This window comes from Dromiciops gliroides, chromosome 1 (assembly GCF_019393635.1).
Source record: "Dromiciops gliroides isolate mDroGli1 chromosome 1, mDroGli1.pri, whole genome shotgun sequence".
NCBI classification, from domain to species: domain Eukaryota; kingdom Metazoa; phylum Chordata; class Mammalia; order Microbiotheria; family Microbiotheriidae; genus Dromiciops; species Dromiciops gliroides.
The window spans coordinates 28,394,966-28,683,323 of NC_057861.1; the positions used below are offsets into that span (position 1 = coordinate 28,394,966).

The 288,358-nt window shown below is 45.0% G+C and overlaps 3 protein-coding genes across 6 annotated transcripts; 2 read left to right on the top strand and 1 right to left on the bottom strand.

Moving 5' to 3' along the window:
• Window positions 1–2,302: 2,302 nt before the first annotated feature.
• On the top strand, window positions 2,303–117,244 carry ATXN2 (ataxin 2). Its single transcript, XM_043979162.1, is given in 26 exon segments — window positions 2,303–2,745; window positions 26,318–26,354; window positions 27,406–27,465; window positions 28,004–28,075; window positions 37,409–37,560; window positions 61,443–61,532; window positions 61,534–61,591; window positions 68,086–68,177; window positions 68,617–68,814; window positions 69,299–69,477; window positions 71,127–71,336; window positions 74,425–74,607; window positions 79,110–79,313; window positions 79,574–79,681; window positions 82,640–82,710; window positions 86,857–87,146; window positions 88,597–88,660; window positions 89,903–90,055; window positions 90,543–90,609; window positions 99,724–99,908; window positions 100,501–100,633; window positions 105,819–105,872; window positions 111,972–112,108; window positions 113,334–113,564; window positions 115,729–115,897; window positions 116,668–117,244. Coding segments are annotated over 26 exon segments (3,486 nt in total). The 5' UTR covers window positions 2,303–2,485; the 3' UTR covers window positions 116,697–117,244.
• A 547-nt stretch (window positions 117,245–117,791) lies between these two features.
• SH2B3 (SH2B adaptor protein 3) lies at window positions 117,792–220,940 on the bottom strand. 3 transcript variants are annotated; one of them, XM_043979160.1, is made up of 8 exons: window positions 220,759–220,940; window positions 196,730–197,518; window positions 123,112–123,213; window positions 122,905–122,996; window positions 122,449–122,546; window positions 121,858–122,072; window positions 121,596–121,767; window positions 117,792–121,443 (listed from the first exon to the last, which is right to left on the bottom strand). In XM_043979160.1, the coding sequence occupies exons 2-8, from the start codon at window positions 197,489–197,491 to the stop codon at window positions 121,139–121,141; spliced, it is 1,746 nt and encodes a 581-aa protein (XP_043835095.1). In that variant the 5' UTR covers window positions 197,492–197,518; window positions 220,759–220,940; the 3' UTR covers window positions 117,792–121,138. The 3 variants fall into 3 exon arrangements, with proteins under 3 accessions (XP_043835095.1, XP_043835096.1, XP_043835094.1); XM_043979161.1 differs by lacking the exon at window positions 220,759–220,940 and adding an exon at window positions 219,251–219,663 and having other exon boundaries at window positions 122,449–122,543; XM_043979159.1 differs by lacking the exon at window positions 220,759–220,940 and adding an exon at window positions 219,251–219,662 and having other exon boundaries at window positions 117,793–121,443.
• A 34,915-nt stretch (window positions 220,941–255,855) lies between these two features.
• On the top strand, window positions 255,856–277,510 carry PHETA1 (PH domain containing endocytic trafficking adaptor 1). Of its 2 annotated transcripts, none has more exons than XM_043979472.1 (2): window positions 255,856–255,975; window positions 273,009–277,510. In XM_043979472.1, exon 2 carries the CDS (start codon window positions 273,022–273,024, stop codon window positions 273,751–273,753), a length of 732 nt encoding a protein of 243 aa, XP_043835407.1. In that variant the 5' UTR covers window positions 255,856–255,975; window positions 273,009–273,021; the 3' UTR covers window positions 273,754–277,510. The 2 variants fall into 2 exon arrangements, with proteins under 2 accessions (XP_043835407.1, XP_043835408.1); XM_043979473.1 differs by lacking the exon at window positions 255,856–255,975 and adding an exon at window positions 260,132–260,217.
• Window positions 277,511–288,358: the final 10,848 nt, after the last annotated feature.

Sequence of the window (288,358 nt, forward strand, 5' to 3'; positions counted from 1 at the left end):
CTCCTGGTTCTGCTCTTTTCACTTTGCATCAGTTCATCAGTCTTTCCAGGTTTTTTCTAAGTATCCTGCTCATCATCTTATAGCACAATAGTATTCCATCATAATTATATGTTAAGATATTCCTCAATTGATGAGCATCCCCTCAATTTTCAATTCTTTGACTCCACAAAAGAGCTGCTATAAGTAGTTTTGTTCACATAGGTCCTTTTCCTTTTTGTTTTTTAAATCTCTTTTGGGATACAAACCTAGTATTGCTAGGTCAAAGGGTATATATGGTTTTATAGCCTTTTGGGTATAATTCCAAACTGCTCTACAATATGGATGAATCAGTACACCACTTCACCAACAGTGCATTAGTAGGAAACAAATCTTATACTTTACTTCCTCCACTCACTCTATGATTAAGCCAGATTGGTCTAGATATTCAACTAGAGGACAATTCATTTCCCATTCTCCATCCCCATGCTTGGAATATTGGCTCTGCTAGCCTGAACCTTGTTTTCCCTCCTAGCTTCCTTCAAGACTTAGCTCAAACTTTACCTTTTTCAGAGGTCTTTCTTGGTCCCCCACAAGCTGCTAGTGTCTTTCCCTCTGCTTTACTTTCCATGTATACATCCTGCATGTACTAAGTTATTTGGGGGCAGCTTAGGAGTCAAGTGGATAAAGTGCTAGACCTGGAATCAAGACGACTCATCTTCCTGAGTTCAAATCTGGCCCAAGACATTTGTAGCTGTGAGACAACCCTGTCGTTTAACCCTGTTTGCCTCTGTTTCATCTGTAAAATGAGCTGCAGAAGGAAATGGCAAACCGCTCCAGTATCTTTGCCAAGAAAACTCCAAATGGGGTCACAAAGATTTGGACATAACTGGAACAAATGAACAACAAAACCTTTCATGTTTGTCTCTTCCATTAGAATGTAAGCTTCTTGAGGGCAGAAATAGCATTTACCTTTCCTGGCCTTCATCAAGTTTCAATTAAAATCCCACCTTCTGCAAGATGCCTTTCCTTATCCCTCTCGATGACAGGGTTGATTATCGCCAATTGATTACAGATCTAGCTTTTTTGTACATAGGTGTTCGATGTTGTCTCCCTCGTTAGACTGTGAGCTCATTGAAGGCAAAGACTGCCTTTTACCTTTCTCTGTAGCCTGTGCCTAGCTTAGTGTCTGGCACATAGTAAGTGCTTAATGAATGCTTCGTGGCTGACTTTTTTTGTATCCCTAGCAGTAGTGGATTAATAAGTGCTCAAAGCCTTTCTTTGGACCCCACAGCCCTTCGAAAGTGCCCGGCCCCTAGGAGGCACTGAATAAACTAGATGACAGGCCGTCTTTGGAGCCCTGGCTCTTGCCACAGCACGTGCACATAGCAGGCGCTTAATAAATGCTTTGTGCCTGGACCCGCGGGCCCCTGCAGAGTCTCCGTCGGCCCCTCGAAGATGCCCCTAATTATCATGACAATGAGGGGAAAAGCCACTGGATACAAAGGCTTCCCAGCGGCCTCAAGGACTCGTTATCTCCCCGTGTGACCTTGGGCAAGTGACTGCCCTTCTCCGAGAGCCTCCAGTTCCTTAAGTGTAACGCGAACAGGTTGGGCTCGGTCTCCGAATCTACACCTGGGTCCCGCCTGGTGCTCCCCTAGACATCCCTCGGGGCTCCGGGCCCTCCCTCCTCAGCCCAGTGTCCTCTAACCCCAGCCCAAGCTCGGGGTCAAGCGGTGAGAGCCCGGCCCCTCCCCGGCGCTCGGCTCGTGCCCGAGAGGCGGGGCCTCATGTGGCACCGCCCCTCTCTGGCACCGCCCCCTCTGAGGTTGCCGGCCGGGTCCGCGGGAGCCCCACGTGCGCCCCTCCAGCTCCTGCTTCAGCTCCGGCCGCAGTCGCCGCCTCACGCTCTTCTTCCGGTCCGGCCCCTCCGATTTCCGGCAAAGAATCCCCTGGGCTCGACCTCCCTGAATCACCCCCTTACCTGCCTGCAGGGAACAGCCTCTCCCCAACTCTTTCCTCCTCTAGGGTCACCAGGCCCTCGGGTTTAGGAGAGGTGTGTCTCCTTTCCAGGATCAGTGGACGAGGGGAGCGCGCGAGGGCGCGCGGCCTGGGGAAGGTATCCTTCCGCCGCCTCTTGTTCCCAGGCACCCCCCCGCGTTCTGTTCGCGGCAGGTCCCCTCCGAGCCCCCGTCCCCCTCCCCCCTCCCGGCCAGTCCCTCCCTCCTCCCTCCTCCCTCCGCCCGCCTCTGACTGTTTTGGTAGCAACGGCGGCGGCGGCTCCCGGCAACTCGGTGTCGTCGGTCGGTCGGGCGGCCTTCCCCGCCCCCGACCCTCCCCACCCCGCCCCTTCCCTTCCCTCGGGCTCGCGGCCGCCGGCTCCTCCTCCTCCTCCTCGGTCTCGACCTCGGCCTCGGCCTCGGCCTCCTCCTGCTCCGTGGCCCCGGCCTCGCTTCTCGTCAGGCGCCCGGGCCCGGCTCGGCCCCCGGTGTATGGGCTGGTCAGCAGCATGTCCCTGAAGCCGCAGCCCCCCCAGCAGCCGCCGCAGCCTCCGCAGCAACCGCAGCCTCCGCAGCAACCGCAGCCGCCGCCGCCACCGGCTCCGGCGCTGCCCCAGGCCCAGGCCCAGCCCCCGGCTCCGGCCCAGCCCCCCACGCCCGGGGCCCTGGCGGCGGCGGCGGCGGCGGCGGCGGCCGGGGGCGCCCGCAAGCCCGGCGGCCTCACGTCCTCGGCCTCGGCGGCCGGCGGAGGGCGGCAGAACCTGGGCAGGTGGGTGCGGGGGACCCCCCGGCGTGCAGGGGAGGGGGGCGGCCCTGGGCGGGCGGGGGGATGGGCCGGGCCCTCCGGGGTGCGGGAGCCGCAGCCGCCCCCTGAGGGGGCGTAGAAAAGCTGCGCAGGAGGCCCCCCAGGGCCGCTTCGAGCCCGCGGTCCTGCCCCGGAATGGGGGAGGGGGCTTCGGTCACCCGAGTGGGCCGGCGACGTCCGCGGCTGCTCCGTCGTGGCCCCGCGGCCCGAGCCTCCCAAGGGCACCCGGGGCCCCTTGGGGGCGCCTGGTCATCCCCGGGCCTAGGCTGGCACTGGCCGAGCCTGCAGGAGACATCTTGGTCTGGCGAAGAATGGAGCGGGCTCCCCGCGATGGGCAGAACCGGTCGTGGCCCGAAGCCGAGGCCGGCCCTGGGCCGGTACGGCGCCACTCGCGGACTCCGGCAGTCCCTCGGCTCGACCCCTTTTCCTCGTTAACCCTTCCGGGGAAAAGGACGAGCCCCCGAGCCCTCCGACGTTCGGGGAGAGATAAAGGCCAAGTCCAGTGGATGAGGCAGCAGCTACTCCGGGGTGACCCCGAAGGCTCTTGAAACTTGGGGAAAGTGGGGCTCGGCTGCTTGAAAGTTGCCAGATAATCTCCTCATAGCAGACCCACAGCAGCCTGCGGCCCCCTCCCGGGGGCCCGACTAGGTGGGAGATGGGGAAGAGCCCCTGCGGCCGGGCGCTGTAACGGGGCCTCCGAGGCGGGACCGGGGGAGCTCGGAGCCCTTCCGCCCCCCATTCTGTTAGGTCGCTTCCAGGTGAAGTGGGGAGGCCGCAGCAGGTAGAGAAGCCTAGTGGACTGGATTCCCTGCTGCTGTCGGGAGCAGCGGCTCTTAGGGGAGTCGGAGGCTGCAGACCCTCCCCCGCCGTGGCCTTCACGTCTGATTAAAAAAAGGCCCAGGATGACTGAAAGCGCGTTTTTTAATCTTCGGAGCCCTTTTGGTCCCCGACCTTTCAAGAGCTACTTAAGGTTTCTTTTGGACCATGTTGTCCCAAGGATCCTTGCTGCCGGCCTCTTAACACTGATACTTTTAGAATCACCTTCATTTTCAGTATCATCTGAGTCTTTTTATATAGCCAGAAATCAAATAAAATTTGCTAGAGCTGTTTTGCTATTCCTCGTTCATATCCCTAAGTTGGAAGTCAAAGTGGAGAAGACAGCCCCATGGTTGAAAAGATCACCTAAGTTTGACCTTTATGCATAGTAAGTAAAAAGGCAAAGTATGACAATGAGTAGATTATAGTATACTTTCTATGAAAATGAGAACATCATTTTTGAAAAAAAAAGGTTATTTGTTTTTAATTGGAAGGCTTTAATTTCTACTGCACTGTGTTTCTTCACAGCACAATATGCTATGCACACAGTAGACTCTTAAACGTCCCTTTTATTTGTTGCCTGAGACCCCTGTTCTGCTGACTACAGTTGTGCACATAAAAGGTGGCTTCTCTTTAGTATGGGTTTTGAGTAGTTTGCAGAATCTTTTATAGTGTAATTTCAAAACAGGAAAGGACAATCAAAATGGTTATTTGAGTACTTACCGATATGTTCAGGATTAAGTGCCTGTTTACTGGTTCCATAGGCTTTCTTTTTTTTTTTTAATTAAAAATTTGATGCCTTTTGCATTTATATCAGTCATTTACTACATTTAATCCATGCCTCCTCCCTCACCACCCCCTCTCCATGTTATTAAGAACCAGGGGTCATAGTGACTACTTAGAGAGTATGCAACATTCTACACACCCTTAGACAGTAACTGTTAAGTACCTGGTGTGTGGCGGGTACTGGGGGATCCAGAGATGGCAAAAGACAGTGCCCGCTCTTAAGGCTCTCGTTCAAACAAGATGTATACAAGATCAATTGGACCTAATTTCAGAGGGAAAGCTTTGAAAGGCTTCTTGCAGAAGTTGAGGCTTTAGCTGAGATTTGAAGCCTGTGAAGCCAGGAGGTAGATATGAGGAAGAGCATTCCAGGCATGGGGGACAGCCAGAGAAAATGCTCCTAGTCTGGAGACTGGGTGGGGGTGGGGAGTTGGTCTTGTCAGAGGAGCAGCCAAGAGGCCAGTGCCACTGGATCTCAGAGTATGTGGAAGGCAGTCAGGCATAAGGAAATGGAAAGGTAGGAAGGGGCCAACTTGTAAATGGCTTTAAAAGCCACCCAGAATTTTATATTTGATCCCGGAGGATCAAATAGGGAGCCAGTAGAATTTATTGAAAGAAAGGCCCCAGGTGATGAAGTGTCTAGAGTGCTTGGAGTCAAGCAAGATGTGAGTTCGAATCCAGCCTCTGACACTTAAATGCTGTGTGACCCTGGCAAGGCACTTAGCTTCTATTTGCCCCAGTTTCCTCATCTGTAAAATGGGCATGCATAATAGTACCCAGCTCCCAGGGTGATTGTGAAGATCAGATGAGTTAATTGTAAGTCGTACCTGTAAGTAGCACATAATAGAGACCCTTGATAAATGCTTGTTCCCTTCTGGTCTTAGAAGTGTTCCCATATTTCTTTTAATTTGTGATATATATATATATATATATATATATATATATATATATATTCTATCTTATGATACATTATTGCTTCACTACATTAATATATCGGCTCACTAAATTCTTCGCAATTAATGTTCAGCCACTTTGCAATTGTTTGGCCACCACAAAAAGTGCTAGTGACTATAGGAACTGCTTTTCTGTTTGACCTCTCTGGTATATGCCTGGCTGTGGGCTCTCTGTGTCAAAGGGCATAGGCTTTATTCTTCAAGTTGGCAGAGTAACTGCCTTCTGGATGCCCAGTGTGCTGTGAAAGTCTCTGGGAACACTGAAGTTTGAAGGTCCTTGGAAATGTTTTTACTTCTGCTCTTCCATTTCAAGGTGTTTTTTTTAGTAGCGAGAATCCACCAGCAAGTAGTTTTTTGTTTTATATTGGACTTGATTTGAAGCTTTTCAAGGGAGAGTCTTTTTATAATTCCTGGCATGCCTGAGACAGCTAAGTGGTTAAAATGCTAACCCCTGGGGTTGATGGATTTTTCATGAGGGGCACAGTAATCTTGTGTATACCAAGTAGTTTGGCTTAGAGATCCCTTTGCATACAGCATCTTTTCTTTGAGTGGATTTTTGTCTTTGGTACTTTTAATGCTTCCTTTTCCTAGGGACTTGCAAAAGTAAAAGCTAAGAAGTGTCCCAGCAAGTTAGAAGATTGTGTTTTACTTTTTCTTTTGTAAATGTTAGTGAAGTTTGTGTATTTAAAGTAGACAACTTTAAAAATGACTGAAAATTGCTTATGTTGTTCATGACTTTTACTCTACATGGGTAAAGCATGCTACATTATTTGCCATGGATAATGTTAAGGTGCCATGCCAATGGTTGTAGCTTACGTGCTTGCATAGTGTTCAGATGTAAAGATTAGTCAAAAATTCACTGGTACTTAGTGAAGGATACAAATGGAACCACTTGTCAGGGTTAGGGAATGTCGATGTTTCTCTTAACAGAATAATATAGCATAGCTATAATTGTTGAATGTTAATGGAACAAAATTTATAGGTATGCTATATTATGCAACTAGAAATTACATTGTGCACAATTGGGAAAGGAGCTAAAACATTTATGGGCCAAGTTTCTTAGTGGATTCACCAAGTAAAAAAAGACTGTTGGCTGTCCTTAGAACTTTGGTCCATATTGTGGACAATGCGCTCAGTCCACAAGCATTTATTTGCTTTTACTGTGTGACAGGTGCCATGCTAAGCAATGGGTATACGAAAGACGTCAAAAACCGAGTCCCTGCCCATATGGAGATTACCTAGTAATGGCCGCTGACGGGCACAATGGGTATAGCACCAGGCCTGGAGGCAGGGATACCTGAGTTCAAATCCAGCCTTATGTACTTTATGCATGTGATCCCAGGCAAATCACTTTACCGCCTTTTGCCTCAGTTTCCTCATCTGTAAAATGGGGTTCATAGTAGCACTTACCTCCCAGAGTGCTTGTGAGGACGATATGTTATCTTGTTATTAATGGGGGAGATAACATGTAAATAAGTAGATACAAACCAGGTACCTACAGAATATATATCTTTAAGGGGATAGTTCAGGTAGGTGGAATGAAGAAGGAAGGCTCTGATAAAGCTTCCTATAGAAGGTGGCCTTTGAACCAGAGGAAGCCAGAGATGTCAGAGATGAGGAGGAACAATATTCCAGGCAAGGGGGATGGACAGTAAAAAAGCGCAGAGACAAGAGATGGAATGTGATGTGAGGGAGGAACAGCAAGGAGGTTGGCGTAGTGTTCACAGAGGGCAACAGGGGTGGAGGAAATAAGCATTTATTAGGCACCTACTTTGTACCCAGGCACTATGTTAAATGCTTTGCAGATATTGTATCCTTTGATCTTCACAAAAGCCCTGGGAAGTAGGTGCTCTTTTACTCCCACTTTAAAGATGAAGAAACAGGCATTTAGGGTAAGTGACATGCCTAAGGCACACAGCTAGTCAGTGTCTGGGGCTGGATTTGAACTCAGGTTTTCCTGTCTCCAGGTCCAGCGCTCTATCCACTGTCAAGACAAAATAGAGAACTTTAAATTTGATCCTGGAGGTAGTAAGTAGAGAGTCAGTGGAGTTTATTGAGAAGAGGGATGATGACATTGTCAGATCTGGGCTTTGGTAGCTGAGTGGAGGCAGGGAGACCAGTCAAAAGGTTTATTGCAGTATTCCTTCCTAGGTTGTTACTGTTGTTTGTCCCTTATTCTCAAAGAGAACCACAACAGCAGGAGGTGAATTGGATTTAACTGAGGGAGGCTGGTGCAAGGTCATGAACCACCAATCTCACTGTCTCCTCTGGAGCCATCTGGATCCAGTGGTAAGATATACCTCAGGACAACTGGATGTTTGAGGTAATCAGGGTTAAATGACTTGCCCAGGGTCACACAGCTAGTAAGTGTCTGAGTGAGATTTGAACTCAGGTCCTCCTGACTCCAGAACCAGTGCTTTATCCACTGTGCCAATCTGCCCTAGGTAATGAGAACCTGAACGCTAGCAGTTGTGGCTCTGGGAATGGAGAGAAGGGGAAGAATAGGATGGATGTTGTGAAGGGAGAAAGTGCAAGATTGCCTGTGTGGAGGGTCAGAGAGAGAGACAGAGACAGAGACAGAGAGACACAGAGAGAGAGAGAGAGAGAGAGAGAAGTGAAGGAGGACAGACCTCAGTGACTGGCAGGATGGTGGGTTCCTTGATGGTAGTAGGGAAGTTCTGGATTTGGGGAAGATTTGGGGAGGAAAGATAAAGAGTTCAAATGTCTTAAGGCTTGCTGAGTTGTAGCTCTGGGATTGAAGCTAGACTCTAGCCTGGGTCTACAAACTAGGAATCCTCTGCAGAGAGATGATAATTAATCTAGAGATCATGGCGATGAGATCACGGGGTGAGATAATAGAGACTGGAGAAGAGCACTGAGCTCAGCAGCCATCATTATCTGGAGGACAGGCACCGCAAGTGGTCAGGGGAGCTGGACCTAGAGTCAAACAGTTCTTTAACGATCATGATCTTTTCCCTGAAACAAAGCCTCACCTTGACGATCCCAGCATTCCACTAGTTGGGATATTTGGCTGGGAGTCGGGGAATTAGAAATGAGTAGGGTTCAGTGGAAAGGAGCTTGGTGGGTGTGAGCAGGTTGTGATACAGAACAAATATGGCGCTACCAAGAAGAACCAGAATAAAGGATGTTTTCCAGAAGAGAAGTTTGATTGAGGACATGGTAGTGATGTCTCATGGTAAGGAAAGATAAAAATGGATATTCCACGTGGCTCATATTTCCTTGAGATGTCAAGAGAAAGTGAGGAGAGTCATGAGCACATTGGGTAGACATCTTGTGGGAAGATTGTGGAAGGATATGGACTAGAAATTGAATGGGAAGGGCAAGCACAAATAGGATTCAGTCTCTCGTTGGAGGGAATATCATTGTCCTACGAATCACAGATCTTTGACTATTGGAGAATCCTTGGTCCACTCAACAGAATAGGAGCTCCTCAAGGGCAGGGACTGTTAAGTTTGTCTTTGTATTTTCAGTGTCCCTTCAATGCTTGTTGATTGGTGTTTGGCATTCTTTGTTTATTGGCTTGCAAGCAAAGCTGCTAAACTGAAACTGCAAATAAGTAACAATCTCCGCATTTATCAGTTTGCATGTTCATCTACCAAAATGGAAATTTGGATTGGTTTGCTGTGTATTAAAAAAATCAAAATCAGGAACCATAGTTATTTCATCCAGGAAATAGTGTTGAATTGAAGCTCTAATAAATAACAACAGTAATAATAAGGCTTGGGACACTTTATTTGGAAAGTCTGGCTTGTTTGTGTTTACATCTTCCATATAAACAGGAGAGAAGATTGGGTTACCTTTGGGAAATTGCGTAATTCTTTAATGACCATAAAATCCTTCCTAAAACAAAGCCCCAGCTTTTTAACACTAACATTTTACTAGTTGTACAAGTATTCTGGGCCTCAAGTCTTAGGGCAGCTTTGTGGTGCAGTGGATAGAGTGCCAGGCCTGGAGTCAGGAAACCTGATCTCAAATCTGGCCTCAGACACTTACTAGCTGTGTGAGCCTGGGCAAGTCACTTGACCTTGTTTGCCTCAGTTCCTCTTCTGTAAAATGAGCTGGAGAAGGAAATGGCAAACAACTCCAGTATCCCTGCCAAGAAAACCTCAAATGGGGTCATGGACGTGACTGAAATGACTGAACAACATTTTAGTTCTCCAAACTAATAAATTGCTTCATAGTTGCCAGCCAGACTTCATTGGTGGAGGGAATTTTCTTACTGGAGTTCATTACATAAACCAGTGGAATTATAGATCCATCAAAAAAAAGATAGAGCACTGGGCTAGAAGTGAGGAAGACCTGAATTCAAAACCTGCCTCAGATACTTAATTGCTGTGTGACCCTGGACAAGTCACTTCAGCTTATGCCTGCCTCAGTTTCCTCATCTGTAAAAGGGGGGGATGGGAAGGGAGGAAATAATAACATCTCCCAATGTTGTTGTGAGGATCACAACAATATTTGTAGAGCCCTTAGCACAGTGCTTGGTACATAGTAGGCACTTAAATACTCGTTCCCTTCCTTATCAGGGAATGATAGGCTGAGCTACAGTTGTGGAAGATTTATTATTGTAGTGATAAGTTTTTATACCTTGATTGAGAAGTCCAGCTTTATATGCACCTTTGTTTAAAATTGTTATTCTTCATTTTGGCTAGATGACAGATATTCAGTAGCCTCTAAGAAGAGAACCTGCTAAGTTTAAACCACATTATTAAAATAATTTGTATTGTAACAATTAAAGTTCATTTTTATCACTGGAAATTTACTAGGCTAACTTTATTTTAAAATTATCTTATTTTTATTGATGTTTTGTGTTTACATGCCATTCATTAGTTCACATTTCTGAATATTTCCTTCCTATCACTGGTATCCAGTGATATATCCCTTTGTAAAAAGAAAAAGGTAATTGAGGAACTGTTGGTAACTGTGGAGAGAACCATTTTAATTAAGTGAAGGGTTCTGGTCCAAAGTCAGATTGGAGAAAGAAAGGAAAGGAGAAGTAGAGCCAAGGAGTAGAGATAGCTTTTTCTAGGAACTTGGCTTTGTAAAAGAAGAGGAAGAGGGAAAAGAGACCTCAAAACAGGGGTGGGCAGGGTCAAGTGAAGGTTAAACATTTTTATTGATGTCTTTTGTTTCTATATCATCTTTATTTCTGAACACATACATCCCTTTTTCCTACTCAGTAAGCCATTCTTTGTAACAATCAAAAAAAGAAAAGGAGAGGAGGGGAAGAGCAATGGGGCTAAAACAACCCAAACTTGGACTAAATCTGACAATATAGGTATTGTTCCACATATGTCCCTACCCGTAGCCTTCCCACTCGTGCAAGGAAGGGACAAGGTACATTTTCTCATCATAATGTCAGACTTGGTCATGGTTACAACAGAGTTCAAATGAAGGTTGTTTGTTTTTTATGAATGGGGGGAAACCTGCACATGTTTGCAGGCCCCAGATGGAAGGAGCCAGTAGAAGGGGAGAAAAGGAAGATTAAAGAAGGAAGGGGGCATTAGTGGGGGCAGTTTCCCTAAGGAGATGGGAAGGGATGGGATCAAATAGCATGGGTGGTTGTTCTCACTGAGAAGTATAGTTAGGTGGTACAGTAGATAGAACACCAAACTTGGAGTCAGGAAGATCTGAGTTCAGATCTTAACCTTAGCCTCTAGCTGAGTGACCTGGGCACGGCATAACCTTTCTCAGCTTGTTTCCTCATCTGTAAAATAGGGTTATACAGTCAGTTCTCCTATAATACTTGTTTTGAAAATGCAAATTTGTTCCAACATTATTGATAAATTAGAGAACAATTTGGACATAATTTGAATTTTGAGTTTGCTCATTTGAGATTGTGTCCACAAGAAACAGCCAGAGCACATAATTTCACAATACCTTACAAACTCTAAATCTTCCTTAACACCCACTTCCATAAGCAACCTTCTGGTCTCTTTCAAGGTAGAGTGCCATATTGTATAGCTTCTGGTGCTCCAGGACCTGTGGGCTTCCCTCTAACTGCCACCCTGGCTGAATCCCTCAGACTCACCCCCATAACTGGGGACTTTGCCAGCACCCAGGCCATGGACACCGCCACTTTTTAGTGTAGTATTTAGGTATTTCTTTTGTGTTCAGTAGTTTTTCAGTTGTGTCCAACTCTTTGTGATTTGGGGGGGGTAGGGCAGGGTAATGAGGGTTAAGTGACTTGCTCATGGTCACACAGCTTAAGTGTCAAGTGTCTGAGGTCTGACTTGAACTCAGGTCCTCCTGAATCCAGGGCCTGTGCTTTATCCACTGCACCACCTAACTGCCCTCTATTTAGGTATTTTTTTAACCATTTACCTTGTATGAAACTGTGCTTCCTTTAAGATTCATATCTTTTTTGTTTATTTATTTACTTTTTTGTGTGGCAATGAGGGTTAAATGACTTGCTCAAGGTCACACAGCTAGTAAGTGTCAAGTGTCTGAGGTCAGATTTGAACTCAGGTCCTCCTGAATCCAGGGCCGGTGCTTAAATACCCATAGACTAATCATTTTATAAAGTAGTATCCTGAGAAAGAAACTTGTCAAACCTTTCATTTTTTAGTGAAGAACATAAAAGCCTGGAGAAGATAATTGACATGTCCAAACTCACACAGTTTGATTTTTTTCTTTTCCATGTATATATTTTTCCTAGATCAAAGCATCTTAAAACTGCGGGAACCCATATGGGGTCAAGTAACTGAGTATGGGGCTTGCAAAAAATTTGGCAACAGTAAAAGGTTATGTATAGGGGCAGCTAGATGGTGAAGTGGATAGAGCACCCGGCCCTGGAGTCAGGAGTACCTGAGTTCAAATCCGACCTCAGACACTTAACACTTACTGGCTGTGTGACCCTGGGCAAGTCACTTAACCCCAATTGCCTCACCAAAAAAGAAAAAAAAAGGTTATGTATACCTACTTTATGTACTTGGATACCCAGAGTCCTGTAAAATTTTTCAAGCGAAAAGAGGTCACAAGTGGAAAAAAATAAGCCCTGTCCTATGTGAAATATGTATTTGTGAACACAAGTCTGCACTAAACTATTTCTATGAATATTTTCTTATATTTCTCATTATTATTTGGGCAAAGGCACAAAATGTGTATGATAAAAAGTAAATAATATGGTATTCCTACTAAATATATAATTACATAGAACTAATGAATTTAGAGTTAGAATGGACAGCAGAGATCATATAGTAAAACTTCCTTATTTACAGATGGGGAAACTTATGCATAGAGCTTTAAATGGCTCGCTTAGGGTCATACAAGTAGGAAGTAATAAAGTTAGGTTTCAAATTCACCTCTGACTCTAGTACTTGCTTGACCAATTCTCATTTGAATATTAGATAAACTTGCCTCAGTTTTGGAGATACAAACAAAAATCCTCTTCCTTTTAGAAATATTAGGAAAGAAACTGCTTTCTTTTAGGAAAGTGTATAAAAGGTTCAGAAAGAAAGCTAAGCTCCCAGATGGATTAAGGGTAGTTAACGAGCTTAAGACTGAAATCAATCTGGTTAAGGTCTTTGTTTTTCCCTATCCCCAGAAGAGATTAGGATATTGATCTGAGGGAAGTAGAAAGTCTTCTGATTTACTTAAGTTCACCTTTGACCAACTGGAAAGAACTCTTTTGGGGGGGGGGTGTTGAGGCAATTGGGGTTAAGTGACTTGCCTAGGGTCAAGTAAGTGTCAAGTGTCTGAGGTTGGATTTGAACTCAGTCCTCCTGAATCCAGGGCCAGTGCTCTATCCACTGCGCCACCTAGCTGCCCCTGGAAAGAACTCTTGAAGGAAGTGGTCATAGAGATTGAGTGGTTTTCAGAAAATGATTCTCTGACAGTGTACCAAAAGTTAGATGGTTATTATTCTGTTTGATGAAGCCAACTCTTAAAGGAACTGTTACCTAAACTGGGCCAGTCCTTTTTTTTTTTTTTTTTTTTTTTGGCGGGGTTAAGTGACTTGCCCAGGGTCACACAGCTAGTAAGTGTCAATGTTCTGAGGCCGGATTTGAACCCAGGTACTCCTGAATCCAGGGCCGGTGCTTTATCCACTGCACCATCTAGCTGCCCCCTGGGCCATTCTTAACTGTGAAATATTCTTGGTTTAAGAATACTGTAAATTGCAACTTCTATATGACTTGTGTGTCGAAGAGATGTCCAAAGGTATGAAGAGAATTTTGTCAGTTGAGACAGTTCTTTTTCTAAGTAGAACAATACTTGGATTAGAATAATGATAACCTAATAAAAATTGTTCCTGGCAGGCTTGTGTGCCTACAATTGCACAGTATGGTATTTTTTTTTCTTTGACAGTTTTAATATTTACCTGATGCTAGATTGGTTCCACCAACATTTAAATAACTTTGAATGTCAAATTCAGGCATGACTGATTGATGCTCTTTATATTGCCTCTTGACACCCTTCAACCTTTAGTTCAATAAAGATACTAGAGCATTTGCATAAATATAAACCAACATATTAGGAACAACCATGGTGGAAGTTGACCAGCACCACTTGTATGTTACCACCTTAATACCCAAACATTTATCTAGGAAAAAATGAGTCCTGGATTGTTACAACTTCATTTGAATGTTTAATTGCTCTGAAGGTTTTAGCAAAATGTCAAAGATGGGGGGCAGGTAGGTGGTGCAGTGGATGGAGCACTAGCCCTGGATTCAGGAGGACCTGAGTTCAAATCCAGCCTCAGACACTTCTCACTAGCTGTGTGACCCTGGGCAAGTCACTTAACCCCAATTGCCTCACTCCAAACAAACAAAAATGTCAAAGATGAATTGTGATAGTACATCTGTTTATGTAAATTTCCAGGCAATAGAAATAGCAGATAATTCTATGATAGCTAGAGTTACATTATAATTTATATTAAGCTTTTGAAATAAACAGGCCATACAGATCCCATACAGTTTGTGGTTTAGTGTTGAGTGGTGTCCATTGTCAAAAAGCGTCAGTGAAAGCCATAATCCCAGTTAATGGGATCATAGGTCTTTGAAAGTACTTAAGAGATCTAGTGCCCCTCATTTGATAGATGAGGGAACTTAGTTCTTAGTGAAAATTTTCATACTGCAGTTGAAGCATCATGCAGGATCCTACATAGATTTAGAACAAAAGGATTCCAAGCCTAGCATTCGCACCTGCTGCCTTTATTAGCACAGCTATGTAATTTCCTTAGCTGTACAATGAGGGGGTTAAACTAGACTTCTGAAGCCTTTTCCAGGTGTGAATTTATGATCTGTGAAATAAAATGAGCCTTAGAGGTCATCTAGACTAAACTTGTATTTTAAGATTAAGTCCTGAGGGCAGCTAGATGGCGCAGTGGTAAAGCACCAGCCCTGGATTCAGGAGGACCTGAGTTCAAATCCGGCCTCAGACACTTGACACTTACTAGCTGTGGGACCCTGGGCAAGTCACTTGGCCCTTGTTGCCCTGCAAAAAAAAAAAAAAAAAGATTAAGTCCTGAGGCCCAGGAAACCACTTACACAAGGTTATACAGGTAACAGGTGGCAAACTTAGGATTTAAACCAATTTCTCAGGTTCCTAATCTAGCCCTTTTTACTATTAGGGAGTACAGGATATAACAGCTTAAAAAAAAAAACAGCTCATAATTCCAGTTCTTTAGGAAATCTCTTGTTTTCACTCTTCTCTAAGTAGATAAGTCTTCAAGAGCTGAGTGTGAAGAATGCAACACCGGGGGTTGTCAGTCTGGTGGTGAAGCTCTTGAAACTTAAACTGCTACTAAAATGTGATGTACAGTTCCTAAACAGGTTTGGTTTAAAAGCCCCCTTGCTTAGTGGGACACAACTCGGGCTCCACTGACCAAGCCTTGGAGATCTCATTATCAGTTCTGTGCTAGGGTGGCCTGACAGTAGTGTAGGATTTAGAAGAGATTTAAAAAACAAGATCTAGCACATCTGGCTGAGGCTGATCCTAGTCATACTAATTCCCTTTGCTGGTCTTTAACAAAGACAGGAGTTACAATATTTACTAAAAAGGAGGAAAAGAAGTAATTAGCAAATAGATCTTGAGGTGACCCTAAATGCATATGATGCACTTTGCACAGTTTTTTTTTTTAACTAATTAATTTATTTTTGGTGAGGCAATTGGGGTTAAGTGACTTGCCCAGGGTCACACAGCTAGTAAGTGTCAAGTGTCTGAGGCCGGATTTGAACTCAGGTTTGTAAATTATCAGCTCTCCTTTGCATTTTATATTAAAATTATTTACAGTTCAGATCACTGAGAGTAGAAGACAATTGTGGTTTTTTTTTCCTATTCTTGGCAACTTAGCGTCCTTGAAGCTTTAAATGTTGGTGAGAATTGTATTTGCATCATGAACATAAGACCTTATTCTTTATTCTCTTGGGATGGACAAGAAGAGCTTTAAAATCTACAGGTAGATTGTAATGTCTGTCCCAGAGTTTTTCATTAGCCGCTTTGATTATGTTTCTGAAGCCTGAGATTTGTATTCGTCCCACTCGGCAGTCGCTTGTGTTGTTTAGCTTTCCTAACACTCAGCTGGTGGCGAGAGGAAACTAGATCTGTATCTGTGCGTCCATACTGCTACTGTGGGTGCTCCCAGTGGCCGGGGCTCTGTGCTTGGCCACAGCCTGCTCAACCTATTTGTTTTAATGACTTGGAAGGTAAGCTTGCCAGGTTTCTGTATGCGTGGAGTCTGGTGTGTTGACTGAGCTATGAGACGTGGACATCTCAGGGAGTCAGCAGGATGGGTGAAGCGGAGAGGCCTGTCTTTCTTCTTAGAAGCAAGATCACTTGCACAGGTGCCTGGGCTGCCCTCATGGTCCACTACAGGAGCTTGATCATCTGGCCCTTTCTTACCTTTCAAGTCTTGTTACACCTTCCTCTCCATGTTCCCAGTGCTAGTTTCAGCTGTGCCCATTATTACATTTCTGTACTTAAAAATCAGCTGTGTGACTGAATCAAGCCACTTGCCTGCTTTCATTCTCATTTTCCTCATCTGTAAAACGAGGGGGTTGATGGGACTAGGTAACCACCAAGGTTCCTTCCTGCTCTGAATCTCATCCAACTGCAGGAATGTTCTCATGAATAGAGAAGGAAACTAAGACTCAAGAGAGGCCAATGACTTGCCCATGGTCACAGAGCTGAGTTGTGATAGGAAGCCAGGCCTTCCTGATTCCACTGTGCTTTTCTGCTCCTCATTTTTTTTTTTTTTTTGCAAGGCACTTGGGGTTAAGTGACTTGCCCAGGGTCACACAACTGGTAAGTGTCAAGTGTCTGAGGCCAGATTTGAACTCAGGTCCTCTTGACTCCAGGCCTTCTGCTCTGTCCACTGTGTCACCTAGCTGTTCCCTTCTCCTAACTCCTGAAGAACATTGTCCAACTAAAAAAATAAGCACCCTAAGACATCTGGGATGTAAACAGGGAATGTTCGGCCTCTAGCCGAGAGGACGCTGGAATATTTCAGGGTTGTTTTCAGTTATTTGAAAGACTATCAAATGAGAGGTAGTGTAGAATAGCAGAGAGGGAGAAGGGAAGAGGGATGGAAACAAGCACTTAGAAAGCACTTAGCACACGCCAGTACTGTGCTGATTGCGTCACAGATTTTACCTCATTTGGTCCCCTCACAACAGCCCTGGGTGGTAGGTGATGTTATAATTGCCATGTTGAGGAAGCTGAGGCAGACTCAAAGAGACGTGCCCAAGGTCACACTTCGAGTAAAAGTCTGAGGTCAGATTTGAATTCATATCTTCCTGACCCCAGGCTCAGTGTTCTCTCCATTGTAACACGCAGCTGCCAGAGCCTGGGTTCTAGTCTGTCTTTGTGATCCTAGACAGGTCACTTAACCTCTCAGGGCTCTGGACACCTCTTGTAATTTGAAGGGAAGGAGGCCTGAACCAAGAGTTCAATCCATTCATGAAATTGGAGGTCTGTTCTGTATCCCAATCCTGTTATGTGAAAGGGGAAGCTGAGTTATTCTTTGTGGGGGAGGGGGTTGCTTCTTTGGCTAGGTAATATCTAAAGTCCCCTCCAACTCTGAGGTGCTGTTCTGTGACTTGCTTTGGGTTGCTTAGGTAGGCATCACAAGACAAGATTTGAACTTCATACTCACTAGTCAGTGAAATGGGCCTCTTCATCACAGGAGACACTCAGGCACAGACTGTGTGACGTGGAACATTCCTTCCAGCTCTGAATCAGTGATCCTGGGCTCTTAGCAAAGGGATTTCTGCTTTGAGTAGGAAAATAGTTATTTCAAGACTAACCAATTGAAAGGTCACAGTAGATGATTTGAAATGGAGGCTTGGTGTCAAGCCCAACACACACAGGGCCAGCAAATGCTGGTGTTTGATGGCCATGGGAAGGGCCATTGGCTGTGTCTTGTGACTCCTGAGTCAGGGTCATCGTTCCCCAGGACTGCTACTTCAGGGAGCCTTCTGTAGGAAGAATGAAAGGGGGTCGGACCAAGGCTGACGAGGCTCCCTCATGGCTGCATTGGACAAGGGCATGCCCTCCCTCCTCTCCCTATGCTCTCCTGTCTCTCCATTTAGTCTTGACTTTTGATTTCAGACTTGTATCTTCAACGACCTCTGTGGGGTCACTCTCCTGCTGGGTCACCAGTCTGTCTTCTTAATTATTCTTTTTTGTGGGGGGGTTCCCTAATTATTCCTTTTTTCTTTTTCTTTTTGGGGGGGCAGGCCAATAAGGCTTAAGTGACTTGCCCAGGGTTACACAGCTAGTAAATGTCAAGTGTCTGAGGCCGGATTTGAACTCCTGAATCCAGGGCCAGTGCTTTATCCACTGCGCCCCCTCGCTGCACCCTAATTCTTGCCTCCAAAACTGTCTCCACTTGAGGAACTTAAAATCGTTCTTCTCCCTCACGGTTATGTAGTGCTGTCTCTTCCTTCAATTTCCACTTCCGTCATGATCCAGGCCCTCATCACCACTGCTCTTCGGCATTTTTGTGGCAGCCTCCTGTCTTTTGCGCTCTGCTTTCTTCCTGTCTGCTCTGTGTCCTGCTGCCAGAGTGATCCAAGATTTGGCCCATATACCAAAAAGAGCCCTGTATTTGGGGTCAGGAGATGTGGTTTCCGGGGTCTGCAGCTTAATTCTCCTCCTCAGCAATTTCCTTATGAGGAAAATGGGAATGATTCTTACATTTCAAACCTTACAGGGGTGACTGTTGAGATGATGCCAATCTTTTCAGAATAGATGCGTTCAAGGATTTTTCCCTGGCTCCCACCACATCTAGCTTGGCTTTGACCGTCACCCTAAACCCTCCCTCTGAAGGCTTTCCTGCCTCAGTTCTGGTCCTTTCTCTCTGAGCCACTCACTCTGTCCTCAGGCTTGCTTTCCCCATTGTCACTCACTTGAATTTCTGTCCATTCTTGGAGCTCACTCAAGTCTGGTCTCTTCCTCTCCTTGGGAACCACCTTTGATTCAGTCACTCTTTGAGCTCATTGCCTTTCCGTTGCATACTTTTGGGGAGTCTGTTTTGATACCTTATTTGATACCTCTGGTACTTGTTGTTTCTTGTTTCTCTGTTAAACTGTAAGCTCTTATTAAGGCAAGGGCTACCTGAGTTTTACTCTCCTAGGTTAGTACAGGGTTTGGCACACAAGAGGCACCTGTTGTATCTTCATTCACTTTTTCAGTGAATGAAATTAGGCCAAACAGCTGGCTAGTTACTGACTTTCTCAGGTGGAGAAAAGTGTGTGTTCAGACTTAGTGGTGGGGTAGCTAGGTGTAGGTGGCACAGTAAATAGAGCACTGGCCCTGGATTCAGGAGGACCTGAGTTCAAATCCAGCCTCAGACCCTTAACACTTAGTAGCTGTGTGACCCTGGGCAAGTCGATTAACCCCAAATGCCTCACCAAAAAACCAAAACAGACTTAGTGGTAAGAAAGCAGGAGAGAAACTGTAAGAAATAGTGGAAGGAAGGGCAGCTAGGTGGCACAGTGGATAGAGCACCCGCCCTGGAGTCAGGAGTACCTGAGTTCAAATCCGGCCTCAGACACTTAACACTTACTAGCTGTGTGACCCTGGGCAAGTCACTTAACCCCAATTGCCTCACCAAAAAAAAAAATAGTGGAAGGTACTTGCTTTAGTTGAAATATTATGACCAGTTTGGACTTTAGCTATTTACATTCTGGAAATGTTATAGGAAAAAGTCATAATATTGTTTTTATGGGGAAAAAGATGCAAAGAAAAATCAGGCACTTGGACTCTAATAATTCCATCTGCCTCATTCCCACTCCCTCCCTGTCAGCCTGGCCCAGCATGTATTCACTCATCTAACAACCACAGCATCTCAAATTGGAAAGGGCTTCTGCAGCTGTCCTGTCCAACCTACTCGTTGTGTAGCGCAAGGGCACTGAGGGTGGCACAGAGAGGAATACAACATCTCTCCTTTTCAAAGTGCTCTCTGCTGAGAGCTGTCTGTTCTTGGCTAGAAAAGAGTAGTGCTTAGGGCTACTTTTTACTCCCCTAGACCCCACAACCATCTGGAGATAAGGGAACATCGTGATTTATTGAACCCCCTACTATGTGCTTCTCTTTGTAGGTGCTAAAGGAGGTTGGGAGGTGGGTGAGAGGCTAGCAGATAAAAAAAAGTTAGAGTATTGCCCATTCTAAAGTGATATATTCCGTTACATTTACATACCAGAATCTGTTAACTTATTCCTTCATTACTACAAAAAGGGATGATGTTAATATTTTAATACAGATAGGGCCTTTCTGCCACTGTCCTTCTTGGGTGGTAGGGTACACACATGGTGGTAGTGTCAGTGGGTCAAAGGTTATATAATGTACTGTTTAGTGACCTTTTAAAAAGTATAGTTTCAAGTTGTTTTCCAGAGTGGTTGCACCAATTTACAGTTCTGTAGACAGGGCTCTAGTGTGTGTTTTTCTTTTCTTTTCTTTTCTTTTTCTTTCTTTTTTTTTTTTTTAAGTGAGGCAATTGGGGTTAAGTGACTTGCCCAGGGTCACACAGCTAGTAAGCGTTAAGTGTCTGAGGCTGGATTTGAACTCGGGTACTCCTGACTCCAGGGCTCTATCTACTGCGCCACCTAGCTGCCCCGTGTGTTTTTCTTTAGCCTCCAAAATTCACAGTATTTGCCATTTGGATGGGGATGAGGTGAAAACTTTGTTTGAATTTGTATTTCTTTTATTGGCTATGTGAAGTATTTTTTCTTGTTTGCTGACAGCATATTTTACTTTGAAGACTTTCCATAAGACTTTTCCATAATAATTCTCTTCAGTGTATCCTCCACACATGAAGGAGTTACTTATGTTCTTTTTCTCCTTGGTGGCATTACTTGTGGTGTTCCCTTTCACCAGATTATCCAAATTTGCTAAAGCCCAGCATGTTCTCTTTGAAACCTTCCCTGCCTACTCTTCCCCTCATTTAGCTCGTTTTATCTCAACTCCTGTGTAGTGGTTCTATACTATCATACCCCATAGTACCTTGAGGCAAGCCTGTTCTTTAAGAATTCTTGGAAATTGAATAGTGACTATCAGAGTCACTGTTTTCTTCAGTTTAAGTGCAGGGCAGAGTCTGCAGTTATCCTCTTCACCACTAGGTGGTGATTTTGTTTTGGAAAGGGAGAAATGACAGGTGTGGATTCTGCTGTTGGTATTTTTAGATCTGGAAGGAGCCTTGGATCATTTAAGGCGGCTAGACTTGAAGTGAATAGACATCTGCTCATATTCTGCCCCCATCTCTTGCTGTGATCATGGGCAAATCACTTAACCTTTCAATCTTGTTTCTTCATTTGTAGGGGGAGATAATGATACTTATATATTAGAGGTGCTCTAGGGAAAGAATTTCGTAAACATTAAAGTACTTTAGAAGTGAGAGATTTTTATTCAGTCCAACTCTCTCATTTTACAGATTAGGAAAACTAAGTTTTGAACTGGTTAACCAACTTATATAAGATTGCATGGCTATTTATTGGCATGTTCATTGATTGATAGGAACTGCTGAATAGTCTGAGGATTGTTCTAGCTCTGACATTCCTTCTTAACCCTATAAAGTGTAGGGAAGGAAAGACATTTTCAAGGAACTCTTCCCCATTCCCTCCTTCAGTTTAATAAGGACAGAGACATCTTTAACTGGAGAAAACAACAGGAAGAGGGACTAAGAGAACTGAAGTAGCATGGCACCGAACAGAAAGTATTAGACTTAGATACCAGAAGACCTTGGTTGGAATTGTGTGACTAGGATAGAGTGGGCAACAAGTCAGGCTCTCTGGGCCTTATCTTCACCCATAATTGAAGGATTTGAATAGGTCATCTCTAAGATCTCTTCCAGCTAAGGCACTGAAAAAATAGGAATGGTTTTCTTAGCACTGTTTGAAAAGACTGACAAAATGCCAACCTTTAGTTTTACTGTACTATCACGCTTTACGTTGTGCATTTTATTTATATTATCTTTGTTTTGCCAGCTAGAAGATATACTTTTCCAAGGTAGGATTCCTGATGTCTTTTTCTTTTGTATTCCCACAGTACCTTAACACGTTGTTTAGCACATAGGTATTCAGTAAAGACTTAATTGCTAATTGATTGGAGGTATTTTTGGCAACTTTGTCCTAAGAAGCTAAAGATACTTTATTGTCAGTATTGCCTCATGACAGAATTCCTGTGAAGGCATAGTACTCAGGTTTTATACAGTCAGCAGAATGCTGAGGAATTAAGATTTTTTAATTCCATTGATGGTTTTAAGTAGTATAGAAGTCACAAAAATGAGTTAGCCTAGACTCTGTTTACATAGACCATATAGTATGAGTTCCGTGGAATGACTTTTCGCTGGTTCTGTTAAGGGAGTTGGGAAAATGATAGCTTCTTTTCGCAATGCAAAAAGACTTGAGAAAAAAAATGTCAAACATACTTTTTCCCATCCACTTTCTCCCTGGATCTTCTGGATCTTCACATATCAAAACGCATATCTTCTACATAAATTTGTGGGGAAAAGCATTTTAATATAATCTGCATAGTAGATGGTAGGTAGTGCTTGAAGACTGGCAATTTCATTTTCATATCAGCGTATGATGGTTAAGATGCTGAAACTCAGCAAAATTAATCAGCTCATCTCCTACATTAACCACTACAAACAGCTAATCAGGAAGATCCATTCATAATACAGATCTCTGCAAGGTGATAGTTGATAAAAGAAGAAAATGTCAGTAGCAATGCTGTGTAGATTCCAGTCAGTCCACAAACATTTATTAAATGTCTACTATTTATGGACCAGTGGGCCACAGAAAGCTAGAAGACGTGTTTGTAACACAGGAGACCACATAGAGAGGGTGTTCACTTGATGGATCCATAGAGTGACCACAGAGCCAGTACTGACATAGCAGAGAGATCTGGATGCTCAGGGTAATTTTTCCTCTCAAGTGGATTTCAAACCAGGGGAACATAGCATGTAAAAGCAAGCAGCATGAGTGAATGGGAAGAGCATTGGATATGGAGTCAGAAGACTTGTGTTCAAACCCTACCTCTTACTGCATAGGTCACATTATTATTTCTTTCTGGGCCTCAGTTTTCCTCAACTAGGAAACTGGAGAGTTGGGTTAGACGGTATTTAAGGGCCCTTCTTTGTGAATCCTCTCTCTAGAAAGCTTTATTTTAAATGTCCTGATTCAGTAGTTTGAACTGAGTAGATAAATGTATATTAATATGAAATCTGCTTCAACTGTGTTCAGGGATCATTTAACCCTCTGCTTCTCTGTAATTCTTTTTTTTTTTTTTTTTTTTTTTGGTGAGGCAATTGGGGTTAAGTGACTTGCCCAGGGTCACACAGCTAGTAAGTGTCAAGTGTCTGAGTTCAGATTTGAAGTCAGGTCCTCCTGACTCCAGGGCCAGTGCTCTATCCACTGTGCCACCTAGCTGCCCCCTCTCTGTAATCCTTAAATGATAATAGAACACTTTTTTTTTTTGCCAGCTGCTTTCAAATTAGACTTATGTGGACATTAATATCCTTCATCAGAATTTTATCATCTTCCAAGATCACATCAGGCCTGAAACTCACACTTTCTTAGTACCCTCTGCCCCTAAGGCCCCTCACTCTCTCTGATTGGAAAGAATAGGGTGGACAATGGAGAGGGACTTCCAGATCCCCCATTTCAGAGAGAGGAAGAAAGAGAATGTGTGTGTGTGCGCGAGTGTACATGCCTAGGACAGTTGGGTTAGACGGTATTTAAGGGCCCTTCTTTCTGAATCCTCTCTCTAGAATGCTTTATTTTAAATGCCATGATTTCTCCCCCCACCGTATCTCATTATCTCCCACCCTGACTGCCTTATTCTGGACTTCATCATGCCCCCTGTGCAGGGACACCCCCCTCCCCCCCCCCCAGTTTGTCAGGTGTTTGTCTTTCCTCATTAGACTGTGTTGTTTTGTGGGTCCCCCCCCCGTCAGTTTGTTCTTTTGGTTTATATTTTGGGTAGTCCTTATGTATATTGTTTTCCTGTTTCTGATTACTTCATTCTGTATCAGTTGAAATAAGTTTTTCCAGGCTTCTGAATTTTTAATATTCCCTCTTTGTCATGGCATAGTAGCATTTCAGTATATTCATGTACCCCAGTTTTTTGAAAAGTTGTTTCTCAGTTAATGGACATCTGCTTCATTTCCATTTCTTTGCATGTTCATATAAGACCTTTTAAAAAAAATTAAAGAAATGGAGATAAACTTTTCTGTCTAGCTCAGTGAAGGACTGATGGGATGAGACCACACCTAGATAATGGACTTTGCTTTAAGCAGTTTGAGTGAGGGTCTTTTCCCTGATGTCATCTGTAGAGTTCATTTTAATTTAGACTATCCTCAAGTCATGTCAACCCATGGAATTGAATGGTGCTGACCAATTAGCTTTGATCAATGTATAATGACCCCCCTCTGTCAGAAGGGGCCACAAGTTCTCTCTCAGCATGCTCTTGGAGGTCTCTGGGTCTTCTGGGGCTTTTCTCCTGCTCACACCAAGACAAACCTGCTGTGCCTTAAAATCTTTATTTTAAGGGAATCAGCATATCCCCATTTCCGAGGTGTTTGTAGTACTCTGGATGAAGAAGGATGCATGCTAGATTTAAGAGTGTGGCTTTGTAAGTGAAGAGAAGAGGTTGAGTGCAAGAATTGTTGTGTAGGTACACATGGCAGGGTGTTCTTTTTAATGACCTGCCACTTCCCTCGGCGGCCCTCTTCCTGGCCACTCATATTCTGCTTAGAGTCTTTCCTCAAGTTAGCAGACTTTTCCCCTTACACTTTTTCTAACCAGTGATTCAGACTCCATAACTACCAATGGACAAGTCCTCCTTACCATTCCCAGGTGCCTATTCCCTTACTCCCTTCCATCTCCACTCCCTGTGACCTGGATGTGCTTGCCCTTTGTGCTTCATCAGTCTTATGACATTGAAACTTGGCTTCCTTCTCTTGGTGACATTGCTTCTCTGGCTCTCTTACAAGCCTTAGCTACCCTTTCTCATACTCCCTTAATTACAGGCTGTGGTAAAGGAATCACAATATTCCCTGCTCCCCATTGCCACTTTGAGACATTGCCTCTACCACCATGACTCAGGAACCTTCCTTTGAGGCTCACTCTTTACAGTTTTGTCACCTAGTTTTTATCCTTCTGTCCACTTCTTCCTCAGTGAGTTCAGTGCTTGCCTCGTAGTCTTTACTCCAACTAGTAAGACACACTGGCATACATATTGATGTTCCCTCGAATCCCGACTCCCCAGTTTCTGTGTCTATGACATACTCTACCATATTACTATAAATGAACCAAAAAACAGTCATTTGATTTTTGATATTCACATCATGCACAAGTGTTCTGCCTCCTACCTGTCTATTCCTTTTTTTGGGGGGGGGGTGAGGCAGTGGGGGTCAAGTGACTTGCCCAGAGTCACACAGCTAGTAAGTGTTAAGTGTCTGAGGCTGGATTTGAACTCAGGTCCTCCTGAATTCAGGGCCAGTGTTCTATCCACTGCGCCACCTAGCTTCCCCCTGTCTATTTCTTTTTAGTCTCCTTTGCTAGATTTTCATCCATGTTGCACCTGCTAACTGGGTTTTCCCCAGAGTTCTGTCCTGTGCCCTTTTCTCTCCTTCCTCTGTCATATTTTGCTCTTATCAGTTCCTATGGATTCAGTGATCATCTCTATGCTGATGATATATCTATCTGTGTATCCAACCCTAATCCTTCTGCTGACCTCCAGTCTAGCATCTCTATTAAGACATTTTGAATTGGACATCCTGTAGAGATCTCAGATTCAGTGTATCTAAAAGTGAACTCCCCAGTCCTCCCCTCTTCCTAACTTTGCTATGACTGAGTGGGGTACCAATATCCTTCCAGTTAACCCTGGGTCAGAATCTGTGTGTCACTCTCGATTGCTCACTCTCTGCCACCCTCCACATCCCATCTCCTGCCAAGTGATGTTTCTGCCTTGATTCACATCTCTCATACTCCTACTCCCCTCTCTTCTGACAACTGCTCACTATTTCCTGGTACATACTTGGACTATTATAATAATAGCCTTCTGGTTGGTCTCTGTCTCAAATTCTCCATTTGGCTGTCAAATTGATATTTTTTGGCGGGGCGGGGGGGAGCGGGCACACAGCTAGTAAGTGTCAAGTATCTGAGGTCGAATTTGAACTCCAGCTTATCCCATTTATATCTTGTTTTCACATTGTTGGTTAGTTTTCCCTGTTAGACTGAGATCTTCTTGAGAAGGAGGGACTGGTTTTGGTTTTTGTCTGTCTTTGTATTCCTAACAGTATCTGGCACATAATTCTTACTGACTTAACTCGACTATCAGTTTGTCTTCTTTATCCTTCCCCTGTCAAAAACAAAAAGTTTTAATTTAACTAGTATTCTGGAATCTTTCTTTTAAGCATGTATTCCCCCCATAACAACTTCAACTAGATTATTAAATATTTTCAATTTCTAATTTCTTCATAGCCTATTGCATTTTTAACACATATTCAATCTTTTCAGGGGCAGAAGCAGTGGCAAAGGACTTCCTCAGTCTACAGTAAGTAAATATGAATATTTTAATTTGTTTGAGAAAACAAATTAACTAAAAATTTTACATTTCATTGACTTTTAGGTTATAAACTATTAGCTACAAGAAAAATCATCATAGTCATACCAATCTCAGGTTTTGTAATTCAGATGAATGTAGATCAGGTTTAGCAACTATATTTTTTCCATTTAGAGTGTCATTTCTCTAACATAGTCTGAGAACAATACTTTGATCCATAAAATAGAGAACATCTTTATAACTCTTAGCTTAAGCTAGACAAATTTAGATTAATCGTCCAAGTGCATGGAAAAATCAGTAATATGGGAAAATAGCCTGTTAACTGAAATTTTAACTCATTCTGGTTAATAAATGCTAAGGTGCCTTCTTTCTACAGGCTGCTCATCTCTCCCTTTTATCTCTCTCCATTGAAAAGGGCCTTCTGGGGGCAGCTAGGTGGAGCAGTGGATAGAGCACTGGCCCTGGAGTCAGAGGACCTGAGTTCAGATCTGGCCTCAGACACTTAACACTTACTAGCTGTGTGGCCCTGGGCAAGTCACTTAACCCCGATTGCCTCACTAAAAAAAAAGGCCTTCTGGTAACAGATTTTGTCAATTTTAGGGTAGGGTTAAGCTAGCTGTGAAGATAGAGGATATCATTGCCTTCATTATGATTAAGTGAGGTGTTCTAAATATTAATAAATTTACCTTTGTTCTAACAAGTACAGATTATCACTTTAAGAAATATTAACACGATTTGATGTTAGTTGATTTAGACTTTGGATTTTTTTTTGGTTCAGGAGATGGATACTTTGAGAGAGTGAGGATAAAGAGGGTAAAGTCAAAGTTCAAAAAGTAGTTACTCTTTTTATCTTATGCATTTTTCACTTGATTTGTATCTGACACCAAAATTCATTTCTAGACACATTTACGTGTGAATATGCGAGCTTTTATAAATTCTTAATAAAGCAAGAAACTGGATTTTAATTTATACTCTAAGTAAAATTTTCCGAGCTATATTACAATCAATAAAAATATCTTCTAATCATTCTTTTATATTCCAGATTTCTTTTGATGGCATCTACGCGAATATGAGAATGGTCCATATACTTACATCAGTTGTTGTAAGTTTTCACAATATTTATAAAATTGTGGGTTTTTTGGTGGTATAATTAAAGTACAGTGAATTTTGAAATTATACTGTGTATAACCATTAAAACTATTACTTCATCTGGGTCTTCTTTAAGGGAAAGTAACAGTGATGTTTATCAAGGTTGAAAATGAATTAGATTAGAAGTACTATGTATAGCACAGTATAAAGTATTCTGTTCCTGGTGTCTTCTTTAACTAAAGCTGGCATTTGGTATTCCTCACAGTGGTTCACTCCTCTCCCTGATATTGCCAGATTAAAATAACTTTAAATTGGAAGTATTTGTACAGACTACTTAAAATGAGAAATATGCTAACAACTTACATTTGAGATAAATATATTCTTTATATCTGAATCATTCAATAAGATCTACAGATGCTCTTTTCCCCCCATATCTCATCAGAGTTCTTTATGTACTGTAATATATTTTTTAGTTACCTCTTTTGAAACATGCAAACTAGATAAGTCATTTCTTGATACCTTTATTTGATTTTTTAATTTTATGTTTTTAGGGATCCAAATGTGAAGTACAAGTGAAAAATGGAGGTGTATATGAAGGAGTTTTTAAAACATATAGTCCTAAGGTAATTAAAATTTTTTTTTTCTATTTTGTGGGCTTTTTTTTTTTTTTGCAGATGCTAATTTCTAAACTACTGTTATGCTGTTGCTGATTAGTTGAAATATAATTAAGATCCCCCAATTTAGTATTTTATAGTTTTGACCTTTGACCTTTCCGGGCCAACTAGGTGGCACTGGATAGAATCATGGACTTGAAGTCCAGAAGAGCCGATTCATGCCTCAGACACTTAATAGCTGTGTGACCCTGGACATGGCACTTTTAATATCTCTTTGCCTCAGATTTCTCATTTATGAAGTAGATATAATAAGTAATGGGATCTGCCTCATAGTGAAACCTAAAGTGCTCCTCTATAAATGCTGGCTGATAGCTAAACTGGGGAGAGACTGAGGAAAACTAAAACCATAGATAGCCAATGAATATTGTTACACAAATATTCAATAAAATATTAGCAAATAGTCTAAACAATTAAGTGATTATTCCCTATGATCAGATTGTATTTATACCAACAATGTGGACATTGTTCAATATTTGGAAAAGTAAAAATATAATTGTACTCTAATCATTATCCTCCCCCTCCTAAGTCAGCATTATACCAATAGATGTTTTATTTTTTTCACCAACTTTAAAATACCTGGTCATTATCAGAATAAATCTTTCCTTAAAATGATAAATAGTTCTATCAGAAACCAATTGCCGGCATTGAAGAAACATTAGAGTATTCCATTAAGTTCAGAGGCAATGCACAGATGGGAGTCCCTTGTCATTATTTCTATTTAATATAATTCTAGAAAATTCTAGGTATAATAATGTAGCAACAATAACCTTGATGATAATGACTAACATTTACATAGTACTTAATGTTTACCAGGAACTGTGCTAAGTGCTTTATAAATATTATCTCATTTGATCTGCACAACAACCCCGGGAGTTAGGTGTTATTATTATCCCCATTTTACAAGATGAAGAAACTGAGGCAAACAGGTGAAGTGGCTTGTTCAGGGTCACAGAGCTAGGAAGTTTTTCTGAGGCAGGATTCAAACTCAGGTCTTCCTGACTCTAGACCCAGCACTTTTCCACTGCACCACTCAGCTGCCTTAATATGTAAGGAAATGAAATTGAGGGTCTCTACATAGGTAAAGAAAGAACAGGGGCAGCTAGGTGGCGCAGTGGATAGAGCACCGGCCCTGGATTCAGGAGTACCTGAGTTCAAATCCGGCCTCAGACACTTAACACTTACTAGCTGTGTGACCCTGGGCAAGTCACTTAACCCCCATTGCCTCACTAAAAAAAAAAAAAGAACAAAGTTATTATGGTTTGCAGATACAATGCTTTAAATACAGAGTACTAAAGACTCAGCTAAAATTTAATGGAAATAGTAACTTCTCTAAAGTAGTTGGCTGTAATCCTTAACCTTTATTTATGTTACTAATAAAGCCTAGCTTGAAGAGATAGAAAAAAAGTATGCCGTTCACAGTACTTAAAGAACGTATGAGGAAGCTAGGAATCCATCTACCAAGACACCCCCAGCGTCCTCTGGGGACAACTACAGAACATTTTCTGCAGAAATAAAGGAAGACTTAAACAACTGGAATGACATAGACAGATGGTGATTGAGTTATGTCACTGATAAAGGGGCTGAAGACTCACGGCAGCTTATGGAATCGGCGCCACACTACACACTGTACTGCAATCAAAACCGTTTAGTCCTGGTAAACTTGGGCAGATGAAGTTAATGGGGCCTAGAAGCAATCGAGCTCAGGAATAATGTGCTGAAAGGCAAATGGCTGAGAATACAGAAAAGTCGTCCAGCAGAGAGGAGATTTAGACCAGTGCCACTGACTGCACAGACACAGTAAACTCTGGGATATGTTCATGTCCTAGATGTAGAAGGGCAGAACGTTTCAACATTACACAAAACATTGTACATTCTCACCTCAATAAAGATAATTCTGTCATAGCAGAGAAAATAGATAATTTTGATTACATACAATTGAAAAGCTTTTACACAGCAATATGTAAGCATTTAGGGTCAGGAAGGTAGCAACTTAGAGGCAATCTGGCTCCCCTGAGCTCTTAGATAAAGATCTCCGTGGTATGAAAAATGGGTAGAAATACATTCAGAACCATTTCCAGTAGGCTAATGGGCATGAACATGAACAACGAGATGGCAAACAAATGAATGAAGGTTCTCAGGGGCAGCGAGATGTGTACTGGACACAGTGCCTGGCCTGCAGTTAGGAAGCCTCATCTTCCTGAATTCAAATCTGCTCTCAGACACTGGCTAGCTGTGTGACGCTGGGCAAGTCACTTCACCCCAGTTTCCTCATCTATAAAATGAGCTGGAGAAGGAAATGGCAAAACCCCTTCAGTATCTTCCAAGAAAACCCCAAATGGGTCACAAAGAGTTGGGCATAACTGACAAAATGACTGAACAGTCATTAATTTGGTGGGACAAAGCCTGATTCATGATTGTTGATGTTGATTAAAAAAATTTGGGGGGTGGGGTGGGGCAATGAGGGTTAAGTGACTTGCCCAGGGTCACACAGCTCATAAGTGTCAAGTGTCTGAGGCCGGATTTGAACTCAGGTCCTCCTGAATCCAAGGCTGCTGCTCTATCCACTGCACCACCTAGCTGCCCCGATTGATGTTGAAATGGGCAGGAAGTTTTTGTTTGTAGGTGTGGGGTTTTCCACACAGTAGAAAAGGGGGAGGCAGTCATAAGAATGAACCTAATCTTAGGACTTTCTAGACCAAAAACAAGAGTCGGTTGGCACAGATGCCAACAAAGCTGAATGCTGGGGATACAGAGAAAGGCCAAGGCGGCCATCTGGGTCTGTGTGGAGCTGACAGTCGAGCAGCCTCTTCTTGGGAAGATGGAGCACTCCGGAAGCCGAGGAGTTTGTCCTTGTGCAGAACAAGAGGAAGGGAGGAAGGACGGACTTGATGGCATCTCTTAAAAAAGCTACCGCTGAGGGAATGCCATTATCCCTTCCATATCACAACTTTCCCTGTCAAGGTTTCAATATATTGTGGGTCAGTGTAAGAAAGTCAGTGGGAATTTTAAGAGGGTTTTGTGGAAGCCATAGATGACACTTGAAGGCCAGGCCAGCATGTGGCACAGAAACAGTTTACAAACCCAGAAATGTATGAAACAATATGTAGAGTATTGTGTAATGTCAACCCAGATTTTACAATAAGGTCCTGTAAACACCCCATAAAAGTAGAACATTCAGACTTCTCTGGTATGAAGGGAGGACCAAAAAATTTTGTGCAGATTTTCTAGATCCCAGAGGCACTGAGGTGGGAGGGATAACCGTGGTTGTCTGCTGCCTTAGATTCCCCTGCCTTCTCTTTTTTAACATGTACCATAAACTACCCTGTTTCAGGTGGTTTCATCAACCAGAAAATTTTGGTCATGAATGACTGTCAACATTTTTTCTTGCGCAGTCCTAATAAATGACTTGTACAGATTAGTTAAGCTTAAATGACATGATAATGTTTACTGTGTTTTGGTCCTGAGTGCAGCCACAAGTTACCGCACTTACTTATTTTAAAAGATTCGGGTAGGTTTGGCATTCAGTTTAGTTGGCTGATTCTAACTTTTTTTAACAAAGGTGCTCGTCTCTATCTCAGTATCTTGGAAAATTTGTTTAAAGATCGATTTTAGCATGATTAATGTATTAAATGAAGAGAAAACCTATTTAATAGTTTTGTATGTTTTAACCTATTGTGTGTTTTGGGAGAAAACATTTCCGTTGGTTTGGGAAAATTGCCTTTGTGTCTCGGGTTTTCCAAAGGCAAAGGCTGAAGCAAGCCCACTGAATCTGAACTAAAGTAGGCATTTTCAGTGTAAATTCCCTAATTTTATGCATGTCGAACAGTCTAATTACAATTATTTGATTAAAATATTACATTTCATTTTGGTTTAGTGTAACAATTTTGAGTAAAGCGTATCCAATTTTATATTGTGAGTAATCTTTGAATGTCAACTGCTCAAGATTTTTGGGTGGTTCAGATGCCCATGAGTTCACTTATAGATTACTTTTTGTTGTGTTGTTAAATATCTAAAGTGTTGCCTTAGGATTTGCTTCAAAAGTCTTTAAATTTGCAAAAGATAGGAATAGGAAGATATACCTTCAGCACAAATCTGGACTAAAGGTATAGAACCAACTATTCATGCTTATATATGGCCAATATCTTGATCTGTCTTACTTGGAGATCTATAAATCTCTATATCTATATCTATCCATCTATCTATCTAAACACACACATATTTATTTTTTATTTTATTTTTTTATTTTTGCAGGGCAATGAGGGTTAAGTGACTTGCCCAGGGTCACATAGCTAGTAAGTGTATGTGTCTGAGGCCGGCTTTGAACTCAGGTCTTCCTGAATCCAGGGCCAGTGCTCTATCCAGTGCGCCACTTAGCTGCCCCCACACATATATTATGTGGGAGATAGGTTGAGGTGGGTTGGGATGTTATGCAAAAGAAAAAGAGCAACAATAAAATCATTTAAAATTTTCAAGAGGTGTGAAAAATAAGGCAGTTTGTAACCATCAGGATAATAAGATTGTTTATTTCATTTATGTATTTAAAACCCTAAAATTCTATACGTAGGATTTCACAGTTTCTGGTACTGTCCTCTGTCCTAGTCTTTGTGTTTTCAAGTATTTATGAATGTTGGTGACTAAAAAATTCACAATTTCAAAACCAACAAGAACAACCTTTAAACATAATCTCTAATACAGTGACAGTGGTTGACTGAGCTTGTGGTGTTCATTGGCCACCTCTTTGCCTGGAGTTGTCTTTCATCCCTGTTTCTTGCTTTAAAATGCAGCTAAGACAGGAGCTTATTTAGTATTTTATTTTTCCCCAATTACATATTAAAACAATTTTTAACATCTATTTTTAAAACTTTTGAGTTCCAGATTCTCTCCCTTTCTCCCTCCCTCTCCCCTCTTTGAGAAGGCAATCAATTCAATATAGATTATACATGTGTAATCATGAAAAAACATTTCCATATTATGTTGTCAAAGAAAACATTTAAAAAAACATCAAGAAAAATAAAGTTTAAAAAAGTATGCTTTGGGGCAGCTAGATGGCGTGGTGGATAGAACACTGGCCCTGGATTCAGGAGGACCTGAGTTCAAATCCGGCCTTAGACACTTAACACTAGCTGTGTGACCCTGGGCAAGTCACTTAACCCCAATTGCCTCACCAAAAAAAAAAAAGTATTGCTTCAATCAGTATTCAGACATCATCAGTTCTTTTTCTGGGGATGGATAGCATTCTTCATCATAAGTCCTTCAAAGTTGTCTTGTATCATTGTATTGTTGAGAATAGCTAAGTCATTCACAGCTGATAATCTTACAATAGTACTATTATTTTGTACAAAGTACATCTCACTTAGCATCAACTCATGTAATAAGTCTTTCCAGGTTTTTCTGAAGCATCCTGCTAATCATTTCTTTTTTTTTTTTTTTTTGAGAGGCAATGGGGGTTAAGTGACTTGCCCAGGGTCATACAGCTAGTAAGTGTTAAGTGTCTGAGGCTGGCTTTGAACTCAGGTCCTCCTGAATTCAAGGCTGGTGGCTCTATCCACTGCGCCACCTAGCTGCCCCTAATCATTTCTTATAGCATAATAGTATTTTATCATAATCACATACCACCAATTTGTTCAGCCATTCCCTAATTGATGGGTATCTCCTCAATTTTCAATTCTTTTCCATCAAAAAAAGAGCTACAATAAATATTTTTGTACCTCTAGGTCCTTTTCCTTTTTGTTTTTTATCTCTTTTTGGATACAGACCATATTGGTATTGTTATGTTAGAGTCTGCATGGTTTTATAGCCCTTTGGACATAGTTCCAAATTGCTCTACAGAATGGTTGAATCAGTTTACAACTCTACCAGCAGTGTGTTAATGTCTCATTTTTCCAACATCCCTTCCAATATTTGTCCTTTTCCTCTTCTGTTATATTAACCAATCTAATAGGTATTAAGTAGTACCTTAGAATTGTTTTGATTTCCATCTTTCCAATCAATAGTGAGTTAGAGCATTTTTTTCATATGGCTATAGATGGCTTTGCTTATTTCATCTGCAAATGGTTCATAGATCTTTTATCAATTGGGGAATGGCTCTGATTTTTATAAATTTGACTTGGTTCCCTATATGTTTGAAAAATGAAGCCTTTATCAGAGAAACTTGATTAAATTTTTTTTTCAGGTATTGCTAACTATTTCCCTCTATCCTATCTCTCTCTTCCCCCTGTTATTCTGTTCTCTCTCTCCTTTCACCCTATCCCTCCTTAAAAGTGTTTTGCTTCTGACTATCCCCTCCCCCAATCCACCCTTTCTTTGATCACTCCCACCCTTTTCTCTTATCCCCTTCCCCATCTACTTTCCTGTAGGGTAAGATAGGTTTCTATGCCCAAATGTGAATGTGTATGTTATTCCTTGTTTGAACTAATTCTGATAAGAATAAGGTTCACTCATTCCCTCTCATCTTCCCCTCTACTGTATAATCTTTTTTTCTTTCTCTCTTTCTTTTTTTTTTGGAGGGGCAATGAGGGTTAAGTGACTTGCCCAGGGTCACACAGCTTGTAAGTGTCAAGTGTCTGAGGCTGGATTTGAACTCAGGTCCTCCTGACTCCAGGGCCAGTGCTCTATCCACTGTGCCACCTAGCTGCCCCCTCAGCTCTGTTCTTTTCATCAGGAATGCCTGAAAGTCCTCTTTTTCATTAAATGCCCATTTCCCCCCTGAAGGATTATGCTCACTTTTGTTGGGTAGGTGATTCTTGGTTGTGATCCCATTTCCTTTGCCCTCCATAATAGCATATTTCAATCCCTCCCGATGCTTTAATGTAGATGCTTCTAAATCTCATGTTATCTTGGCTGTGGCTCTGCAATACTTGAATTGTTTCTTTTTGACTGCTTGCATTATTTTCTCCTTGACCTGATAATTCTAGAATTTGGCTACAATATTCCTTGGAGTTTTCATTTTGAGATCTTCTTCAGGAGGTCATAGGTGGATTCTTTAAATTTGTTTTATCCTCTGGTTCTAGAATGTCAGGGCAGTTTTCCTTGATAATTTCTTCAAAGATGATGTCTAGGCTCTTTTGACTTTCAGGTATTACAATAATTCTTAAATTATATCTCCTGCATCTATTTTTCAGGTCAATTGTTTTTCTATGAGATATTTCACATCGTCTTTTATTTTTTCATCCTATTGGTTTTGTTTTATTGTTTCTTGACTTCTCATAAAGTCATTAGCTTCCATTTGCTCAATTCTAATTTTTAAGGAATTATTTTCATGAGTGAGCTTTTGTACCTCCTTTTCCATTTGGCCAATTCTACTTTTCAAGGCATTCTTCTCCTCATTGGCTCTTTGTACCTCTCTTACTATTTGGTGTAGTCTACTTTTTAAGATGTATTTTCCTCAGTTATTTTCTTTCTTTTACCAAGCTGTTGATTCTTTTTTCAAGATTTTCTTCCGTCACTTTCATTTCTCTTCCCAATTTTTCTTCTACCTCTCTTATTTTATTTACAAAGTCCTTTTTGAGCCCTTCCATGACCTGAGTCCAATTCATATTTTTCTTGGAGGCTTTAGATATAGAGCTTTAACTTTGTTAACTTCTTCTGAGGGTGTATTTTGATCTTCTTTGTCACCATAGTAGCTTTCTGTGGTCGGAATTGTTGTTGTTGTTTGTTTGCTCATTTCCCCGGCTTATTTCTTAACTTTTAACTATTGGTTAAGGTAGAGCTCTGCTACCAGCACGGAGGGTGCCCTGTTCTAATCTTCAGGGTTTTTGTGCAGCTGTTTTTGGAGTTATTTCTAGGGACCTGTGAGTTTTCAGTTCTTTCAAGGTGGTGTGATCTAAGAAGAGGTGTGTGCTTTATTGCTCTTCTGGTCTGTGAGAGACCACAAGCACTCTTTTCTGCCCTGGAACTGTTAGGAGGGTCCCAGCTCCACTGTGGTCTCGAGTGCTCCTTTTTGCTCTGGGACTTCTCCCAGGGCTGCAACCCAGATCCAGATATGGGCAGAACGACCCCCGTAATCTCCTTCTGACCAATTGTTTGCCCCTCCATTACTGTCTTTGGGCTGTGAGCTCCTGAAGCAGTTGCTGTTGCTTTGATTCAGTGGCTTCCAAGGCCTGCTCCTGATTTGCTGGGGCCTGGTCTGGACTGTACTGCACTTGTCCAGGTACAGCAGACCTTTTCTGCTTTATTTCACCCTGTCCTTTTGTGGATTCTGCTACTCCGGGAATTGTCTTATGGCATTATTTAAAGGTATTTGGTGAGGTTTTGGGGAAAGCTCAGGCAAGTCACTGCTTTTCCTCTGCCATTTTGGCTCCGCCAGACACTGGCTTCTTTATGAGTCTTTCCTGTTTCTCCACCTTCTCCCCCCCCAGTGCCCTTCCTCTCACTTTAATTACTCCATATATATTTGTATTTATTCATGTAGTTTTTATGTTCTACATGATTTTATTTATACTTCTCTTCCCCCTTAGAATGTAAGCTCATTAATTTCAAGTACAGATTATTTCTTTTTGCGCCGTACTTGTGGTGTCTAGGACCTAGCACTTAATAGATACTTGACATACTTATTGATTTGTTTCTTTTCTTTGGTGAGGCAGTTGGGGTTAAGTGTCTGAGATCAGATTTGAACTCAGGTCCTTCTGAATCCAGGGCTGATGCTCTATCCACTGTGCCACCTAGCTGCCCCTGATTTGTTTCTTTACCCATAGTTTGCTACCTCTCTGATCAAAGCAAAAGTATCTCAGCATTGATGACCTTACTTCTCCTCCAGGGTGGTATAATTGTCATATTGGAAATGAAATTTAAGTCGTTGTCAGAAGACCTGGGTTCAGGTATTTATTGACTCTTAAGGTAACTGTGGGATTTGAGACAAGTCTTGCCTGGGTTTCAGTTTCTTCCATGTTCTAGCTTACTTCACATAGTTTTGCAGAGAAACCAACATGAGAATTTTTGTGAAGTTGTTTTGTAAACTATAAATTGTTATGCTGATGTGCAAGAAGTATTTCACTCACTCTGTGCTTTTCTTCCAGTGTTTTTGAGGTGGTAAAAGAAAATAAAATGCTAATTAAGACCCTTTTGAAATGTTTGAAACTATTTGATAGATTTTTTTTGGTGGAGGCTTTTTTCTTTTGAATGGTAGCATGAACTGTAGTTCAGACTACTGACCTAGGGAGTATATGATTTTTCATATTCTGTTGAGACAGGTTGTTTGAATCCCCCCACTCCCATCTCCCCCATGGCAAAGTGCTTGGTGTACTGTGAAATAAATCTGTAATACTTCCCTGTTTTCAATTTTAGTGTGATTTAGTGCTTGATGCTGCTCATAAGAAAACCACAGACTCCAGCCCTGGGCCAAAGCGTGAAGATATCGTGGAGAGGATTTTGTTCAAGTGTTCAGATTTTGTCGTTGTACAATTCAAAGACATGGATGCCAATTATGCCAGAAGAGGGTAGGTTTAAGTGGTGCAAATAGCAGCACATTATTGAGTAGGCTAATCAAGGTTGTTATTGCTATATATTCATGAGGTATTTTCAGTAATTTGATACTTAGAAAAAAATGACTTTTATAAAATATTAAGGAGACAAGTGTTTGTTTTAATTAATCTTGATAGAAACACACCTGTATTTTAACTGATTTCAACTAAACCATACTTTTTGGGAGCATTTTACTATACTTTTGAAGTTCTTAAATATCCTTTATTTTTTTCTTGCTCTAGAGCTTGCGTGGACCATTTAATTAATTAATTGTTTTGTTTTGTTTGGTTATTTATTTTTTGCAGGGCAGTGGGGAGTTAAGTGACTTGCCCAGGGTCACACAGCTAGTAAGTGTTAAGTGTCTGAGGCCGGATTTGAACTCAGGTCCTCCTGAATCCATGGCTGGTGCTCTATCCACTGTACCATCTAGCTACCCCCAGGGTCATTTAATTTAACAATATACTTAAATGAGTTGATTTAGGAAGGGAGATTGATAAGCAGGTTGGGCCCACAGATAACCAGGCTCCAAGTAGTCAGGAATATGCTGCCAATCAGACAGGGAGTGTAGCATTTATGGAAATTGAGTCTGACACCACTGTCCACTGAGAACTTGGGGATTTATGGTTTTCTATAGATAATGGAAAACATTTTGCCAGGCTGAGTAGCTCTGGTGATGCAGAGAAAAGATGTCAAGGGCAGCTGTCAAGTATGGGGTCTAAAGTTGTTTTTTTTTTCTTTTTTGTACTTTAAAAGTAAACTTGATTACTGTTTGCTAAAACTAACACGTCATTAATTTTCCTCCATAGATTGTAAGGTTCTTTTTTTTTTTTAACTTTGACAGTTTTTATTTTTATTTTTCCTTTAAAATTCTATAGAATGGTGCCCCCAAAACTCACTAGAATATTTAAACACTGATGAAAATATTCCAGCAAAATTTGGAAATTCACAGTGGAGAAATGTATTCGTCACAAATTTACACAAATGTGTCTATTGGTTATAAGCTGATGAGTTTATGATGCCATAAATTCTGCCCCAAAAAACCCCCCAAAACCTTAGGGAAAATATTTCCTTCCCTTTTTTTTTTTCCTTCCCTCTTAACTGACATTATTTTTGCATTCTCAAGTTGGCTAAAATTAGGAAGACAAAAAATGAAACTATATATTTTGAAATCTTTGAATTTTTTTAGCAGAAATATTCTTATTTAAAATTTTTTTCTAAATTGTTTAACATTTTTAAGTTTGAATTCCAAATTCTCTCTCCTCCCACCTTTCCCTCACCTGTTGAGAAGACAAGCAATATGATATCAATTATACATGTAACATCATGCAAAACATATTTCCATATTAGCTATGTTGCCAAAAAAAAAAGTGAAAAAAATATAGTTTAGTTTGCACTCAGAGTTCATCAATTCTCTAGATAGCATTTTTCATCATGAGTCCTTCAGAATTGTTGTGGATCATTGTATTGATCAGAGTAGCTAAGTCTTCTATATTTTATCATCATTACAATATTGCTGTTACTGTGTACAGTGAGTATTCCCAGGTTTTCCTGAAGCTATCTCCCTCTTCCCCCCCCCCCCCCCCCCCCCCCCCGGGGCAGTGAGGGTTAAGTGACTTGCCCAAGGTCACATAGCTAGTAAGTGTAAAGTGTCTGGAGCCCGGCTTTGAACTCAGGTCCTCCTGAATCCAGGGCTGGTGCTTTATGGCTTTATCCATTGTTCCACCTAGCTTCCTGCCTCGAGCCAGCGCCCCCCCCCCCCTCCCAATTTCTTAAAGCACAGTACTATTCCATTACAGTCATAGACAACTTGTTCAGCCATTCTCCAACTGTTGAGCAGCCTATCAGTTTCCAATTCTTTGCCACCACAAAAAAGAGCTGCTATAAATATATTTGTACATATGGGTCCTTTTTCTGTTTCTTTGATCTCTCTGGTATTACAGACCTCGTAGTAATGGTATTGATGGGTCAAAGGATATGCATGGTTTTATAGCATTTTGGTCATAGTTCGAAATTATTCTCCAGAATGGTTGGACCATTTCACTACTCCACTAACAGTACAGTGGTCTACCTGGTTTTCCATATCCCCTCTAGCATTTGCCATTTTCCATCTTTATCATCTTAATCAATCTGATGGATTTAAGGTGTTATTTTAGAAATTATGAGTGATTTAGATCATTTTTTCATGTGATTATTGATACCTTTGATTTCTTTCCCTGAAAACTACCGGTTCATGTCCTTTAACCATTTGTCAATTTGTGGATGACTTTTATTTTTTAGAAATTTGACTCAGTTTCCTATATATTTGAGAAATGAGGCTTTTATCAGGGGAACTTGCTGTAAAATATTTTCTTAGCTTTCTTGCTTTCCTTCTATTTTTGACTGCATTGATTTTGTTTGTGTAAAACCATTTTAATTTCATATAATCAAAATTATTATGCTTATGATTCTCTCTGTCTTTTATTTGGTCATAAACTCTTCCCCATCCATAGATCTGAAAGGTAAAAATTTCCATGTTCTTCTGATTTACTTATATCACCTTTTATGTCTAAGTCATGTAACCATTTTGACCTTATTTTGGTATATAATGTGAGATACTGGTCTATACCTAGTTTCAGCCAAACTTTTCCAATTTTCCCAGAAGTTTTTGTTAAATATCGTGTTCTTGCCCACAAAGCTTGATTTTTGGGTTTATTATATACTAGATCACTATTTGCTACCGTGTATTGTGTACCTGATCTGTAACCCTGATATTTCACTCTCTTTCTTAGCCAATAGAAGATTGTTTTGATGATTGCTGCTTTGGAATTGTAGGACTCTTGAAGGAGGAGATTATCTTATTCATACCTTGCAGTGCTTAGTTCAGTAGACAATTAATAATTATTGAATTGAACTCTTTTCCTTAATTGGGCACAGAAGAAAACTGCCCTTGTGGTTATTTTTCTTTGTAACTCAGCCAGTTTATACTGCTGTGTGTGTTTTTTTTCTGGCATAAAAAATGGTTCTAAAATCTAAAACACTCAGTAGGTAGTTAATAATTTTTTAAAAAATTTGCCAAATGAGTTTTGCATTATAAGTAAAAAAGAATTACCAGAGGACTCTTTACTGCATTGTTGGGTATTAGATTGTTATTAATTTTCAAATCATTCATACCCATTTAAGTTTTTCTATAATGCCTGGCACTGTCCTTGGTTACTTTCTGACGGCCATTGGAGCATATAGTCTTCCTTTTGCAAGAGACCTTTCCCAGTTCTCCTTAATGTTAGTACCTTCTCTCTGAAATGATCTCCAATCTATCTTGAGTTTATTTTGTATGAATATATTTTGTATATTGTATGTTTGCTATCTACTCCCATTAGAATGCGAAATCGTTGAGGGCCAGGTGATAGATTACTGTGTTACAGTCAGTAACAAGCATTTATTAAGCACATACTATATGCTAGGTACTAGGTACCAGGCAGAGAAACAAAATGAAAAACTGGTTGAGTGACAGGTATATATAAACTAAGTAATTAAGGGGATCAGGAAAGGCTTTATATAGAGAAAGGAGAGCTTAAGCAAATGCTTCAAGGAAATTAGAGGTAGAGGTGAATAGCAAGAAGTTCTAGGAGTGGGAGATTAGCTTGTGCAAAGGTATGTAGATCAAAGAAGATATCATGTATGAGTAGACAGCAAGAAATCTATAAGACTTATCACGTGAATGGTAATTCTTTGTAATAAAGCTTGAGAGTTAGGTTTGGTACCAAATAGTGATGGGTTTTAAATTGCAAATGTCTAGAAATTAGAGGTAACCTTTAGAATTGATAGAGTAGAGAATTTAGCTGATCAGACCTATGCTTTAGAAAATCACTTTGGCAGCTGTGAGAGTGCATTGGAGAGGAGCAACACTATGGAGGGAGATCCCTTGGGAGGCCATTGTCATAGTGAAGATGAGTGGGTAAGAGCCTGGTAGAAAGTGATGGTACATGAGCAAAGAGGAGGGAAGTGGAGGTAAGATTACTTAGGCTTGACAAATGATTGGGTGTGTGGAAGGTAGGAATTGAGTAAGTGAGGGAAGGATGATTCCAAGGGCCTGAACTTGGGTAACTGAATGATACTGAACAGAAATAGGGAACCTTTGAAAAGGAAAGGGTGGCTTCTGGTGTCAAGATGGTGGAGTGAGGAAGGAACCCTCTGAAGCCCTTGCAAATTTCCCCTCCAAACAACTAGATAATTACCTCCAGAGTATTCCAAGAGCAGGGAATTAGCTTACCAGCCTGGAAGGAAATGTCTGTCTTTATCTGGGTGAGAGAAAATGAAGTCTAAGGCTGCAGCAGTGGTGGTGGTGAAGGCAGCGGCAGGACAGTGGGCATGGTGGCATGGTGGTAGGCTGTGGGTCAGTGGCAGCAAGGCACCTGCAGCAGCAGGTCTCTGAGCCTGGGGCAGTCGGTCATTGAGGCTGTGCCCGACTGTAAACCAGCAGCCCCCTAGGCAAGTGAGCAGTCTGGGCCAGCATAGCAGGGGCCCTACCACACCCCAGTGACTGCACCTCAGCATGACCACCGGGGAGGCCTTGATTCCACTGTTGACCAATAGTGAAGCCCCACCCAGAACCCTAGCACAAAAATTTCGAACAGTGCAGGACAAGAGGCCAACTCTCACATAAAAACACCAAGTCACAAAAAAGGCATAATAATGAACAAAAAACCATGATATTTACTCTATTTCCTATCTTCTTTCATCCTGTCCTTCCTCAAAAGTGTTTTGCTTCTGACTGCCCCCTCCCCCACTCTGCTCTCTTTTCTTTCACCCTTTCCTCCTTACCATCTTCCCTTCTTACTTTACTGCAGGGTTAGATAGATTACTCCATCCAATTGTATATGTTATTCCCTCCTTGAGCCAACTTTGATGGCATTAAGGTCTTTGAGTCAATTCTGATGAGTGTAAGGCTCATTCACTGGCCCACTCCTCCCCCATCTCTCCCCCAACTCTATAAGTCCTTTCCTGCTTCTTTCATGTGAGATTTCACCCCATTCTACCTCTCCAGTAGTACCTCCCCCAGTGCAAATCTTCTTCCCCTCAATTTTACCCTAAAGATGTCATCATGGGGTAGCTAAGTGACATAGTGGACAAAGCACCCACCCTGCACCCAGGAGGGACCCATGCCCAAATGCAGCCTCAGACACAAAAACACTCACCAACTCACGCCCCCCCGCATGTCACCCAACCCCAGCCACCCCACAAAAAAAGCAATAAACAAAAGATAAATGCTTTATAGATATCATCCCTTCATAATCAGTTTCCACCTGTGCCCTCTAAATTTATTCCTATCATCTGCCCTAGTACTGAAAAAGTTCTTATGAGTTAGAAGTATTCTCTTCCCATGTAGGAATGTAAAGAGTTTAATCTTTTAATATCCCTCATGATTTCTTTTTCCTGTTTACCTTTTTATGCTTCTCTAGGGTCTTGTATTTGAATGTCAAATTTTCCATTCAGTTCAGGTCTTTTCATCACAAACACCTGAAAGTCCTTTTTTTCATTGAAGTCCCATTTTTCCCCTGAAAGAGTATAATCAATTTTGCTGGGTAGGTGGTTCTTGGTTGTAATCTGAATTCCTTTGCCCGCTGGAATATCATATTCCATGCCCTCTGATCCTTTCACATAGAAGCTGCTAGATCTTATGTTATCCTGACTGTGGCTCCATAGTACTTAAATTGTTACTTTCTGGTTTTCAGTATTTTCTTCTTGACCTGGGAGCTCTGGGATTTGGCTATAATATTCCTGGAAGTATTCCTTTTGGGATCTCTTTCAGGAGGTGATCAGTGGATTCTTTCAATTTCTATTTTACCTTTTGTTTCTAGAATATTAGGGCAGTTTTCCCTGACAATCTCTTGTAAGATGATGTCTAAGCTCTTTTTTTGATCATGGTTTTCAGGTAGTACAATAATTTTCAGATTATCTCTCCTGGATCTCTCTTCCAGGTCAGCTTTTTTTCCAAGACGACATTGCCCTCTATTTTTTTTTATTCATTTGAATTTGCTTTATTATGTCTTAGTTTCTCATAAAGTCACTGGCAATTATTTTATTCAGAGAGCTTTTCCATTTTGCTTTTCAAGCTGTTGACTTTTTTTTTCATGACTTTCCTGCATTACTCTCATTTTTTCCTCTGCCTCTCTTACTTATCTTCAAAGTCCTTTTTGCGCGCTTCTTTGGCCTTAGACAAATTCATATTTTTCTTGGAGGCTTGCGTGTAGGAGCCCTGCTGTTGCTATCCTCTTCTGAGGGTACACTTCAGTCTTCCTTGTCACTAAGAAACTTTTTATGGTCCACATCTTTCTCTGCTCTTGCTCATTTTGCCCTCCAATTTCTTGACTTTTAACTCCTTCTTAAAGTGGGGCCCTGCTTCAAGGATGCACTGTCCCAAGCTTCAGGCAATCCAAAGTAGTACGATTTAAGGAGAAACAGGTTCTTCACTTACTTGCCTGGGCTGTGCTACTTGCTATTTAACCAGGCAACAAAATTTTGTTTGCTGTGGTTGATTGCTTTGGTGAGCATTCACCCCTCCCCACCTGGGCTACCACTCAAAATTGCTTCCTGGTTCTCAGCTGGGGTAGAACAATTGAATTCCACCTCAGCTCCAGCAGAGACCACTGTAATCTCCCCCCAGCCAACCACTCGACCCTCTCACCAGACTGTGAGCTTAGTTCTAGAAGATGCCAGTGCTGTAGCTGATTCAGAGGCTCTAGGGGTAAATTTATCTTGTACGGCCTGCCTGGGGCTGGATCTGTGTTGGTGGGACTGGGGGGTTGGGCTCCACTCCCACCCCAGCACAGCAGCCCCTCCTGCAGACCTTCCAAGCCTTTCATTTTGTGTGTTCTGCTGCTCCAGGAATTGTTTTATGGCATTTTTTGGAGTGATTGTGTCAGGAGCTCCAAGAGGCTACTGCCTTTCTTCTGCCATCTTGGTTCCACCTTCTCATATTTATAATTCTTAATAACCATTAGTTATAAGAGCACTTATAAGGAATTTATGTAGATAGAGGGGGTGGATATAAGTTGACATTGATGGGATGGTACCTCCAAAAAAACAAAATAAAGGGATGAGAAAGAAATTGCACTAGAAGAAGGGGGGGAGATCGAATGGGGTAATTATCTCATATAAGAGAAGTACAAAAAATTATAATTGGGAGAATTTGGGGGTGGCAGGCAAAACTTAAAACTTATTCTCATCAAAAATGGCTCAAAGAGGGAATAACATACGTACTCGATTGGATATAGAAATATACCTTATTCTAAGTTTTAAAAAAAGGGATGGGAAAGGGTGGGTATACTGATAAAGGGGAGGATATATTGGGGAATGTGGTGATCAGAAGTAAAATACTTGTGAGGAAGACAAAGGTGGGGGCATGAGAGAAGAGGGGATAGAAAAACCAGAAAATAGCTTGGAGAGAAATACACAGTTATCAAAACTATGAACATAAATGGGATGAATTCATCATTAAAAGGAAAAATGGACTCAGAATTAATTAAAAATATGTTGTTTATAAGAAACACATTGAAGTAGAGAGACATACACAGGGTAAAAGGTAAAGGGCTAGAACAGAATCTATTATTCTTCAGCTGAAACAAAGAAAGCAGGGATAACAATTATGATTTCAGACAAAGCAAAAGCAAAAATAGATCTAATTAAAAGAGATAAAGAAGGAAACCATATCTTTCTGAAAGGTACCATAGATAATGAAGTCATATTAGTACTTAACATATATGTACCAAATGTTACAGCATCTAAATTTCTGAAGAAGTTAAATGAGTTTACAGGAGGAAATAATTAATAAAACTATACTAGTGGGGGACCTTAACTTTCTCCTCTCAGAACTGCATAAATCTAATTAAGAAAGAAGTTAAGCAAGTGAATAAAATTCTGGAAAAGTTAGATATGATAAATCTCTGGAGAAAATGGAATGTGTAACAATTGGAATGACGCCACCATGCTGGGAGACTTACTGTAGGAAAGCTCTGCCCATGAGGAGAAGGCCTCTGAGGGCGGCCATGCGGTCAAGGTCCTTGGCGTCTGGAAGTGACGTTTGCTGGTGGGTACTGTCTATCAAAGCTACCAGTCAATCAACTTGAGGAACCTCCCATTTCTGGGAGGAGGACACGAAGTAGGAAGTCCACGCTGGGAGAGGGCTTTTTCCTCTTTTGGTTCCTGACTTCGCCATGGTGGGTTGGATGACGGGGTCTCTTAGAAATAGTTAGATTTTTACCTTTCTCTCAGATCCTAATGCTCTTTAATAAATACTTAAACACTTAAATACTCTTGCTAAAGCTTATAATTTATTGGTGACCACTCATTAGATTTTAAATAGTATAGCTAGAATTTTAGCCCCTTACAATGGGAATAGAAAGGAATATGCCTTATCAGCAGTACATAAGGCCTACACAAAAATTGACCATCTATTAGGACATAAAAACCTGACAACCAAGTGTAGAAAAAGTAGAAATGATAAATATATTCTTTTCAGATCATAATGCAATAAAATTGCATTCAATAATGGACATTAAAAAAGATTGAATTAATTGGAAATTAAATAATCTGATACTAAAAAACAGGTGAGTCAAAGAACAAATCATGAAAACATTGATTTCATCAAAGAAAATGACAACAGTGAGACAACATATCAAAATTTTGAGGATGCAACCAAAGTGGTACATAGGGGAAAGTTTATATCCCTAACTGCTTACATCAGTAAAAAAGAGAAAAAGCAGATCAATTAATTGTTTTCTCACAGTATAGATATTTTGTTAGCCATAGCTACTTACTATTACTGTTAAGAGCAACCAAATTTTGATAATTTTAGGTTTTTTAAATAGTTGTTTGATTTCTAAATGGAAATTTAAAAAAATTCCTCTTTTATAAAATTGCTTCTAGTGCTCTGTGACCTGAAATAGCAATAAATGTGTTTCGTATTTTAAGAAGCATAGGGAGATAAAAGCAAAGTATCTTGAGTATCATCACAGAAGCTTCCCTATCTTTATTGAAGAAGATAATAATTTATTTTAAGATATAGTAGCATAGGGAGATTCAGATAGTTATTGGTATTTTCTTTTCTTTTTTTTTTTTTGTGAGGCAATTGGGGTCAAGTGACTTGCCCAGCTACTAAGTGTTAAGTGTCTGAGGCCCGATTTGAATTCGGGTCCTCCTGAATCCAGGGCCGGTGCTTTATCCACTGCGCCACCTAGCTGCCCCATTGGTATTTTCTAACCAAGTGTTCATTTATTTGAAAAGAAATCTTTTTTTTTTTTTTTTTTTTTTTTGGGCAGGGCAATGAGGGTTAAGTGACTTGCCCAGGGTCACACAGCTAGTTAAGTGTCAAGTGTCTGAGGCTGGATTTGAACTCAGGTCCTCCTGAATCCAAGGCCAGTGCTTTATCCACTGTGCCACCTAGCTGCCCCTGAAAAGAATCATTTTTTGCCATAAAGATTCTTTTTATTAGAATTAGAAATAAGAAAATCCTTATCTCTCTCTTCTTTCAAAAGGACATTTTCATGTGTTCATGGATGATCTTAGAAAGGATTACTTATATTACCAGTATGTCTTTTGGGAATTTTAAGTTACAACTTTCCCATTTCCCTTCTTTGCCTCTTAGAGACAAGGGTTAGAAAGCTACCACAAGAACCATCTATTCCAACTTATTTCTGAAAAGGATTCCCATCTACAGTATATCCATCCAGTGATGTTCTAGCTTGAAGACTTCCATTGAAGGTTCACCATCCTTTTCCTAGTGGCTTTACCCCATCCAATCTATAAACAAAATCATGGAATGTTTATTTAAAAGCTTCAGTGTAATAGATAATGAAGATAGAAAAATAACTCAGAGCTCCTGGGAGCTTATATTCTACTTGGGCAAATGGAGTATGGGAAGGAAGTATGACAGTGCACATATAATTTTACAGCCTAGGGAGTGATAGGAAGGTCGAGAGATCTAGAGCCCTGTTGGACTATTTGTGGAAGGAGTGGACATTTCAAGTTGGTCTTTAGATGTTGGTAATCTCAGAAATATAGGCTTTTTGGGTTTTTTTTGCAGGGCAATGGGGGTTAAGTGACTTGCCCAGGGTCACACAGCTAGTAAGTGTCAAGTGTCTGAGGCCGGATTTGAACTCAGGTACTCCTGAATCCAGAGCCAGTGCTTTATCCACTGCGCCACCTAGCCGCCCCAATCTCAGAAATATAAATGGAGTATATAGATATATAGATATAACCTATATCAGATTACCTGCTGTCTAGGGGAGGGAAGAGGGAGGGGAGGGAGAAAAATCTGAAATTGTAAAGCTTGTATAAACAAAAGTTGAGAACTATCTTTACATGTAACGGAAAAAATAAAATACCTTATATATTAAAAAAAGAAAAAGAAATATAAATGGAAGAGCAGAGATACCTGAGCAGAACTTTGGAGAAAGATTCTGAAATGCAGAAATGAAATGCCATACATTCCAGGCATATGTTCTGTGAAAGCAGAAGTGGCAGAGAGTTGGTCAGGCTTAGGAAAGTAGTTCTGTTTGCTAGAAAATAGTGTGGAAGGAAAATCATGTGAAATAAGGCTAGAAGTTTGGATTGGAACCAAACATGAGAAGACTTTAGTCAAGGAAATGTGAAGCTGAAGGCAGTCAAATGAATGAATTACTTTAGTTGGTTCAGTGAGTGACTTTCTTTACACTTCTTGAGAGGATACTACCCTGAAGCTAATTTTCTAGGGATGTGGATAACTACCTGAAGTCATTCCTCTCTGATTAGCAGATTCTGCCCTCATCCTGCCCTCCTATCCCAGTGATTCTGAACCCTTTGCTTTCATTTTCACATCCATTATTAATTGCCCATGGCCTTAATCACATTCCCCTCCACCCAGCCCTTTCTGTGTCCCACTTGAAAAGCTACTCGGCCCTGGAATGCCTGCTCTGTGGAAAATTAACTTGCTTTCATCCTAAATCTTTTCCTTTTTCCCTCCTTCCATCTTCTGGTTCCCAGTGAGACTTGACCTCCCTCCTGATGACAGCTTCTTATTGTAGCACTGATTGCACTTTGACTCACTTCACCTCTGACTTACAGGTGGAGTTGGACTTCTCCTTGTTCCTCCTTGCCACTACACGTTCTTCCTCTGCTACCATTACTCAGTAACTTCCCCTCCTTTGTTTTTTCTTGTTTGTTTAACATTTATTTAAAAAATTTTGAATTCCTAATTCTTCACCCCCCTCTAACCCCCTTCTCCAACCATTGAGAAGGCAAAAATATGATACCTATTATACATGCAAAGTCATGTAAAACATTTCCATATTAGCCATGTTGCACCTTTCCCCCTCAAAAATCAAGAAAAATAAAGTAGAAAAAAATAAGCCTCAATCTGCTTTCAGAGTTCATCAGTTCCATCTGGTGGTGGGAAGGCATTTTTCATGACAAGTCCTTTGGAATTATTGTGGATCACTGTATCGATTAGAGTAGCTAAATCTTTCATAGTTGATCATTGTTACAATATTGCTATTACTGTGTATGTGTACAATGATCTCCTGGTTCTGCTCACTTAACTTGGCATCAGTTCATAAGAGTCTTTCCACCTTTTTCTGAAATCATCCCCCCCCTTATCATTTCTTATAGCACAGTAGTATTCTATCACAATCATAGACCACAATTTATTATAGCCATTCCCCAACTGTTGGGCACCCCTTCAGTTTCCACTTCTTTGCAACACAAAAATGTAAATATTTTTGTACATATAGGTCCTTTTCCTTTTTCTTTGATCTCTTTGGAATACAGATCTAGTAATGGTATTGCTCGGTCAAAGGATATGCACAGTTTTATAGCCCTTTGAGTGTAGTTCCAAATTGTTCTCCAGAATGGTTGGAGATGAATTCACAATTTCATGTTGTCTTACACATGGTGTGTGTGTGTGTGTGTGTGTGTGTCTCTCCTGTATGGTGTATATGACCCTCTGATTTATGGAGGGGGAAAGAGGGATGGAGCAGCACCAATGTCAAATCTGGGTAAAGCTTAATCTCTTATGTCAAAAATATTATAAATGGAATAATAATAAAAGGGGAATGCATTTAAGTGCCTGCTATGTGCCAAGCAATATGCTAAGTGCTTTAGAAATAATTCCACTTGGGGAGTTTAGTGCATTTATTCTGTTGTAGGGTTTGTTAATGATAGTTTTTTTATTATTTTGTTCTAATATTTATTTTGCTTTACCTAAAAATGAGCCAAGATGGTTCCAAAAATGTCATCATTTTAAAAAATGCTACTGTGATAATAATTTAAATTAACCAGTATAACAGAATACCAACTGTAAATATTTATCACACAATGGAAGTCAACCTTCTTTGGAGACCAAGAATGTAGTGGTCCTCTTTACTCTCATTTATATAATTTCATAACCATATTCTAGTCTACTCTTCCATGCAACCCACTTTACTAAGTGACTATTTAGAAAACAATTCTTTGCTTTCTAGGGAAAATGCCCTGTGGGCAATGTTTCTCCCACCAACATGTTATTTCTAGCTTTTGGTCAGTTAGGAAACCATGAATTGAAGAGGGGAAAAAAACCAAAACATATCAATCTGCACGGGAAAAAACACAACCCTAGTCTGAATTTGGTTAAAAGTGCAAGCCTAATCTTTTGTGTATCTTCTCCAACAATTCCCCTCCCCCCTTTTTTTACTTTCAAAAATTTTGGTGACTGTAGAAACCGCCACAGATGGGATGATGGACTTGGCCTTAAATCTGAGGTTTTCTATCATTGTGCCCTACTCTTATCTTTAGGAAATAATACTGATAGCCTTTATCTTGGGGGTAAATATACCCTAATTTTTGGGGCAGCAGGGCAACAAGGGTTAAATGACTTGCCCAGGGTCACACAGCTAGTTAGTGTCAGGTGTCTGAGGCTAGATTGGAACTCAGGGCCTCCTGAATCCAGGGCCAGTGTTTTATCCACTGCACCACCTAGCTGCCCCCTCTGATCCCTAGTGTTTTAACAGAATCTGTCAGGTCAGAATCTGTTTCAGGTGGCTTACAAATTCCTGAGAGTACTGAAGAAGTGGCTCTTGTTTGTTTTCCTTTCATGGAAAATGATAGACATATGTAGTGTTTGGCCTCATCTACCCTCCTGCTTATCTGAAAAGTGCCACCTTTGGATGGTAATTTTACTGTAAAGCATAGGTAGGAGTATCCCAGGGCCATATTTGGGGTCCTCTTCTTTCATGCCCTCTTTCCCTTGGTGATCTCATTAGCTCCTTGAGTTGCCCTTTTCTTTTCTCACTCCTTACCTCTGGTTCCTCTGAGACCTGACTCTCTCCTGCTGCCATAGCATCCTTGGCCACCCTTCTAAGTTGGTTGCACATTACTCAGACTTTCTTCCCCCTACTCACTGGTCATAGTTGGGCAATCCAAATTCCCATTGCTGTTTCCAAATCCTCTATCACCATCACTCAGGAGCCTTTCCTCCTTGGAGGCTCATTCCATCCATATTACGCCGTCAAGATTTTGGGGGGGGGTGTGTATATATACACATACACACATACACACATACACACATACACACATACACACATACACACACACACACACACACGCACATATATAACGTATATTGGATTGCCTGCTGTCTAGGGGAGGGAGGGAAGGAGGGAGAAAAATTTGAAATTGGAAATCTTATATAAACAAATGCTGAAAACTAAAATAAATAAAAAAGAAAAAAAAAGATTTTGGGGGTCATCCTCTTTGGACTTCATGGACCCTCCTTCCTTCCTCATTGAGTCCTGTGCTTGCTTCCTGTCTTCAGCTCAGTAATGTCTGAAGTGACATTAATATCAGGAGCACTGTGGTGCTCTGTCAATGTAAGAATTTGTATGTCAGCCGCTTGAGTGACGTTTTGCCTACCCCCATGTGTATCTATCAACTTCGTTCTAGAAGAACTGCTGTGTGCAAAGCGTCACAGTAGCCTTGCTGTGTTGGATACCAGGCTCTTGCCACCCAGGTCTGCACATTTCCCCCAGCTATCCTTCTTCTCCACCTTCTGGCCTCTCGGCTTCCATCCAGATTCAGCCCTCAACCCACCTTCTGTCTCGGGTCTTTCCCAGTCCCCATTTCCCTGCCTCTTTTTTACTTCCTTCCCACCCCCAAATCACCTCCCATTTCACTTTTCTCTTACATATATGTAATTGAGTGTGTGAATACGAGCTCTTCGAGAGTGAGAACTGTGTTTTTGCCCTTTTTTGTCTCCCTGTTGCCTAGCAGAGGGCCTGGCACATACTAAGTGTTGGGTAATTGTTTTTTTGAGTTGACTGTTGAGTTTGTACAGATAACTCACGGATCTGTGCCTGCTACCCCAGCGCCGTTTATGCTCCACCTTTGTTTCCTCCCTTGAGCCGTGACCAGGTGCCTATGGGACATCCAGCTAGAGAGACGTCACACTCACCATGGGCACAGCTTTTCTTAGATCTAGAGCTAAAGAGATCCTTTAGTGCCGCCTTCTCTTTTTGCTGATGAGGAAACTTAAACCCATAGAGCTTAAGGGACTTGCCTACGGTCCCATAGGCAGCTGCTCTGCTGGGAGCTCAGGCCTTGTAGCTTCATGTTCTTTGTTCTTACCACTGCGTTTTGTGGAGGGCACCTTCTAGGCCCCTAACCTTGTGATGTCATCTGCACATTCACTCTTCCCTCCTCTTCATAGCCAAGTCTGGTCCATTTCACCTCTAAAATATCCCTTGAATATGTTGCTTCTTCCTCCACGTCACCACTTCCCTTGTTTTGGAACTGATCCCATCTCAGGTGGACTGTTCCAGGTCTCTCACCTCTTTGTTCTCCACACAATTGCAGATCTGACTAGCAGGTGCTCCGTTCAGGAAACTCCCCGCTACTCCTTCCTGCCTCTAGAACCAGATGCTTTCTCCTAATTGTTTTAGACTTTCTACAGTCGTCCTGAACTGATTGTCTCTTTCTCCTGTAGCTGTATGTTTGCACCTATTTTCCTCACTTCTGGAAGGATTTCCCCACTCACCTCTTTTGTGAACTTATAGATCCTATCATGGCTCAGCTCATGTGCTCTTCCTACCTGAAGCTTCTCCCACTTAAGGATCTCATGCCCATTTAAAGGTACCCTTTTCTTTGGAAATTGCTTAGTATTTCCTTTCTTGGGTAGATACTTCCTGTTCTTTTCCTCACCGGTAGAATAGAAAGGAGGTTCCTTTGAGGGCAGGGACTGTTGTCTGTGTCTTTCTGTTCCCAGGATCCTTCACAGTCCCTGGAACCTGATAGACACAGTAAATACTTGCTCAAGGAAAGGATAAGTTGGCCTACTATGCTAGACTATATTATGCTTTTGCTGAAGAAAATGATCTAACATGGCAGTTTAAAGAATAGCTAGCTGAATTCTTTTTTTTTTTTTTTTTTTTTTTTTGCGCAGGGCAATGGGGGTTAAGTGACTTGCCCAGGGTCACACAGCTAGTAAGTGTTAAGTGTCTGAGGTCGGATTTGAACTCAGGTACTCCTGAATCAGGGCCGGTGCTTTAACCACTGCGCCATCTAGCTGCCCCCTAGCTGAATTATTCTTGAAGTGAAAGCTGTGACTTTGGTTTTTGAGTTTTAGATCTTGGACATACCTATCTAGACTTATTTTTCAAATACTTTTTATTCTACTTTTAAATGCTTTTCATGCTTTACTTTAAAAAAAAAATTTTTTTTTTCAGTTTCCCAAGTTTTCTTTCTTTTTTTTTTTTTTAGTGAGGCAGTTGGGTTAAGTGACTTTCCCAGGGTCACACAGCTAGTAAGTGTTAAGTGTCTGAGGCTGGATTTAAACTCAGGTCCTCCTGACTCCAGGGCCGGTGCTCTATCCACTGCACCACCTAGCTGCCTCAGTTTCCCAAATTTTATTGCAATACTGTGAATGAACATGGAAAGAACCAGAAAAGTGGAAAAGTATCTCTTGAATAGGGGGAAAAAAAGATAGTTATATTTATAGTATGGATAAATTGATCATTATAATAATCTCCACCTTAGGGAGGTGCAGGGGAGGCCTTATCCTAATTTGGAGTTCCTGGGGTCCTAAGACAACTGAGGAGGGTATCTTTTTCCACAGAGGTGTGTTTTGGGGGTTTACACGTCATAAGGTGAATATGGGGGGGTGGCTACATGGCGCAGTGGATAAAGCACTGGCCCTGGATTCAGGAGTACCTGAGTTCAAATCTAGCCTCAAACACTTAACACTTACTAGCTGTGTGACTCCGGGCAAGTCACTTAACCCCCATTGCCTTAACCAAAAAAAAAAAAAAAAGGAAAAAAAAAATCAATGTGAAAAGTAATGATGAGCAGGAGGAGTTCAGAGAAACCTGGAAGGACTTACATGAACTGATGCTAACTGAGAGGAGCAGAACCAGGAGAACATTGTACACAGTAACAGCAACATTGTGTGATAAACAATGGTGATAGACTTGGCTCTTTTTAGCAATGCAATGGTCCAAAGCAATTTCAAAGAACTTCATGATAGAAAATGTTCTCAACATCCAGAAAAAAGAACTGTGGTTTATGAATGCAGATTGAACCATACTGTTGCTACTTTTGTGCTGGGGTTTTGGTTTTTTTCCCCTTTTTCCTTCTTTGTTGAGGTTTTTCCCTTGGGCCCTGCCTCTTCTTTCACAATATGACTAATGCAGAAATATGTTTAATGTTGATTGCACATATATAACCAATATTAGATTGCTTTTTGTCTTGAGGAGGGAGAAAAATTTGCAACTAAAAATTGTATAAAAACAAATGTTAAACTATCCTTACATGTAACTGGAAAATAATTAAATACTGAACCTTTTTTAAAAAAACAAACACTTGCTGGAGAGAAGAATAGTAACAAAAGTGGAACATGAATTTAAGTTTAAACCCTTTGGCTAGAGAGGCAGTAGGTGTTTCTTTAGAACATGTTACGGTCCATGATGGATTCCAAGTTGGCATGTAAAATGCCCATGCCCAGTGGACAGCTTTTTGAAACAGCATAACATTTGTGCTTGTGAGAAGGGAAAGGAAGGAAGGAACATGCAATTATTGAGCACTTACTCTGTGCCAGGCACTGTGATGTGCTTCAAAAATATTTTCACATTTGATCATCATAACAATCTTGAAAGGTAGGTACTATTATTTCCCAATTTTACAGTTGAGGAAACTGGCAAACACAGATTAAATGACTTGCCCAGGACCACACAGAGAGTAAGGATCTGAGGCTGGATTTGAACTCACATCTTCCTGACTCCATGCACAATATGTCTATCTACTGTATCACTTATCAGTGATTATAATATCTTGATCATGCTGATGCATTAAGATTACCAGGTATCTAGAAGGAAGTAGCTACTTTGGTACAGAGTATGCAAATGAGATTATGTAATACCTCTTAACACTGGGAATCATATTTGTGTGGGAGCGTTGAACCTTATTAGTGGTTTGGAAACAATTGGATGGCAAGTTGAGAAATTCTTAGAACAGATTATGCTTAGTTAGAAGGGGTAAGGGTTGAATGTAATGGCTGCACAAAGATGAAAATTATTTTGTGCGATCGTGATTGTTTCAAATTGCTTCAGAAACAAACTTAGAATGCATCAAACATGATTGTTATCACAAAAGAATATATTAAGATGGGAACCCTTTCAGCCATTGTGGGAAATCCCTGGGGGCTTTTCAAGCACTAAATGAGAGCCACTTCTATATCTCATTTGACTCATTGAGTTTATAGTCTATTAAAACCCCAGAAGATTTTCAGGTGAATTGTTGTGTATCACCTAAATTTTGAACAGTAACTTTTTTTTTCCATCGGAGCATTTTATTTGTATGTATGTTTTACACCCTTAGAAAAAGAATCCCAGGATTTTTCCTCCTTTGTGTTTTTGTCTTGCTTTCTCATGGTCCATGTTGCCAGCTGAGGTTGTAAGCACAATGAATCCAAACTGACAGGATGGTAGCAGATTATTCTGCCACTTTTCCAGATCTTTCAGTTGAATATCAAATCTGGGGCTGATTACACCACACTTGTTTAATCTGCCTGTGAGGTTCACAACAATTTTTCCTGCTCTGTGATCATCGATGATCTCAAATTCGCCAATGTAACTGTACTTCTTCATCACAGTTAAGAACCTGACGATTACTTTAGAGCTCGGCCTAATGAGAACCTGGCATTTTCCTCGTTTTTCTGCATTGTCGATGCTTTTGAGAGCATCTGCCAGGACATTCATGCACACCATGGTGGCGGCACTGCAAGATGGCGGAAAGAGCAAAAAGTAAATTTTTGAGGAACTAAATGTAAAATTTATGTTTATCCCTATTAAAATTAATTTCTTAATGTAAATAACTTTTAGAGTTTTTTCAAGTTTTTTTTTTTTAATTTCTGATTTGGCAGTCCACTGTATTGTATCTTTTGTCTTCGTTTATTTTGCCATTTGATGAGCAACTTTAATAACTTCATTAGGGGAAGTTAGGTGACGCAGTGGATAATACACCAGCCTTGGATTTAGGGGGACCTGAGTTCAAATCCAGCCTCAGACACTTGACACTTAACTAGATGTGTGACCCTGGGCAAGTCATTTAACCCTCATTGCCATGGGGGAAAAATAAAAATAATAACTTTATGAAGTCATCGAAGCTGCCTCCAAAAATTGTTTTTTGTTTCAAGGGGAGCCTGTAAACCCATCTAGGGATGACTTTTTGTCTTCTACTTCGCCCTCCATTAGAATGTCCACTAATGAAGTAGTTTGGTCTTTGTAGTAGTATTTATCTTTTGGTTATTGGGCAAGGATTGTCCATTTGGAATACCTTTTTTGTTTGTTTGTTTGTTTGTTTTGGTGGGGCAATGGGGTTAAGTGACTTGCCCAGGGTCACACAGCTGGTAAATGTCAAGTGTCTGAGGCCGGATTTGAACTCAGGAACTCCTGAATCCAGGGCTGGTGCTTTATCCACTGCGCCACCAAGCTGCTCCCTGGAATACCTTTTTTAAAATTAATGTTTCCGAATGGTCTCTGTACATTTCACGATCCTTGCAAAAGCCACATGAGCCTGAGGACCCTTATCGACCTTAACTTCCTTCTCTGGGTTTAAGTGGTCAAATAATTCTTGAGGTTATTATGGACTGCCCTCTCCTATCTCATTCATTCTCTCTCTACGATTTTATTTGAAGAATTCCATCATGATAAAATCTGCTGAAACTTGCACTTAGCTGATCTAGCTTTGGGGACCCAAGGTTCCTTCCATGCTATCATCAGGTGTTGGCATATGACTTTGTGGGGGATATAACTATATTCATGATAGCTTACTGAATTTATTCTATTTTTAATAGTTTTCTGTTGATACTTTTTACGATTCCCCTTGGGGAAAAAAAAAGATTCCCCTTAGATACCTTTGCCTAAAGAATTTAGTGTTTTATCCCCTTTGCCTGGAGAATTGCCTATAGGTTGAATTATCTCTACTAAAGTAAAGGACCCCTATCAGTCCATTGAAGCTTGTTTCAAAGTGATCATTCTTATGTTTTCACTGTCTGTGATGGGTCACTCAAAACTAAAGAATGAACAATTTTTTTTTTTAAAGAAAGATTATGTAACCTTGGTTACAACTGAATTGTAAATCTTTGAAATACATAAATGCATTCTAAGTGTAGTTAAGAACCTGGTCTTTGTTCTTTAAATGACAAGTAGTCCCAAACTACCATGTATAAGATCCAGAGTTCTAAAGGTTCATTAGGAGTTCTGTTTTCCTAATGAAATAATGTCATAAATGACTGGCTAGCCCACCACATCTTGTTAAGCATGTAATTAGTTGAAATACTATATATTTGCACTGAAATGGTATAGAAAACAATATTTTTATGATGCTAGTGATTAAGCAAAACGAATGAAATTGAATTAGTTTTAAATTTATCTTTAAGCCTGTTGCTTGAGAAAAATCAGCTTTGGCTTACAGATGCCGTGGGGATGATGGTGTAGGGCACAAAACAAGGGAGAGGAAGAAATTACCTTGAAGTCACAGGAAGTGGGGAGGATGGGAAGGTGAGGGGAGTCCCTGTGCAGCCTCATATATCTATATGCGATGTTTGTGAATTGAGTGTTTGACAGCAGAGATTTTTTGGGGGGTGTGTGGGGGCATGTGTAGACAGGCTTTCTGAGGACTGAAGAATTAAATCTCTCTTACCTCTTTATCTGATTATTTTAATTTTTTTTCTCTTTCTATATCTGTAGTTCCTTCAGAACCAGGTAACTTTTTTTTTTCAGAAGTCCCTTTGTTACTGCATCTTGCTCTCATAATGCTTGTTTCTCACTCACACTGTGCAATGGAATTAAATACTTGGATGTGTATTATGGCACTATAAAAATCTGCATGCAAATTTTCACCATCCATGTGAGACTACTTCACTGCCAACTGCTTTCCTTGCTCTTCAGTTATAACATCTCAGATATAATAACAAAATAATCCCTATTGCACATTGCACAGTATTGGAGTACTTGTCCAAGAGATTTACAGATTATCTGCAGCATAACAGTACAGAATTAGGTATGTAAGATGTGGTTAGCTTCTACTACCAAAAAAGGGACAGGATGAAATGCTATGTTTAATGTTTAAATTCTGTGGGCATAGCACTTATTGCCAGGTGGCGTAATAGCCCTGCAAATAAAGGCTTTCTCCAAAGTTTTTAGTTTCATCTTGCTTCAGTTTCTGCCTTTACCTGTTGTTTTTCCTAAAGCTCATCTTGAAAATGGGACTTTAATTCTGGTCAAAACACATAATGACATGAAAACAAATTCTTTTACCTTGTACTTATATGTATTTATTTGTTTGGGTTTTTTGTTTGTCTTGTCTTGTTTTGTTTTATTTTGGTTTTTTTACAGGGCAATGAGGGTTAAGTGACTTGCCCAGGGTCACACAGCTAGTGTCAAGTGTCTGAGGCTGGATTTGAACTCAGGTCCTCCTGAATCCAGAGCTGGTGCTTAGTCCACAGCGCCACCTAGCTGCCCCTTTGTGTGTATTTATTTGAACATGCAGTGACGTTAATTTATAATTGTTGACACTTGAATAATTATTTTAACAGGATAGTATCATAAGCCCCCAGATTAATGATAAAAAGGAAGGACTAAGCAAAATAAAATAAGTTGGTAGTATATGTCCCTTATTAGAAATCAAATCATGGTCTGCTGAATCACTACAGTGTTGAAAAATTTGTTTTTTCCAATCAGAATTATGCCCGTGTAAGCAATGTAAAACTATTTTTTTACATATCAAACTTAGGGTTTGAGGACTGCTTGTTGTGGTCTTGACCCTTTTCCAAACACATAGGAATTATTTTATAGAATTCAGGGTACCCTCATTTTTACATATGTACACCCTCAAAAAGAGAAAAAAGGAATGCTCAATTTAAAAAAAAAAAAGAGTTTTTTTCTGTTGCCATTTGCAGTTCTTTTCACACGACTTTAATTTCCTGGATGCAAAAGCAGCAAAACATCTTTCATATTGGATACTTAATCTACAATGCCTTAGTTTTCTTTCATTTGTAAATTTAAAAAAAAACCTCGTAATACTACATTAATGTGAATTTGAAGATACAAATTGATCACCTAATTACTAAATCTAGCATGGCTAGAGTCCCTTTTCTTTTTTATTTGAGAATTTGATTAGTAATTTAAATTTTTTTGAAGAGAAGATTGTGCAAAACTTAATTCTAAAGCACAGAAGATGATGTCACTATTTAAAGAATACCTCAAAAAGAAATGTTAATGTTGTGTACACCAAACCATCTTATTTAACAAAAACAAGCAACTTGCAATAAATACTTACTATGTTGAAAGACAGTACTTCACTGGACATTAGAAGTTTTCAATCTATATACTTTTTGTGAGGTCTTAGTGATTTTGAGCTGAAAGGGACAGTAGAACCTCCTCCTAAGAGACACAGAAGCCTAAAGGACTTACCTGGAGTCACGCACCTCGTCTGAGGCTTGATCGGGCCCAGAGGACCCCAGTTCCAGCTCTGGCCTGCTGTGCCTTGGGACTGGATCACCCCTTTTGATCTTAGGAACCCAGTTCTCAAATGCAGCTAGATAACTAATAGTAGTTCTAAGGAGGCAGTCTGGATTGGCTAAACTACTGGTTTTTTACCTGATTCAGATTCCCTCTTTATTAGAAACTCCTTGAAAGAACAGCTCTTCACCCTGTGGGTGGTATCTACCACCCAATGCAGCTTTGGTTTGAATGAGAGCAGCTGGTGTAGATGCTGTGACCCTTTCGGCCTGGGCTCTCAAGGTACAGCTGCCCAGGGATGGTTCGTTCCCAGGAAATGCAAAGTAGTTGTACTTTTACTTTCATTTCCTTCTCTGGAAGAGGCTGTCTCCGTTTGATTATGGTATCCTTCTCTGTGATGTGTGCTCGAAGATTCCAAGGGTGGAGATAGCAGTGTCTGGTAAATTTGCTACACCCACTCTTGGACTAACTGGGCTAGGGTTGTGAGTAGACATTCTCCACCAGAGGGCATCCCTTGATTGAGTTGCAAACTCAGTATTTCATCATAGGTTCATAAAGATTTGGAGCCGGGAAAAGAACTCAGAGGTCATCTTATTCCTTCACTTATAGATGAAAGATACAAAAAGGATTTGCCTAAGGTCACTTAACTGGTAGATTGAACCAGGACCTCTAACTCTAATTCCTGCATGCTTAATGCCTGCTTGGTTTCTGCCTTCTAGCAAGGAAGATGTTTCTTTAAGGAACTAATCACTCAGACATTGCTGCCCTCTAGTTCCTATTCCTATAAGTGGTTGTTGCTGGGTAACAGGAGAACAAGGTATTGACAGACTTCCAATGATTCACTGAGGATTGAGAATAATTGACTCCCGTTCTTAATAAAGTGACTCCAGGGGCAGCTAGATGGCGCAGTGGTTAAAGCACCGGCCCTGGATTCAGGAGGACCTGAGTCAAATCTGGCCTCAGACACTTGACACTAGCTATGTGACCCTGGGCACAGTCACTTAACCCCCCATTGCCTAAAAAAAATAAATAAAGTGACTCCAGGCTCATACTACTTTTGCAGAATCACTTAATGACTGAATTTAAAAGTCTAAGGGATTTGAGAGGCTAGCTGGTCCATACATGAAAGGAGTCTCCATTGTAACATGCCCAACATGTAACTATTCAGTCTTGCTTTGAGGGTTCCGTACGAGTGAGAGAGCGATCCTTTTTCCTTATTGGAATTTGTAGCAGTGGCCATTGTGTTTTCTACCTCTCTTCACACAGACTAGTTTTAAGGGCACATGGATTTTTGTTCTGCTCTGTTTAAAATATCTGACCCACTGATCAAAGTATTATAGGTAGCTGTCCCTAGCGTATGGGTCTTTTGGATTGGAAATAAGTCTCTGTGTTTTTGTCCCTAGGTAATATAAATGTATACATGCTGGTTTTGTAAAGCAACAGATTCCTTTATTGTTTGATGGTATCGTTTTTGTCACCTCAGAAATCTCAAATAATGTAGCAGCAAGAAATATATCACATGTCCTTAAATTGTATTGATTTGACATGATCTCTAATAGTCATCCAAAGTAATGTGGGGGGAGGGGGGTAGGGCAGTTGGGGTTAAGTGACTTGCCCAGGGTCACACAGCTAGTAAGTGTCAAGTTGTCTGAGGCTGGATTTGAAACTCAGGTCCTCCTGAATACAGGGCCAGTGCTTTATCCACTGAGCCAACTAGCTGCCCCCCAAATTGAATCTTAAAACATCCTTATTGTGAATATTGTGTTGGCAAATCTAAAGTTGGTTTTCAGACTTTATAACACTGCAATTGTTTAGTTTTCTGGTAACTTATGAGTATTCTATGCAATTGTCTGACTTAGTGACCTTTCAATTAAATCTTTTACAGATGCTTTTACGGATTCAGCTATAAGTGCTAAAGTAAATGGAGAACACAAGAGAAGGATCTTGAACCATGGATGGAGGTGAAACTGCCACTACCGAAGAGTTCGAGGCTTTAGAGACTGATGTTGTAAGTAACATTGCAATTCAGTTCTTGAAATGTTTAGTTATCGATGGTAGCACTTGACTAGGTGCTACACTAATAGGTAATTTAAGAAATCAGGTTATTGTACTTGTTATTATTTTGTGAAGTCCCAGTTTGAAGGATAATTAATTAAAGTGGATTTCTCTAAACTTGATTAGTTATGTAAATAAGAATGTTTTGAGGGCAGTGGGTGGGCAGTGGACAAAGCACTGGCCCTGGATAGAAGAGGACCTGAGTTGAAATCCAGCCATTAGACACTTGACACTTATTAGCTGTGTGACCCTGGAAAACCCTCCTTGCCCCACAAAAAAAATAAAATAAGAATGTTTCTTGATGGAAAAAGTTGCTAATACAAGAATTCTCCTCAATTTTTTATAATGATCTCATAGGAGTAAAATTAATTCCTAGTGATATGTTTGTGATTCAAATTACAAAAAGATTTAAATTCAGATTAGTAGCTAAGAAGAAAAATGCTTAGTTAGCCTGGGTTATATCTGGTTTTACCAGCTGAAAAAGGAGGAGTTTTAGAAGTAAATGGTGTTTTCTGTGATTGTCATTTTCATTTACGACAATAGTAGTTTACATTTAAGAAGCAAACCATCTCTGATTTTGAGGGGGAAATGAGCATATTGCTCTTGGTCTGAGAGTTGTTCATTTCACCCATCCTCTGAGTGTGTGGCCTTTGTTATTGTTGTGGCTAAAACACTGATCGAGTCGTGGTTACCTCCTTGAGGGGTTGGGCGACCCTGTCCTTACGTAGCTAGACTGATTGTCAGATGACACTTGTGCTAGGCCTGGATTTGTAGCCTATCCAACTGCAAGACCTGCCAGAGCTTGCAGGGTCACCTCCACGCAATGTCAGGACTACATGGAGTACACTGGAAGGGCCTGATTTCAGTGGTGCTCTCCATGCATCCCTGAGGACATGGTGTTTAGGAGTTGCTGTGACTAAAACAATCCCACATATTGTAGTTAATGTTTGGATCATGGACATGCTTCATTACTAGACCAGAGATCTAATTTTGTTCAGCTTTAGAGGACCTCCATGTCATACTTAATTATTGGACTTAGAGTTCAGCTTTTTGCAACTGTGAGGCCCAAATTTAATATATGGAGCGTTAATTGGGTGACTCACTGAAATATTGGGGTCCCGAAAATAATGAGGGACCTCTAGGTTCAAAGTTCTCTCCCCTCCGAACTGCCTTTTTAGATATTTCTCCCAGGCCAATAATAAAGGAGCCTTACAGCTTCTTTTCCACAAAAGGATCAGATTTTATTACTTGGGAATTAATTAAACAACAAAGGTAAAATTAATAAAAATCAAAGATAAGGAAATAGGGAAAAAGAAATACAGATAAATTCTCCTAGCTCTAACCTAAGTCTATACAGTCCCCAGCTCATTTCCAATTAAGCTAATTCAAAGGAATGTAGGGCTTTTGTGTTCACTCACCACACCTGGAATGTCTTCTAGTTGCTCTCGCTGCTGGAAAGGGCAGAGGAGAGACAAGAAGAAAAGCCAGCGTTCTGGAAGCAACTCAGACTCCCCTCAGCGAGCGTTCAGTCTTCCTCCCCTGAAAGGGGAGGTCCTTCAAAAACTGCCTATGGAGAGTTGTTCTTCTGACCTCAGTAGCATACGGAACTTCAGGGTGGGCCAGGTGTGGCCCCTCCCAAATGAGTCAGCTAAACTCCAATAATTTTTACCATACCTCCAACTTTTTAGCTTTTATATGATCTTAGCCTGTCAATACCACATGCTTAGTAAAGGACACACCAAAGCTATTTCGAGTCATTTGTTACCACTATTTGACAAAAATAATGTCTTAATAAAAATCAGTATTCAGGCGGCTAGGTGGCCACAGTGGATAAAACACTGGCCCTGGATTCAGGAGTACCTGAGTTCAAATCTGGCCTCAGACACTTGACACTTCCTAGCTGTGTGACCCTGGGCAAGTCACTTAACCCCCATTGTCCCGCAAAAAAAAAAAAATCAGTATTCTTCTAGTGAGTGAAGCATCCTTCTTTATCTTGAGTTGAGAATTTGGGGCATGTGACTGGGACATTTGCATGCTGGCTGTGGTCACCTTAGCCCCCTAGAGGTAATGTGTTGCTGCTAGTATTCAAGAGACTAATCTAGGAAACAGCATACTTTAACTTGCACTGATATCGTTCTTACAGGGTACAATGACTGTACTAGATCTTGGTGATAAAAAGATCTCAAAGCAAGAAACAGTTCCTGTCTTCAAGCAGTTGACAGTGTACCTGAGTTTATTGATTAGACAGGTGACATGGTCACAGACCTGTGCTTTAAGAAGATTAATTTGACAACTGAGTGGAGCGTAGACCTAGAGTAGGCAAGACTTGAGACAAGGAGACCCGTTGGCAGGCTGTTGCAGTAACACAGGTGTTATTAGAGTCTGCACCAGGACAGTGGCAATGTTAGTGAAAAGAAAGGAGCATAGGTCAGGTGATGAAGGTAAAAATTGAAAGGCCTTGGAAACAAATTGGATATGGGTGAGATACACTGAAGTGAAGATACCTCCATTACGAGCCTGGGTGATGGGGAGATGGTGATACCCTCCACAATAGTTAGCAAGAGATGAGGGCTGTAGGGGGAAAATGAGTTCAGTTTGGGGCATATTGTCTATGGGACGTCTAATTTAAGATGCCTAATAACCAGTCACAGATGCAAGACTTGTGGTCAGGATTGAGTTTAGGACTGAGAACCAACCATCTGCATAGAGATGATAACTGAATCTGTGCCACTGATGAGATTACCAAGTGAAGTAGCATATAAGGAGAAGAGGACACGGTTAAATCCTTCGGAGAAAGGCACTGTTTGTGGGTGCAACCTAGGAGAAGACCCAGAAAAAGAAACTGTTTAGGCAGGTAGGAAGGGAACCAATAGAGATGAGCTGGTGCTTGGCAGCTGTTGCTGAGGCTTGGTAGGAAAAGAGTGGTGGTAAGCTAAAGGGGTGAATGACCCCAGAGAGGAGGACAGCATACCATTGAACCGCTTCTCTAGCTGGTCAAGATGGGGAAGGAAGGGGCAGCTAGGTGGCGCAGTGGATAAAGGAGGACCTGAGTTCAGACCTGGCCTCAGATACTTGACACTGACTAGCTGTGTGACCCTGGGCAAGTCACTTAACCCCATTGCCTCAAAAAAAAAAATCCAAAACAAGATGGGGAAAGAAGGTGGAGAGTGTAGCCAGGGCAGGGCTAGCTGACCTGGGGAAGCACTGCAGGTTTGAGGGACCAGAAGTCACAGTGATGAGGAAGAACAAGGTTTGGTGATACAAGGCAGAGAGGGGTCCAACGATGCTAGATTGTGATCAGATGAATGCAGCAAGGTCACATGGAGTGTGGTGATATGGTGTTTTATGGATATTAATTTGGCAGCTCTGTGAAGAGTTGGTTGGAGAGGGGAAGAGACTAGATGTAAGGAGATCAGTTAACACAGGTGAGAGATGATATTTTCATAAAATAGTTTTAAATTTATTCCCTTTTTGAAAATTGTCTACTATTATTGGTTCTCAGTAACAATCTTTAGATCTTTAATGGTCCATATAGCACCATTTGTCAAATGTTACATGTATGTCTTAATGAATGACCAAAGGACCACAATTAAGTCACTATGTAAGTTATGTTGTGGAAGAGAGATGGGATCTGACCCCAAAGATTTAAGTTTGACAAATTACTAGAAGCAAAAGCAAACTCCATGTTGCATGTTAGGGCATATATTTCCATATAGACAAAGTTCCGTTAGGTTTCCTGGCCACCACTGACTCATTCTCTGAGGGTTGGCACTAAGTGGGAGGGAATTCCACTTCTTGATCTTTCTGCAGATAAGGAACAACTAGTCATCTCTTTTGCTCCCTGGATTATTAAGGAATTGATGTCTTTGAGGACACTTATAAGCAGTATGATGATTATCTTATTAAATGTATTGATTGTTCTGAAATAGAAGTCCCCTACTGGTTGGCAAGCTTCTGTTATTTGCCTGCTATATGCCAGGCCCTCTGCTAAGCTTTGGGGACACAGAGAGAGGTGAATGACAGCCCCTGTCTTTAAGGAGCTGATAATCAAATGGTGGAGACAACAAGGAAACCAATATCCACAAACAAGCTCTCTACAGGATAAACATGGAGTCATTGATAGAGCGAAGGCCCTAGAGTTAAGAGGGGTTGGAGTAGACTTCTTATAGAAAGTAGGGTTTTCGCTGAGACTTGAAGGACGCCAGGGAGGCCAGGAGGCAGAGATGAGGAGGGAGCCTTCCAGGCATGGGAAAGAGCCAGAAAAGAATGCCTGGGGCCAAGAGACGTAGCATCTGGTTTGTGGAATAGGCAGGCGGCCAGTGTGGCTGCATCAGAGAGGGTGTCGTGGGGGAGTGAGGTTTGAGAAGAATGGGCAGGAGGGGGCGAGGGTATGAAGGGATGGGAATGCCGAGTAATTTGTATTTGAGTTTAGAGGTTATAGGGAGCCACTGGAATTGATTGAGTATGAGAGTGACGTGGTTGAACTTGTGCTTTAGAAAAATTACTTTCATAGTTGAATTGGATTCAGAGATTGGAGTGAGGAAAGACTAGAGGTGGGCAGACCCACCATGTGGTGGCACACACCAGTGGTCCAGGTGTGAGGTGAAGAGGGCCTGTAGCTGTGCCAGAAGAGAAAAACTGGTATCTTTGAGAGATGTTAGGAAAGTGATAGGCATTGATAACACATTGGATATGCACGGTGAGAGATAGTGAGGAATCCAGGGTGACTCCTTATATTGTGAGCCTGAGGAACTGGGAGGATGGTGGTGCCCTCTACAGCAATAGGGAAGTTTGAAAAAGGGGAGAGTTTAGGGGGAGAGAAAATTAAGTATAGTTTGCATGTGTTTAAAATGTCAACTGGATATCCAGTTTCAGGTGTCTGAAAGGCAGTTGGAGACATGATATTGGCGGTCAGCAAAGAGGTGAGGACAGCATAGGTACATCTGAGAACCATCAGCACAGAGATTGTCACTGATCCATGGAAGTGAGGATTAGTGTAGAGAGGGAGGGGAACAGGGTCCATGATGGAGGATGTGATCTGGAGGGAAACTGAAGAAGTTGTGGTCAGATGGGGGTGGGGGGGATGTCCTGAAAACCCAGAGAGAAGACATTGTCCAGGGGAAGAGGGGAATACACAGGGACAGAGGCTACAGAGAGGTCAAGGAGAGTTCCTGTGGAGAAAAGGGTTTTGCATTGGACCCCTTAAAAGGTCTGGGGTAACTTTGGAGAGAGCCGTTTCTGACCTCATCAGTGGAATGATGAGGTGGAAGCTAGATGGTAGGGATGAAGAGAATTAGAGAGAAGGAATCAATATAAGGAGAATTTTTAAATCATAGAAATAGATCTGGAAAGTACTGTTGAATATAACCTCTTCACTTTACAGTTAAGGAAACTCAGGCCTAGAGAGTTGGAGTGGCTTTCCCAAGCAATAGAGACAGGTTTTGAACCCACTTCCTCTTCCTCAAAATCCAGCAGATTTGCAGTATTACCCGCTGCCTTCCTCAAAGTGCTTTAAACATTGTGTTACTGAAAATTATCTTGTGGAACCTAACGGGATCATTTGGGATGACTTAGTAGAACTCAGTTAAAGTAACTTAAAATTTTGGAATCAGAAAGAGACATCTTTATAGATCATGTCATCTGAATGCTTCATTTTACTTATGCCGGAACTCCAACCTAGAGAAGTTAACGTGCCAAAAATCACTCACAGTTAGTGAATGGCAGAATTGGGTCTGGAATCTGACTTCTTTCCCCCATTCAGTATTTTCAGGCAGTTTTGGTGAGACTGGAAATGTGACAGAAAAATACTGTCACAGCTTTTTCTTACACTTTACCTGATGAAAAGTAGCCTGCACCTTAAAACGTTTGGGAAAATCGTGCCTTTTGTACTTGAACATCCCCTGCCCCTGCATAGACCAGACCACCAAGGTTTCAAGAACTGTCTCTTATCACTAGTAATAAAAGACTGTGTGTCCCAATTTCAACTTTCCGACTTCATCATTTGACAAAGGCATTTTCATGTGGGCGTGGGGGTGGGGCAGTGAGGGTTAAGTGACTTGCCCAGGGTCACACAGCTAGTAAGTGTCAAGTGTCTGAATCCAGGGCCGGTGCTTTATCCACTGTGCCACCTAGCTGCCCCTGCTTTCTTTGTCTAAAAATAAATTTTTTTTATATCATCTACATTTTCTTCTCTGAGAGCCATCCCTTATATTAAATAACGAAAAAAGGTTAGCAAAAGTAACCCACATTCCAATATAACTTTATAGTTCATTAAAATATAAAATGACTTTTCATAACTAATTATTGTCCAACTTTGGCCCACCTAACTATTTGGACGCTTTGTATAGTTTCTGCATTTTTAATATTGATTAAAGATCAAGAACACAGTAGAACATTGTAAGGAGTGAAAACTGTCATTTTGAAAAACGAGCTTCATTCTTTTTCCAGTCTAATGGATGGGATCCCAATGATATGTTTCGGTATAATGAAGAAAATTATGGTGTAGTTTCCACCTATGATAGCAGTTTATCATCATATACGTGAGTTTCAAAAGTTTTTTTCATTTTATTTACTTTAGATTTTTTTTCCTCTCTGAGTTTAGAAAGTTGGGGGGAAATTTTCCTACAGATTTCCCAAAGTTTACAGCATAATTTCACTCTAGCCTAAATGCAAATTTCTGTGATCAGAGAGGAAATTGCCTGTGCTATATAACTCTTCTGTCCCTATTGGGAGGCAAAAGTTCTTGAAACAAATTTATGTTAATTTGCCAAAACCTAATTGACTGTTTCAAGGCTAAAGGTTTGGGGGTTTATCAATTTAACCTACAGTTTCGGTGTTAAACTATCCCAAGGAATTAAAAATGTTTGGATCAGTTTGTTTTTTTTAAAGCCTTCAAATTGGCTGCTTTTTAAAAATGGTTTTTTAACATTTTCAACTACGGCTCTAAAGTATTTGCTGTATTTTTTCTTCCTTGTTTAGGGTACCATTAGAAAGAGATAACTCAGAAGAGTTTTTAAAACGGGAAGCACGAGCAAACCAATTAGCCGAAGAAATTGAATCAAGTGCTCAATACAAAGCTCGGGTAGCCCTTGAAAATGATGATAGAAGTGAAGAAGAAAAATATACTGCTGTTCAGAGAAATGCCAGTGAGCGTGAGGGACACAGCATCAACACTAGGTATTTACTGGAAAACATGACCCTGTATTTCAGATGCCTTCTGTAATGGGGTAGAGCATATGTCCTTAAAGTGACTCATCCAAACTGAACATTTTTGTGACTTGCACCAAACCTTCTTAAAGTTCAGATAGATGGTTGTCTCTATTACTAGAGTTTCTTCCTGCTTTAAGTTCGTAACCCTAAAGAGGAAACAAGAAACAATGATAAAATCTTATCGGATTACACTGCATTTAATCATGTAGTATCTTCTTTATTTGTTCCCCCGTGATTCTTAGAAATGAAGTTTGGTAAATGTTTTAATGCTGCTGAGATGAGAGTGTGGACCTTTGAAACACCTTTTACTACCAATCTAAGTGTTTTTGTTTGGTTTTGTTAGTTGTACTTTCCCTTTCTACAAATTGCATTTCAGATACTAGAACCAGGTGGTTTTCACCTTTCCTAGATTTTTATGTTTTACAGTCACTGAATTGTTCTTCCCTTTCAGGGAAAGCAAGTACATTCCACCTGGACAAAGAACCCGAGATGTCATTTCATGGGGAAGTGGTAGACAAAATTCACCAAGGATGGGCCAGCCTGCATCTGGCCCCACCCCTTCAAGATCTGGATCTCATACTTCAGAGTTTAGCCTGAATTCTGCAGCAGACCAAAGAGTCGTTAATGGAGGCAAGTGTTTTGACTCAGTCTGTAAGATTCGTTGAAGCAGCTTGTTTTACATCCTTTAAAAAATTCAGATCTTTAAAAAAATTACTTATGTTCTGCAGTGTGTTCAGTGATTTTAATAATGTAGTTGATGCAATTTGGAATTTTTATTGACTAATGAACCTTGAATTGATAAAAATCACTGTGTAGAACCCATTTGCAAGTGCATTAGTTAGCTATTTGCTACTTTGATGCAATATTGTTTGAAGATATTTTATTGATATGTAATGCATGACAGTCTAGATTTGAAGAAATTGGAAAAATTAAACAATTTTTCAATTTTAAAAAGGATGTATAATAATCATTTCAGTATAATGTTTCATGGAAACATTTCCATAATGATGTAAATATTTGTTGTAAATGTTAAGTATCATGCCTTAATAACTACTAATGAGCTGTTAGATTGATAACACCACTGAAAACAATGACTCAAGTTGAAGTAGTAGAATTGAAAGGAAAAGACACAAAGTAAAGAGAAAAACAGAACTGATGTTGAATTTCTAGCATCTCTTTTTTCCATCAAGCTCTTTCTCCAGAATTCCTCTCCAGCCAAACACTCTTGAGTATTTTTAAAGGGTAAGATGATCTCTGCTGTTTACTACATTAGGAATAGCTTTTGCTTTGAGCAGAATGTTGACATTTTTTGTCAATTTTCTTTACTCATCGAGTAGAGAATTAGTGGTGAAGTAGCGTCATGTTCAAAATTTTCCAATTAAAAAGTTGAAAAGTGCCCTGAAGTTCAGGATACTCAAGTGTGGTGACCCTCTGGGGAGGAGACCTGGAAAGTTCCTAAAGTCAAGGTAAGTCTGATGTTATTTAAAATTAGCAGCTGCACTGACCTGCTGTTGCACACAGTCCATCACCACCAGCACAGCCGGGTTTGCTTATTGAGTACTTTAGAATTGCATTTTATCGTAGGCAACTTTTCTTGTGGTGTCTGCCCAATGTTTGCAAAACTTAGTTAGGGAACTTCTCTTTCCCTTTCACATTGAGGGGCAGCTCGTTCTGGGCTTTGCTCTCTTTTTTAAAAGGCTGGTTGCCATTGATATAAATGTGGAAAACCCCGGGAGTTAAAATTTGGTCTGCTCCCCTTCCTTCAGAGTTGTAGAGCTTGGTTCAGCATCAGCAGGTGAGAGTAGAATTTGAGACAGTGAGAAGCTGGGTCGTTTAACTGTGTCTTTAGGAGGAACAGATACCCCTTGCCTTCATTATGTGTTATATCGGAACAGGAAGAGCTGATGCAGCCCATTACTTTTCTCCCTGAGTTTTGTGTTGTTTTATTGTGTGAAGTCCTCTGGTATGTTCTGTACTTGTCTTGACAAGGCGGTACTGAGAAACCTTTATAGGAACCAGGCTTTCTTCGTCAGATAGGATGAGTAGATCTGAATTAACCCTTTGGGAACATGTGTTCATTTCAACAGACTTATTTAAAGGACGTTGTTTAACTGTGCCAAAAACCCGATCAGATGTGACTTTGCTCACAGGGTCCAACGTACAAAACAATCATTTTTGTCATTTTCCTTTTTTTTTTCTTCTGTTTGCTTTCCCCCCCCCCCCCCCCATGATTTTTTCTTTAGTTTTTATACTTTCCTTCATATCATTTGTTCTGTCAGGTGTTCCCTGGCCATCGCCTTGCCCATCTCCTTCCTCTCGCCCACCTTCTCGCTACCAGTCAGGTCCCAACTCTCTTCCACCTCGGGCAGCCACCCCTACACGGCCGCCCTCCAGGCCCCCCTCGAGGCCATCCAGACCCCCGTCTCACCCCTCTGCTCATGGTTCTCCAGCTCCTGTCTCTACTATGCCTAAACGCATGTCTTCAGAAGGTACAATACCACAATTTGTTCATGCTTTTGTTTGTCTTTGTTTAACTCCTGTGTGAGTTTATAATTACAAAATTGTTTCCTCTTCATTATTTTAGTAACCTATAATTTTCACGTTTTAACTTTAGTTTAATCAAAACTATTTCTATTAACTTTTTGTTTTTACAAAGAAATTTTATTTTTAAAAAGACTGAAACTACAAAATATCCCCAGTGGATAGAGGCAAAGCTCAGCGCAGGATATTATAACACACACAAAAGTCAATTCCAGTACTGAATGAATTACTTTGCCCCTGACTCGTGATTAAGTGTGAATGAACAAACTGATTTCACCCATTCTTGATTCTGATCATAAATCTATCTATATACATATCCTTTGGCAAGGCATTGATTGAGCTGTTTTACTGTCATCAGACAATAGTATTAGATTTGGGATCATTTTTGAGAGGCATTTCTTGTTGTTCCCAGTTTATGTGTCTGACCTCATGTTGGTAGGCATGCTTTTACAGTTACGATTAAATAAATGTACTTTGGTTTGTTCTATTGTGATTGAAAAGGCCATTAAATGATTGGACTAGCTTATCCTCTGAAGCAGTTGGAAGCAAAGAGCAAAGTTTACTTTAGTTCCCCAAAATACTATTACTAAAAGTAGCTTTACTTTTCAGACAGTGAATTATGTAACTATATATTTGGGTCTTTTTTTTTTTTTTTTAAAGAATAGCATATTGTGAAAATGGTACTTTAAGATGGGAAATGAATCTAGATCAGGATGTTGTTAAAACTGACAGAGAACTTTGACCATTTCTTTTTGCTCCTATTGAAACTGGATTTTATTCTGTGGCCTGATTCTATAATTGATACTAAATTCTAGTTTGTGACTCATCAAATACAGAAGTGTGTAGTGCAGGGAGATTGTTTCTTGGTTCAGATGCAAGGAATAAACTATTTTTAAAAAAAGTTTTGTAATTCTAGATGCCAGCTCAAGGTATTTGTGTTTAAGTTTAATCTAATCTCCTTTTACAAAATTTCAGTTTCAGTCATTATAAAATTGGGGGGGGAGGCAAGGAGATTAATGTGATGATGGTCATATTTCAAATTGATTTTGTATCTTAGTCATATAGGTATTGCATGCTCTCTTAATTGGAGCTACTAATACCTAGACCAGGTATTGCTTGTTTTCCAAGGTCATTTGATACAAAAGTGGAATGTAACATTATGATGAAATACTAAAACCTTGTTACTCAAATGAATACATGATCTTAATGCAGTACATAAGGCATCCTTCATGTTAATGGTTTTGACATGACCGTTATGTGTTATGTCTTTTAATATTGTGCTGTTTAAACAACAAATAATTATAGATCTATACTTTCTATTACTTTGTATAACATTTTTACTTTTAACTTGGGTTAAAGTTATTCATGTGGTTCCAAACTGAAGCAATTTGAATTTCAGAATTGTCACTATTAAATATAAGACAGCTAGGTGGCATAGTGGATAGAAAGAATACTGGGCCTGAAGTTTCAGGAAGACCTGACTTCAAATTCAGCCTTAGACACATACAAATTGTATGATCTTGGGCAAGTCCCTTCCCCTCTCTCTCTGCCTCACTGTCCTCATCTGTAAAATAGGGTTTAATGGGCCTCTACTTCCCAGGGTTGATGTGAGGATCAAATGAGATCTTTATAAAGTGACTTGCAGCACATAAACATTCTGCTATCATTATTTATTATTATACTGATTTTGTATAAACCAAATTGTATTGCAGTAAACGTGATAGAAAAGACAAGACTTTTAAACTTCATTTAAGTCTGCAATTGTTCCAGATATAACAAGTACTTTTATTGCTTGGACAGTTTTTTGCATTATACAGTGTAGTGTATAAACTATGCAAATATGATTGACGGAGGAAAGGCAGTAACGTCTCAGAGCTCCCCACACAATCACGCCAAAAACCTCCAAATAATGCCATAAGGCAAACATGATTAAATTTCTACATTGTTCCTAGATAGATACTGTTCAAAAACCATTCCATGTAATTAAGTCCAGTGGGTGGTGGGTACTTCCCATTTATCACATCAGGAATCTAAAAGGCTGTATTTCATGGTGCACATGTAAGGAAAATAAGCAGTGACAACTCTCATTTTGATCCCTGTTTAATTATTTTACCTTCTGATCTTGTTCTTGTGTAGAACTGCTCAGACATAGTAGTTAACCTCTTTCTGATGCAGCTAATATAATTTTACTGCTAGAAATCATGAAAATGGGAGGTGACTTTTGTATATTTGTTTTGGGTTTGTTTTTGTATTTGTTTTTGTTTTTTTTTGTTTGTTTGTTTGTTTTGCAGGCCAGTGAGGGTTAAGTGACACAGCTAGTGTCAAGTGTCTGAGGCCGGACTTGAACTCAGGTCCTCCTGAAATCCAGGGCCAGTGCTTTATTCACTGCATCACCTAGCTGCCCCGGAAGGTGACTTTGGAGCAGTGAATGGAGAGCCAGCCTTAGAGTCATGAAGATGAAGGTTCAAGCCTTGCCTCAGATATGTACTGGCTCTGGAACCTTGGGCCAGTCCCAAGAAGCTAAGACTCCAAGCTGCAGAATGATCTCCAGTATATATTGGTTTCCTTACTGGGGAATTCTCTCTATCAAAGAAAAGATGTCCTAATCTCATAAGTGACTCAGAATTTGAATAGCACACTCAATAGAATTTTCAGCACTATGGTGGTTTGTTTCTGTCATTCTTGTACTTATATTACATACCCTATTGATTTGGTTTCTATAATTTTTAGAGTGCCCACATGGTGTGTTATTTAAGTAAAATAAAATTAGTTTTGTTGGGCAAAGTTCATGACATCCGTTCTTTGAGAGAATTGGTAACCCTGTTGAGTTATAAAACCAGAATTAGCAATTACTGTGATCTTTAAAACAATCAGCAATTCCATTCACCTCTTTATCTTAAGTGTGATCAATATTGAATTCCTTCGTTTTTACAAATAGTACTCTTGTAAACAAACTGCTATTTCTGTATGCAACCACTTTAAAAGCAAAAATTAGATTTTGTAGCATTCACGTGGTATTTATTGTTCCTTTTTTAGGACCTCCAAGGATGTCTCCAAAGGCCCAACGACACCCTCGTGGTCACCGAGTTTCTACTGGGAGGGGTTCAATCTCCAGTGGTTTAGAATTTGTTTCCCACAATGCACCAGGCGAAGTACCTGCTCCTCCTGTGGCACGGAGTAGCCCCTCAGGAGGAACGTGGTCATCAGTGGTCAGTGGGGGTACGTAAAGTTTTGCTTGGGTGCATAGCTATTCCATTCTGTTTGGAGTTACTCGTATTAAGTTAAATAAGTCTTTGGCTTGGTCATATTTACTATTTGACTGGAAAGAGTTGAGATAACCTAGCCAGGATCTAATTCGTGCATGGCCACAGTGCTCTATGAATTGAGCCAACTTTTGGGAGACTGAAGTTAAATTTAACTTGAAGAATAAAAGTTCTTAAGCCTGTTCTCCCCTGACCCCATCCCTAGTTATCATATGCATATTCATACAGTGGCATGGCAAAATTATATTTTTTTCCACTGTCAAATTCCTGCAGTATCTTTCCCCTTGCCAGGAGTTCTACACTCAAAGTCAGAGGTAAAAGTTTTATGAATGTTAGTTATTTTTGGGAAAATGACCCTTAAGCAGCTGTACAGTAGAATTGGTCTGTTATTTTTCCTTGACTGGATTGGGGGAGGGGGGGGCAGTGAAGGTTAAGTGACTTGCCCCAAGGTCACGTAGCTAGTGTCAAGTGTCTGAAGCCATATTTGAACTTGGGTCCTCTTGAATCCAGGGCCAGTGCTTCATCCACAGCGCCACCTAGCTGCCCCTCCTTGACTGTATTCTTAAATATTTTTCTTCCATTTTTATTTCAAAGTACACAGAAAAGGTGGTTTATCTCTTAGATGTTTTTTGTTGGTATCTTTCATTTTTCTTTTCATTTTTACCTCCCCTTTCTTTCCAATATATAAGCCCTGAGGTTATGGCCAGTGGAGTTTTTAAAACAACAGCAAAGCCCTGTCATGTTTTTTGCCTTTATTTAAAGTTTAGTACTTACCTTGTTTATAATTTCTTTAGAAATTCCTTCATTGAGGAAAATGACTTTAGGGTCAGGAAATTGTGGTTGATTTTCTCCTTTTCATGATCTTTTCTGGTTGTCAGTTATCTTCATATTAAAATATTAAAGGGGCAGCTAGGTGGCGCAGTGGATAGAGCACCGGCCCTGGATTCAGGAGTACCTGAGTTCAAATCCAGCCTCAGACACTTAACACTTACTAGCTGTGTGATCCTGGGCAAGTCACTTAACCCCAATTGCCTCACTTAAAAAAAAATATTAAAGGTACTGTTTTTGTGACAGTGGGCTTAATTAATCACTTAACATTACATTGCTTATCTGACGAGAACTTTGGATTTAGGACTGTCCTGTGAGCTAACATCCAGTGCTCGAGAATTATTGCAGGCATGAGGAAGCTGTCCTAGAGTCCTCAACTCATCTAGGAAAATGTCAGAGCTGGGATTTGAACTCCAGTTTCTCCTAATTTAATTTTTAGCATGCTGCCTCTTCAATGGAAGATGAATAAGATTAGAAAGAAAAATTCAAAATACCCCATTTGAAACATTGTAGATGTCTTCTGACATTTTTTTCTTCATTCTAATAGGACAAGAATTATTTTGTTAGGTTTAACTAGATTTTTAAACAGGTGACTCCTGTAGCCCTTTAAGGAGGAACATTAAAGTGAATCAGATTTTTTCCTAACCATTGAATTTGAGTTGTAACTGGAGTATATTTGTAAATTTGAGTTTTTCCTGAAGTATATCACTGTTATATTCTTTTTTATATTCTTTTTTCTTCTTATTTTTTTTTTTTTTAATTTGTGGAGGCAGTCAGGATTAGGTTACTTGCCTAGGGTCACAGAGCTAGTAAATGCCTGAGGCCAGGTTTAAATTCTGGTCCTTCTGACTCCAGGGCCAGTGCTCTAGTCATTGTACCTAGTGGCTCCTGTTGAGTATTTCCAGATTAGACACCTAAAATGTGTTTTGACATGTGTCTACACTTTTAGCTGGAAGAAACATCTGGTTTTCCTAGTGGTAGTGTATGTACGGCGAGTTTTTAGGTGAGGAAGGCAGTAGGAGTGAGATTATGTATTTGTTGAAGAGTTTTATGGTTGAGAGGAATATGGGAGGTGAGTTAGTTGGCTTTTTATACCTCTTTCCCTACTTTACAAAATTCACTAGGAAGAGGATAATCAAGGTATGTTAACATTTAGTCCCACTTTCTTGCAACAAAGCAAACATTCACTGAATTCCCACTGTGCTGGGTGTGGAGGAAAACTTGAGTACGGGTCTGAGGAAATACCACCTGATGCTCCCAGTGTCGTGCAACAAGAGTGTTGTGAGAGGTCTGATGGGATGAAGATGAGGGATGCCTTCCCCAGAGAGTTATATTTCAGAGGGTGTCTAGGTACGTTTGAGGCCCAAGAGCAGCAAGGTATGGGAGAGCTTGTCTGCGTAGGGGTCCGAGAGGAGGACGGCTTGGCAGAAGCTTGGAGGGAGGAGCACTGCCAGGGAGGAGCAAGGCTGGGGACAAGTCATGGAGGAACAACCTGGAGCCATAAGATAATAAGAAAACCCTCATTGGTACAGAAAAGGCCTGGGCCCAGACTTAGGAAGCCCCGAGTTCAAATCCATCCCCGGACACTGACCAGCTGTGTGACCCTGGGTGAGGCACTTCCTCTCTGCGCGTACCTTCAGGGTTTTTGTGAGGATCAGAGGAGATAACATTTGTAAAGTGCCTGGTAGTAGTATCATAAGTGCTATAGCAATGCTAGTTGCTGCTGCTGTTTGTAGAAATAGTATATTCCATTGCTGGAGTTTAATCCGGCTTTCCTCATCAAACTTGTTGCCTCTTTTTCAATATTCATGAATCTAGAATGGATTCCCAAGGAGGGAAGGGCCATCACACGGGTAAGAATGGCATAGCTGCCACTGAGAGTTCTTCTGGAGCTTTGGACAAGGACGAGATAGAGACCTTTTTTTAGGCCTTCCTTCCTCAAATTTTTCTTTGCTATTTTCTCATAACTGTTAAGAACAGTCCTGTTCTCCTTTTTTTTTTTTCTTTTTTAAAATGTATAGAATCCATCTGAACTGGAAGATATAAATGTGTAACATTCTCTCATTACTTTAATTCCACTATGCTGCTCCTCTTGCCGTGCCTCATCGCAATCTAGAAGTAAGCTTGCACCCTTGAAAGTTGTGCCAGAGAAACCTGGCCTGCCACAGACCTCCTACGCTGGCCAAGTTACTGATGACAAGACTAGAGACTGAGTCATGGGAGGACTGCCTCGTGTTCCTGACCATCACCACTCCTATCCCTCTCTCCTTACTGTCCCTGCTAGTCACGAGAGGCACTGTGGTCGACTAAATAGAGGGCCTTCTATACTAGACAGGGTTGGGTCTGAGATTTATGTTTACCAGGTACTAGCCTTGTGGTACTTAAGGGTTTTTTTTTTATTTGTGTGTGTGTGGGGGGGGTTGTTTGTTTTTTTGTTTGTTTTGGTGAGGCAATGAAGGTTGAGTGACTTGCCCAGGGTCACACAGTTAGTGTCAAGTGTTTGAGGCCAGATTTGAACTCAGGTCTTCCTGACTCCAGGGCCGGTACTCTATCCACTGCACCACCTAGCTGCCCCGGTACTTAAGTTTTTCAGTCATGTCCAACTCTTTCATGACCTCATTTGGGGTTTGTGTTTTGTTTTTGGCAAAGATCTTAGACTGGTTTGCCATTTCTTTCTCCGGCTCATTTTACAGAGGAGGAAACTTGAGACAAACGGGACTAAGTGGCTTGCCCAGGGTCACACAGCTAGTAATTCTCTGAGGCCAGATTTGAATTCAGGAGGGTAATGAGTTCCTAACTTCAGCCCTGGCACTCTATCCACTGTGTCACCTAGCTGCTCTCCTTTGTATTTGGGGCCAAATCATTTATCTCCTTCATCCCTATGGCAGGTGATTTAATAACCCTCTGATAGAGAGGAGTTGTGGAAATGCATTGGGTTGAGTGTTTCCCATGTCAATGAACTCTCTGATCTATAACAAAAGCAAAGCAAAAAATCGTACTAGTCATAATTCATATTTGCTTGGTACTTTATTAGCAAGAACACTGCCAGGGTACTTAGTAGTATAACCATCACCATCAGTTTACACAGAAGGAGCCAGGTTTTGAGAGGTCAGGTCCCAGAGGATTATACAGTAAGCAGAACATTGAAATGGGCAGAAAGAGGATGGATGGAAAACCGAATTGGGCCTCTGGCTATCTCATCAGACCCCCTCATTTCTAAATGAGAGAAGGGGCACTCAGAGATGGGAAAGGATTCAGCAAAAACCAGCCAGCAACAAGGACAAGAGCTGAGAGGACACCAGTGTCCCAGGTTGGCTGGCTGTGGCCCAGGGCTCCATGACCTCAGTGTTGGGCTCATCATAACTACCATGTTAGGGCAGTACTGTGCAGCTTTTAAAACCCTGTACGAACACTCTCCTTGTATCCAGATGCATTGACCAAGTGTCCAAGGTCAGAGCAGGAGCTCTGCTACAAAGCCTCTTCCCACTGGGCCACATGTCACTCACATGGTGTCCGGGCCAAGGACTTGCCCTGACGGAATCACGTCTCCGGGGAGCGTCTGCCATCAGAGCTCACATATGTGCTTAGGAGACATGGTGTGTACCGTCCCTTCTCCCTTTTTTTAAATAGTTCCACGATTATCTCCGAAAACGCATAGACCGAGGTCTCCAAGACAAAGCAGCATGGGAAATCCTCCTCCTGGTCCGGTTCTCTCTTCTCCCCAAGCTGGGACTGTGCCCACAGAATCCGTTGCTGTGCCTGTACCTGTGCCAGCCGCATCTCCTACACCTGCCAATCCTGTGTCCAACCGAGCAGTTACCCCATCTAGTGACGGTATGTGATTGAGAGTCCTTGGCATCTCTCATTTGTCTGTGTGTGCATATAACTATCATGGATTTGATAGTCTTTCAAATTAGTTGCGTAGTTGATGTTCTAGATGGTGTCTCTCAGGTCTCGTTGGATATATATCGTTATTGCTTAACCTTATAGAGGACATGGTTATTACCTTTTTGTGTTTTTTTTTTTCTTTTCTTTTTCACTTTTTCACCAAGTATATATTGAACTAACTTTGATTTTTAAAACTACCTTTCCAGCTAAAGATTCTAGGCTTCAGGATCAAAGGCAAAGTTCTCCAGCTGGAAACAAAGAAAATATTAAGCCGAGTGAGATGTCCCCAAGCTTTGTAAAAGCAGAAAATAAAGGTTAGTATGTAAAAAGAACTTAGATATATAGTACAGAAAACAACCCTAGGGTGGAATAATAAGAGAAGATTCATTAAGAATAGCCACAAGGGGCAGCTAGGTGGCGCAGTGGATAGAGCACCAGCCCTGGAGTCAGGAGTGCCTGAGTTCAAATCCGGCCTCAGACACTTAACACTTACTAGCTATGTGACCCTGGGCAAGTCACTTAACCCCAACTGCCTCACTAAAAAAAAAAAAGCCACAAATTGGGGCAGCTAGGTGGCACAGTGGATAAAGCACTGGCCTTGGATTCAAGAGGACCTGAGTTCAAATCCAGCCTCAGACACTTGACATTTACTAGCTATGTGGCTCCGGGCAAGTCACTTAACCCTCATTGCCCAACCAAAAAAAAAGTCACTTAGTTGATAGATACATATATAGATGAATGAATGAATGAATGAATGAATAGAAAAAAATAACCACAAATTTCATAAACTCACTGGGAGTTAATCTGACAAGACACTTGCATAGTTTGTATCAGTCTGAATAGATAATAAAACATAACCGAAATAATTGGAGAGGTACTGTCTCTGATTGTGGCTTACTAATAAGTTAAATGATCTTAGCAATGGATTATTTTCTAGAACTTGACAAAAAAGGAACAGAATTCATGTGGAGAAACACATAACTGACATCTCAAGGAAAATAATGAGAAGACAGTATGAATGAAGAGGGCACTTTTTGTCTAACAACCAAACGGCATAGTCCCAGTTAGAAAAGAGAAAAAGGGACAAGCAGAACAGATGAGATTTGCAGGAAGCAGAAACAATGGCAAGGAACTCCCCAGTATTTTATAAAACCAAGTCTTAAGTTTAGGGAAAGGCAGGAAGAACTGGAAAAGGTTCTATTAATAAATTAAAAGAGAAAGCTGGAAAGGATCTTTGACAGCTACAATTAGGGGAAAGTTCTTATCCAAAGGAAGAATAGTTAAGAACATAAAAGACAAAATAGACAATTTTGATGACAAAATTTGGAACAAATAGAATGAGGATGGAATAATCACTGACTGTAGAGTGGGGGAAACAATTCACATTAATATCCATGATAAAATTCCAACATCCAAGATACTTAGGGAACTGAGGAATATTTACCAAGGACTCTTCCTCAGTGGATAAATGATCTAAGAATATGGGCAGATAGACTTCAAAAGAAGAATTACATGCTCTAAATAACAATCCAAAGGTGTGCTCCAAATCACTGATAGTAACAGAAATACAAAATAAAAAGCTTGTTTTCCAAACAGATTGGCAAATGATAAAAAATGGGAATAGTTAGTGTTGAGTTGTAAAAAGTTAATAAGCACAGTAATATACTATTGGGGGTGAGGCTTCAGGATGGTCTAGTTCTACACTTTAGTTTTGATTTTTTTTTTTTTTTTCAAGGAACACTGACTAAAAAACTAGGAGAGGGGGCAGCTAGGTGGCGCAATGGATAGAGCACCAGCCCTGGAGTCAAGAGGACCTGAGTTCAAATCCGGCCTCAGACACTTAACACTTACTAGCTATGTGACCCTGGGCAAGTCGCTTAACCCCAATTGCCTCACCAAAAAACCAAAAAACTAGGAGAGGAACATAATGGAATATTATTATGCAAGAAGAAATGACAGTTTGACATATTAACAGAAATGTCCAAAGATTTGCATGAACTGACAGAACCACATGTATAACATTACAATGATGAGAGTAGTGGAGCAGATCAGTAAAATTCTGATTCTCAGTAATTGAAAAACCAGTTAAGGCCCAAGGAAAAGGAAATGAAACATCCTCTCTTCTCAGAACTGAAAGACAGAGGGTCACTGGGCCAAAAGGTTGGGTAGGTCAGATGGGGTCACTGGATCGGCTTGTTGGTGGCACATTTCTGTATTAAGAGGAAGGGTTCAGTCAGGATGAGGGACTTTCTCAGAAACAGTGATGCTGTAGATACAAAGGTTTCATTCAAGCCTATTTTAAAATAGGCAAGCAGCTAGGTGGTACAATGGTGGCCCATTGGGCATGATGTCAGGAAGACCTGTGTTCAAATCCAGCCGATGACATTTGTGTGATTCCCGGCCAAGTCATTTTTCCCTCTGTCTGCCTTGGTGTCCTTCTCTGTAAAATGGGAATAATAACAGACCCAACCTGAAGAGTTGTTTGAGGATCAAACGAGATAATATTTGTAAAGCACAGTGCCTGGCACATAGTAGGTGTTAGGTACATGCCCGTTCCTTTCCTTTCTCACTCCCCCTTAAGTCCCCTTAAAAATAAAATCAACTTGGATATAGCTGTTAGACGTGTTATAAAAGGAACGAAAGGAATCTGCATTTTTTAAAAAGCACCTACTATGTACCGGGCACCGTGTAAGCACCTAACAGATATCTTATTTGACCCAAATAACCCTGGAGGTAGGTGCTATTGTTAACTTCATTTTACAGATAAGGAAACTGAGGCAGACAAATTAAGTGACTTGCCCCAGGATTATACGACCAGTGTGTGATGCTGGATTTGAACTCAGGTCTTCCTGAGCATAGCCCCAGAGCTCTCTTCACTCTGCTGCCTCTCATACTCTTGGCATTTTTCACTCTTCTAGTATTTGTTATGCTGATGTCTCCTGATGTGAGTTCTGTGAGTATAAGTAGCAAAAACATTTGATAGAAAGGGTATGTAGGTATGTATTACCCGGCAAACAAAAAAGGTGAGGCTAAGTCATCTTAGGGACATGGTTTTTGATCATCCAAGGGGTGGAATATATCTGCACATATACCTAAACATGTTTATGGTTTAACTTCAAGTAAATTTTGGATCTTACATTAATGTTGGACTACATTGTTTTTTCTAGTCTCACATGCATTCAGGAGCTTTTTTAAATAAAAATGCTATATAGATCTGAACATCTTTACTTTGAGGGAAGGGTTCAAGTATCTTACGAATCTTAATTTTGCAGGTATATCACCCATTGTTTCAGAACATAGAAAACAAATTGATGATTTAAAGAAATTTAAGAATGATTTTAGGGTAAGTATTTTTTCACATGTATTAAATGTCATTGGTGTCAAACTGAAATAGAATGATCCCTTTGGCTGTATATTGATTTAGAAAACCTCAAATTAATGTTTTCCGTGTTGCATTATATATTTATTTTGTTAAACATTTCCCAATTACATTTTAATCTGTTTTACATTATAAGATGGTTGACTCTGATTCATTTGATTCAATACATACCTGCCAATGTTTTATATCTTCTTTTTGCAAAAGTGAATCATTCCTAGATACAAAGGTGGTTGAATAGCTTATGTTAACAGTGCTACATTTGTATGTATCATTTATTTGTCTATATGCACATCTTTGTTACCACATTTTTAATTATCCAGTCCGATGTATTTAAAGATAGAATTCATTGACGATAATCACTATATATATTTTCCATAGGCTAAAGATTAGTCATTGGGGGCAGCTAGGTGGTCCACTGGCCCTGAATTCAGGAGGACCTGAGTTCCATTTTGGCCTCAGACACTTGACACTTACTAGCTGTGTGACCCTGGACAAGTCACTTAACCCTCATTGCCCCATCCACCGCCCCCCCCCCCCCCAAGGGTCATTGTAAGTTTAAGACAGGTGGTAACAGCCTTCAGATGGAAATGTTATCCCAGTTCTCCACATAAATAATATGCTGCTTATTCACAGTCTTCTCATTTGCTGACTTGCCCAAAATGACATTGTCTCCCTGGCCATCCTCACTCCCTGCTGCCTTCTGACTCACTGGTGTTGCTGCCGTTGCTCATTCCCCACTTCAGGAGGAGTTCAGCACTTGGCTCCCTGGGCTCTCTCTCTTCCCAGACCTGCCCCTCAGCCTTAGTAGAACTGCCTGGTGAAAGGGATGCTCTCTCAAACACCTAGGCCTCCTGCCCTCCTCAGGACCTCTGTATTTGCACACTCTTCCCCTCTCTCCAGCCCCTCCCAAGGATGGTCACAGCTGGATGTCAGAGGCGGTCTTGCCTCAGACACTTTGCATCTGTGTGATTCAGGACAGTGCCTCCATCAGCCTCCGTCTCATGTCAATAAAATGAAGGCCTCTAAGGTCCTCTCCAGCTTTGTGTCTGTGATCCTTGGATTCTCGATCAAATTACAGATTCCTCTCATTCCATTCTTTTGATGCGTCACCCCCGATAAAGTGCCTACTGTGAGTCAGCATCCTTTGGTGCTTCTTCACTCTCCTTTTGTCCTTCAGTCCAAAGAGAATCCTGTCTGGTCATCTGGGACCTTGGCATTAGGTTGGAATTTTTTTCAGAAAAGGCATTCTTGTTCTTCCCTCCATTTTGGAGATGGCCCGCTGCTCTTAGTTGTTCATTTCTTCTGTATATACTTTTCTTTACCGTTTCTGAAGACCTGGGCTTCTCCCCTCTGTCAGTGTGCCCCACCTGGAGTGCGCATCCATCCATCCAGGTCTTCTCAGCCCTTGCTGCCTTTGTCACGTGGGCCTGCCTACAAAACCCTTCTCTTTCCGTCCTCCAGGAGCTCGGAGGTCTTTGATCTCTTCATTTGAGTGGGTTCTCCCATCAGTCTGCATCACAGCCCTTTCGTGCTTTCTCATCCTGTCTGTGCAGGTCTGGTCAGTGCCTTTCCCTCAGATGCTGGAGGCCTGCTTCTTGCTCTCCTGATATTTCTAAGATAGCCTTTCTCTGCCTCGCTTGCTGTCTGACGATACCTCACTTGTGTGCTGGATGGTCATAGCAGATACTCAACAGCCTCCTAAATCTCTCCTCTCTTTTAGTTGCCTCCATCTTTAGTCCCTTGGAGAAACTAGTATTCTAAGTTTCCCATTGTTTAGAATGATATTTATGTTGGAAATGTGGGCTTTTGAGCCAGGGAGCAGCTTGAGATTACCACGAAAGCATTCTCCCTCCTCCTCTTCTCTTCTCCAATTCTAGGCACAACTCTCAGTCTTATATACGGCTCGATGTACATTTGTACAAGTGATTTACAATTCAGTGGATTGGCTATGTAGCCGCACGGACGTTTGACCTCTTTCATCCATTTAACTTATTTTCTGTATAGAATATTAGGTGTCTCTTAATCACTGACCTCAGCCTGGCAGTGTGGGGGTGGTCTCAAGCTTCCACATGATGCTGTGCAGAAGCCCAAGAGAAAATCTCTTCTCTTGGCCTGGATGGCTCCTTCATGACCAGTACCAGGGACTTGAGCAAGTGCGTGGCCCTTTCCATTTCATGGTGTCAGAGAGCTTGATAAGGTCAGGTTTAAGGCTATGGCTGTTCTCATCTTGGGTCTCTCTTCTGACTGGATAATGGTTTGGATCTTTGTTCTAAATGGTTGATGGTCTAATTGTACACAGTCAGGTGATTCTGATACAACTCCCACAGCAGGAACCAGTCATTTCCTGTCTAAGGAGATAGTTTCATTTTCTCTGATGCTATTCTGTTCTCACCATACAGGCCTTTGGCCTCTCTTATTGCTAAATTTGAACCAAGCCATGCCCACCTTTGCATTAAAGTCGCTGTGTATCAAAGAACAGTGAAGTGGCAAAATAGCTGAGTGCTAGGCCTGCCTGGAGTCAAGAAGACTCAAGTTCAAAACTTGCCTCAGATACTTAACTGCTATGTGACCTTGGACCAGTCATTTACCCTCTGGTTTCCTTAGTTACCTCAGCTGTAAAATGGGGATAGTGACAGTACCTACCTCACAGGGTTGTTGTGAGGATCACATGAGTTAATAATTGTAAAGTGCTTAGCACAGTGCCTGGCACAGCATAAGTACTCTATAAATGTTATCTTTTAGCTCTTATGTTGTTTAGGTTTGGAGACTCTTCAGACCACAAGCATCAATTAAGAGTCTGCTGTGTGCCAGGCAGTGTGCTAGGCCCTGGGGAGAAAAAGGGAAAAGTGATACTGTCCCTGCCCTCCAGGAGCTTATAGTCTTTGAGATTATTGTGTGTGTGTGTGCGTGCGCGTGCGCGCACATGTGCATGCACAATAAATGCAAGGTTATTTTGGTGGACGGTAGTAGCAGTTGGGGGAATCAGGAAGGACTTTATTGAGAAGGTGACACTTTGGGAACAGGAGACAGTCTAAAGACATGAGAAACATCAAGAGTATCTGAAGGGAGGCTGTAGAATAAGACAGGGTCTAGCTTGGGAAGGCCTTTAAGTGCAAAACAGGAGTTGGGTTTTGATCCTAAAGGCAAGATAGGTGAGTAGATGATGTGGCAAGACCTGCTTCAGAAAAATCCTTTTGGCAATTCTTTGGAGAATGGATTTGAGAGGGGTGGGAGAGTCCTGGTAAGTGAAGGTTGATGATGTTTGTAGCAGGGTCCCCTGTGATCATAGAGAAGGGGCCGGACACAAGAACAATTGTGGTAGCAGAAATCCGCAAATTTGACGACTGAGGGATATACGTGGTTTGATTGAGAATGAGAGTAGAGGATGGTCTGGGGCTGAGACCTGGGAGATGAGGTAACCTGGAGGGGATTTCTGAAGCTCAAAGAGGGGTTCTTTAGAAGAGGGTCCTGCCCACTTCCATATAGAAGTTCTTTACCCTTCGTCCTTTTCAGTACATGTTGCAATAAGCTTCGTTGATCTTCTCAGTGGTTTTTCTTTTTTTTCGCTTGTCCTCACATTGTAAGACAGTGACTAAGTGTCCCATTAATGTTGTTTGGTCATTACCTTTGACCAGCTCAAATTAAGCCGGCTCCTTTGTTTGCCTCTCCAAAGAGACTTAGTGATCCTTCCTTTTTGAGTCTGATTCCCGTTTTGTGTTGTGATTTTATATTCTTTATTAGAATATTGATCTGGACATGGTTCAACTCTGCTATTAGTGTGTTAATTCATTGAACAGTAGACCAAAAGCTAACATTTGAAGAACCTGCTGTTCTATTAATATTTATAGACAGGCTGAGAACTAAGAAATTTGTTGGTAGCACATTTCCTACCTTCCCCCAACATCATGCCTACAGAAGCTTGGGGCTACTACTGTTCCTTTTTTTTCTTGTTTTTCATGAGATGCCATGACCTAGCTATTGGTCATCTTGTAGCTGACCTCCTGGGCATGAGCCTGTCCATTCTAACTAGCTTGGGTAGAATCTCATTAAGTCTGCTTCATTATTATAATAATGAAAATAAAGGAAAGTAATCAATTGCCTTTCTTTTAGTTACAACCGAGTTCCACCCCTGACACTGTGGATCACCTGCTCAACAAAAACAGAGAAGGAGAAAAGTCAAGAGATGTGATCAAAGACCAACCTGATCAGAGCCCTAAGGACGTTCTCACGGAGAATAGCAGCGCTAGCTGCACGAGTGGCAGCAGCAAGCCAAGCAGTCCCTGCATTTCTCCATCAGACCAGAAGAGAGGCCCCGAGGTCACTTCCCAAGGTGTGCAGACAGCCAGCCCAGGGAGTAAACATGAGAAGGAGGATCAAGAAGACAAAAAAGATGCAGCTGAGTGAGTCAATCCCTATCGTTGTTCATGTCTTCTTTTTCCTTCCTTCCTTCCTTCCTTCCTTGGCAGTGAGGGTTAAGTGACTTGCCCAGGATCACACAGCTAGCAAGTGTCAAGTATCTGAGGCCAGATTTGAACTCAGGTCCTCCCGAATCCAGGGCCGGTGCTTTATTCACTGTGCCACCTAGCTGCCTCTGGTCATGTCTTCTTAGTAAACTAGTTTTAATGTGTTCTTATATTGGAGTCAGCTTCCAAGGGTGAGTCCCCTCCAGGTACTTGATCATTATAAATCACATTGCTTGATTCAAGGCAAAACTTGATCTGTAAGCAAATAAATGTATCTAATATACATGCCGAACTGTTGTTAAGAAGGTCTTTAATATTTTAGATCTTTAATGCCTCAGGATCACAGTCCCTCCATGAAGGAGATGCCTTTGCTATCTTTTTCATGATTTATGTAGCCAAAAAGCTAAATTACATCATTGCATGATCAGGGCCAACCTAGTGGTGATGAGCCTCTCTGAACTGAGGACAGATTTCATCACTGAGTGCTGGAACCATATTTTCAGCTTGATGAGCACTACCTATTCAAGCTTGGATTTGTTTGACCTGGAGAACCTAGGAGGAGAGGGGAGGGAGGAAACAAGGAAACACACACAGAAACAAGTGCTTGTTGAGTGCCTCCTAGGTGCCAGACACATGCCAAGTACTTTTCCATTATCTCATGGGTCTTCCCAGTGACTTGGAGGGAGGTGCCATCATTCCATTATTCTCATTTTTCAGGTGAGGCAACTGAGACAGACAAATGAAGTGACTCACTTAGGGCCACACAGCTAGGAAGCCACCAAGGCTGGATTTAAACTCAGGTCTTCCTGATTCCAGGTCTTGGGCTCTTATTGGCTGTGTTCCCCAGCTGGTTAGATTCCTATTAAGAAGGGTTTTCACAAGGTCATAAAAAACTTTCATTTCAATAACTTTTGATTGAATGTTTCTGAAGTGTTTTTTGATATCTGAAGTCCTATACCTTCTTTATTTTCCTTTTGTCATGTTTACTTTATATGTTGTAAGACCTCGTATATTGTAGTCCCAGTGGTTTGAATAGTTATTAGGCACTTTGGTGTTGGAGTTGGGAAGACTTGCCTCAGATACCAATTTCTCTTGGCTTCAGTTTCTTCATCTGTAGAATGGAAATAATAAATAATAGCACCTACTTCCTAGAGTAGTTCTGAGGTTCAAATGAGGTAACAAGTAAAGGGCTTTGTAAACCTTAAAATGCCATGCCATATAATAGCTATAATAGTTTCTAATGTGTTTATTTTTTTGCAAGGGGTATCAATGCTTTTAAGCAAAATTCTGGCTTGTTAATAAGTTTTAATATGGTGTCTGTGGAAGAGCTTATAGGACAGACAAAAATGTTAGCCTCTGGTATTTATATTTTTTTCTTTGTGTTTAGGCAAGTTCGGAAATCCACGTTGAATCCCAATGCAAAGGAATTCAATCCTCGTTCTTTTGCTCAGGTATTTTATGGATCTGTTTGAGACTACATAAGTTATGAAATAAATTATCACTGAAAATTGGGCCTTACAGTTTCCTTTATCTTGTTTCATTTGTGTGATACTTTATAATTGTTATTAGTTCTTGACTTCTGTAAGCTTATTAGAATTTGTTAGAGGGGGCAGCTAGGTGGCACAGTGGATAAAGCACTGGCCCTGGATTCAGGAGTACCTGAATTCAAATCCAGCCTCAGACACTTGACACTTACTAGCTGAGTGACCCTGGGCAAGTCACTTAACCCCCATTGCCCCACCAAAAAAAAAAAGTATTTGTTAGAGACATAGAAGCTACAGTTGCAACGTACTTGATATACCGTTGATGTTTTTGAAATGTTGTTTCACTATAGACAGAAATTGTCTTAGGACTTCTATTTTTAAAAAAATATATTTTTATAAGCATCTATTATCTATCCCTTCTGTTATCCACTTATAAGTGAAAGCAAAACACACATAATAAATGTATATAGTCTAGCAAAATAAATTCACAAAATGGCGCTGTCCAGAATTATATCTAATTTTGCATTTTCATTTCATTACCTCTGTGGTAGACATTGAGTAGCATGTTTCAATTTCATCTCTATGGATTTGTGGTTTACTATTGGATTGATCAATTTCCTTTTTTTTTTTTGCGGGGCAATTGGGGTTAAGTGACTTGCTCAGGGTCACACAGCTAGTAAGTGTTAAGTGTCTGAGGCTGGATTTGAACTCAGGTCTTCCTGAATCCAGGGCTGGTGCTTTATCCACTGTGCCACCTAGCTGCTCCTAAAATCTTTTTATCTTTTAAAGTGTGTTTTGTTTTGATTTTTGTTTTCTTTTGGGGGGGGGGTGTTTTGGGTTTTTTTGCTGTCCTTGTTTACATTCTTTTCCTGCTTCTACTCACTTCACTGTATCAGTTCATAGAATTCTTCCCAGTTTTCTTTGAAATTGACCATGTCCTATAACTTAATAAATGAACATCCACTAAAGAAACTTTGGATTTGGTCGTTAATCTCTGTCCTAAGCATAACCACAACTGGCAATCTATTTAAAAGTTTGTGTACCTTTACGGATGAAGGTGATTTCTCTAAGACTCTTGTCAGAGTTTTCCTTTTTATCATTTCTTAATCATGAAAGTAAACATTGAGAAAGTGGGCAAAAACCAAAGTATTATTTTAAAAGATCAACTTTTCACATTTGCATCATTGACTCACATTGTATTTTTTCTAGCCAAAGCCTTCTACCACTCCTACTTCACCTCGGCCTCAAGCCCAGCCAAGCCCTTCTATGGTGGGTCACCAACAGCCAACTCCAGTCTACACTCAGCCCGTTTGTTTTGCACCAAATATGATGTACCCAGTCCCTGTGAGCCCAGGCGTCCAGGTAAAGCTTCACTGTTGATAGTGAGTTTTCTTCTACAGATTCTGGGTGTGGTTTACTGGTGGAATTGAGGGAAACGCCTAGGCCTATTGTTTACCTCGGGCATCTTTCCATTCCAGACAGACTGAGCTGAGGCATTGATTGTATGGTGTGGCTGAAGGGGACAGTTCTACAGTTATTTTCTTTTGTCCTCTAAAAATTAACAGGGAGTCCTGAGTGATCTGTTAGACTTTTGCCCATAGACCTTTATTTCAGGGATGATTTCTTAGTGGAAACTGCATGGTGAAGGTCATCACAGGATTTACAGTATTTTTTAATGTGTTTATCAACATTTTGGTGTTAACTGAAGAAACATGAAACCCTCAGGTGATAGAAACAAATGACATTTGACAGTTTCTATTTTGACTTAAAAAATAATGGCCGGTGAGAACTTTTTTATTTAAACAAGAGTAAAATCTTAACCTTCAGTTTTCTTTTTCCTTCTCACAAGCCTCTATATCCTATACCTATGACGCCTATGCCAGTGAACCAAGCCAAGACCTATAGAGCAGGTAAAGGTGAGAAGAACATGGCCTGGGTTTGGGTTCAGTCTGCATGTTGCATGATCTGAAGAACTGGGTTTGGGAATACCTGGTAAAGATGCTGTGGTCCAGCCTTTTGAGGGTGGGTCGCACGGTGCGTTGGAGTGTTGGATGGTGGCTCAGCCGCAAAGCGGCTGAGCCTGGCTAGCTCTCCATCTGACCTCCTGGGGCCTCCCCTGAGTCCCAGTGAGGGGAGGGCAAGGGCAGTGCAGCAGTCTGTTGGATTGGGGTTCCTCATCTTTTTTGGGTGTTGTGGATCCTTTTGGTATACAGAAAGGTGGTGCTGGGCCCGAGATCAGGAAGACCTGAGTTCAGATCCCACCTCGGACACTTACTAGCTCTGTGACTTTGGGCAGGTCGATTACCTCTGTCTGCCTTCGTTTCCTCAGTGATAAAATAGAGATAATAATAGCACTTAACTCCTAGGGTAGTTGTGAGGCTTCGATGAGATATTTGTAATGTGCTTCTTATTATCAGCACAGTTTCTGGTGGGGCTGGTGTGTCTGGCTGTGGCCAAGCAGACCAATGCAAGCTCGGGAGGCTCTACCCCAGGTCAGGCACAAACTGTCTGCGTGGATAGTTGGAATGGAGACAGCTGTAACTGCACATCTCACATTTCTTTGGAGCTACTGTGATTCTGCTTTTGTTCCTAGAACACAGGGCAGGCACGCCTTTGATGCTAGGTGGTCCTATGCCAGTGTTTCTCATGCAGTAGATTCCACAGTTCTTCAGAGAGACCCTTAGACGGTGTTTGTATCGTGTCTTCTGACCTCCACATGCACACTTGTCTTCTGTGCATTCTCTATGAAATAGTCTTTTAAGCAAATGTACTTTGGGCATTCGAACAGCATGGCCAGACCGTTGGCACTTCACTCTTGGCAATAGAGTATGAATGCATTAGTAGTTCAACTTGAAAAAGGACTTCAGCGTCTGGTACCATATATTGCCAGGTGATCTGCAGGGTCGTCTTAAGAAAATCAAATGGTAGCGCTTCAGTTTCCTGGCATGCTTCTTACCTCCGTATTATCCTTTTCCTGGTACACTGTCCAGGTTTCATAGGTATACTACAATGAGGTCATGCATGGTGGTTCTGTAAGGGCAGCCTAATCCCTTTTCTCTCCCACACTTTGCTTTGGAGCCTCCCAGACACTGAGCAGCCTCTGGCAATGCATGTATCACCCTCATCATCAATGTGTACATCCCTGGAAAGTGTGCTGCCAAGGTAAGTGATCTCACCCAGCTGATTCAGAACTTCTCTGTTTGCTGTAACTGATGGTTCCATGGATGGCAGACAGGGGGTGCCTGTATCTTCTTAGTGTTACTCGTTAGACCCCATCAGCATAAGCAGCAGAGAACCTATCCATACTCTGTTGTATCTCAGCCTCAGAAGCTGCATTGAAAGCACAAAAAGTGTGCACCAACTTTCCCCCCACTTTAGTCTTGGCTGGTAGCCTTTTCGAATGAAATAATTTCCTCTTAGTGCAGTACCTGACTTTGATGCCATTTTTGTCCTCGTTGAAGGCATCTGACAATATTGCTGAAAATATGCTAAAAAAACAAATCACAGGAACAAGCACACAGCCCTGCTTCCCTCCGTTGGTGACTGAGAATGCACCAGAGCCCGTACCAACATCCTGAAACCAACATACAATGCTGATGAACTTCTCTGGGCAAACAACCTCTGCTACAATTGTCCACAAGCCCTCACAACCGACAGTATCAAAGATCTTGGTCAGATTCTGCTCCTGATGTTTCTCCTGGAGTTGTCAGGCAGCAAACGCCACATCAGTTGTTCTTCAGCCCTTTCTAAAGCCACACTGTCTCTCTGGTAGATGTCTGTCTTCCAGGTGAAGGATCAGCCTATTAAAGAGGACTATGGCAAGAGCCTTGCCAGCAGCGGTTTCTTAGTCACTTCTTAGAGAGACACCCCCACACCCCACCCCCGCCCCTTGTGAGTGTCGCAGGATAACCTATGTCCTTTTCCAGTGTTTTGACCACAGGGTGGGATCCCTGCCTTACATGGTAAGCAGGCTAGGATTGAGTGGTCCTTAGAAAAGGCTGCTCAAGATACTCAGGGGATTGCCAAATCCCACTACTACTTCAGTCCAATGAGAAGATGACCCTATGGCCTGGACCGGGCCGCTTGTGTGAAGGGTTGTGACTGCAGCCCCCAGTGTATCCGCATCTGCTGTTTTGTCACTTGTTTGTTGCCTAAGGTTCCCAGCACATAGCAGGCATTATATAAATTTTAATTTTGTTAGTTTTATTACTAGTCTGGTGGTGCCTAATGGACCCCTTTATTAAAATAATCTTTTAAAAATCCATAAATAAAAGATATTAAATAATTTGAGTCAGTGGTTAGTAAAATAAAGATGTAATTTTTTTTTCCTGCTCAGGTTTATAGGTATACTGAATTAAGGAGTCTATGGATCCCAGATTAAGAACTTTTTTATTTGATTGATGAAAATGTTCTTATAAAAATTATGTAGACATGCCTTAAAAAGAAACTTGGGCTGCTGAAGAATTCTGCAAAACTTACTTGTTTTGGGCTGGGTGGCCCAGTAGATAAAGCACCAGCCCTGGATTCAGGAGGGCCAGAGTTTAAATTTTGCCTCCGACACTTGACACTTACTAGCTGTGTGACCCTGCCCCACAAAGAAACAAGACCAACAAACCCCACAAAAACCCCGCTTCTTTTAACTACCTCTTCCAATGGGGATTCCGTGATTTTCTGTATTTGAGACATAGAGGGGATGGTCCTTTGCAGAAATGAGATGCAGTTGATTTCAAAATGTTTGCTGATGACAATACTGATATTAACAGTTGAACATTCAAGTTTGAATCATGAATGATGTCATTTCTACGTGAAATTTTTTAGAAGATTGGCAGAATCCTTTAAAAAGTTCTCATACCCCCAGGACTTTATTTCCACACCCTGAAAAATTCCAGCTTACAAATATTTTTTCAAAGAAGATATGGTATTATAGCCAAATTTCAGAACTCCCAGGTCAAGGAGAAAATACTGCAAGCAGCTAGGAAAAAGGAAGTCAAATACTGTGGAGCTCCAATGAGGATAAAGCAAGATCTAGCAGCTTCTACATTAAAGGACTGAAGGGCATGGAATAGGATATTCCAGAGGGCAAAGAACTGGGACTTCAGCCAAAAATCACGTACCCAGCAAAATTGAGTATAATTTTTCAGAGGCAAAAATGGGATTTCGGTGAGAAAGAGGTCTTTCAAGCATTTGTGATGAAAAGACCTGAACTGAATAGAAAATTTGACTTTCAAATACAAGATCCTGGAGAAGCATAAAAAGGTAAACAGGAAAAAGACTTCATGAGGGATATTAAAAGATCAAACTGTTTACATTTATACATGGGAAGGTAATACTTTGAAATCATAAGAACTATCTCAGTAAGAAATTCAGGGGCAGCTGGGTGGTGCAGTGGATGGAGCGCCGGCCCTGGACTCGGGAGAACCTGAGTTCGGGTGTGACCTCAGACACTTGACAATTGATAGCTGTGTGACCCTGGGCAGGGCGCTTGGCCCCAGTTGCCTCACCAAAAAACAAAACCAAACAAAACAAAAATTCTTCACAAGAAATTCAGAGAAGACAGGGCTGAACTGAATATGAAGGGATGATATCTGTAAAGCATTTATGTTTTGTTCTTTGTGGGGCAGACGGGGAGGGGGGTCTTATGTTTGGGGCTGGATTTGAGCTTGGGGGGGGTGGTCTCCTGGGTCCAGTGCTGGTGCTTTGTCCACTGTGCCACTTAGCTAATCCATGACGACATCATTAAAATAGGGTTGAGGTGTAGAAGGAATAAACTGGGGGAGGGAGAAGGGGAGAGATGGTCTGGGGAGAGGTATTTCACATGAAGGAAACAAGAAGAAAGCTTATGGAGGAGAGTAGAATAGGGGGAAGGAGTTGGAGTGAGTGAACCTTAATATCATCAGAATGAAGGACTAACATACATACTCAAATAGGTATAGTAATATACTTTTGCCCTGGAGGGAGGGAGAAAAGGACGGGGGGGGGGGGGGGGGGGGAGGGAGGAAAGGACAGACTGGGGGAGAGAGCAGTAAAAAACAAAACACTTTCAAGGAAGATAAAGATGGGGGCAGCTAGGTGGCGCAATGGATAGAGTACCGGCCCTGGAGTCAGGAGTACCTGAGTTCAAATCTGGCCTCAGACACTTAACACTTAACTAGCTGTGTGACCCTGGGCAAGTCACTTAACCCCAATTGCCTCACTAAAATTAAAAAAAAAAAAGGAAGATGAAGATGTTCTGCATTACTGCACCAGTATGACATATTGAATTGCTTGATCTCATAGGGAGTGTTGAGGAGGGAGGGAGGAAGAAAAATTTAGAACACAGAATTAGCTCAGGGACCTTGATCTCATTGGAGTGGGCTCATGGAGGGAATAGCTTTCATACCCAGTTGGGAGGAGCACTCTATTTGACCCTGCAGGAAAATAGGAGGGGAAGACGACAAGGAAAGAAGGGTGAAAAAAAGGGAGTGCAGAGCGAGGGAGAGGATAGTCAGAAGTAAGGCACCTCTGAGGAGGAATAGGTAAAAAGAAGATAGAGTAAATGTCATGGGAAGGGAATGGGATGGAGGGAAATAGTTGTGATGATTGACTATAATGGCAAAATGTATGGTACCTACTTTGCTGGGCTTTTGTGAAGAAGATTCTCTGTCAAGCTTAAGGTTGATATAGAGGTTGTGATGAACAGGATGCTATGGGGAAAACCTGGAGAGACCTACATGAGCTGAAGCAGAGTGAAATGTACTGTATACAGAATAACAGCAATAGCAGGGAATGATCTGCTGGGAAGCATGTGGTTATTTTCAGCAAGGCAATGATCCAATGTAACCCTGAGGGACTTATGAAGATTGCGGCCCATCTGCAGGGAAAGAACTGATAGTATCTGAAAACAGATGGAAACACATGTTAAAATTTTTTTTCATTTCCTCTTTGACAATTCCTTAATCTGAAGTTCTGGGTTTTTTGACTGTTTTCTCTCACAACTAGCTAATATGGGAATGTTTCCATGACTACTCATGTATAACTTATTTTGAATTGATTGAGTTCTTGTGGGTAGGGGATGGAAATGGAGGGGAGAAGAGAAGTTGGAACACAAAGTTTTTTAAAAATTGATGTTGAAATTTTGTTTTTATATATATTTTGGAAAATAAAATTCTATTCAGATTTTAAAAAAAAGATATGGTAATTCATTTCCACAGTTTTTAAGTGCCTACTTAATAGTTGAGATAACATACTTGATGTTGTAGATTCAAAACCACAGAATAAGATCATTCATTGCTTATGTTCTAATGAAACGATTCATGTTTTGCTGCTTAGACTTTTGGTTCCTAGCACAATTTCTAAAAACCATTTAGGAAAATGTTATGTAAAATTGTACTTTATTAGATCATTGCCTTTTTCTTATTCAGTGAGTAAAACATGATGCCAGAGCATAGGGCATTTGTGACTGAGAGTGTGAATCCCTAACCAGGAAGGTGCTGTGCAAGCCTCTCAGCCCTGTCTATAATCGGGAGGTGTCCTGCCACTTGTCCTGTGTATTGTTTGTTTGTTTTTTTTTTTTTGGCTTGGTTTGTCCTGTATATTTACATTGCTAAAATTCTAGCTAAACTGTCTAAAATATCTAATGAGTGGTCGCCAATAAATTATAAGCTTTAGCAAGAGTTAGACTTTTAAGCATTTATTAAGGAGAATAAGAATTTGGTAAAGAGAGAGAAAGGCCTAGATTCCTATCTATTAAAGGGAGGTCTCTTCTAGCTCCGCTCTCCACCAGAGTCCAAAGGAAAGAGAGTGAGACTGAGCGCCAGTCTCTTCCTTCCTCCTCCCACTAGCCCGCCTCACTTCCTGACGCCAAAGAAAAGACTCCTGGTCTTGCCCTCAAAGACCTTCGCTTCATGGGCGGAACTCTTCTACAGTGTCTTGTAACGATTGGAATGACGCCACCTGCTGGATACTTACTGTAGAAGAGTTCTGCCCATGAAGGGAAGGTCTTTGAGGGCAAGACCAGGAGTCAGGAAGTGACGCGGGATAGTGGGAGGAGGAAGGAAGAGACTGGCGCTGACACTGGGGCTCTTTCCTTTGGACGCTGGAGGAGAAGGGAGCTAGAAATGTGCTCTCCCTTTAATAGATAGGAATCTAGGCCTTTTTCTCTCTCTTTACCAAATTCTTATTCTCCTTAATAAATGCTTAAAAGTCTAACTCTTGCTAAAGCTTATAATTTATTGGCGACCACTCATTAGATATTTTAGACAGTTTAGCTAGAATTTTAGCCCTTAACAGTCTCCAGCAGGTGGCATTATTCCAATTGTTACATGGTACATCGCTGGTGGAGTTGTTTGGTGCAGGAAACTTCCAGAGAGGCTTTCACTGCACTTGCTTTCATTCTTTGGCTCTTTGTCATCTTGCTGTGCCCTGGGTCCCTAAGAAGTGAAGGAATTTGTCCTGCCTCCGAGCTCCTGCTCTGTCTCCCTTGCAGCAGTTGCCACCTGGTCCTGGGGGGGTGTAGATAGCCCTGTTTTTTAAAGAATCAGAAGATGGGGCTTAGGGTTCATGAGCAGCTTGGGACATTGAAGGCACTTTGCTTCAGGATTTCTGAGATGCTGTTTGGCCACCTCTCTTCTTCTAGTTCAAGTATGCCCAGATTACCCTTCATCTAACAGTACCTGCCAAAGAATTCTAGATTGCTGGTCTAATTAAGTGGGCTACTCATCAAATGACCCTCTAGAATCATGTGTCTGCCCTTCCCTTAGTTTTTCTAGCATGTACAAAAGATAGTTGTAAATAATTGAAGTTTCGTATAATGAATGACCAAAACTTGCTTTGTTCAGGGACATCATTAGTAACACAAAAACATCAAACAAATTTTTTTTTCCCCTCTCTCTCTCTCTCTCTCTCTCTCTCTCTCTTTTTTTTTTTGGGTGAGGCAATTGGGGTTAAGTGACTTGCCCAGGGTCACACAGCTAGTAAGTGTGTAAAGTGTCTGAGACTGGATTTGAACTCAGGTCCTCCTGAATCCAGGGCTGGTGCTCTATCCATCGCGCCACCTAGCTGCCCCAACATCAAACAAGTCTAATGGACTTTAATCCATTCCTTTAATTGGGTGTGTATCTCATAGCCTAACCTTGCTTTTTGATAGTGTTGAAAAATCAATCATTCTCACAAAGCCTATAGGAAAAACTATTTCAAGAAGAGCTATTTCTACTGAAGCTGCTGTCTTTAAGAATAAGGAAGAAAAAAATTTTTTTAATTGATGCAAACTCTGTGCTCACAGGGGATGCAAGCCACATTGGTCATGCCTTTGAAGAACTTAGCAGGAAATTAGAGACCCTCCTCCAGAAACAGTAATAATTGAAGAGTCCTGGAATATCCAGAAGGGTAAAGAGCACAAAATTGGTTGAGATTGGCTTTTCCAAATGAATATCAAATTATTTAAAGATTCAAAAGCTATTTCTTCTCATCATCTACTTCATTGGAATCACAGTATGGTTTTGGTCTAATATTTCTTTATATAGCTTAGATATAATCAGCTATTTCTTCAAATTTAACTATAGAAGGAAAACAGCAGTCTTCATCAGCTCATTCATTATTTTACGTGTTCTGTCTTGAAATCCAAGATTAAAAAGCAGAAAGTAAATGAAGATGGCACTTGCACTTCATTTGACTAGATTGGAAAAAATATCAGAACACTTAGTACAGGATGTGGGGGAAAGTGCTTTCAGATATTGCAGAAAACAGATTCCTTCCTCCAGGCGTTGGAGCTAAACAGGTGACCTGGATTCTGCTTGGTGTCTGCCTCCTGAATCTTGGTGATGACACTCAGGAGACCCTACTCATGGCTTCTCCCTGGTTACGTTCTGACTTCTGTAGCATGGATGAAGAGAGACATTCTACATTTGTAACCGTGCTAAATCAAGAAATGAATTTTAGAAAGGGTAGAGAAAGGTATCCATCCCTCTGGACAAGCCTTTGTTTTTTTGGGGTCTGAAGTTTAAAAATTTAAGCATCAGAGGCAGGCGAATGGAGAAATGTTTGGAGGAGATAGAGTTTGGTCTAATCATGTAGTTGATAGAACTTGTGAATGCAGGTATTTTCTTCCCTTTTCTTCCATTTCTCCCCCTTAGATCCTTTTTCTGATAATAAATTTCTTTTTTTTCCTGTATCTGCTTGATGACAGTGTGCAGGGTCCTGTGTCCAGAGGTCATGTAAACCTTGTTTTGCTCTACTGGCACTTTTGGTAATATGTTTTCCTTTTTCTCATTTCTCATAAGATAGCAAAAACAAAAAAATAAGGTTTTAAGATCTGTCTCCTTTGGTGATAAAGCCACTTAAAATTCATTTAGTACATTTGTAATTTATGGATCATCAGGGGGCCAAAGCTATTAGCGATGAGCTTCTGATTAATTAGCAAAGGTGTTCCTCCTACAATAGTCTGTTGTGAGATCTGCAACAATTACCTCCATGCCATGAGAAAGCATTAGTATAAAAATATCACCATAATAAACCATGCTTTTGAATATCAACTTAATACCATAGAGAGAATGTGTAATATGTGCCAGTCAGCTATCCTGAGTTCTTTACAAATATCTCATTTGCTCCTTTCAGCCATTTGATGAGGTACAATTAGGATCTCCATTTTAAAGATGAGGAAACGGAGGTAGACTGAGGTTAGGTGATTATTGAAGGGTCACATAACTACTCAGTGTCCGAAGTGGGATTTGAACTGTCTGTCCCATTTCAGGTCCAGCTCGCTATCCAGTGTACCACCTACTACCTCTAAAGAGCAAACTGTATGTCAGTATGTGTGTCTGTCCATGTGTTAACATGTACACAATAAGGAAATAACCATTTAACTCTTCCCAATTTTATTTCTTTACAAAATTAAACAAAAACCCAAACATGATAAATAACAACATAATGGGGAAAACCCAACAAAAAGCACACCAAACAAAACCAGTCTTCTGTCCCCACTCTACATCTTCATCTTTTACATTTTGGGGCTTTTGAGAAAGTTATTTCCTAATAGAAATTTCTGTCTTTTATAGTACCAAATATGCCACAACAGCGGCAAGATCAGCACCCCCAGAACACCTTGATGCATCCTGCCTCAGCCGCAGGCCCACCCATTGTGGCCACACCGCCAGCTTATTCAGCACAATATGTGGCCTATAGCCCTCAGCAGTTTCCAAATCAGCCTCTTGTTCAGCATGTGCCACATTATCAATCTCAGGTGAGTCTGCCCCTCCTCAACTGTTTTCATTTTCCTTCTGTCTTTGCATTTGAGTCATAAGCATCCTTTGATAGGTTCTTGTTTCTCACATTATTACTTTTATTTTGCACAATTTGATAGCAAAGATTTCCTTCTGCTCCCTAATATTCTTTCCCCCAGATAAAATGACCACTTAAACCTCAGAAGAGGTTTTTGTAATTTTTTTAAATTAAAAAAAAATTTCAATTTAAAGCAAAAAACAGGACAGCTTTTGTAACAAGCTTGATGCCTTTAAATACTTGATTTATTGTATAGCTTCTGAAGAGTTTTTGCTACACTTTCTCATCTTCATCATATAAAATGTTACCAAATTTGCTTGCTTTTTTACTAGATCGCAATGATCCATTCAAAAGACTGAGGGAGAAGGAGTTTTTTTCATTTGTTTAATAGTACTATATAAATGTGTCTTCCCTTCCCCAGTAAGTGAAGTTTCCTTCTGAAAAGATAGTTGTTTGTGAAAACTTGTGATGTGACCTATGGAGTTAAGACTCTTGACATCTAAGTAATTCTGTTGTGACATTTCTATGTTTTTTTATGTTTTGTTTGAACACAGCATCCTCATGTCTATAGTCCTGTAATACAGGGTAATGCTAGAATGATGGCACCGCCAACCCATGCCCAGCCGGGTTTGGTATCCTCTTCAGCAACTCAGTACGGTGCTCATGAGCAGACACATGCGATGTATGGTAGGAAACGCTTTCATGTTCATGTCATTGTGAATTGTGTGAGAGTGCTTTTAATCTCTTTAGAGCTTTGGAAATGACTGTGGTTTTTTACAATTATCTGGTATCCCAGAACATTGAGGATCAGTAAGCTATAGAAAAATGGATAGAATTCCCCTGCCTGGTTTGCTTTATCACTCTAGACAGATCACCTAATGTCTCTGTATTTTATCTGTAAAATGCAGGTGATGATACTTCTCATTCCCTTTTCCTTAGGTTGTTAAGTAGAGACATGACAACATATATAATGTACTGGGGGTGTGTATATATGTACATATACATGTATTATAAAAGAAAGGGGCTATGTAAGCTAAAGTGTTATCATCACTGTCTTCATCCTTTGATTTTCTAATTAAGGCATGCTTAAAAGTGACTTACTATGAAATGATAGGAAAAAAGGGTCCCTAAATCTAGGCCCACATTTTATACTTAAACATTTTCAAGCCTATGAAAAAGATGGAAGGAAATGGAATAACAATGTGCTCGTCTCTATTTTGAAAGGTAAATGACCTTATAATACTCAACAATAGAAGGATTTATGAAGACAAAAAAAATAATAAAAGCTCTTAGTAGAAAGACTTAAATGACAGCAAGTTTTGTTACTGCAAAAGCCTGGAAGCAACCTAAAATGTCCAGCAGTATGGAAAAGACTAAATCAAATGTAATTGTGTACTGTGATGTAAATAACATTGATAGGTGCAGGCAAAATACTGAAATGATACAAAAGACTGAAAAGGCTTCTATGAAATAATGCAGCAAAAGAAAATTAGAACCAGAAAAAATCACTTACACCCAAAATGAATGAACCTAAATAATCTTGATGGGCAGTAATATTTTATACATTGAATTTAGTTAACACACACAGTGATTAAGGAAGTTAGTATGTTCTCATAGAAAGTTTATAAAAATCATTTAATTTTTTCCCAAAATTGCAGGTGCCACTGGTAGCTTTTGATACTTCTGAAATAGGTTGCTGCACTAGATATGAATAGCATAAAAGGGTTGGGGTGTTGAAACTGTCATTTTGGTAGGCATTATCTTGAAACATAATCTTAATAAATTAACCCTAAACACATGCTATGAGTATACATAGAATGAACTATATTGCAAAATGTAAAGAGTTTAATCTTACCAAGTATATAAGAGTGTTTAATAGCAGCAATCTTGGTCTACGTTTTGTTGTTTTCATAGGCCTTCATTTAAGCCAACCCAGCAACTTTCTCCTTTTGAAATTCATGCAAACTATTACAAATAATATTTAAAGTAAAAATTCTGTTTGGCTAGGTATTATAATTAGATTTACCAAATATCCAGAATTTCAGAGATCATTCCAGATGATTAAAATACTTAATTTATATGTGTTTCATTAGTGCATTAGCTCATCTTTGAAAGTTGGCAGCCACATTATACTAAAGTGTAATTGTTCCTTTTTCAAGAGTACCCTGGATTTCCCATTTAAAAAAACAAAACAGTCCTTTAAGGGTCTCTTTCATGTGTATTCTTCTCTATGCCAGTAAAGATGACAACCTCGCGACACCTTAGTCATCCATCTTGAATTATCATGGCTGGGAAAATGATGCTCAATTTCCCAAGTCTCTGGTGAAGACCCTTCTTGAGTGTGGTTGGGCTTGTCTTTGGCTAAGATGCTTGCTTCCTAATGGCTCTACTTGAACCCCAGACCATTTGTAAAATCTTTTCGAGCTTGTGCTCTGCTAGCATAGCCTTTGGAACCCAGGATCACTTAGGAAAAGGGTTTTAGCGGTACTCAGTCCACAGGGAAAGTGTGTTAGAAAAGGAAATTTACTATATGAAAAAATAATAATAACCTACTTTTTGGGTGCACTAGTTTGACTTAACCTAATAGTAGAACAGTCATTTATTCAACTTCTAATGACCCTGTTCCAGTATTATTTTAACTATAAGACTTATGTAATCTCAGGGAACTTTTTTTTTCCACGTGAGGAATCTTACCTTCTTTTCATTGCCAATAGAAAAATATGAGAAGCTTACATATGGACAGCTTTCTAGACCTTCTCTAACAGGATTTTCATGAAAAGATCTGAATTAGAAAGCAGATGACTGAGTCATCTTGCACTTAAATCATTTATAAACCCTATTTCTCACCCATATGAGAGTCAAAGCAGGAGAATGTTACTCAGGCTCTATAAGTCTTTTTTCTTTTTGGAAGCATTGGGGTTAATTGACTTGCCCAGGGTCATAGCTAGTATGTAGAGTCTGAGGCCAGATTTGAACCAGTCCTGATTCAAGGACTGGTGTGGGCCCTATAATTCTTAATTAAATCCTTTTCTAAACCAAATTGTCTTTAAGATCTCATGGCAGAATACCTAAAGCCACTATGCTCTTTGGTTCTTATTCTCAATACTAAAGTATTTAAATCAAGCCCTACAGACTCCACTCTAAAAGCAGTGCTTCCTGATGGACTTCATACACTCTTGGTTTCCTTGAATGTTGAGTGAACTTTGGATTGCAAGAGGAATGCAGGTTTTCTGTACCATTTCCTTTGGCTTCCATTCTAATCTGGATCAAAATCTGTCTTGAGGGTTTGTTTTAAAGTGGGTTGTACATTTGTATCACTGGACTTGTCATTTTACAAGCCGCCATGCTTTTTGTGGATGGCATCCATAATCTTTGGGGTGATTGTAGTATATTATAGATGCCATACTCTTGACAGTAAGTGATGAGACATTTTTCAGATGCTTCTACTCCTATTCTGTTCTGTTCTGTTCTGTTCTATTCTATTCTATTCTATTCTATTCTATTCTATTTCAGATGCTTTGGCTTTCTCCTTGGCTTTTCCAACAGTTTGTTATGTGATATATAAACCCTGGTTGAGATCTGATTATGAATTTTTATAGAGCTTAATTTTTCCAAAATTTTAAATCTCCTTTGCTTAAAAAAAAATTACCATTGCCTTTGGAGCTTACTACCACTTATTTTCAGTCACAATATTGTGTAGATGAAAATTATAGGCACTACTGCCCAGGTATTCTTTAATATTCATTACATAACTTTCTTGGTATCATATTGGTCGATAAGCAAGCTCATAAGCTTTCAGTCAACTGACTTAGTAAATGTTTCATCAATTTAAATAATAGAGAGATGTAGACTCATGAAGTACTTCCAAGTCTAGCATTTGTTTTCCCTATCATATCTTTAAAAATATCATTAGTATAATAAGCAGAGACTTGACTGACTTGGCCTGTCACCTCTCTTTAAACAGCAATATCAAACTGCTACATTTTTGTCAGTGGCACTTTGAAGGACTCTCTACTTATAATTTACATTTTCATCAATCATTCTTACCTTGAAAAGTAATTCTCTCCAGTCATGGGATTCAGTATTAAGTTACTTATCCATAATAAAGTACATATACTTAAAAGCTAGAATTCTTCAAAGTTTTTTCAAAATCACTTTCTTGCAACTTAGATACATTTCATCAGTCTTTATTGGTGTCAACATTTTTGGTGGTATTTTTGCATGTTAAAAAAGCATGTAAAAAAAATTTCCTACTTCCTCTCTCACCCTCTGCCTCCCTTTGTTCCCCAAGATAACCCTATATTTCAGTAGCATGGTGTTAACTATGGTCTTTTTTTTTTTTTTAACAAAAATTGAACATATCCCCTTACTGCTGACGTTTGGCTTTGTTCATTGGGATATTCCTTTTGAAAGGGGTTAGTATGGTGAATTTATCTGTATTTTGAGAGCTGCTTTCTGTAGGCCTTGAAGTCCCACTCAGATTTGGATAAATAGAGGAGGTATTACCAAAAATAAGACTTGTGAAATGTGGGATAGATTTGGCATTATGTTTTTTCCCTTCTTAAGTGGCAGAAAACAACCTATGTCTCCAGTACTTTAGTAATTTGAGCATTTTGGACTTAGTTCAGACTTAACTTGAATTGAGGGTTTTGGAGATTCTATAGTATTGTTTCTTGTTAATGGACTTTTCCTTTGTATTCTCATAAAGTGAAATCTAGGAAATAAACTCTCTTTCTTCACAGTCATATGCCACACATTTCATTGGTCATGTGCTATTTTCATGGGGTCTTCTACTATAATGTATTAAGTTCCTAAAGACCTGAGTAGGAAGAAATGTGTTGGCATATTGATTATTTTAAATGAACATAAAACTTTCTCAAGCAGGGCTCATCTCATACACAACTATGTCATATTGAAAATGTAACATCTTAACAAAACACTCTAAAGAATTTTAAATGTTTGAATGTTGTTTAGTTAATTAAAATTTCTGGTGTATCATCGGAACACTTACTGTCACTTTTTTAGCCTTCATTTTTGCATCATTCACATTTAACTTAAGTGGTTCATTAACAATACTATTCAACTGAAAATGTTGTCAAGGGATGTGCAGATATTGTCAGGTTAGATGAAACCACAAATTCTGTAATTGCTGGTCTTTGAATGTCTGTAAATGGCCATATATCACTCAGTCAACAAGTATTAAGCACCTTCTATGGACCAGGCACTGTCTTAAATACTGGGGATAAAATTATAAAGGATTCAGCTACTTCACCCCCTTCTTAGGAGTTATCCCTCTCCCTTTGTCTGGTTTTCTAATTCAGCTTGTCTGTTGTTCTGTCTCACAAAAATGATCATAGTGAAATATAATCTATGTTTAGCCACTGAGAAGTCTGAATACTTGTACATTTTTATATTATTGATGATATGTTATGATTAAGTACCCACTGAATAATACCTATAAACTTCCTTTCATAAAATTATAGTTTCTATAAAACTAGAATGTTTGTTATAGATGTCATTTGAGTTACCTTATGTGAATTCTTAGGTAAATATCTTATTTTGGTTCAAGCTTTGCTTCAGAGTTGTTCAGTGGTCTTTTGTTATATATTAATTTTATTCCTTTCAATTAGCAAGTCAACATGTGGACCTGGACCACCCCAGTACAGAAGAAAAGTGACTGGTGGGGCAGTGGCATATATAATTTGAGTTAATTTAGTGGTAATATTTTAAAGTGCTGAATGTCAGTAATAAAATAAAGAAAATTCTGCATGAAAGCAATCTTGAAGAAAGTGATTGAATGTCATCCTTTCCAGAACATTAGGAAAGTGCACACCTAAAAAGGCTAATTTACCTTTCTATTTTCCAAATTCAGCATGTCCCAAATTACCATACAACAAGGAGACAGGCCCTTCTTTCTACTTTGCCAGTGAGTTGGGTTTTTTATATTAATTTTGATTGTACAGGAAAACACATTTTAAAGATTATATGTTAGAGGAGTAGACTTGTTGAATAATCTTGTACCAGACAAAGACATTCATTAACATTCTTAAAGCAAAAGTTAAAAAGAGAAATCATGATGCCCAGTTTACAAAAACTGGAATTAATTGGAAAAATTATTTAAGACACTAATTTATGTATACCAAGCAAAGATATTCACAGTCATCAGAAGTGTTGAGTAAGTTTCTTGTTCCAAGATTTCAATAGCAATGAAAAAACATAAAACCAGTTCTTTTATCTTATATCAGAGTAAGCGAATAGTGTTCTTTAAAAGGAACTACTATTTGGGGACCTTAAGATTCAACCTGGAATTTTTTTTTTTTCTGTTTGTTTAAATTTTCTTTTGAAGTCTCCTGGCTAGAAAAACATATGTACCTTTTGCAGTTTTTAAGTGAATAACTTTATCAATGCAGAAAACCTTTACATCCTTCTTTTCACTAAGATACACTATACTTTATATAAGCGAATGGTAACACATTGATGGTTTTCAGTATACGGGTGGGAGGACAAATCGTCATGAGCCAGCTTGGAATGAAATGGACAGATTTCCTAGAATCTTATTTGTGTCATAAAGAGGACACAACCCCCCAAACTCTCAAATGTATCATTTTCCAATTGAAAAGCCAAGGATCTGTATCTGGCAGAGTGCTGGATTTGGACTTTCAGAACCTGGGGGTGATGCTTAACCTGCATCCCTACAACAACTTCTGTCCTCTTTAAAGACATTAGAGTAATACGTGGAAAGGAAATTGCTTAGAACTCTTCGTATATTATTTCAATGAACACTTTTTAAACTTTGTGTGAAATGTCTAATAGATACTTTTCTTTGTAGTTGGAACCTTTTGAAGTGACAAAAATATTCTACAAACCTATTGAATATCATCTTCTTTTTAGCAGATTTTTTTTTCATTTAAAGTGTTTTTTTCCTGAAGTTTAATATGACTTGGTATCCAAAAATTATGTTGCTAAAATAGAACTTCGTGTATGTGCATATTTTGATTTGGTATGTGGACATTTTGACAAGTTTAACCCTTTAATAGATACTCTTTAAAATGGAGTCTTGCTGTATGTATATACTCTTAAAGGGAAACTGTATGTATATGTTTACAGTGTGTGAAAAGCATTGTCAGTTCTTTATTACTTAAATTGAGGTCTCCATGGTAGTTATCCTCACCATCTTACTGTCTCTGGCAGTAGTCTTGGAAGAAGTTTCCTGGTAAGTAACTGAAATATCACAGTCTTTGATAATCAACACCTAAAGTGTAATTTTTGATAGAGCAGAATGTCCCTCTTTGGAAAGGGGAGACTGTCTTAGGTACTAACAGTTGAGTTGCTAATTCTAATGTCCTGTGGCTTCATTTTTTTTCCTCTTAATGTCAAGCCATTTTGTTATGGTTTGTTCTAGTTACCTTTCGTTCACTTTCTAAATAGTTTCCAACATCTTTTGTCCTCCCCTTTTATTTCAGCATTCATTTGAAACGTTTGGGTTTTGTTTTCAAATCTGTACTGTGTTGGGAGACTTCTCCCAGCTTGTGCATCCAAGGTCAGGATGGCAAAATTGCTTTTAAAACAAAACACAGTCTTCTATTATGAAACTAATGAGGTCGTGAAGGTGACATTTTAAATTTGTGAGTAGTTTGATTACTTGTCCCATAGTAAATCGGGTGGTTTACTATAGAGGGCTCTTGGTATTTTTATTTAAGAGTGTCTATCTCCTCCCTAACTTGGGGGGTAGGTCTCTGACCTAGCCCTGAGGGTTTTTATTCTCTAGCTAACTACCACATGAGGTAGTGCTACTTTGTGTGGCCATAGGTATAAACCGTTAGAGCTGGAAAGGACCTTCAGTCTCTGTGGCATTCCCATTCAGAGGTGACTGAACTTTTGAGAATACTTGCGCTAGGAATGATGTTTAATTGCCAAAGAGCTAGTCAGAGGATCACAGGTCATTTATGATTTTTCTTTGACTAGCTAAAGTAAAGGAATTTAAATCTGACTAATTGCTACTTCAGAATCTGCTCTACCTCATCCTTCTCCTCCCACTGTCTCTCTTATTTTCTCTTCTTTCTTTATGCCTCTTTCCCCTCCATGTATTCCTCGTATCATTTACTACCCTGTCTGCTCTCCTTCCCTTCCCCCATTTCTGTCTCTTCATTAATTGATCATAATTTAGACTCTGTGTGTGTGAGCGTGCGAGTGCGCGTGCACATATGTGCGTGCTCAAGGCACATGCTTTATTTATTTGTTTTTGGTGAGGCAGTTGGGGTTTCCCAGCTAGTAAATGTCAAGTGTCTGAGGCTGGATTTGAACTCAGGTCCTCCTGACTCCAGGGCCAGTGCTCTATCCACTGTGCCACCTAGCTGCCCCCTCAGCTAGTGTCAAGTGTCTGAGACTGGATTTGAATTCAGGTCTTCCTGAATCCAAGGCTGGTGCTTTATCTAATTCGCCACCTGGCTACCCCTTTTCATTCCATATTAATGCCTCTTTAAAAATCTTTAAGTTTCCTTCCTGATGTCTGGGTCCTTTTGAGTTAAAATGTGAGTAGCTTTTCACTTTGTTTAAATGGTCGGCTTGAGAAAATAATTTTAACTAGAACTACTTAAGTATTATTTGCACCATGCAATTAATTTTAAAATATGGCCTTGTGTTTTTTTTTCTTTACCTTATGTCTTGGTGCTTTTAATCTTCTGTTTTACTAAAGTTCTGGTAGGGAAAAGATGTTGTGTCTTTGTGAGTAAAAAAAATTTTTTTTAACCTACCAAAAAAACCCCAAGCCCTGAGGTGACTGTAAAGAATGACAGCATTTGAAAATGCTTGTGTGGACCGGAAACATTTGTGTAACGTGTTGAAAGTTGGAATAGGGATTAGTCCCGCTAGTAGAAGTATTTTCATAGAACGTAATATTGACTGCCCTTCTGTTTTGATTCTAGACCTGTAAGAGTGAAGGCTGGGGTGTTGAAAGAACATAGTCCCACCCTTCAGGATAAAAGATCTTTCCATTGAATTTTTTGAGTAATAATTTTAGACTTTTTTCACCTACATCTACTCATTAACTTGCTTAACTTGACACATTTTCAACAGAAAGGATTAGAATAGAAGCTAGGATTTTTGTTAATGGGGGTTATTACTAGAGGGCACTTGACACTTTTTTTTATTAGTGCCTAAGTAACAAAAGTAGCAAAAGGTTCCTCCTCATGATTTTAAAATACTAGTCTTAATTCTGTCTCTGGTAAAAAGCCTTTTTTGTCTTTGTACTGTTATGTGCTTTTGGTTAGAAGCTAATTACAAACAACACATTTTGGAGAACTTCATTCCAGGCCTTTTGGGTGAAGTAAATAAACCAGAAAACTTAGAAAGTCTTTTTGTCCAGGATCCTCACAAAACCTCATAAATGGAGTTTTGAGTGATTGGTGACTGGCTTAGTTGGTGTATGTATTCCTACAGAGTAATGCTATGTGGAGTCTCCCTCTGTTAAGAATTTGGTCCTCCTACAAATTAGGCATTTAAGAAGTTTCTTTTAAAGAGACAAGGAGGGGGCCGCTAGGTGGCGCAGTGGATAAAGCACCGGCTCTGGATTCAGGAGGACCGGAGTTCAAATCTGTCCTCAGACACTTGACACTTACTAGCTGTGCGACCCTGGGCAAGTCACATAACCCTCATTGCCCTGCTGAGAGAGAGAGAGAAGGAAGTGTCATCATTGGCTTTTGGTTTGAAATTGTTAGAGAAACCATGACTAAAGATTGACTTTATGAAACTTAGCTTTTTAAGTCACATTTAGTTCATTCAAAGCAGAACCTGTCTAGCTGTGTGGCCCTGGGCAAGTCACTTAACCCTTGTTGCCCTGCCCCCCCCCCAATCAAAAACAAACCCAGAACCTGTCATTCTAATAATATTTGTATAAAGTTGTAATAAGGACAGGTAAGCCAAATTTTAAAATCTAGATCTTTCGTGTCAAGTATCTTCCCCCTTAGACCTGTGAAGAATGATGAGTAGAAATTGCTGCATAGCCCAATGGCTAGACAGTTGTGGAAAAAAGGAAAGTAGGCTGATTGAGTGGTGTGAGTGATGCTTTTTAGTTAAGCCAGTGAGTTTGTTGACACTGAGAATACTTTCATGGAACTGTGGGCCTTCACGATGTCTGTGTTTGGACCCCTGGATTCTGGGAATGATGCCCGTCTCATCTCTTTCCTTAAAAAGTCTAGGGGGCAGCTAGGTGGTACAGAGGATAAAGCATCAGCTCTGGATTCAGGAGGACCTGAGTTCAAATCTGTCCTCAGACACTTGATCCCCCCCCCCAAGTCTAGACGATGAGAGGACACAGATTTCCTGGGATGTAGAAGTGTACAGTGGGAAGAGCACTGGGTTCAGATCCTGCCTTCAGCCAGGCACGACCTCTTCTGTAAGGTGAAGGGGGTGGACCAGATGGCCTTTGAGGTCCCTTCCAGCTCTCGCTCCGTGCTGTTATCCTTCTTAGCACATTCTAGTGTATCTTACATCTCACACTCAGAAAGTTTTTCCTAATGGACAAACCATATTCTTTTTGTTTCAATGAATTTAAAACGCTTGTCTCTGGGAATTCAATTCCACTGATGCAGACTGTGTTTCTGGCAATGGATGCACAGGTGATCATGACATAACATAGCAGAGGCTCTTTGGTGTGCTCTAAGCCAGAGGGAACACGTGACCAAGTTTCATGGCCCTTGGTTTCCCAAAGCCCCATATCCTGTATCATGACAGTGCTTAACTCTTGTTTCATGGACCTAACCTCTGCATGATGCTCATCATTAACTCCACAGTCACCTGGTCACGTTAAACTTGGGAACAGTGGATTGATTACTAGTGAAGGGTTATTTTCTGCTTGCAATGGGTCACACAAGTGTCTGTAGCCCAGTGCCATGTGTTCAGAGACCAGAGGAACTGTTTTAGGGTCATTGGAAAAACAAACTCAGCTTCTGAGGGATTCTGGGATTTTGGGGTTAATGCAGATGCTCACATGAGGTGAGCATTTTGTTCTCTATCCTTCTATAGTCTCAGTCTGATACACAGTGGTTTCAGATATGCTGCCTTTGGAAGCCTTGGGGGATAGAAACACAACTCAACCCTGGCACTCACCAAGATTTGGTTTTGTTCCTATCTCTAGCAAATTAAGTTTCAAATTTAAATTAGCTCTTCTAATTTCCTTGGTGACTAGCAGCTAAGCCCTCACCTTGAGGAATGGTTTTGAATGGTGGATTTGATTTTTCTTTACAGTTCAAAATGTTCTATTATCTCCATATTACAAAATGATGTTGGCTCCTGGGACAGCATCTGGGAAGCTTTATAGAGGGGCAAAAGTGTTTGGGGGTTTTTGTTGTTGGGGTTTTTTGTTGTTTGGGGTTTTTTTTGTTTGTTTGTTTGTTTTAAATCAGCAGAAAGAGTTTCTTCATTTGACCATAGGGGGAAATCTAAAGTTAGATCCTCATTGTTAATTTAGAATATTGTGCTTGGGTTTTATACACTTTGCCATAATTGTTCAGGCTATACCTGTGTGGGCATTTGGTATGTACCCCCTCAATAAAGGCTATCGTGCACATAGACTACTGGGAAGCCAGCACCAGAACAGTAGCATGGTGAGGTTAGCCAAATGAAGGCCTTACTGCATTTATGATGATACTGGAATTGGACTTTGTTGTATTATATAAATACACACATTCTGTGGGTGTTTTGCCTACACCTTTAAGTTTGCTTTTCCAGTATTTTGTCAAATTCAAATGAATGAGATTTCAGAATGTTGTAGACTGACCCTCAAAATCTATATGAGTGAGACATGTTAGTAATGCTTGTTTAATAGTTTGCACTTGAAGGGGGCATATAGCTTAATAGACAGCCGTTGTGTAAGTGAGATCTTCTTAAGAAAATGGAGATTAGTAATGCCAGAAGCTAGACCTATTTAGACCAGCAGATACGTAGTTATTAATGAGAGTTCTAGAGTAGCAGCTAACGTCACTGTGTAAAGCAGTGGCTATAGTCTCCCTTCTTTCTTTTGCTTTAGTTTCTACTGGTTCCCTTGCTCAGCAGTATGCCCATCCTAATGCTACCCTGCACCCACATCCTCAGCCTTCTGCAACCCCCACTGGACAACAACAAAACCAACATTCGGGAAGCCACACCGCTCCCAGCCCTGTGCAGGTAAGGGGGACTGGGTGAGAGTTGGCAGCCTCATGTGGAGGGCATGGTAGCTCTCCATTGTTATATAAGCCAATATTGAAAACGGTGTAAAAGATATTATTACTGTTTAAAACAGGGACTGTCTTCCTAAAGATTTTTGATTTCCTTAGAGTTTTTTGATGGTTTAATTTATGTAATGTGAGTTTTTATATGGCTACTTATAAAATGATTTCCCCTAAAATAGAAATTTAGTCTTTAAATTGAATTTATGGGGCAGCTAGGTGGGGCAATGGATAGAGCATCGGCCCTGGAGTCAGGAGGACCTGAGTTCAAATCCGGCCTCAGACACTTAACACTTACTAGCTGTGTGACCCTGGGCAAGTCACTTAACCCCAATTGCCTCACTTAAAAAAAAAATTGAATTTATGACTCAAAAATGAAATTTTTTTCATCTTCTGATGTGAATAATCTCTACTGAGATCATTAATAATGATGTTTAAGACAGAGCTCTCTACCCTAGAAAAGCCTGCTTCTTCATTCTGTATTTCAGTAGTCTTCAGTAGACATTGTTCTGTTCTCAAAAACTTCAGTTTTGGGAAGCTCTCTTGGAAGACTAGTTTCTTAGTAAAGATTACAATGAAGACTTTAAGTCTTCAGAGGAGAAATTATTCACAGACAGATCTTCATGGATGAGGCTTTCACAAGGTTGGTTGTGGATTAGAGCACGATAGGGGTTGTGGGTGGGGATCTCTAAATAAGTAAGAGCTGAGCTCAACTTGAGTGTTGAAAATGCACAGGAAACTCCAAGAAAGAGCAGGGAGGAGAAAAGGCCTCTTGTCTTTCTTGGGTGTTGGGTTCGGGCCTTTGGCTTATATTGTTCTACTCCACCAAGCTTTGCATCTAAGGAAGTCGGGTCCTTTTTTTAGGGCCGTTATGTGATCTATGCAGCTCTTTCTTTGAGATCCTTCCCCTGCATACCCAGAAGCACCCCCACACTCTGACATCCTCCAGCGCAGAAGAGAAAAGGGACAGCCCTTCTGAAAAATTGATCTGGCCAGTCCCTTTCTCAGCCTCGGCCTCCATTCTGTGTGTGTGTGTGTGTGTGTGTGTGTGTGTCTGTCTGTCTGTCTGTCTGTCTGCGTGCGCGCGCTTCCTCCTCCACTGCTGTTATTATGGCTGACCTCAGGCTCTGCACGAATGGGGAGACCGTGCTGGTCACTGATTCTTCCTTTTTGTTGTTTTGTAGCACCATCAGCACCAGGCTGCGCAGGCCCTGCATCTGGCAAATCCCCAGCAGCAGCCGCCGGCCATTTACCACGCTGGCCTGGCTCCAACCCCGCCTTCCATGACGCCGGGCTCAAACACACAGTCTCCACAAAATAGTTTCCCAGCAGCACAACAAACAGTCTTTACGATTCACCCCTCTCATGTTCAGCCTGCATATACCACCCCGCCCCACATGGCCCACGTACCTCAGGTAAACCAACTTTAACCAACTTTCTGAAGACCAAGTAGAATGTCAAGATTCTCAGATTATCAGCAAGCAACCAGACATTCTCCAAGCTAGAAAAGCCCATGTGTGAAGCTCTTTACTTGTCTCCCTTTATCCTTCAAATACATGTGATCTAGCCATCAATGAATGTTTGTGTGGTTTTATAATGGGAGAAGTTGTTTAGTAGCGAGTTCACTAATGTCCCACAATTGAAACTTGAAGACTATCTTTGGAGGGCAACATGTCTCTTCCTTCTCTCTGTATCTGCTTTGCTTTGTTTACATGGCTTCCTTGCTGAGTATGAAAGGTCTGGGGGCATCACCTATCCTGGGCACTCTTGAAATGACTTACCCTGGGTCTGGCGGCTGGAAAATTTGAGTGTGTCCTCAAGATGAGTTTTTCCCAAAGGCCTCCCTACCTGATTCAAGTTTCTTCACAACTCAGTGTTCTGCTTCCTAAAAAGGCTGGACCCCCAGTGTTGGTGCAACATGCTAGGGGTTGGAGAGTGGGGTCTCTGTTCTGGAAGCGCGTGGGGCTCGGCAGCTCTTCCCTTAGGCTTCTCAGGGTGCCAAGGAATGGCCAGGTCTCTGTGGCGGCCGTCTGCATTAAGAGACTAAAGGAAGAAGTTAGAAGGGGATTTGACCACTGAGGGCAAAAGTGAAGGAGAGTACAATTGCCTTGCAGTCATGTTAGGAGCTTGGTGTCTGCCTGGTGTTTTGTTTTTAACTAAACCCTCTGGGTATTAGAATCTTCAAGTCCCAGCTACTCGATACTCAACTCCAGTTTTGGTCAAATAGTGTTACAAGAGGTCTAAGTGCCTAGTGTATTTTCATTAAAATGGCATGGGTGGGAGAGGGGTTATCAGGATGGCCTTCCAGTGTAGGTGTGGATTTATTTAGTCACCAAATAAATTCCTAGGGGTCAAAGATCTATATGATGCCTAGCATGTCTTGGAAAGTTTGGAACTCCTGGCCTAGCTGAGATTTTAGCCTAGTATACAGTGTCAATTAGCATTTTATGGAACTGGGAAAATACTTAGATAACCTTGGGTGTGGCTTGGACAGTTTGGGTTTTAGGTATGTTTTATGAAGGTTGAGGTGCTTTGGCAAGTTTGGTAGCTGACGAGAAATAGAAAGTTAAAGCCAAAGTGGGGTCCAGAAAGCCTCACTTTGGGTTGATTTCTGAGCTGTAATCTAGGAAAAGCAAAAAGATAAGACCTGCAAGGGAGGCCAAGAAAGGGTGCAGACCTTTCTGAAATGTTGGTGTGAAAGAGTAAAATGTTCTCATTCAAGTCTTAGCATGGCCTAGAATAGCATTCTTTCCTAATTTAGGGGTCAGGACAAGGGAGTGCTCTTTCTGACACCACTGACTCACAACACAACTTGGGGACAAATCATCCGGCTTGACCATTTTACCATCTTAAAAATGGGAACACATCTTTCAGTTGTCCATGGTCAAGTGAGACCAAAGAATCTCTTCCTCTTCCCATCATTAAATCTCCTGGAAAAACTGCTAGCAACAGTAAAACAGACTCAGTCATCAAAGTGTTCTTTAATTGCCCTTGCCTGCCCTGTCGTGGAGGTATCTGGGTAGTAAGGAGGGGGTATTGTGTCTACAGATTGGACGGAGAAAGATAAACTGTGTGTGTATTTAGGGGATTCACGAACCTGAGCAAGAACTTTCTGAATAGTCAAGTTTAATGTCATATATTCTCCTTCAGAAGAATGTTGTCTTTAAAGTAACTGAGACCTCACATACCTGTCAGTATTTAATTTGTGCCTTTGCCTCATAGCAAGCTTTGAAAGCTCAAATCACCCTTTAAGTGGCTGCCTATTGTGAAAGGCTTTTGAAACGTCATCAGTGTAGTATTCAGGTGATCAGAGATGTGGAGAATTAGGGTAGGAGATGCCCAGTAGGGTTAGGCCCCAGTGTTCATCCAGATTTGTTGGGTGCGTGCCAGTCTGTACTGGTAGAACTCTACCTATGGTTGGAGCATGTTTGCTACTCAGTCAGTTGTAACAAAACAAGGGAGTCCCCCCTCAGTGTCAGAGATAACACTCCTTCCATCTTCAGCAAAATGAGAACACAGTTGACATGTTGTTTAAGCCAAAGATGTTGCCTGTTTGCGTAAATGAGCTCTTTGTTTCAGGCTCATGTACAGTCAGGAATGGTTCCTTCTCATCCAACTGCCCATGCTCCAATGATGCTAATGACGACCCAGCCAGCTGGCGGTCCCCAGGCCGCCCTCGCTCAAAGTGCACTACAGCCCATTCCAGTCTCGACAACAGCGCATTTCCCTTATATGACGCACCCTTCAGGTGAGGCGTGTGTGTGTAGGGGCTGGTACACCGCAAAGCGTTTTCCTCAAATGTTGAGGCTAGGCCAGATCGGTCAGTGTGTGACCCTCCTAGATACTCGTGTCTGTGCTGTCAGGGAGAAGATGAGGCGTGTTCTTGGTAGGGAGGGCGTACAGGGCCTGGACGGTTTAGAAGCAGCAGCATTCTGTGTAGCTGACGGACGCATTGGACTCGGTTGGCCTTCCTAGCTATGGCAGGGAGCAGAGCAGTAGTTTTCTTCCTGAACTCCAACAACTTGGCCTGGGGGGAGGATGGCTGGAGCATAGTTGGAGTGGAGGCACTGGTGGAAAGTTCTGTGTGTGTTGTCCTTTGATTCCGAGCGCAGAGGCTGTAGCCTATCCCTGAGGGGGCAGAACCATCCCTTCGGCTGGACTCTGCTGTTCGAGGGCTGCTATGGCAGTAGGACGCAGGCTAACCTTTTTAATCCAAAAGCAGATACTAGTGCTTGGCTAATTTGGGGTAAACGTGGCTTCCCCCTCCCCCTCTTTTCCCATGAGCAACATGAAATCGTCCTTGGAGCGTTATGTGAAATGGTAGATGTATCTGCCAGTTTGACCAACGTGCCCCTCGGTGCAGGTGGGAGGGGACAAGTAAACCTGATTTCTTTTGGTTTTTTTGGTTTAAGCTGATATTCTAAGGATAGCATGAGGCTGTATGTATTGCCAAAACAGTAGAGAAATTGTGTGGTCCTGCCAGTTTTCTGTTTAAATATTCGCTCTTCTTTTTTACAGTACAAGCCCACCACCAACAGCAGCTGTAAGGCTGCCCTGGAGGAAGCAAAAGGCCAAATCCCCTCCTCCCTTCTACTGCTTCTGCCAACTGGAAGCGCAGAAAACTAGAATTTCACTTATTTCATTTTTTTTTAATTGATTTCTCCTAACACCCAATAGGAATGCTAACAGTTCACCTGGCAGTGGAAGACATTTGGACTGAGTAGAGGCATGTAGGCCCTTGCGGGGATCCCGTAATTCCATGCAAGTGCCCCAACTCTGCTTGCTGAAAACTGGAAGTTATTTATTTTCTAATGACCCTTCAAAGTCACGAACTCATCAGCTAGCAAAAGAAGTAACGAGTGATTCTTGCTGCTATTACCGCTAAAAATCAAGACTTGGAAAGCCCCTTTTACTAAACTTGAAAAAGGTTCAGTAAATTCTTATCGTCAAACTGATGGATTATTATTTATAAATCAAGTTTGATGAGGTGATCACTGTCAACAGGCAGTGGTGCAACTTTTAAGTTAAGGGAAAACACTTTTACTTTGTAGATAATATAAAATAAAAACTAAAAAAAAATTTAAAAATAAAAAAGTTTTAAAAACTGATACAAGTTAATGTGTGTTTGTATAAGCTACTTTTATTGTAGTTGATTATCATCTTAGCTTAATATAAACTAGGAGGGATGACTAGCAGGTGACCTTTAATCTGCTATTTTTTTAACATCCAAGAAAAGAATTGCTAAATTCGTTGGCTTCCCTTTTAGTATTGAGCTTAGGACATAGCCTTGTTTGAGAGAAATGCAAAGTCAGGACGGTTTTTCTGGTTTAGAGGAATGTGGTGTGTCTGCCTCAAGAAGGCTGTCCCCTAGCAGGTGGAACCCAGCCTGTACCCTCAGGAGGAAAGGGATTCATGAGCTGAGGCCGGCAGCCCTCAGTAGTGCCAGAGCTCCTCTGCCAGCAGGGGGCGCACGAGGCTGCCCGCATGCCCTCAGTAGGCTGTGGATGGAGGCTATTAAGCTCACATTGACTCTGCCAGCTCATGGGGCAGAGGCTGAAGCAAGCGAGCAAGCAGTTATGTTGGCAGTGTGTGGATTTCATACAGAAAAGCCCCAGATCGGGAAGAAAAGCATTTAGGTTACTCAGTGACAACACAGAGAGCTTCTGAAAACGTTATTTAATTCATTGAGCAGTTTGTACATTACAGCAAAATCCGCATCGTTCCAGAATAAGTTATTTGATTGACTACAGTTCGTCCATACTTTGCCCTGGGGCCTGTCCAGTCGTTATAGATGCCATGTGGGCTAACCTCTCCCACAGGAACAGTGAAATGCATGGCAGAGAGGCTAGAAGCTTTTAAAGACACCAGATGAATCTACTTTCTGTCTCTGTAAAGTGCATTTTTATACCTCAAAGAATGCACTACTCATTTTAGCCCAACAAATGCTGGATTGAAAATGCATGTTGGGTGAAAGACTAAGGATAATGGAGTATACTGTTGAGCCCCCATTGCTTGGGGAGGGGCAGGCGAGCCAGCCGGCATCTGTAAAGAATACAGGCCGTGGACAGAAAGTGTGGAGGCAGTGGCTTAGGACGGAACCATCCGTGATCATTTTGCAAGCTAAGTAAATGTTATGTAAAAAATAGTGTTCTCTGGTCCACAAGATTAAAAGTGGTTGTCGTTCCTCTCCACCAACAGGGTCCAGAAATTAACAGAGGCAGAGGATTTATACCAGATAAGACTGTTTGGATTGCTGGTCTGGAAGTCAGGGCAGGTTAGTGGCCTTAATTCTTTGGTGCCGATGGTTTTTCTTTCCTTTATATCCAGTCTTAGAAGAGGTACAAAAAGACCGGGTAGGGAACGATGGTGCTGGGAGACAAAACGTCTGTAATAATGCACTGTAATAATTCTCTTCGCTACAGTTAGGACAGAATGTAGAGAGAGCTAGCTTGGATGCTGACACTTCTCAGAAATATGAAACTCATCCTTAGCAGGGATCTTGAGAAGAGTTGATGGCTCGACTGTGTGGTTCATCTCAGAATAAAGGTGGGTTGAGGAAGGAGACCTGGTGCGATGGCATGTGTGGCAGAAGCTAGAGAGAAGCTTCCCTGTTGGGTGCTCGTGCTTGTCCTCGGGAAGCTGCCCAGGGAGGGGGAATGCTGTGAAAGTCACCGAGGCCTCTGCCTGCCGAGAAAGACAAGGACGGCAGGGCAGGGTCACCAAAGCTCCCTTTTTGTGAGGTCAGGGAGCCTTCGGGACACTTTGGATTGCAACATGTGAGCATGTTGTTGGGGAGAGGGCCTACCTTCCTGCGAGGGATTCGTGCTCTCACTGCACATGTCTGGCATTAAGGGGGCCGAATAGCCGATGAGAAGTACGAGGGCCTGGCTGCTGGCGGCCTGCACTGGCATGGCCGTGGCCACTCGGTCCCTGCCCGTACTGGAGAAGCCAGGGAAAGCCTTTCATGGTTGAACTGATGCGAGCCAGCACCTACTCTGCCTTTAGAGAGGGAAGTGACTTGCCCAAGATCACACAGCAGCAGGACATGAACTCAGTGCTTCCTTTATTCACTCTTAAATGCCTCTTATTGACACTTAGTCCTGAGCTGGTGACGGGACGGATAGCTTGGAAACAGAAGCCAGAGTCTCTCTAGCTTACAATGTGAAATTGACAGGCAGTCACTGGGACCAGAGAGAGGAAGGAAGAGGGAGCCCTTGTTGCTGTTGGGCAGCCAGCGGCTACTTCAGCCCTCACTCGCGTGAGAGTGGTCATAACAGCTTTCATTTCTGTAGCACTTTGCTCACAACACCCCTGGAGCTAAAATTGGGATTCTCCGTGATCGAGGCTGACGGATGGACTATCCGAATTACTATCCCACAACCCGGAGGAAGAAGAAAGCTGCAGGGATTAGGAATTCCATAAAAGAAGAGGCAGAATTTATACTAAAAGCAGCTCCAGTATGTGGAGATGTATAGAACTGCATGTGTTGAATGTGTAGGCATGGTTGGTTTTAGCTTCTGAGGGGAAAATCCTAGCAGTAGCGTGAGCAGGTGTCCGGCTCGTCTAAATGCTGGATCGTGAGAGCTGCTGTCTCCATTCTGTTGCTGTCATCTTTGTGTCTTTGTGAGCTTGACCCCTGAGAATTATCTAGCAGGTCCAAAGGAAAGGATAGGTAGAGAGAATAGGAACTTTTGAGATCTCAGTGAGACTGGGACAAGTGTGTGGGTGTCTGTTTTTGTCTTATGTGTGTCTAACACACATGCCTATTTCACCGAAAACACAGAGATTAATTAAGCAGTGACTGGCTGGCTTGCAAAAAGTTTATTATGCACTGAATACGCTACACAGTCTTACTGGCCACGGCCCTGAAATCTTAGCTTGCATTTTAGGTTCCCACAATAAAAATAAATCATTCATGGGATCATTGGAAAAACAACCAGAGCTTAGAGTGTTGTGGGTACCCCCCCCCTACCTTTAGTGAAGAATTTCATTGTGAAGGGCCTGGGAATTGCGATTCCCCTTCTCTCCACTAATGCCCCCCAAGAAGTGAACTTCTGAAGCCAGTTCTTTATAAATAAGGCACCAGGATAGAATTCTTCATCACTGTCCTCCCAAGGCAGTCAGAACTTTCATTTCCCTCAAGATGCAACATGCTTCACTTTTTGCAGTTTGTTTCTGGTGCAAGCCCATTGTCATTTTTTAGAATGGAAAAGTGGTTTTTCCTGAGAATTCGTCAGGGAAACAAAACAGACCCATTTGGGCTTGGAACCATGAGCTAGTGAAGTAACATTTGCATATCTCTTTTAACTACAAAAATAGCATTTTTTATTAGTCTAAACAGTGCAATAAGAGAAGCAAGCAACCGTTTAGGTTAGAAACCTCCTTTAAGAACTAATCAGGTAAAAAAAAAAAAATTTCCCCCCTGTTTTCATGTTAACTTTCCATATACGCCTCAAACTTGCCCTTCATTCTGAGAGTGCAAGTGGAAGAAGTGTTAGCCAAAGCAGTGTCAAGCTGTAGCAGGAGACACAGCTGTCCCGCCTTTTCCTTTTCCTTAGCTGGTGATGACACGGGTCTCTGTTTGTATTCTAGGGCATTAGTGTTTAGGGTTTCCTTGGCCCACTTATCAGAGATCTGTCTGGTTGTTCTGCCACAACCTCCTTGGGGGGAAGGGGGCACAGGGGGCACAGGGGGCAGTGTGCAGGGCCACCCCTCCCAGACTCCAGATGTCATCAACAACAACTAGTTGTGTAAACAGTGATTAGGAAGTTGTAAGAGGATTAAACAAGAGGCCCTTGAACAGGCCTAATAGGGGTGCATCCAAACTGGGATGAACAATCAACAACATCCCTCTGTCTAGCAAGAAGAAAGATAAAGAGGTACATTCAGAAGTCCCCAGCTCTACAGGTAAAAGTGCATGATGCTTCTGTGAGGCGGGGGGGAGGGGGGCTGCTGCCAAGCGGAGGACAAGGTTGCCACCAACCGTCCTTCAGAGAGGCGTGTATTGATTGTCTATGGCCCGGATGTGACTCCTGTTAGGCGAATCTATCTCGTAATCTGAGTCCCGGGGTTGGCTTGGAGGCTCCGCTGACTGCTCCATATGCCGTAGGCTGTTGGCCAATTCTTCAGGTGGAGGCAACAGGTGGAAGATCTGCTCAGAGGGAGAGGCCCTGGATGGCGGGAGGTCCTCGGGGATAAGTGTGTGAGGGCAGCCAGAGGAACTGAGGTGAGGAAGGCCCAATTCAGAACTCCAGCGGTGGACCGAGAAAGGGAGCAGAACTGTGTTGCTTGAACCTGGGAGACCAACAGGAGAGACAAGAGCCAGAGATTTGCATGTGACGGATGAAGTGGCCACCTAGCTGTAAAAATATGTCTTCCACAGGATTCGTGCAAGGGATCTTTAGGGGCTGCCCTCCTCCCCATCCCCCAGCCTTGCCCAGCCTCACCTGGCGTGTGGGAGACCACCACCACGTAACTGGAGAGCTTGACGTCACAGGCGGCCCCACACTCCAGGGGGATGGGGGAGCGCTGGAAGTGATGCAGCATGTCCACAATGGAAGGGAAGTGTAGGTGTTGCACCCGGCAGTGCCCTCGTTCAGTCAGTGACAGGCGCAGGTGCTGCCAGGAGAGGACAAGGGCTGAGCACAGAAAGGCATTGGGTCCCCCGTGCCTCCTCCCACCAGGGCCCAGAGCTCTCTCAGCCCCTACCTTGGCTCTGCCCTGGAAGTTGAAAGTGAGGACGTATTCTCCCCTTCGTGTCTCACTCTGCCGAACCAGGAACACTCCGTGACCTGCAGGCCCTTGTAACTGCACTAGCTGAGCCGCCTTGACTCGGGAGATGGGGCCGTGAAACCAGGGATAACAGGAGAGGAAGTGGTCCGTTTTCTGACAGGCCTGATCGAGCAGTCCGCCAGGTGAGGCACCTAGTGGGGCAGAGAAAGTGAAACAGGCGTGTGAAGCCCTCCCTGTGAATGCACAGAAACACACACCAGGACCCAAGGCTGAAGCTGCCCTGGTGGGCCTGGCTCCTGCGCGTCCTAGAAAGGCCAGGTCTCAGTGGCATAGAGCCAGAGGACAGGGTGGAGAGGAGGGGGTTCTGGGGGTCTTAGCCTTTTGTGTGTGTGTGTGTGTGTGTGTGTGAGTGTGTGAGAGAGAGGCAATTGGGGTTGATTTGCCCAGGGTCACACAGCTAGTAAGTCTTAAGTGTCTGAGGCCGGATTTGAACTCAGGTCCTCCTGACTCCAGGGCTGGTGCTCTATCCACTGCGCCACCCAGCTGCCCCACCTCTGGGACCTTTACCTTGGTTTAGGGAGTCGGTGCTCCCACTGGGGGAGTTGGATAGCCCAGGGTCCAGCAATGAGGGGGTCTGTGATTCTAGGTCAGCTCCTTCTGACCTACTGGAAAGAAGCAGAGGAGAGTTAGTCCCTGTGCCAGCCCTCGCCTCAGTGGAAGGACAGGGACATTGCTGCAGGCACCAGCTCTGGGGTAGCTTCTTTAAGTGGAGGCCCAGGAGGCCTGGGGCAGGGGATGCAGCTCACAGGCATCTCACCATGCCTGGCACCACATCTGGGGGTTCAGAACCAGCGTTATCCAACGCTTCCTTCACCCCCTCTTGGACACAACCATGGAGATGTGACAGTCGCCACCCTGGATTAAAGGAGAGAATGATTCAAAAGACACAAGCCATGCACTGGGGGGCTTCCTTTGACACCAGAGGAAGAGGGGGTATTGGGCACTGCTCCCACAAAGCCTTACCCTCGGCTCATGCATTCTCTGATCTCTGTGGTCCAGGAATTCAGCTGCTGCTCATCTCCTGCCTCAAAGATGATGTCGGTTAAATTATTCACCTGGATGCAGAGGAAGAGCCTTGTCACTTCTCGGGCAGCAGCTCTAGGAAGAAGGGGGGGCTGGCCGGTGGAAGGGGGTGGGGGGTGGAGGGGAGGCCCCTAGCAGACCATTTACCTTAAGGACAAAGGTGTTGAGGTTGTCTGGCATTTCTAATCGGGTGCATCTCCGGACCTCGTGAATGGAAGAACAAGCGGCCTGGAGCTTGGGCTTGGAACCCTGCAGAGCAAAGACAGGTGACCTTCTAAGTGCCAGGCATCCCCAAAGGGAGCCATTCCTTGTGCCACAAATCTGTGAGCTGGCTTCTGGGCTCTGCCCGGCATCCACCAGCCAACTCCCTCCCTCCTTGGATTTCTTCTCTGGAGATGGCCCTGGAATGACATCCCAGGCCCAACATGTGCGAGCGATTGCTCCTTAGCAGCAGGGACACAGACAGGCTGGCCATGGGGCCTGCTGACCAGATGGACTGACGAGCCCAGTTACCGCCTTCTCTTCCCTATCTCCCAGCACCCTAGGGACAGCACCTCCATCCACAGTCCAGCCTGGCTGGTGTAAAGGGGGCAGTTTAGACGCTGGGCCTAGGACCCCCAGAAGAAGTAGGGCCCCAGCCTATGGTGCTCAGAATGCCCGTCCCAGCTAACCCTGCATGCATCCCTGAACTGGACTGCACTCAGCTTCTCCAGTGTCCAGTTGGAGATCTATTCAATACAGGCCAACCAAGGAAAGAACAGCCTCGGGTCTAGTCCATGAACATCTTGACTTTGGTGGGTTTGGAGGTGGGGCCTCCCGGAGGCCTGGCTGAAGCTGCCCACAATCTCACTCTGAGCAGTGCTGCCAGGGACCCAGGTCTTCTCTTCCTCCTTGGGCCTTCCCTTTTCGTACACTATCCCTACTCTCTCACACGCTGGGGTAGGGAAGCACCCCCAGTTCGGGAATCCATCTGTGAAACAGATGGTGGGGGGGACCATAGTGAGGAGGGGGCTTCAGTAAAACTCTGCCTCTCTTCAGCCCCTGCAGATCTGCCTGAGTGACTGAGGGTCCAAGACTTTTCAGAGCCGCCTCTTTTCATCCACATCCCCACAAGGTGGCCCCAAGCAAGGCCAAAACGAGTCACCAGCCCTCCCTCGTCCTACCCCCTATGCTCCAGCCAGGGACTAGTCTTGTCCCTACTGAATAGAGTGGCTCCTTCCTGAGCTGAAGCCGGTGACTCATCCCTGGATTAGAAAAGAGGATGGGAGCCACTCAGAATGAAACCAGATTTCCCTCCTGTTGAGTTTACGTGGTCCTCATGGAAGCCCAGGGCTAAAGGCGAGGGGGTGAGGGGAGAGGCTGATGGTTCCCCAAATGCATCAGGCTCATTCCACACCTCTTCCCTTCCCTCTCTCCCTACTCCCCCCCTCCCCCCCCACCAGACAGCATTCAGGCTGCCTCACCAAGGAGTAGCCCATGAAGTAGCCACGTTAATGGAAAGAACAGTGGAGTCAGCACAGTGTTGGCTGCTGGGTAGCTCTACTGTTGGTGAACAAGGTCCTTTCGAACCCTACATTAATTTACCCACTTGCCCCATGCATGTGGCAGAGGAGATGCTCAGTGAGGGTACGGCAGGGTCCCACAATAGTAAGTGGCAAAACTCTGGTTCTTACCCAGCACAAAGACTAACATTTGATGGGTCTGACCAGTCCAATAAACATTGTTCAAGTACCTAATGTGACTTTTGCCTCTTTTAAACCACAATTCCAACCACCCCTTCCCCCACCCCCAGGGTTGAAGCAGATCTCTTGATTAAAGAGGGGCTGAGAGCTTGGAAGGATTAGAGAGAATGGGATTAAAAAATCTGGAGGTGGGGGAGCAAGAGGCCTCGAGTTCTGGTTGCTAAGTTTCTGTAAGCACTTTGCTAACCCCCTGAAGAGACATGAGCAGATTTGGAAGAAGGGAGGGGGTGGGGGATGACAGGAAGCCGGCTAGGCTTAGGGAGCTGTGTGGGTGTTTGGGGACATGGAATGTGGTGTGTGGTGGCATGTATTCCACTGGGGTGTGACTTCCCTGGAGCCACGGTGGTCCTCTCCGGGCAGCCTCTTGGAGGACACTGCAGAATCCTCCCTCCAGCCCAACCTGTTCCTGAAAAGCCACAACCGGTCATGGGCATCAGTGTGTCACGCACACTCTACCACTGACAAAGCACTTCACAACAGTCCCATCCTTTTTCAGTGACTTCCCTGACTTTTCTGTCACTCATTCACTGGGTCAGCTCAGTGAGAGAAGGATTGAAGGGACAAGTTCTGTGTTACAGCTGGGTGGCGCAGTGGATGGAGCATGGGCCCTGGATTCAGAAAGACCTGAGTTCAAATCTTACCTCAGACACTTGACACTTACTAGCTGTGTGACCCTGGGCAAGTCACTTAACCCTCATTGCCCCGCAAAAAAATAAAAGAGAGTGAGCATAAATATAAAGTGAACAAATGCAAATATATGTATGCAAAGCAGTCAAATACAAGATAGTATGGAAGAGACCGGAAAAGGCTTCATGCAGAAGTGCCTGAACTGTATCATAAAGAATAATTTTGTTGTTCAATCGTTTTGGTCATGTCCGACTCTATGACCCCATTTAGGGTTTTCTCATCGAAGGCATTGAAGAGGTTTATCATTTCCTTCTCCAGCTCATCTTACAGATGAGGTACACAGGGTCAAGCGACTTGCCGAGGGTCACAAAGCTAGTAAGTGGCTGAGGCCAGATTTAAACTCGGGTCTTCCTGACTTCGAGTCCAGTACTCTATCCACTGTGCCACTCAGCTGCCCTAAAGGATGATAGGGGGTGTCTGGTGAGGCTGGGAAGACAGAGGGGTGGGATATGGAAGATTAGAGTTTATATTGATGCTAGAGCTGGCCAACTATGGGAATGAAATGGAAAACCCTTTGACAGTAGTGTTAAGGAGGCCTTTGTGATAATCTTGAACCGTGGGGGAGCCCTACTTAGGACGGTTTCCCAGGATGGGTCAGGGTTTAAGAGAGGGGAGGAATGGGGCAGCTAGGTGGCTCAGTGGATAGAGTACTGGCCCTGGAGTCAGAAGGACCTGAGTTCAAATCCAGTTTCAGAAACTTGACATGTACTAGCTGTGTGACCCTGGGCAAGTCACTTAACCCCAATTGTCTCACACACAAAAAGAAGGGAGGAAGGAATGAGCTGGGCAGAAAGGTGCAGCTAAGGGTGGGACCAGCTTGGTTGACATCCTGATTTACCATCAGGGAAAGAGCTTCTGGGCTGTCTTGAGAACCCAGGTTTAAACAGCAGGGTGGCTGCTGCTAACTGGCTAGTTGTATGACCTGGGGTAAATCCTAACTTCCCTGGGCCTCATCTGTAAAATGAAGGCTACCCTTGATGTCACAAGCCCCATTAAACTGGCTGATTTTCTATGGGATGGACACCTTGGGCAAACAGGGGTGGGAGGTAACAGATGAATGAAGAACAGCTCCCCACCCCCACCCCAATCTCTTCTCCCTCCTTCCCTCTTCTCTTTATCATCTATATTTCCTTCTCCAATTATAAGATCTCTCCTGGGTGATAAGACTAGTGAAATCTGCTGAGAAGAAAAACAGACAAGAAGGGGGTGGGGAGCCCCAAGTGATAAGAGAAGAGGATAGAAGTCAGCTGATGTCAAACCTGACCATTTCCTAGGCCCAGCCAGAGGGAGTCTGAATGGGGGTTAGAGCAGGACTTGGTGCTGCTAGGCTTCAGGGAAGACTCCCCTCATGCTCCCTCACTTCAGTCTCCAAGAATTTTGCTCTCCTGAGGTTACCCCTCCCCCTATGCCTTCTCCAGGGGCTTGACAAATTCTTTTTTTTTTGGGGGGGGGGGGGTGAGGCAATTGGGGTTAAGTGACTTGCCCAAGGTCACACAGCCAGTGTCAAGTGTCTGAGGCTGTATTTGAACTCAGGTCCTCCCGACTCCAGGGCCGGTGCTCTATCCACTGCGACACCTAGCTGCCCCCAAATTCTTTCTTAACTTCTCCCTCCCCCACTCCCTTAAAAAAGTCTCGTCCCTATTTTCCAATCCAAACAGACACGTTTGACACAATGACCATATCTGACAGCGCCTGTAGCAAATGCCACCTCTCTGACATGATCACTGGCCCTTTCCCAAAGCTCCCAGAAACCCTGCCGCCCTTCCTTGGTTGGCAGAGCAGACAGTGTTTATACGAGCACAGGAAACTTACAGGGCGAGACTGAAACTGACTCGTCCACTATCACAGCTTCAGAACAGACCCGGGCCGGGGGTATTCGGGGGACTTTGTGACTTCGAAAATGCCCCCATCGATTCCATCCACGCCCTCCACGCCCACCCAAGATCATCTGATAGTCGGAGAGGACAGAGTCATCAGCTGAGACCCATGGTTGCCAACATTCACAATGGGAACCTTTTTCAGTAGCCTGAAATATTCCCCCGCCCCGGTTTACGCCCTGTCATTAGAACCTCACTCTTTCGGGTTAAGGCTTGTGAACCAGCATGGTTTAGGGGAGAGGTGGGAGGTGGAATTGGAGTCCAAGCCGAGGCACCGACAAGGACGAGCTGTAGAACCGTAGTTAAGTCTGTAAAGGAAGCGCAGTAACACTTGCTGCACAGGGCGGCTATAAAGAGAAATGTGTTGGAGCTGACTCTAAAGTGAACTGTCTTCAATCCTCCCTGGCAGCAGTTGTCCCTAAGGGTGAGGAAAGTTAGTGATGATTTTCCAGGTCATCATTTGTTGCCTGAACGGACTGATGAGAGCCGATCAGGACGACTTCAGTGTTTGGAGGTCGGGATTGGGAGCTGGGGCAGGGAGAGGAGAATTCCCTGCTCTCAATATCAGCATCTTCAGAGGCCAGCTCCCTTTCTTCCCCCTCTACCCCCTTCCCACCTTCCCCCCCACACATAATATTTGAGAGGATTAGAAACAGAAGAAGGGGAAAGTATTCCAAGAACTCCTGCCCCTAAATCCGCAGGCTCGAGAGTGTAATCTCTTGTGCCTGACGCTTCCTCTGAGCTCAGACTCTTGTCTGCCAGCTCTGAGGGAGGAAGGGATTACGGCTCTCATTACCACTACCCCTGCTCCATCCTCCGGGACCAGCTCAGGGTGCTGTGTTTAAATGCCAGACGCAGCAGAGATTTCACATCTCCTTCCGGCATAGCCTCCAACTGCCTGGTGAAATGCCAAGGTGGCCCAGGACAACAGCCCTACTCTTCTTTATACCCCTGGTGTCTATACTCTCCTCCTCCCCCAGATCTCTGCACACAGGGTCATTCGCTGCTCCCCAGCTGGCTCCTGAAGCAAGCCGTCCAACAGATGCCAACTGACCATCTTCCTGGGCACCTTAAGTGCCAACCGCCTGGTTTCAGGGACAGCCTAATAACTCTTTGCCTGGGTCGATCTAGCCCCTCTCTCCCCAGTGGCACAGCTCTGCGAAGGGAAGCAGTTTTCTGGCTCCTTTGGGGAATCAACCAACCAACATGCATTTATTAAACGCCTACTGTATGCCAGATACTGCGCTAGGCTATGGGAATATAAGGACACAAAATGAAACTTTGCCCACAATTCTTTTAAGGAAAAGACATGTATAAATAAAAGTATAGGGGCAGCTAGGCGGCGCAGTGGATAGAGCACTGGCCCTGGATTCAGGAGGATCTGAGTTCAAATCCAGCCTCAGACACTTGGCACACTTACTAGTTGTGTGACCCTGGGCAAGTCACTTAACCCCAGTTGCCTCACCAAAAAAATAAATAAATGAAAGTATAAGCAAAATTAATGCAAGATAATTCTGGGGGGGATGTAATCAGGCACTATTGGCAATGAGGGGACCCAGGAAAACCTGTGGGGAGAAGGTAATGACTGAGTAGAATTTTGAAAGCAACAAATGTTTCCAGGAGGTAGAGAAGGGCACTCTCCAAGCACTAGTGACAGCGGGTACAAAGTTTCAGTGGCAGAAGTAGAAGCTGGTGTCTTCCCTTGCTCCCAGTAAAACCGGGAGCTCATGATTCACTAGGTTCTCTCATCTGACACCTAATCACTTGCACAGTGTATACAAAGCATCAGCCCTAGAGTTAGGAGGATCTGAGTTCAAATCTTGCCTCCTACACTTATTAGCTGGGTAACCCTGGGCAAGTCACTTCACCCTGTTTGCCTCAGTTTCTTCATCTTGTCAAATGAGCTGGAGAAGGAAAGAGCAAAACCACTCCAGTATCTCTGCCAAGAAAACTCCAGATCGGGGGGCCGAAGAGGTTGAACATGACTGAAAATGGGGGTGGGGGGGGTAGGGAAGGGGAGGTTGTTAGACCTGCCCTCTGCAGGCCTGCTCCCGCCTCAGAACCAACAGCCCGGAAGCCCAGCTTCCCCACCTGAGGGGTCCCACCTCCTGACTGCTGCCTTGGGTTCATGCTGCGGGGTGGGGGCTTCACAATCTGTTTGGAGGAGACTGGATCAAATTGGGTATCCAGATGAGGCCCAGGCTGGGCCAATAAACCCCAATTAAACTTTCTATCGCCTCCAGGATTAAGTATAAAATCCTGCTTGGCTTCCAAAGTCCTTTGTGCAACAGGGATCTTTACTACCTTCTTTTGACGTCACTCCCCCCTCTCCCCCAGCACCTAGGCTATGATCAGGCCACAAAGTCTCCCTATCCTTGCAGTCTGTCCCAAACAACAGTCTGGAACCCTCCTTCTGCAGGATGCCTTTCTCTGTAGAACCCAGTGCCTTCTATATCGGGTGTATATTTGCTGGCTCCCTGGTTAGGACATGAGCCCTTCTACCGTTCTGTCTTTGTATTCCCAGCACTTAGCACAAAAAGCTTAATAAATGCTTGGATTGTTGACTGACTAGATGACTTAATAGTTGTTTCCTGTGAACAACAACAACAAAAAACCTCCCTCATGGGCTTTTTTCAGCAGGAAATTTCAATAGGAGGCAAGCCTTCTCCCACCCCTTTGGCCCCTGGGCTCCAGGGAAGTCCAATTTTTATGTGAATGCTGAATATGTTTTCTCATGTCGGGAGGGAAGTAAACCGTCCTGTATGTTTTCTCTTCTCTTCTCAAAAATCAATGACACAGAGGGTTTGAGTTCCTGAGAGTAAGGGGGGCCTGGGGTGGAATATGGCTTCCTCCATGGGCCCTTACCAGGCTGTGGCCCCTCCCCCAACCCCAACATGACGTCAGCCAAACCGGGCTGGGGTACTGGCCCCAAGCTGGCTTTCTAAAAGGAAAATCCAATGATAAAGAGGAACTTGGCCTGTTGGGAACAGTGGGGAGCCCAGTGTGCCCTTCCCCTCGCCCCAAGAATGCCTAATCCAGAGAGTGGTCACTAGGTCCCTGAGAGCCTCTGCTTGTCTACCACCTCCTCCACTGACCTTATCCAACCCAGCCATAGTGGGCCCAGCTCCTCACCCAGCAGGCCTTGACTTCATCCCCTTCACCTCCGGCATCTTAATGATCATATTTAAATATCATAATGTTATTTTATATTCTTTTATTATCATTTTCTATTATAATAGTGTCATATTATTGTATTTTACATTATAACATTAAAACTTTGTTATGGGGGTAGCTAGGTGGTGCAGTGGATAGAGCACCGGCCCTGGATTCAGGAGGATCTGAGTTCAAATCCGGCCTCAGACACTTGACACTTACTTGCTGTGTGACCCTGGGCAAGTCAATTAATCCCCATTGCCCCGCAAAACAAAAAAAAACTTTGTTATGATCCCATACAGGTTCAACAAAGGACTTTGCTTCGCGATGACCTCATTTGGGACCATTATATACAACTAGGGAAACTGAGGCCTGGAGAGGAAGGGCCTTACTTAGCCAAGCTCATGATGCTAACTGGCAGCAAAGCTGGGAACAGAGGTGGGGGTGGGGTGGGGGTGGGGGCCTGTCCTGAATCTATCTGTACCATTAACGAGAAAACTTCCTATCTTAGGATGCAACTGAACAAAACCTCCAAAGGCCATGTTCAGGTGGAGACATCCCACCTTCCTCTCTCTATTCCCACTGTCACCTGCATTTGTTTGCCAGCCGGCTGCAGGCCCTCAGTAAAACCTGCCTACGAGGGCATCTCATGGCTATTTCTTCATCTACACGCTCCCTCTGGTTTAGAAAAAAAGATCCCTGGCCCTGAAGTCAAAGGTCCTGGGTTCAAATCCCACTTCTGACACTAGCTGGGTGAGCTGTAAGAAATGAGAGGGGTGGTTCGACTAGATTCCCCCTTCAGGTCCCTTCTAGCTCACCATCTATGACCCTCCCTATCATCCCTGGGCTGGGGGTTGCATTGTCTTTGTACCCCAAGGCCTGACACTTGGAGATAAAGTCTGAATCCCATTTCATTGATGGAGGAAACTTCAGGGTGAAGAGATTCCCTCCACCAGTGCAGTTGTGCACCTTCTCTCCAACTTAGTCTTATAAAGCATAGCTAATTTGGGGCATGGCCACGGTGGGCAATGGATAGAGCCCTAGCCCTGGAGTCAGGAGGACATGAGTTCAAATCCAGCCTCAGACAGTTGATACTTACAAGCTGTATGACCCTGGGCAAGTCACTTAATTCCAACTGACTCACCATAACAAATAAATGCCACAGGCCAGACTTGAACACAGGTGCTCCTGGTTCCAAAGCTGGACCTCTATTGACAGCTATGCTTCTTACAAGCCACACTAATTTCTTCCACCAGATGACCAAATTACTCCTCTCAAAAATCCTCAGTGGTTCCCTATGACTTACCAATTAAAGTTCAGATTCTTTTATCTGGCCTTCCATAACCTGTTGCCGGCTGATCTTTCCAGCCTTATTGCTTATTATTTTCTTCCAAGCTCTGCAAGAAGAGTGAGAAACTGCCATTTTTTTTTTTTTACAAGAAAATGGATTTCTAAACCTGTATGTTTCTGGAGATTGTTTTTGTCCTTCTCTGTATTCCCAAAGCTTAGCACAATGCCAGGCACTTATTAAATGCTTGTTGATTGACTGATGAAGCCCTTCTGGATTTCATCCCAATTGTTAGTACTCCCCCCACCCAAAACAAAACAAAACAAAACAAAACAAAACAAAAACCCTAAACTCTATATGTAAGTGGTATAATCCTGTGAAAGTCATTTCCCCAATCTAGGTCTCAGTTTCACATTCTGTTAAATGGAGCGGGACAGAGAATAAAGTGAGTTGGGTTATAGGACCTCAAAGACCATTCTAAAGCTCTGTGAAACAACCCCCATTTCCCCTTCTGTAAAATGAGGGGTTTTGGGGGGGAGGGGGAGGTAAGTTGGGGTTAAGTAACTTGCCCAGGGTCACACAGCTAGTAAGGGTCAAGTGTCGGATTTGAACTCAGGTCCTCCTGAATCCAGGGCCTATGTTTTATCTACTGCACCACCTAGCTGCCCAGCCTTTTTTTTTCTTTCTGGGCAATGAGGGTTAAGTGACTTGCCCGGGGTCACATAGCTAGTAAGTGTGAAGTGTCTGAGGCCGGATTTGAACTCAGATCCTCCTGAATCCAGGGCCAGTGCTTTATCCACTGTGCCACCTAGCTGCCCCTTAAAATGAGTTTTAATGAGATGACAATTAAGGTACTTTCCAGCTCTAAATTCTATGATTTTATGATATTGTAGTTCAGGTATTTTTAACCTAAGGCACAGAGATTCCCTAAGGGGTCCCATAAACTTGGATAGGGAGATATAGCTCCCTCTGTCTCTCTGTCTGTCTCTGTCTGTCTCTGTGTCTCTGCTTCTCTCCATATATGTGTGTGTGTGTGTGTGTGTGTGTGTGTGTGTGTATATATACTCATCTTGATTTTCACTAACAAACATCTAACTGAAATTTACCATTTCCTTCCATTATGAATATGCTAAAAATCACAGGAGCATTAGGCTTCACTAAGGGTTTCATGATACAAAAAACAAAAAACAAAGAACAAAACCAGTTGTGGACATGACTAATAAGGAAATATGTTTTTCAAGACTGCACATGTAAAAGTTATATCAAATTGCTTGTCTTCCCAGTGAGGGGTAAGTGGAGTAAGACAGGAAAATAATTTGGACCTCAGATTTTTTAAAAATGAATGTTAAAATTGTTTCCACATGTAATTGGGGGGAAATATTTTTTAAAAGAACTCCTATTGTAGGCTCACAACACCACTCCCCCAAATCCCATGCCATACTTCGTCTACTTTTTAAAAAATGCTCTCCCACCATGGCCTGCAGGGGTCAGTCTTGGAGTCCTGGAAGGCTGGGCAGGTCTGAGAGGACCAATCTAGAGAGAAGGGTTGGGTTTCACATCCTTCCCCTCTGTCCTGTGGTTCTGAGAAATTACATTCTTCATCAGGCTTTTATGTTAAAGAGTGAACTCTGGACCCTGAGGCCCACCTTCAAAGTGAAACAGGCTTTGCAGTGTGACCTTGGGCAAATCACTTCACCTTCCTCTCCTCACCTATAACATGAAGGGGTAGGTTTAGATGACTTGTGAGGTCCCATGGACCCCTAAATCGATAATCCAAAGATATCCTATGTTTTTGGTTGCAGCCAGATTGAGTATTTACATATATCTATGCAAAGAACATTGGGAGTCAAGAAGACCTGAGTTCAAACCCAGCCTCAGATACTAACAGTGTGACCCTGGGCAAGTCACTTCACCCTGTTTGCCTGCATTTGGGATCATGAAGCGATGGATATGACTAAAATGACTGAACAACAAAAATAACAAAAGTCATCCCCTAAATGTTATTGAGGGGAAAGCAGTCCTTATCTAGAATCATTGGACCTGGGTTTGAATTCCAGCTTTGCTACTTGTGCTTCATTGAGCAATTCACTTTGTTCTCTTGGGGCGGGGGGGGGGGGGGGGGGGGGGGGGGGGCGGGGGGGCCGGTGGCCGGGACTGCAGTAAAGATTTGGAGCCAGGAGCCCTAGTTCTGACTCCCAGCTCTGACATTTTGTAGCTATGCCTTGGACCAGTTTCTGGCTTATCTGTTAAATGGGGATAATAATAACCTCTTCCCCTAAGGGTGTTAAAGGAAAACCGCTTCAAAGTGTGACCAGCTGGCATTGGAAAGAGCATAGAGGGGGAGGTAAGACAATGTGGGAAGGGTAACCTCTGGGGTCTCTGGGACATATGTTCGTTCGTGACACACAGAAGAAATAACGAGAGTGAGCCAGCTTCAGTCCTGGGGAGGCAGAGAGGTCAGTGGAGGCTGGCTGCTTTGCTCTGCAGCCACAGGCAGAGAGGGCGGGTGACCTCGGACGTTGAAATCACTGCATCTATCTGGGCCTTCACTTTCTTCATCTGTTAAAGGAGGACCCTGAGGTCCCTTTTCCTTCTAGTACCATCATCCCCATGGTCTCAACTCTGGATCAACTGTGACCTCTGGGAGTTATTGGGAAGGATCCACCCCTGGGTTGGGGGGTGGTGTATGGAACCTTCTGCCCTCCCCCCACACCCTTGCCTGACTTTCACTTCCTCCAAGGGTTAAGTAACATTTAGAAGTCACAGCCACACAAACACCCCCCCCAACACCGCACAGCACTCCCCCCCACCCAAGTCGGGGTGCTGAGATTAACCAGCAAAGCCAAGCGGGCCACAGGGGTTTCATTCTGACTGCAGGGCCCTCTCTCCCTCCCTCCCCCCTTTTCCAAGGGCCTCTGAATAGGCACCTGACAAAATTGCTGATCAAACAACCCTGGGCAGACTCAAACAATGAATCTCCACCCGGCCAAGGCCCGGCGGGTTCCTCTTTCTCAGAATAAGAACTGGAGGAAGGTTGAAACCACCTCCCCCCCTCTCGTCCCCTGAGTCCCCTGAGCCAAAGCTCCATCGGAAAGTTCTTAGAGCAAAGAAGATTAGCGGGCAAAGAGGTGCCCAAGTCAGGCGGGCAAAGCTGGCATTACCCTCCCTGCCCACCCTGGGGCACCAGCCTCTGGAGAGAAACACACACCTGCTGGAGAGATCCTGGATATGGGAGCAGGACCCACAGAAGCAAAACAGAGGAAGTCATGACAATCCAGGCCAAAGCAGGGGATATGAGGCTGGTTCCTGGCCGGGCCAGTCACTCGTTGAGCTTCTCCATGTGGAAAGGTGGACCACACAACTTCTAACAGGTGTCCTAAATCCTTTTATTTTTTATTTTTTTAGTGAGGCAATGGGGGTTAAGTGTCAAGTGTCTGAGGCCGGATTTGAACTCAGGTACTCCTGAATGCAGGGCTGGTGCTTTATCCACTGTGCCACCCAGCTGCCCCCCCAAAACCCTTTTTTGGTTTTTAATGTGATGGACCCCTTGGGCAGTCTGGTGAAGCCTCCAGACTCCCCCTCTCAAAATCATGCTTTAAAATCAAATACATGGGGAAAAATAAAAATAAATTTAAAAAAATAAAATATATGGGATTACAAAGGAAACTGTATATTGAAATGGTTATCAATTAAAAACAAAAACCAAGTTCTATCATAGACACCCAGGTAAGAACCCTTCATCTGTGAGACCCCTCCAGCTTTGCCATTCCCTGTTCTAAGGCCCCTCCCAGCTCTGCCATTCCCTGTTCTAAGGCCCCTCCAGCTCTGCCATTCCCTGTTCTAAGGCCTCTCCCAGTCCTGACATCTTATGGTTCTATGATTTTCTCAAAACCTTTATAGCCCTAACACTTTGCTTCCTCCTCAGTCTGAGTGAGGTAACAGAGTGGGGGGGGGGGCGAGTGGTGAGGGCAGGCAGGTGAGAAGGTGGAGGGACAAAGCCAGCTGTGTTTACCTACCTGCTAGCAGCCCTCCCTTACCATTCTTCCTTATCTCACCAAAGGAAATGGGATGGAGTTTACTGATCCCACTGGGTTATTTGCGGGACTTTCCAGCATAAGGGAGCGAGGGCCATTTGTGAGGAAGGACACCCATTCCCAGTCTCTAGCACTGGGACTTGCCAAATCTCTTAATTTCGAATGGGATACACCAGGGAGACTCCCTCCCTCCTTCTCCCCCAATTAATTTAAATGCTTTCAATTTAAGGGCTCATGGATCCCCAGACACGTTTTCAATCGTCTCCAGACTCAGGAGACAGGTCTTCCTGATTCTATGTGTCTAGGAGCAAAGTCATATGGGGCAGAGTCCAGGGTAGGTAAGCTCGAAAAGTCCTGGCTGGGGAGGGAGTGACAGGAGCAGGGGAAATGAGCTAGGGTGTCATCTTTTGAACTCTAGAAGACGGGGCTTAGTTAGGAACAGACACTGAGCATGGAAGTCTAAAAGTATCAGGCAGTCGAAACCTAAACCAGGAAGAGCAAAAACAGAAAAAGAAAACTATAGACCAATTTCCCTAATAAAAATTGTTGCACAAATTTAAACTAAAACACTAACAAGGAAATTACAGCAATATATCACAAAGATCATACACTATGACCAGGTGGGATTTATACCAGGAATGCAGGGTTGGTTCAATATGAGGAAAACTATCAGCATAATTGACCATATCAGTAACAAAACCAACAGAAATCATGATTATCTCAATAGATGCAAAAAAAGTTTTTGACAAAATACAATACTCATTCCTATTAAAAACACTAGAAGGGGGGCAGCTAGGTGGCGCAGTGGATAAAGCACCGGCCCTGGAGTCAGGAGTACCTGGGTTCGGATCCGGCCTCAGACACTTGACACTTACTAGCTGTGTGACCCTGGGCAAGTCACTTAACCCCAATTGCCTCACTAAAAAACAAAAACAAAAACAAAAACAAAACATTAAAAAAAAAAAAACACCAGAAGGGGCAGCTAGGTGACAAAGTGGATAGAGCACCGGCCCTGGAGTCAGGAGGACCTGAGTTCAAATCCGGCCTCAGACACTTGACACTTACTAGCTGTGTGACCCTGGGCAAGTCACTTAACCCCAATTGCCTCACCAAAAAAAAAAATAAAATAAAAAACAAAACACTAGAAAGCATAGATATAAATGGAGTTTTCCTTAAAATGATAAGTTGTTTTTGGGTCATTTTCTATTCTCTGTAACCCCATTTGGGGTTTTCTTGGCAAAGATACTGCAGTGGTTTGCCATTTCCTTCTCCAGCAAACAGGGTTAAGTGACTTGCTCAGGGTCCCACAGCTAGCAAGTATCTGAGAAAGGATTTGAAGCCAGTTTCTCCTGATTCCAGGAGTGACACTTTATCCACTGCACTACCTAGATGACCCCCAAAATGATAAATAGTCTATCTAAAACTGTGAGCAAGCTTTATCTGTAATGGGGATAAACTAGAAGCTTTCCCAGTAAGCAGGAGTCTACTATCACCTCTATATTATTCAATAGAAGGAAAGAGGAAAAAGAAATTGAAGGAATCGAATAGGCAACAAGGAAATCAAGCTATCACTCTTTTGCAGACAATATGATGGTATACTTAGAGAACTCTAGAGAATCAACTAAAAAATTAGATGAAATAATTAACAAATTTAGCAAAATTGCCTCATATAAAAAACCCCACAAAAATCATCAGCATTTTTACATATCAATATAGTGTGCTGCAGCAAGAAATAAAAGAGCAAGTCTTGGCTTAGTGACTATGCAATCTGTGACAAATCCCTCAAGGGTTCCGTCTATAAAACGGGAATCCTATTGCTTTGCCTTCCTCAAGCAATGGGGGTGAGGATACTAGGTTTAGAGCTAGTAGGGACTATAGCTCATCTATACCAAACCCCTTGTTTTATCAAATGAGGAAATTGAGTGCAGGAGAAGGCAATCCTCTAACTCTAAACTCTTCCCAGTCAGTGTATCACTCTGCCTCCCAAGTCAGTTAATGTGGCAGATGGAAAGCGCCAATGATTGCATGTTCAAATTAGTCAGTTAATGAGCAATTTGTTAGGTGCCTACTATGTGCCGCAAAAGACAATCCCTCGCTTTCAGAGGAGCTCACAGATGAATAGGGGAGACCACATGCAAAGAACTCCATACAAACAAGATATAATCAGGATAGATTGGAGATAACCGGCAGCCGGAAGGCACTAAGATAAAGAGAGCTCAGGAAGGGCTTCCTGCAAAAGGTGAGATTTTAACTGGAACTTGAAGGAGACCAGGGGTGGAGATGAGGAGGGAGGAATACAGAAGGTTAGAGTTCTTAGAAATCATCTCTTTCTCTCCAGGGCTCTGCCCACTCTCAGGCATCTAAAACTTGTCACTTTCACTCATCCCACATGACCAATCAGTTGCAAAATCTTGTCTTTCTTTTTTTTTCCCCTACATCGCATCCATCCCACCCCATGCATGCCCTTATGTCTATCAATAACAGCACCTCATGCCCGGGGTGGTCACGGCTATAAAGCACTCTGCAGACACTGAAGCACCCAGAGATACCATTATTCATTCACACAACCATCACCCTGGCCTGGAACTTAATAAAAGCCTTGTTGGATTAGATGGAGCCTTAACAGTTATAGGCTATAATAATAGGCTAGTGGATGGAGGGCTGCTTGGTTTGGGAGGCATAGGATCTGGGTTCGAATCTTGCCTCTTGTGCTTACTACCTGTATGACCTTGGGTAAAAACTTGTGTCCTTATATAGAAAATGAAGGATTTGGACTAGATATCTTCTAAGATCTTTTCCAATCCCAAATCCATGAGCCTACAACTGCTAAAATAATCCACTAATTGGTCTCTCCCCTCTCCAATCCACCTTCCTCAGAATGGCCAAGCATATTCCTAAGGTCCCTGTCTGACGGGGTCACTCCCTGGCTCAAGAATCTCTGAGGCTCCCTATTGCCCTTAGGATAAAAGGTAAACTCCTTTGGCAAGATAAAACCCTTCATGATCTTGCTGAAACCTATCCTTGTTATTTCTACCTTCAAGACGAATTCTTCTTCTTCTTCTTCTTCTTCTTCTTCTTCTTCTTCTTCTTCTTCTTCTTCTTCTTCAATTCAGGAGTACCTGGGTTCAAATCTGACCTCAGAGACTTGACACTAACTAGCTGTGTGACCCTGGGCAAGTCACTTAACCCTGATTGCCTCCAAAATAAGTAAATAAATGAACGAATAAAAAACCCTGGTAAAATTTTAATCTTAAAAAAAAAAAGATCCACCTACACTGACCTGTTTGCTGTTCATCAAACTAATATTCCATTTCTCATCTCCACACCTTTCCACAGACTGTCCTCCATGGTTAGAATACTCTACTTGTGACATGACTGCCCTCCCTGGTAGTATCCCAGCTGCCTTCCTTCTCCTTCTTCCTTCTCTTCTTCAACTTCCTAGTCATTAAGCACCAGCCCACCTTGCTGTATAACTCCTATCCTTGACATCACAATGGTCTTGGTTCTCCCCCCGCCCCCGCTTTTTTTTGGGGGGAGGGAGGCAATCAGGGTGAAGTGACTTGCACAGGATCAAATAGGCAGAAAGTGTCTGAGGCTGCATTTGAACTCAGGTCCTCCCACTCCAGAGCCAGTGCTCTATCCACTGGGCCACCTAGCTGCCCCACAATTCCTTCTTCTTTTTATTGTTTTTAAAATAAAAAATATTTTCATTTATAGTTTTGAGTTCCAAATTTTATCCCTCCTTCCCTCCCTTCCCTTCCCCCTCCTTGAGGTGGTAAGCAATCAGATATGGGTTATACATGTGCAATTATGTAAAACATTACCATATTAGTCCCACAATTCCTTCTTTAATAAATTGGAGAAGAGGGGCAGCTAGGTGGCGCAGTGGATAGAGCACTGGCCCTGGAGTCAGGAGGACCTGAGTTCAAATCCAGCCTCAGACACAACACTTACTAGCTGTGTGATCCTGGGCAAGTCACTTAACCCCAATTGCCTCACTAAAAAAAAATTTAAAAATTAAAAATAAATAAATTGGAGAAGAGAAAAAAAAAATCCCATGTCTCTTAGTTTTTCCTTCAAGACTCAAGTCAAATTCTACCTTCTGCAGGGGGCCAATGACTACCCCCAGGCGCCTCAGCTGCCAATGCCTTCCCCTCTGGGGTTACTTTCCATCTCTGTCCATACCTTGGATCTCCCTGGTTATTTTTATTTGGACTCCCCAGTGGGAATGTGAGCCCCTTGCAGACAGGGACTATGTATGTGCTTAGAGCCTCCAGCACAGTGAATAAGTCTTTAATAAATGCTTGTTGACCTGCTATCTTTCCAGACTGGTTACACACATGACTCCCTCCCCCACTTCTAAATGCTAGCCCCCTTTGCCTAGTTAAGGTGGCACAGTAGACAGAACACTGAGTGTGAAATCAGGAAGTCTCTTCTTCCTGGGTTCAAATCGGGCCTCAGACACTTCCTAGCTTGGTGACCCTGGGCAAGTCACTTAACCTTTTTTACCTCCGTTTCCTCACCTGTCATGTGAGCTGGAGAAGGAAATGGCAAACCATCCCAGAATCTCTGCCAAGAAAACCTCCCAATGGGGTCACAAAGAGGCAGACACAACTGAACAATAAAACTTATCCCAGCAGCTGTCACATGCATGACATTTCATCTCTGGGCCAGGAAGGCTGCCTCTCTTCATTCCTGCCTCTTGCCTTCGCTCCCTCCCTTCAAAGCTCAGCTAAAGTAACCTTTCCTCTTTCCCTTTTACCCACAATTGCTTTGTATATAAGTCTATCTATGTGTATGTGTATGAGTATATGTATCTCCCCCAGGAGGGTATAGAGTGCATCATCTTTGATTTTGTATCTACCTAGCAGAATGCCTGGTACACAGCAGGTGCCTAATAAATGCACATTAACTGACCAAATAAACTATGGAGACAGAAGCTATTTCATCAATGCCTTTGTGGATCCAGCATGTAGCACATGCTACATAGTCGGTTCACAGAAGGGAAGTTAATAAATGCCTGAATTAATGCCACTCCTTCATTTTACAAATGAGGAGAGTGAGGCTCACAGAGAGTTGCCCAAGCTTGCCGTAATAAGCCTCAGAGCTAAAATGCAAACTCAAGCTATAGGTCCAAGCCTGGTGCTCTCTCTCCCCTGATCCATTAGATCATCTCTTCAACCAAGAGTCGTAGTGAATGAGGAACTTTTTTTTTTTTTTAAGTTTAAAAAAATTCCCCCCTCCCCCTCCTCCAAATCTGAGATTAGAAATCTCTCCCCCACCCCCCCACCCCCCCACCCCCCCACCACATGCACCTCGAGGAGGAAGCGATGAGGTTCTTTGATACGGGAGCCTTGTCAAGTCAGCCTCAGGAGACAGGCCCCAGTCTAGAGGAGGCACCCAGCCGGCCCCAGCCCACAGATATGCCTCTGATAGGGGAGGGCAATACCCAGAAAGGGATTTCTTAGTAACCTGAAGAGCGGGCAGAGGAGCAGCTCTGAGGCTGAGGGCAGAAAGCTCTGGTGAAGCTGGGGGACCCCAGGGACACTCCCACTGGCAGACTCTGCAGAAGAGGGCAAACAGAGAACCTCAGAGGCCAACGAGTCCAGTGGGGGCCTAAATGGAAAGCCCTCCCTCAGCCTGGAAAACAGTGGGCCATTCTGGGGAGTCCTTCAGGGCCCAAGCATGCACTAATCACCTACTGTGAGGGGCGGCTAGGTGGCGCAGTGGATAGAGCACCGGCCCTGGAGTCAGGAGGATCTGAGTTCAAATCCGACCTCAGACACTCAACACTTACTAGCTGTGTGACCCTGGGCAAGTCACTTAACCCCAATTGCCTCAATTAAAAAAAAATCACCTACTGTGTGCCGCAGATAAAAAGGCTGACCTCCTTCCAAACAAAAAATACATATATATACACACACATACACAAACATACATACGTACCAATAGGCAATCAATAAGATGTAATAAAGTATCTTGTAGCTGTGGGACTTGGGGCAAGTCACTCCCCTTCTCTCAGCCTCAGTTTCCTTATCTGTATAAAGGGGATAATCATCCCCTAAATCCCCAGCTTGTTGGGAGGATCCAATGAGATAATATGCGGTAAAGCTCTTTGTGAATCTTAATGCCCTATAGCAATGCCAGCTGGCTGTTAAATAGAACCAGGAAACGAATACACACAAAGACTACAACATAAATGGAAAGAACAACAAAAGGATGGAAACTGAAAGTTCTGACAGTATAATGGCCAATGTTGGCTTCAAAGTAGAGATAGGGGAAGGCATGCCCCCCCACTTCTAGGTAGAGGTGGGGGGCTATGGGTGTGGAACGCTGCATATGCTGTCAGATGTAGTGCCGATGAACTGGTCTCTTCCCCCTCCCCCCCCCCCAACACACTGTCTTTTTAAATTTTCTGTTATAAGAGATGGCTTTCTAGGAAAGAGAGGGGAGGGACTCTTTGGGAAATGTAGATGAGCAAAAACAAAGGCTAGCAATCAATTTTTGGAAAAATAAAATACATGGGAATGAATAAGAAAGAAAGAAAGGCATCCTGCCTTTGTTTAATAACCATTAGCAGGGTCACAGATAGAGTACTGGCCCTGGAGTGAGTAGGACCTGAGTTCAAATCCAGCCTCAGACACGTGCTAGCTGTATGACCCTGGGAAAGTCACTTAACCCCAATTGCCTCAAGAAAATAAAAACAAAACAAAACAAAATAATCTTCAGCAATGGGGGAATCCCCTACCTCTCAAAGCAGCCCTGATTAGTTGTGTCATCTCTAATTCAGTGAAAGTTCTAAGCCTAGACCTGGCCTCCCCGTCTCTTCCACCCATTGGTAGAGAGCCCCATTAATATCTGGAGACGGATGGTGTGGTGCCTTCCCTCTCTAAATCTATGACCGGGGGTGATGTCCTATCACCTAAGCCTTCTATTCTGTAGGCCTCAAAGGCCTTTTCAGCTCCTCACATGCTGTGCTGTTCAGTTCGACCATCAGTCTGTTTTTTTTTTTTTTTTACCCTGGGACAGTTTTACAACATTCTTTCTTCTAGGGATGTGCTAGTGAATGTTTATCAACTGGCTAGGGGTGGCGGATGAGGTGGCTGGATGTGCCCAGGGCATACTTCTATTATTATTAACATGTTCCCCATTACTTTCTTGTTTTTGTTTTTTTGGGTGAGGCAATTGGGGTTAAGTGACTTGTCCAGGGTCACACAGCTAGTAACTGTCAAGTGTCTGAGGCTGGATTTGAACTCAGGTCCTCCTGACTCCAGGGCCGGTACTCTATCCACTGCGCCACCTAGCTGCCCCTTCCATCACATTCTTAAGTTTAAACAATAAATAAGGGTGGCCCGGAGTTCACAGTAGATAGAACACTGGCCCTGGAGTCAGGAAGACCTGAGTTCAAATCCTGCTTTAGACATGTACTAGCCGTGTGACCCTGAGCAAGTCACTTCACCATGATTGCCTCCAAAAAAGAAAAGAAAAGGGGGAGGAGTTCAACAGTAAATCAAACTATGATTGGTAGCATTTTCCGAGATGTTCTTGCTGAAAATTTAACAATCAGCTTCTCCAGATGGAGTCAAACCAGGGCAGTTTAAGATTCCATGTCATAATTCTGACTCCTACTGAGGTTGGGGATCTACTAGAACTGCTAGATCCTTTTCACAGAATCTATTATCTAGCTTTTCTACACCTATCCTTGGACAAATGATTTTTTTGGGGGGGGAGGGGGGACCCTAGTAAAGAACTTTCCCCTCATTTCAATTAAATTATATCTTACTAGATCTGGAGATCATGTAAGCCCATTGAGGACACAAGTCTGCTTTTTGCTAATGTCTTTATATTACTAACACCTAGCATAATTCTGGGGACAAAGCAGCCTCTTAATAAATGTCTGTTGAGTTTCATCTTTCTGGATCCTCTCATCTAAGGTGGTTTAGCTGCCTCTCTGTACCATTCAGTAACTGGTTCCCTGCTACTCCTCAAACAGGACACCCTTATCTCCAGGCTCTGGGCGTTTTCTCTGGCTGACCCGCTTACAAGGAAGGGCTCTCCCCTCCTTCAGTCCTCCTCCTCCTGGCTTCCTTCAAGTCCCAGCTAAAGTCTTCCCCAACCCCCCTTAATTCGAATGCCTTTCGGCAGCTAGGTGGCACAGTGGATAAAGCACCGGCCCTGGATTCAGGAAGACCTGAGTTCAAATCCAGCCTCAGACACTTGACACTTACTAGCTGTGTGACCTTGGGCAAGTCACTTAACCCTCATTGCCCAGCAAAAAAAGGAAAAAGAAAAGGGAAGGGAATTCTAGTGCCTTCCTTGGTTAATTACCCCACAATTCATCTTGTCTCTATCTCCTTTGTAAGTAGCTATTTCCATGTTTATCTCCCCCATTAGACTGTAAACTCCTTGAGGGCAGGAGATATCTTTCAGTCTTTCTAGGAATATCCCCAGTGTTTAGCACAGCCCACAGAAGGCTCTAAATAAATTGTTGGCCAATGCGATAAGCCTATCTATGCTGTCAACCAAATCACAGATAAGAGACTGGTTAGATCAGGGCTTCTTAAACCTGTCTATTCCCAACCATCTCCCCTCCCCCAAAATATAGGTATATAAAATAGGCAAATATAACTTTTTACTGTTGCCAAATTTTTTGCAACCCTCACATTCAGTTATGTGACCCTGTATGGAGTGGCGACCCACAGTTTAAGAAGCTAGGGGCTAGAGCAAGGCGCAGACCAGATTATGGCGGTCCTAACCCAGAAATCCCTTCCACATGGCCCTTGACCAGGAATCACTGACCAGCCAGATGATTCTGAAAGTAGTGTCTTGTCCAGAACAGCAGGAAGACTCTCATATACTTTGCTTGGTGGTCTCTAGCATCATTATCCAGATCCTGCTGGTCTATACTGGCCAGAAACTGCTTTACTTGCTAAGCCCTGTGGTCCTATCCCCACCTTCCCCCACCTTCTAAATTCTGGCTCCGATGGGAGAACCCAAGAGCAGTTTGGGGAAAGTTGTCCATAATGGCTGTCCAGCGGAGAAGGAGAGAGGGGGGACCCCAAGGAACTCTTTGCCTGCTCTCAGCCACCCACCAGGATCCACAGCATCACACTCACAGAGCTGGAAGAAACCTTAGGACAGAGAATGTCAGGGCTGGAAGGGGCCTTAGAGCAGAAAACACTAACATCCCCTCCCCAGCTTGGTAACTGATTGGTTAAGAATCCAGAAAGAGGGGGCAGCTAGGTGGCGCTATAGTGGATAAAGCACCAGCCCTGGATTCAGGAGGACCTGAGTTCAAATCTGACCTCAGACACTTAACACTAGCTGTGCGACCTTGGGCAAGTCACTTAACCCTCATTGCCCCGCAAAACAAACAAACAAAACCCCTCCAGCAAAGGGAATCCCCCTCTTTCCCAAGTCAGCCCATCCACTTTGGAATGGCACCAATAGTCTCCCCTGCCATCAAGTCCAATTTGCTTTTGAATTTTCTACTCATTGCTCCTGATTCTGCCTTCTGGGGAGATGGTGGTGGTGGTGGTGGTGGTGGTGGTGGTGGTGATAGCAGTTGTATGACAATTTAAGGTTTCCAAATAGATTCAGAGATTTCATCTCATTTGACCCTTATAACAACCCTCTAAGGTAGGTACTATTATTATATTCATTTTATGGATGAGCAACCTGAGGCAGAGGTTAAGTGACCCATTAAATTGCACAGCTAGTAAGAGTCAAATTCGAAGGCAGGTCTTTCTAACTCCAAATCCAGCTGGCGCTCTGCCCACTGTGCCAAATAAATAAAGTAAGTCTCCTCATTGCTCCATTATGAGAGCCTTTCAAATACTACAAAATCAGCTATAATCAGTGTCCTCTAGGCTAAAGAGCTCCTTAAACTGGGCTTTGAAGGATTGCCCCTCCCCATCCTGGTTGCCCCACTCTGGACAAGACCCAGCTTATCAATGCCCTTCTTAAACCCTGGTGCCCAGCACGGATTTACACTAAGAAATTCTTTGGGGTTTTAAGGGGTGCCTTGTTCCTGGCATCCCAGGACCTGGTAATGAACGAGTTAGTGTTCACCCAATCTGTACCCGCTCTGATTCTCTCTGGGAGTGGAGAGGGGTAGAGAGAAGGAGAGGGAGAGGGAAGGAGAGAAAGAGAGGAAGATAAAGAGGAAGAGTGAAAGAAGAAGAGAAAAGAGAAGAAAGGCAGAGAGAGAAGGGAGGGAGCAACAGAGATAGAGAGTAAGAGGGGGCAGTTAGGTGGCGCTATAGTGGATAAAGCACCAGCCCTGGATTCAGGAGGACCTGAGTTCAAATCCGGCCTCAGACACTTGACACTTACTAGCTGTGTGACCTTGGGCAAGTCACTTAACCCTCACTGCCCTGCCCAAGAAAGAAAGAAAGGAAGAAAGAAAGAAAGAAAGAGAGGGACAGAGAGATGAAGGGTAGGAGAGACAGCTTCCTCTTCTGTCACGAAATCATGGAACCTCAGGACTGGATGGGCCCTCAGGGGACATCTACCAGCACATCCTGACCAAGTGTCTCCTCTCTAAATATTCCTCCCAGATGGGCGTGAGGATCCTCCAAGGAGGGAGCACCCACCGCCTCTGGGAGCAGTCCCCATTCTATCGCATGCTGGCTCTCACTGTTAGGACGTTTGTCTTGACCTCGAGCCTCAGGGGGCTTCCCCCCATTGTTCCAAGGTCTACACTTCAAATTCTAGACCAATGTAGAACCCTGAGTACCCACAGAAGGGCTGGAGGGTGAGGGGCTTATGGGAAATCCCATCATCAGGTTCCATCTTGAGGTTCAATAAGTTTCCCTCCCTTTCATGGAGAACTTGGCATCTTCCTGTGGGTCCACTGCAGACCAGGGGAGGTGAGGATAAGGGGGACCAAGAGCCCTGGGTAGCTGCGTATAGTTTATCCATCTCAGCTCCCCCAAATATCCCCATCTGGAGGCTTCCAGAGAGCAGGAAGTGAAGATGGGCATCAACGCCCAGGGGAGCTGGGTGTGCCCAATACAGGGGCTGTTGGGCAGAACGACCAAGGAGAGACACCCCTAAAGCCGGGGTCTTAACCTTGTGTTGCTGTTATTCTGGACCCCTTTGGCAGCCCGTCTGGTGAAGCCTATGTTGCTGTACAGCCATCCTTTTACACACGGGGAAGGGAATACGCATTTATATGGCACCTACCATGTGCCCGGCACTGTGCTAAGCACCTCACAAATATTATCTCATTTGATCCTCACAACCCTGAGAAGTAGGTGCTATTATTATCCCCATTTCGCAGTTGAGCAAACTGAGACAGAGGTGAAGTGACTTGGCCAGGGTCACACAGCTGGTAAGTGTCTGAGGCTTTGAACTCAGGTCTTCTTGACTCCAGGCCCAGCATTCTATCTACTGGGCTACCAGGCAGCTCCAGCATGCATAGATGATTCTCATCAGCACCTCAGACTCAACTTGATTAGACCAAACTTAGCCATCTTTTGCCTAAAACCTGCCCATCCTCCAAAATTCCCTGTTTCTATTAACAGTACTATTACTGGGGGCAGCTAGGTGGCGCAGTAGATAAAGCACCGGCCCTGGATTCAGGAGGACCTGAGTTCAAATCTGGCCTCAGACACTTGACACTTACTAGCTGTGTGACCCTGGGCAAGTCACTTAACCCTTATTGCCGTGCCAAAACCAAACCAAACCAAACCAAACCAAACCAAACAAACAAAAAAAACCCCAAACCCCAACCCAGTACTATTACTATTACATCTTCCTCACTCTTTAAATCCAATCTGTCACATCCCACAACATATCAATCATCAACCCCCTCACACTGACACTATTCTAATTTAGGCTCTCTGAATCAAACAAGCAACATGCATTTATTAGGCACTTACTGTATGAAAATGTTGTGCAAAGGTTATGTGGGATTTTAGAAAGCCAAAAAGTGCCTGCCTTTAAAGTACTTACATTCTACTAGGGAATATCATGTGTACAAGAGCCCAATTAGTTCAACCCCCTCATTTCGACAAAGAAGGAAACTGAGGCCCAGAGACATAAAGTGATCCTGGAACCGGACCGTGATCACAGACTAAGCCGTTGCCCACAATCACTGAAACACAATATCAAGCCATGGAAACTTAAGAGCTTTTATAATAGATACCAACATCCCATACACTCATAATCTCCAACCTACTTGGAACAAAAAAACCTTTCAAAACATAGAGACCTAGTGGAAGAAATGAAAACCATGTGGGAGCAAGAGGCGGGTTATGTCCTCCCCATCATCTTGTCTGCTGCTTGAGTTGTCCCAAGGATGCTTTCAATGAGTCTAGAGAGGGTGAGCTTTTTATTCAAATATAAACAAGCAGTGATCTTCTTCATCTGCTTGGATACTAGAATCTGAATGTGTACAAAGGAATAATAAATAGCAAAGTTCAGAATAATAACAGGAATGAGTTATCAACACCAGATTATTACAAAAGGGTTATTCCTAAGGGGCTCAGACTTATCAGCTGACACCAATTATGCCAGGAAGCAGTACAAACTGCACAACACATCACTGTAAACTGAAAAGATTCAGCAGGGCATAAGCTTAGTGGCTAGAATTGTGTCGGGAGCACAAAGGATGAAACACTGGACCCAGAGACAGGAAGACCTGAGTTCAGATCCTGCCACAGACATTTACTAGCTTGGTAACTCTGAGCAGAGTCACTTTCCCTATAGGAAAGCCTCAGTTTCTTCATCTGGAAAATGGGGATATTAATAGCACCTACCTCTCAGGGTTATAAAGATTAAACCTGATTAAAATATATTATCTATAGAATATATTTATATTTTATGTATAATATAGTAATATATAAAATATGCATATAAATAAAACACTATAGATTAAAATCAGTGTTGAAAATTGTTTTTACATGTAATTGGTGGGAAAATAAAATAGCGGATTTTTAAAAGTGCTATAAAAATAGCAACTATTACTATTTCTTCCAATCATTACACGACAACTTACCAAATACTCATTATGTCTAATCTGTGAGAAACAAGCAGCTTTCAAATACAGAGCCTCCAGGTAAGAAGGGTTCCTAGGAGAACCGTATCTTCATTTCTCACCAGGCTTCTCTCCTTGGCCCCTTTCCTTTTATGCATTAGTCTCCCAAAAAAGCAGAAGCTTCCTGAAAGTAGGGTCTTTCTTTTTGCTTGTATTTGTAACTCCAGCCCTTAGGGCAGTGCCTGACACTTTGTAAGTGCTTGTTGACTGAATGACTGACTTCCGGCTTACTCACTCATTAAGTGTGCTTGATGCACACATAGTATATGTGGCATGCTGAACATTAGATTAAAAGGTAGCAGCTAGGTGGCGCAGTGGATAGAGCACCGGCTCTGGATTCAGGAGGACCTGAGTTCAAATCTGACCTCAGACACTTAACACTTACTTGCTGTGAGACCCTGGGCAAGTCACTTAACCCCAATTGCCCTCCCCCCCCCAAAAAAAAAGGTAATAGAGATACCATGTTGGGATGAGATAGAGTGCCTGCCCTGGAGGAGCTTACAGTAGCATAGGGGCTAAGATACCACACAGATGACTCTAATACAGAATGTGTTAAGAAGGTACAAACTTTGTTTTTTTGCTTTTTTTGGTTTTGGTGCCTGTGACCCCAGGGGCCAAGCTTCAAGCAGTGGAAAGGATTTGAGGGTAGGTATTAGTGTATTCAGGTAGTGAGGTGAGACAGTGGGAAGAGCACTGTATTTGGAGTCAGGAGCACTCATCTGCCTGAGTTTAAATCTGGCCTCAGAGGTTTTCTAGCTGTGTGACCCTGGGCAAGTCACTTCACCCTGTTTTGTCTCAGTTTCCTCACCTATCAAATAAATGAGCTGGAGAAGGAAATGGCAAACTGCTTCAGTATCTCTGCCAAGAAAACCCCAAATGGGGTCATGGAGAGTCAGGCAGGACTGGAACAACTGAACAACGACATGGGGGTGGGGGAGTGTGCCTTTTTTCATTTACTAAGATGTGTGACGTTGGATAAGTCACTCCACCTTTCTGGTCTTTCAGTGACTTCTAAGAGAAGTAAGATGATACCTTTGGGTTCTAAATCTATGATCTTCAATTAGAATCCTGCCCTTTCACATTGACTAGCCACGTGATCATGGATGGAGAGATAAATCACAAGAGTTGGAAGGATCCTCTGAGGGCACCTGGAACCCAACCCCCTCCTTTTTCCAGATGAACAAAACCCTCCTATCTACTCCATACATATCCTAAGATTATCTATGTGTATGTTTGCCCCATTGGAACATAAACGCCCTGAGGGTAGGGATGGTTTGCGCAAACAGCCCTTGGTCTCCTCTGACACTGGGGGCAGCCTTCTCACACTTCAAGGTATATGCAGCACTGAGAAGGAAGCAGAACACTGTGTCTGAAGTCAGCCAGTTTGAATCTGGGCTGTGAAGCTCATTAGCTGGGCGACTCAATCAGCAAGCATTTATTAAGCACCGACTGTGTGCTAGATTCTGAGCTGGGGATACACAGAAAGGTGAAAGACCCTGTTTTTGTTATTGTTGTTGATCTTCCTGCCCCTAGCCTCTCTCCACTAAGGCCCATCCTCCACTCGCTTGTCAAATTAATTTTCCTAAAGGACAAATCTGACCATGTAGCCCTTCCCCATTCAAAACCATCCAGCACGAGGAGGGGAAGGGAGTAAGCACCTACTATGTGCAGGGTACAGCGTTAATTATTTTTCCCCAAACACAATCCCATTTGTTCGATCATAACAACCCTGGGAGGTAGTTGCTGTTATTATGCCCTTTTGCAGTTGGGGAAATGGAGGCAAAGAGCGGTTATGTGATTTACACAGGGTCACGAAGCGAATAAGCTGCAGGAAGCTCTCTCATGCAGCATCTGAAGCTGTATTTTATCTCGTTTTCCTAATTCCAGGCCCAGCCCTCTATCCATTGTGCCAACTAGCTGCTCCCTATCACTTCCACAATCAAACTGTCACCTTTCTTTGTATCCCCAGCACCGGGCACAGAACCCAGCACACAGTGAGTGCTTAATAAATGCTTGCTGGTTAAGTCGCCCAGCTAATGAGCTTCAGAGCCCAGATTCAAACTGGCTGACTTCAGACACAGAACTCCGCTTCCTTCTCAGTGCTGTACTCTTAGGAAACAGAAAATTACAATTCATTTCACTTAACCTATATGAGCCCTTAGTTTTTTCATCTTTAAAATGGGAATGATAGGGGCAGCTAGGTGGCGCAGTGGATAGAGCACTGGCCCTGGAGTCAGGAGTACCTGAGTTCAAATCCAGCCTCAGACACTTAACACTTACTAGCTGTGTGACCCTGGGCAAGTCACTTAACTCCAATTGCCTCACTAAATAAATAAATAAATAAAAATTTTAAAATTTTAAAAATGGGAATGATAACTTCTTTCCTAACTCATAGGGCTGTGAAGCTAAATGAGATAATGTGTATATTTAAGCTTTGTTCATCTTAAAGTTATATAAATGTTATTACTATTTGCTGAACTGGTTGGAATGAAATACACTTTAGCTTTGCTAAATCGTTTCTTTCTGGGTCTCAGCTTGCTCATCTATAAAATAGGGGGACTGGCCAGGACGGCCTCTAGAGTCCCCTTCAGTTATAAACCTAGGACCCTAAGATAGGTCCTATCTGACTGGACAGACATACACTCACTGGCAACCAGCCTAGCGTAGGACATACAGCACTGGACTAAAGAGTCTCAAAGATCTGGGTTCAAGTTCTATCTCAGACACTTAGTAGTTACTCTGGGCAAGTCAATCACTTATTTTAAGAGCCTTATGGATAAAATGAAAGTGTTAGCCCTTCCACAGTTAAATCAGTGACCTCAGGATCTGCATCCCCAGGCAGTAAGAGTAGGCCAAGATAGCTGGGATTATATGCATTTCTGAGCCCAAGACAAACACAAAGGCCCTTCACTGCCCCAGAACCCAAACTCCTCCAGCTTTTTCTTTCCGGGGGCCCTAATTCCACCTCCCAGTCAGAGGGCTTCCCCACAAGGGTAAACAAACCCCCTTTGATATGCAGAAGAGCCTGGGAAGTCATTTCCCCTCCCTCGCCTCCTTTTTGGCTCAGCCTGGGAAAGAGCAGTGTTTCTGCAGGAGGGGGCAGACTGGGAGGGATGGAGGGAGGGAGGAGGTGGGAAAGGATGAGAGGGGAAAGAGTGACAGACTGAGGATGTGAGGGAAGAAGAAAAACCATCTTAGATAAAATGAACAACAATGAACACAAAAACACCTCCAGAACAGAATGATCAGGAAATCTAAAGAAACGTGCCTTCACTTCAGGATGTGGGCTATTGGCTTAGAGGCAAACTGGGGGGCTTGGAACATTAACTCAAGTCTCTGACTCTCCCCGCCCTTCTCCCTGTCTCCTCTCTTCCCCTTCTCCCCCTCCCTCCATTCTCCTTCCTAACAGAAGGAAGTCCACCCCCTCCCCCAAATCCTCATCTCTCCCATTAAGATGCAGGGTGGGGGAGGCATTTCCCTTCCTATAGTCCACACTCCACTAACTTCTCTCATCCCCAAGAAGCTTTTAAATATAGCCCTGTGCCTCAATAACAAACACTTGCTTCCCAAAAGGGTCCACCTGCCTACTCAGAAAATCACAGAAATTCAAAGCTGAGGTGGTACACACTCTCTCCACTGATAGGATGCAACCTCTTTTTTTTTTCTTTTTTGCAGGGCAATGGGGGTTAAGTGACTTGCCCAGGGTCACACAGCCAGTAAGTGTCAAGTGTCTGAGGCCGGATTTGAACTCAGGAACTCCTGAATCCAGGGCCGGTGCTTTACCCACTGCGCCACCTAGCCACCCCTGGATGCAACCTCTTAATGTGCAGGGATTGTTTCAGACCTTTCTCTGTGTCCCCCGGAGACTAGCACAGTGCACAGCAACAGGAGAAACTTAATAAATAAATATTTGTTGAATGGGAAGGAGCCCAAACAGAAATTCCTCCTACAAGTAGACACTGCCCAAAGACCTCCAGGAAAGAGAACCAACCACTTCCTCACTTGACACATTCTACTTTGGGAAGGGGAAAATCCAGGGGTTCTTTAACAGCCAAGGTGTAGGGGCACAAAACGGATTACCAGGAGAATCAAAACAGCTCTCCAGTCATCCACCCACCCATCCACTCACCCACCCATCCATCCATCCATCCACCCATCCATCCATCCATCCATCCATCCATCCATCCATCCATCCATCCATCCATCCATCCACCCATTCATCCATCCGCCTCTATCATCTGTCTGTCCGTCTATTTACCTGCATCTCTCATCTATGTCTGTATTTCTACCTGTCATCTCTCTGCCTCTTTCTATCTATTCATTTTATCTACCTACCTAACTAAAAGCACCGTGGAGGGAAGTGTTAGGGGGAAGAACTGGTTGGCTCTCACCCCCCAGCCTTGGGTATTTTCAATCACACTCAAAACCCTTCCCCTGCCTTTCTCCCAGTAATACAGGCAGATCCATGCACATATTCTGGACTGGCTTCCTGAGAGATGTTGAGGCAAACCTGGTGGAAAAGCCTCACACCTATCAAACCTGGGGAAGGAGGCCGGCACAGGCCAATCCCAGTTAGTGGCCGGACAGTCTTGACAGATGTCAAGGTCAGGCCAAGGTCACAGCTGGAGAAGCTCAGGGAATTTCCGGTTCTGAAGGTCGCTGTACCGAACAAAATGTTACCCAGGACCTTTCTGTAGTTTACTTTCTTGGAGACTGTTTACTGATCCTGGGGGAAACCTGGAATATGGAGGGAGAGGGGGGCGGGATGGGAGGGGAGAAGGAAATGATAAATTAAAAGTGTCCTCGGCAAATTCTTGGCTGAAATTGGAAAAATAATCACAGAAAGTCAGAGCTTAGAACAGAGAAGGTGAGGGTTGGGAGGGACCTTAGAACAGAGAAAGCAGGGGGTGGGGCAGGGGGTGGGGGACGCAGGTTGGCAAGGACTGAGAAGAGTCAAAATCAGATTCTTCTGCCTCCCCAGGTGTTCGAATCTTGTTATGCCAAAGTGCCAGAGCCAGATTCAGGAGAGGAATTGCCCTACATACTCTCCCTCTCTCCCTCTCCTTCCCTCTCTTTCTGTCTCTCTTCTCTCCCTCTCCCTCTCTTCTTCTTCTTCTTCTTCTTCTTCTTCTTCTTCTTCTTCTTCTTCTTCTTCTTCTTCTACTTCTTCTTCTTCTTTTCTCTCTCTCTCTCTCTCTCTCTCTCTCTCTCTCTCTCTCTCTCTCTCTCTCTCTCTCTCTCTCTCTTTCTCTCTCTCTCTCTCCATCTCTCCCTCTCCTCTCTCTCTCCCCCTCCCCACCTCAGTCATGGAGTAGCATCTGCCAGGTGTCCTGAAGGATGCACCTTTTCGATGCCTCCCGGTGAGAGGAGGAGTCTAAATGATTTAGGTCAAATGCAGGCTCCATTCACAGATCCCAGAAACCCCGGAGGCCTCACAGGAAGGGCTCTGGGCCCAGAACAGCCTCATCCCAAGCTGGGCTGAGTGGAGGGAGCCCTGCTCTCATTCTTGCTCCATCTTTCAAACCATCTTCCTTGCACCTTCCGGACAGAGAGGTCGCAGGCTCTGGCCCCGCTCCCCACAAACAGTGCAACTGGAGAAAACAACACCAGCTTTCATCCAAGGGATTTGGAAGAGGCTCCAGGAGGAGGATGAGGGGGGCGGGGTGGAGGAAGAGGGGAGGGAGGGAGAGAAAGGGGCTGAGGCCCCGGCTTCCCTGTGATCCCCCTCCAGACCCCACCGCTGCTCCCCAGCTTCCCCGGGGCAGGCTGGATTCGAAAGAGGACAGTGAGTCTGTTTAGGTTGGGGACGGTCTGCACTTTCAGTAGGAAAGCAGAGATGAATGAGCCTTCAGAGTTAGCTAGCCCTCTCTCCCAGCCCTGCCCAGCCTCCAGGCCTTCCAAGATAGGGAGAGGGGGAGAGAGGCAGGAGGCAAGGGAGGGAAGTCCTCTGCCCTCCAAGAAGCAGCTGAGTCTGGTTTGGGGTTTATTTTGTTTTGGGTTTTTTTTTTTTTAGAGAAAGGGCGAAGGGAGGGGAGGGGAGGAGAAAGTGGAGAAGAGGGGGAGGGAAAGCTGCCCTTTAGACCTGAGCATGCCCAGGTCTTGGGTTCCATAGGTCTGAAGGTTGTGGGCTGATCTGGTCATTTCTAGGGTGTACCCTTCCTCAACCCCAGCCATTCCAGAGGGTCGGGGATATAGGACAGAAATGGAAACTGAGGCAATGAAGCGCTGAAACTCAAAGGACTCAAGAAACCTGATACTTACTAGCTTTGTGATCCCGGGCAGGCCACTGGAACCTCTTTAACCTGTTTTCAGACCTATAAACTGGGCACAATGATGGCCTGCCTACCTCACAAGGTTGGTGAGGGGAATCAAATGAGATCCTATATGTAAACCAAATGATCCAAATAGTAGTCCTCCATCTCCTCCACACACCCCCCCCCCAATCAAAATTGCTTTAGGCTCCAAAATAACCAGTTACATCTTTGACTGAGAGAGGGCAAAGCCCTCCCCCAAACCTGAGTTCAAATCCCACCTCTGACACTTAGCTGTGTGAGTCTCAGCTTCCTCTCCCATGAAATGGAGTTGGCCTTGAAGGTCTCTGAGCCCCCTTCCACAGCTAACTTCCAATGGGTGGGCAACAGAATTGTTCCCAGCACACAAACGGCCCCAGGGCTTCCTACAGTCAGCAGAGATCTGATCTTTCTAGTTCCATGGGAGAATGGTATAAAATGAGAATGACCAAAGCCACAGAAGAATCTTTATAGAAGTGGGGGGCCATGGATGTAATATACTGCATACGATATCGGATTTTTCAGACATGCTGATTAGTTCTGCAAGGCTTTTTTAGTCTTTATCATAAGGGTAGCTCTTTGGGGAGGTGCAGGGGGAAGGATACAGTGGGAAATGTAGGTGATGTAAAAACAAAAGATACTAATCGTGTTTTATTTTTCCAAGAATGAGAATAGAGGAGAATTTCTGGCATCCTGGGGTGAGGACGTGTAAGGGGTAAGAACAGCAAGGGGAGCACCGAGGGAAAGCCTTAGGAGAGATATGCCGGCTCATAAGGGGATGCGCCGTCATCATTTCTGCTAAGTCATCTCTGAGCCCACAAGGTTGCGGTGAGAGAACCATCCACTTAACACTGGAAAAGACCTCAGAGGACATGGTGTCCGTCCCCTTCATTGTTCAGATGAAGAAGTGGAGGGCCTAAAGTCATGCAGGGAGTAAGGGGCAGAGCTACTGGGATTTGAACCCGGGCCCTCCGACTCCCAGAGCCTGCATCTTACCATGTCTGAGGTTTGCCCACAGAAACTGTTGTGATGATCAACTAGATTACAGAGACTGCCTCTTGTCTTTTTGCATCCTCATCACTTAGCAGCGTCTGGCACATAGTAGGCATTTAATAAATGTTTATTGAATTGAAAAATAAATTAGTGTCTGCAAACCTTGAAGTGCTATATGGATGCTAGCTGTTATTTTTAAAAACACCCAAGTCCCAGGTTCTTGGGAGGAGAAGAAAGAAGGGAGAAGGGAGTAGGGGGGAAGGGAAGAGAGAAGAGGGAAGGAGAAGACGAAGAAAAAGGAGGAGGAGGAGGAGGAAGAGAAGAAGGAGGAGGCAATAATGAAATTATAAGGATGATTATGCCCCCAAGGAAGGAAGACCCTTGGAAAGTACAGCCCAGCATGGGCATGAATCAGGAGCAGCTAATTGGAGGAAAGTGCTGAGGGCATAAGGAAAGACTTTATATAAGAAACTGAGCCTTAAATAAAGCTGACCCTTCTGAGAAGTTAGAGATGAGGAAGGAAAGAATCCCAGGTCTCCGGACGGCCGGAGGTAGTTGATGGAGAACTGGGAATGGGGAAAGGCCAGTCCAACTGGACCACAGGGTGCACAAGATAAGGCCAGGCAGGTGAGGGGGACTGGGGTGTGTGTGTGTGGCGGGGTGCCCTTCAAGTCCAGGCAGAGGAGTCTGTTAGCTTGTACTCGAGAAAACAGGAAGTTATCATTGATGCTCTTGAGCAGAGGCACAATGTGGTCAGACCTGAGACTTCGCTTTTCCACCTGTCTCTGAAAACACCCAGACTCTCTAGTTGAATGGGAGGCTTTGTTGTCTCTTCAAATTTTTTCCTATTCCCTACCCTAAAGGACTGGAGGCTCCCTGAGGACTAGGAGGTAGAGTGGGATAGAAAGAGCCTCTGCCTCTGTACTCAGAGGACCTGAATTCAAATCCTCCCTCTTTGTGACCTTGGCTAGGTGACTTTACCTTGGTCAGTTAGACCAGATGACCTCTGAAGTCTTGGCCAGGCCTGAAACTATGACCCTGTGAACATTGACAAGATATGTGGCCTTGGGCAAGTCACTGCTGGTCCTCAGTTTTCTCATCTATAAAATGAGGAGGCTGAACTGGGTGACATCCAGAGGTACTGGATTAGATCCCCCTTTTCTATTTTTTTAAAGGCAGTCGGGGTTAAGTGACTTGTCCAGGGTCACACAGCTAGTAAATGTCTGAGGTCAGATTTGAACTCAAGTCCTCTTGACTCCAGGGCCAGTGTTCTCTCTCATGTGCCACGTAGCTGCCCTGTCGTTTCTAACTATTACCTTCTTCCCTCCCCCTGCCCCTAGGACTGTGAGCACAGGAAGCACTTGAAAGCCAGGATTTGTTGAATCTGGGAGCTTCCTGGTTCTGGGGCAGGTAGGCAGGACCTGCCATGGCTAGGGGGCTTCCAGAAGGCCAAGAGGCAGCAGGGGTATGGACAGCAGGAGGAGCAGCCCTCACCCCCACCGCAGTCTGCCATATCTGTTGCCTCTCTGGGCAGAGAGAGCATCCGAGGGGGAGGGGCCAAGAAGCACGTCTGGCACCAAATCCCCTCCGGGCCAGGGCCTGGCAGGCGCCTCTCCCTGACTGCCTCCTTTTGTCCATTCATAGAAATGTCAGTGGCCACTACCCAGCTCTGGTGGCGGCGGGGTATGAAGGGCCGAATGGATGAGGCCAAAAGTCTTCCAAACCACCATGTGTTTTCCTTTGAGCCGGGTTGAATGTCATCTATTCAGCTCAGAATGGGAGTCTGAGCTCAGGACGCTTCTCAGCCCTTTTCTCTGAGACAAGTTCTGAGCAAAGCCAGCACCCCGAGGCCCCAGTTATGTAACCTCCCACCCCCACCCCCAGCTGCACAGGGCAGGCGCTGGGAGATAGCAACCATTCAAAGTACGTCCAGAGCTGGGAGGTCCCTCAGCGGAAACTGAGGCCCAGCAAGTGACATGATTTACCAGAGCAACTACTGAGAGCTATAAGGGGCTGACGAATCTAACTCTCTTGTTTTACAGGCAGTAGTAGTTAAGTGACTTGCCTAAGGTTACATAGAATTTGAACCCAGATCCTGTCACTTCTGAACTTGTAGCCTTTCCATTCATGTACCATGCATGCTGTCTCATGATCGGATGACATTACCCTTGTGATAGTAGGCTAGTAGAAAGATCCCTGGGGTCCTAAGTGCAATCCCTTGAGACAGTTTTCATTTCTGAATAGGGGCAGCAAGGTGGCATAGTGCATAGAGAGTCAGGAAGACTTGAATTCAAATCTGACCTCAGACACTTACTAGCTGTGTGACCCTGAGCAAGCCACTTCACCCTGTTTGCCTCAGTTTCCTCATCTGTAAAATGATCAGGAGAAAGAAATGGAAATGTTACACTCTGTCTACAGTTCCCCAAATAGGTACGATTGAGAATCAGAAGGAGGCCAGGGGTGAGTATCTTAGAGATCAAATGGTCCAACCCCTGAATTTTACAGGTGGGGAAACTGAGACCCAGGACGGGGAAGCCTGCTGCCAAAGGTCACATATCCCAGTCCAGTCGGCAGCAGAGCTGGGATCCTGAAAGGCAGGGCCCCTGAATGACCATTCAGTGCCCTTCACACAGTCAGCCTTAACACATGCCTGGAATACAGCCCCACTTCAATTCCGTTTCTCAAATCCCCGCTTCCCTTCCTCATTGCCCCAAGCTGTCCCTCCTTGCTTTCTCCCTCTCTGTTTCTGATCTGCAGCTTCAGGTAGTTTTCTCCCTTTTCAATACTCTACTCAGTTGCATCTTCCTCATTTTCCCTAGAATATAATCTCCTTGAGGGCAGGCTATCTTTTTTTATCACCCTGGGCTCAGGACAAGTAAGAGGCACTCAATAAACAGTTTAAATTGAAACAAACTGAACTGAAAGAACTCCGAGTAAAAGACTATTTCTAGAAAGCAATGTGTTTCTACTCAGTAGAAGGCAGAGCTGGGCATGAGGAGGGGAGGGATAGGGGGGAAGCGGGCAGCGGGCAACGACTTGGGCCTGGACAGTTTCCCCTACTCTGGCTGCATCTTAATGAACATTTGCAGAGTGAATTCAGTACATCCTTGATTTTATGATGAAAAAGTCAACTGCAACAACGAGCTAATGGAGAATTACATGTAGATTTGATTGTGTGGCTGGCCAAAGTTTTAAGCCCCCTCCCCAAATCCCACATGCATCTGGGCTCTCTCTTCAGATCTGACTCTGAGCAGTGTTGGCAGAGAAACAAACAGGGGTTGGGGGAAATTAATTCCGCCTACCTTTGGTCATTTTTCTCCACCTGTCTGAGGCTCTGGGCAATAAGAGAATGACAAAAGGGGCAGTTTCCATTTCTCTAGGGCCTTATGGTTTCCAAAGAGCTTTTCCCGCTTGTAGAAGAGGTCATACAAGGATAATTTCCCCTCATTTTACAGATGAGGAAACCGAGTCACTAAGGGCAGCTTCAAATCTTAATCTCGTCTCTCCAAGCCTACTACATTATTCACTATGCCCTGCTGTCTCTGAGCACCGCCCCGCCCCCCATAGGACATAATTTATGACATGTCTCCAGACTGTTAACTTAATGATCATAGGGCTCTGCAATAGGAGAGAGGCACAAAAAGGTCCTGTGACATACCTCAGGTCACCCAGCAAATGGAGATTTGAATCCAGGGCTTCCAGGTTCAAATGCTGTCAAGAGGAGTGGAGAATTTGCTTCCCAGGGCATCTTATAGGGGAAGGGAAAAGCCCAGGATGCTGTGGGGCTCTGAAGATACTGAGCACAGTGGCAGAGCTGTTTCCAAGGTGACACAGATACAAAGGGCTGGAGGAAAACCAGGGCTTTGATCTGAAGCGAGATAACAGGAGACATAAAAAAAAAAAATAACCTGCCTGGTCCCCTGGGGGCCAAGCTTTTGGAGCTGCCTCAGCCCAGGGCAAATGGCTGGTGGGTCCCCCCCTCCACCATCTGTCTTGCTAGTTCCTGTTGTTTATCAGATGGCCTGCTGGTTTGATTTTCTTTGAAAGAAGGGGGAAGAGGGAGGGGAATCCTTCCCCCGGTCCTCCCTTCCCCTGCCTGATCTGTACAATAATTCTACCGTCTACACCTGGGGCCTGGTCCCCATTCTGCCCCTCGACCCTGACGGCTGACCTTTCATACTCACCCGCATTTCTATGGTGCTTTCTTCAAAAGCAACAGGGGATAATGCGGAGGTTAATGTGCCCATTGCTCAGATGAGAAAACTGAGGCCCAGAGATCACAGTCACAGATCATGGAATCATGGAGGTGAAAAGGGGAGGTAACTACCAGCGGGGATTTGAAGCCAGGGCCAGCAGTCTGTCTGTCTGTCTATCTATCTATCTATCTATCTATCTATCTATCTATCTATCTATCTATCTATCTATCTATCTATCTATCTATCTATTCATTGTTTATTTATTTATTGTGAGGCAATTGGGGTTAAGTGCCTTGCCTAAGGTCACACAGCTAGTAAGTGTTAAGTGTCTGAGGCCTGAGTTGAACTCAGGTTCTCCTGATTCCAGGGCCGGTGCTCTATCCGCTGCACCACCTAGCTGCCCCCCAGCAGTCTATTGATTGTACCACACCACCCCCTTCTCCATTGCTTAACAGCCTTTGCTTTAAGGGGAGGAGAAAGTTGACCCCACTACCTTGAAAGCAGCCCTTTGCACTTTGGGGTGGTTCTGTTTCCCCTTACATCAAGTCTAAATTTGCCTGTCTGAAACTTCCCCTCATCATCACTTGTCGGTGTCCCCACCCTTCTGTGGCCACAGGACAGCAAATCTGCTCCTGAACCAGTTGTGGGACCCTCATAATAGCACCTCCCAAATCTCTAGTGAGTTCAGGTTTACCAAGCTCATCTGTCACAACAACCCTGCAAGGCAGGTGGTTTGAGTATTATTATCATTATCCCCCATTTGTAGATGAAGAAAGTGAGACCCCAAGATGTTTGGTGCCTTGCTTGCAGTTCATAGCTAGTAAGTGACAGAGCCATGATTCAAACCCAAGCCTTAGGATCCCGAGTCCACTGTTTGTTCTCTCTCCTGAAGCTAGGACCTTTCTCCTTTCTGGGCCTCAGTTTCCTATTCTGCAAAAATAAAAGAGCTGGACTAAAGGAGTCCTAGCCTGAGATCCTAAAATTCCCTGATCTCTCCAGGAAAAGCACATCCTGGCCCTGCCCAGGGGCCCAAGTCCCCTTCTTCCCCCACTGCTTTGCAGCTACTTCTGGGGTGGGGCACTGCCAGCTGCAGCTGGGTCGGAAACACCCAACAACACCCTTCAACAATCTTGCCCAGAGAACCATGAAGATTGTGGGCAGAGGAACTGCTTGCTCTTTTTTTTTACTCCTTAATTCTGCCCACATGGAAGAAATCTGAACTCAAAACACTACCCACCCCCATCCTCAACTACTGAGCATGACCCCTGCCCTGCACAAAGGAAACCCTTCATAAATGTCTGTTGACATGAACTGAACTGAATTATCTGTCAAGGCAAACTCTTTGGGGAAAAAACCTCATAAGACTGAAGAACGCTTTTAGGGAAGAGGCTGACTCCAAAAGAGGCCATGAGAATATCCCCTACCTAGGGCAGGGCCATCAGGGCTCTGCCCCCAGGTGCCAAAGTTTAATGGGCATCGACACCCCTTCTTCTGGAAGCAGAAACACCCAAATTTAGGACTGAGGAACAATTTGTTTGAACTCTTGTTGTGAATCTATTCACAGAAGGAACTCCCAGAGATGAAATTCCCTCTACCAATGCCAACTAGTGTGTGCTTTGTGATTTATAGTCTGAGAGAGGCCCCTGGGGACACTGGCAATTAAGTGTGTGCCAGAGGTGGGATCTGATGAACTCACGGTTTCTTGACTTTCTGAGGCCACCTCTCTATCCACTACCCCAAGAATAATGCTTTTACAAGGGAAGCCACCAGATCTAAGATGTCTTCCCAAGGTCTCCCCCTTCCCCCCCCCCCCGCCCCGCTCCTTTTGTGCTGCTTGCCCCAAGAACCAGAATGATTATCTATGGCTCTGGCTCAAGGAGGCCCCAAACCCAACTCCAGCTGCTGGCTCCCCGACTGTGGCCCTTACTCTTGACCCTTACTCCAGGAACCTTCTAGTGGGGAAGGACCCTCAGAATCCATCTAGTCCAACCCTTTCATTATTACAGAGTGGGAAACTGAGGCTCAGTAAGAAGTCAGGGGGATGGCATCTTGACTAGAACCCAGATCCCATGACTCCTGCTCTGGGCTGTCCCTGGTCTTGGTTTTTCTTCTTCAGATGCATTAATTCAGGGAACACCTAGGGCCCTACAGGAAATCAAGTGGTCAGAGCAAATTCAACAAGTGGGTTGAATAAACAACCAAGTGGATATAGACCTTAGGACTGGGAGTCTACTCGAAAGCAGAGATGTTTTAAATTTTAAATGAACGCCTAAGGACAATGCTTAGGGAATGAAGAGCTGAAGGTCAAGGACCTTCTTCCATCAATTTAAGTGGTTGATAGACTGGAATTTGGCTTTAAGGATGGAAGAGGAATAATAATAATAATAATAGCCAGCACTTAGCACTTTTTATTCTCACCATTATCCAGATGATGAAACTGAGTGCCCCAAATCACAAATAACAGAATCCCGAGTATTAAGGACCAGTTACTTCAGTCCCCTAGCACATATCATCTAATTTGATCTGTGCAACAGCCCTGAGAGGTGTGTGCTATTATTAGCCCCATTTCACAGTTGAGGAAACTGAGGTAGACAGAATGTAAGTGACTTGCCCAGGGCCACACAGCTAGTAAGTGTCAAGTGTCTGAAGCAAGATTTGAACTCAGGTCCTCCTGAATCCAGGGCTGGTGCTTTATCCACTGTGCCACCTAGCCGCCCCCGATAGATGACCTTTGAAGCACCATCCCACTTTAGACTTCTTATGCCCTGAGTCTCTTCCTCTTCGCCTGCCTCAGTAGACTCCTCTGTAAAATGAGAGGGTTGGATCAAATGACCTCCAAGGTTAGTGCACCTCCACATCAGTGACCTGTAACGTAGGATATAATCGAGCACTTAAAGATCATCTGGCGTGATCCAAACTCCTCATTTTTGCAGACAAGGAAACTGAGGTTCTGAGAAGGGACTTGACCGACGTCACACAGGCTTTAATTGGAGGAGATGAAATTTGAACTTAGGTTTTCTGGTTCCAGGTCCTGCCATTTGCCTACTTCTCTTCACTGTGTGGAAGGGCTTTGGTGAAGGGGGGGTGGTGTTAGAGACTGCTGGTTGGGTTTTTTTTTTTAATGACCAGTCACCTCTTCCCCCATGGCTGCCTCCCTGAGCATGGGACCTGCCAAAGCCTTGCTACCCTGAGGAATGCCAGCTCCAGCAACAATTCCTAATGATTTTTCCACCACCAAGAAAAGGAATCGATGAGCCCTGGCGCCTGGTGGAGTTACCCAGAGCGGGGCTGGAGGCAAGACCTGCTGTTTTCTAAAAACAGCCCGTCCTGGTGAAGAGGAGCTCCCCACCAAGAACCCTGGCCAAAAGGGGAAAGGGGAGGAAAGAAGGAGAGAGAGGATGAGGGAGGAAGGGGAGAGGGAGAGGGGAAGGAGAGAAAGAGGGAAGAAAGAGGAGAGGAAGAACAAAAGGAGAAAAATGGGAGAGGGAAGGAAAGAGGGAAAGAAAGAAAGGAGAAAGGAAATGAAGGGGAGAGGGAACAGAGAAAGAAGGAAGAGAAGAGGGAGGAAGAGAGGGGGAATGGGAAAGAAAGAAGGGGAAGGGGAGGGAGAGAGGGAATGGAGGGGAAGAGAGAGGCCCTTTTGTCCCCATCTCCAACACCTGGGAACTTTTCTCTGGGCTTTGAAACCCCAGCCCTTCTCTGTCTAACAGCAACACCCACCCAAAAAGGAACTCAATTCAAACTCCGAGGAGGCCCTGAGCCAGGGAAAGGAGGGATTGGCTTGTGCACATCTGGCTCACTGGCCAGATGTCAGGGTTGGGGCCTGGAATTCTTAACTCACCCTGCCTGCTGTTTCCCTAGGAGGTGGGGCGGGGTGCTTCCGATCTGAAACTGCTGTGGGGTGGGTGGTGGTTGTTTCAAAGTGCCCTGTCCCAGGCCAGAGGTAGCCGGGCTTCAGAAGAGAAAACAGCTCTATCCCTGAGGTTATAAAGGCATCTCCTGGCATGACTGAATGGAAAGAACACTGGGGTGGGAGTGGGGGTGGGGGTGGGGGTTAGGGAAGGAAAGGGAAAATAGGGAAAGGCCTGGGTTCTATTCCAGGTGCTGCCACAAACTGGCCAGGTGACCTTGGGGAAGTGATCCCTCCTGGGCCTCAGTTTCCCTCTCTATAAGATGATAAGGCTAAACTAGACTGTCTCTAAGGTTTGATTCTTCTAAGTCCTGACAATCTCTGTTCTAAGCTCCCTCCCAGCCCTGACATCCCCTGTTCTAAGCTCCCTCCCAGCCCTGACATCCCCTGTTCTAAGCTCCCTCCCAGCCCTGACCTTCCCTGTTCTAAGCTCCCTCCCAGCCCTGACCTTCCCTGTTCTAAGCTCCCTCCCAGCCCTGACATCCCCTGTTAACAGCTTCTTTCTTGCTCCAAAATGCCACTGTGCTTCAATCCTCATGGGGCAGGCCCTTAAGGACTAAGCCTTTGTCTGCACATGTCCCTGGGAAGTGAATCCACCTCCCTGTTCCCACAATAATCTGGATCAGTTCACGATCTCCTGGTGTGGATGAAAGACTCCAAGGGAGGAAGAAGCAGAAGCCTGGGTGTGGAGTGAGTGTGATGGGGGACAAGAGAAGGCCCAGAGCGGATCCCAGAGTCTAAGACCTGCTGGGTTGGAGGGGACCTCAGTGGTCATTTGGACCAATCCCTACGAGAAATAACCTGAGGGGATCTCCAGCCTCTACTCAAAGCCCTCCAGTGAGAGGCCCTCTGCCAGCCCACTGCATTGTGGGGCAGCTCTCATGGTCGAGATGCTCTCATTGACACCAAACCCATAGTGACCTCTCTGCAACTGGGGGGGACCCCCTCACCTCCCCTGCTCCTGGTTCTGTCTTCTGGACTGAACCGACTAAGTCTCATCCCTTTGTGACGGGACAGCCCCTCAAACACCCAAAGGCTCCTTATCCCCTTATATGCTGCCCCAGTCTTTTCTTCCCCAAGGGGAACATGTTCAACTCACCCAGCCCTTGTGGGCCTTGACAACGAGGCCCTTCCGCCTCCTGGATGCCCTATCTGGGTGCTCAAAAGCCCTTCCAAAAGGAAAGCAGCCACCCCCTTGATTCTAGGCCTTCCCTCTGCTGTTCATCTCAATTTAGCCTGTCCACTCCTTATTTGTCTACTGTGGTTCAGTCCTGTCTGACTCCCCATGACCCCATTCGGGGTTTTCTCAGGGTGGTTTGCCATTTCCTTCTCTAGCTCATTTTACAAATGAGGAAACTAAGGCTAACTGGGTCTCACAGCAGGTAAGTGTGTCTAAGGCTGGATTTGAACTCATGAAGAAAAGTATTCCTGATTCTAAGCTCAGTGCTCTATCCACTGCACCATGCCTGCTGTCTCCCCCCTCACACTTGGCATTTAGCACAGTGCCAAGCACGTAGTAGATACTTAAATATTTATTGACTGACTGATTGACAAATGTCCTACCCAGGGCAGAGCTGAATCGAGAGAAAATACTACCTGTCTGGTCTTAGAAGCTATGAGAGCCTAGATCACATTATTATTATTATTATTATTTTTATTGCTGGCACTGCTGACTCTTCTGGAGCTTGCATGCCACTAAGACCCCTGCATCTTTTTCAGACTGTTGTCTGTCCCTGGGAAACTCATAAACTTCATTTAAAAAATTTAAGTGTTGGGGGCAGCTAGGTGGCGCAGTGGATAAAGCACCGGCCCTGGATTCAGGAGTACCTTGAGTTCAAATCTGGACAAGTCACTTAACCCTCATTGCCCCGCAAAAAAAAAAAAAAAAAAATTAAGTTAAGAGTTCAGTTTCCTCATGTTCCTGCATATCAGCAGCCTGACCTCCTCTTCCTCCTCCTCCTCCCAACCTTTTTTTTTTTTTTTTTTTAGTGAGGCAATTGGGGTTAAGTGACTTGCCCAGGGTCACACAGCTACTGAGTGTTAAGTGTCTGAGGCCGGATTTGAACTCAGGTCCTCCTGAATCCAGGATCGGTGCTCTATCCACTGTTCCACCTAGCTGCCCCCCAACCTCCTTTTAACAGTAGTGACTTCTATGGTAAATGGGGCAACTAGGTGGCGCAGTGGATAAAGCACCGGCCCTGGATTCAAGAGGACATGAGTTCAAATCCAGCCTCAGACATTTACTAGTTGTGTGACCCTGGGCAAGTCACTTCACCCTCATTGCCCCCTCTCCCCCCCCCACAAAAGATACTATGGTAAGTGACCCCAGTGAGAAAGAAGAAGGTGAGGTCTCTCATCCCCAGCAGTTCAGAATCAGAGGGGCACAGACCACAGACCCATAGGTGGGAGGGACCTCGGAGCTAGTCCAAGTCCTTCATTTTACAGTTGAGGAAACTCAGGCCCGACGAGGTTCGGTGACTTGACCAACATCACGCAGACAGTAAGCACCAGAGACGGGATCTGAATCCGACTCGGACCCCTCTTCCACCTTCCTCCCTTCCCCATTCAAGGTCCCGAGCCTGCCCCTGCCACCCTCTCTCCTAGGGCCCAGTGACTCAGAGTGGAGGGATGAGCACAGCTGGGCTCCCCCGGCTACATCGGAGTCTCTGATCCTCAGGTCTCCCATCATCGTCGCCTAGTTGCCTTTCATAAATATTTCTCTTTGAAATATATACTCGGCCTTTAAACAACCACTTCCTGATCCCTAACATAAACCCAGCAGCCCACGCCTAGCTCATTTCAACCTGGAGGCTTCCCTTCCCTTCCCCCACTTCTACCCTCACACTGCACCTCCCAACCTAACATCAGCTCCCCTCCTCACCATATCCCAAACCATTCCCAGAGGTGGGATGGCAGACGAGCAACTGGAATCCAGAGGCTCCTAGGAGGATTGTCTTGTGACCTTGGGTGCCTCATTTCTGGCCCTTCTTTCCTCAGTTGTTGTTGGTTTTTTTTGGTGAGGCAATTGCTGTTAAGTGACTTGCCCAGGGTCACACAGCTAGTAAGTGTCAAGCATCTGAGGCTGGATTTGAACTCAGGTCCTCCTGAATCCAGGGTCTGTGCTCTATCCACTGTGCCACCTATAGCTGTCCCCTTTCCTCAGTTTTAATTCCATAAGTATATTTTGAACACAAATACCAAAAAATTATTTAAGATTATTTAAAAAGAAATTAATACCAAGAGAGGTAGATCTGGGTTCAAATCTTGCCCCAGCCACTATGCATGTGTCACCCTGGGAAAGTCACTTAAATTCCCTGAACTTCAGTTTCCTCATCTATGGAAGGAGGGGGCTGGACCTAAATAGATGAGCCCATGACTCAATTCGACAGAAGGGAACAGGGAGGCTCATGGAGGTGTAAACAGCTGTAAGACAGAACAAGTAGAGTTTCAAAGACAACCAGGAGAATGTTTGACAGCCGGGAATGTGGGGCCTGTCTTCTCTTCCAATCTCTCATTTCCCAGAGCACAGACATCCTTTCCCCACGTCCTCATTGGCCCCCTTTACTCCACCCGAGAAGAAGCCGTAAGGCAATGAGGGGAGAGTCTGGGAGACTCAGCTAGAGGCCTGTGCCAGGGTCAGAGTATCTGAGCCTCATCCCATGACGAGGGACCCCAAGGAGACGGCTGGGATTTGCCAGTGGTACCCAGGGGAGGGCAGAAGGAAGGGAGAGAAGGACCCTGGGAAGTTGGGGGGATCCCAAACTTATGGGAGAATAAGTGGATAAGTCTCACAGGACTGGCTGGCAGGTCTGGATGGGTGGAGACCACCATCATTGGAGGGAATTTCCATACATAGGGAGAACATAGCCCCACTGGGCAATCTGAGTTATGTGCCAGCGTGCTAAGCAATGGGCAGATGGGGAGCGTTATTTATTAAGCACGGACTATGTGCCAGGTACTGTACAAAGCACCCCTCCCAGGGTCACTGTGAAGATCAAATGAGATAATAATTTTTAAAGTGTTTAGCACCATGCTGGGCACACAGTAAGTGCTATATAAATGTTCATTGTTGTCTTCCTCATTATCACTGGGCAGGTAGAGAACAAGCATTTATTAAGCACCTACTGTGGGCCAAATATTGTAAAAAGCACTGAGGGTTGGGGGCAGCCAGGTAGCGCAGTGGATAAAGCACTGGCCCTCGATTCAGGAGGACCTGAGTTCAAATCCTGACCTCAGACACTTTTGACACTTACTAGCTGTGTGACCCTGGGCAAATAACTTAACCCTCATTGCCCCAACCCCCCAAAAATTAATTAATTAATTAATTAAAAGCACTGCAGGGATAACAACTTTACCTCCCTCCCAGGGTTCTCATGCCCACGGCACAGAGAGATACAAAGTATCAAAGATACAAAGACAAACAAACAGGTCCTTACTCTCAAGGAGTTTATACTCTTCTAGCTAAAGCAACATATACATAGTCATAAACACAAAAGATGGGGAAAGTGACTAGACTTGGGTGATTCACTAGTTTAAAGGGAACTCCCAAGTAAAGAAATTCCCTCCCCCAAAGCAGATTAACACCTTCTCTGGTCCTCAACTTCTACATTCAGTGAAATGGAACTGGTTAGGGTAGATAACCAATGTCCCTTCCAGCTCTAATCTGAACCTTAGCCTAATAAATGCTTGGCGAACAACTGACTGATTCTCACTGAATTGACACACCTGACTCATCCCCCACCCCTGCCCTCTTCACTCTTCTCGTCCTCTTCCTGCAACATCACCCTGCCCATCTATTCAAGTTTTCAGGAAGAAGCCCCCGACTTCCTCACCTTTCACTGACCTCTGAGAATGCTACTCACCCAAATCCTATAACTTAACACTGAAGTAATCAGCTATTTAATAATAATAATAATAATCCTTGGGGCAGCTAGGTGGCGCAGTGGATAGAGCACTGGCCCTGGAGTCAGGAGTACCTGAGTTCAGGTCCAGCCTCAGACACTTAACACTTACTAGCTGTGTGACCCTGGGCAAGTCACTTAACCCCAATTGCCTCACTAAAAAAACCAAAAAACAAAACCAAAAACAAAACATTACTAATAATCCTTTATAAAGCACATTAAGGATTACAAAGTCTTTTATTCTTTGTCTTTGGATCCCCAGTGCCTAAGTACCAGGTATGCAGTTAGGGCCTGATAAATGCTCTTTGGTTGTTCATCTGTCTTTGTATACCCCAGCAAGTCCGGAGGGGGTGAGTATCAGGCCCCGTGACCCCCTCCCAATTTCCTGCCTCATATTATCCGGTGTTCTGTTTATCTGTGTCCGTGCAGTGTCCTTCAGTAAAATGTAAGCTCCTTAAAGACGGGGAACAGGTTTCTGTTTTCTTTCATCATAATCACGGTGCTCAGGGGTCGATGCTTAGTTAATAAACTGAAATCAATTGAATAATTCATGATGAACCCAAAAGATATCCAGGTTGTAGGGAGAGGGGATAGAGGACCAGTCCTGGATGAAGGCATAGATAGAGTACTTATCACGTTGACAGCCATTCGCTTGATAAGTAATTATTAAGTTCCTACTATTCGCCAGGCAACCCTTCCCCTCGCCCCCTTCCCCTAGGGTTGTTGAGAGCCCATGTTCCAGGCCTAGGCCAACAGCCACTGCAATTCCACAGAACGGAAAGGGACTCCACCGAGTCCAACCTCCTTCTTCCAGAGATGAGGTCAGTTTATTTGGGCAGAATCACTTCTCCCTCTCTGAAAAAGGTTCCATTAAAAGCAGGATGAAAATAAAGATTGAAATCCTCTGACTTGGGGCAGCTAGGTGGTGCAGTGGATAAAGCATTGGGCCTGGATTCAGGAGGACCTGAGTTCAAATTTGACCTCAGACACGACACTTTTTTTTTTTAAGTGAGGCAATTGGGGTTAAGTGACTTGCCCGGGGTCACATAGCTAGTAAGTGTTAAGTGTCTGAGGCTGGATTTGAACTCAGGTCCTCCTGACTCCAGGGCCAGTGCTTTATCCACTGCGCCACCTAGCTGCCCCAGACACTTGACACTTACTAGCTGTGTGACCCTGGGCAAGTCACTTAACCCCCACTGCCCTGCAAAAAAAAAAAAAAGAAAGAAAGAAAAAGAAAAAGAAAAAAAAATCCTCTGACTCGACATTCAACCCCTTGTCCAGGTTGGAGATGAACGTCAAGTCTGAGCTTCTATTACCGCCTGGACCATCACCAAGCTCCAAGTCAGAATCTGGGCAGAATCCTCGGCTCCGCCCATGCATTCACCCCTCACGTCCAAAGGAAATGCCAAACCTCGTGATGCACACCTTCCCAACATCTCCTCACCACTCAGTTACCACCTAGCTCAAGCCCTGAAGGGGAGGGGCTAGATCTTCCCAAATGCCAGACCAGACACAAGTTATCATATTACACAAAGCAAGCATTTAGGTGCTAACAGATTGGTTCAGTCCATTATTTATTCATCCATTCACCTTTACTGCCTCCAGCACAAAGTCAGAATCGAAGAAGCCTCTTCAAGGCATTGAAGGCCCCCCCCACAATCCACCCCTCCCTTCCCACCATCTTTCACATGATTCCCAAACTCCCAATGCCATCTTTGCCTCCTCGAACTCACGGGCTGGAATGCGCTCTCTCCTCATCTCTACCTTGTAGATCCTTCTGGGCCTTCAGGGCTCAGCTTTAGCGCCACACCCCTTGTGAAACCTTCTCTGAGCCCCCACCCCAGCTCACCTTTCCTACCCTCTTTCAGTTGTGTTGTTGCTTTTGTGTGTGTGTGAGGCAATTGGGGTTAAGTGACTTGCCCAGGGTCACACAACCAGTAAGTATCAAGTGTCTGAGGTCAGATTTGAACTCAGGTCCTCCTGAATCCAAGGCTTTATCCACTGTGCCACCTATAGCTGCTCCCCCCCTTTCAGTTTTATTTCATCTCTTGGTCTGCAATCTCTCTCTTACGCCCTCTGTCCCTCCCTTCTTATACTTAGCTGTGTAAAGGTCATCCTTGTTGTCCATGTTGTTGTTGTAGTATCTCCACGGCTACCTCCCTTCTTTCCCAGTGGATAAGGTTCTTGGGGTCAATGACCCCATTTAAAATGGTTTTTTAAATCACCAGTGCCTAGCACATAATTGGTCCTGAATGAATGTTTGTAGAACAAATTATATTACTGTTTATTAAGCACCCATTATGTCCAAAGTTTTGTTCTCAGTACTGTAAGATGTATAAGAAATAGGTCTTGCCTTCAAAGTCCTAACACCCTGAGTAGGGCGTGTGTGTGTGTGTGTGTGTGTGTGTGTGTTGGGGGAGGGGCATGTGTCTATAGGAGAGGGGAGCAGAGGAGGAGACAAGAGACCAGAACCACAAAGGAAGAAGTGTTTGGAGGCAGGGGAAATTTCTCTAGGCTCAGAACTAGAAGGGACCGCAGAGGAGAGCTCCCTAGTCCAATACCCCCATTTTACAAAGGAGAAAGGAACAATTATACAAGATACCACAGGATTATAGAGCTGGGAAGGGCAAGAGAGCCCAGCTAGCCCAACCCCTCATTTTCTGTTTTTTTTTCTTTCTTTTTTTGCAGGGCAATGAGGGTTAACTGACTTGCCCAGGGTTACACAGCTAGTAACTGTCAAGTGTCTGAGGCTGGATTTGAACTCAGGTCCTCCTGAATCCAGGGCTGGTACTTTATCCACTGCATCACCTAGATGCCCCCCAAACGCCCTAATTTTCACAAATGAGCAAACTGAGGCCAAGAAAAGTGAAGTAACTTGTAGGAAAATGTATTTAAGGCTAGAAATGAGGACTCCGGAGGTCATCTAGCCCAAATCTCTTATTTTACAGCTGAAGAAAGCGAAGCCCAGAGAGATGAAAGAACTGTTTAGAATATCCTAGCATCACATACTCAGAGCTGGGAGAGAATCTCGAGAGCATTCACTGCAAATCCCACCCCCCTCTCTCCCATTTTACAGATGAGAAAACAGAGCCTAGAGAGTGGTAGCGACTGGCCCAAGGTTATACAGGGAGGAAGCAGCAGAGCAAGGATTCAAACGAAGGTCCTATTACTTTAGAATATTAGGCCCCAAACCTCAGGTTCAGTGCTCTTCCCACTGTATGTGTGTACGGTCCTGCCTCATGTTACCAATTAGCCCCTGGGGGTTCAACAGCCCCTGAAAGGAACACACACCCATACCCACCCCCACACCCCCCCACACACCTATTTAGCTTATACCTGTGCCCAAATGCATGCACGTGGACATCCACAGCAATGCAGCGGCAGGGCCTGTGAGGGCCCCCGTGCCCCCTCCCCCACAGCTTGAATGTACACATGTGTGTCCCTCCCTGCAAACACTAACCAAGCCGGACATGTTCCGTCCCAGAGCTGTCCTTTCCAAAACAAGATCTGTCACCGAAACGGTATTGGGGGGGGGGGACTCCTGGGGTGTTTGTGTTTTTTTTTTTCCACACACAACCAAAGATGGAAAGAATTGTGGTTAATAAATGACAAATAACTTTTTGTCACTTTTCTCTCAAGCTGGGGCCCTCAGAACACATACTCTCTGTGAGAGACAGCCCAACTCTTACCACTGAAATCGCACCAAAAAAAAAAAAAGCCCCAAATAGAGCCGTTGCCTTCGAAGAACAATGATTCAAATAAAAAGTTGAAAGTGCTATTCAGGGAGGACTGGGGGGAGCGGGGTGTGCACCACACACTGAGCTTGACAAACCAGAGGTCCCCACTATCAGGGCCCCAGAGGGCTGGATCTCTGCCTAGAGTGCAGAGACTCGCCTTATAAATGCAGCAAAATCTCCTGGGGTCCACCCATACCTGTGGCGTCCAGTCAAAGAAATCTGCCCCAAAGCCTTTCCTAAGTACTCCAAGGTAATGTCTGCTTTCCCTGAATTCCTGGGAGCACTTTTAGGTCAGAACAAGACAGCAGGGTACTTTAATTAGGGAGGGGACTTGTATTTGTTAATCATTATCAGATGATTTTGTGATCATGAGTTCACTATCTTCAGCTAAAATGCTCCCCCAGTGTCCTACCCATTGCTCTATCTCCCACAGTGTCTGCGGCACAGGCTCAAGCACACAGAATCATCAGATGTCAGAGTCAGAAGAAACCTCCAAACAGAAGATGTCAGGACTATAAAGAACTTCTGGATACACAAAGTCAGAGTTGGGAGGGGTCTTAGAACAGGGAATGTCAAAGGTGAGAGGAGCCTTAAAACATAAGATATCAGGACAAGAAGGAACTTCTGGATACACAAAATCAGAGTTGGGAGGAGCCTTAGAACAGGGGATGTCAGAGCTGGGAGGGACTCCCATTGACATCAACAAGCATTTTCAAAATTATAAAGGATGGCTCTCTGGGTGGGAAGAGAGGAGAGATATAGGGGAGGTGCTTTATCCATTGTTTTCTTTTTAAAAATAATTATTTGTGGGTAGCTAGGTGGCACAGTGGATAAAGTACCAGCCTTGGATTCAGGAGGACCTGAGTTCAAATCCGGCCTCAGACACTTGACACTTACTAGCAGTGTGACCCAGGGCAAGTCACTTAACCCCAATTGGTCCATCAATCAATCAATAAATAAAATTTTAAAAAAATTATTTGCTGTGTCCACCTGGGTTGTCCAAATGAATAGACGCAGCTCATGGTTTCAGTTATAAAGGATGAATCTCTGGGAGAGATACAGGGGGATCATTTATTTTTTACAAAATCAAGGTGATAGATAGCAATAGGCCAGGGCCAGCTCTGGGGAAGGGGAAAGAAGGGGCAAACGAAGCGGTTCTGATCAGGTGTTATGGTTACCAAGCTGTAACTTTTCCCTGTTCTTGAAAAGGTTCTCCAATCTTCTGCCCCTCCGCGTCCCCCCCCCCACCCCACCCCCCATCACTGTTCAAGGGCCATGAGCAATCGTTCTGATATCTCTCTGCAAGGCTTTTCAGTGGCCTGGCATCCAATTGACCAGATCTCATTTAGAAGAGCTAGGTGCCCATCTTGAGCTTGACTTTAAATCGTCATTCACTCAATGAGCATTTGTTAAAGTCGAGTACTCTGAGGCACTATTCTAGGCGCTCTGGGTACAAGAGATACACTATCTCCTGCCCTCAGGGAGTTTATATTCTGCTAAATAGCAGAGCTAGAAAAAAAGCTTAGGGTAGGTGGCTGGCCATCCAGTTGTGGCTTGAACACCTTCACTGACGAGGAACTCACTACCTCTGGAGGCACCCGGGTCTACTCTGAGACAGCTCTCTTCCTTAGGAAGTTTATTCCCAGACAACCAGTCTTAGGTGTCTGCCTTGGGACAATAGCCCCACATCCCTTCTGGTTACCAAAGTTCCCTCTCACTCCCACCACTACACCATCCCACCTTTTCTTACCTCTTTCTAACCTTGCCAGTCTGAACATCAGTGTGCTTAATAGGCAGTGGAGGAAAAAAATCCCAAAGCTAAAGTGATATCTATATTTTGGATCAACTGCTATTGGGGATTGGGGATTACCCATCCAGGGATTACTTTCTGAGCACTTTGGGTTTTCCCAAGCCTTTGGCCTCAAAGCCAAGCCTCAAATGAAGGAAGGACCTTCTCTGGGCTCCAGTTTGTGAAATCAGAGCAGGAATTTGGACCCCGCGGGAACGTAAGAATTTAGAAATATTCTGTCTTCAGGGCCAGAGGCAGGGATGGGGGCTTGGGGGAACCAGGTACTGGGGAGAGTGGGGTGGAATGAAGGAAAAACAGGTAAGAGAAGGCAAACAGGCCAGGCTGAAAGATTGCCATATCTCAGCAAGACCTTATGCAACAATGTGCAAGGTTAAATGTGAAGGGTTAAAGAAAAAAAATGGAATTGTAAATAGAATAATACTAATAATAGGTGACATTGATATAGCAAGTACTATGTGCCAGGCACTGTGCTATAAGCACTTTACCAACATTATTTCATTTAATCTTCATAACCCGGGCAGATGGAGATTGTTATGGTACCCATTTTGCAGATGAAGAAACTGAGGCAAACAGAAATGCTCTGCCTAAGGATCACAAAACTGGAAGTTTGAATTTGAACTCAGGTGTTCCTGACTCCAGAGCTGGCGATCTATGCCCTGCACCACCTACCTGGGGAAGTGTCCTCAAACCTGCTCTTAAAGGGCAAGACCAGCAAAAGATAAGTTGGAAGGGAACTCAGAGACAATTTAGTCCAACCCCTCCATGACATCTCTGGCAGCCTCTGCCCAGACAGGGGCATCCACTACCTTCCCAGGCAACTCACCCTGTGTTGGGATAGTTCTAATTGGTCGGGACATCAGACCCTTCCTGATAACAATGGTAAATTAGCCTCTCTGGCACTCCCAGACCTTTCTCCCGGTTCTGCTTCCCCACGCCCAGGCCAAGCAGAAGGAGGCCTAACCCTTCCCCCCAGAGAAGCAGGATCTGAATTCAGGTCTTCCTGAATCCAAGGCCAGTGCCCTAACCACCCAGCCATCTAGCCATCCCCTTGATGAATTCCAGAATTTTGCCAGGAATTGACTGGCAACTGACTGACTGACTGACCTATCTTTGGCAGTCTCTACTCTCTTCTGTCTTCTAAAAACGGGGACACTTGTCTTACTCTGGGCAGGGTCATCTCCCCCATCCTAAACAGGCCAGTATTTTCAGAAACCTACAGTGTGGTTCATTTCGACCAGACCCAGTAACTTGGACTCATGAGTAGCAATTAATCTTTGACTCTGGTCCCCACAGCTAACAAGAGGTTCCCCAAACTCACTCATCAGGAGGAATAAATGACAGATAACAGCTTAAGGGGCTCACAGGGTAATCCACGTCTAACAGGGACCAAAGTTCGGAACCCAAAAACCAGGTAGTTCTTATTTATTTTTTTTTGGGGGGGGGTTGAGGCAATTGGGGTTAAGTGACTTGCCCAGGGTCACACAGCTAGTAAGTGTCAAGTGTGTGAAGCTGGATTTGAACTCAGGTACTCCTGACTATCCACTGTGCTCTATCCACTGTGCCACCTAGCTGCCACCAAAACAGGCACTTCTAATGGGACTTCCTGCTCCCGATCTACCTGCCACCCTTGTTTCACACTAATCCCCTTTCCCCGGTCTGTGTTGCAGGCAACCCAGACCATTATCTGTGCTTTGTACTTGCCTGTGTCATCCTTTCCACTCCTGTTTCCAGGACCCTCTGCTGTCCTGATCCGTTTGTTGGTGCACCCTCCCATTGGTCAATGGCCAACTCAGGGGTCACCTCCCCCATGCAGTCTTCCCCTGATAACCCTGAGGAGAGGTGATCTCTTTATCCATCCTGTGATTGTGCAACACACCTTGCCTGTACCTCTCCTTTGCCCTGCTGATGTTACCTCTTACACCACATGTACCTGTCAATTGTCCCCTAGGGGGCTGAGAGTTCCCTTAGGGCCAGATTCCTGTTGTTTTCATCTTAGTATCTATTTCCAGCACCTTGTCTTGAGTGAATGCTTTATAAAGATCTTCAAATACCTACCTCCAGATAGAAAGGGGATGGACTCAGAGGAGAGACTGAGGCATTTGGGGGAGGGGGGGGGAATGGCCAATTTAGGAATTTGTTATTTTGTTTGACTCTACATATCTATTTCCCGGAGACATTTGTAATGAGTTTTGTTTTTCTCAATTTCTCAAATGTGAGTCAGGGAGGGAGAGAGTGAAGATCTGAAAAGAAATAAAAGTCAATTTAAAAATAGAAATAGATTTGAACCCAGGTCCTCTGACTGTGTGCTGGGCTTGGAATCAGGAGAACTTGAGTTCAAATCCAGCCTCAGGCACTTACTAGCTGTGTAACCCTAGGCAGGTCACTTAACCCTGCTTGCCTCAGTTTCCTTATCTGTCAAATGAGCTGAAGGTAATGGCAAATCACTCCGTGTCTTTGTCAAGAAAAGCCCATATGCGGTCTAGAAGAGTTGGTTCTGAATGAAACGACTGGACAACAGCCTCTAACCCTAGAAATCAGTTCACTTTTCACTAAACTACTCAGCTCTTCATGTTTTTGAACCTGTGGTCATTCCAGGCTCAGACAGCCAGTGAGTGGCCTGGCCCTGCCAGGTTTTCTGGTCAGATCACAGATTTGAAGACAGAAGACTCGACACTACTATTTACTATCCATATAACCTTGGGTGAGTCACTTCCCTTTTGGGGGGGGGGCTCAGTTTTCTCATCTATTATAAAAAGGTGAGGGGATTGGGCTCACTCATCTCTACATCTTATGATCCTATACAGGGAAACCCTGGGAAAGAAAAGGAGTCCCAGGGGAGGGGGAAAGAATAAAAAAAAAGGAAAGAAGCACAGGAACAGATCCCTGCCCCAAGGCCCCACATCTGAGCCGAAAAGAGGAAGGGGGCGGCCAGTCCATTGAGAAGCAACAAAACATCAAGATTTGGTGGCGGGGTGAGAGGGGGGGGGTGTTTCCTTTTTCCATTCACAGAGAGGCGTGGGTGGGGGATTTCCACTCTGCCGGCTGCTTTGGGGGAGGGGCCAGCCTCAGAGCTGCCTGGGCTGGGGATTTGGGGCCCATCGCAGCCCCATTTAGACGCATGGGGTCATCGGGCCGAGTTGTGGCCCTCCAGGAAACGTGGGGGGCCGTGGGAGAGAGGAAGGAAAGTGTTCATGGGGGCTAGGGGGTGGGGTCTGGGAAGAAAATCTCTATTGACTATATACATCCCCGACGCTGACTGAACTTAGTAGCCTGGGCCAGGGGGAATAGGGACTCCATGTGATGGAAACAGCCCAAGGGGTCTGGGTTTGGAATCTTACCTCTGCTGTTATCTCCTGGGAAATTCATCTCACCTTTTCGAGACCCACTTTCCTCACCAGTAAAACGAGAGGGCCACGGGATCCTAGATCTTGAAGGGATCCTAAGAGGTCACCTAGACCAGCCCCTTCGTTTTTTTTTTTTTTTTTTTTTTGGTGGGGCAATGAGGGTTAAGTGACTTGCCCAGGGTCACACAGCTAGAAAGTGTCAAGGGTCCGAGGCCGGATTTGAACTCAGGTCCTCCTGAATCCAGGGCCAGTGCTTTATCCACTGTGCCATCTAGCTGCCCCCCAGCCCCTTCATTTTACAGATGAGGAAACTAAGGGAGGGTGGGGAAGTTGACTTGTCCAAGGTCACACTATAAGAAGTGTCAGAGATAGCATTTGAATCCAAGTCTTATGACTCCACCTTATCTCTCTCTATATATATGTATGTGTGTGTATGTATATAGGTATATGTGTGTATGTGTATATAGGTTTATGTATATATGTGTATATGTTTATAGTTTATATGCATATATTAAAATTTTTAAAAATTGAATGTTAAATGTTGAATGTTTTATATTTGAATGTTAAAATTTAAAAAGTTTATATATATATATATATATAATTTTAAAATTTGAATGTTAAGCTCTTTTCAAGCAAAGGGTGTTTATGAGACGGCTGGGATGGAGTCAGGATAGAGCTTTCCTTGGATACCTGCAGGTTTTGTGGTCTTGGGCAAGTCAATTTAACTTCTCAGCCTCAGTTCCCTCATCTGTAAAATGGAGATAATAACAGTGCCTTCTTCCTGCAGGTCATTGTGAGGAACAAATGAAATACCAAGTATAAAGTGCTTTGTAAACCTTTTTGTTGTTGTTGTTTTTGCAGGGCAATGAGGGTTAAGTGACTTGCCCAGGGTCACACAGCTAGTTAAGTGTCAAGTGTCTGAGGCTGGATTTTAACTCTGGTCCTCCTGAATTCAAGGCCAGTGCTTTATCCAATGTGCCACTTAGCTGCCCCCCTTTGTAAACCTTTAAGGCACTCCAGAAATATTAGTTATTATTTATTTCACTCTGACTTTGTATTCCAAGTGCTTAGCATGGAGTAAGCACTTGAGACAACTGGAAGGATCAGTAGATGAAGAGCAGGGCCTGGAGTCAGAAAGACCTGAGTTCGAGTCCAGACTCAGACACTTGCTAGTTGTGAGACCCTAGGTAAGTCACTTAACTTTTGCCTATCTCTGTTTTCTCAGCTGTAAAATGTAGATAATTATAGCACCTACCTCCCAGGGTTGTTGTGAGGACAACATGAGCTATTTTTAAAGCACTTGGCTGGCACACTGTCTAGTACATAATGGGTGCTTAATAAATGCTGGTTCCTTTCCCCTTCCCTACTTAAGCTTCATAATGGTCAAGCTAGATCCTTCACACTCCTGATTCCTGCAGGTTCTCTAAGGGGCAGGCAGCAGACCTAGAAGCAGCTAACTCACTGTGTGACCTAGAGTGAGCGTCTTTAACACTCTGGTCTCCTCTTTCCCCTTCGATAGAGAGGGATGGGGTTAGCACATTGAGACAATCATTCCCCAGAGGGATCCATGATAAATGGAACCAGATCCTAGCTCAGGCACTGTTTATTCCAGGGTTTAAGGAAAGAATACAAATATGCCAAGAATAAAAACGGTTCCGGTGGGGAGAGGATGCCCTGAAGGTAGAGGGATGATCTCCGAGGAGGTTTTTCGCAGCTCTAAAATCCGGGGACATCTGAGTTTTTCCACCCACTGGTCCTCCCTTCCCTCCCTCTAGAGCAACATGAAATACATTCAATTCCTCCTCAGGGCGCTAGGTGGCGCAGTGGATAAAGCACCGGCTCTGGATTCAGGAAGACCTGAGTTCAAATTTGACCTCAGACACTTGACACTTACTAGCTGTGTGACCCTGGGCAAGTCACTTAACCCTCATTGCCTTGCAAACAAAACAAAACAAAACAAAACATTCAATTCCTTCTCCATATGAGAGGCTTTGGAATATTTGAAACAAGATGTAGTGGCCCCTGTCCTCAGGGAGAGGGTGCCTATAAGCCCCTGCACCAGTATAAAGCTTTACAATTTAGGCAATGCTTTCCATCCACTCACTGAACCTCCCAGAAGCTCTATAGCAAGGCAAAATTCTTCATAATTTCATCATCACCACAACCACTACATATGTGTAGTGCATTAAGATTTTGCAAAGTGCTTTACAAAATGATTCCATTTGATCTCCACAACATCCCGGGGAGGTAGACAGGTATTATTATTCTCATGTTACAGATGGGGAAACTGAGGCAGGCAGTCATTAAGTAACTTGCCAAGGGTCCAACAGCTAGGAAGTGTCTAAAGAAAGATTTGAACACAGAGCTTCCTGACTATAGATTCATCACTCTATCCCTTGAGCTATCTAGCTACCTATTGTTTCTCCATCTCCTATCACCTCGTTGTTCAAGGAAGCAAGCTTGGGTCCAAAAAGATTCATAGCATCGTAGAATGGAGACCTGAGAGATCAGTTAGTATAATTTTCTTGTATTTAAAGATGATGGGGGCAAGAGGCAGCTAGGTGGCACAGTGGATAGAGACCGCCCCTGGAGTCAGGAGGATCTGAGTTCAAATCCAGTCTCAAACACTTACTAGCTATGTGACCCTGGGCAAGTCACTCCTCTCAATATAGTCAGGCACCTAATTTTCGAGGTACAGTTCTGAGAAGTTGCCTAGGGGCCCTGATGAGCTAGTTGGCTTTCCCAGGATCAGATCCCAGGATGTACCAGGGACAGGACTTGAACCCAGATCTTCCCAGTTTCAAAGCTGGGTCTCTAGTTGCTCGGACACTCTGTTAATAAGAACCAACCTCCATGGAAGGAAGTGATTTCCAAGTGCAGCAATCTGAGAGAAGAGAGCCAAACCACATAGGCATGAGACATGGTGCACGTCCTCTCCATCATCCTGTCTGCTGTGGAAATGTCCCACGGATGCAGAAGGGAACCTTATATCCCAGTGCCTTTATTCGATTACCAAAAAAAAAAAAAAAAAAAAAGCAGTCGATTTCATCAGGGACCCAGGAGTCTTCAGAACACTGAATATAAAGGAAAAAATAGCAAGAACCAGGATCCTTTGTGATCTGAAAAAGATGAGCTTCTCTCCTTCCTCACCTCCCCTTCCTTGTCTTTTTTCAAGTCCCTGCTAAAATCCACCTTCCACAAGAAGCCTTCCCGATCCCCCTCCTGCTAGTTAGCCTTCCCTCCCTTAACCATCTCCAAGTTATTGTGTATCGACCTCATTTGCTCATAATTAGACTGAGACACTCAATGAGAACAAGGACCGTCTTGCCTTTCGTTGTACCCCCAGCACTGATCATAGTGCCTGGCGCATAATAGGTGTTTAATAAATGTTTATTGACTGAATGACTGAGAGTTCCTTGAGAGTAAGTGACTAGGCGCAGCTAGGTGTCGCAGTGAATAAAGCATCGGCCCTGGATTCAGGACTACTTGAGTTCAAATCTGGCCTCAGACACTTGACACTTACTAGCTGTGTGACCCTGGGAAAGTCACTTAATTCTCATTGCCCTGCAAAGAGAGAGAGAAAGAGAGAGAGAGAGAGAGAGAGAGAGAGAGAGAGAGAGAGAGAGAGAGAGAGAGAGTAAGGGACTAGTTTTTGTTCCCTTTGGTATGCCCGGAGCTTAGTGCAGAATCTGGAACACTGTTAGTGCTTGATAAATGCTTGTTGACTTGGCCTGACTCATTTCATCCTCACCTCTAAGAAATAGGCCAGATATTATAATCCTAGGCAACTGAGGCCCAGGGAAAGGAAATGACTCACCCAGGAACAATAGGGAGTGACAGAAGCGGGATTTTGACCCAGGCTTCCTCATTCTCAGCCTAGGATTTTTTTTGCCCACTTTTCCACTGTTTTGCCCAGTGTAGACACACACACACACACACACACACACACACACACACACACACATACACACACCTCTAGAGCAAAATTCACGATTTCTCCCCTTGCTCAGGAGTCCAGAAGGGAAGGTCCCTTGAGTTCAAGCTGGACTCGGACACCTAATGAAATCTAAAACATGTATATCTGAAAGGAAAGCTAATCCCCAAGTAAACTCTTGGGATCCCAGCCAGGTGTATCTTGGTGGTCCAAAGGATACAGCGCCAGGCCTAGAGTCAGGAAGGCCTGAACTCAAAACTGGCCTCAGACACCCACAAGCTGTGTGACCCTGAGCAAATCACTTCACCTCTTCTGCCTCAGTTTCCTCAACTGTACCATCAGGATTAATAAAGGCATATATCTCCTAGAGTTGTTGTGAGGCTCAAATGAGATAATAATTGTAAAGTAGAATCTGTCACACAGTAGGCGCTTTAATAAAAATGGGGTTCCTTCGACACATAGTGGGTGCTTTAATAAATACATGGTTCCTTTGTCGCATAGTAGGTGCTTTAATAAATACTTGTTTCCTTCCTTCCTCTTGAGCTGGAAAGGAACAACCCCCTCATTTTTACAGATGGGGAAACAGAGGCCTCAAGGGATGAAGGGACCCCCTTGGTCTTCTGCCTCCAAATCCAGCATTCTTTCCGAGATATTACCGTGCCTTTCCCTTCCCAGAACCCCAGCCCACACACACCAACGCCTACCACCATTCCATCGATGGGAAGAAAGTGGTCAGTCCTTGGGCCTCCAGGTTCCAGGAAGTGGGTGGGGTGGGGGTGGGGAGCAGCTAAAATGGCTTCTCTCACTGTGCGTCACTACTCAGGCGGGGAAAACGAAAATCCCTTCTCCTTCCTGCCCTGACATCTGGACTCAATAACTGTCTGCCTGGGTTTCCGCTGCAAATCCCAAATTTCATGGGTTTATAACTTGGCTGTAAGAATTCGCTCGGCTGAAAATTGGCCGCTGGTCAGCCCCAGCAAGCGTGTTCACGTTCCTTCTAGGTATGTGTCTGTGACTCCTATAGATAACCCCGTCATCTCCCGACTTCCGAAGTGGGCTGAAGGGCAGGCCTGAGACCTCCCCAGGGACATCGACCAAGGAGGCAAGAGGAGACAGTTCATCCAAATAAGTCAAGGGCTCAGATACCCAGGGAACGGAGAAGCATGGTATAGGAGAGGTGGACGGACTCATGAAGCAGAAAACGTACGACCTGGGAGAGGTCTTAGAGCAGAGGTCAGGTCTGAGACAGCCTTTAGAACACAGAACGGTGGAAATGAGAAGACCTTTAGAATGTAGAACATCTGAGCTGGAGGGGCCTTAGAACAGGCTGAGAGGGGCCACAGGGAATATCAGAGCTGAAAGGGCCTTAGAACAGGGAATGTCAGGGCTGGAAGGGAACTTAGAACAGGCTGAGAGGGCCTTAGAACAGGGGATGTCAGGGCTGGAAGGGGCCTTAGAACAGACTGGGAGGGGCCACAGGGAATGTCAGAGCTGGAAGGGCCTTAGAACAGGGAATGTCAGGGCTAGAAGGGACTTTAGAACAGGCTGAGAGGGGCCTTAGAACAGGGGATGTCAGAGTTGGAGGGGCCTTAGAACAGGGAATGTCAGAGCTGGAGGAGCCTTAGAACAGGGGATGTCAGAGCTGGAGGGGCCTTAGAACAGGGGATGTCAGGGCTGGAAGGGGCCTTAGAACAGGCTGAGAGGGGCTTTAGAACAGGGAATATAAGGGCTGGGAGAGGCCTTAGAACAGGGGATGTCAGAGCTGGAGGGGCCTTAGAACAGGGGATGTCTGAGCTGGAGGGGCCTTAGAACAGGGGATGTCAGAGCTGGGAGGGGCCTTAGAACAGGGGATGTCAGGGCTGGAAGGGGCCTTAGAACAGGCTGAGAGGGGCTTTAGAACAGGGAATATAAGGGCTGGGAGAGGCCTTAGAACAGGGGATGTCCGAGCTGGAGGGGCCTTAGAACAGGGGATGTCAGGGCTGGAGGGGCCTTAGAACAGGGGATGTCCGAGCTGGAGGGGCCTTAGAACAGGGGATGTCCGAGCTGGAGGGGCCTTAGAACAAGGGATGTCAGGGCTGGGAGGGGCCTTAGAACATTTGGTCTAACTACAGTTTTAAAGATGAGAAAACAGAATCCCTAAGATGATGCTTCTCAGTCAAAGTCAACTCAGAGAGTCGTTGGCAGGGCCATGAATTCAATGCATAGGACGATAGATTTGAAGCTAGAAGGGTCTTCAGAGGTCTCCAACTCCAGCCCCTCACTTTACAGATGAGGAGACTGAAGAAGAGAAAGTTTAAATAACTTGACCAGGATCATCTGGCTAGTGGGGAGGGCCAGTGCAGGACTTGAAACCAGATCTTACTAACTCCAAGTCCTCTGCCCTGTCCTGTATACTAAGCTAACTCCTTGTTCAGTTTAACAAGAATTTATTAGACATCTACTACATTAACTTCCCTGGGCCTCGGTTTCCCCACCTGTAAAACGAGGGGGTTTGGCTTAGATGGGCTCTGAAATCTCCTTCATCTGGAAATCTAATGATTCTCCACACCAGGCGCTGTCTCGGGCAACTGAGAGACAAAGACAAAACCCAAACAGCTCTTGCCTGCGCTGGGAGAGTTTACATTCTATTTTGTGAATGCATCCCCTGGCACACAGTGGGGACTTCACCAAGTCATGTCTATTGGTGGCTTGTTTTTACAAGGCCCACAGGCCACGTCCGCATGCAGTAGCATCCAGAAATCACCAAATGCCCGGGGAAGGCCTCCATGAGAGGTTCCACCTTCCCCAGTGGGTAGGGCCAACAAGCAGCCTCCCGGTGCTCTGCAGACTGCCCCTGACTCCCCTTCCTTATTCACTGATCTCGTGTTTTATTAGCCCAAAGCTGGACCCTCTTCCATGAGCCCCCTGGGGCTCAGCCAGCAGGCTCAAACATCCTGGGCTCATTTCTGTCTCAGCTCCTGCCTGCCCTTCCCCCAGGCCCCTGGGAGGGAGCAGACTCTCCCCAGCTGTGTCCTGGGGCCGGGGGAGGAATGCACGCCCGCTTCCGACAGAGAGCTATTTAGGAAGCTGGTGCAGAGGAAGTGGAGAACCCCCCCCTTCCATCCCTCGCAGGCCGGGGCTCCCTGGGGAATCAGGAAGGGGCCGCTTTCTAAGACAGCTTTGCAGATAGGCCAAACACTGAGGGGGGGATCAGGAGGTGAGAAGGGAAAACACAGCAAGGAGAAGAAATGGGACGTCGTTTTGTCCTGCACGCTTCCTGACCTCCTTTGAGTGACGTTGTAGGCTGAGCCTCCCTAGCCGGGCACCCGGTGAGTGAGGGCTCTGAGGCCCGGACTGCAGATTGGACAACACTGTCCTAGGTCACAGAGCCGGGTAGCCATTAGGGCCGAGATGGTCAGTATCCCAAGGTTTCCATCTGTGACTTACCCTGGTCCCCTTCCCCCCTAACCTCTGACTGGTTGCTACCCTTTCCCACTCCTCCTTCCACCTCCACGACATCCCTTATGTCAGACCCTTTCTGTCCCTTCAATATGAGGAGTAATTAAAAAAGCAATCCCCTTGGAAAGCCTCTGTGAGCCTCAGTTTCCTCATCTGTAAAATTGACTGGTTGGTGTCTGGCCACACAGTAGGAGCTTTAAAAATGTTTGCCAATAGGCTGACTTGTGACAAAACACTTTCTTCCCTACAACCCTGTGAGGTGGCAGTGTGTTATTATACCCATTTCTCAGATGTGGAAGCTGAGATTCAGATGGGGGGAAGGGACTTACCTAAGGGTCACCTAGCTAGAAGTACACCTGCTCCAGAGATTTGGCTTTGGAGGGGAGAGAGAGGTCCTGACTGAGGCTCCAGAAGGCCCAGTGACCCCACTCCAGTCAGGCCACAGACGGTCACATGAATGGGTTTTTAATGTCGTTTCCAGGACATTTTTATTCAAATACTTTTTGGGAGGGGGGGCAGGACAATGAGGATTAAGTGACTTGCCCAGGGTCACACAGCTAGTAAGTGTCAAGTGTCTGAGGCTGGATTTGAACTCAGGTCCTCCTGAATCCAGGGCCAGTGCTTTATCCACTGTGCCACCTAGTTGCCCCCTCAAATGCTTTTCTCAGCTTCTTCCCCTTCTGTTTTCAGCTTTTCCTCTAGTAGAACATAAACTCTTTGGGGGATGAGATTTTTCCCCCCATATATGTATCCCTGATGCCAAGTGGCTTGCATACAACAAGTACTTCATAAATGCTTATTTTATTAAAATGAAGACATGCTCATCATTGTCTTTGAGTCCAGTCATCTTTTCTACTTGACCACCCAGAGTTTCTCCCCTACCTTCTCCCAATTCTGAAGGTCAGAGATCTCAGAGTTAGGAAAGGCTCTATAGTTTAAGGTCCCCTCCAGCTTGGAATGGGAGATTTAGTCCAAGCTAGAATATCAGAGCTGGAAGAGGTCTTAGAACAAGGAATGTCAGGGCTTGGAGGGCCCTTAGAACAAGGAATGTCAGAGCTGGGAGAGACCTTAGAACAGAAAATGTCATCCCTTGAAAGGGTCTTAGAGCCCAGAATGTCAGGGCAGTGTGGGCCCTTACAAATCACGTCACAGATGAGAAAACAAGGACTCAGAAGTAAGGGGATTTATCCAAAGTCATTCAGCTAGTTAGCGCCCTATACGGGCTCTTGACATCAAGGTTCCTCAGTCCTTTGTGACACCACCCATGTGGATAGGGCTAGAAAGGAAGATATGGTATTCTCAGGGACCATCTTGAGAGGTCTTAACAAGGAATTCTCTCCACAGCATCCCTGACAAGAGGTTCAATCAACCTAACCTTGAGGCTCTTCAGTGACAGTGAACTCACTACCTGTAGCAGTGGCTCAGGACACTTGTATGCTTCTCACTTCGAGGAAGTCTGCTTTGGTGAAGGTAGTTCTGAAGACCTCCCATTGGATTCAGGGGCCTGACAAAAGGGCAGAGGGCTGGCACACTTTCCCCCTGCCTGTCCCTGGATGTCCTTGACAAGCTATCCAGTCAAGAATGTGAAATCAGAAGAGTAACTTTCACTTCTGCTTTGATCTGTACACCAAGGTGCCCCCTCCCCCACCCTGGGCATCCCTCAGCCAGAAAGGGGTGAGGGGGGGGGACTTGGACAAAGATCCAACAGCGTCCCTCCCGCCGCCTCTGTCCCATATCCCATTCACCCTGGTCACCCGGCCTGCTCACTCTCCTTCCCTGGCCTGCCTCCTGACTCTGCAAGGAAATGGAGCAGGGCCCCCACAGGACGTCCCTTTCATTCCGAGCTGAAGGGTGGCTTCCGCTTTCCCACAAATACAAGTTCTCTCACTGGGGCCCCAGGAGAGAAGGGGGAGGGGAGGGAGAGAAGACGCCTCAATGCTCCCCCCTCCCCATACACACACATACACACACACATATACACACACACACACACACACACACACACACACACACACACATACACACACAGCCTAGTTCTGGAAACAGACTCTGAAATTGACTTAGGAGATCCGAGTTCCAGACCCAGCTGGGAAACAAGGGAACAAGCTATCTGCCCCTCTCAGGGGCTCAGTTTCCCCTTCTGTAAAATGAGACGGTCAGATTAGTGTTTCCCTAGGGTCCCTCTGAGCTCTGACATTTTAGATTTTAAAAGCTTCCCCTCAGGGCAGCTAGGTGGCACAGTGGATAAAGCACCGGCCCTGGATTCAGGAGGACCTGAGTTCAAATCCAGCCTCAGACACTTGCCACTTACTAGCTGTGTGACCCTGGGCAAGTAAGTCACTTAACCCCCATTGCCCCACAAAAAATTAATTAATTAATTAATTAATTAATTAAAAAAAAAAGGCTTCCCCTCCAGTTAGGCTCTCCCCTCCCCAAGTTGTGAAATTCTGTGTCCTCAAGTGCTCCTCCGGAGGATCCCATGCAGACCACAGGGCCTGAGGTCTAGGTATGAGTGTCTTTCCTCAAATTCTGGGAGGAAGCCTGCCCCGATGGGGCAAGTTAAACCCTCACTTCCTACACCAGCAGCTGGGGTGGCAGAACCCCTTTACACACCTCCCTCAGTAATCCAGGCTGTGCCTCAGGATTATACCCATCCCTACTGATTATGCATTAGCTCAATCAGGGAATCAGTCAGTCAACAAACACTTATTAAGCACCTACTGTGTGCCAGGCACTGTGCTAAGCATTGGCACACATTTATGAATAGCCAGGTTCCTGAAATGAAGTGTATCTGAGGGGGGACTGTCCAGGGACCCCCAGGTCAGGCTGACTCTGTCATGGAGGTCACAACTACTACCAAAGGCAGAAGTTTCAGGGAGGCAGATTTTGGTTGGGGAAAAAAAAAGTGTGACTAATCAGAGCTGCCCAACATCGGCTCCCTGGCTAGGCGTGACGTCTTCATCTGTGGAAGTATCCCAGGAGGGGATAGAGAACTGTTTTTCTTGGTTCCTAGCACAAATGAGCTCCTTTAAAATAACAATCACCATCTACAAGGAACACTGTGCCCGGCACATAGTAGGTCCTTAATAAATGTCTGCTGACTACCTTTAAAGCTACAGATCAATGATAAATGAATAGGGCTGCAGGGCACTTTGCATACATTTCCTTTCTCACCACAGTTTTACAACAATCCTAAGAAAGAGCTACCAAAGGAATTATTCTGCCTCTCTCCACTTCATAGGAGAAAACCGGGACTCAGAAATGTTCATTCCTTTGGAGCTCAGCCCCAGAATGAGAACCAAGGTCTTCCTAACTCCAGATCCAGCACACTGGTCCCAGTGCCTGATTGTTTCTTTTTGTGGAATGTTACTGGGGTAGCCCAGGAGTGGGGGCTTGGGCTCTATGATCTCTAAGGTTCCTTTTTAAAAAATGGAACCAGGTTAAATGCAGGAAATCTTCCCTGATCTAGCCAGCCAGCCAGCATTTATTAAGCGCCAACTGTATTCCATGCACTATGCCAAGCACTGAGGAGATAAAGACAGATCTTGGGGAGCATATATTCTACTAGAACAGGGGTTCTAATTAAGCTGGGGTCTGTAAACTTTACACACACACACACACACACATTTTCCCCCAATTACATGTTCTATTAAATTTAAAAAATAATTTTGATAACTTTATTTCACCATAACTGGCTTCCTTTGTCATCCCATGTATTTTATTTTATTCATTTAAAAACATTTTTCTAGAAAGAGTCACCATGTACCAAAGGAGTCTATGACAAAATAAGCTAAGAATTCTTGGGAAAATTAAACAGCTGACATTTGTATATAGAGCACTTTAAGGATGCCCAGGCGCTTTTTGTACATCTGAGCCTTACCAACAGCCCTACAGACATAGGTGCTGTTAGAATGCTCATTTTACAGAGGAGACAACTGAGATCTCTAAGAATCTTCCACTTATGACCTCAAATAAGACTTTGTTCTGTTCTTCTCTGATCTATTTCTGGAACCCTTTGTATTCCGTACACAGCATTCTTTGTTTGTGTTTTCAGCAAACCAGGAGACGCATATGAGGAAGGAGAAGAGAGAAGAGTAAGACGTCTCTCACACTCTTCCCCCAACACCAGTGGCCAAGGGCGCTCCCACTATGAACTCAACTTCCACAGCTTCCCCTTGCCTCCCAAACAGGCTCCCAGACTCCCTAGACCGTACCTTCTGCCTATAGTGTGGTCTACAGGCATCAGAGGACACAAGTTCACCACCTGCTCTTATGTCTGACCTCAATGGAGGACCCTGACCCCTCTATTCACCTGCTTCTTTCTTTTCTTTTTGTTTCTTGTTTCACCATTGGTTTTATTTGTTTTCTAATTAGGAATTTTATTTTATTTTCCCAATTACATGCAAAAATAATTTTCAACATCCACCTCTAAAACCTTGTGTTCCAATTTCTCTTCCTCCCTCCTCCCCACCCCGCCCCGTATGAATACAAGCAATTCAACATAAGCCATACATGTGCAGTCATGCTCCATATCAGTCAGGTTGTGAAAGAAGACAGACAAAAAAAAACAAAAAAAAATATGCTTCAATCTGTATTTGGACACCATAAATTCCTTCTCTGGAGATGGATCACATTTTTCATAAGTTCATCAGAGTTGTCTTGGATCACTATTGCTGAGAATAGCTAAGTCATTCACAGCTGATCATCTTATAATATTGCTGTTACTTTGTATACAGTACATTTCACTTTGCATCAGCTCATGCAAATCTTTCCAGGTTTTTCTGAGAGCATCCTGCTCATCACTTCTTTTTTTTCCTCATCACTTCTTATAGCACATTAGTGTTCCATCATAATCTCATCCCACAGTTTGTTCAGCCATTCCCCAATTCATGGGCATCTCCTCAATTTCAAATTTTGTTTGCACCAGAAAAGAGCTGCCATAAATATTTTTATACATATGGGTGCTTTAATTTTTTGGTTTTTATCTCTTTTTGGATACATACCTGGCTTTATAGCCCTTTGACCATAGTTCCAAATTGCTCTACAGAATGTTTTAATCAGTTTTCAACTCCACCAACAGTGCATCAATGTCTCATTTTCCCCATATCCCCTATGACATTTGTCATTTTCCTCTGCTGTCCCATTATCCAATTCAATAGGTATGAGGTAGTAAGTAACCCAAAATTGCCCTGATTTGCATTTTTCTAATCAATAGTGAGTCAGAGCACTTTTTTTTATATGGCTATAGACAGCTTTGATTATTTCATCTGAAACTCTTCATATCTTTTGATTATTTATCAATTGGGGTATGGCTCTCATCCTAATAAATTTGATTCAGCTCTCTATTTGAGAAATGAGACCTTTGTTAGACAAACTTGGCTCAAAAGTTTTCAGTTACTCTTTTTTTTTTAGTGAGGCAATTGGGGTTAAGTGACTTGCCCAGGGTCACACAGCTAGTAAGTGTTAAGTGTCTGAGGCCGGATTTGAACTCAGGTACTCCTGACTCCAGGGCCGGTGCTCTATCCACTGTGCCATCTTGGCTCCGCCTCAGTTACTCTTACTAACTGTATTGCCCTCCATTCTATTCCCTCCCCATGACATTGGCTTTATTCTCTCTCTCCTCTCACCTTGTCCCTCCTCAAAAGTGTTTTGCTTCTAACTGCCCCCTCCCCCAATCTGCCCTCCCTTCTATCACCACCCCCCTCATCCCCTTCCCCTCCTAATTTTCTACATTACCTGCTTCTTTCAATGGACCTCTCCCCACTCACTGATTCTCTGTCTGGACTTGTTCCTCAATGGTTAGCTTACTGTGACTTCTATTTTCCTAATCCCCAGGTAACTGAAGCCCTGGATACTGATGAATACACCCTTTTCCCCATCTCTTGCTTTCTACTTCCTCATTGCCATCCTTACTTCCATCTATGTCTGCCCACACACGTTCATCAAGCCTCTGGAATGCCTGTTCTATAACTAACAAACCTCCTTTCTCAATCTTTCTATCTTCTGACACCCACTGAACATCTTTCATTATTTTTCCTTCAAGACCCTTGTCCCCTCCTATCTTCCCTATTACTGATGAGGGCACCACCATCTTCTCAGTCCCTTAAGGCTCACAACTTAGGTGTCATCCTTGACTCCTCACTATCCACCCCCCTCCCCAGTCCAATTGTCACTAAGTCCTTTGAACTTTGCACCATCTCTCCAATATGCCCCCTTCTCTCCTCTGACACAGGCAACCCCCTGGTACAGTGTATCACCACCTCACCTCTGTACTATTACAGTAGCCTGCTGGTAGATCTACCTGCCTCAAGTCTCTACCCTGTCTATCCTCTACTCATCTTCCCCAAATACAAGGTCTGACCACGTAATACCCCTCCCCTCCCTGGTCAATAAACTCCAGTGGCTCCCAATCACCTCCAGGATCAAACAAAATCCTCGATTTGGTATATTTTTTTTGTTGCAGGGCAATGAGGGTTAAGTGACATGCCCAGGGTCATACAACTAGTAAGTGTCAAGTGTCTGAAGTCAGATTTGAACTCAGGTCCTCCTGAATCCAGGGCCAGTGCTTTATTCACTGCTTCACCTAGCTGCCCCCATCCTCCACTTTCATGTCTTTCTCAGCCCATCATCATTACGCTGTCTATACACACTTTTCCCAACATCAACCTCCTTGGTCAACCAATAATATTTTGCCTCCTTGTCCTATGTAGCATCAACCATACTCTGCCAAACCCCAACACTCATTTACTCTCCCCATCTGCCTCTCTTGTTCCCATTCATATGCTGCTGAACAGAACTGTCAGAGGATGGGTCCACTATAAATGGAAGCTATCTGCTCTGTACTGGGCTCTCACTGCAGCAAGGCAATCTTCACATTCCTCCTTCATCGATTCTCTAGTCTACTCATCACATGGGGGTTGCTCCAAGCCTTCTTATCTCTCCATCTTCTTAGTTAAGGATCTTGACTTCTTACTGCATTGAGAATATTGAGGGTATTCACCAAGAGAGTGCTCTCTTTTCATTTCACATCCTCCTGACATTATCATCCCCCACTAGGTCCCCTTTCACTCCAATCTCTAATGAAGTAGCCCTTCTCCTTACCAAACAAATGACTCTATCCCCACTCATATTCTCCCAGTCTCTCTCTGGTATTAAATTTCTCCCTATCTCCTGGCTCCTTCCCTACTGTTAACAAACATGCCCAGACATCCCCCATCTTTACAAAATCATTGCTTGATTCTACCTTCCCCATTAGCTATTGGTGTAGGATTCCCCTCCCCTTTTCAGCTAAATTCCTTGAAAAAGCCATTTCTACTCGATGCCTTCCACTTCTGCTTCTCTCTCTCTCTCTCTCTCTCTCTCTCTCTCTCTCTCTCTCTCTCTCTCTCTCTCTCTCTCTCTCGGTGAGGGGTTAAGTGGCTTTCTCAGGGTCACACAGCTGGTAAGTCCTCTCACTCTCTTGTTTCATGTTTCACTCATTTCTTTCACTTTACAGTCTGGCTTCCAACCTCATCATTCAACAGAATGCTTCTCTCCAAAATTACTAATCACTTAATTGCCAAATCTAAGTAGTATTTAATTTTTTTCCCAATTACATATAAAGACAGTTTTCAACATTAATTTAAAAAAAATTTTGAGTTCCAAACTTTTCTCCTTCCCCCCTCCTAAAGCCAGCAAGCAATCCAATCTAGGTTATACATTACTAATTGCTAAATCTAATTAGAAGTATAACAGTAGTAGCTAGTATTTATAGTATCTACTATGTGCCGGGCAATGTGCTAAGCACCCTACAAATATCTCATTTGATCATCAACAACCCTGGGAGAGTAGGTGCTGCTATTATTATCAATCATTGTTTTACAGATGGGGAAACTGAGGCAAACAGCAGTGAAGTGACTTGCCCAGGGTCATACAGCTAGTACATATCTGAAGGGCTTTTTCTTCTTCATGACCTCCCTTCAGCCTCTGATACTGCTGATTACCCTTTCCACTTGGATTCTCTCTCCTCCCTGGGTTTTCATGATACCACTCTCCAGTCCTGGTTCTTCCTATACTGGTCTGACCACTTGTTAAGTCTCCTTTGCTGAATCTTCATACAAGTTATGACTGCTTCCTGAGGGTGTCCCTCAAGGTTCTGTCCTAGGCCCCTTCATTTATCTCATCAGTCGCCATGGGTTCAATGATCATCTCCATGCAGATGGATTCCCGAATCTCGATAGCCAGCCCTTGTCTCTCTCGAGCATCAGACCCACATCACCAACTGCCTTTTGGAGATCTCCAATTGGATATCCGACAAGCCTTCAACATGTCCAAAACAGAACTCATTAACTTTCCTCTCACCCCCAAACCCTCTCCTACACTAAACTTCCTTATTATTGTGGAAGACACCACCACCATCCCAGTTACCATTGCTATCTCTGACTCCTTACTTTAATTTGTTCTATTTTTTGTCACCATTTTGCCTCAGTAACCTCCCACCAAAGAACATCCCCTTTCTCCCATTGGTGTCTCCATTTTGGAGAGGCGTCCAGGATGGCCAACCTTCCTTCTCCTCCTGGCTCTGCTTTTGACTTTCCAGACTTGGAACCAATGCCATGGTGGGGGTCCCTGCCCTCCCTGCCATCCTGCCCTGATGCCTGCCTTTTAGCTTTTTTTGTACATTTTGTCTTCTCCCACTAGAATGTAAGCTCCCTGAGGGCAAGAAATGTCTTTATTTTGGCTTCTATTTGTATCCCCAGCATAGTACCTGGTATATAGTAAGTGCCTAATAAATGTGTGTTGCCTACAAACCCAAACCCTTGCCAAAACCTTCTCTTTATTCACACAACCATGACCTGATCTCAGGCCCTCATTGACTCTTGTCTGGACCCTTGCAGTAGCATCTTCATTGATCTGCCTCCAGTCTCTCCCAGATCCAATCTATCCTTCACAGAGAGTCACAAGTGATTTTCCTAAATTAGGGGCTGGCATATTATTCCCCTTTCCCTCCAACTTAATCAACTCCATTTGCTTCCTAGTACCTCCAGAACCAAATATAAAACCCATTTTCAAGCATTTACAGAACTTTGCCCTTGGCTCCTATCTCTCCACATACTACAATCCAGTCATAGTGGCCTATGGTGCTATTTCTTGGACAGCCTTTGCACACTGGCTGTTCCCTATGCCTGCAATGCCTTCCCTTCTTCACTTAATGCCTTTTAGAATTTCTGGTTTCCTTTAATACTCAACTGAAACAGGGCAGCTAAAAGGCAGAGTGGATGGGCGCTGGAGTCAGGAGGACTTGAGTTCAAATGTGATGCTAGCTGTGTGACCCTGGGCAAGTCACTTAACCCCCATTGCCTCCCCAAAACAAAATGAAAATACTCAACTGAAACATCACCTGATGCAGGACACTCCTCCCAGTCCTCCCTGGTTACTAATGCCTTCCTTCCCTTTCAAAATTACCTTCCAATCTACTCCATACGGATCATGTATGTGCCTGATTATTTACATGATACCTCTCCCATTGTGTTTAAGTTTCTTGAGGGCAGGGAGCCTTTTTTGTCCTTCCTGATTGCCTCATCACTGGGCACAGTTCGTGTACACACTAGGCATTTAATAGCTGCTCATTGAGGAGAGATGGTGGCTGATGGGAGGATGTACCAGAGTGGGGAGAGACCTGAGGCAGGCAGACCCCCCAGCAGCTACTGCAGTCAGTGGTCCACAAGTGAGGTGATAAGGGCTCACAGGAGAAGAGGGGCATTGTCGGAGGAGAGAAGTGGATGTGTCTGAGAGATGTTGCTAAGTGGCACCAACGGATAGAGCCCTGGGCCAGGAGTCAGGAAAACCTGAGTTCAAATCCAGTTGCCTCAGACACTTACTGTACAACCCTGGGCCAGTTACTTAACCTCTGTCTGCCTCCATTTCCTCCACTGCAAAATGAGAATCATAACAGCCCCTACCTTCCCAGGGTTGTTGTGAGGATCCAATGAGATAATATTGGTAAAGCGCCCGGCACACTTAATAAATGCTTGTTCCCTTCCCCACGGCCCAAGGACTTCTGAAACCATCCAGGCCCATCTGAACCTGACCAGGAATCCCCTCCACAATCTCTTCAAGCCTCTTCTTGCTGACCTCTGGACTGAAGAGTGACCATTCGTCCCTCCCCAGGCAGGCCATGCCTAGAGTAGCACTCTCATGCTTAGGAAGTTTTCCTTGGTTTGAATGGAAATCTACCCCTTGCTTTCCAGTTTTGTCCTCCAGGGCCAAGCATAACAAGGCTAATCCTAGTTCATCAGACAACCCTTCAAATGCAAGAAGGCAGCTATCTTGTTCTGTGCACCCCCAATGACCCAATGCCAACCTCCTACAGTCAGAGGGGCTGCTGCCCTCAGTCTCCCCCACCCCACGGTGGGGGGGGGGCGTGGTGTCTGCATTATCGGCCAGGCCGTTAGGTGTCGGGTCCAAGCACCCAGGCAATAGTAATAATACCATCATAGCTAGGATTCCCATAACGCTTTGCACACGTGATCTCACTGGATCTTCCCAACAATCTTGTGACCGACCGCTTCTTCTATGATGTTCAAGCAACTCCCTTCCAATAAAAACACATCCCTTTAAATGTCATCCTAATACTAACTCACATTCTTCAATCAGATTTCCCATTGTATATTCCTCTTGACCCTATCCAAGGGCAGACAGAAGATTGACTCACTTCTCAGATAAGGACACAGATAATGAGGCTAGGGCAAAAAAAGAGGGAGAGAGAAGGAGACAGACAGAGAGAGGAGAGAGACAGAGAGAGACAGAAGCAAAGAAAAGAGAGATTCAGAGACAGAGAAAAGAGAGAGACAGAGAGAAAGAGAGACAGAAAGAGAAGAGGGAGAGAAAGAAAGGGAGATCGCCCAGTTCTCAAGTCATGGTCCTTGGTTTAAAGTTCCCACCCCATCTCCTCACTGATGCCACACCAGAGCAGAGATTGCGTAAGCAATTCCAGAAATGCCCAGATCCTTGAGAAGACTGTCCCAAGCCCCCAGCGTGTGCCTCCTTGCAGAGCCAATCAAGGCCAAAGCCCTTCTGAGACCCCCTCTCTCCTTCTCTTCACCACCAAGTACCCCCAGGTACTAGAGGTCGTGGGGTGAGCTCAGAGCATCCTCATCTAGCAGCGCCTTTGGCCACAAGACCATCACCTCAGTGACTACGGAAACCCTAGTGAAGGCATGGTCAGGAAGCAAGGTGAGTTCCTTGACCGGAAAAGAAAATCCAGGGTATTTGAACCCTAAACGACACAAAGAACTATCACTCTTAGCTCAGGCTGATCTCCAGACAACGGGCTCTGCCGTGCAGAAAATCTACTTGGCTAAAGATGGACCAGGTATTGATTTGAGGGAATAAAGGGGTCAGTTCTTACCTTGGGGGGATCAAACAGCTCCAGGACGTAGTCTTCGCCACCTTCTGGGCTCACCACCTTCCTCAATACCAGCCGGCCCCTCTGCCGAAGGGCCCCGCTGTCCATGGTGGCTTCGTCCACTAGGCCATATTTGAGGACGCCCTCCTTCCGGGCCTCAGGAGCCGGCTCCCTGGACAGGCTCCAGGGCAGGATTTTCTTGGCCAGGCCCGGTTTAGAAGGGGGGTCCCCTGCCTCACCCTCAGCTGTCCCTTCCCCAGCGGCCAGTGTTTCCGAGGGACGCCGTCGGAAGATATGGCGGAGGCTCCTTCGAAGGTGGTGAAAAGAATAATGAGCGAGGGAGCGGGGAGAGGCTCCGCTGAGCTCCTCCGAGCTCCGGGACTTGGGCAGGGTCTGGACGGTGACCTCAGGAGGCCGCTCGCCAGCATCCGGAGGCGCCTCCGCCTTGGGGGGCGCTGCCGAGCCATCCGTGTGCCTCCGGCCGGTCTCTCGGTAGTCTCGGACCCGGGAGGTGAGGGGCCGCAGCCTTAGCTGGTGCATGGCCCAGCCCTCTCTCACCTCGTGTCGGAAATACTGTTGGAAGAGGTCCGTGAATTGCAGCGAGAAGTGGTCAGCCCCCAGCAGGTCATGGTGGGGATGCTCGCTGGCGAATAGCCAATACTGCTTGGCCAACTCCTTGGCTGTGGCCACGGCATGAAGCTCACAGAATTCACTCCAGCCCCGGGGGTTCGAGGAGGGTGAAGGCTGAAGGGCTGGCCCATTCATTGCCGGGGCCGAGGCAGGGAGACAGAGCTGTAAGACACAAAAAAGGAGGGAGGCTGCTGAGAGGCTGAGCGGGAGGCCTTAGAGAACATCCCCAAACAGGCCTTCCGTCTTCCATTCTATCGTGTTCTCATCCATCCTCAGGAACCCCCAAAGACCTGGGTTCAAATCCCACCTTTGATGCTTACTAGCCATGCAAGGCATAGATGCCCTCCGAGAACACTTCCAGCTCCCCATTGGTGATCCTTTGATCCTTCAAGAAGCCCTTCCTCACCACCCCATTCCATAATCTCCCTTTCTCCTCTGAACTCTCAAATGGCTGGTGTTGGGGGATCTGTGTTCAAATCCCGGGAAGAAAACAAGCTACTGTGCTACAGGGAAAGAAAACTGTCAGAGGTGAGGAGACCCGGGCCCAGCAACAGCTTTCTCTCCGGCATATGGCCCTTGCAATGGCAGAATCAGAGACTGTCAGGGTTGGGAGGGTGTTAGAACTAGAAGGGATCTAAGAAGAGGATGTCAGAGTTGGAAGGGACCTTGGAACAGGGGATGTCAGAGCTGAGAAAGGCCTTGGAACCCAGAATGTCCAAGCTGGAAGGGCCCTTATAGAGCATAGTATGTCAAAACTGGGAAAGGCCTTACTTGGAACATAGAATGTCAGTAGGAAGAGACCTTATGATATAGAATGTCAGAGCTGGGAAGGACCTTAGAACACAGGATGTCAGAGCTGGGAAGGACCTAAGAACAGGGGATGTCAGAGCTGGGAGGGGCCTTAGAACAGGGGATGTCAGAGCTGGGAGGGACCTTAGAACAGGGGATGTCAGAGCTGGGAGGGCCCTTATAGAGCATAGTATGTCAAAACTGGGAAAGGCCTTACTTGGAACATAGAATGTCAGTAGGAAGAGACCTTATGATATAGAATGTCAGAGCTGGGAAGGACCTTAGAACGCAGGATGTCAGAGCTGGGAAGGACCTAAGAACAGGGGATGTCAGAGCTGGGAGGGGCCTTAGAACAGGGAATGTCAGAGCTGGGAGGGACCTTAGAACAGGGGATGTCAGAGCTGGGAGGGACCTTAGAACAGGGGATGTCAGAGCTGGGAGGGACCTTAGAACAGGGGATGTCAGAGCTGGGAGGGGCCTTAGAACAGGGAATGTCAGAGCTGGGAGGGACCTTAGAACACAGGATGTCAGAGCTGGGAGGGGCCTTAGAACAGGGGATGTCAGAGCTGGGAAGGACCTTAGAACACAGCATGTCAGAGCTGAAAAAGGCTTTGAAACAGTGTCAGAGCTGGGAGGGGCCTTAGAACAAAGGCTATCCAAGCTGGGAGGGGCCTTACAGCAGTGACCCCTCCCTTCAGGGCCCCTGAGTTTCCTCTTTCCTGGAATAAAGGGTTGGGGCCTGGGGCCAATGAATTCACCAGGGTGAGAAACTCTGAAAGATGCTGGCCTGGCCCTACTCCAGGTGAATCATTCTCCTCCTGGCTAGGCCAGCCTCCAGCATCCTGGTCTCCAGCATCTTTCACTTCTGTTCATGAACCCACATTGGCCATGACCAACCCTGAGTCAAAAAATGAGTTCAGAGACTCAGAAGCAAATTTCTTCCAGAAAGTGAGGACGACCTGGGTTTAACTCTAGACTCTTGATCCTTGCTGGTTGTAGGGGAAGAATAGCCCGTAGAATTTACACTGCCAGATTCTTATAAGGCCCCAGTGGGACAATGGATGGGAAGCACTTTGCAAACCTTCATGGGTGATATAAATGCTGGATCTTACCATGATTATTCTTAACGACCACAGAGGGCACGTCGGTGATGGCTGGGAGATACATGCCCCCCCTGCTCAGTCCATGGGAGGATGAGGTACAGGGGGACCCAGAAATCAATGGTACATCACAGAACTTTGTCCAAAGAGAGAATCTGGGAAGAAGACTTTGCTATCTGATTCCCAAGCTCTCTCCACCCCCTGAATCTCCCACAGAACAAGCGGCCAGGCTAGACATGGCACGTCCGGGTCGGACAGCTGCATTCATCCACTTGAATGTCTACACCCACCTCCCCACCCTGGACCAAACTGGGCTGTGCCAGGGTTCAGGGGGCCCTGGGAACAACAGTGAATGGGTCAAGAACATAAGCAAACCTAGAGCCTAGTTCATAGAATCACAGATTTAAAGCTACAAGGGACCCAAGAGGTCATCTCATCCAATCCCCTCATCCTGAGAAGGCAAAGCGGCCATCCCATGATTCAAGCAGGCTAGTGAGGGGAAAAGGGAGGAACTATACCCAGATCCTGGGACCCCAAATTCAGCACTTTTCTTACAGCCCCACAGTGAGCAGTTTCCCTTAGAGGGGACCAGAGTAGGGGAGGAAAAGGGGGGGGGGATGAGAACAGAACACACTGTGTCTCCAAAGCCTTACCGCACTTCTATTAAAAAACTTACAGCTATACCAAGAATTTTGGGACACCGTGTGTGTGTGTGTGTGTGTGTGTGTGTGTGTGTGTGTATGCATGTATGTATTGTGTATGTGTATATATCATCTATGTCTATCTACCTATCTATCTACCTATCTACCTATCTATCTATCTATCTATCTATCTATCTATCTATCTATCTATCTATCTATCTATCTATCTATCTACATACACACACATTCCTCTGCTTGGTTCAGCCAATACCTCTTCTAGGCTTTGTTGGATTCCCCTAGTTCAGGGGCTCTTAAACTGGAGTCTGTGAACTTGTTTTGATTTTTAATGTTTTGAAAGTATGTTTCAATGGCATTGGCTTCCTTTGTAATCCACATGTTTTTATTTTATGCATTTAAGAACTCTCTTCTGAGAGGGGGTCCATGGGGTTCACCAGACCAGCTGCCTTTGTTGTTAAGAGTGAAGCGCTGGGGCAGCTAGGTGGCACAGTAGATAGAGCACCAGCCCTGGATTCAGGAGTTCCTGAGTTCAAATCTGGCCTCAGACACTTGACACTTACTAGCTGTGTGACCTTGGGCAAGTCACTTAACCCCATTGCCCCACCAAAAAAAAAAAAAAGAGTGAAGCGCTGGGGCAGCTAGGTGGCACAGTGGATAGAGCACCAGCCCTGGATTCAGTAGGACCTGAGTTCAAATCCAACCTCAGACACTTAATACTTACTAGCTGTATGACCCTGGGCAAGTCACTTAACCCCAATTGCCTCACCAAAAGAAAGAAAGAAAGAAAAAGAGTGAAATGCTTCCATTTGGAAGATGTTTATTATGTACATTTTAAAATATTTATTCTGTTTATATTATCTACTTATCTCTGAGCATATTGTAACCCTTTCCACATGCCCCTTATGTATGTTTCTTTTTTCTCCTCTTTTTAATGAGGGTTAAGTGACTTGCCCAGGGTCATACAGCTAGTTAAGTGTCAAGTGTCTGAGGCCAGATTTGAACTCAGGTCCTCCTGAATCCAGGGCTGGTGCTTTATCCACTGCACACTTATGTATTGTTCCTTGAAGGCAGGGGACCCTCTTTCTGAGTGCCTAGTATTCAAGTAGGAAGCATTTAAAAAGATGCTTTCGATTGACAGATTGATTGATTGACTGAATGAATAAATGACTGAATGAAAGAATGAAAAAAATGAATGAATGAATGAATGTAAAACCTCCTGCCTGTGGGGAGAGAACAAAACAAAACAAAACCAAGTCTCTGGTGAATTCAGCCCTAGCTTGGAATCACTTATCATTGACCCAGAAAAGCCTTGGGAAAATTTGCATAGTAAGTGAAATTTATCTAACACTTTAAAGTTTATAAGACACTTTATAAAAACTGTCCCACTTAGGCCTCACAGTGCCCCATGAGATATTTAGTGCAAGTATTATCATCAACCCCATTTTATAGAAACGGAAACTGACTTGGGGTATGGGGGGGGGGATCCTAGCTCTGGGATCCTAGCTGCCTGTGTGATCTTGGGCAAGTCATTTCCCCCTTCTTGGCCTCAGTTTCCTCATCTGTAAAGAGGGGATATGAATTAGAAGGCCTCTGGGGTCCCTTACAGCTCTGTGGCCCTGATCCTAAGCATCCTTGAGAAGTGATCACCCAGTCTTTCTTTTGAACACCTTAAATGATGATGAACTCATTTTCTCACAAGGCAGCCCCATCCCATCTCTGGACAAACTTCTATCGGTCCAAGGTTAACACAGGTAATCAGAGTCAAAGTCAGAACTTGAACCCAGGCCTTGTGACTTCAAGTCCTGTGCTTTTTCCACTGGGTGGCCCAAGATCTTGAAGGAAGGTCTAACGACTGGGGAGCATAGCCCCTGAAGCAGCAGGATTCAGGCCCAAGGCAGGGCAGGAGACTGGTCTGTGCTTAGCAAACATTAGGCGAGATTCTGACCCTTTCCCACCTCCCATCCTGAGATGGTTCTTCCCCAATATGGGAAATCAGGGGCATCCCAGAAAATACCCTAGAGAGGACAGACCAAGCCAGGAAAGTGATCCATGGCCATGATGCCTCTTTCTTTCCAATTTTACTGCAAAGGTCGAATGAAGCCCATTTCGGGGCAGAGGAAAGACCAGGCACCGATTAGGTGAGTTCTACTCCCTTCTCCCTGACCCGTATCCTGAGACTCGGAGTCCAAGACTTGGGTTTATGCCCACTTGGGTGACTCAGGATCTCTCTGTAGAAGGAATGCAATCCCTTCATTCTCCTTTCCAGGAAAATTCTCTAAAGACCCTCCCCACTGTGACATCCCATCCCTTCATGCTCAGACCCCTCCTGCTCTGAGGGCAGAAATGTAACAGGTTGATGAAAGGATGAAGCCCAGTCTTTTAGAATTAACTGGATTCAATTCCACAAGCATTCATTAAGCATCGTGCCTGAGCTGGGCTTTGTGCAAGACCCTGGGCTTACAAAGGCAAAAAATGGCTCCTGAGGAGTTCATTTTGTAAAATTACAATATTCATCTGTTTAATTCTACTTTTAAAGAAAAACACCAGATCCTGATCTGGTTAAAAACAACAACATTGGGGCAGCTAAGTGGTGCAGTGGATAGAACACCAGCTCTGGAGTCAGGAGGACCTGAGTTCCAATCTGAACTCAGACACTTAACACTTACTAGCTGTGTGACCCTGGGTAAGTCACTTAATCCCAATTGCCTCACCAAAAAAACCCACCACCACCACAACAACAAAACAAAACAAAACAAAAAACATTGAATTTGGAGTGAGCAGATTAAGGAAGAGGAGGTTAGAGCTGGAAAGGACTTTAGAGTGGAAAGAAAGGGGGAAATAAACATTTACATAGCACCTACTATGTACTAAGCACATTTTTCAAATGTAATTCATTTGATTCTCATAAACTTGAGAAGGCACTATGATTATAGATTATTGTTATTTTACAATAGAGGAAACTGAGGCAGAAAGTGGTTAAATGACTTGCCCCCAGGGTCACAAAGCTAGTGTCTAAGGCTGGATTTGAACTCAGGTCTTCCTGACTCCAGGCTTGGTGCTCTCTCCATTTGTACCACCTAGCAGTCTTACAGACTAATCCAGATCTTTCATTTTACAGATGAGGAAACAGATTCAGAGAGGGTATGATGCCTTCCCAAAGTGACAGAGGTTGTAATTAGCAGAGGCCATGACAAAAAGAGGATTCTTTATCATAGGATCTGGGTTCAAATCAGCTTTCTACCATTTCCTAGCTGTGTGATCTGGAACAAGTCTCTTTCCCCACCCTAGGAAGGATCAAATAGTAATTAAGCACCAGGCATATGCTAAGCCTTGAGGATACAAAAAAGGAAGGGTAAAAGATAGTCCCTGCCCTCAAAGAGCATTCGATCTAACAGGGGAGATAAGGAGCAAACAACACAAAGCACTCTACTGACAAGATAAACAGGAAATGATTAACCATGGGAAGGCATGGGAATTCAGAGGGGTTAGTTAGGGAAGGCTTCCCGTAGAAGAAGGTGGGGTTTTAGTTGGGACTTAAAGGAAGCCATGGAGTTCAGTGGTATGAGCAGAGGAGAGAGAGAGTGTTCCAGGCCTGGTGGGCAGCCAGAGAGAACCCTCAGAACTGGGAGATGGAGAGACCTGTTCATGGAACAGCTAGGAGACTGGTGTCACTGGATTGAAGGGGTTTGGAATAGATGGAATAGGTGGCATAGGGGATGGATAGAGCGGTGGGCCTAGAGTCAGGAAGACCTGATACACTACTTATTAGCTGCGTGACCCTGGGCAAGTCATTTATCCTTTGCCTCAGTTTCCTCAACTGCAAAATGGGAATTATAATAGCACCCACCTCCTAGGACTGATCAAGTGAGATAATATTGATAAAGGGCTTAGTGCACTGTCTGGCAGACAGTAGGTGTTTAATAAGTGCTTGTTTCCTTCTTGCCTGCCTGCCTTCTAACCATCCTTAAAGCATCAGTGTGCTCCCAAGAGAGAGAGGCAAGGGGCAGCTAGGTGGCGCAGTGGATAGAGCACCAGCCCTGGAATCAGGAGTTCCTGAGTTCAAATCTGGCCTCAGACACTTGACACTTACTAGCTGTGTGACCTTGGGCAAGTCACTTAACCCTCATTGCCCTGCAAAAAAAAAAAAAAAAAAAAAGAGAGAAAGAGAGAAAGAGAGGCAGTTGTCCCAGGAAGAGAAACCATACATCTGGCTTGGGGAAAGTGCAGGAGCTAAGGAGCCCCACGCCAGGGGCCCGCCAAGCCTGCTCAGGCTGCCCCCATACTGGATAGGCCTAGCTCCTCATCAGCCAAGCTGGCCTGCCAGCCTTGCAGAGAAGAGCTGAGAACAGGGAGATTTACTGCCTTTCTTCCGGAGCCTGCTGGATCCCAGTCAGCCAGGGTTACCACGGGGCAGCAGGCCAGGGCTGGCCCTAGGGGACACTTGTGGCTGCCATGGCTTGGCTTTGCATCTGTACATGGCCCCCTTCCCCGTGTAGCCAAGGCCCGACTGGGCCAGCTTCCACATGAGGATGCCTGTGCCCTGGTGGCCCTTTGGCTGATTCTGTCGGTTCGAGAAGGGCTTTGGACCCGAGGCCGGAGGAGGGAAGTTACAGTCAAGAGCAGTCACCGCAGAACCCAACTTTGAAAAATCAAACCTATATTTAAGGCCAGGCATCCGTCCCACAGGCAACTAGGCCCCCTACGAGGTCAAGAGAAGGGCAGCATTTGGGGAACTCATCCCCCCCCTCAAAAGGACACATCTCTCCCCAAATGATGCCTTTGGCGGGGCACAATAGCCCAGGATGCTGAACCGGGCGTCCGCAGGGGGTCTGTGAATGGGGGAGGGGAAATGACATCTTTATTTCAATCTAATTGACCTCTTTTGTAATCCCATGTATTTTATATTGTGCATTTAAAAACATGATTCTGAGAAAAGTCCAGAGGCTTCCCTAGACTGCCCAAGCAGCTCAAGACACCAAAATGGCTCAGAACTCCTGCTCCAGACATCTCTCAGCCTATTTTAACATCTGGGTTAAAAAACAAAAAAACAAACAAAACCCCCCCAAAAAATCCCTTCTCTTAGAAGCACAGCATCTAGTCCAACCCATTCCTGAAAGAAATCCTCTCTATAATCTCCAAACAAGGGTCTTCTGCCTATATAGCTCCAAGGAAGGGAAACCAACTATTCAATCCCTCCAACTCCCAAATATTAGCTCATATCTATTTTGCGACAATAAAATAAATACAAGGTATGTATATTGTCTCTCCCATTAGAAAGTAAGCTCCCTGGGGGCAGTCACTGTTTTATTTTGGTCTCTGCATTTCTAGTGCACACAGTAAGTGCTTCATAAATGCTCGATGGTTGACTCGTAAACTGACCAGAGACACCTTTTCCACTTTTGAATAGTTCTAATTGGTTTTTTTTTTTTGGGGGGGGGGACGTTGCGGGGCAATGAGGGTTAAGTGACTTGCCTAGGGTCACACAGCTAGTAAGTGTCAAGTGTCTGAGGTCACATTTGAACTCAGGTCCTCCTGAATCCAGGGCTGGTGCTTTATCCATTGCACCACCTACCTGCCCCTGATAGTTCTAATTGTTAAGATTTTTTTCCCCCTTCTTTACAGCGAGCCTAATTTGCCTCCCTCCAACTTTTATCCCTTGTCCCTAGTGCTGCTGCCCCCTGGGGCAAAAACAGAACCGAGCCGAACCTCCCTCATTTTTTTCATACGAGTATTTTATTATTTTCCAGTTACACGTAGAGATAGTTTTCAACATTTGTTTGTATAAGATTTCTAGTTTTACATTTTTCTCCCTTCCTCCCCCATCCCCAAGACAGCAAGCAATCTGATATAGGTTATATATGTACAATCACATGAAACATATTTCTGCAGTGGTCATGTTGTGAAAGAAAAATCGGAGCAAAAAAGAAAAACCTCAGAAAAGAAAAACAAAAAAAGTATGGTTCGATCTGCATCTAGATTCCACAGTTCTTTTTTTTCTGGATTTGGAGAGCATTTCTATCATGAGTCCTTTGGAACTCTCTTGGACCATTGTATTGCTGAGAAGAGTCAAGTCTATCACAGTTGATCAACACACAATGTTGTTGATACTGTGTACAATGTTCTCCTGCGAACCTCCCTCGTTTTTATAGAAACTGAGGTCCCACAGGTGACATTAAGAAGAGAATAGGAGGCAGCTAGGTGGCGCAGTGGATAGAGCACCAGCCCTGGATTCAGGACTACTTGAGTTCAAATCTGGCCTCAGACACTTGACACTTACTAGCTGTGTGACCCTGGGCAAGTCACTTAACCCCCATTGCCCCGAAGAAGAAGAAGAAGAAGAAGAAGAAGAAGAAGAAGAAGAAGAAGAAGAAGAAGAAGAAGAAGAAGAAGAAGAGAATAGGATTAGAGGTGGAAGAGACCTTTGGGGTCACTGACTCCAGTCTTACCCTCCCATCACTTTACAGCTGTGGAAACCGAGGCCCCAGAGAGGGTAAGTTCCTTGCTTGGGCTCATACAGCTTCTAAATGTCTATGGCATGATTTGAATCCAGGTCTTACTGACTCCAATTCCAATACTCTCTCCATGACATTGTACTTCTTGGGACACACACTAGCTAATAATAAGTGTCAGGTGCTAGATCTGAACTCAGGCCCTCTGACTTCAAATCCAGAGCTCTTTTCCACTGTGCCATGCTCTCAGACTATGACTGGTTAATAAACATGTACTTCATAAATCTAGCAAATGAGATATGGTTGGAAAGCACTTGGCACAATGCCCAAAACAGTAGTTACTTAATAAATGCTTCTTCCCCTTGGGGCGCTCCATAAAAATGAACTTATCTTGAGTATTGGGCGGACCCCTTGTGGAAGATCTGTGGGAAGAGATAGTGTCCTCCCCAAGGAAACCACTGGGTATAGCCAACAGAACAGAAGCTTCCTGGGGGCAGGAACTTTTCCATTTTTCTCTTTGTATTTATATAGTACCCACTTAAGAAACTGTTGATTGACTGATTGTATTTAGTCTTCCTTGTACCCGTTGTCTTTCCCACCCCACCCTCCCATAGGATGCAATCTACAGTAAACGATCTTTTGATTTCTGTCCCTCTATCCCAGGGGCAGGCTTCCTTATCCACAAAATAATAGATGGATTTGATAGCCTTTAAAGGTCCCTTACAAGTCTAAATCTCTTTTTACAGATGAGGAAACTGAGGCTGAGAGCAAGTCACTTGATTTGCCCAGGGTGGCAGCGCTAGTAATCAGCTGAGGCGGGATTTGAATTTGGCTCCTCCTTGACACTAAGTGCAGGAATTTGGGGGGGGGGGGAAGAAGCCACCCAGGCTGTTGTGATGTAAGCACTTGTCTCTTGTCACTTTGCTCAAAGCAGAAAGATCAGAATGAAGTTTCACCCTGCCAGCACTCTCCCCTCCTTCTGCTTCCCCAGGGAGCCTGGCCCCCAGCCTGGGAGCAGGGCCCAGGACAATCTGCCAGCTCCCTTGAGCGGGGGAGTCTGGCCCGAGAGATCTCAAAAGGTCAAGATTTCACAGAGCACTCCCAGTGTGGGGGATGGGAGGGAAGTCCTAGGGTCCCCTTTTTCAGGAGCAGGAGCCCCCGTGTCCCAAGGAGGCCCCTTTGCCCTGTTCTGGCCTCAGTTTCCCCAATGTGGAAATGAAGAGATGGAGAACATGGGCCGAAAGAAACCAAATTAGGGGGAGGGAGAGCTCAGGACTGAAGCGGAAAACATGTGGTGCAGAGCCCAAACAAATCCCTGCCCGCCCAAGGCTTCCTCCAGCTGCCGAATGCTTCCAGCAGCCCAGGGCTGTCAGCAGAACCCAGTTCAAAGCAGCAAACTGTGGCATTTGCAGGGTCAGCCCTCGGGGCTGCAAAGTGTGGGAACATTTCTGTGGCCTGGAGGCTCAGGAGGTCTGTCGCATGGGGGAGGGGGGGCAGTTAGTAAACTATCCACAGTCAACAAGCTAAGGCTCCCATAGCCAGGAGCTCAGTGGTCTGCTTAGGGAAATCATCCCAGCTGGGGGGCAGAAGCAGGGCACTAAGATGGGGGTAGGGGAAGTCACTGGTCTGGGCCAGAGTCCCGGCCTGGGCACCCAAGGCCTTGGGGACCTCCTCTTCCCTACACCCCCGGGGGGGGGTCCCTCTGAAGCTCTGGTCCCACAGGGTAGAACTACTTGTGACAGAACCAGAAGGGTCTTCAGGTCATCTAGGGCAGCCATTTTACAGATGAAGAAACCGAGTGCCAAGGAAGCTGGACTCACCCAAGGTCCTGCAAGTGATTTTGTCCAGTGACACCCAGGTACCCGAGGCCTGTTTTGGCTTCCTCTTTCTCACCTAGTGCAGCAGAAATAACGCCGGAGCATCCGGAGTCAGGAGGCCTGTGTTTGAATCCCTGAAAAGTACTAATTGTGTGACCCTGGACAAGTCATTGGACTTTTCTGGGCCTCAGTTTCCCTATTTTTAAAATAAGGGAGTTGGACTACAGGAGGGTCCCTTCCAGCTCTGGATGGATGAGCCTCAGTTTCCTCATCTCTCAAATGGGTATTCAAGCCTTGCACTCCACTTAACCTCCCCGGACTCTAAGGAGGGAAGCCCGAAAGGGTTAGTTAAAAGAAAAAACGGTAAGCCGCTCTGATTCTTAACCAACCCGTCTTGCACAGCAGGTTCTGAGCTAGGCTGTTCTCATGACCAAGGGATTAAGAGTAATTAGTAACAGCCTTAAATGAGAGAGAGACCCACAAAAACCTAGGAGAAGCGCACTTTGCCAGAGTTGTAGGGGTGGGAGGGAGCTGGGAAGCTGTCCTGCCGACCCCTCATTTTACAAAGAAAGAAACTGAGGCCCAGAGGAGAGGGATTCCCCTTCTGCCCCCGACTGTAAGTGGTGCCAAGGACAGAAGCCACATTCCCTGGCTCCAGACTCTCTCTCTCTCTCTCTCTCTCTCTCTCTCTCTCTGTCCTCCTTCTCCCATTCCCACCATCAATCAGAGTACCTGGGTTCAAATCCCACTCTGCTTCTTGGGACCTTCATTTTACCTTTCTTGGGACTCAGTTTCTTCATCTGTAAAATGGGGCTGAAGGCAAATTGGACTAGATGATTCCCCAAGTCCCTTCCAGCTTGAAATCTGGGCTTCACTAATCCTTTTCTGGAAAATTTTCCTGGGGCAGAGAGGCTGGGTCAGGTACTGGGGGCTTGGTCTGAGCTCTTTCCCCTCCCCCTTTCACTCATCCACTCCCCACTCCCTTCCCAGACCCCAGCTGGGCAGCCCTGCTGGAATTTCCCAGGCCAGACCCCATCCTGTTGAAATTAATAGTCCCACCAAGAGCCAACTCCACACACACGGCTCTCAAGGAGGGACAATTACTGTGTTGTTCCAAGAGATCTTATCTCCCTAACGAACAATTTAAAAGCACCCAGGCAATTACCCAGCCTCCCCAACGGGAGCGGGAGCGAGTCACACGGCTCCCACCCCCAACTCTCAACCCCCCTCAAACCAGAGGCCCTATTAAGAGAGAGAAACTGTGAATGCACCAAGGAACCTTTGATTCAGACCCATCTGCTCAAGGGCCAGTCTGTCCGTGCCACCCACCCCTGGCCTTCATGAAAGCCCCCTGCTCCCTCCACGGGCAGACCTGGTCGATGAGAGACCCTGGATTCCCCTGCGAGGCAACCCAGGCCCAGGAAGAGTCGAGACAGAGACAGAGAAAGAGAAAGACAGAGACAAAAAGACAGACAGAGAAGCAGAGAGAGATAGGGATAGAAAGAGATAGGGAGAGAGGGGGAGAAGGAGAAAGAGAGAGAGGCAGAGAGAGATAGGGAGGGAAGAGAGAGAGAAGGAGAAGAGAGAGGGAGGAAAGAGGGAGGGAGAGGGAAAGAGAGGGAGAGAGAAAAAGGCAGAGAGGCAAAGAGATAGGGAGAGAAAGATAAGGGAGGGAGGGAGGGAGGGAAAGAGAGAGGAGGGAGGGAAGAATAGACCGGGGCAGTGGTGGGGTAGGGGTCTTGGTGACTAATCCAGGACCCTTGAAAGGAACAATCACCAAGTCTTTATTAAGGAGAGCTTCTACTTCCTCTCCCAGGGCAGTGGGGGCAAGGGTAGGCATGTGGTCCCTTCTGGACTAGGGGAAGTTGGCTTGAGCTCACCTCCTGCCAACCCCAAGTTCTCTCCTCATCCAGGACACTAGAAATCGCTCCTTCCTGTCTCTGGCTTTCACTACTGCTTTTCTGTCTTGTGTATTATGGCTGCCTCCGGCCACTTCTGCCGAGTTGGCATCTCAGCTTCAGTGCCCACTAAATCTCTTCCCCTCGATGCACTGCCCCCACCTCACACACACACCCTACTTCTCCAAGGGACTTGGACTCCAAGGGCCGAAGCTTAGAGCTGACGCTCACTTACCTGCAATGGCTCTCTGGTCCTGGGGGCTTGGTCAGATGCCACCCAGACAAGCAGGCAGAGGTGGCCCCCCCCCGCCCCGCCCCCACCCCCAGCCTAGCTCAGGCTTCTTCTTCAGCCGGGTTGGGGGCCCTGCCCTGCTTCCCCCACCGGCTAATGTCAGAAATTAGGGCAAGGTGAGCATTTTCCAGTTAATTATAGGTTCTGAGCTCAAGGGGGATGGCATGGGAGGGAGGCCAGGGGGAAAGGGAGTTTTCCCATGGGGAGGAATCCTGGTTTCCTTTTCAGGGGGTGGGGGTAGGAATGGTTTAAAGAGCAATTCACAGAAACAGCCTAGAACAAGGCAGAGTATGAACAGAACGTTTGAGCCTGGGAATGCAAATGCTTGGAACATCCCTGGCAGGGCTGCAGGGGTCTCGATTTGTTTCAAAGGGATGCTTCTTCAGGAAGCCTTCCTTGATAGCATTGGTTTATTTTTTGGATAAGCATTGATTAAGCACCCACTGTGTGTCGAGAACTGTGCATTCCAGCCAGAAATGATTTCTCCTTCTGACTTTTCCTAATAATTGAATCGCAGCCCAGTCAGGAACTGGGTTTTTGCTCTTTGTTGTAACCTGGCACATAGTAGGCATTTAATAAAGACTTGCTGACTGTTCTGCTTCTGCTACTTAACTTGGTCATATTCTGCCCCATAGACAAGCCTCAACCTCTCTGGGCATCAGGTTCCCCATCTGTAAAATGAAAGAATGGAACTAGATGTCTTCAAAGATCCCGTCTAGGATGAATCTATGATACCAGACACACATAAAAGAATATGAGAGAACATAGCTAGAAGAGAACTTAGAACATGGAATGTCAGAACTCAGGACACAGAATATCTCAGTTGGGAGGGACCTCAGGACCCAGAACGTCAGACCTGCAAGTGGGGAGAAGGAAGGAAGCACCTTTAGAATATGAACTGTCCGAGCTGGAAAGGCCCTTAGAACGTGGAATGGACAGAACCTTAGAACACAGGGTATCAAAGAAAGTTGAGAACCTAGAACAGGAAAAGTCAGAGCTGAGAGGAAATGTAGATTCCACTGTGGTCCACACCCTTCACTGTACAGAGGGGACATCTCAGGACCAGAGGCAGAAGTGATGGGTCACATGACTTCCCACTGGCTGTCTGGATTTGAACCCAGCCCTGATTCTAAATCCAGTGCTCCTGCCCCTTCAAACCCAGATTTGTTGGGCAGACCAAGGCCCACCAAGGTGCCCAAGACTGGGGGAGATAGCTCTGGGCATGGTGACCTGGCTCCCTTGGCCTCCCATTCCCCATCACTCTCACTGGGGTTTCCTGCATTACCTTGGACTCCCAGAAAACATTTATCGGCTTTGCACATGCTGTTAGAACAGGAAATGTCCTCCCGCATCCTCCCCTCCCCCCCACAGCCCTGTATGCAAGGACCAGGGAAGCTCTGGGCTCTGCTACTTCCTCAGTCATCCCCTAGCCAGCCAGAGCCCAGGGCCCCACACTAGAAGATCAGGGAGGGGGTTCAGATACTGACTCCCCTTGGGTGAAGACTTTTAGGAGAGGGCCTGAGCCAAGAAACGCGAGGGGCACATCGGAGTCCCTTAAATGATAGCAGAATGACCACTGAACTGAACTGAATCCAGCCCTCTGAGACTGGGGGCTGCTGGGTTGGGACTGCTGAGCCCTTGATGTCCCACCCCTGGGAGGAGGAGGTAGACTGTCAGCCACTGGGAGGGCTTTTTGGCACTTTTTTTGGCGGGGGTGGGGGGGTGGAGTATCTCATACCATTTCTCAGCCAGCTTTTTGTTTTTGTTTTTTTTGCAGGTTAAGTTACTTGCCCAGGGTCACACAGCTAGTGAGGCTGGATTTGAACTCAGGTCCTCCTGAATCCAGGGCCAGTGCTTTATCCACTGTGCCACCTAACTGCCCCTTCAGCCAGCTCTTTTCACTGAGATGGGGCGGTGGTTGGCTGGGGGTCAGGAGGCCTTGGTTCTAGTTCCAGGTCTGCCAACTATCCAACTGTGTGACTTTAGGTAACACTATGGGCCTCCACTTTGTCATCTTTAAAATAGGGGCAGCAGTACCTTCTCCCCCTTGAAGGTCAAATAAAGAAGGCACCCCTGAGTGCTCTGGAAAATTCAATGCTCTAAACCACCCCCTAAATAAAATAAAATTAAAAAAAAATTCAATGCTCTGTCCCAAATTGGAGCATCATAGATTTAGAGATGGAAGGGACCCTAGTGATTAGTGAGGCCAATTCCTCCCGTTTTATAGATGAGGAAACTGAGGCTGGAAAAGGTTCTGAGGCAGGATTTGAATCCAGGACCTCATGACTCCAAGTTCAGCACTTTAGCCATTTATATCACACTGTTCTTCCAAGGGACATTTTTTTCCTTCTCTACTGCAGTTGGTATGGAAGACTGCCGTCTTTCTCCTGTCTCCTCTCCCCACCCCCACCCCCCCCTCCCCCGTATCCACCAATCCCTAGCCTCCCCCACTTCTATCAGGGCTTCCAGCCTGTCTGTGAGTCAGCAGCCTAGATGGCTTTGACTTCCTACTATACAGAGCCAGAGATCCCCCCCTCTCCCAACCCCAGGGGCCTGGAGTCTTCGAGCAGCTGTAAATACCCCTGGACCAGAGACAGGATCAAGCTGGGAGGCCAGGACGATGCCCAAGCCCGGTCCTGGCAGGCCCAGAGAGCTGGGGCGGGGAGGGGGAGCCCACTGGACATGCCCCACCGGACACAACAGAAGCAAGAGGCTGACTGCAGGCTAAATGAACTCCCCAAACAATTCTTCCCCTGCTTCTCCACCATATTGTGACTCTTACCCACCCCAACTCTCTTCCCAATCCACTCCCCTTCCCAGGGGCCTGTCATCTTAGTGAAGGGCTTCCAGATTTCCTGCTCAAGCTTGGCTAAGTCTCTTAACCTCTATGAACCTCTCTTGTCTTCCCACTGGGGCAGCCGACTGGTTCAGTGAGTACAGATTGCTGAGCTTGGAGTCAGGAAGACTCGAGTTCAAATCCTCCTTCACACACTTACTAGCTGTGGCACCCTTTCCTTATCTGTGAAATGAGAGGACTTGGTAACATCAAAGGCCCCTTCTTCCTCTCAACTCCTGATTCTTAAATAATAGGTGAAGATTGCACACACATGATTTTAAGCATCACAGCAGCTCTCCAAAGGAGAGTTAGTAGGATCATCCCCATAGCACAGATGAGAAAACTGAGGCTCAAAGCAGTTCACTGACTTCTTATGCTTATTTTGGGGGTTGGGGGGGTAACTACCAGGTAAGAAAACTCCCTTACCCCATGGAGGAATGTGGATTCCAAAGTGAGTCAGTACCTTCTTTTCAACTTACAGAGGTGCCTAGACCAATGGTCTCAAATTCAAATGAAAAAGAGACCAGCTGCATATTGATTGAGAAAACCATATATCAGCATTATCTATGTCCTATTGTGTTTTTATTTGTTTTGTTAAATATTTCCCAATTACGGGCAGCTAGGTGGTGCAGTGGATAGAGCACAGGCCCTGGATTCAGGAGGACCTGGGTTCAAATCTGGCCTCAGACACTTGACACTTACTAGCTGTGTGACCCTGGGCAAGTCACTTAACCCCAATTGCCTCACCAAAAATAAAATAAAATAAAATTAAATTAAATTAAAAATATATATACATACATATATGTTTCCCAATTACATTTGAATAAGATTCAGGCTGTACTCTCATACCTCTAACCTAGAGCACAGAGAGGTTATGGGATTTAACCAGTGTCACACAGCCAGTATGCGTTACAGGTGAGATTTGAACAAGGGTCTTTCTTGTTGGCTCTCTATCCAATACACCATGCTGCCTCTCCTGGTTTGATAGGTGAGAAAATGGACTCAGAGAGGCCAAGGACCTTGCCCAAGGTCACCAGGCATAAAAGGTCAGAGGAAGGTTTCCAAGATGAGTCTCCACATGCATTGTCTTGTCCATTGTACCACACTGCCTCCAGAAAATATTCTCCTCATGCCTCCGTCCCCTTTTGTCCCTCACTGGAAGTAGAGCTGGGAGGAATCTTAGAAACCTTCTCATACAACCTCTTTGATACAGACAGGGAAACTGAGGCTTAGAGAGGGGAAAGAGCTTGGCCCAAGGTCAGACACCCCAATATCTCCAGACCATCCTAGAATCTGTAGGGAAAAGTCTGTGTGTGTGTGTGTGTGTGTGTGTGTGTGTATGCGTGTGGGGTCCCTTCCCAGACGCAGGCCCCTCAAAAGCAATGACATGTGGAGGGACAGAGGGAGATCCATTCTGGAACTGGCCTGGGGCTAACTCTGGGATGCAGGCTGGCAGTCACGTGACCTAGGCTTGCCAGGAGCCCTCGCCGGCCATTGATCCCTCCACCCTCATGTGTCATTTGGGTGTCCCTTCTGCCTGAATGGTCACTGACACGGGGGTACTGACTCAGTTCCAGCACTAGGGCCTCTGAGAGGCGCATGAGCCTGGGAACTCAAACTCCTGGGTTCAATTAGCTCCTGACTCATTGTTTGACCCAAAAGGAGTCACTTCCCTTCCCAGATCCTCAGGGGAATGGGGAATGAGGATCTTCTGGGTAAGGATGAGCCCCCTCTGGCAAGAGAATCTGGCAGAGATCAGGACATTCCTGGGGGGGGGGAGAAAGCCCCTCCCTGGAGTGACTCGTCTACCTGCTCCCATCCCCTTACACTGTTTTTTACTCTTTCCTAACTCTGTCCCCTGCCCCTACCCTGCTCCTTCCTTCCCGCCCCAGCTCTGCCTGACCTCTCCAGGCTTCTATGACCCCCCCCACTCCACCCCCAACCCCATGTAAAGCAGTGGTGACAAACTGCTTGTCCATCCCTACCACATGGTATCAGTTTCTGTTTGCAAGACCCAAGATGGGAGTTTTCCAGGAAACTTGAAATAAATGTCCCTCTAGCTCTGGGAATCCAGGATAGAGCTCATCTTTGGGGTCTCTCCTTTGAATGGGTAAGGGCTGGAGATAATACTCTCCACAAAGCCTGAAATATCAAAGGGACCTGGACGAGTGTTCCCATTCCACAGCCTTGTGCCAACCTGGGACTGCCTCATTCCCAACAATGTGTCTACTCCTGGCTGTTTTTCAAGGGATGCTGGTGGCAAAAGAATTCCGCCTGGCACTGGGTACCCCCTGCCTGCCAGCCTGCCTGCCTGCCTCTGACAAGCTCCCAGCCAGACCTCTGGGGCATTCCACCCCCCCCCATGCCAAAACTCTTGCAGGCTGCCTTATGCCCCGGGGTCAGGCAGATGAGTAACGAGAGGGGCACCCAGAAAGAACACCCCCTGAATAGCGTCTCTTCCAAGGCCGGCTGGCCCTTCAGGAGAGGCAGTGCTGCCCCAGCTCATCCAAATGTCTGGGTACCCTGGCACAAAGTCGGGACAGGCAGGAGGTCTAAGGAGTGCTAAGTTGGCAGCAATGCCATCTGGAAACTGTCAACTTCAGAGAGCCAACTCAAATACATTTAGCCAAGCTCTGCTACATTTTCATTTTTTTGAAAAAAAAAAAGAAATTTATATTTATAGGGAAAAGCACTGAGTCCAAGCCCCTGGAAGGATACTCCACAGTGTGTTTTGGGGAAGAAGGGGGAGGAGATGTGAGAATAGAGAAGACAAACAGATGTGATTCAGGGTCCAGGACAGGAAATTTTTCTTTCCCAAACTCTGGGAGCCCCAAGCATTTGTTCTTAAGATTCTAGGGTCCCTCCCCCACCCCTTCCTTCTTGCCCCCTCTCTGGTCATCATTCTTAGTTCCAGCTCTAGTAATAATAAGTAACATTGACAGAATGCTGTAAAGGTTTTACAAAGCACTTTATATACATTATTTCATTTTCTCTCAAAAAAGGTTGGTACTATCAGACCCAGAAACAGAGAGGGTTAAGCATGGCCCAGGGTCACACAGCTATTAGGGGGTAGAGAGAGGATTCTAACCCAAGTTCATCCAGATTTCCAAGTCAAGCATACCACACACTGGCTCTTGGGGCAGAAGTGACTTTCAAAGCTTTCATCTATTGTTTCCAGCTCCTAGGTGGGTCCCTGTACCAGAGACTGGCCTGCCTTCCCTCCCCACCTCCCATTCTAGCCTGCTTCCCTAGAGGACCATGGGATTTGGAGTCTGAAGGGACCACAGGACCATCACACAATAAAGATCATGGATTTATAATTTATAATTCCATCCCAATAGAATTTGCATGTGCTTTCATAGTCCCTGGCACCTACCACAGAGCCTGGCACAAAGCAGGTAGTTAATAAATGCTTATTGACTAGTTGCTTTACATATAGTTGGGACTGTGGAGTTCGCCTAGTCACAGCATCAGAGAACTTTGAAGTTGGGAGGGAGCCCGGGTGCCATGGAGGCTAACCTGTACCCCCAATAGAATCCCCTCTATGATATCTACAACCCCAGTGGGAATCCAGCTCCTGCTTGAATACTTCTGGTGATGGGGAACCCACTACCTCTAGAGCTCCCCTTTGGGCAGCCCTAATAGCAAGGAAGGTCTTGCTTACAATGAGCCTCTAGAAATTGTTCCCAGTTCTGTACCACCCAGCCCCTAAGCTGAGGCCCAGAGAAGGGAAATGAGGGTCCCAAGATCACATTTAGTTGAGTGGGAACTAAAACCTAGAGCCCTCAACTATATGGATCCAGGACTCTTTCTATCCCTTCTCATGGCCCTACCTCATCAACACAGAACCCCAGTTTGGATTGGGATCCTACCTGATGCCACAGTAAGGGCTCCTTCCAAATAATCATGAAGGACTTTGAAAGGAGGGTACTGTCCTGCTCTCTCTCCTATAAGACAGTGGGAGAGTATCTGAGAGAGAGAGACAGAGGGGGGCAGCTAGGTGGCACCATAGTGGATAAAGCACCAGCCCTGGATTCAGGAGGACCTGAGTTCAAATTTGACCTCAGACACTTGACACTTACTAGCTGTGTGACCCTGGGCAAGTCACTTAACCCTCATTGCCCTGCCCCCCCCCAAAAGAGAGAGACAGAGAAAGACAGAGAGACAGAAACAAAGACAGAAACACATACAGAGACAGACAGAAACAATGAGACACAGAAACAGAGACAGAGACAGAGAAGAGATGGTAATTCTCTGCAGTTTTTCTCAAAGGCCCAGAATTTAAATTCTGCTCTGAGTGATAATCCAGGTTTCCTCTGTGGCACACAGGGATAGGGCACCCGTCTCCCTCGCCATCCAGGGACTAAAATCTTTCAAGCCCCATTTGTGTTCCCTTAAGCACCCAGTGAGGGACGTCCCAGGCTGGCTTGAGGAAACTGCCCCGGTTTTAAATGGGAAGTCAAACGATGCTGGCCTGCTTCCCTGTCTCCCAGCTGAGGCTAGCAGGCACTGTGGGGAGGTGCCCCCTCCAGTTCTTGGACTGGGGGAATTAGAAGGCAAAAAGACCACAGGATGGTGGGTCTCCAGCTCGGAGGGACCTTGGAGGCCAGTGTCCCAGTCTAGAGAAGTGACTTGCCCAAGGTTGCTCAGCTTTTAAATGGCAGAGACAGTGTTGGGTTTTTGACTCCAAAGTCAAGTTTTATGGCTCAGACTACAAAAGACAAACAGAGAGATAAGATCTTTCAGTAGCGTCCTTGTTCTTCCTCTAGGCTGATCCAAGACACCCTAGGGACTCCCCCTTCCTCATCTGAGGTAAAGCCTTAGGAGTTTCTCGGGGCCCCCGGGCAGTCAGTCAGCAAACATTTAAGTTGCCTGGGCCCCCAGTGCCTCCCTCCTCCACTATCTCCGGGCTGGAGGGTGGGGGAAGGGCAGCAGAGTGGGGGTGGGGATGGGGTGAGGGTGGGGGAATGTCAAAGGAGGATGGGGAAGAGAAACAAGGAAATATGGTAATCAGGCAAATGGGCCAGGACTTCGTTGCACGCCCCCCACTCCAAGTTCCTCAAATCCCCCCAGGTCACCCCAGGCCCAAACACACCAAGACTGACAAGAGGGGATTTCTGAGCGACACATGACAGCTATCTAAAATACCCAGCTCTGTGGCGAAGGACCCAAAACTTTGACAACCCTCCCCCACGGTGTCTCCTGGGGAAACACCTCGGGTAACATACTCCGGCCCAACCCGAGAGACACATCCCCCTCATAGCTCAGGGAAAAGCTGACGGATGCCGGCAAAATAATCGTGGTGCTCCCGGTGGGGGTCGGTCGGTTCCACGGAGAAGCTGCCAGTCCCAAGAACTCTTTCCTGGGGTCGCCTCTCCAAGGCCACCCCTCAAGCAAAGGCGCTCGGAGACAGAATGGGGAAGGGAGCTGAGTGGAGGAAGAGGGGAGGGCCTGCCTTACGGGGCCCGCTCTACCCCCTCACCCCAGATTTAGCCCCTAGTCAAGAGGAAAAGGGGCAAAGGCTAAGAAGCCGAAGCTCTCCCCAGCCTAGGCTGAGTGTCCCCGGGGGCCAGCGGACTATACTTTCACTTTCTAGAAACTCACAGCAGGGAAGACTCTTTCCTCTCGACAGCACACCCACACACAGCCTTCTCCCCGAACCCGGCCCAGGGGCCTGACCCCTTTGCCAGGACTTGGCCAGTCCGCCTCCCGAGGCCCCTGGACTCGGGATGGGGGCGTTCGATGGTGGCTCCCACTACCATCCAGAAGCGGTCAGTGCCTTAAAATCTAGCCCCCTCCCCAAATGCTTGCAAACCCCTTCCGCCCTTGCCCTGGGGCTGTAACACGTGGGTGGGTGGGCGAAAGCTAAGAATGGGCTTCGCTCCTCTCAGCTGCTCCTAGCCCGGTGAAGCGACAGAGTCGAGGCTGGGCACAAGCGGCTGAGGGAATGCCCACCACGCTTGGAGCAGTTCTACGTCCCCCGTGCCCTCCCCTACCCCCCAGGGGGGCTCCTCTCTCTGGGGAGGGAGCCAGATTGGGGGGCGGGGGGCTTACCTGAGAGAGAAGCCGTGGGGATGGAGCCGGTCCATGGTCTCACTAGTCAGCGGTGTCCTCTCCCACTCCCCCCAAAATCCGCTCAGCCAGTCGCCCCCTCCAGCTCTGTCTCTGGCTGTCTCTCTGTCTCTCCGTGTCTCTCCGGTCTCTGGCTGTCTCTCTCCTCTCACACGCACACACACTCACTCTCTCTCTCTCTCACACACACACACACACACACACACACACACACACACACACACACACACACCACACGCACACGCACACGCACACGCACACACTCACACCGAGCTCAGGAAGGAAACCCGGACTCGGAAAATGGCCAAGGTCTCATCATTTCCGCTGACAGCGCTTGACAGTTGAAGATGAGTCCCGGGGCCAAGCAAACTTTGCCGGGGGCCAGGCGGGAGCGGGCCGCGAGGCGGGCGGCCTGGGCCGGGCCGGGCCGGGCCGGGCGCTCCGAGGGAGGCGGCTGCGGGGAGCACGGCACCAGGAGCGGGAGGCAGCAGTGGTGGCGGCTGGGCTCGGGCGGCAGAGCCCATGCCTCCCTCCGGCCGGCCCTCCCTCCGGCCCTCCCTCTCTCCCTCCCGCCGGTTACGTAAAAGGCTCAGCGCTCCGAGGGACTGGAGGCCGGCAGGGGGTGTGTGCCAGGCGCGCCGCGGCCCCTCCCCTGCCAGGCGCTCCGGGCGCAGGTCGGGGGAGCGCTGGGGCCACCGGGGTGGGGGGGGGCGCACCCCAGGTCGAGGAGGAGACAGAAGCGGCTCCCCCGGGGCTCCGGGCTGGAGGGGAGGAGTTTGGACGGGCGCCTCCGCCTCCTTCCCGAGACTAGGTCACCCCGAGGGGTTAGGATCTGCGGGGCCCAGAGAGCTCCCCGGCTTCCCGCCCTCACCCTGTGGGGTTTGGGAAGAACGGCCGAGTGTGCCCGCCGAGGGCTGCCCCCGACCTACTCACCCCACCCCGGGCACCTAGGAGCACGTGCCAGGGCCCCTAGGCCCGGGAAGCCATTGAGCCGCCGCCCCCTTCTGCAGCCACCCGTGGGGCCCTGGCTCCAAGCGCCCCCAGCCCCGATCTGAGCTAACCCGACCCAACGCCGGCCGACCTAACAACTCTCACGTAGGTCGCACGGGAAGAAATGCCAGTGTTCCAATTGCACAGAGAAGGAAACTGAGTCCCGGGGAAGGGCAGGGACTCCCCCAGGTTGACACACGGCTGGAGTCCCAGCTCTGGTCTTCTTTATCTGCGACCCATATTCCTTTCCCAGTGCCTCGCACACAGCTGGTGCATAATAAATGTTTATGGAACCCGCTACTCACTGATCCAGATGGAGAACTAGCCAAAGTCCTTCGGCTGGCCTCCAGAGCCCTTCCACGGTCTAGTCCAGCCATAGCCCCCGCCTCCCCAGGCTCGAACCTTGCTTGGCTCTGACCAGGCCTCCCAGGGTCTTCCACCCACTCCCTCCCCAGCCCGCGGGAACCTCACCCCAGCAGCCACACTCCCGGCTCACTTACTCTCTAGTCCCTTAGGGCTCTTACTGGCCCTGCTTGGTAACAGGACACGGCCGTGCCCTTCTCAGACGTGCCAGCCTTCTCTCCCCGGGTGATTTTTAAAATTCCCCCCAGCAGGGGTGTTGTCTTCCACCTTGTGGCGTCCCCCGGGGCGCTTCGCCCAGTGCCAGGCACATGGCAAGGTCTCCATGGACGCTCTTGGGAGGAAGGCAGCCTGGGTAAGTGGAGATGCTCCCCTCCCGGGGGGTAGTAACAGGCGGAGGCTAGGGGGGTGGGGTGGGGGCGGTGTAGCCAGGGCGCACAGCTGTCCTCGCTCCCGTGCTCCACTACCTTCAAGCGCCCCCTGCAGGCCTAGGCCCGGGCAAGTCCTTGAGCATTTATTTTGCGCCCGCTATGTGCAGGAGGCGGGCGTGTGTGTGTATTGGGGGGGGGGGGAATACAGAAATGATTAAAAACTAGTCCCGGTTTTCAATGAGTTTACATTCTCCATGGGTCGTCCAACTTATAAACAGATAAGAAAAGTGAGCATAATTTCTCCCGACTTCCCCAGGAGGTGAAAAAAGTTGGAAAACTTTCCAAAGTGGAAGCAATTCGGCTCGGCCGGCAGAGGTGGGGGGAGAGAATCGCTCCCAAGGGAAGGGACGGAGCCCCGATCTTCAGGGCTGGGGTTCTGCAGTTCTGAGCAGGGGTGGGGCTTGGAAGCAGCAGATTAAGAGGAGCGCCCCACACCTGCCCCCGCCCAGGGGCCGCCTTCCCGGCTCGGTGTCTGGGGCGCCCTCTGCCCCAGAGCGGCCAGGAGGTGGGTAGGAGATGCGGTAGGGCGACCGTGTGCAGCCTAGGAAAGGTCCAGATGAGTCTCAAGGACCTGGCGCACCCCGCACGCCGCAAGGTCGCTTTCATTTTCGCTTTTGGGCCACCCTTAGGTCAGTGGGAGGGACGGGGAAGGCTCCCGGCGGCGTGAGCATAGGGTCAGGGGGGCTATGCTCAAAGGCTGCCCTCATCCCCCCACCCCGCCACGATAGCCACCTTCCAAGTGCAGCCCCCAAGACCCGAGCCCTCGTGCAGTGCGGAGACCACTGCCCTGAAAGTTCTCCCGAGGGGCTGCCTGGGAACCCGCTACCTCTGCAGCTTTGCCCCAGGGGGCCCAACCCAGGGCTTCTCTGCAATACTGACCCAGCCGGCACTCTACCCCCTGCAGAGTTCCCCCGAGGCCCCGACCCTGGGACCCTTAAGGGGCCTGACCCAGATCATTTCAATCCAAGCCCTTCCCTGCCCCCCGCACGGGCGACCCCACCTTCCCGCATGGCCAGGGAGCAGGAAACTACTGCCCGACAACTGGAGAAGTGGGTCTTGTTCCGCAGCAATAAGGGTGGGGGATGAGGTCCTTCCGTCAACCGAAGAAAGAGCGTTGGGTTTGGGGGATCTGGATTCGAATTATGTTCTCAACGTGATCTTTGGAAAGTCACTTAACTTAAACACTCCTCAGTTTCATCTTCTGTAAAATAAGGGAGGGTCAGACACTAGGTGACTTCCTAGGTCTCAGCTAACCCCAAATCTTGTAAGCCTGTGATTGATCCATAACCAACCTACAAGCATTGATTAAGGGCCCACTAAGTGCCAGGGACTGAACCAAGCCTTGGGGTAGCCCCTTGAGCCCCTGGCTACTCACCCCTGCCTAGCACTGTATTGGACTATTCCATTTAAGAAGCCTGGTGATTGGATGGAAAGAACACAGTATTTCTGTTCCGATCCTGGTCTTGCTATGGACTACCCATGTGACCTTGGGCAAGTCACTTGATTTCCCGGAGCCTCAGTTTCTTCCTCTGTAAAACCACGGCGGACTAGATGACCTCTAAAGACTTTTCCATCCCGCGAACTGAGACCAGACAATTCCCCAAGGCAAGGAACAAAATCCTGCGACTTTGTGACAAACTGTGCCGACTTTAGAGGGTCGGTGGCAGTAACACTGTTTCTCCCTCCCCACAGCACGTGGGGAAAGAGTTTAAGTTCAAACTCCCACTTTCTCTACATTGTTTCCCCTCCTCTTTAAGAGATTTTCCTTGTTCTCCGTCCTCACAGATCAACCGGTCCCAAGGAGGTCCCTTTACATTTATTCCACGTGCGTGGGTGCATTTTATTATATGCATTTAAAAACGTGATTTTGAGGAGACCTGAGGCTGTCCAAGAGGTTCCGGCCACAAAAGGAGGAGAATCCTTGGCTAGAAGAGACCTCCTTATTGGATGATTCTCAAATCTGCTTATTCTGTCCTAACCTCTTTACTGACCTCGTCCCATAGCTCCAACTATCTTTCAGTCAGCTTCTACCGGATTGTCCACATGCAACGTGTCCAAAACTGCAGCCTTCCCCATTACAGTAAAGGGAGGGCACCGCCAATCAGGCTCCCGTTCCCTCAGACTGGAAACCGAGGTATCATCCTCGGCTTCTCACTATCTCTCACTCCCCTACGCTCCCCATGGAATCTGTTGCCAAGGCCGGTTGATTTCACCTTTGCAACTTCTCTCAAATTTGCCCCCGACCCCCTTCTCTCCTCTGGCCCCCACCCCAGTGCAGGCCCTCACTGCTCAGGTCTGGACTATTTGCAATAGCTGTTGGTGGGTCTGCCTGACTGAACTATCTATCCACTATATTGTCTATCCTGATCCTTAGATTCTTTCATGTGCCCGTGAAAATCCCCCCTTCTACAGGAAGTCTTTTTCCAACCCCTCTTCATTCTAGTGCCTTCCCTCTGTTATCTCCTATTTATCCTGTCTATAGCTTGTTAGTTTGTTGTCTCCTCCCATTAGATTTTTTTTTAAGTGAGGCAATTGGGGTTAAGTGACTTGCCCAGGGTCACACAGCTAGTAAGTGTTAAATGTCTGAGGTCGGATTTGAACCCAGGTACTCCTGAATCCAGGGCCGGTGCTCTATCCACTGCACCACCCAGCTGCCCCTCTCCCATTAGATTTTAAGCTCCTTGAGGGCAGGGACTGTCTTTTGCCTCTTTTTGTATGCCCAGTGTTTAACATAGTGCCTGGCACATAGTAGTTGCTTAATCAATGTTTATAGGCCAACTTATTCAGATGAAGAAACTGAGAACCTGAGATGTTAATTACTCACCCTACCTGGGTCACAAAGGCAGTAGAATGGAAGGGCTAGAATTTGAACACAGGTCCCAGGTCTTGCCATTTAGCACTCTTTCCACAGCACCACACAGTTTTAGAGCTGTCAAGAACCTTAGACATCATTTAGTCCAGACCATTTTATTTTTTCTACCCTATTTTAAAAATTAATTATCTTTTGTTTTTTCATCACCTTCATTTCTGAATTATATCCCTCCTCACTCTCCTAAATGGCCAGTCATTTCTCATAAAAATAAATAAAAAAACCAACCTAGCCAACTTGACACATCAACCTCATCTGATAGTGTATGCAATATTCTAAACCCACAGTCTCCCACCTCCAAAATTAAGGGTGGAAAGTACACTTTCTCACCCTTTCTCTGGGACCAAGCTTGATCCTTATAATTGTACAACATTCAATTTAAGGATTGTTGTTGGTTTTTTAAGTCCTTCCCTTTTACAGTTGAGGAAATAGAAGCTGTAACTTTCAAGGCTGGTCAGTTTTTGTGTGTTGTTTTTTTTTGTGGGGGGGGATGAGGGTTAAGTGACTTGCCCAAGGTCACACAGATAATAAGTATCAAGTGTCTGAGGTTAGATTTGAACCCAGGTCCTCCTGAATCCAGGGCTGGTGCTTTATCTACTGCTCCACCTAGCTGCTCCCAGCTGTCACTTTCTAAATGACTTGGCCAAGGTTACAGAGATATGTAAGTGAGACTGTCTAGATTGGAATCCAGTGTTCCTATCACTGAATTCTTTGTAAAAACTGGGACTCTACTGCAGAGAACTTAAGCTTTCCCTGTAATTCCAGAAAAGGGAAATGTTAAAAGGTCAGGACAGAAAACTTGTTTCTCAGGTCTACCTGAGGAGGAAAAAAAAAAAAAAAGATGTGGGATCTCAGCAATGGAGCTGGGTCTGCCTGGCTTCAATTCCTGGCCTTGTTTGATCCTAGGCAAGCAAGAACTGTTTTCTCTGGCATCTTATTCCCCACTTGGAAGGTCAAGATTGCTCTGTTCTCAGCAGGAGGTATCACACCATAGTTAAAAAGCTGGAGGGGACCACTTGGTAGGTATCCCTTAGATACAGTTTGAAGTCACTCCCCACCCTCTCCCCGAAAAAAGAACCTCAGACAGTAAAATAATAGGACCCACCTTGAACTTCTAAAGAGTAGTATGGCATCAGGCAAGCAATAAATCAACCAACGAGCATTAATTAAGCACCTACTATGTGCTAGGCACCACACAAGGCCCTGGAGCCCCAGAAACAAAACCAAAAAACTTTCTTGCCTCAAGAAGTTTACAATGAGGAGCAGCTAGGTGGCTCAGTGGATAGAGCACTGGCCCTGGAGTCAGGAGTACCTGAGTTCAAATCCGGCCTCAGACACTTAATACTGACTAGCTGTGTGACCCTGGGCAAGTCACTTAACCCCAATTGCCTCACTAAAAAAAAAAAAGTAAAAACAAAAAAACAACAACAAAAAGAAGTTTACAATGAGCCCCTTGTGCTCCCCTCTCCACCACTATCTCTATCCAGTCTGATTTCTTTGAATCTTGTCCTGTTTTTTTTTATCTCTCTCTCCTGGAATTCTGGGCCTAAAGGAATGGGAATTCCCAACCTTACGGAATTCCATACTTCTTCCAGTCAGCAGTGATCCCTATTTAAGATGTCAGGGGCCCATAAAACTGCAATCCAGCATTCTTGGAAAAGGCAAAAAAGAGTGTTGAGGGCAGCCAGGTGGTACACCAGCCCTGGATTCAGGAGGACTTGAGTTCAAGTGCGGCCTCAGACACTTGACACTTACTAGCTGTGTGACCCTGGGCAAGTCACTTAGCCCTCATTGACCAGCAAAAAAAAAAAAAAAAAAAGTTGAGTCCTTGGGAATTTGAGCCTCCACGAATGAGAATTGTATGTTCTTTGCTAAGGTCATAGAATCCCAAGACATCAATACCTTCCCCTCTCCCCATTTGAGGAAGCTGGAGGATTTATGTGATTTGCAAAGGTAACATTTGAACCCAAGTCTTTGCTGACTCCATTTTCAGTGTTCTTTCTGGGGGCCAAGGTGGATCCCTCAATGGTCTGCCACTCAGACACTTACTAGCTATGTGACCCTGGGCAAGTCACTTAACCCCAGTTGCTTCAACCATCTGGGGCCATCTGCAGTCATCCAGATCTGTATCTTGCCCCTGGACCCAGATGGCTTTGGAGGAGACAGTGAGGTTGGTGACCTTGCACAGCCCTCTCTCCCTTAAATCCAATTCACTGCAAGTCATGACATCATCTGCTGTCATGGTCCTCTTAGAGAACGAAGGACAAGATGATAATAACAACTAACATTTGATGTAGCTTTAAGATTTGCAAAGTATTTTACAAATGTTCTCTCAGAGATTGCCTTTTGCCTCTAGTGCTTAGCACCTGGCACATAGTAGGTGCTTAATAAATGTCATTTGATCGTCCCAACAATCCTGGGAAGTAGGGTTCTATGATTTCCCCCCATTTTATAGGTCAGGAAACTGAGGCTAAGAGAGATTAAGTGACTTGCCCTTGGTCACATAGCTGGTGAGTGCTGAGGCAGGACTTGAACCCAGCTCTGTCCTAGCTCCAAGTCTAGTACTTTATGCCACCTAGTTGCCTAGGTGGCTCTCACTTATGTGATCTTCCTTTGTCATGGTGAAGGAGAAGAAGCTCTGACAGAGAATGTGGGTTGAACATTTGACTCTAACTTGTTGGCTCTGTGACCTTGGGCAAGTCACTTAACCCCTCTGGTGCCAGCTGACTTCTCTGTAAAATGAGGTTTAAAAACTGATGTTCTCTAAGGTCCCTCCCAGCTCTAAATTAATTTTGCTATGATTTTCACCATAGCCCTATGAGGAACTTAGAAACATCCATACTCTTTTGGGCGGGGAGGTGTAGGGTGAAGGATGGTCCGGACCTCTGATTTCATCAGTATAGGTAATTCCCAGAAAGAAGCCCCCTCTATTAATGCAGGTAAGTAGTTATCCTGCAATTTATAGTCTTAAGTAGCAGCCAGAGGTGCCGGGAAGTCCAGGGTCCCATGGCTGGTATATGGCAGAAACAGGACTTAAACCAAAATGTGCCCTCCCCACCCCCACAGCCACATCAGTGCTAGACCCTCCTCACCCTGCCATCACATGCCATAAGGTCAGACCCAGGTGATGATGACCTTGAAGTCATCCGATCACATGCCGCCTTCGACAGACTTCCCCCCCCCCCACTCCCAGTGATGGTCTGCTTGGACTTATTTATTCACCTTTCTATGTCTAGCTCCCCAGTGCCTGGTGCATAATAAATGCTTGTTGATTAACTGATACCCTAATGAACAGCGGTTCTTCCACCCCTTTTCACTCTCTCTGTTTCAGGGCTACAGAATCTTAGCTGTCAAAGAACAAATTGCAACCTCACTGTCTTCTCCCCCACTGGCATCTCTCCAAACCTGACCCCCCTGTCAATGTCTCACTATTGTGCCCTATGGAAGGCTTACTCCAAAAATCAATAGATTTCCTTTCATCTTAAACTTTTTCCTTTCTTTTTTTAATCATAAAAGTATTATATTATTTTCTAGTTACATGTAGAGATAGTTTTCAACATTTGTTTTTATAAAATTTCTAGTTTCAAATTTTTCTCCCTCCCTCCCCAAGACAGCAGGCAATCTGATATAGGTTATATATGTATAATCACATTAAACATATTTCTGCATTAGTCATGCCGTGAAAGAATTGAAGCAAAAGGGAAAAACCTCGAAAAAGAACCTTTTCCTTTCTTATTCCTTCCATCTTCTGGCACTTGACGAAACCAGCCTCCCTCCTACATTCTTGTCCACACTTTCAAGCACTAATTGTACTCTACTCACCTCCCCCCCCTCCCCTTCCTCCACCAACTCATTCTTTGTTCCCCGTTGCCACTTCCAGACTCTTCCTCTTATCTCCCTCATTGAAAAAAACGTTCTTCCTTTGAGGTTCAAACGTTCCAAATTTTTCACCAACCCAGATCCTAGTAGCCATTACTTTTCTTTTTTTTGGTGAGGCAATTGGGGTTAAGTGACTTGCCCAAGGTCACACAGCTAGTAAGTGTCAAGTGTCTGAGTCCAGATTTGAACTCAGGTCCTCCTGAATCCAGGGCCCGTGCTTTATCCACTGTGCCACCTAGCTGCTCCGCCATTACTCATGAACTCCCCAGAACATTCTCCCTCCTTCAAAATGAGTTTGGTGTCTCACAGTCTTTCTCTTTTTCCCATCTCCTGATCTCAAAGTAGGGGATTTCACCATGTTAATGTTCCCTCGAATGCCCTAACTCCCTAGTTTCTCCATCTACTCAGTTCCCAAGACTTACTCCTTCCCTCTGCCTCAGGCATGTCTGTAATTTTGACCTTGCCATCACCCATTTCCATGTTCATTAACTCCAAGATCCTTTTACTTGATTGTAGTCTTTAATCATTCTGTTTTCGTCTGTGCTTTGCCTGTTCGTTGCCCTCATCATAACCTCCATCCCCTCCACCTCTGATCTCTTTCCCAGGCCATTAGCTACATTGGCTACACTCTCTTCCCTTCCCAATCTGATCTCTTGGTGACTCTACACTATCAACTATCTACTCTACACTATCTTCTCTCAAGTCCCTTGCCTTCTCATCCTGTCATCAATTTACAAAACCCCAACCCTGGATCATCCCCACCATTTGTCTTTTTCGTTCTAATTCATGGGCTGCTAAATGGAACTTTAAAAAAAGCATGAAATCTTGCTGATTGGGTCTACCACAAATATTTGTTACATAATCTCAATTGGCCCCTCACCGCAGGAAGGTAACCTTTCTACTCCTTCCTAATTGATTATCTCACTTGCCACAGTAGTTGTATTTAACTAGACTTATATTTAAGTCTCCCACAGCCTCTCCCCACCTTTTTGGTTGAGGACCTCAACCTATAAGCTTCACTAGAAATATTGAGTCTGAGAACTTCCTCTTCTCCTCTTCTCCTCTTCTCCTCTCATAATCTTCTGACATTGTCTTCCATTATCTTTTCCTTCACTTCGTCTCCCTTAGAAAAGATGCTCCCGGGGGCAGCTAGGTGGCGCAGTGGATAGAGCACCGGCCCTGGATTCAGGAGTACCTGAGTTCAAATCCGACCTCAGACACTTAACACTTACTAGCTGTGTGACCCTGGGCAAGTCACTTAACCCCAATTGCCTCACTAAAAAAAAAAAAAAGAAAGAAAAAAAAAAGAAAGAAAAAAAAAAAGAAAAGATGCTCCCTCTCTATGCCCAGAAAAATCCCTTACCTGCAAAAGTGATCCGATCCAGTCTTCTATCATCCTCACTCTCTAACTTATCTTCAGTCTGAGCCTTTCTGCTGGCCTCTTCTCTACTGCCTACAAACTTAGGTCTCCCCTTCATCCCTTAAAAAAAAAAACAACCTCCAGGGGCAGCTAGGTGGCACAGTGGATAAAGCACCAGTCCTGGATTCAGGAGTACCTGAGTTCAAATCTGACCTCAGACACTTGACACCTACTAGCTGTGTGACCTTGGGCAAGTCACTTAACCCCCATTGCCCCACAAAAGAACAACAACAAAAATAAACAAACAAAAACAACTACCCCAAAACCAAAAACCCTTTGCTTGATCCTCCCATTCTTTTTTTTGGGGGGGGGGCGGCTAATGAGGGTTAAGTGACTTGCCCAGGATCACACAGCTAGTAAGTGTCTACTGTCTGAGGCCAGATTTGAATTCAGTTGCTCCTGAATCCAGGGCCGGTGCTTCATCCATTGCACCACCTAGCTGCCCCAATAACTACTTTTTGATTGTCAGAGAAAGGATTACAAAGCACCCTGTGCCATGCCACCTTTTACCTTATAGAAGAGGAAACTGAGAAGATGTAGAATAAGTTGCCCAAGGTGACTTTGCTGGTTAATGGTGTCCAGGTTTAAGTGTCCAGCCTAGCTGATGGAAGCTGATCTAGCTTGTGTTTGGCATTTGGAGGCTACAGTGGTCTTGGGGAATGAGTCGGCCTCACAGATGAGAACAATAGCTGACATTTATATAACCTGTCCCAAGGTCTATGTCACCATAAGTCCCCTTGACAACATTTCTAGTCTCTGCTTAAAGATCACTAGTGAGGAGGAAATGTATTGCCCTTGAGCTAGGAAGTTCCACTTTGGGAGATCCCTAGTTTTTCCTGACATCATGCCTAAATTTGCCTCTCTGTAACTTCCAGCCATTGTTCTTCATTGTGGGGCCAAACAGCACATAGTTAATCCCTTTTCTTTTCTTTTTCTTTTTTAAAATTTCTTTTTCTTTTTTTAGTGAGGCAATTGGGGTTAAGTGACTTGCCCAGGGTCACACAGCTAGTAAGTGTTAAGTGTCTGAGGCTGGATTTGAACTCAGGTCCTCCTGACTCCAGGGCTGGTGCTCTATCCACTGTGCCACCTAGCTGCCCCTGTTAATCCCTTTTCTACCCGAGAATTTTCCAAATAAAAGAAAGCTGGGATGGCCCTTCTAAAGCTTCTCATTGGTTAACAAACTGCCAATTACATAGGAGTAGGAGTCACGATATTGGGTTCTAGGATATTGGGATTAAGTTCAGTATATTGGATGCCACCTACTGTGTGACTTTGTATGAGTCCCTTTGCCTCTCTGGGACTCACAGGTTTTGTTTTTGTTTTGGGTTTTGTTTTTTTTTTTTGCCTTTTTTTTGTTTGTTTGTTTTGTTTTTGGTTTCCCCTATAAAATGGTAGAATTGTACTAGACCATTTCTCAGGTCTCTCCTAGCTCTGGGCCATTCTGATGGGCAGAGAAAAGCTAGCTTGTGGAAGATGCAAAACAATTTAAGGCCCAGGCCCCGCCTTCAGTGAACTGACAGCCTTTAGATGGGAATAAGCATAGTAAGGCAGAATATGTTAAATGCCCAAATAAATGGAAGTACAGATGAAGGCTGAAGGATTCATGGGTCTTAGAATTGGAAGGAATTCGAAAGATTGTTTAGTCAGTCCAAAGCTCTTTTTGTACAGGTGGGGAAACTGAGGCACAGAGGAGGGGAAGTGACTTGCCTAAGGTCACACAGACTGTAATTAACGACAATCATAACAGAGGCAGAATTCCAGGGGAGAAAGCGGCCCAGTGTTTTCTACACATCTGGCCGATGGGGCCCCCAGCTTCCTGGGGAAGAACATGACCTTGCTGTGGTATTTGCTAAGGATAACCGGAACAATTTTTTTTCCCACTTGGGCTCCTGCCAGGTAGGAAAGTAGGTTACTGAAGCTGAGCTGTTAAATAGCTTAAGTGGGCTCTCCTGGGGACGCAGCAGCAATGGAGAAACAGGCCAGAGAAACTGGGAAATCGATTTTCCCTCCTGTGTCCCCCATCCCAAGCTGGCCCAGTGAAAATGGACAAAGAATGTGCTGAGCCCAGACATGCACGATCATAGATTCACAACTGCAAAAGACCCGAGTCCATCTATTCTAACTCGCTGCCCCCCCCCCATTTTACAGATGAAGAAACAGACTCAGGGAGAGTAAGAGATCTCATCGGATCACAGATCTAAGCCGAAAGGGACCTCAGGGGCCTTCTGCTCCAACTGCCCCCTACTATCCCTCTTTCACAGATGAGAAAACTGAGAACAAGAGGGGAAGACCAGGACTGGACCAAGGCTTGTCTGACCACATGCATGGGTCCAGAGTTAAGAGGGGACTCCTTAGGGAGAGGGTGGAGTTCTAATAGGGTAGCATTTAGATATTCTGTACTTTATCACATTTGATCATCTCAACAAAGCAGATATTATTTGCTCTTTACAGTCTGGGAAACTGAGGCACAGAGAGGTGAAGTAATTAATTGAGGGTCACACACCTAGCAAGTATCTGAGGATCGGAAAAAAAGTCTCTCACTGGAGCAGTATACTATTTGGAAACAGAATGTTTGTTCTTTCAAAAAATATACCCCCCCCCCAAATCCCAGCAATCCCAGAACAAGGCACACATTCCAAGGAAGCTAAAGACAAAAAAAAAAGTCCTGAAAGCACCAAAAGATTCATTTTATTGTCACATAGCACTTTATGTGGTGATAAAAAGCTGTAAACAAAACAAGTCTCCTCAGATTGGGGTCTTGGCTGAGCACAATTTTGAACGTAATAGCATAGTTTAGGGTCCCAGTGGGGAGAATGTGGGAACTCAGAGTCAGGGAGACTTGAGATGAGTGGAATTCTGCCTTAGACACCTGTTAGTTACAGCGAGTCGCAGTCTCTCTCAGGCTCAGTTTCTTCATCAGAGAAACAGGGATAATAAATAGCATCTATCTCTCAGTGTTGAGGGTCAAATGAGATAATATATGGAAAGTACTTTTTAAAAATTTTTTTGAATATTTTATTTTTTCTATTTATATAGAAAGTGCTTTGTGAAAGTTAAAGTGTCATAGAAATGACAGCTATTGTTATTATTAATAATAATATTCAAAAATAATAATATTCAATAAAACTCAACATGAAGTAAGAAATTCAGGAAGAAGGAATTCTGTAAGAGATGATAAATATTTAGAATTTAGTGAAACTTGGAAAGATTGGTACGAATTAATAAAGGCAAGTATGAATGAAGAGAACAGTATGTAAAAACCCTAATGATGTAAATAAAAGTAACACAATAAAGCAATCAAGTTCAAAGTAAATTCAATAACTGATATTGAATCAAGAGGTCAGATGGTTATGGATGCCCAATATGGTGGCATGGGGTCTTGGATGGAGGGCTGGGCTTGGAGCTGGGAAGACTTGGGTTCTAATCCCACCTCTGATACTATTGGCTGGATCTCGGGGTGAATCATTCACCTCGCTGGGTCTCATATTCCTCATCTGTAAACTGAGGTGTTAGATCAGATGCCCCCTTTTTCAAGAGAATTCCGTGAAGAAAAATTTAAAAATTAAAGATACACAGATACATACAAAGGAAGAGAGAGAAAGAAAAAGGGAGGGAGAAAGAGAGAGAGAAGAAAGGAAAATGGAGAGATAGGGATAGATGGATATTTAGATAATAATATTATATATAATATTTATAGTAGTAGATAGTGCCTTCTATTAATTTGCATAAAAATTGCAAGAGTCAGTGTAATGGATAGTGAGTTGGCCTCAAAGATGTGGGTTCAAGTCCTATGTCTGATACATACTGCCTGTATGACCCTGGGTAAGTCATTTAGCTTCTCAAGTACTCCAGGTAATTCTCTCAGACTTTAAGATGCAGAGTCAGTCAAGAAGGATTTATCAAGCACCTTCTGTGTGTCAGGCACCGTGCTAATCACTGTGGATACAAAGAGTCAAAGCAAAAAAAAAAAAACCAAAACCCAAACCAAAAAACAGAAAAACCAAAAAACCCCCCAACACCCTCCCCCAGTTTTCACTTTCAAAGAGCTCATGCGGGAGAGAAAACAAGATTGAGACAGGACAAATTGGGGGTAATCAACAAAGGGCAGAGACCAGCTCTGTCTAAGCCTCTCTGCTCTTCTCCCTCCATACGATTTCACTTGGTGATCATCAGCTCCCATGACTTCAACAATCATCTCTATGCAGATGACTCTCGGTGACGTTTGTCCAGTCCTAGCCTCCCTGCTGACTTCCAGTCCCACATTTCCAATTTCCTGTTGGGCATCTTATACTGGACACCTTCAGTAAAGGATGAGGCAAAGTTCTCAGCTGGGAGGGTGGGGCTAGGGAGCACTATGGGAAGTAGGAGGAGAAATGAAAGATTTGGGAAAGGGGCTATTTTGAGTGGGATAGTGAGTTAACTTAGGGCTCCCCTGCCACAGGGAAGACCCCTAGACCTGGACTCAGGAGTACCTGAATTCATATCCAGCTTCGGACATTTACTCGATGTGTAACCCTGGGCAAGTCACTTCACCTGTGTTTGCCTCAGTTTCCTAAACTGTTAGCATAAATATGTAGGTGACCCAGTTAAAGTGGCTTGGTGATTTTCTTCCTCACTTGGAATGCCCTACACTGATAAAACTATTCCAGGTATTGTCCAAAAACCAAACCAAACCAAAAACCCCTTTCTATTTACTGATGTGTGTGTGTGTGTGTGTGTGTGTGTGTGTGTGTGTGTTTCTGCTCCATAAGCTCCGCCAGGACAAGAGCTATTTGCTTTTGTCTGTTTCTCCGAGTTCTGCCTGGTTCCTGGCACATGAAGGGCAATTAATAAATGCTAATTGATTAATTCATTGACTGTTGTTCACAGTCACCTCTCATCTCCAGTTGGCAGGTCAGTTTCAGGGTCCTTGAAGCAGGGAGCTGTCAGGCTAGAGGTCAGGAGTCTGCCTTCCTCCTCCTTCCACACAGCTGGGGCCCCCGGGGGGCAGGAGCTGGGGTACATTCCCCAGTCCAGCTGTGCAGTCCAGATATGGGCGGGAGGACCTGGAGGGGAGTCCTGGGAGAAGTGTCTCTGGCTCAATTTACATAAGCCTTGGCTGCCCCCTGGTGGCTGCCTGGAGCAAAGCGCTTGCCTTTGGCTTGGAAGAGATCCCCAGAGATGGGATTTTCAAGAAATGAGAGAGAAAGAGGGTCTGGAAATAGTAGGGAAGTTAGCTGGGACTTCAGTTCTTGACAACATTCTGATGACGACGACAATAACATTTCTATAGCACGTTACATATACGTTCTCTCCAGTGTATGTTGGAAATTGTATTTCAACCCAGTTCCTTTTTTTTTTTTTGGCGGGGCAATGGGGGTTAAGTGACTTGCCCAGGGTCACACAGCTAGTAAGTGTCAAGTGTCTGAGGCTGAATTTGAACTCAGGTACTCTTGAATCCAGGGCTTTATCCACTGCGCCACCTAGCTGCCCCCCAACCCAGTTCTTAATGCTGAGTCCAAGCCTACTGCTTTGTAACCACTTGACCCATGTTGCTTCTCAAGTTCAAAAGGAAAATGACTACTACCCAAGACCCTGTGCAGCTATATGCCCTCTTATGACAAGCTGCTCCCACCCACCTCCTCCCACAGAGTCCCTGGTATTTGCCTGGGCAAGATGGGGCACCCTATCCAGACAGGTCTGGGCACATTCTCAGAATTTCGGGCCACCAGAAAGAATCCTCCCTGACCTCCTAAGTGGTATGATTTTAGGAGTCCTTGGAAAGATCCATATACTTCACAATCCTTCCCCTCTGATGCCTGAAGCCTCAAATAATGCATTATTATTATCCTTAAGAATAATGTTAGGGGGGCAGCTAGGTGGCTCAGTGGATAAAGCACCAGCCCTGGATTCAGGAGGACCTGAGTTCAAATCTGGCCTCAGATGCTTGACACTTCCTAGCTGTGTGACTCTGGGCAAGTCACTTAACCCCAATTGCCTCACTTAAAAAAAAAAAGAATAATGTTAACAATAACCAAAAACAGAGGCATATTTAGGCTTGACTCCAGGAAAAAATCTTCCTTACAACCCAAGCTATCTCAAAGTAGAAGAGGGCACCTTTCTCTTCAACTGCTTTGGGGACATCTTGAACTAGATGTCCCACAGACATCTCTCTCTCTCTCTCTCTTTTTGGTGAGGCAATGGGGGTTAAGTGACTTGCCCAGGGTCACACAGCTAGTAAGTGTTAAGTGTCTAAGGCCGGATTTGAACTCAGGTCCTCCTGAATCCAGGGCCAGTGCTCTATCCACTGTGCCACCTAGCTGCCCCCAGACATCTCGAACTCAACACGTCTAAATCCAAGCTCATCATCTTTCCTCTCAAACCCTCCTCTCTTCTGAACTTCCTTATTATTGTCAAGGGCACCACCATCCTCCCAATCACTCAGGCTCGAAACCTGGGTGTCATCCCCAATAAAGTCTTTCCACATTCACTCCCCACCAGGGTCCTTTCTGGCTCTGGAATTCTTGCTCAGTTGTGTCTCTTTGTGACCCCATTTGGGATTTTCTTGGCAAAGATAATGTAGTGGTTTGCCATTTCCTTCTCCAGCTCATTTTACAGATGAGGAAACTGAGGCAAACAGGGTTAAATGACTTGCCCAGAGTCACACAGCTAGTAAGTATCTGAGGCCAGGTTTGAACTCAGGAAGGTGAGTCTTCCTGACTCCAGGCTTGCTGCTCTATCCACTGCACCACCCATCTGCCCCCTGGAATTCTACGATTCTATAATAATGGCTGATATTTTCATAGGACTCTAAGTTTTGCACGCGTTAGCTCATTTGAGTCTAAAAAACTCATATGACTGAAGTGGGTGATGGGAAGTAGTTTGGTTATATTTATAAGATTATTTCTGATACTTCCTCTTATCAGTTTCTATTTTAACTTTTTTTTTTTTTTTTTTTTAGTGAGGCAATTGGGGTTAAATGACTTGCCCAGGGTTACACAGCTAGTTAAGTGTTAAGTGTCTGAGGCCAGATTTGAATTCAGGTCCTCCTGACTCCAGGGCTGGTGCTCTATCCACTGCACCACCTAGCTGCCCCTATTTTAACTTTCTAAAAAAAACTGTTTTACTTTTCTGTTTTAACCAAAATGGATGTAACAGGAGGACTGGCCAGTGAGGAGGGCCCATTCCTCAGAGCATGCACATTATCTGCAGATGCTAATCTATGTGGAGGTTTGGTGAGCCTGCCTCTAAATTCATGATAGAGGGGCCCTTTCTCCTGCTTCAGAGAATAGTCAAATGTTCTTTGACTGTTTCCTGTGGGCTTCATGTGTAGTGACAAAAATTAACTGACTAAGTGCAATGAAATATGTATATAGGCTAGAACAGATGAAACCTTTCTTTCTTCCCTGGTGGTTTTTGAGGGAGAGGAAATGTTGAGTGCCTCTGGGTTGGGGTGGTCACTAATCACCTCTCCCTCAAAGGCTGTCATGTGGTCATGCTTGGAGCAGCCTGTTTACAGGGGTTTCTCTCTCTCTTTCTCTCTCTCTCTCTCAAGTTTATTCTTTCCTAATCTTAGGTGAATGAGTAGCAGAGATGGAATGGACCAGGTGAATTTGGAAAGTTGGGAAAACCACCAGAGGTCTAGGAGCTAGAGTCTATCATGGAGTCTGTTGGTGGCTACCACAGCCAAATCCAGCCCTAAGGAGTGACCTGCCTGACTCAGCCCAGTAGTGAATCACCATGCCCTGCAAGCAAGGTAATGGCTTATCCATGGACCAACCCAGAAGTGACCTTGGTGGGGAGAATGTTTGGTGGCCACCATGTTAAGTTTGAACTCATGGAGGGTCTCTAGGGACTGAGATGGTAGAGTATAATGTGTTTCTGGTCTGAGAGATTCTTGTGGTTCAGTTCTTGATATATCATCACAATAAATATATCTTTGTAAAATCTAATTGTTGTTCACTGGTCAGCTGATATTGGGGAAATGGTAACTGGTTGATTGATATTAAAGGGAACACACCAGATGGGGGCCCCAAGTGAGCATAGTAGGACCCTTCAGCATTGCCCCTAGAATGCAGTGGGGCCCATGATGAGCCATGATTTGGGGAACCAACCCAGTCCAAGTGTGGGTTGGGAGACTGAGCCCAGGGCCTGTGCTGTCGATAATTACTGCCTTATTACCCTTTCAGCAAACCTTTTATTACTCTCTAATTGACCTTTGATCTCACTCCCAGTAGCTGTTCAGACCTTCTCTTACTTCCTCCAGCCTTCTGTAAGGACCTTGCCTCAGTTTTTTTTTTTTAACTGAGAAAATAAAGACCATTTGTTGTGAGCTCCCTATTCTTCCCCTCTCTCCAGCCCCAAATCCCTTGACATCTTCTTTCTTCCAGTCTCTGTAGAAAAGATAACTCTTACTAAGGCCAACTCCCCTTGATCACATCTCATTTTATCTTGTCAGAATGTGCCAGGGGAAAAATAAATGTATTCAATATACACTTTGTTGTTGTTGTTGTTGTTTTTGGGTGAGGCAATGAGGGTTAAGTGACTTGCCCAGGGTCACAAGCTAATAAGTGTCAAGTATCTGAGGTTGGATTTGAACTCAGGTCCTCCTGAATCCAGGGCCAGTGCTTTATCTACTGCACCACCTAGCTGCCCCATCAAGATATACTTCTAAGTTTAACTGGTATTATTAACATCTTTTCCATTGATTTCTTTTAAAAAAATTATTATCATTATTTATTTATTTGTTTGTTTGTTTGTTTGTTTGTTTGTTTATTTATTTATTTATTTTAGTGAGGCAATTGGGGTTAAGTGACTTGTCCAGGGTCACACAGCTAGTAAGTGTTAAGTGTCTGAGGCCGGATTTGAACTCAGGTACTCCTGACTCCAGGGCCAGCGCTCTATCCACTGTGCCACCTAGCTGCCCCTCCATTGATTTCTTAAATCTAGAAAATCAACAAAATAATAAATCAAGCCATAATGTACAATATTTTCTGATTTCTGAGGTATAACTGCTCACCCTGACCATTTAACAATGGATTCTCATGAGCCTACACAGCTGGGTCTGGCACAACCTTGGATCACCTCCACAATCATCCCTTCTCAATAATCTTCATTCTTTTCCTCTTTATTGGCTTCTTCCTTGGTACTACCAACCTGCCAAAGTATCGCCCATCTCTAACCCGACCATCTTATGCAAGCTAGGGTGCCATATCTCTCCTCTCTCTCATAGCCAAAGCCCTAGGAAAAAAATTGTCTACACTTCTTCCCTCATTCTTTGAAGTCTGGACTCAGATCTTAAGATGCAGCTGAAATTGCTCTCTCTAAAGTTAACAACGATCTCTTACTGGATCGGGTGGTTTTTCTTTTATTTTTTTGCAGGGCAATGGGGGTTAAATGACTTGCCCAGGGTCACACAGCTAGTAAGTGTCAAGTGTCTGAGGCTAGATTTGAACTCAGGTCCTCCTGAATCCAGGGCCAGTGCTTTATCCACTGCGCCACCTAGCTGCGCCATTGGATCTTGAACTCAGACCCCTGGGACTCTGGGAAGCCTTGAGCTTCCCATGAAAGCAAGGACCTAATCTCTGGAATGGCAGTGTTTTATTCATGTTGCCGAGTGGCAGTGAGACCTGGACCACCACTTCTTCCAGAGAGCTAAAGATGAACATCATCCAGAGGGAAGGAAAGGTGTGTGGTGGGTGGGAGCAGGTTGTATCCTATAACCAACAAGGAACTTCCTAAAAGCAAGAACAAAAGATATCATCAGGGGCAGCTAGGTGGCGCAGTGGATAGAGCACCGGCCCTGGATTTAGGAGGACCTGAGTTCAAATCCAGTCTCAGACATTTGACACTTTCTAGCTGTGTGACCCTGGGCAAGTCACTTAACCCCAATTGCCTCACCAAAAAAAAAAAAAAAAAAAAAGGATATCAGGGAAATGAGTAGAACAAAGACAAGAGGAACTCATTATGCATGGGGCAAGAGCAAGGGATGGTAGAGAGATTTAGATAGAGTCCTCTATTGCTACTCACTGAACATTGAGGGGAAATTGAGGAAAGCCTCTTCTAGAATAAAATAAGTCGGGGCAGCTAGGTGGCACAGTGGATAGAGCACCAGCCCTGGAGTCAGGAGGACCTGAGTTCAAATCTGGCCTCAGACACTTAACACTTACTAGCTGTGTGACCCTGGGCAAGTCACTTAACCTCAATTGCCAAACTAAAAAAAAAAAAGTCTCCCACAAAGAGGTGGCCTCTCTCCTTACTAAAGCTAACCCTACCTTCACAAGTGGTCCTATTCCATCCAATCTCCTCCAACAGCTTGCCCCCTCTGTAATCCCCAGTCTTTTATTTATTATCAATCTATTCCTGTCTCCTGCTTCATTTCCTTCTCCTTACAAATATGCCAGTGTCTGCTCTATCACTTTCCTCTTCCATCCCCACCATCTATCATCTTATATCTCTTCTTCCCTTTGTAGCTAAACTTCTCTCTCCAAAAGGGGCTTCAAGTACTTTACAAAAGGGGCTTCCACTTTCCATCCTCTCACTCTCTCTCTCTCTCTCTCTCTCTCTCTCTCTCTTTTTTTTAGTGATCTTTTAGTTGCCAAATCCAATGGCCTTTTCTCAGAGCTCTTCACAGCCTTTGACATTTTGCAGGTCACTCTCTCCTCTCTGATGATATACTTTCCTCCCTGGGATTTTGGGAGAGCCCTCTCTCCTGGTTCTTCTCCTAGGTGTCAGATGGCTCCTTCGTTTCCTTTACTGGAACTTCATCGAGGTCACACCCTCCAAATGTGGGTGTCCCTCAGGACTCTGTCAGGTCCGAGTATTTATTTATTATCACTATGCTAATGATTCTCAGTTCTACTTATTCAGGTTTGGTTTTTCTTGCCTTCTCAATGAAAAAAAAAAAAAAAGAAGAATACTGGGCAGCTAGGTGGCGCAGTGGATAAAGCAGCACCAGCCTTGGATTCAGGAGGACCTGAGTTCAAATCCGGCCTCAGACACTTGACACTAGCTGTGTGACTCTGGGCAAGTCACTTAACCCTCATTGTCCCGCAAAAAAAAAAAAAATGCTGGTTTAATGTCTAATCAATGGATAGGGAAGGGAAAAGGGGAATTTGGAACAGAAAATAAAACTGAATTAAAAAAAATGCTGGATGGCTTGGCAAGTCATTTTCTGATGTTAAGCTATTTTATAAGGCCAGAATTTGGTTTTTTCTAAGTCTTCAGGAGCTATCGCTTCTGAGGGGGTTGGGGCTGTAGCACCCAGAGAAGCTGGCACCAGGTCGTGTATCCAGCGGGGCTGATTCCTTGTTCATGGCTTGGGGGGGGGCATGCAGCATGATGGAAGCAAGGCCAGTGGTCAGTCAGAAGTGGAGTACCAGGATGATGGCTCTGGAGGCTGGGCTAGAAGCAGGATCTCTGGTTTGGGGTGTGCATCCTATTTAAGGACTCTTAGATCTAACTACCTGATGGTGGCACTTGATGCTGGTGGTGCCAAGGATGGTGGGTTCCTTCACAGGGGTTGCTTCCTCCAGTGATGGATTCAGGGCACTTGCTAATCACAGGGCTGGTTGTCTTAGGGGCATTGCTATTCCCTGGGTTCATAGGCTGACAGTACTGGGCTGTCTTCATCACTGAGGGTAGCTTCATGAACCACTTTCTCCAGGAACACTTCTCTGATGCCACCAAGTTATTACTACACACTGCTCCATTTACCTTCTATTTAGTTATCCATATACTTGTTATATTCGCTTGATAAAAAGACTAAGCTCTAGGGTGGAAGGAGACTGTCCAGTTTTTTCTTTGAATCCTCAAAGTTTTCTCACACCCACCACACATTGTGTCTCTACATTGTGCTTTGAGTAATATGAATTTTCTTTCTTTTTTTTTTTTTAGTGAGGCAATTGGGGTTAAGTGACTTGCCCAGGGTCACACAGCTAGTAAGTGTCAAGTGTCTGAGGCCGGATTTGAACTCAGGTCCTCCTGAATCCAGGGCCGGTGCTTTAACCACTGCACCATCGAGCTGCCCCAGAAATCCCTTTTATTAATGCAGTTCAGCATCTTCTCCACCTAGTGGAATTTCTGGGCCAAAAAGTCTAGGATTACAAAGGATACTGGTCACTTTCTTCTCATCATTTCAAATTACTTTCCACAACAACTGGCCCAGCTCTAGCAACAGTATATTTGTGTACCTATCTTCCCCCAGCCCCTCCAACTTTGTTGATCCTCCTCTTTTGTCATCTTTGCTAATTTGCTAGATGGGAGTTGAAAAAAGCTAACAGTTTTACACTTCTTGTGTCAAAAACATATTCTAGGATTACTGATTAAGAGCTTGACAGGACCCAATAAGTCATCTTCCCCATCCCCCTCATTTGACAGAAGAGGAAGCTGAGAAGGAGACTTGTTTTTGGTTTTTTTGCAGAGCAATGAGGGTTAAGTGACTTGCCCAGGGTCACACAGCTAGTAAGTGTCAAGTGTCTGAGGCTGGATTTGAACTCAGGTCCTTCTGAATCCAGGGCCAGTGCTTTAGCCACTATAGTGCCATCTAGCTGCCCCTGGGAAGGTGACTTGTTCATGGTTTCACAGGTAGGAAGGAAAGATGTTGGGTTTGAACCCAAATTTGCTGACTCTAAATCTTCATTCAGCATAATTGCACATGTATAAGCCATATCTGATTGTTTACTGCCTCAGGGAAGGAGGAAGGAGAGGGAGGGAAGGAGGGATAAAGATTAGAACTCAAAACGATAAATACAAATGTTTATTATTAAAAGAACTTCATTCATTTCACTAGATGTATATGTATATGTGGAAGAATATTACAAAATCTGCTTGATGAAGCCTGCTCTCTTTTTACCTGACATATTAGAGCCTGCATTGTGACTGCAAATTTCTGCAAGAGCGGGAAAAGTATTGCCCCTACTGGGCTGGTAGTTAAAAGACCTGGATTTTAATCCCTGTGTAGCAGTGGTAAAGAGGGCAGTTAGGAGACACAGGCCATAGATTGCAGGCCCTGGGGTCAGGAAAACTCATCTTCCTGACTTCAAATCTGGCCCCAGACACTGATTAGCTGTGTGACCCTGGGCAAGTCACTAAATTCCATTTGCTTCAGCTTCCTCGTCTGTAAAATGAGCTGGAGAAGAAAATGGCAAACCAGTCCAGTATCTTTGCCAAGAAAACCCCAAATGGGGTCATGAAGAGTTGGACAGGACTGAACAACAGCAATCAAAAGATATGAACTTCTCTTTATCTTTTTATTAGCTCCAAGTCCCCAACCAGAGGCAGTGCTTTTGGCAAAACACCCCAGTGTTAGATCTACATCTTTCTCTACTCTTCTCTCATCATGTCCCACATTCCACCTTCAGTGGCTTCTTCTGGATAGTATTCCCAATAAGTATGACTCTGTCTAGCAATCAATCCCAAGAGTTTACAACCCTTTATGAAGACAAAGTAAACACAGAGAAGTAACAGATTTCCCCAGTGCCTAGTAGAAAAGGCCTCAGGTTTTCCCAGTATAGAACTAAGAAAGAAAAAGGAGATAGAGAATTGGCCTTGACGTCTGTGGTCTAGGTTTTTCAGCAACAGAGACTTTATCTCAACATACCTCATGTACAAGCAGACTTGTTCCTAGAGAGTCCCAATCCCTTTCTTTGCAGATGTTGTCTCTCTCTGATGGTGCTACTCTCTCAGCTCCACATGCCTTCTTATAGTTTCCAGTTCCAGGGTTCTGTTCCTTCTCCTCCCTTAGGAGTTGAGTTCCTCATGAAGTGTCTCTTTAGAACACAGTGAACTGACTTTTAAAGGTCACCCTGAGTCGAGGCGTGGCCTATCATTCATCCTATTCCAAAGCTCTCTTTTTGATTCACTCAAGGCTCTACTTTTCTTATTTAGACATTAGAACCTCATCAGCTTTGACTTGGTTGGGTGACATTCACTAAGGGGGGAGGGGTTAGGACCCTCCCTTTGTACCAGTTCTGTTACTTACTAGTTGACTGACTTCAGGAAAGTGGCTTCCCTTGTCTAGACCTCAGTTTCCTTTACTGTAAATCAATCAGACAACCACTGCTGTTTCCTCTAGCTCCAATTCCTCTGCCCAACATCAGTTTTCTGCCCTATGGATTGTAATGTCATGAAAAGAACCCTGAAGAATTGCATTCTAAGTCCTAGCCCTTTCACTAACTAGCAATTCTCTTTCTCTTTCCTGGCCTTAATTTCCTTTCTTATGAATGAAGAAATTAGACTGTATTATCTCTAAGGTCATTCCATAGTCTCAGGTTCCCCCTAGCTATGGCATTTCATGTCTAAGATCCCACCTATCTCTGACATTTCCTGTTATAAAGTCGGAGGTCTTGCTCCCAGACCTAACATTCTACGATCCTGTATTTCTCCCCTCTCTGACTGTCCTGTCTTACCATCCCTCCCAACCCCCCCCCCCCCCATCCAGGACTGAGTCTCTGCTCTTCACCAGTCCAGTACAGGACTCTCCACAGAGGCTGAGCAGCCTCACGCTGAGGAATTTCTCTGACCACGTCTCCCCCCTCTCGCTTTGTCTCCTGATCTCTTCTCTCCTTTGAGGGTGGCGCGGTCTGTAAGGAGGGCAGGAGAAGGAGGAAGAGGGAGTGGCAGAGAGGAAAAACTTAGTTCCTCTGTTGGTGTTCACCTCCAGTCTTACTGTGGAGCAGAAGCAATCCGTGTGGATGGAAATTCTCCCTTAGAGACCAAGCACCCCACCACTGTCCCCTTCCTTCCCAGTCTAAGAGTCTGTCATTCTGTAACTGGCTGTGGCTTTGGGTTTTAGGGAGAAGCTAAAGTGGAAGTGGTTAGAGCAGCATGAGCTCAAGAACACAGGGGGAAAGGCGGGGTGGAGGGGAAGAAGGGGAGAGGATAGAGCTGGACATTAACATGCTGAAGTCTCAGGGACCCAACTTGGCCAATAGAGACCTTGCAGGTGTTAGAAGTCAGCCCATGAACTACACATGCAATATCAGCTTCCTCCCAACCTCACCTGGTCACCCTGAGGATGCCTGCCTGGCTTTGTGCCCCTTATCACATTGGAAATCTAGAGAGAGACAGCCACCTCAGATGCCTAGCCTCTCAGCCAGCATCATTTTCAATCCCAACTCTAGTCCTGTAACTGCAGGAACTGGGTAGGAGTTTACTCAATAAACGTTTGTTGAATGAATGAATGATTCACTGACTGAATGAATGTAGTTTCAATATCCCCAGCTGGCTACATTGGGAGTCCGGCCAACTTAGCTGGGCAAGCTTCCATTTCAGTCTCATTTTTCTAGAGTAATGGAATTCATTGGTCTAGTCTTTCTTTCTTTCTTTTTTTTTTTCCCCTGGACTTTTGACCTGGTTTGAAGATGCAACAGACAATGAAACATTTCTTAATGTTTTCAGAACCGGTGGCTTAGCCGGTGGAGGAGACAGAAAGCTCAGGTGACAAAATCACAGCATCTCAGACCCAGAGGACACACCTCAGCAGTCATCTAGCACAACCCAGACCTGAACAAGAATCCTCCCTTACAGTGGTCAGTCATCCAGTTTTGTTTGAAGAGAGTCACTGAGTAGTCATTAAATGCTTAGGGAGACCTGAGTTCAAATATGGACTCAGACACTTACTAGCTGTGTGACCTTGGACAAGTCACTTTACCGCTGTTTGCCTCAGTCTCCTTATCCATAAAAAGGGGAATAATAATAATAATAATAATAATAGCACCTACCCCCCAGGATTATTGTGAGGATCAAATGACATTAATAATTGTAACACACTGGCATAGTACCAGTAAGAGCTATACCACCACCACCACCACCACCACCATTGTTACCGTTCTTATATGCCAGGCACTGGTCATCTAAAGAAAGGCAAAAAAGGGGCAGCTAGGTGGTGCAGTGGATAGAGCACCGGCCCTGGAGTCAGGAGTACCTGAGTTCAAGTCCAGCCTCAGACACTTAACACTTACTAGCTGTGTGACCCTGGGCAAGTCACTTAACCCCAATTGCCTCACTAAAATTAAAAAAAAAAAAAGAAAGGCAAAAATATGGTACCTGTCCCCAAGGAGCCCACATTGAAATGGGGGAAACCACAAGCAAACATCTATGTATATACCAGGTGTATATCATTAATTTTAAAATGTAGATGCAATAGCATCAAAAAGAAACCCTTATGTAACATTTGAACTGACATTTCTCTGAGTGAATCTAGAACATTTCTGATTTCGATACCTAAAATCCCCAAATCTCATATTATTATCTTGTAAAATAAGTCCCTGTGGAAGAATGAGAAGGGTTAAACATGGATTTCTCCTCAAGGGTGGATAGGTTTTCCTATTCTTTCAGAGATACTTGTTCTCTAATATATTTTAATAAATGTTTAATGCCTAAACTGTTGTCATAGCTAGCTTTCCACACACAGGGGACAGGTAAGGTGACTACACACATTTAGTTTTACCTGTCACACAGGTATATATAGTGTAAATGGTGGGTAATTTCTGAGAGGTTATTAGCAGTGGGGTGACTGGGAAAGGCCTCTTATTACATCTCTAGGGATCAAAGCATATTTATATATATACACATATTTACATACATATTTATTTCTATGTATATAATATATATTATGTATAATATATAATATGTTATCTATAATATGTATGTAAATGCTTTACAAACTGTAAAGTGCTGTACAAATGTTATCATTCCAACCAACCAGTCAGCAAGCATTTATTAAGGTCCTATGTGCCGGATGCTATGCCAGCCCAGTGCTGGGGGGGGACAAAGGCAGAAGTAAAACAGCCCCTGCCCTCAGAGGGTTAATTTTTTTGGACAGTTTTTAAAAGAGAGGCAGGATAACACCAAATGGGGGAAGGGAATCAGTATTTATATAGCACCTACTGTGTGCTAGGTACTTTGCTAAGTGCTTTACACATCTTTCATTTGATCCTCCCAACAACCCTTCGAGGTAGTTGCTATTTTCTTTTTTAATCTCCATTTTACAACTGAGGAAACTGAGGCAGACAGAGGTTGAGTGACTTGCCCAGGATCCCACAGCTAGTAAGTGTCTGAGGTTAGATTTGAACTCGGGTCTTCTGGACTCTAGACCCAGCATTCTATTTGCTGCGCCCAACAGCTATCCTTCTCATACCCTAGAAGACTTCAAAAACATGTCCCACTATATTCTTCTTACCAATGCAATGGTACAGAAGAATTCCAGGGAACTCATGATGGAAGAGGATCTCCAAATCCAAGAAAAAAAAAAAAAGAACTGTAGAGTATAGATGCTGAATGAACCATACTCTCTCTTTTGTTTTTGGTGCTGTTGGTTTTTTTTCTATTTTGAGGTTTTTCATTATTGCTCTGATTTTTTCTCTTATAACAGGACTAATGCAGAAATAGAATTAATATTATTATGTGTATATATATGTATATAGATCTATATCTATATGTATATATATGTATATAGATCTATATCTATATGTATATAGATATATAGATATAACCTATATCAGATTACCTGCTGTCTAAGGGAGGGGGGAGGGAGAGGAGGGAGGGAGAAAAATCTGAAATTGTAAAGCTTGTATAAACAAAAGTTGAGAACTATCTTTACATGTAACGGAAAAAAGAAAATACCTTATATGTAAAATTAAAAAAAATGTCCCAAAAGTTTTAGGGAGGTTCTAAGTAAAGTTTTTTGTTTTGTTTTGTTTTGCAGGGCAACGAGGGTTAAGTGACTTGACCAGGGTCACACAGCTAGTAAGTGTCAAGTATCTGAGGCCAGCTTTGAACTCAGATCCTCCTGAATCCAGGGCTGGTGCTTTATCCACTGTGCCACCTAGTTGCCCCGCTAAGTAAAGTTTAAAACAACACTAAGACTTTTGGGATGTCCTGTACCTGCAAAGCACATGTTCTGAAGCTCTCTCTGGACAGCCCCCCCAGAATTTTTTGTGGTGGTTAAGAATTGGAAATCAGGGGCAGCTAGGCGGCACAGTGGATAAATCACCAGCCCTGGATTCAGGAGGACCTGAGTTCAAATTCAGCCTCAGACACTTGACACTTACTAGCTGTGTGATGCTGGTCAAGTCACTTAACCCCCATTGCGCCCCCCCCCCCCACAAAAAGAATTGGAAATCAAAGGAATGCCCATCAATTGGGGAATGGCTAAACAAACTGCCATATATGATGGTCATGGAATATTGTGCTATAAGAAATGGCAAGCAGGGGGCAGCTAGGTGGTGCAGTGGATAGAGCACTGGCCCTGGATTCAGGAGTACCTGAGTTCAAATCCAGCCTCAGACACTTAACAGTTATTAGCTGTGTGACCCTGGGCAAGTCACTTAACCCCAACTGCCTCACTAAAAAAAAAAAAAAAAAAAAAAAAAAAAAAAAAAAAAAAGAAATGGCAAGCAGGATGACTTCAGGAAGGCCTGGAAAGACTTGTATGAACAGATGTATAGTGAAGTGAGCAGAACCAAAAGAACATTATGCACAGAGACATCAATATTGTTTGATGAAGAACTGTGAATGACTTGACTGTTCTCAACAATACAATGATCCAAGACAATCCCAAAGGACTATTGATGAAGCATGTTATCCACCTCCAAAGAACTGATATTGATGGAACACAGACTGAAGCAGGCGATTTTTCACTTTCTTTCATTTTTTCCTTTTATTCAAGTTTTCTTGTACAAAATGACTAATATGGTCATGTTTTACATAATCATACATGTATTACCCATATCTGATTGCTTACTGTCTCAGGGAGGGGGGCAGGAAAAGAAGGATAAAAATTGGAACTCAAACCTTTATGTAAAAATGTTTATTACTTAAAAAAAAAAAAAAGAAAACCCCACAGTCCATGGAGTCACAACTGAAAAACAGCAACACAGGTAGTAAGTGGTTAAGGTGGGATTTGAACCCAGGTCATCTGGTTGCAGGGTCGATGCCTTCCTCCATACCACAAGCCATATGTGAAGGATGGGACATTGGGCACATGAAGTGAGAGGGGTTTTTGAGCACAGGGTGGGCGATGTCTCAGGAATATCATAGTGGAATTTCTAGAGCCCACTGGGTTGGACTTGATGGAATCCGGGGTCCCTTCCCACTCAACTCCTGGGATTTTGAGTTCAGCAACATAGCTGGAAGGAGATCAGAGCTTCCATTTCACAGATGGGGAAACTAAGGTCTAGAGTTTCTTTTTAAAAAAATTTTTTTCAGAGTTTCTGACTTTCTGACATGGTGGCTGAGGCAGATCACCGCTCTCTAGGGACAGGGAAGGGGAGTTCTTATTCAGCTACAGGCTGGACTCTTGAGGCTGTCCCCAAATCTGTGATTCTGTGTCTCCTCCATGCTCTTTCTGCTCCACTCAGTCTCTCTCCTGGTCTCCCATTTCCTTCACATGATTTCTGTGGCCGAGGAGCCACTTCATCGATCTTCCGGCTTCCTCCCTCTACCACCAATCTGAGGAGCAAGAAGCAGTGAACAGAACCTTGGATTGGGGGGTCAGGAAGACCTGGCTTCAAATCCCATCTTGAGCATTTAACCAACTTTCATCTCAGTTTCTTCATCTGTACCATGAGGTGGAGGAATTCTTCTAGGCTTCTAAGTTCCCCCACATTTATGACCCTATGATTCTGTTGCTGAGTTACTGTCACTGATCTGCCAACTCCTCCCTTGGGACAAGTCACTTCACTCTCTGGGTCTTAGTTTCTTTCTTTGTAAAATGGGGTGTGGGTGTGTGTGTGTGTGCTAACAATTTGTATTTTTTATTTTTTGGTGGGGCAATGAGGGTTAAGTAACTTGCCCAAGGTCATATAGCTAGTAAGTGTCAAGTGTCTGAGGATGGATTTGAACTCAGGTCCTCCTGAATCTAGGGCCAGTGTTTTATTCACTGCACCACCTAGCTGCCCCCTAATTTGTAATTTTTTAAACAAATTTTTTTGGGGGTGGGGTAATGACGGTTAAGTGACTTGCCCAAGGTCACACTGGTAGTGTCACGTGTCTGAGGCTGGATTTGAACTCAGGTCCTCCTGAATCCAGGGCTGGTGCTTTATCCACTGTGCCACCTAGCTGCCCCAATTTATAATTAAAAAAAAAAAGTTGGGGCGGAGCCAAGATGGCAGAGGAAAGGCAGTGAGCTCTCGAACTCATGAGACGATTTCTCCAAAAAATATCCAAATAACGCCATAGAAAAATGCCCAGAGCAGCAAAACTCACAGAAGCATGTGCTGAAATCATCTTCTAACCAAGAACAGCTTGGGAGGTCGGAAGGAGAGAGCTGCTGTGCTGATACAGGAGTGGAGCCCAACCCCACAGTCACCCTGACACAGATCCAGTCCCAGGAAGGACTCACCAGAGGAGACCCCCAGAGCCTCTGAATCAGCTGAAGCACCAGTGTCGTCTGGAACTAAGCTCACAGTCTGGTGAGAGGGCTGAGTCCTGAGTAGGGGGGAGACTACAGGGGTCTATGCTGGTGCTGAGGCAGAACTTGGATTTTTCACTCCTGCTGAGAACCAGGAGGTAGGCTTGAGTAGCAGTGGCCCAGGTCGGGGAGGGGCACAGGCTCATCGGAGCTAACAACCACAACACACAAAGCTGGTTGATTAGCAAGTTGGTCTGGGGTCATCTACAGACCAGGGAACAGGCCGGACGAATGAAGAACCTGATTCTCCTTAAATCATACCACCTGGGACTTCTTAAGCTTGGGATACTGTAGCCTGGAAACAGTGCCCCACTTTAAGGAGCTAAAAGTCAAGTAAATAAAAGTCAAGTAAAGGAAAGGCAAGATGAGCCAACAGAGAAAGGTGAGGACCAGAGAAAGTTTCTTCAGTAACAAGGAAGACCAAGGGGCACCCTCAGAGGAAGATGTCAACGTCAGGGCCCCTATATCTAAAGCTTCCAAGAAAAATATGAATTGGTCTCAGGCCATAGAGGTGCTCAAAAAGGACTTTGAAGATAAAGTTAGAGAGGTAGAGGAAAAAATGGAAAGAGAAATGAGGGGGATGCAGGAAAGACATGAGAAAAAAGTCAACAGCTTGAAAAGTCAAATTGGCCAAATGGAAAAGGAGGTACAAAAGCTCTCTGATGAAAATAATTGCCTAAGAATGAGGATTGAATTTATGAGAAACCAAGACACAATAAAGCAAACCCAAATGAATAAAAAAATAGAGGGCAATGTGAAATATCTTCTGGGAAAAACTGCTGACCTGGAAAATAGGTCCAGGAGAGATAATTTGAAAATTATTGGTCTACCTGAAAACCATGATCAAGGAAAGAGCTTAGACATCATCTTCCAAGATATCCTCAGGGAAAATTGTCCTGAAATTCTAGAAGAAGCTAAAATAGAAATTGAAAGAATCCATCAATCACCTCCAGAAAGAGATCCCAAAAGGAAAACTCCTAGGAATATTATAGCCAAATTCTAGAGCTCTCAGGTCAAGGAGAAAATATTCCAAGATGCCAAAAAGAATTCAAGTACTGTGGAGCCCCAGTCAGGATAGCACAAGATCTAGCAGCTTCTACATTAAAGAACCAGAGGGCATGGAATATGATATTCCAGAGGGCAAAGGAAATGGGATTACAACCAAGAATAACCTACTCCGCAAAACTCAGCATAATCTTTCAGCAGAAAAAATGGGACTTTAATGAAAAAGAAAACTTTCACATATTTGTGATGAAAAGACTTGGACTGAATGGCAAATTTGACTTCCAAATACAAGACCCATAAAAAAATTGGAGCTGGGGATATACCTGGGGTCGTACAGTGGGTGACTGTCTTGTGTCTGAGGCCGGGTTTTGGCTGGGATCCCCCTGGGGCCAGGGGTGATGTTTTGTCCACTGTGTCACCTAGTTAGGTGATGACATCTTTAGGGTTAAATGGAGGGGTGAAGGGAATGCACTGGGGGACAGAAACAGGAAAAGGCTTATGGAGTGGGGGAAGAGATGGGAGAGGAGCAGGGCAGTAAATGAATTTTACACTCATCAGAAAAGGCTCAAAGATCTTAAACTCATCCGAGCTGCTTCAAGGAGGGACTAATAGGCACACCCAACTGGATGTAGTAATCTGTTTAATCTTGGCAGTAAATGAGCCTAACACTCATCAGAATTGGCTCAAAGACCTCAATCTCATTAGAATTGGCTCAAGGAGGGAATAATGTACACACTCAATTGGGTGGAATAATCTCTCTAACTCTGCAGGAAAATAGGAGGGGAAGGGGATAAAGAGAGAGGGGCAAAAGAAGGATGGGCAGAGTTGGGGAGAGGACAGACAGAAGCAAATGCCTTTTGAAGAGTGATAGGATGAAAGAAGATGGATAATAGAATAAATATCATGGGGAAGGGAATAGTATGGAAGGGAAACAGTTAACAATAGTAATCATGAAAAAGAGAAAAGGGGGAAAATTATACAAAAATAATATTTATAGCAACTCTTGGTGGAGGTTAAGAATTGAGAATCAAGGGAATGTCCATCAATTGAGGAATGATGGGAAAAGCTGTGCTATATGATTGTAGTAGAATGGTCTTGTGCTACAGGAAATGACAAACAGGATGATCCCAGAAGAACCTGGAAAGACTCATGAACATCGATGTATAGTGAAGTGAGCAGAGCTGGGAGGACATTGTGCAGTGACAGCATTATTGTTCAATGAGCAATTGTGAATGATTTAACTATGCTCAGCAGTGCAATGATCCAAGACAATCCCAAGGAACTAATGAGGAAGCTTACTATGCACCCTCATAGAAAGAACTGATAAAAAGAACACTTGTGGATTGTACATATATAACCTGGTTGTGATCTTGTGGAGGGGGGAGGAAAGGGAGGGAGGGAGGGAGAAAAATTTGGAACTCTAAATCTTATGAAAAGGAATATTGAAAACTACCCTTACGTGTAACTGGAAAAAATAAAATAAATGTTTGTTGCAGAAAGAAAGAAGGAAGGAAGGAAAGAAGGAAAGAATGAGAAAGAAAAAAGAATAGAGAGAGAAAGGAAGGAAGGAAGAAGAAAGACTAGAAGGGGAGAGAGACAGAGAGGTGAAAAGGAAAGAAAAGAAGGGGCAAGAAAAGAGAAACAGGAAGGAGGGACTGAGAGAAAGAGAGGGAGAGAAAAGCATTGTTACTCAGTATATATAATACAGACACTAGTTTACTTATAGTAATTCCATTTTCTCCCCAGTAAAATAAGGTAGCTCTACCTAGATGGTTTTCAATGTCCCTTCCAGATCAAAGATGGCATAACTCTGTGTCTATTATTGCTCAGCAATCATTGTAAATAATCAGAAAGCAGACATTCACAATTTTAGCATGGGCACCTTTAGCCATGTGCCATGTTATGGTAAGGAAGTCACAGCATCATTAATCTGGGACTAAAATGGAACTTAGAGATTATCTAGTCAGACCCCCTCATGTTAGAGATGAAAAAACTGAGAATCTGAGAGAGAGCAATAGTCAGGACTTGATCTCATGTCCTTTGACTGAATTCAGTGCTCTTTCCACATGGCCACCCTAAGTTACATTTAGGGTGTTATATGTTCCACATGTCATATTGCCACTCTAAATCACTTAAATACCCATTTTTTCTCATGCTACTTATTTTTATTATCAATTGAATGATGAGGATTAGAAGAGAACTTTAATTTTATATCTGATATTTCATGCATTTCTACATCTATGTGAATGAGGATGTGTATAATAATAAAACAAAGCAGAGCAATAATGTAACAAACATCCCCCTCCTACAAAGGAGAGCAGATAGCCTGAGAACTGCGTTGGTATCTATCTATGAACTGCTGAAAAGTACCAAAGGAAGGTCCATTTGGTTGTCCATCTATGGAGGATTTTCAGGAAGACATGAATAGAAAGCTGTATAGGCTGAGAAGGTGTAAATGGGTCACAACCAATACTAGCTCAGATTGCAGAGAACACCATGGATCCACTGATTGGTTAATTAGTTGAAATCCTGAAAGTTCAAGTATGTCAAATTCAATTCAATAAACATTTATTTTCTTTTTCTTAAAAAAAAAATTTAAAAAGTTCATGGCTAAAAAAAACCAAACCCCAAACCTAAAAAATTATATCAGAGTCCAAGTGATTGAGCAAGTTTGGAACGCTGTCCCATATTTGCCAATAGAAGGAGGGGAATGACTTCCCTCGACCTGGTGCCCAGGCTCCCAGGTTGAGATCCTAGGGACTCCATTCACTCTCCTCTCTCATATCCCCCCCACCCCAGACATGTGAATGCTAAGGACAGGCGAGCAGGAAGGGAGGTAAGAAAAGGCCCTCAGAGATTGATGCCTTCCCTTTCCTCCAAAATAAACAGACCAAAAAACCAAAAAACTTCCTTTTGCATTTGTGAGACCCTTAATACTTTGCAAGAACCTAGCTTTCTCTGAAGCATGCCCAGATGCCCCTTCTCTCTCTGTGCCTCAGTTTTTCTCACCTATAAAATGAAGGAGCTGTTCTCCACGGCTTCTGAAGTCCCTTCAAGTTCCAAATCTAGGATCCTCTGATTGGCTTGTACATAAGCCAATAATTAGCAGGTGTTCACCACCCTGTGTTCGGGCATCAGCATTATGTTCAAAAGCACTTAGTTTCCTGCTCTGTAAGATGCAGGGGTTGGGGGCAGCTAGGTGGCGCCGTGGATAAAGCACGGGCCCTGGAGACAGGAGTACCTGAGTTCAAATCTGGCCTCAGACACTTGACACTTACTAGCTGTGTGACCCTGGGCAAGTCACTTAACCCCAATTGCCTCACTTACAAAAAAAAAATGATGCAGGGGTTGGACAAGGCAGATTCTGAGATTTCCGTCTTCACTGTCAAGACCCTGATTCTTCAGAAGAGGAAGCTGGAGGCACAGGGAGGCTAATGTGACTCACCCCAAAGTCATACCCCATTAGTGGCAATTATACTGATAAAAGCCTCTGAAGGATAAGATAAATCTCTGGTTTATATCACTTCAAATCTACAAGCTGTGTGATCCTGGGCAAGTCACCTAATGGCTGCCTGCCTCAGTTTCCTCATATGTAAAATGAGGATAATAAAAACATCTCCCGGGGGGGGGGGTGTTGTTGAGGATCAAATGAGATATTTGTAAAGTGCTTTAGCAAACCTTAAAGTACTAATAAATACTATTATTACTCTTTTCTTTTGGTGAGGCAATTGGGGTTAAGTGACTTGCCCAGGGTCACACAGCTAGTAAGTGTCAAGTGTTTGAGGCCACATTTGAACTCAGGTCCTCCTGAATCCAGGGCCGGTGCTCTATCCACTGTGCCACCTAGCTGCCCCGCTATTATTACTCTTAATTGATTTCCCTGCTTTTTCCCTCCATCCTCCACTTATCTGCTAAACTCATGTCCCTAACATGCCGATGTGATCATGAAACTCTTTATTCAAAAATGTTCAGTGGTTTCCTATACCTTTACTATCATAATACGAACTTCTCAGCCAATCCGGCTCCCTCCCACCTCTAGTCTTTCCTTTCCACAAACTTCCATTCAATTACTCTGCCCCTTTGAGCACACAAGTGGACCCTCGCGTCTGGAATGTAACCCTCCCCCTCGCTTCCAAGAACCCTTGGCTCAAGTGCCCCCTCCTGGAGGGGTGGGGACGGCGGCCTTCCCTGACCCCTACAGTCATTGGTTTCTTCTGCCCTCTTGAAAATTCAGTATCATATATTAGATCCGGAAGGGGCTTTAGAAGCCGTCCCATCCAACCCCCAGATGAAGAAACTGAGGCCCAGAGTTGCGACCGCTTACTTCTCCAAGGTCACATACGTAATGGAGTCAAGGTGATGCGGTGGGTTCAAATTCCACTTCTGGCGTCACCTTGAGTAAGTACTTAACGTTGCTGGGTCTCAGTTTCCTCATCTGTAAAATGGCTGGTGGTTAGCCTGGTTAGCCTCTGAGGTCCGTGCCGGCTCTGGAGCCACGTCCCCAGCCTCCCCACGCCGCGCTCTCCGCGCCGGGACGAGCCGAGCGGACTTGCCCAGGGTCACGCAGGTGGTCAGAGTGAGCATTGCAGGCCGGGGCTCTAGGGCACTTCAGTCCATTTCACTGAAGCCGGAAATGAGCGACTTTCCCAAAGTCACATGGCTCATCTAACGTGGAGGGGTGGGGAGTGGAACTCGACCCCAGGCCACAGGCCTGGGCCCCGGCGGGGCGAGCCCGTGGCGGGGCAGGGCTCGGACGCGCAGAGACGGGTCCACGGCAGCACCCGGGAGCTCTTCGTTAAAGGTCCACGCAGACCGCTGGGTGCCGCCTGGGCTCGCGGTTCTCGGGTCCGAAGGGCCTTCTGGGCGGGGGTCTCTTTAAGAGAGGAAAGCCCCCTCCCCATTTCCCCGGAGGAGGGGCGGAGTCCCCAGAGAGGCTCTCTGGGCGCTCGGGGGCCCGCCGGGCGGCGAAGGGTTAAAGGGGCGAGCCCGTGGCTCCGGCCGGCCCTACCCCTCCCTCCCTCCCTCTGGCGGGGCGGGGGGCGGAGCGGCCACGGTTGCGGAGGGGGCAGGGCCGCGCCGCTGCCACCCGAGCCGAGCCGGGCAAACAAAGCGTCCGTCCGTCGGTCCGCGCATCGGTGCGTCCGTCCCGGGGCCAAGCGAAGCGCGCCCGGGAGCTCGGGCCGGGGCATGGCTGCGCCCCCCGGGCCGGCCCCAGCGCCAGCGCCAGCGCCAGCGCCAGCCCCGGTCCTGGCCCGGGTCCCGGCCCCCGTCCCAGCCCCAGCCCCAGCCCCAGCCCCGGCCGCGGCCCCAGCGCGATCGGGACGCCCCGTGCTGCCGCCCTAGCCGAGAGCCGTCTGCCAGGTAAGAGCTGGGCAGGGGACGGGACCCCGGGGCCGGCTGCTTCCAACCCAGCCCAGCCCAGCCCAGCCCCTGGCACCCCGGGCCCGGGACGGGTAAGCAGGACAGATTCCCCAGCACGGAGCCCTGGAGAGCCTGGCCTCCCAGCCCCTGAAGGGAAGTTTAGAAGGTAAACATTGCCAGGCAGCCCGGGTGGTCTCCCCGGGCACCGGGGGACCCCCACCCTCACGGCCAGGCTCCGCGGGGCTGCTTTCTGTTTGACATGACACCTGCGGGCCTGACAGTTGGCAGGAGCGAGGTCAGGGGCCATCCAGATGTTAAGAGGGAGCCAGAAAGTTTCCTGAGCTCAGTATTGGGGAGCAAACCCCTTCTACTCCATTGGCGCCCAGGCGTACAGCACAAACACACCCCTCCTTTGTTTGGGGAGCCCTGGGTGCTCGAGACTTCCAACTTTGTTGCCTTTGGCTCTCGGGCGGGACAAGGAACAAGGGGAAAAAAGCTCCGGAGCTGGAGTATGATTCTTGGAGGAGATCAGTAGAAAATTCCTTCCAACTCTGAATATTTCCCAGATTCCAGGCTGTTTTGGGAGTCCAGATTCCCCTTCCTTGGCCTGGAAAAAGGGGGCTCTTGGTAACCTTCAGGCAGGCCATGAGAGTGTGGGGCAAGGTACGGGACTGGGCCACTGGGAAGTTCCTGGGGATGCTGGATACTAGGGCCCCACTTCCCACATAGACATGGTGTAGTGGAAAGAGTTCTAGATTTTGGATTCAAAGTGCCTTTTCTCTATTCATTATCTCCAATTTATTTTGTGTACTTTTTCCATAGTTGTTTGCTGTCCTCCCTACATGTTTGCACGGTCTTCTGCCTTTCTTTGGATCTCAGCTCTCAGCCCAGTGCCTAACAAATAACAGGAGCTTAAATGCTTATTGACTGAGTGATTGACAGATCACTTAGAAACTATGTGACCTTGGGCTAGTCATTTCTGAACCAAGAAGTCAGAAGTCACTCTTATGCACTTTAATCTCCTCATTTGTCAAATGAAGAGATTGGACTAGATTAGTGGTTCTCAAAGTGTGATCTGGGATCCCTGGTGTTCCCAAGACCTTTTCAGGGGGTTTTCAAGGTTCAAATTATTTTCATAATAATGCCCAGATTTTAAATAACTAACACTGTGAATATGTACACACGTACATGCACATATATAAAAGTTTAAGAGTGTGAAGGCCACTTTGGGGCCAAAAAGTTCCACAAGCCCTGTTACTAGGTGAGAGAAGTGTTGAGGGGCAGTGGAATAAGCCCAGTGTTTGTAGTGAGCCAAAAGCTTTCTAGGCCTCAGTTTATTCTTGTGGGATTTGACTAAATGACCTCTGAGGTCTCTTTCAGCTTGGAATTGATCATCCCCTTGGGGGAGTTGATGTCCCTGTGCATGAGGACAGGACTTTAGGGGGAAACTGAAGGTTAGAATGAGTTCCCTCTACTTGGAAAATCCTTGACCCAGGAATTGGAGGGGTATGGGATTTCCCAGGTAAAAGGTGCCCCTGTGTTTAAAGCAAAAGGAAAAAATAATGAGCTCTGGTGAGTTTAGGAGATTTGGTTTTAGATTAAATTCCATTAAATTGTAAGATCCTTGAGGGCAGGGACTGACTGTCTTTTGCCTCTTTTTTGTATTCCACTGCTTAGCCCCCGGGGCCTGGCACATAGTAGGTGCTTAAGAAGTATCTGATTGATTTGGGCCCTGGCTCACAACTCTGCCTTGCTGTGGGACATTAGGCAAATTATTTTGAATTCTTTGATCTTTCAGACTCTTTTTCTGGAAAATGGAGTTGGTCAGATGAACTCATCTCTAAGAAGTGTACCAATCTGGAGATGTGATTCCCTGTGATCTTTGCCTCCCCTGACCAGGGTAGCTAATGAATAAGTGAGTGCTAAGTAAGGCTTGAGGGTTCTGAACTTCTTGGAAAATAGTGGGTGATAAACAGAGGCCTCTGAGCCTTCTTGCCATCCCACCTCCTGCTCACCAAGGTTAGTTCCTGCCTCTGACACATTATTTCCATTCTTGGGAAGTTTCTTTGTCTGGTAGAATAAGAAATCTGGAGATCTAAGTATTAAAGTGTGCCACTAACTTGTTGTATGACCTCAGGCTAGCCATTCCATTTCCTCTGCTATAAAATGGTGTTAAGATTAATTATCTTCTCCCTCATGGGTACCTCATGAGACAGCATGGACAGGCCATGGATTTGGGAAGACATGAGGCTCAAGACTTGCCCTTGACCCATACTAACTGGGTGACCTTGGGTTATTATAATTATAAAAATTCATTCATTCATTTTGGGGGGAGGGCAATTGAGATTAAGTGACTTGCCCAGGGTCACATAGCTAGTATGTATCTGAGATTGGATTTGAACCCAGGACCTCCTGAATCCAGGGCCAATTGCTCTATCCACTGGGCCACCTAGTGGTCAGTGCTATCATCACCACCACCACCCTCACCACCATCATCATTGGAGCAAGGATTTATATGTTGCTTTAAAGTTTACAAAATGCCTTTATGATGTCATCTCATTTGATTCTCACAACAGCGCAGGGAGGTAGGTACTGTTATTATCCCCATTTTATTGATGAGGAAATCAAGGCAGAGAGAGGTGAAGTGATTTGTCCCAGGATCACATAGCTAGTAGGTGTCTGAGGCAGGATTTGAACATGGGTCTTCCTGACTCCAGGCCCTGGGTGCTTAGCTCATAGGGCATCATTGAGCTCCAATGGCATGGTATGATCAGAGATCTTGGGTGGCTAGGGGGCACCGTAGTGCACAGGGCACTGGCCTGAAAGTCAGGAAGACCTGAGTTCAAATTCCACCTCAGCCACTTTTAGCTGGGTGACCCCGGGCAAGTCACCTAACCACTGTTTGCTTCAGTTTCCTTATCTGTAAAACAAGGGCAATAATAGCATCTCCCATGGGGCAGCTAGTTGGCACAGTGGATAAGGCACTGACCCTAGATTCAGGAGCACCTGAGTTCAAATCCAGCTTCAGACACTTGACACATACTAGCTGTGTGACCCTGGACAAGTCACTTAACTCTCATTGCCCTGCAAAAAAAAATAATAATAATAATAGCATCTCTCTCCCACAGAGATGCCACAATGGCAAAGATGAAATGAGATAATATTTGTAAAGTGCTTTGCATTGTGCCTGGCACATAGGAGCAGTATAGAAATGTTAGCAGTTGTGATTCTTATAACCAACGGTGAGTAACTTCTCTCATCCTCACTTTCCTTAGTGGAAAATGGGTATGATATTAGCACCTACCTCGCTGATACTTTTAAAATGCTTTGCCACCTTCAGTCTATATAGAAATGCCAGTGATGGTGATGATATGGGACTGAAAGGGACCTCAGGTGTCCTCAAGATGAATCCCCTCATTTTACAAAGGAGAAAGGGGGCAGCTAGGTGGTGCTATAGTGGATAAAGCACCCACCCTGGATACAGGAGGACCTGAGTTCAAATCTGGCCTTAGACACTTGACACATATTAGCTGTGTGACCCTGGACAAGTCACTTAACCGTCATTTCCCCACCCAAAAAACCCCCCAAACACAACCCCCCCCCAAAACAAAACAAAACAAAACCCCAAAAAATCATTGAGGATTTTACAAAGGAGAAAACTGAGGCCCATAGAGATTAAGTAAGTGACTTGACCAGGGTCACATTCATCTTTAAGGCTTATACTGATATAAAGCTGGTGCTTTCTGTGTGTTATTGTTGTTATTGTTTAATCCAGGCAAAAGAATATGAAAATTTAAGTCACCAGGAAAATATTCTCAGTCACTGACTTGGGTATGAGGAAAATACTTCCCCGGGCCGGCCGGTCTACAGGGTAGCTCTTGTGTAGACCTGGCCTCCGGGGCTTATGGAATCACAGATTCAGAGGTATGGGTTTTACAGGTGGGTTTTCTTTACTGTGACTGAAAGGGTGGCGATAACAGTGACAGCGGCTCATCTTTATGACAAGCTTTGTGAGACACAAGCTCATCTGAGACTCCCAGCCTCACTTTTTCTTATTTTTATTTTCCATACTTCAAATTGTCCTTAAATTTTATCCCACCCGAAAGGAAAGAAGGGGGAAAAAAGAGTTTTCTTCTACTACCTACGTGGAATAGATAGAGAATGGATCTGCATCATGCTACCTTGACCCAGGAGTCAGAGGACCTGGGTTCAAATCCAACCCCTGACCTTTGTGATCCTAGGGTAAGTGCATTTATCCCTATGGGCCTCAGTTTCCCCATCTGCAAAATGAGAGGGTTGAACTAGATGGCCTCTGAGGCTCCTTGTAGCTTTAATCAGCAGGGGTCATAGCCAGTAAGAGTTCAGGTACAAACCACTTGTGCTCCACAGGTTTATTCTCATTTTTTAGAGAAGACTGAGCCTCTGAGATGTTAAAGGATAGCTAGTGTCCGAGGCAGGATTCGAAACCAGGTCTTTCCTGGTTCCTAGTGCCTGGCACATAGTAGGTGCCTAACAAATGCCTGCTGGTTGATCTGGTCTTCATACTAAGGCGGCTGGGGTGAGGATTGAGCGGTAGGAACCAGGGAAGCATTGACTGAGTGGTTCTCAGCCTCTGGCTGTCTTGAGGCCGGGTCGTGGGACCTCCTCTAGTTGGAGGAATGTTCAGGGGCAGGATGCAGACCCAGCAGTGTTCCTTGGTTCTATGCCACTGGCCTCCCCCTGGACCCTGACTCCTCTCTCAGTTCCCCTGTTGCTGAGTGGCTGGCCTGGTTTTGAATTCTGCGGCCCTGTGGTTTCTGTGGGAACTCAGCAACTTGCTAAAAATAACGTCTAACCCAAGGAAGTCGTGGCTCCTTGCATAGACCCTCTTGGGGAGGGAGGATTGGGGAGCAATCTATTTTGAATTATGAGATCCAGCTCCCTTTTTAGCTGAGCTACAAAACTATGCCTCAAACTCTCCCCGTCCCCTCCTTATTTTTCTTAATCCAATTTAACAATCATTGTTCAGGGGCGGCTAGATGGCTCAGTGGGTAGAGCACCGGCCCTGGAGTCAGGAGGACCTGAGTTCAAATCCGGCCTCAGACACTTAACACTTACTAGCTGTGTGACCCTGGGCAAGTCACTTAACCCCAATTGCCTCACAAAAAACCAAAAACAAACAAAAAAACCCCAATCATTGTTCGGTTGTTTCAATCATGTCTGACTCTCCATGACCCCATTTGGGTTTTCTTGGCAAAGATACAGGAACGGTTTGCCATTTCCTTCTCCAGCTCATTTGAAAAACGAGGAAACTGAGGCAAAAGGGTGAAGTGACTTGCCCAGGGTCACACAGCTAGTACGAGTCTGAGGTCAGATTGAATTCAGGTCTTCCTGACTCCAGACCCAGCGCTCTATCCACTGCAGCAACACGTAGCTGCCGGACAGATATGTATAATCAAGCAAAACACACTTCCCCATGGTCAATGCCCAAAAACGTATGTGTCTTTCTGCACTCTGGGTCATTATCTCTCAGTCAGGAGGTGGGTCACATGCTTCATTATCTTCTGGACCTCTGGAATCATGGTCAATCATTGCGTTAGCATCTTTTGGCTTTTTTTTTTTTTTTTTTAGATTGGCTCTCTCTATTTTGCCCAGGCCTCTCATGGCCCTGTCTCTATTAATGATCAGCGTGGAAGCTTTAGCCTGCTCCATATTTCCAACCTGGACCAGTTCCCCTCTCCTGAGGTAGCTGGTGGCCCGCCTGCTTCTGGCTTAGTAAGGACACCCATCAGCTTTAGCCCAGCTGTAACTCAGAACTCCTGAGCTCAAGGGATCCACCCAGCCTCATCCCGGCCAGCAGCAGGGACCACAGGTGTGTGCCACCTGACACACATCTGGATCGCCCTCTTCCCTCCCCACCTTGTTCATTCAGCAAACATTTCTATAAAAGACTATTTAAGTAAGACACCCTACAAGGTAGGTGATGTAGACACTCTTTTTTTTTTTTTTTTAAGTGAGGCAATTGGGGTTAAGTGACTTGCCCAGGGTAACACAGCTATTAAGTCTGAGGCTGGATTTGAACTCAGGTCCTCCTGACTCCAGGGCCGGTGCTCTATCCACTATGCCACCTAGCTGCCCGATGTAAACACTCTTGCTCCCATTTTATAGATGATGGAACTGAGGCTCAGGTTGCTAAGGTGACTTGCTGAACTGATTCGCCTGAGGGCACAGAGCTAGGATTGAACCCAGGTCTTCTTACTCCAGCTCCTGACCTCTTTTCTGGTATTGCCCCTTTGCCTCTGCTGAGGGGGGGGGAGTGAAGGGAAGCAGCCCAGCAACTTCCCCCAGGGTGCCCTGACACCTGGGGGAGTAGCACTGCTTCCCCCCAGGAGGCCTGCCTGGAGGTGGAGATGGTTGGGGTCTTTGCAGGTACCATAGTGATACCCTCTTTTCCCTCCTCTGGAGCTGCTGCCAGCCGTGGGTTAGTCTTTCAGGTCCCCAAACCAGGCCTGTCATGGGCTCCGGCCCCATTGCTCCCTCTCTCTCTCATAGCATTTTATTTTATTTATTTAATTAATTAGTTAATCAATCAATCAATTAATCAGGGCAATGGGGGTTAAGTGGCTTGCCCAGGATCACACAGCTAGTGTCAAATGTCCGAGGCTGGATTTGAACTCAGGTCTTCCTGAATCCAGGGCCAGTGCTTTATCCACTGCGCCACCTAGCTGCCCCCTCTCTCATAGCATTTTAACTGGGGAGAGAAAAGATTTTAAGGGCTGATAGATTTAGAGCCCCGGGGGACGTGAGAGGCTGTCGATGGAGATCTTAGAGGTGAGGCAGCCAAAGGCCAGAGAGTGCAGAAGACTTGACCGGCATCACACAGCCACACGTGACAGGCCTGGGATATGAGCCAGGGCTGGGAGGATTAGGGAGGATGTAAATTGTCTTCAAGCCAGTCAATCAGTGAACATTTATTAAGTGTCTGCTCCCTTCCAAGCACCGTGCTAAGCAGTGGGGACACAAAAAGAGGCAAAAGACAGTCCCTGCCCTCAAGGAGCTTCCACTCTCATAGAGGAGACAATGTGCAAACACATACGTACAAGTAAAGTTTAGCCAGGATAAATAGGAAATGATGAAAGTGAGGGAAGGGATTAGAATTAAGAGGGGTTGGGGAAGGCTTCCTATAGGAGGCAGGTTGTTGGTTGGTATTTAAAGCAAGCCAGTGAGTGGGGCAGCTAGGTGGCACAGTGGTTAAAGCACCGGCCTTGGATTCAGGAGGACCTGAGTTCAAATCCAGCCTCAGACACTTGACGCTTACCAGCTGTATGACCCTGGACAAGTCACTTAACCCTTATTGCCCTGCAAAAACAAAACAAAACAAAAAAAATAAAGCAAGCCAGGGAGGTCATTGGTTCAAACAGAGGAAGGGGAGCACCCCAGACATGGGAGACGGTCAGAGAGAGTGCCCAGAGCCGAGAGATGGAGAGTCTTGTTTGGGTATCAGCCAGGAAGCCGATGTCACTGGATCAAGGAGTACATGGTGGGGAATAAGGTGTATGGAGACCAGAAAGGTGGGAGGGTCCAGTGATGAAGGGCTTTGAATGCCTGAGAGAGGATATTGTGTTTGATCTTGGAGGCAATAGGGAGCCATTGGAGTTACTGGAGGGAGAGAGACAGACAGACACATGGTCAGAACTGTTCTTTAGGAATGAGGAATCAAGGATGACTCCTGGGTTGGGAGCCTGGGGCACTGAGGATGGTGGTGCCCTCCACAGTAATGGGGAAGGTGGTGGTGGTGGTGGGTTCAGTGGGAAAAGATAAAGTGTTCTGTTTTGGAAATATTGAGTGTAAGATGTCTGTCGGACATCATCTCCGGATATCTGAAGGCGGTTGGAGATGGGAGATTGGAGGTCAGCTGAGAGGTTGGGGCGGGAGCAGGAGATTTACGAATTGTCAGCACAGATAATTTAACCCATGAGAGCTGATGAGGCCTCCAAGTGAAGTAGTATGGAGGGAAGAGAAGAGGGCTCAGCATAGACACCTCTGGTGAGTGGATGTGATCCAGAGGAGGACCTGGGTTAGATAGGGAAGAGGAGAGAGGGGTATCCTGAAAACCTAGAGAGATGGGAGGAGGGAGGGAGGAGAGGGTGACCAACAGCATCAAAGGCTGCAGAGAGGTCAAGGAAAAAGAGGATTGAGGAGAGACTGTTGGATCTGGCAAGGAAGAGGTCCTTGGGAACTTTGGACGGGTGGTTTTGGTGGAATGCAGAGAGGAGGCACCTCTGGGAGATCGACTTTTCAAGGAGTTTAGTTACCAAGGGCAGAAGAGATGCAGGATGAGAGTTATCAGGGATAGAAGGGGGAGTGGTTCAGGATAGGCGAGACCAAAGGCATGTTTGTAGGCCGTGGGGAAGGAGCCTGGAGAGTGAGAACAAGTGAAGGAGGCAGCCATCAGTTGGAGGACTTGGGAATCTTGGGGAAGAGGCTGCTGGGGCAGAAACACAATGGATGGGTGGAAATTGCAATTCAGTCCATCTGGCTTTTATTAATCGCCTGTTTTGGGTTGGGCATCCTGGGTACTCAGACAGGACAAAGAAAATATTCCTTGCCCCTGGGCAATTGAAAGTTTACTGGGGAATATACATTTTACCGGGATCCGTGAGAGGAAGATAATTGGGATCCAGGGATGGAGGTTGATTTGGCCATAGAAAGTGCACTGGGAAGTGGCACCTGAATTGAGTCTTTTTTTTTTTCTTTTCTTTTCTTTTCTTGGTTGGGCAATGAGGGTGAAGTGACTTGTCCAGGGTCACACAGCTAGTAAGTGTCAAGTGTCTGAGGCTGAATTTGAACTCAGGTCCTCCTGAATCCAGGGCCAGTGCTTTATCTACTGCGCCACCTAGCTGCCCCCCTGAATTGAGTCTTGAAGGAGGTTAGGGATTCTGAGAGGCAGAGGTAAAGGAGTATGGATTCCCAGGCATGAGGCACAGCTGGTGCAAAGGCAGGGAGGTGGGAGATGGGACCCCAAGTTTGGGAAATAACCAGTTTGCCAGGAACATAGAATGGGTGACGGGAAATAAGTCGACCAGAGCCAAATTGTTTTTTGTTTTTTTTTAGTGAGGCAATTGGGGTTAAGTGACTTGCCCAGGGTCACACAGATAGTAAGTGTTATGTGTCTGAGACCGGATTTGAACTCAGGTACTCCTGACTCCAGGGCCGGTGCTCTATCCACTGCGCCACCCAGCTGCCCCAGAGCCAAATTGTAAAGGGTATGATGAATTAGGAGTCAGGAAGACTTAATACAGTCTCTTGACACCAGCTCAATGACCTTGTTATTATTTAGTCATTCAGCTGTGTCTGCCTCTTGGTGATCCTGTGGACCATACTGTCCAAAAGTGTTTTCTTGGCAAAGATACTGGAGGGGTTTGCCATCTCCTTCTCTAGCTCATTTGACAGATGAGGAAACTGAGACAGCCAGAGGTGAAGTGACTTACCCAGGGTCACACAGCTAGAAAGTGTCTGAAACTGCATTTGAACTCAGGTCTTCCTGACTCCAGGACCAGTGCTGTATCCATCAAGCCATCTAGCTGTGTTCACAAGCCCAGACACAACACCCCCCCCCACCCCCTTCTACTCTCCCTTCTCCCTCAGTGTTAGCAACCAAACTGAGAACCAGGAGAAGTAGTTTCCTAAAAGCCAAGGGGAAAGGAGAGAACATCTGGAAGAAAGGGCTATCAAGAGTGTGAAGGGGGCGGCTAGGTGGCACAGTGGATAAAGCATGGGCCTTGGATTCAGGAGGACCTGAGTTCAAATCCGGCCTCAGACACTTGACACTTGCTGGCTATGTGACCCTGGGCAAATCACTTAACCCCCATTGCCCTGCAAAAACAAAACCAAAACCAAAAAAAAAAAAGAGTTTGAAAAGGCAGGGGGAGAGAGGGAGAATGGAAGGTCACTGGTGAGGGGCAGCAGGGTCCAATAAAGGCTGGTTTTGTTGTCATCTTTGTTGTTTGAGGATGGGGAGGCCTGGGCATGCTTCTAGGCAGCCAGAAGATAAGGAGAACAATGAGGTAGAAGAGAATGAGATAGTCTTCCAGAGGGATCAAAGATGGAAGTACAGGGCTTCTGTCCTTCCCTGGGCAATATTGGAGAAAAGTCGACTTATCTCTGTTGCCTTGGCCTAGGAATGAGACTGCAGCAAGGGAAGATGCAGACAGGTTCTGATAGGTGCAGTAAGAGAGAACTGGGGGGCTCTGAAAAGCTTCTCCCTTCTCAGGCAAGGAAGAGGCAGGTTGTCTTTGGATGGGCCAGAGAGGGCCGCCCCCCCCATGCCTCGAGCTGTTCCCCGCCCCCACCCCCCTGCTCTTCTCCCTTCAGTATTTCCCTCTGTTACTTTTTGGGGTTCTCGTCCCAGCCCTGAGCTGATCTAACCAACCTCCTTCCTTTGTGGCTTCAGCTCCTGTTCCCCATGTCAGTCTGGGTAAGGCCAGCCAGGGCAAGGCCAGAGGGCCTTGGTTCAAATATCCCAGCTTTGTCTCTCTGTGGCCTTGGGCTAATCACTCCCCCTCTGGGCTTCATTTTCTGTCACCATCTGTCAAATGTGGGGAAGGGGTTTGGATTCTGAGGCCTCTTTAGTCTCTTTGGGGGCCAAATCTCTTATCCTAGTTGTCTCGCTTAAATTTTTTTTTTTTTCCGTATCTTATGTTTTTACATCACCTACTATTTCCTTCCCCTTCCCCACTTCCAGAGAATCTTCCCTCATTATAAAGAATAGGGGATAGATGGGAAACACACGGGAGAAGCTCCCATGTGGGGAAGCTCTGACAATGCCGGATAGCCCCTTCTTGTCCAGAGAACCGAGAGGGTAAGGGTCACCTGGCCAGCATGTGTCAAGGGTTCCTAGCTGGTTCTTTTTCATCTTTGCCACACTCTCACATAACAAGGAATTGAAAAGAGAAAAAAAAATAAACCCAGTTCTGCAAAAACCTGTGATTCATTGGTCGGGTAAGGCAATATATACCGAGCCCCGCACCCATGAGCATCTTCCTCTGAAGAGACCAGATCCTTCTTTCTTAAGGAAGGACTTGCTCATTCCCTTCCTTCAGTCTTGTCCAAGCTTCTTCTGGTGCCTCCAGGGCCTCGTGCTGGTGTCCAGGGACCATCCTCTTGAAAGGTCCCTGAAGCTCAGCTAGGGTCTCTCTGCTGATGAGGAAGGAGTTACAGGAATCCTAGTCATAACCGAAGGGGACCTCCAAGGCCACGAATCCAACCCCCTCATTTTAGAGGCAGAAACAGAGACTTATCCAAGGTCACACAGGTGGTGAGTTGTTTGAAGTGGGATTTGAACCTAAGACCTCCTGACTCCAGAGCCCAGTGTTCTGTCCACTGTACCAAATCTGGGTTCTCCAGGCCTTTGAAGAGCCCAACCTGGAGGAGATGATTGAGTCCTCTTGAGTGCTCAGGTCTTGCGATGTCCGCTTCTCCATTCCCAAGAGCCTAGTTCTGTGGGCAAGGGCTTGGGGTTGTGATGGGACATGTTAACACGTCTCATTGATTCCATCTCACTGCCACTACCCTAGTCTGGGCTTTTGCTCCATCCAATTAGACTCATTTTTTTTTTTTAATTTTTGCAGGGCAATGAGAGTTAAGTGACTTGCCCAGGGTCACACAGCTAGTTAAGTGTCAAGTGTCTGAGGCTGGATTTGAATTCGGGTACTCCTGAATCCAAGGCCAGTGCTTTATCCACTGTGCCACCTAGCTGCCCCCCTAGACTCATTTTTAAAAAGAAAAGAAAATTATTTTCAATTAGACTATTGTGATAACCTTTTCCCAGGTCTCTGCACCCCTGCCGTATGCCATTTCCAATCTATCCTTCACGTACGCCATGCCAGAGTAGTCTTCTTCGGTTCCTGTGATTCCTCTGCTCTAAGATCTTCAGTAACTCACTGTTGCTGCCAAAGTAAAATTCAGATTCTTTCTGGCATTCGAAGTTTTTCCTAAATGTTGGTCTCCCTGCCTGTCCAAGCTTTTCTCCTAAACCATAAGTGTTGGGGCCCCGGGCAGCATCCGAAATACCTGGTCTGGTCTGAACCAGGTTAAAATATAATTGGGAAATACTTAGCAAAATAAATAAAAATACATTTTAAAACCAAGTTAGTATTTGGCAGCAGGAGGCCTGTATGGGTTGGTGACCCCATTTCTATTTCAGTTCAATACTGAGGTTCTAAGTTATGGTGTTTGGACCTCCTCCAGTGTCTCCCCATTTAATAAGTTGAATAAATGCTGACTGAACTGTAAGTGTATGCAAAATAACAATAGCTAGTATTTATAGAACACCTGTAGTATACTAATTATATTACATTCTCTTGTTAGATGTGTATCACATTCTATCCTATTATACTTATCATATATTCTATTATAATATATTTATTATATCACATTCCATTATTATGTTTGCTATATATTATATTACATTCTATTATATGTTTATATATTGCATCCCATTATTATATAGTTACCACATCAAACATTATATTATGTTGCATGTTTGTTATATTAGAGATTTATTAAACTTTATCAAATCATATTATATATTATAACACACATGTTATATTACATTATATTATTATTTGTATATTAGATCACATTATGTGTTATATCATAGTAGATTTATTCTATTATAGTCTATCATATATTTATTATATTATATTACTATATATTTGTTATATATTTCTATTTAAATACTTAACATACATTAACTCATTTGATCCTTGCAATAACCCTGGTAGATAGATGGGGTACTGTTATCCTGATTTTAAAGATGAGAAAACGGAAGCTCAGAGTTTAAGTGACTTATCCAGGGTCATATAACTGAGTATATGTGTGAGGCAGAATTTGAACTCAGATCTTCTAGCCTCTTGCTATAGTGCTACGCCACCCCATGGAGCGGCTTAAATAGATAGTGGGTGGTTTTATGGGGAGGTACTCATACCCAGAGAGGGTCTTGGTAGGGCTGATCTGGGAGGCCCTGGTGTTTGAGGCTTTGCTTGAGCCGAACTTTGAAAAAGGCTTAGGACCCTAAGAGGGTGAGGTGAGGAGGGCGTGGGCTCCAGGCATGGAGGTGGGAGCCGCAATGTCTTATTTAGAAGGAGCTGGCTTCTTGTGAGTCTGTGGTCAGGCCAGTCTCCCTCTGGGAGAGAGGGGTACTGGGGGTGACGCATCTAGAAGGGGAGGGGCCCTGTAAGGGACGAGAGGAGTGGCCTGGACAGAGTTGTGCTCAATTAGCTAGGAGAGCCATCCGCTGTCCCCTGCTCCCCCCACCCCCAGCCTCCAGTCTCCCCCTTTCCTTTACTTTCCCGGGTGGGTAGAAGGAGATTTGCATCACCTTCCTCAAAGCTGCTAGGCCTCACTTTGCCTTCTCTTCCCCCAGATCGGTGCTCAGGGCTCAGGTCTGTGTGTCTCAGGGGAGCAGGGGAGGGGGAAGCCAGCCGGCTGAAGAGCTGGTGGGCTCAGATGAGGGCAGGGAGCCACTGGGGACACATGCTTTTCCCCCAGGAGGTCATTGCCAGGAACAAGCGGTGTTGGTAGAGCGTCCCCGAGCAGAGTTAGGGAGGCTCCAATGCTCCCTCTGGCTCTGGCCCAGGCTCTCCCGGTGACCTTGGGCTTCTGCCCTTCCCTGGGCAATATTGGAGAGAAGTCGACTCATCACTTTTGCAGTTTGTGTCTCTGCCTGTGGTTCGGGCAGGAAATGGGACCAGCCACAGGGCTGGCTCACTATGTGAGTCAGCTCTATCAGCAGATCCTGGGAATTCCTGTATTCCAAGAAGAGTGCCATCCTGGTCTGACCCAGGCGGCCAATCTTTGCTGCCTCATCCATCAGCTTACCCGAAGGGTCCCCTCCCCAACCTTCTAGAGTTCCATGTGGGGATGGAAAAAAGGGTTGTTGTTGTTAAGTCTTTGAGGCTTGGCAGAGATGCTGGAATGGTTTGCTGTTTCCTTCTCTAGCTGGGGAAACGGAGGCAAACCGGGTTAAGTGACTTGCTCAGGGTCACACACCTACTAAGTGTCTGTGGCGGGATTTGAACTCTGGAAAATGAGTCTTCCTGAGCCCCGTGCCTTAGGCACCATGGTGCCAACTTGCTGCCCTAGAAGAAGGAAAAATACACCTATAGGGTGTTGCTTCTCTTGGAAAGCAGTGGAGAGAACACTAGATTTGAAGACGGAAGACATGGGTTCAAATCCTATCTCTGCCACTTCCTACCTGTATGACATCAGGAGTCACTTAGACGCTCTGTGCCTCAGTGTCTCTGTCTGTAAAAGCGAGGGGGTTGGACTTGATGGTCCCTAAAGTCCCTTCCAGCTCAAAATCTGTGATCCTCTAGGAAAGGTTCTGAAGGGAATTAGGGAAACCCTCCTCACAAGGAGAGGAGAGAAATGGGCTGCATCGGGGGGGTCTCCATGGGGGGGGTCTGCTCTGGGGGTCTGCTCTGGGGGGTCTGCTTTAGGGGGGTCTGCTCTGGGGGTCTGCTCTGGGGGTCTGCTCTGGGGGTCTGCTTTGGGGGGTCTGCTTTAGGGGGGTCTGCTTTGGGGGTCTGCTCTGGGGGTCTGCTTTGGGGGGTCTGCTTTGGGGGTCTGCTCTGGGGGTCTGCTGTGGGGGGTCTGCTTTGGGGGTCTGCTTTGGGGGTCTGCTCTGGGGGTCTGCTTTGGGGGGTCTGCTTTAGGGGGGTCTGCTTTGGGGGTCTGCTCTGGGGGTCTGCTTTGGGGGTCTGCTCTGGGGGTCTGCTTTGGGGGGTCTGCTTTAGGGGGGTCTGCTTTGGGGGTCTGCTTTAGGGGGGTCTGCTCTGGGGGTCTGCTTTAGGGGGGTCTGCTTTGGGGGGTCTGCTTTGGGGGTCTGCTCTGGGGGTCTGCTTTAGGGGGGTCTGCTCTGGGGGTCTGCTTTGGGGGGTCTGCTTTAGGGGGGTCTGCTCTGGGGGTCTGCTTTGGGGGGTCTGCTTTAGGGGGGTCTGCTCTGGGGGTCTGCTTTGGGGGTCTGCTCTGGGGGTCTGCTTTAGGAGGGTCTGCTCTGGGGGTCTGCTTTGGGGGTCTGCTTTGGGGGGTCCGCTTGGGGGGTCCACTTGGGGGGCATTGGCGGGTTTTCTCATCCTGCAGAATGCGCCTCATATAGAAGTCCCTTTTTGCCTCTCTTGGTCTCCCCAGGGCTTAGCACAGTGTCCGGCACATATTGAGAGCTTAATAGACATTCAAGTACTTTGCTGACATTTAGGCCAGATGGGGATGGAGACATTTACGTTTCCTTATATTCTTCTTCATGCTTCAAGCCCCCCCCCCCCATCTGTCCCTTTTCCAGTGCAGATGGCAGCCCTTCTAGAACCTAGTGGATGGTCTTCCAGGGCAATGGTGCTCCACAGAGTCGACCCCCAGGGTCCGCACATAGTAGGCACCTTAATAATGCTTGTTGACTCGAGCTGATTTGACCTGGCCAGCTTGGTCAGATAATCAGTTCTCTCTCCTTGAACCCACCTTTGGGCTGTTGAGAGGTCAGGGATGAGCTCTCATGAGATCATAGAATGAATGAATGAAGGGCACAGATAGAAGGGATGTCCCAGGGAAGTGGCTCCTGGGCTTCCTGGAGGAAGAGGTGGGAAGGGTGGATTGTAATCCTGAGCCTGATAAAGACCATTTATCCAGTACTTTGAGGTTTGAGTGCTTTATAGATACACACACTCTCATTTGACAAATGGGGAGACCGAGGCTGAGAAGAGGTTCACTGACTTTCCCAGGGTCAGTCAATCAGTCTTTAATATTTTATTAAGTGCCTACTATGTGCCAGACACTGTGCAAAGCACAGGAGCGGGGGGTGGGGTGGGGTGGGGTGGGGGGTGTAATAGGGAAAGGCAAAAGATGGTTCCAGGTCGGGGGCAGCTAGGTGGCTCAGTTGGATAGAGCACCGGCCCTGGATTTAGGAGGACCTGAGTTTAAATCCGGCCTCAGACACTTGACACTTACTAACTGTATGACCCTGGACAAGTCACTTAACCCTTATTGCCCTGAAAAAAAAAAAAAAAGGACAGTTCCTGGCCCCCAGGAGCTCTGACTAATGGGAGGGGGGAGGGGCAACATGCAAACAGCTCCGGCTGAGCAGGTTATGGACAGGATGGATGGAAATAAGCTTCTTCTGGAGGGCCCTCGGATTAAGTTGGTTTGGGAGGCAGCCGCTGAATTTAGGTCTTCCTGGCTCTCCCTCCAGTACTCTGTTACCCACACCACAGCCTGCAGGAAGAAGGCTCCTCTCTTTTTCAATGAGATTTGCAGAGAAATGATAAGTCCTCATCCTTTTCTTTTGTGTGGAGTTTTCTACAATTCCCGCTTTATTTATTTAACTGAGTCATCATCAGCAAGTGCTGGTTGGCCTCTGGGGCTCAGAAGGGGTGGCCTCTGCATCCTTCTTGGCCATGAATCTTTCCCTCCAGCCAAGGCTCAGAGGCACTGAGCTCAGCACCTAATTACAGGGGGTGGTGTTGCTCTTTCTGATACTTTTTATCTGTGCTGCTCTCATCTCCCCAATTAGCCAGAGAGGATCAGAGCTGGGAGGGAGCTTAGAACAGGGGATGTCAGAGCTGGGAGGGGCCTGAGAACAGGGGATGTCAGAGCTGGGAGGGGCCTGAGAATAGGGGATGGCAGAGCTGGGCAGGACCACTGCTTCAGCCCCCTCATTTCCTTAGTGGGGCAGCTGAGGTCAAGAGAAGGGTCAGACTTCGACAGCAGGTCAGTGAAGGAGATGGGTCTAGGACCCAGGTCTCCTTCCTCCTAGGGCAGTGCCACATCCAGCTCCATAGTATTTTTGAGCAGGAAAGGGACGTTAAATCCCCTTGAGTCGAATTCCCCAATTTTGTAGCTGATGGAATTGGGGCATAGGAAGAGGGAAGGGTCACATGGTGGGTGAGTGAAATGAGTCAGGATTTGAATTCAAACCCGGAGCCGATCCCAGATCCCGGGCTCTTGCCAGCAGACTGACCACAGCGCCCACATTTTACAGACTCTCTTCTCTCCCCCACCAGGTTCCTGGGCACCATGAAGCTGAACGAGCGGAGCCTGGCCTTTTATGCCACCTGTGACTCTCCGGCGGACAACACGGGCTTCCTCTACAAGAAGGGCGAGCGGCACACGGCCTACCACCGCCGCTGGTTTGTGCTCAAGGGGAACATGCTCTTCTACTTTGAGGACCGGGACAGCCGTGAGCCGGTGGGCGTCATCATCCTGGAGGGCTGCACCGTGGAGCTGTGCGAGGCCTCTGAGGAGTTCGCCTTCGCCATCCGCTTCGCCGGTGCCCGCTCCCGCACGTACATCCTGGCCGCCGACAGCCAGCCGGCCATGGAGGCCTGGGTCAAGGCCCTGTCCCGTGCCAGCTTCGACTACATGCGGCTGGTTGTGCGTGAGCTGGAGCAGCAGCTGGAGCAGATGCGGGCGGGGGGCAGGCGAAGGACCGAGCCCCAGGTGCCCCCACGGCGGGAGCGCTCGCTGCCCTCAGGCGGCTCCAAGGAGAACGGCTGTGCCGTCTGGAGCCAGGACTTGCCCGCCTTGCCCAATGGGAGCCTCCCCAGGACGAGCCACGAGGGGGCCCCCAGGCCCCCCCCACTCCCACCCCGGCCTAGGCCCTCCCTGGGCAGCAACCCCGTCCCCCTGCTGGTCCCTGAGACCCCCTTCACTGTGGGCACCACCACCTTCGCGCGGCTTCACGAGTGGTATGGCCAAGAGATTCTGGCCCTGCGGCAAGAGTGGCTGGAGAGCCGAGGCCAGCTGTAACCCAGCCGGGGGAGAAGGGGGGGAAGGACCCAGAAACACTGAGTTGTCCGGACTCGTGGTCCATCCAGGGGAAAATCTCCCTGCCAGAAAGTCCCTCGTCCGCGAGGCCCTCACGGTCATCCCGACAGAAATAGCCCTTTTCCCCTCTGACTCATGCTTGGTCCTGGGCTGCTGAGCCTGGCTCCGGGGCCAGGCAGGAGCCTACAGGCCGGCCCCTAGGGCCTGGGCAGCCCCCACTGTGATTTCCCTCCCTTCTGCCTTTCTTTAGGACCCTTCTGGAGGAGGGGCAGCGGGGAGGGAGGACCCCCCTCCTGCGGTACAGCGTGTCGTGTCTGTGTCTCTGCGTGTACGTGTTCTCTGCGTGTGCGTGCGTCATCGTTTACAGAGCAGCCTTTCTCATTCTCACCACTCTACATCCTCCAGAATGTCTGGAATCCCACCCGCCCCTGCTTCTCAGGTTGTCTGAGGATTGTCGTGCCCCCCGACCCCCAAAATGGGCCGCCCCCCATCCTCTCCCAATGTCCCTAGGAAAACAGTTCTGTGACTGGGCTCTTCCCTTGGCCCATTTTACTGATGTGAAAACTGAGTCTCAGGATGGAGAAGTGACCAGAACTAGAAGGGACCTTTGATTTTACCTAGTCCAACCCCCTAGTTTTAGGGAAGAGGGAGGTAAGGCCCAGAGAGTGACATGTCCAAGGTCACACGTGTGGCCAGGCCGTAATCGACATCGGCTAACATTTCTAGGAGGCCTTAAGGTTTGCTGAGCGCTTATATCCATTATCATTTGATCCTTAGGACAGCCCTGTGAGGTGGGTGCTGTTGTCCAACCCATTTCACAGATGAGGAAACAGGCCCGTAGAGGTGGCTTGGCTCGGCAGGGTCACACCGCTAGCCAGTAGGTGTCTGAGGTAGGCTCTGCAGCCAGACCCTCACCCTCTTACTCCACTATGCCCTTGCCCAAGGTCATAATACAATTCCTGGTCTCCTGACTTCCAGGCTGGCGGTCATTCTGTGCCTCAGTTGTCCTCCCTCACAGACGGGCTTGCCACTTTCCCTCAGGCCAGCTAGAGGACACAGTAGGTGTCTTGGTGGGGCGGGCGGTGCCGGCATCCTGAGCTGGGCCATATCACTTTGGGGGGTTCCTGAGGAGGGGGCCCCCCTGTTCCCTGACTCAAAGAGCACAATTCTTTCAATTATTCAAAGAGATTTCCGTTTCTTCAGCCCTCCCTGGAGAGGCCACATGCGGTCTTATGTGGAGGAGAGCAAACCTGGCCTTGGGAGGTAGAAAGACCCGAATTCAAATCCTGACACACCAAGTCACTTAGCTTTCTCAGTGCCTTCCGGTAGTCTTCTGACTCCACATCACAGACTTCCAGAGCTGGTGGGGCATTTCTATGCTGGGAATTCCCTGTACTGACCCCATGATTCCCTCACAAAAGACCCAGGCCACCCTCCTTCAGACCTTGGTGGTCTCATTGCTCCCTTTCAGTCCTCTGGAAGGATGCCCAGGACAGACCCCTGAATTCTTAGAGTGGGCAGGAGCCTCAGTCATCAGCTGGCCCGGTCCAGCCCTTTCCTTGGCCGCAGGTGGATGCTGGGTCCTTGGGGGTCAGATGTCTTGTGTGATGTCACGTTGACTTAGTAGCACAGCTGGGATCTCTCCTTTCTCCACATCCAGGGCTCACCTTACCTATATCCTGCTGCCAATAAAACAATCCTCAGTCAGACATTAACAGGGCATCTACTCTGTCCCCGCCACTGGCCTAGGTATCAGGGCTACAGGAGCAGGACGATTTCTGACCTCCCGGAGCTCACTCTGCCTTTGCTTCCTGGTGTTCATTTGTATCTGAGACCTCATCCATCCAGCTAAAAAATAACAGGACCCTAATTCCAGAATTGTCCAGAGGAAGCATCATAGCTAGGGGGAGAGAGAGCCAGGAAGCTGGGGGTGGGGAACCCAGGGCAAGGCCTCAGGCCCCTTTCTAAGACCTAGAAGTTGCACTTGTGGAGGGATGGGCCTCACCAAGGAAATTTCAGGTCTGGTAAAAAAAAATCAAGATTTAGGACTGTGTCATAGTTAGACACCGGCTGCCAGGGCTGCCCTTTCTTGTAATGTTTACGTTAACCCTGGCAGCTTCTGGAGGTGGTGAGTTCTCCATCACAGGAGTGCTTCAAGGAGAGGTTGGGCAGTTGTTTGTTAGGTACTTTGGAAGATTCTTGGTCAAGTATATAGGCAGATGACCCCGGTCCCTTTCAGCTCCTCATGCTGAGTGATGAGTTCTGAAGTTCAGGGATGTCTTCCTGGTAGCTTGTTCTTATTGGATCAGCTGGAAGAGAACCTAGAGGCCATCACCTCCAACCCCCTCATTTTACAGAAGAGGAAACTGAGGCAGAGAGTGGTGAAGTGACTTTCCCAGGGCCATACAGCTAAGCATTGGAGGTAGGATTTGAAGTTGGGATTTCCTGACTCCAAGTCCAGACCTCTATCCACTGTGACTCCTAGCAGACACCTCATTCAAGAGGAGCTGGGGGTGACCCCCCTCCAAGACTGGGGCTTGGGGGTAAGGTCCCAGAAGACGCTGGATGCTGCCTCCTCCCATGACTTAGTGACATGTTTTTAGTTCTTAGAGTGTGACGTGTTTCGTGGGTAGGTAAGTGGGTTGGGAGGGTGGGTCTCCACACGGTGAATGAAGAGGTACCCGTTTGTCTCCATTCCAGGCTTGCCGGCAGAAGCCTTCAAGGCCAATTTTCTGCCTGGCTCTCCTCCATCTCACTGCTGGCCCAGTGGGTATGGGTGGGGCTTAGATGATAATTATTATTGTTATTATTATTATTTTTTAAGAACTTTGGGCTTACCCAGGTACTTTGCGATTTGTGGGTCATCCGCCCTCCCTGGTCCATGGATAGTGATTGAATTTGCAAAGGAACATTGGGACTGGATCTTCTTAGAGAAACCATTCTTGGGGGGTGGTGGGCATCCATTGAGAAGTGGAATGACTACACGCTCCTCCTTCGTCCCTCTTTCCTCTCTCCCAGAAGTCCCTGCCAGGGCTGCAACAGTGGGGGAACAGGGCAGGTTGAGTTGGGGGGTACCTCCTCACCCCTCAAGCTGTTTAAAGGAACCGCAGATTTTTCAGGCAGGTTAGAATGTGAACCCCCATTTTACAGATAAGTCAGAGAACAACTTGCCTGTCCTCTAGATCTAGAGATGGAGGACTTGGGTTCGAATCCTTTTGTTGATGCTTTTTTTAGCTGTGTGACCTTGGATAAATCCGGTAACTTCACTGTTCCTCAGTTTCCTTAATTGAAAATTAAGGGGGGTGGGGATAGCTTGCCCCTAAAGTCCCATCCTGCTCTAGACTAGACTTAGGATTCCAGGCAGTGATCAGAGTGGACGCTAGAACCCAGGGTCCGGACTCCCGCGGTGCCTTTGTTTCCTTTGCTGGCTCTGGGCAAAGGGCTTCCTGGCTTTTCATGGAGTTGTATGTAGAGATGGGATCCGGGTATCATCGTGGAAAGAGCCACCTCAAACCCAGATGGGTTCAAGCCCCTTCTCTGACTTACACCGACAGTCTGGTTCTGTGACTGCTCCAATTATTTAACCTCCCAGACCCCTAGACCACTCTCTGAAGCTCAACTTGCTGAGGAGGTGCTACCATACATCGGGAGAGGTTTCCTCATCCAGAGGGTCCAGTCCTCATCCCTATCCCTGGACTAGAGAGAAAGAAGGCTTATGGCCGGGAGAGGTTGGACCTGCAGGGGGAACCTGAGGAGGCTGGGCATTCCAGAAGGGCTGAAATAAAATGGCCTTTGTGAAGAAAGGTGTGCTGGTCTGTTCTTTCCATCTGAGCTGGACTGTTTTCCTTCTGGGGAAAGTTGATTGTTTATCTCACATGGAGGAACTTGGGAGCAGGTCCACCCAGTAGAAAATAAACTCCTTCAGTCGATTCAGTAAGCATTTATTAAGCACCTACTCTGCCAGGCACTGTGCCAAGTGTTGGGAATGCCAAAAGAGGCATCTTGGGGGGCTAACAATCTAATGGGGGAGGCAAGATACCAATGATACAAAGCAAGTTACACCCAAGGGTAAATTGGAAATGAGAGGGGAAGCACTAGATTTCCCAGACACCATCTGGGTGACCCTGAGTGAGTCACTTCTCTTTGCCTCGGTTTCCTCCACAGTAAAAAGGGGACAATAACGGCACCTGCCTTGCAGTGTTGTGAGGATCAGGTATTTTTTTTTGCAGGGCAATGAGGGTTAAGTGATTTAATCAGGTGTTTTCAATATTTGTATTATGCTTAGCACACAGTAGGAACTCTATGAATTCTTATTTCCTCTTCCCTTTGGATTCCCATAATTAGCAATAGTGCCAAGCACATAGTAGGTATTTCATATAATGCTCGATTGATAGATAGGTATTTGCATGCCCTCTCATAATACCTGTCTGGTTTGGAGAAGTGTTGAGTGGCTCCTTGAGAATGGTGATTCCCCGCCCCTCCCATCTTTGTTTCCTTGGTACCTACCATAAAACCTGGCATACAGTAAGTGCTCACTAAATGCTTGAGTAATTGATTGAAAAATGGGGTAAACCTTGAAGCTGAATGCCTGAAGGCCACAACTACTCCCTAACTCCGGTTCAGATACAAGGCAGATGCCTGTTCCTGTACCCCTGTGGGGAAATGCCAGAGTTAAAGGGAAAGGGGGTCTCCAGTTCTCTAGGGGTGAGCTACTGGAGGATACCATTTGTGCATAGATAAATAGATACAAAGTAGTTGGAGGAGGCTGAGAAAAAAATCCTAATTATTGGAAGGGAAAAGGGTGAGGAGGGAAGTGATTAAGGTTACAGGAAGTGAGGGAGTATATCCCAAGCACAGGGCTTGGGCAAAGGCAGGGAGGCTAGAGATGAGATTAGGGGAAAGCAAGTAAATCAGTAAAGGAGAATAGAATGTAAAAGAATGTGTTGGGGGCGGCTAGGTGGCGCAGTGGATGAAGCACCGGCCCTGGATTCAGGAGTACCTGAGTTCAAATCTGGCCTCAGACACTTGACACTTACTAGCTGTGTGACCCTGGGCAAGTCACTTAACCCCCATTGCCCCGCAAAAAAAAAAAAAATGTGTTAAGACCCCCTAGGCTCTGAAGATAAGAAAGTAAGACAGTTCCTGCCCTCTAGGAGATTATACTCTAATGGGAGACAACACAGGGAAGGGAAGGGAGTTTTGACATGGACAACCACAGGGATGGCAGGTGGAGACCTAAATGGGGATTGTTCTGGGGAAGCCGCTCACACTTTAGTCTGAACTGGTCAGCCGTAGGGTGGAGTTCCAAAACAGAGCCCATTATCTGGTGGAGGGGGTGATGGGGGTAGAGGCCTGGCATGCCATCATTAGAGGCTTGATCCTGAGGCTGCCCTTGTAGGAGGGAAGAAGGATGAGCTGGCTGGGATGCGAAACTTGGGCTGGGTCAGTGAGATGTAGTGTTTGTACTCAGTAAGGAATGTGCTGTGGGTCAGTGGAATGGGTGGGGACATGATTAGGGCCTACTGTGAAGGGCTGCCTGGTAGACACCCAACAATAAGCAATTATCAGGCACCTGCTGTGTGCTAAGCACTGGAAATACAAATATACTCAAAAAGAAGCAACCCTTACTCTCAGGGAGTAATGGGGGAAGATGAGATAAAAGGGAACAGAAAATAAGGAAGGATGTGTGTGTGTGTGTGTGTGTGTGTGTGTGTGTGTGTGTGTATGTGTGGTGGTAGAGAAGAATAATGGCTAAGTTCAGAGAATGAAGGATGGCTGGCTGGCTAGCTATCTGTTCTGGGTCTTTCCCTAAAATGCAAGTTCTGGGAGAAACTTGTCAGTGGGAGAAGGGGCTCATAGGAGTTGAGGGGAAAGACAGTTGAAGTACGAGATCATTCACCAGTCATACAATCCTCTGTCCCCCCCGAGTTGGCCAGACTGGCTTCTGCCTGGTCTGTCCTAAGGTAACATAGCTCTAGATCTTATCTCTTTTGGGGGGGAGTTAAGTGACTAACCCAGGGTCACATAGCTAGTGAGTGCCAAGTGTCCAAGGCCAGATTTGAACTCAGGTCCTCCTGAATCCAGGGCTGGTACTCTATCCACTGCACCACCTAGCTGCCTTGCCTCATGTTTATTTCACCTAGACCTATACTCAATCTGACCAAGGCCGTTGCTACTATCAGTCATGAGGGTTTGTGGAAGATCATGGCAAAATTTGGTTGCCAGGAGAAGTTCATCAGTATCGTATGTCAGTTTCATGACAGCATACTTTCCCAGTTATCAATGGAGTGTCACAGGGCTGTGTGCTTTCTCTCATGCTTTTTTTTTGGGGGGGGGCAACGAGGGTTAAATGACTTGCCCAGGGTCACACAGCTAGTAAGTGTCAAGTGTCTGAGGCCAGATTTGAATTCAGGTCCTCTTGAATCCAGAGCCAGTGCTTTATTTACTGCGCCACCTAGCTGCCCCCTCCCATGCTTTTTGGGATGATATTTTCAGCATTGTTGTCATATGCCTTCAACAAGGATGATCATGGCATCAAGGGCAGCTGCTGCACTGATGGTAAATGATCTAACTTGAAAAGGCTACAAGCCAAGACTAAAGTGAAAGGAGAGCCGGTGCATGACTTTGTTTGCAGATGATTGCGCACTCGGTATAGCCTGAGGCTGAGATGCAACAAAGTATGGCCTGGTTCTCTGTTGCCTGTGCTGATTTTGGCCTGAGAATTAACACCAAGAGAACAGAAGTTCTCTGCCAGCCAGTCCCATACCATACATCCGTGAAACCATCAGTTACAGTAAATGGAGAAATATTATGGGTAAATTCACTTACCTTGGCAGTATACTTTCCAGGGAGGTACACATAGATGATGAGGTCAGAGCATGTATTGCCGGAGCTAGTTCAGTGTTTGTGAGGCTCCAAAAGAAAGTGTGGGAGAGGAGAGGTATTAGGCTGCCTACCAAACCAAAGATCTACAGAGCTATAGTGCTGACCTCATTGTGAAACCTGAACAGTCTACCAGTGCCAGGCCAGGAACGGAATCACTTTCATTTGAATTGTCTTAGGAAGATTCTGAAGATCACCTGGCAGAATAGGTACCAGACACTGGGGTCCTTCCTCAAGCTGAACCACCAAGCATTCAAACTCTACTGCAGAGAGTGCAACTCCAATGGACTGGCCATATTCAAATGCCAAACGTAAGCACCTTTGCCTAAAAGACTATTTTATGGAGAACTCAGACGAGGCAAGTGCTTACACAGAGATCAGAAGGAGCGATACAAGGACACACTCAAGGTCTCTCTGAAGAACTTTGGAATGAGGTATGGGACATACTGGCACAGGACCACCTGGCATGGCTTGCTCTCATCAGAGAAGGCGCTGTACCCTATGAGCAAAGCAGAATTGAAGTACCTCAAAAGAAACACAAGATGTACAAATTTAGAGCCATCTCCACCCCAAATGTTCATGTGGACTATTTATGACTGACCTGTGGTAGAGCCTTCTGAACTCATATTGGTCTGATTAGCCCCAGTCAGACCTACTGGACCCCAACATAGCAATGTTATCTTGGTCTTCTTTGATATGAAGGACACCAACCCATCAATATCTCTACGTCTCCCCTGCTAGATTGATTGCAAGTTCCTTGAGAGCAGAGTTCATCTCACTTTTGCTTGGCACAGTGCCTGGTACAATACAATGGTAGATGTTTAACTTGTGTGTGTTGATTGAGTGAAAATTATTCAAGAAGGGGACACAGAATGACTTTATTACTATCTTGTTGAACCCAATATAATAAACCTCAATAATTAGTTGAGTAAGGGTTGGGGAGGGCATCAATTGAATAAATCAGTCAAATCACCCACTCCATTTAAAGGAAGTGTCAAGATGCTAAGCCTCAAACACATACAGACTACTCAGCCCTGATACATTTAATATGTGAGACTCCATTTCGATTTTTCACTACATGTGAGCAAGGCCTAGGCACTGCCCTGAATCAACCCAAGGTGTAACCAGAAGTCATTTCTGATTCAGTGGAGGACTAGGTCACACCCTAAAGAGCTCATTGCAGGATGGGGTGGTTGGGAACTTAAAGGAGAGGAGATTTTGGGGGCTGGGCAATGAGGAGGAAGGAGCGGGAGTGTTAAGAGTTGATCCAGGGGGCAGCTAGGTGGTGCAGAGGATAAAGCACCTGCCCTGGATTCAAGAGGACCTGAGTTCAAATCTGGCCTCAGACACTTGACACCTACTAGCTGTGTGACCCTGGGCACTTAACCCTCATTGCCTTGCAAAATAAATAAATAAATAAAATAAAATGTTTTTTAAAAAAAGAATCAGCAATGTAAGTGAATGGAGGAGAAAGTGGGACTGAGCTATGGACAAGGGAGGATGCCCATTGTCCCTCCATCTCAGAGCAGAATTGGGCTTGGTACAGTTGTACCCATCTCCTTAAGGGAGGGAAGTTGGAAGAAAAGAAAAGGTCTGCTCTGCCCCATCCTGGTGTCTATTAGCAGATACATATTCTGTTACCTTTTTTTTTTTTTTTTTAGTGAGGCAATTGGGGTTAAGTGACTTGCCCAGGGTCACACAGCTAGTAAGTGTTAAGTGTCTGAGGCTGGATTTGAACTCAGGTCCTCCTGACTCCAGGGCCGGTGCTCTGTCCACTGCGCCACCTAGCTGCCCCATTCTGTTACTTTTTTACCCAAATATTTCTAGTAACCCAAATTTTCTCTCAACTGCAAAGAGGCCAAGGACTTTGTCATCGTTGTTGAGTCATTTCAGTCATGTCCTACTCTACATGATCCTACGTGGGGATTTCTTGGCAGATATACTGGAGTGGTTTGCCAATTCCTTCTCTAGCTCATTTGACAGATGAGGAAACTGAGGCAGAGAGGTAAAGTGACTTGTTCAGGATCAAGGCCGGATTTGAATCCAGATCTTCCTGACTCCAGGCCCAGAGCTCTATCTACTGTGCCAATACTAAACTTGTTTCTATTCCTATTTATTTTCCCCCTTTGTTACATTCCCTCCATTTAAAGGACTATACATTTCTTAAGGAGTCATAATTAGAACTACAAGTGACCTCAGAGACCATCTAGTACCACTCCTCATTTTTTCAGAGGAAGAAATGGACTTGCTTAAAGTCACAAAGGCAATAAATAGAAGGGGCAGGATTTGAACTCAGTTCTTCCAACTCCATAGCCGGTGGCTTCTCCACTGAAAAGATGCAGCCTCATCAAGTGTTAACTTGGGGGAAAGGAAAACCATCCATGATGGCCTGAGGAGAGCTCTGTTTCCATGGTATTAGTCCCAGTGCCCGAGAACCTAGCTGATAGTCATTAGAAATAAATTCTGCACCCCTCCCCCTGTGCCTTGTAGCAGACAAATAAGCTTACATTCCTAGCGAACATATAGATTTATTAATTTATCAAAAGTAAAGCCCCAAGCATGGGTGTAGAAGCTACAAGCAGCTATCATGTCTGGATCTATGTAAGGTCATATTTCTGGTTAAGGAAACAAAAGGACGAAAAATGGAAACACTAGGCCAGCTAATCCCCTTCTAAGATGGGAAGCGGGAGTCAATGTTACTTATAGCCAGAGAGGTGTATTTAATCCATGGACAACAAATTGAATTGTGACCCAGATTCAGGGTTCTCTTCCCATTTATTCTAGTGGTCTGAACTTCAGCAGAAATCTTTCCTTTTCAGGGAGACTCAGTTTTCCTTATTGGGAAAATGGGGAGGTGGGCAACAATTGATGTTTGCAAAGTGAGAGGAGTGGTGTTGTTAAGGAGTAACTGCTTTGGGGGCAGCTAGGTGGCGCAGTGGATAGGGCACAGGCCCTGGAGTCAGGAGTACCTGAGTTCAAATCCAGCCTCAGACACTTAACACTTACTAGCTGTGTGACCCTGGGCAAGTCACTTAACCCCAATTGCCTCACTAAAAAAAAAAAAAAGGAGTAACTGCTTTGGTGGTGAGGTGAGCACTAAAATTAGAGTGGATCTTTTTTTTTTTTTTTTCCATGTAGGATAGAGGAATCAGATCCAAGGGCCTGGGTTCAAATCCTCCACCTTGTCACTTCTTACTTGTGTGATACTGGACAGGGGGCCATTGTCAGCCCTCCTGAGCTATGTTTTACCACTGGACTCTAAAGACTCTGGAGGAAAGGGTAAGTAAGGCTGGTGACTTTGCACAGCTCTGTCTCATCTAAATCCCTTAAATCCAATTCACTCACAAGTCAAGACATCATCTGCCTGATGTTATTGGTCCTCTTTGAGAATGAAGGATGATATCAGATTGCTTGCTGTCTTTGGGAGGGGGGAGGGAAGGGAGGGAGAAAAATTTGGAACTCAAAATCTTATAAAGACGAATGTTGAAAACCATCTTTATATGTAATTGGAAAAAATAAAAAACTATTAAGATCGAGAATAAAGGACGAACAACAATAAGATATTGGGCAGCTCACGTCCTTTTAGAATTTTAAGATTCCTCCTCCAACCCCAAAAGGGGTTGCACTAAGTGACCTCTAAAATTGCTCTTAGCTCTGACACTGTTTTCTAACCTGTGCTCTAAAGAGCCCTCCCAGCTCGGATATTCCAAGTTCTAATAGTCTCTACCCTAAGGCCCCTCCCAGCCCTGACATCCCATATCCTAACAGGTTCCCAGGATCCCCATGCTGCTGATGTAGTCCTGGGAATCCAGAGATTCCAACTGGAGTAGGTTCGTGCAGGAGCAGACTTAGGAAAAGAGGGGACAAGGCACAACTGGGCTGTCAGTCCCCTCAGAGGCAGAGCAAGGCCTCTATGCTCCTTCAGGAAGGTTTCTTAAGCTTGGGAATTTGAACCATCCCTGGGATGCAGTCTCCTTGATTTATCATTATTAATTATTATCTGGATTAATTATAATTATCACCACTAATATCATTGTTAATAATGCCCATCTTTAATATGATTATCAATATTGCTGCTGGGGCAACTAGGTGGCGCAGTGGATAGAGCACCGGCCCTGGATTCAGGAGGACCTCAGTTCAAATCTGGCCTCAGATATTTGACACTTGCTGGCTGTGTGACCCTGGGCAAGTCACTTAACCCCAATTGCCTCACCAAAAAAAAATATTGCTGCCACCAATATTGTTTATAATTATCACTAATAAGTCATATTGTTTATTATTCAATAATATGTATTTATTAAGTATCTAATATATGCCAGGCACTGTGCTGAGTTCTGGGGATAAAAAGACAAAATCAGGATTAGAAATTTAGGTCTGGGGGGCACCTAGGTGGCACAGTGGATAAAGCACCGGCCCTGGAATCAGGAGGACCTGAGTTCAAATCCGGCCTCAGACACTTGACACTAGCTGAAAAGAAATTTAGGTCTGGAAAGGCCCTTAAAGACTAGCTAGTCTAATGATGTTAGCTAGCATTAACACAGTGCTTCATAATTTGCAAAGCACTTTACAAATATTATCTTATTTGATCCTCACAACATTCCTTGGGAGGTAGGTGGTTTTTTTTTTTGGGGGGGGGGCCAATGAGGGTTAAGTGACTTGCCCAGGGTCAGTCACATAGCTACTAAGTGTCAAGTATCTGAGGCGAGATTTGAACTCAGGTCCTCCTGAATCCAGGGCCAGTGCTTTATCCACTGCATCACCTAGTTGCCCCAAGGAAGGTGTTTTTACTGTACCCACTTCTCAGATGAGGAAACAGGCAGACAGAGATGAAGTGAGTTGGCCAGGGTCACACAGCTAGTAAGTACCCGGGGTCTTCCTGACTCCAGGTCTAGCACTCTATCCACTGCCCCAACCCAGCTGCCTCACTCTAATCCCTTCACTTTACAGATGAGGAAACTGAGGCCCGGGAAGATGAAATCCCTTGCCTAAGCTCACCCAGCTAGTAAGCAGAGCCAATTCAAAACCATACTGCTTGCACTCCAGCCATCATTGGTGACCTGCTCATCTTCCACCCAATGGAGCCCTGGAATCAGGAGGACCTGAGTTCAAATCCGGCCCCTTGGGCTCTCATAGATGAGCTTCTGCCTTTTTTACCCAGAACTGGATCTCCACATTGCTTTCCAGACATTTCAAAACTATGTACCAGAGCACATTAACTCTCTCTATTCTCTCCTCCCTTTTCTAGCTGTCCTTTATAGACTGTCTTCCCTTATTACCATATAAGCTCCCTGATGGCAGGGTCTATGTCTTGTTTATTTATATTTCTATCTGCAGTGTTTATCACAGAAGCTGGCACATAGTAAGTATCCAATAAATACTTTGTCATTCGTTCATTCATTCATTCCAAATTTAGCACCCTTTCTACTGACTTCAAATCTAGCCTCAGATGCTTACTAATTGTGTGACCCTGGGTAAGTCACTTAACCTTGTTAACTCATCCATAAAATAGGCTGGAGAAGGCGATGGCAAACCACTCTAGGATCTCTGCCAAGAAAACCCCAAATGGGGTCATGAAGAGTCAGACATGACTGAAATCACTGAACAACTGTTGATACATCTGTCGATTATGTTTTTTTGTTTTTGTTTTTTGCAGGGCAATGGGAGTTAAGTGACTTGCCCAGGGTCACACAGCTAGTAAGTGTCAAGTGTCTGAGGCTGGATTTGAACTCAGGTCCTCCTGAATCCAGGGCCGGTGCTTTATCCACTGTGCCACCTAGCTGCCCCTGATTATATTTATTTTCAAAATCGACCCATCAACTTGTCTGACCCACTCAGAACTTGATCTTTGCTTGCATCTGGGGTTTGCTTCTTGGAGTTTCTGTCTGATTTTTCCTCAAAGCCCCTCAAGGAGCATGCATTTTTGGGAAGAGGTGGTGAGAGATGGAGTAGATGGGATTTATCACAAATTTAATGTGGACAGGAAGTGGAGAATGGATTTTTTTTTTGTCTATAAAATGTCTGCATTTGTAAAAGTTCATAGGAAAAAAGCAAGAAAGTATACTTGTTTCTCCCAACTTTTCTCTGAACACTGTACTGTAAGGGGTTACACCCTGCCTGGCCTCAGAGGTAGAATTATTTTGTCTTAGACTTGTTCTGTTTTGCCTTAGAAGGCAGAGCCAATAACAATGGGAAGAAGGTGCAAGTGACAAGCTGTCTTGGGAAGAAGTGGATGCTCCAGTGCTGGAGGTATTCAAGCACGGAGTCTGAGGCTAGTAGATCTCTTGAACTCAGGAATTCTGAGCTGCACTGGTCCAGGTCAGCTAGAAATTCCAACTGTTTGGTATCAATATGGTGAGGTCCTGGAAATGGGGACACCAGCTTGCCCAAGGGGAGGTGAATTGGTCCACATCAGAAACTGAAGTCAGTGGTAAGATCAGGCCCATGAACGATGACGCCTGCATTTCTAGCTTGAGTGAGATGAGACCCAATCTTTAAAAAAGAAAGAAAGAAAGGAAGGAAGGAAGAAAGAAAGAAGGAAAGAAAGAAAGGTAGGAGTCCAATGATAGCATCAATGTGAGAAAAACTCCTTGTGTGGATTTTCCCTCCACCAATACAGACTAGCAGCTTGCTAGTCACTTCTAGCCCTAGGGCAGGTGTTCTTAACCTCAAATCTGTGAATTTATTATATTTAAAAATATTTTGATAAATATTTCAATTTCATGAATGGTCTTCTGTATTTTATTTATTTTTTTTCTGTATTTTATATAGTAAAAAACATTAATTGGAGAAGGGGTCCACAGGCACCATCAGACAGGCAAAAAGGGCAATGTCAGAAGAAAGGTTAGAGAGAATTGGCTGTGACCCTGAGGGAGTCTTCAAAGGCCTGGTTGCACAGTTCCCTAACTCTAGCTCACATTTTCTCACTTCAAAGCCAGTCTCTAGCAACCCCATACCTTCTGTGAGTCATTAATATTGTTATGCTATGATATAATGGAACATGATCCAATGTTCTAATATTGCCTGAATTATTTAGTATTTTTTTTCAGGGCAATGAGGGTTAAGTGACTTGCCCAGGGTCACACAGCTAGCAAATGTCCAGTGTCTGAAGCCGATGATTTAGTATTAAAAGACCAATGGTTCAGGGCAGCTAGGTGGCGCAGTGGATAGAGCACTGGCCCTGGAGTCAGGAGTACCTGAGTTCAAATCTGGTCTCAGATACTTGACACATACTGGCTGTGTGACTCTGGGCAAGTCACTTAACCCCAATTGCCTCACAAAAAACCCCAACCCAACAAAACCCCAAAACCCTAAAACCAAACCAAAACAAAAAAGACCAATGGCTCATTATTCAGAAGGTGGGATGGTTTAGTGGAAAGAGAGTCAAATTTGGGCTGCTGAACGCAGTGTCACAGGACCAGAGCTCAAACTGCATCTTGTTCCTGATTAACAAGCAACATGACCTTGGGCAAGTCATATTTCCTCATCTGTAGAAGGAGGGGGTTGGGCTAGATGGCCGTTGAGGTCTTATCTAGCTTAGATTCACCATCCTATAACTTTCACCCTACTTGTGTGACTTTCGATGAGGTTATGTCACAAGAGGCTTGGTTTCCAAAAGAACCAGGATGTTTAGCATGGAGAAGGGAAGACAGGGGGAATGTAAAAGCTGGATATCTGAAGAGGGTGAATGAATAAGAGGAATTTGGCT

What these genes read in the sequence shown, in the direction of transcription:
- SH2B3 (XM_043979160.1), bottom strand. Translation starts at nt 197,491, where the DNA reads ATGAATGGGCCAGCCCTTCAGCCTTCACCCTCCTCGAACCCCCGGGGC. An exon ending in AGCTGTTTGATCCCCCCAAG is followed by an intron (nt 123,214 to 196,729) that starts GTAAGAACTGAC and finishes TTTGCTCTGCAG; the next exon opens with GGTTCCAAGCCCAAGCTCCA. An exon ending in CACCGACTCCCTAAACCAAG is followed by an intron (nt 122,073 to 122,448) that starts GTAAAGGTCCCA and finishes CTGCCCCACTAG; the next exon opens with GTGCCTCACCTGGCGGACTG.
- PHETA1 (XM_043979472.1), top strand. Translation starts at nt 273,022, where the DNA reads ATGAAGCTGAACGAGCGGAGCCTGGCCTTTTATGCCACCTGTGACTCT.